At 45.6% G+C, this 275,050-nt stretch overlaps 1 protein-coding gene across 4 annotated transcripts; it reads left to right on the top strand.

The window, feature by feature from the left end:
- The first annotated feature begins 18,990 nt into the window (after positions 1–18,990).
- On the top strand, positions 18,991–139,616 carry L3MBTL3 (L3MBTL histone methyl-lysine binding protein 3). Of its 4 annotated transcripts, none has more exons than XM_055311624.1 (23): positions 18,991–19,121; positions 22,562–22,628; positions 43,063–43,179; positions 49,802–49,913; positions 50,283–50,357; positions 51,789–51,948; positions 53,011–53,143; positions 54,933–55,017; positions 56,751–56,842; positions 59,483–59,587; positions 63,847–63,982; positions 66,271–66,362; positions 69,100–69,251; positions 80,848–80,924; positions 88,859–88,944; positions 91,062–91,172; positions 101,834–101,948; positions 103,550–103,652; positions 110,557–110,706; positions 122,176–122,255; positions 133,670–133,839; positions 134,156–134,218; positions 138,734–139,616. In XM_055311624.1, exons 3-23 carry the CDS (start codon positions 43,078–43,080, stop codon positions 138,875–138,877), a joined length of 2,343 nt encoding a protein of 780 aa, XP_055167599.1. In that variant the 5' UTR covers positions 18,991–19,121; positions 22,562–22,628; positions 43,063–43,077; the 3' UTR covers positions 138,878–139,616. The 4 variants fall into 4 exon arrangements, with proteins under 4 accessions (XP_055167599.1, XP_055167600.1, XP_055167598.1 ...); XM_055311625.1 differs by lacking the exon at positions 18,991–19,121 and adding an exon at positions 19,122–19,164; XM_055311623.1 differs by lacking the exon at positions 18,991–19,121 and adding an exon at positions 20,611–20,890.
- The last annotated feature ends 135,434 nt before the right edge of the window (positions 139,617–275,050 follow it).

Genomic DNA, 275,050 nt, shown 5'->3' on the forward strand with positions numbered 1-275,050 from the left:
TTAGGTCCAGGCGTGTAGGAGAGATGGGTGCGGCGAACGCATGCCTCTGGACTTCTTAGCACCCACGGGCATGTGCAGCAAGGGTTCAGACCTTGCAGGATTTTTCACATAAAGGCAGGAGTTCAGATACTAGGTAGACAATTGGAAAAAAAAAAGAAAAGAAACCAAACCTTGTTTCTAATTTTATACAGTATTATAAAATGGTAAAATTAATTAAAATCCTAGGGTTCTGTTAAATTAATTTCTGAGTAAAATAACAACAGGCACTACATGCTGTGTGTGACACCAGACTCATGTCTTCAGGCAGCAGAAACCACAGCACAGATTCCTTCCAGGACTCCTGAAGAACGAATAGGAACCCAGAGGAAAAAGCGAGGTTCCACATACTGGGGAGAGAGAGGACAGGGGTGGGCTCCAGGGTGTGTGTCAAGAGTTCTGAAGAGTAACTGGGGAGATGGAATTGAAGCCAAAGAGCGTGAAAAGAAGCATAGGTTGAGGATGATTGCCCCGGACATGGGGGAGTATCCAAGGTCCTTTTGTTCATTTAGAATGTTATGTCTCGTTTTCATTTACAGGAAAATTTTCTTTTGTAAAAAGAGTGTATCATCTAAAAAAGGTAAATGATATTGAAAAATGCAAACATGAAAGTTTAAACAATCACTTCCAATCCTGTCCCTGAGAGAGAGCCATTAACACTAGGGCTACATCATTCTAATTATTTTTCAATGCATGCTTACAGCTAGAAGCACCTGGGCTGCGCATTACACTGCTGCAGGGGGCCCCGTTCGTGTAGGATGCATATGACAAAGGTAGACAACTGGATGGATGGATGGATGGATGGATGGATGGATGGACGATGGATGGACGGACTTCTGTTATGTTAATGAAAGTAACAGGTTTAATTCTAATTAGTAAAGAAAACATTAAGAAATTGATGACTTCAAATATGCTTCATCACAAAATACGTAATTTCCTCTTTCAAAAAATCTAACATTAAAAAAATAAGCAATGGAAATTGTTATTTTTTTTGTTTCCACTAAGTGTTTGGTTTCAGATGCTGTCAGCAGACTCACTGCTATGAGAGATGAGAACGTCAGCACTCTTACACTTCTTGTAACCTGCTCCTCTCAATTTTGCCATGTCTGTGAGTTGTTTTATGTTTATACTGCCAAAACTTCCTCTAGTTATACTTGGTTGTTATTTTCCAGGATTCTCTATGGAAATGGATTAATTGCTCCACACATGCTCTTTTGCCATCCACTTATCCATGCCTCAGTTTTTTATTTTGATTCCGTTTTTTATACAGTTCAATCTTCATTGTCAAATAAATATATTTTTCTTTACAAGAAAAGCTAAGCGTGTTATATTCCCTGAGGTCTTTCTTATTTAAATATGTTTGTTTTTACTAACATGACACCACTCCTGGAAAAATGTTCTTTGGTCCTGCTTTCTTTTACTTCAGAACTCTTTATGTTTCTCCATGGTCTCTGGCATTGAATACTGCTGTGGATAGAAGTGTGATGCCAACCTTTTTATCCCTCCCCCCTTTGTAGGCTATTTGTTTTTTTGGCCTAGATACTAGACTATTCATTTTTATACTTTTAAATTCAACAAGTAAACCAGAAGTTTCCTGGAGCTGAGAATTCCTTATCTAATTATTCTCATTACAATTTGAGGTACAGGTATTGCTCTCATGACTTTTGCAGTTGTGAGGAACAGTCTTCCAGCAACTTTGAAAAGTTAGGGATGTGAGTGTGTCAAGAAGATTGCCAGATGCTACCTCTGATTCAGTCACATCTTCTTTGGCCAAGTGTTTGCCTGTACATAAAGACTGCGTAAGGGGCGCCTGGGGGCTCAGTTGGTTAAGCATCTCCCTTGGGTCAGATCATGATCCTGGAGTCCTGGGATCTAGTCCTGCATTGGGCTCCTGCCTAGCAAGGAGTCTGCTTCTCCCTCTGCCCTCCCCTCCTCATGTTCTCTCTCTCAAATAAATAAAATCTTTTCAAAATAGACTGCATAATTTTTAAAAATTAGTTACCTATTTCTTAAAAAATTTGGAAATGCCCTGTAAATGTTCATATTTCCATCTTTTCTAATAAAATGAGAGCTATGATAATCACACCAAGTCTACACTTCCAATGGCAGCCCCAGATCTGGAGCTGCTAAGGAGCACAGAGAAGCAGGTGTCCTCCTGACATAGGGCTGTGCTCTCCAGGTATCAGGGTCCCCACCAGTTATTACCCTCTGACACAGAGGCCTGGTGTCAGTTCCCATTTATTGTTTCACTGGAACTTTTGTTTTTCTTGCAGTAGAGTCAAGAGGAAAATGATGTATTTCCTAGGTTTTACCTCCACCATAAGTGAAGACACGCAAGATAAACTGAGAGGACAATGGATTTCTTTTTCTCAGCCTGCTTCATTCGTTGACATGACCTGATGGGAACCTCTGAGCATCTGAATTTACAACTGTTGCTTTAGAACCACAAGGTGGACCAGGTGGGCCAAGATCAGGATATCCGTAAACATGATGGTTAGTTATGGAAAAGCATGGTTCCTTCCAGTACTTACCCTGGTCACGTATATTTATTGCTTAGGAGTAGGGATGAGACTCCTTGTGGGGAGATAAGTCAATGGTAATGAGGGACTACTGGATGCCTTTAACTGTTTACAGTCACATACAGCTTTCTGATTTTCCTCCCTGAGTTTTATTATTATCAAATTATGATGTGATTTATTGCAAGTTCCCTGCTTACTCTCTATGCCTGAACTACTATATCAATTAGCAGTTTGTGTGTGAGCCTCACCAATGACTCTAGGCTAAGCATCCTTATGGGCCGTGGTTCCCAAACTCATCTGAGTTCTATACCAGCCAGCCACTCTGCAACTATGCAGCCATGTGGAATATTATCCTTGTATAAATATGAGTTGTCACCTCACTTTCCTTGGTCCAGCTTTCAAGTTTCTTGTGGTTTTGAAAATCATTTTTAAATTTATCTTGGAATGACTAATACATTCCCTTGGTTCAAATTCAAAAAGTAAAAAGGGTATGTAGTGAAACATCTTCCTCCCACACCTGTCCCTCAATTATCCAGTGCTCTTCATTGAAGGCAAATAATATTGCCAGTTTCTAATATATTACTTCAAAAATTATTTATGCAAATATTTCTCAAAGCAAGATCCGTGGACTCCTGGGGGTTCCCAAGATGCGTATAGGGGGTCTGTGAGAGCAAAACCATTTCATAATGACATCCTTTGCCATGTTCACTGTTGGCATTTTCCCTGGTGATGCAAAAGCAGTGGCGGGTAAAACCACTGGCACTTGGCGTGAACCGAGGCAGTGCAAGCAACTGTACTGGAAGTCCGTGTTGTCTTCCCTGCCATATCCTCACAGATAAGAACATGCAAATCTCACTTAAGAATGTCTTTGATGAGCAAGAAAAGCTAATAATTTTTAAGTCTTGAGTCTGTCAGATGTAAAAGGGAAGTACATATAAAGCACTTTTGCTGCATATCAAAGTACCAGTTTATCCCAAGGAAATGCACTTGCCGGTTGTCTGAGTTGCAAACACAACTAGCTGCACTTTTCACAGAACACTATTTTTACTTGAAAGAATGACAGACAAACTATGGTTATTCATACAAGAGTTTGGCGAACATTCCCTTAAAAATGAACAAAATGTGCCTGTTACTTCAGGAAAAACAAATGATGGTATGAGCTGCAAATCACAAAATTTTAGCTTTTAAATAGGAATTAGAATTTTGGAAAACTTGTACCCACCACTGTGAGCTCAATAGCTTTTCAGTGTCTAAAAACTGTTTTGATGAAATTGGTGGTGAAACAGCAAATGCAATTTTTTGACATTGTAAAAGGAGAGGTATCAACATTTAAAAGATCCGTATAACTCAGTGGACTGATATTTCCCAAATGATCGAAGCATGATCTTAAAAAAAAACATGCATGGGCCAAAGAACCCTCCAAAGTGGAAGGCAGACCGGTGGAATTTAATATAACAGGATACGAATAGCTCTTCAGTAGAGGTTCAGATACTCTATTGCAATTAACCTTTAAGAAACTACTAGCTGTTGAGTTTTGGTGTAATATCAAAGAAGAATAGCTACAATTATCTGGAAACGTTTAAAATACTTGTCTGTTTTCCAAGCTCTTATCTGTGTGAAACTAGAGTTTTCTTCTTCTACTTCAATCAGAATAATGTATCATAATGGAATGAATGCAGAAGCAGTTACGGGAATCCAGATGTCTTCTATTAAGTCAGACATTCAAGCAATTTGCAAAGAATGCCACTCTTCATTTCTGTTTTGGAAAACCTAGTGATTTTTCATGAAAGTATGATATTTATGTTAACATTCAATGGATTTATTGCTGTGCCCTCACGTGACAGAAGGGGGGTTGAGGGAGCTCTCCAAAGTCGCTTTCCTGAGGACACTAGTCCCATTAATGAGGGCTCTGCCTCCAGGATCTGATCCCACTCAAAGGCCCCATATCCTAATAGCATCTTATTGGGGGCTACATTTTAACATATAAGCTTTAGGGGGACACAAACATTCAGTCTATAATAGCATATATACATACATATATGTTTTAAGACTTTATTTATGAGAGAGTGAGAGGCAGTGCATGCAGAGGAGGGGCAGAGGGAGCGGGAGAAGCAGGGAGCCAGATCTGAGGCTTGATCCCAGGACCCCGGGATCATGACCTGAGCAGAAGGCAAACGCTTAACCCACTGAGCACCCCCCCTTCCATCGCCCCTATAATAGCATATATTAAACAAATAACTATCTGCACATACATACACATAGACCTATTCTTTACATATTCTTCTTTTCTTAGACAAAGTGTCTACACTCATGGATGCTGTGCCTTGCTTTCTTTACAACATGCCTTCAGCATTATTCTGTATCACCTTCCTTACTCTTTTTATGGCTACATATTATCTCCTTGTAAGAATTAACCATAATTTTGGGGGGGACACCAGGGTGGCTCAGCGGTTGAGCATTTGCCTTCTGATCAGGGCATGGCCCCGGGGGTCCTGAGATCGAGTCCCACATCGGGTTCCCTGCAGGGAGCCTGCTTCTACCTCTGCCTGTGTCTCTGCCTCTCTCTATCTCTCACGAATGAATAAATAAAATCTTAAAAAATAACAGAATTAACTATAATTTTTAAAACTGGTCTCATATCAATACATTTTATTTAAGTTATTTTGTTCTTCTGCAGTAAGTAACCCTCTACCTATGTGATATCACACGTGTAAGGGCATGTCTAGAGGACAGAAATAGAAATGCTGGTCAAAGATTGAAGTGCATTTGTAATCCCAATATATGTTGCAAAACTTATAAACTCGTGTTTTTTTTTAAACAAAATGAGTAATTTATTATAGCTTTATAGAAATAGATTACATCAGTGTTATGATCAGGTAAATATAACAGAATTGAAAGGTATGCACACACACATATATGCAATTTACATGTTTGGGAGCAAAAATGGATTTCAAAAAATCAAAATTAAGAATGGTGTAATGTCTATTATCTAAAACACACTGTCACTTGTCCATTAATCTCCTATATCATGGAAATAATTTGGGAGAAGTCACATGTTTTTGGCATTTGTTCAGTAGACAGTTGACACAATTTGGCAACTTTTGCCAGTGGCCTGGAGGCAGCTGGCACTGACAGCACCAGTGAACGTGAAGTCCCACCATTTGTAAATTCCAAGTTCACGGTGGCTGGCGATGGAGGTGGTGCTTTGTCATTACAGGGGCACAATTTCAGAGCCAGGTGGAGATGGATTCCAGGCAAAAACTGATGATGATAAGCAGGGTGGGTTCTTGAGTTCTTGTTTGGACACTGCAGGTAAGTGCTTGTAGCTCATACGTACATGCTGGTAAGTGATATAAGAAGCATCTTGGTGTGGGGACGTAGGATTTTTTTTTTAATCTTAACATTTTAAAATAGTTTAAAGAAATGAATGTTCTTAGTTCCTTCCCTTTTGTCCCCAAATAACTATCACAATTTTTATTTTGGTACTTATAGATCCTTTGCCATTACAGGGTGTCCCATATCTCCCATTCTGTTTTTACATGTCAACTTAAATGCCATCTCCTCCAGAAAAGCCTCACAAATTTCTCTTGAACTCAACAAATTATTTTCCTTCATACTCCTGTAGCACTTTGTGCTTTCTCTACCATAGCACATATTATGATGTATCATATTGTCCATTTATTGACAATATCCACACTACAACTTATAGCCTAGGAGAGTGCTGATATGCATCTTATTCAGTGCTTTGTTCCTAAAACCTAGTATAGTGTCTGGCATATAGTAGGTACTCAATAAGTATTTGTTGAATTAATGAATACATAGAAGGATGAATTCAGCTGCAATAAAGGCTCTGGAAATTTTAATTTAAAAGCCCCAAGTCTCTTTCAACAGTGCTACTTTCACATCATTCATTTTACTGCTTCATATAAAATTTCTAGCAAAATAAATACACATAATATCTCTAATGTGGATATTCTATAGTTTGATGTAATGTAGAAAGCTATTTTCTCCTCTGTTTTCTCTTCTCTCCCTAGTGATATTAGTGCTATTTGCCTGATTGGCCATCAGTGACATCTTGGGCCAAGGAGAAAAGTGAATTCTCCATGAAGCACTAGGATAAATCACTTAAGAAAAGTAACAGTTAATAAGTTGGTATAATATGCACATACCAAGCCAGTGAAAACATTCTTTAGATAGTACTGTTAAGTATGAGATTATTTTTTCTATATTGATCAAAATTGATTCATTGTCCTTGGTTTCTCAACTCCCCTAGGTCAACCAAAGAAAACAGAACCTCAAGATATGGGGTTACTTGTTGCTATCTTTCAGTTCCAATAAAGCCTCCGATGTGTCAAATTACAATGATCAAGGATCAAGTGAGGGATACTCATGAAAGGAGGGAGCTTCAGGAAGATGCTTCCTGCCACCTCCTCACTTTTCTGAAAGGCCAAATCCTATTCATTTCTTTTAAGATTTCTCTTGTGTTTCCTTCCTTTCTTTCTTCCTTCCTTCCTTTCTTTTTTTTCTTTTTTTTTTTTTTTAAGAGAGAGAGAGCATGTGTGAGTTGGGGGGTGATACAGAGGGAAAGGGAGAGAGGATCTTAAGTGGGCTCCATACCCAGCATGGGGCCCAACATGGGGCCTGATCTCATAGGCCTGAGATGATGACCTAGGCCGAAATCAAGAGTTGGACGCTGGATGTCTAACTGACTGAGCCACCCAGGTGCCCCTTGTATTTTCATTCTACTCAGAATTCATTATTCCCTCTTCTGTGTGCTTCTTTATGGTTTTTTCATATATGTTCATAATTTTGCATTCGATCTTGTGTCTTTTGATAGAAAATGCATTCCTTGGGGTCCACCTTGAGTTTTCTTGAGCCATCCAGCACAATGACTTACAAATGCTCATCCTCCATAGGTGTTTGTCAGATGCCTTAACATCTCTGTAGGAACTTGCCCTATTGTCTACATGGACATATGATGTAGAGAACGAGGGTATGCAGATCAAGTGGAAGGAAATATGAAGCCACTTAAACTCTTAAAATTGCAGAAAAGTTTCAGCGGGTACAAGAAGATTTAAATGAAGAAGGTAAAACTCATTTCAAGAATATTACAGCTTAGCCTAAGCACTGGTGACAGGCCTGGTTCAAATCTTGACGTTAATATTTAGAAATTTATAATTTTTGGCAGATGACTTAACCTCTCTAAACTTTAGTGTATTCATCTGTAAACTGATGATAATAAGAGTAACTACCTACGTAAGGTAGAATTATGAGATGGCCCCCAAAGGCTCTGCCAAACTGGTGTACTCTCCTGTCATGATCGCCTCTCCTTGACTGTGGGAGGGAGCCGTGATGGGGTTTTCTCTGGTGATTAGAGCATGTTAGGTGACAAAAGTGAAGGGATTTTTCAGATGTAATTAAGGTTCCTAATCATTTAACTTTGAGCTGATCAAAAAAGGAGTAATTCCAAGTGGGTCTGACCTAATCAGGTGAGCCCTTAAAAGGAGGGCCCTGGGTTTTCCTGAAAGGAAGGAGATTTTGCTGCCCTACTTGAAGAAGCAAACTGCCCTGTTGCAAGAGGCCTAGGGATAGGGTCATGTAGCAGAAATTGCAGCCCCCAGCTGATAAGAGGCCATTCCCCAGTGACAGCAAGCCAGAAAAAGGAACCCAGTCCTAATCGGAATCATGCCAGCAATCACGCAAACCTCAGAGAACTCCTAATCTCAGGGGTGAGCTTAGCCCTGGCTGACACACTGACTGTAGCCTTGAGAGACTTCCAACAGGACCCAGTTAGCGATGCCCAGGGCCCTATCCCATAGAAGCTGTACAATAATGAACAGGTGTTATTCGCCAGCAGCCACATTTGTGACCGTTTGTTATATAACAATGGAAAACATATATGCTAACTTATTGGGAAGCTTTTTAGGTTATAAGCAACTGATTCTAACATTGTATTTTTTAAAAAGCGGAATATATTGGAACAAAGTTTGGTTGGTCAAGAGTTGAAGGAAAAGGTTAATGATCAAATGATCAGGCCTTGGGGTAACGGACCAGGGCTACTCTGAGGTTATTGTTCAGGAATTTTGCAGGTGGGGCGGGGGGTGGGATGTACTTTGAAATAACCTACCTCCAGCCACCATACCTTTGTCACTTGGCCCATTAATCAGATTCTCCTGACAGTCTAATTGACCTCACTTCCATTACCCACCCTTCCTTGATGTCAGGAAGTATTAGAACAGACAGGCCCCCAAGACCACATGGAATGAGGCTGGGGGCTGCCTAGGGACCAGGCTATGATGTTAATGAAGGAGGAGGAAGGAAATCTGGGGAAGCCACGCACAAAAGAAATCCACCTTGCTCCCTATAGCGTTGTTGAGAAGAAGACATGAGATAATACAGATAAAGCATGTAACACAGTTCCTGGCACTCAATAATCACTCAGGGAATTTTAACCATAATTATTAAGCACCAGGGTGCCTAAACCTCATCTTGACAGTAAAATAAAGAACTCTGCCTCTGAAGATGAAAGGAGAAATCCCATCATGATGAGGGAAAAAATTTTCCTAGCACTCAAGAAGACAGGCTTAAGTGCCTGTTACTACCTAGATGATTTATAATTAAAGGGTTATCAGAGGATAGAAAGTTCTAGATTCCTAAGTGCTATTTGTGCTGATTATTGCCATGTACTCAAAACCCAACCAGCTCTGAGGCAGCCTGCTCCAAACCCTGTGGGTCAGGGAGGGAAGCCAGCTGATGGTGGCTATCTCTCCTCACAAAACTCTTTAACGGTTGGCTCAGAGCTCGGATTGTAAATACGCTGCACAGTGTCCAGGCCCAACCATCCACGTTTGAGTTACGGCTTTCAATTTGAAATTTTAGAAAATTAATTCAGAGATGAGATGATAGCCATATTTACTAAGGATCATATGTCAAGTCTGTAACAGCTGTGAGTACCTGGTATTGAGGGATGTAGTGGTGTTTTTGAGTTGGGCTCTGTTTTGATCTTTTAGTTGGCAAATGCCATTGGTCGGGAAACCCATTCTGAGGAATGCCCGTCTCATCAGGTCATGTCATTTCCAGCCCGGAACATCACTGATGGCTGAATTTACCTTCCATTCCACTCTGTCCTACTCTACAAGTGTTTATTGAGCTCCCGTTATGTGCGATGAACTGCATTAAGTGCTATGATGAATAAAAAAAAAAAAGAAAATGGATGCATAAGACAGAGCTCCTGACCTTAGGTATTTTATTACACCAAAAGAGAGCCAAGAGCTTACAAGGACCAGACACACTACAGAGCAGAATGTGGCAAGTGCTAGAATAGATACAGAGACAGAAGAAAGCTTTGCATTTCCCGTGTAATCACCTGGAGTTTCGCATGGTAGAGGTAGAATTTGAGCCTTTCTCAATCTAGGCCCCTGGGAGACTGTCCGCACTTTATTTATTCATCTACTATTTGAACTCCCAGCACCTAAACTAATCCCTGGTACTTCATATATGAAACTAAAAATGAATTAGGAAAAAAATAAGTTGTGGTAAAATATACATAAGATTGGCCATTCCTGATTGTACAGCACAGTGGTATCAAGCACACTCGCACTGTTGCAAGACCATTACCACCAACCATCTTTAGAACTTTTGTCACCTCGCAAAACCGATGGTCTGCACCCATGAAACGGTCATTCCCTGTCTCCCCTCCCCCTGCTCCTGGCAACGGCCAGTCTACTTTCTGTCTCTGAATTGGACGGCTCTAGCTACCTCCTATTTGTGGAACCGAATACCATACAATACTTACCCTTTTGTGACCGGTTTATTCCACTTCACGTGTCTTCGAGGTCCACCTACATAACAGCGCAGGTCAGAATTTCCTTCCTTTCATAAGGCTTACTGCCGTTCCGTTGTGTGTATAAACCACATTTTGTCTGCCCATTCTTCTGTTGAGTCATTTGTGCTGTTCCCACCGTTTGGCTATTGTGGACATGCGGCTAGAAATGTGAGTGTACGAATATCTGTTCGAGCGAGTTAGAAATTTTGATAGGTCGAGCAGGGGCGGGGACAGGACATGTCAAGCTTAGGAAACAGCACGAAGAAAAGCAAAGACAAGTGACCATGTACCGCAGTGGCTTGGTACGGCCTCCTCAGGGACTTGTGGGGTATATTGGCTGAAGACGGAAAGATCGCTCTATTCTGGTGCTTGAAGGGCACTAAGTACCCTACTGAGAAGATCAACTTTTTCTAAAGTTATGAGGAACCACTTAGGGATTGGAGCAGGGGAGTAACATTACCAACGCTCCGCTTGAGGAAGATAATTGTAGTGGAAAGCCTATAGTTAGAAATATAGAGTAGTAATCCTGGCAGGAGACAAAGTAGGGCAGTGGCAGTCAAAATAGTAAAAAAGCAGGACAGGGCGTAGAGGAGAGATTATTACAGAGGAACAATCAATAGGATCTGTTGACAACGGGATGTGGGTGGGAGGAAGAGGAAGTTGTCATTCAATCATTGACTGAGAAAACTGACATTACAAACTGAGAGGAGGAATGCAGAAGGAAGAAGCAGCAGACCAAAGACAGGAGTTACCGTTTATCAAACTCTTACATTCCAGGCATTATCTCATTTAATCTTGATAAGGGCCCAGGGAAGTAGGGATTATTGTAGGTGGGAGGAAATTCAGTGTAGGCAGGTGAAGTTGCTAATATCTGGTTAAGTGGTAGAACTGGGTGGAACTCCCACCGAGCTGGATGGGACTGGATGGGACAGCAAAGGTGAAGCCTTGGCCCTTGAGACCCCCACACCGTTCCGTTGTCTTCAAGCTCACCTGGTATCCACGCGGACTTACCTCTCAAGTAATTGGACATGTAGCTTGAAGCTCAGGGGCACGCTCACGTAAAAAATGTAGCCCAGGAATCGCTCACACAACAATGAGTTCAACTGATGCTGGGTGAGTACGTGAGTTCACTCAGGAGAGAGTGTGGAGACAGAGGGGAAGGCCAGGAGCTAATTTCAGAAGCACTTGTATTTATCAAATGGGTGGAGAAAAAAGGACTAGGTCTGAAGGACTAGAGAACATTGGGAACAGGGAACTGGCAACAAGTTTGAATGAAAAGACAGTTTCAAAGAAGGGATTAGTCAACATTGCCAATAGGAGGTGGACTGTGGCCACTAGATTTGACATTTAGGAAGTCCTTGGCGACTTTACAGAGAAGAAAGCATATATGGCAATGCCCGTGGGTTAAAGAATGAATGGGATGTAGGGAAATGAAGAAAGTGAGCGTAGACTAAATTGTTGAAGAAGTTTGGCAGTAAAAGAAAGAAGAAATTATGGCACAGTATTTAAAATGGTGTAGAGTTGACAAAAGGTTTTCTTTTTCAAGATTGAGCAGAGAAGCATGAGTATGGTTTTTGGCTTTGAAAAAGCCAGCGCAGAATAATGGACCGTAAATATTGGGAGAATCATGAAAATTCACGGAGGACTAAAGAGAGAGTGCACAGCCTGGGGAAGATGTAGGGATGTTTTTCTTTGGAAATGGGAGAGGAGAGAGATTTGGATGTTAAGAGAAAGGGTTGAAGGAGCTTGCATGGGGAGAGAGGAACACTGGAGCACAATCTGACCTTGCTGTCAGTGAACGGTTGATTTGGCCACGGAAGACACTGTCAGCTGGAGACAAATGAGCAGATTATCCAGCTTCACTGGGGACTCCGTTGAGTTAGGGTTTCTTGTTTCGGTTTGGCTGGGTTTTGCTATTTTTTATTTAAATTTTTGAAGTATAGTTGATATCCAAGATTATGTTAGTTTCTGATGGACGGCATACCAGGTTGACAATTACACACATTACAAACCGGTAAATGTAGTCAGCGTGGGCCCCTGCACAAAGTTATTATGATATCATCGACTATATTCCTGTGGTCAATCAGCTGAAATGGCAACCAAAGTTCAGTATCTCTTTTTGGTCCAATACATTTCAGCCTTTCTTGAAACTCCACAGGGGCACCTGATTGGATTTTGGTATTTCCCAAATCTCCTTAGGCCTTTTGTAAACCCTTAAATTAGATTACTCTTGACCGATTTCATCAATGGTATACTGATTTTTTCCTCACTTCATTCCTCACTGTCTCCGAATTCTAAGGGCACACATGCAGAAATCCTCACCACATTGACACTAGGAAAGAACTACTGTCTTGAGATTTTCATAGAAAAAGATTGTGCAATTACTGAGATCTTGTGAAATATTTCAATCCTGAATTTCAAAATTTTATTCTTTAAAGACTTCAAACCCATTGAGAAACCTCAGTTTAAAAACCTTTCTATTGATGGTAGTTTCTGAAATAGAACCAAGGGAAAGCATGGCTGGTGTAATTTAAAGTGACAGATTGTCTTCTTCTCAAACACTGACATTCCATTCGGCATTCTACAAGAACCAAGTAATGTTCCAGATTATATATATATATATATATATATATATATATATATATATATATATACACACACACACACACACGCACACATACAGTTGTACTTACTGTATTTATGCGATGACTTCAATTCCAGATATAGGTATTAACGATTGGAACCATGCCTCAGTTACCTCCCTCAATGAAAGATAACGTAGGAATGTTATAACAAATATTTAGTTAAAAAACTGAAAAGGGCTTTGAAAATGTAAAAGTGTAATATAAATGCTAAATAAAGATAATATATTCTGAACAGCAGGCTCCTTTGAAATAGGGCCTATGAATTCCATTAACACTCTCTGTTTACATGCTTTTAGGAACTTTTAGGAGGATGTTGCCCATGAGCACGTCTGTGACATGGCACCTATGGCCTAGTAACCAGCTGGGAAAGGGGCGAGTAAAAGAGCACATGTCATAATGTGTGTATAAATATTCCTTTGAGTCATTCGACAAATATTTTTCTCATAGTTAACTGTGTGCAGGTAGAGATCCGAAAGCTAGCAATACCGCAGAAAACTAAAACAGGCAAAAATCCCGACTCCCAGGCTAATATTTACTGATTGCTGTCACGTGCCAAGGTTTAGTCTTGCATAGGTCCATTAAATCCTCCTAACAACCCTACGAGCTAGGGGCTAGTCATATCCCCATTTTACAGATCTGGAGAGTGAGATAAAATTCGCCTCTAAATTTTGCAAGTCTAATGGGAACAAGTCAAACTCCTTGCTGTAGGTTGGGTTCTTTTGTTTATCTACTCAATTAAAAAAAAAAAAAAAGACTCAATTTCCCACCAGGGATGGGGAGTTACTAGGCCGATACTAGTGAAGACAGAAATCCTAGCTGTGTAGTAGTCTTCATGGTGACCACAGAGTGGCCAGGCCTGTCCAAGATTAGAATGACCTTTGGGAACAGGAGGTCACGCAGGGCCCAGTGAAGCCCTGGCACCTTTATCTCTGTCTGGCTGGCGAACTCCTGCTCCGCTCTCTACCTTATGATTTCTATTTATGCATAGTTTCCCAGGCCTAATAGCTAATGAGCCTGCACTCTACCTTGTTCTCCCTGTGAATCGTTTAGTTTTTATAATGTCTATCAACTAACTTTATCTTCAGTATTTCCAGTTCATATGGCCAAGTTTAAGACTATGACTGGTCCATTTCATCACTTTTATTCATATGGGAAAGCACTCCCTGCTGACTCACAGGCCACCCCTTGCTGCTCAATTCAGTTTTGGGATTAAGTGCCCTTTGCTGGACCAGTCAGCTGTGGTCAGGAGGCCAGGTCAAATGGAAAGAACATTCTAGAACCAGGTTCTCAGAGTATCCAAGGCTATTCTTATAAACGTGGTCTGAAGTCTGGCCTGTGCCTTCTAACATTGTTTAGTCATAAGGCTTTTAGATTTAGGCTTTAGATGAGTAAGTATATTATGCAAAAATATAAATGATCTTTTTCCTTTAAACCTAGAAGGGAGTTTATGGTCCCATATTATTCTACTCTTTTGGATATGTGTGTCACATTTCTACCTTTACTTTTGTATCTAAACAAAATGATAATAAGCACTCACATCTGTCCAGAAGCTCTTTCTATATTAATTTCCTTAGGATGTGGAGCATGTGATACACATTATAACGCTTTACCTGATGAGTAATATACCCTTTCTCTTTCACCCTTAGCATTCCAATGACATTTTACCATCACAAGCCCTGTGCCAGGAATGTATGCAGATGTGTCACAATAAAGATAACCAGGATTCAAATGTGAGTACTTAATAAACATTTCAGTGTTATCTAGAACACTAACAAGAAAATCAAACTCAACTCTTACAAATATCAATAATAAGAATCTTGGCCAAATCAATGTTAACGTCATTTTCATACTTGGAAAAACATGGAGCACACAATTATGTAGGCTAAAAAAAAATCAATAACTTGACTCATACTTAAAAGTAAGATAATACATTAAAAGGATGATCCCAAGTATTGTTCGTTTAGAACATTTCTGTGGGAAGATTCAGTTTTACCTCGAGGCTTGTGACGAGGAGCACATGGTACAACGTGGGGGACTGGTGTTAGAAAAGTGGTTTGTGGCTATGAAGCAGATCAAAACTAACTAGCCGTTAGGGAATGGAACCCATGACCTTGATCTCATTAGTACCAGGCTTAACCCAACTGAACGAGCTATAAACTGATAACATTCGGGTCCCCAGCCGATGGATGGATTTTTCACTCCTTAAAATTCCTTTCTTGGTTCCATAGTATTTGTACCAAAATGTGACCGTGCTCCCATTCTGTGGGAAAGATGGAGAAGGACATGGATTTCAAAGAGGCCTCAGAAATCAATTACTCTGTTTTCTTTGTCTAGCTAGTTGAGAGAATTGAAGCCCTGAAATGTGAGGTGGCCTGCCTAATGGTTCCCAGGGGGTGGTGGCAGGACTGGATTAGAATGCAAATCTCTTGGACTTCACTCCAATTTCAATTTGTGAGGGCTGGCCCATGGAGGAGGTCACCCTGGAACTGTTCTGGGACAGGAAGAGTGAGTCCTACCAACAGGAGGTGGGACAAGTTTAGTGTTAGGAAGAAGAAGGAGTTTAGCTTTTAAATTGAAGTTCACGCAGAGTGGAGGTAAGAGAATGGAGTACAGTGAGAGAGGTTTTATTTTTACTTTTTATTTATTTTCTTTAAATTTTAACTTAAATTCAATTTAGTTAACAAACATACATAGTATTTTTAGTTTCGGGGGTGGAATTTAGGGATTCCTCAGTTGCACGCAACACCCAGGGCTCCTTACGTCACGTGCCCTTCTTCATGGCCCTCACCCCAAAACCCCATCGCCCCTACCTACCTCCCCTCCCGCCGCCACCCTCAGTTTGTTTCCTAGAATTAAGAGTCCTGTGAGAGAGGCTTTACATGACCTTCACTGAGACGTGATAGGATGCCTTGAGAGACCTCTGAAGAATGAATGCGATGACTTGTTTAAAATGTTTTCCATGTAAAACCATTTTAGCTTCACAACATTTAGGAATGGAGGGACCTGAAGTCATTTGGGGGCAATAAGTTTGGGTTTAAATACATCACTACGAAGGATAATAAAGGAATGAGCTAATACTTTAGTTTGAGGTGCCAAGGAAATTGAAATGCCACGTGAGGGACAGATTTGGTGGTTGGTGGGTGTCAAGAGGGTAGAGCAGGGTGGCCCGGGAAGAGGGCAGTGGTGGAGGGTGATGAGATTAAGTGAAGCTGGAAAGAAGGGATTCCTCATGGAAATGAAGCAGTGACCACGTGGTGGAAAGGTGAGGAACAGTGAAGCTTCTACTGGGATGGCCCCCTTTGGGGAGCAGCTGCAGAGAGGTCCCGGAAGAGTACCGGCTTACTGAGCGTCATCTCCAGTCCAGGACTGCATCTGCCTCCGTCTTGGCTGGGGGCACCGACAGTTTCACGTATTCTCTTACCAGATACGTGGTAGCGGTCTCGTTTTTACCTGTGAGTGCCCGCGGAAGATCTCCCGCCCTAAACTACAGCTTGGGAACCACCGACATGAAGTTCTTGAGGCTTCATGGATGATCTCTGCAGGATGAAGGCGAGGTGTTGCGGAGAGCCTCCACGGGTCTTTCTCTGATTGGATCATTTTCCCAGAGGAAAAGTGGAACGACACACCAGGGATAGCTGTCCTTCAAGAATCTGCTAGGCTGTGACTTCTTCTGGAAAACCTGTCCGTATTGCCATAGGGGCTCCTGGCCCGCACTTGCTCGGCCTACCCCATCACGCCACGCTACACTGTAACGCAATGCCCAGCTCGCTAGACTCTTGCCAGACTGAATTCCTCATGGCCTAGTTTTCCTCTGCTGTTATTCCCCACCACCTTGCAGGGGATTGCTCAGCACAAGTAGGCCATTAACATAAGTTTAGAAATCAGAAATATCATCTATAAGTTATCTAGAGAGAAATATCATCCAGAAGTTAACATAAGTTTAGAAATAAGAAATATCATCCAGAAGTTACCTAGAGAGAATAAATCTAAAATGGATTTTTAGAAAAAAAAATCTAAAATTTAAGGGTTGTGTTTTTTTTTTTTTTTTTTTTTTTTTTTTGCATGGTCTTAGTTTTGCACATAGTTCACGGCCTTTCTTTTCTGCTCCCCTAGTCTACCTTTGGCCATTTCGCTGCTTATTATTCAAGGGCTAAAGAGAAAGGGGGAGAAGCTGAAATTCAGATCAGTTAATTAGGCTGTTTGGGAGCAGCTTGGAAAAGCATTGGAAGTGGTGGGTGAAATCAATAGTTAACCGGCGGTCTGAGATTATCTATAGCTCTCACCCATCCAGCCTGCTCTTCACACCCCCTAAACCAATGGCTGCCCAGCATATGAGCAGATTATATTAGCTCATTTCACCTTCATGGGGTTTGTCCCTTTGTTCTTGAGTACGCGGCAAGCCATGTGTCCTGAATTTTGGTTTGGAGAATTTGGTCACTATACCAATGGAAGACACTGTGGGGTGGTCAGCTTCTCTGGGGGTAATCTCATGGTCCTAAGGAAGGAAATTTAACAGTTTATTTTCTGAAACTGGTTCAAGGAACATTCCTTAAGTAAAAAAAAAAATTCAATCAAGAAATAATATTACTTACATTTTGAAGCAGGATTTTTAATACAGTATTTCCATCTGTGATATATTTAAATTCTAGGCCCCAGGCAGTAATTTCGGAAAAAGGTCTCCTTTACCTTTTACGAGATGCAAAATAAATAGTCCACTCTGAGGGCCAGCGGGGCCTCTCCCCAACTTTCCCACCCTTGCCAAACGTTAACACTGGCTCCTGCCATTCTGGAAAGCGCACGTGCTACTCTTTTTTTTTTAACCCCCCCCCCCCCCCCCCCGAAACTGCAAAGTGTTACTGATCTTAACAATGTCTATCATAACTTCAATCACTCCAATTCTTTTGTGATACTTGTATCTGGTAGGAAAGGAGCACTTGTATCTGGTGGGAAAGGAGCACTTGCATCTGGTGGGAAAGGAGCATTTGCATCTGGTAGGAAAGGAGCACTTGCATCTGGTAGGAAAGGAGCTTGCATCTGGTAGGAAAGGAGCACTTGTATTTGGTGGGAAAGGAGCACTTGCATCTGGTAGGAATGGAGCACTTGCATCTGGTAGGAAAGGAGCACCTGTATCTGGTAGGAAAGGAGCACTTGCATCTGGTAGGAAAGGAGCAAGGCGGTGGCCCCAGAGGAGGCCTGCAAGGGAGGGGAAGGCCGTCCCTAGCGCACGCACGCGGGCCTCCTTGCTGCAGCCTTGACGCCTTGAGGAGGCAGGTGTCGCCGGGAGGCCGGCTCGGCCGTGCAGAGGGGCTGCCCTGGGAGGCCAGGACCGGCTCTGCCCGCCACCCGGGTCCCGACACGCGCACTTGCAGAAGCTGGTGCAGCAACCGAGCCAGATTCCACAGCAGAGGCCTAGCGCGTGGCAGCTCCCACGAAGGCCGACCCTGGAGGGAAGGGAGGAGCGCGCGGGTCGTGCCCCCTGCAGTCCTCGAGCAGGGGAGCGGGTGGTGGTGGTGGTGGGGGGCGATGGCTCCAGGAGCTTCAAACTTTATTTCCCATTTTTCGTGACCTGTGGCACGCACTTAGCGGTCCGGGTCGCGTTTGTGCAAGAGCTGGGGAGGGGAGAGGGGAGAGGGGAGGCCGCGCTCCTTAATGGCTGCACGGGTCCATTTGCACATTTGCAGTGCAGCCTTGCAGCCCGGATTAGCTGCTCCGAGCATCGCCTTCTCCCTTCCCCAAAAAGAGAGAGAGAAAAAAAAAAGTAAAGTGCCAAATAGACAAAGAGATGCATGACCTGAGCGGCGTTTCCCGGCGGGTTGGGCCGTGGCGGGCGCGGCGGGCGGCGGGCGCGGGGCCCCGGGCGGGATGCACCTGAGGCGGCGCGCGCGGGAGCGGCGGGGGCGCAGCGCGCGGGCAGGGCGGCCGGAGCGAGCCTCGCGGCGGCGGCGGCGGCGGCGGCGGCGGCGGCACCGGCTCCAGCGCAGCTTCCCTCTCCCCGGCCCTGGCTCCACGCGCACATGCGCACTGCGCCCGCAGCCCTGGACCATTTGTCAGGACTACTCGGGAGACGGAGAAAAAAAAAAGCGAGCGAATTTGGGGGTAAGGAGCGGCCGATCGGGTCCCGGCGCCCGCGGGTCGCCAGGTCGGTCCGCGCGCTCGGCCGCCCGGGCCCTCTCCGGGGCGAGGAGGAAAGTTGGAGCGACCTCGGGGGGGCCGGAGGCGCACGCCGCCCCGCGGAGCAGCCCCGGGCAGGGGGGGGACACGAGGGGGTTCCCCCCCGCCCCGGGCGCCGCCGGGAAACAGCTCAAAACTTAATCCCGGCGAGAAAAAGTGGGCGAGGGACTCGGGGACGGCGGGGGGCGCGGGGGGGCGCCGCCGGGCATCTCCCTGCGCAGGAGTGAGCGCGAGTAGGAAAGAGGAACAAAAGAGCGAGAAAAGAGAAAGGAAAAAATGGGGGGAGGAGAGACTTGTATTTTTCTGCCTGCGCGCACCCGGGGAAGGGTGTGGGGGCCGCGCGGAGGGCGCCGGGCGCGGCGGCGGCGGGGGCGCCCGGGCGGGCGGGCGGGGTGCGAGGGGGCCCCGCGGCCTCCCCGCGGCCTCCCCGCGGCCCCCGCGCGCGCCCCGCGCCCCCTGCGCCCCCCGCGCCCGGCACTCGGGTCGCGTTCGGGGGCAGCGGGCGCGCGGCGGGGAGCGCGGCGGCGGCGGCGGCGGCGGCGGCGGCGGCGGCGGGGAGCGCGCCCGAGGGCGCAGGGGGGGCGCGCGGGGGGGGCGCGCAGGGGGGCGGGGGCGGGGGCGGCGCGGGGGCAGCGCGAGCCCCGCGCGCCGCCCCCCTGCGCCCCCTCCGCCCGTGTGGCCTTTGTGCCGGCGCGCGGGGAGGGCGGGCGCGGGGCGCGGAGCGCGGGGAGGGCGCGGGGCGCGCGGGGGGCGCGGGGAGAGCGCGGGGCCACTTGGCGGCGGCGCCCCCGGCTGCGGGCCCCGCGTGGGTGCGCTGCCCCCGCCCCCGCCCCCGCCCGCGCCCTGCGCCCCGCGCCCCGGGCCCGCGCGCACACGCACACCCGCACGCACGCACACTCCCGCGGACCCGCGGCGGGGCTCGGCGGCCGAGAGTTTGCGCCTCCCTCCGCGCCGCCTCCCCCTTCCCGGCCGAGCGTGTGAGAATTTCATATAGATCGGCTCCAATTTCCGCCATTTTGGGAAAGTTGCACAAAAATAAACCCTCCGGTTTATTTCTGCCCGAGGCAGGAAAGTGCTCGCGGGAGCCAGGCGGCGCGGGCCCGGCGGGGCCGTCCGCGCGCGCGCGCGGGGGGAGGGGCGGGGGCAGGGGGAGGGGGAGGGCGCGGGCCGCGGGCCGTCGCGGCGTTGGGTGCGGGGCGCAGGGGCGGCGCGGGAGGGGGGGCTCCCCCTGCAACTTGTTTACGCCGCCCTCCTCCCGGGGAGGCCGCCCCCCCCCCCCCGCGTGCGTGTGCCGTTCCGGAATAATGGGTCTTGCACACTCGCGCCCTGGGCCCGGCAGGGGTGGGGGGGTGGGGACCGGGAAGCGCAGGAGCCCGGGCATCCGCCGCGCGCCCCGCGAGCTGCGGGGGGGGGGCCGGGGAGGGAGCCCCGGGGGCGCGCGGGGGCGCAACTTTTGCGCCGGGGCCGAAACTTTAATTACCTTTAAAGAAAAAGGCCTTCGGATCGCCTCCTCCCTCCCCCCCCTTCTGGCCGCGGCGGGGCCCACAGCGCGACCGTGAGAGAAAGTTTCAAAGCGGGCGGCTTCCTCCCCGCCCCGCCCGCCCTCGCCGCCATCCGTGTGTCCGTCTGCGCGCGGGCAGAGGTGGGGGCGGCGAGCCGGGGCCCGCTCCGCACCCCTGCACGGGCAGACCAAGGTAAACGCCGCTTCGGTTTCCCTCCTCCCCGCCTCCCCCTCCCCCCCCCGCTTCCTTTTCCTCCCCCTCCCCGCCGATTTTTATTTTTTTTTTTTTTAATTTTTTTTTTTTTGAGGGGGACCCAAAAAACGGAGTGTGTCTCCTTATGCAACTTCCTCGGGCGCTGCGAGCCTGGCCCTTCCCCCTCCCTGCATCCCGAGGCCCCGCTCCTTTCCCACCTCGGCGCCGCCGCCAGACAAATGCATCCGAAAAGCGAAGTCCAGAGAAACAAAAATAGATTTAAAGGGGGGAAAAATATTTATTTATTTATTTTTTTGTTCTAAGTTTGAGTGAAGGGAACCTGAGATGAGAAATAAGGTTTTTTGGGGGCGGTGGGGCGGGGGCGGGGAGGGCGGCCCGGGGAGCGCGTCCTCCTGTTGGTTTTTCCGAGAGCTGGTGTGCGGCACCTTCCCCGGCCCGGGGCGGGAGGGGGGGGCGGTGGGGGGGGCCCGACGGCGCGTGTGCTGGGCGCCTCGGTCGCGTGGATTTTTGCGCAAGTTTTCAGAAAAACACTGACTCGAGTAGAGAGCATTTCTCCGGAAAGTTTCAAGTGCAGCAAAAATAGCGAACGTGCAAAACTGGCCAAGGGGAGACCTCTAGTGGTTACACGCGTCTTTAAGTTAGGGAGGCCGAAAGCAAAGTTTGGCCTTTGCTCGCAGCTACGTAGTCTGTTCAGACGTGGAAGTAATTAGACGACCTGAGCGAGCGGCCAGATGTGAGCGTAGATGCGGCCCCGACCGCGCAGCTGCCGGGAAGGCCCGACCCGGAGCCCCCGCGGGTCCCTAACACGGGGGGGGGGGGGCGGGGGAGGGCGCTTGCCTTGGACTCCGGGGTCTGAGATAGGTCTGTAAGTGGGTTAGGCACCGTTGTTTGCTTTTATGCTTATCATTTTTTGTCTTTGACCAACTTTTAATCGGGGGGGGGGTGGTGGTGGAGAAGAGGGGGGTGTCCACAGTGAGTCGTTTCATTTCTGAACGTTCACAGAAATGCAGAGCGTTCAGAACTTGCGCACACACACACACACAAAAAAAGATCCTCGGGTTGGAATTTGTCTTTTGTAACAAGCCGGTCATGTTTATCCCCTAATAAATAGGATTAAAGGCCGGCGGTTAGTCTCTTAACCGTGCAGTTACATAGAGTCATAGGATAAGTGGTCCCTCTCAGGTTCCAAGAGTATAATTTTGTTGCGCTGGTGAAGACGTTGTTTCTGGATACTTTGTATCAGTCGTGATTTAAAACGTTCGCCTACGTGGGAAAGAACTGCTTACATAGTATCTATCCGTTTGCCAGTCAGAGTAACTTTGATTTTAAAGATAAAAGCCCTGCAAGAAATTAAAGTGGAGTCCAAGGATGCCTGTAACTTTCACCTGCTGGTCATAGAAAGGGGGAGATCTTCAATTTAGGGATTTAGGATAAGGGGAGAGGATGAATGATAAAACCCTTTTCATCTCATTCAAGACTAGTTTATTTTTAATATAAGGAGTGGTATTGTGTGAAATTATGCCGTAGGTCAGTGATTCAAAATTAAAACATATTAATGGGGGATTTGAAGGCTTTTTCTTTCTTTTTTTTTTTTATGACAACGCATTGATTTTTACTTTTCCTCTCTTTCAACTAATGCTGGACCTTTAGGAGACGTCTTGGGGGTGGAAAAACAATCCTAAAGACCACCAGAGAGTTATTTCTTCACTGCCACTAGGTAAGATTTGCTTTTTGAAACAAATTGCTTGGTGTATTTGCAAATGTTGAAAGCTGGGTTTGGAGATCGGGAAGGAGAATGTGGGACAGGGTTGGCAGCAAAGCATCGTTTTGTGGGGGCTGCTTTGGATGCGTGAAAGTCTGGACATGAAGTGTGACAGAGGCTCAGATAAAACATTAGGAAAGGTTCCGAAGATTGTCCCGGATAATAATTTGTGGACTGGCCCTTTTACTGGATCCTTGATTTGCGTTTCAACTCTACCTGTTTTCTACCGAAAGTAAATAGTTTTATTACTTGGAATGGAAAAGATGGGAAAACTAGAACCAAGCACTTGTGAGCTAACGTTAACTGTTGTAACACAGTGGTATGGAGGATTCTGGAACTTTTTAAAATTTTGTAGGTGAAATTTACAATGAGAGCTTTGGGGCGTTCAAGTTATTTGACTTTGTGGCTTAAATCCAGCGTGGGCCGAATTGGGCCAACCATCATGTCAAAGGGCTGTGGGGACTTTCCAGCATATGAGCATAGGCGTGTCAACTTTTGAACGTATCTCGACAAAGAGTATAGCCGTTGTCCGATAAGATCCCTTTGGTGATTTTGGAGGGTGCCGGTTTATCTCCAGGAATTCGAGGCCTCTTTTCGGGACACAGGTTGTTCTTAGGCAAAAGAGGGCAGCCCCCTGAAGGGAAAGCATCTTAGTGATCAAAGTGTATTTGTTCTCCTCTAGTTCTATTTATACCTCCCCACCACCCGCTACTCCCCTACCTTAATTTTTTTTTCCTCTCCTTTTTTTGCTTCTTTTCATTCTGTTTGTTTTCAGTACTAAAGGAGTTGCTGATTCTGTTTGGCAAAAAACAAATAAAATCAATCAGCCCCTACCTTTTCTGAGTAGGACTAATAATCCTCCCTGGGCTCCCTTAGAACCGAGGTGGGCATGCCCTGGATGTCAACACCGAATCATTACTGATGTAAAAAATGATTGTTAACAGGAGCTCGTTGTCATTTTCTGCTTGTGGATGGTCTTGAGTGGTGTCATTAGCAAGGTGAATAGAGGGGGGTCCACGTAGGTGATGCAATGCAAGAAGATCATGCAGGCGGAAGGAGAGGGCAAGCAGAGGATCCGGTGTTGCCCGGGATGCTGAGTTTCACATTTACACATGCTGAGTGGAGGGCAGTGCCTGTTTTCCTTCACTTGGGGAGTCCTTGTGGCTGGAGCAATCAAAGACAATTCAGCCTCTAAATGTATCGCATTGTGTGAGTCATTTTACCTCGTTCAGCCTGGATTGATCTCCCCATCTGGAAAATGGAGCAACAGTGCTGACCTTACTTCCTTTGTTGAAAGGAGAAAGTAAAATATGGTTGTGAGAATTATAAAGGTGGATTCACGTGTTTGGTAGTCATATTACCATTTTACCTTAGTCAGGTTTTGTGAAGGGCAGGAAGGAGGTTGTCAAGGGCAGAACAGAGTGATTTAATTCCTGGCTAAAATTATTAGATTGGTTTCTGGTATATATATTATGTGGGCTTGTCACAATACTTCAGGGGGTATTTCTTTTCTTTAGGAAAAAAATAGTTTATCTTGAATAGCATTGGCTCATTGCAAGAAGGGACTGTGTTTTTACATGATGCTGAATATAAACTGTAATTTATTTATCCCAATCTAGTCATTTGATAGGTAGGAGTAAGTAAAATAAATCAAACTTAAAATGATGCCTAATTGTGGAAATGTGAGGGTACTGAAAGTAGAAGGGTTGGTGTGAGGGGAATTCGTGAGCTGTAATTAATATTTTAGTTGTGTGAGTCTGTTGGGAAATGAGCATGAGAAAATAGGTAACTGGGGTAGTGATATTTATACTCTAGGGGGTCAGAAAATGGGTCCGCAAATGACTGCGGATTTAGGGAAAGGTCCACGCAGGGCCTGCCCCCCACCCCTCTTATATTTCCGAGACCCCTTTGCTACTTTATTCTAATTATAACCAACTGTCTATGGTCTATGATCTAGACAGAAAAAAAAAATCCTCAATTTGCTGATACTGAACTTGACAAACCCTGACAGGGTTTAGTGAGTTGTAGTTCATCTCCGTTCTCCTATAGATCATCCAATCAATGTTGTGAGAATTCAAAGACTCGATAGTAGACGAAAGAAGAAATATGTATTGTGCTGAATTAGTCCTTGAGTAATTGAGAGCTGCTTCTTGAATAATTTTCCACTGTTCTGTTTGGTAGTTTGTTTCTAAGAATCTGTGTTTCAACTTTTTTTTTTTTTTTTTTGTGGCAGGTAGAGTTAGGGTGGGAAATTTATAAGAGAAGTTACTTTCTGTGCTGTGGGACAGGGGTGTACCCTGGGGTTCTGGGGATGGGTGCCCTGAGTGATCCCTCTTGCAGTGTGTCTACCAGTTAACTAGATTTTATTGAGCTCTTACAGTGCTGAACACCAAAGGACTAGGCCTCTGCCCTTGAATTCCCTAGACCCAATGCCAGGAGTGGACGCGACTCTCAGCTCTGTTAAGAAGAGTAAAGCAGCTGCACTTGGTACCAGTAGGAAAGAACAAGGGACCCACCCTCTTGGGAGCCAGAGTCAGGAGACGGATTCCTGGGTTGAGTGATGCAGAAATATGCCATTTGATCATATACACATGGCACAATGTATGCCCTCCCTTTTCCAATGCTTAACCTTCAGAAATTACTCAGGAGCTCTTTACCTCCTATCATGGAATTTCCGAATTGTATATCCAGTGAGAGTGATGGGTTTGGGGCTGATTGTTTTCTTCTTTGACTACGACTTCCTGGTGTAGATTATTCCACTTGCTCTCATTGAGGATTCCTCATGAGAATTTGGGGGACACTGTGTTCAAAGAGGACCATTTATTCGGGAGGCACTGTACTTAAAGAGAACTATTTATACCTTCCTATGCGTATTTGTCTATGACATCTTGAAATTCAGGGCATCCGTAGAAAACATGTTTTGTAAAGGACCTCATCATCCAATGGGGATATTCTCAGGTTGTCTCTTTACTACGTTATTTTACTGACACACGAAGATATGAATAAATAGTCACACGCTATGAACTGGCGTGTACTGATCATAGCATTGGCTATGCAGCAAGTGGATGAAAGCAAAGCACCCGGAAAAGGGTCCCTGTGCCATGTAACAGAGTTTGATTGATGAAATCAGATTGAAGAAGATGTTTAAGAAAATCCCCACTGAGGAGATGGGGTGGTTTGGGGGAAAGAATGAGGACTTTTGAGAGGAACTCGAGTGAAGTTGGGTGATCTTGGATGAGAGAATTTCTGATGAGCGTGGTGGACCTGGAATTGGTTTATTGCATGTGTATTATACACACTAGGAAAATGCTCTCTTTCTTCTCCTTTCTGTATGCCAGTGTTTTGTCAGTCGACAAATAGTTATTGAGCACCTCTTTTTTGGAAGTCTCAGTTGAGTGCTTCACCTCATCCACGCTTAGACCAGGGTCGGATGAATGAACGGGTTAGGGCTACAGAGAAAGCGGCAGACCTTGGTCTCCATGTGTCTGACTTCTGGTTGAGGAAATGCCCCCCACACAGTCCAGTAGAGAGGTGATCAACAACACAAAGCCACGGTTCAGTGCTCCTGCTTAGGAAAGGTGGAGGTGAACACAGTGAGTGTCACGGCAGCACCACTGATGTGGCGTTAGCCGCATTGCTCAGGTAAGGACCTGGGAGGTGGGGCGCTCTCTGCCAAACCCTTCCACGTGTTGATAAGTCAACTATAAGTGTGCATTGAGGGCCTCCTGAATGGCAGGCATTGAGCTAGCACTTTATATTCATTCAATAATTCATTTATTTATGTATCCAACAAATACCGAGTGCCTTCTGTCTGCCCAGGTGCTGCTGTAGGCCCTGAGTGCTATCTCAAATACTTTCACTAACCTTGAGCAGTTGGTATTTGTATTTCACTTTTCGAGCAAACTGGTGCTTGGAGATACTTAGTAACTCGTCCAAGTTCATATCCTGCAGTTTCAAAGGGGTGGCATCAGGGAAAACGATACTGGCTTATGATTGTTTTGTTATGTCTTTAGGTTCCTAATTTTGAAAAAAAGTAATTCTTAGAATATTTTTGAGAAAACCCACTTCTGGATTAATATATTTGCTCTTATACATTCGTTTACTAGGATAAGCAAATAGCAAACAGGTATCAGAAAAAATAATGGCAAGACAATTCTCTCTTCCCTTTCTTTTCTCTCTCCCTTTTCTCTCTCCCTTTTCTTTCTTTTTTTTCCCTCTTTCTTTCTTTCTTTCTTTCTTTCTTTCTTTCTTTCTTTCTTTCTTTCTTTCTTTCTTTCTTTCTTTCTTTCTTTCTTTCTCTTTCTCTCTTTCACCAAGAATTAGGAAAAGACCAATTACTGAGTTATACTGAAAACAACACCTTGGTCTAGTTCATGGCCTTGACATGATCACAAACTGTTAAGAAAACATAACTCAGATTAGGTTTGAGAGTTACCGGGCTGATTTATAAAGTAGTTTCACTTGTTCTGTCTCTACAGGAGGCAAAGGCAGTAGGGTTAGTTCTCAAAAAATGTAGATCAGTCAGTCAATAGAAAGATTGGGACCTAAATTTCTTAAAGTGAACACAAAAGATGATGGGATTTACTCAGAAGGCAGGATTATAAAAGGAAAGAAGAAAATTAAATGGAGGGGTAGAGATATTGGTGGGGAGAAGCTAGGGCCAGGGCTGACTGTAGAGTGCTGGAATCAAAATAAAAAAAAAAAGAAAACAGGAAATATGACTAATAATACATTCAGCAACAGTGCTATGGTTACTGTTTTACTCCTTAACCAGAAGAGTATGCTCATGCTTGCCAGATGAAGTGAAGAGTCTTTATTCATTGGGTGGTTCCCTGTTGCAGCGGGACTCAGATAGTATCTCTGGTGTGAGTTACGGCCCATCAAGCAGAGCTTTAGTGTGACTTAGAAGGATACCACTGCGTGCGTTGATCATTGGGTACCAGACGGTTTCACTTTTAACGAAGCTCCATCACCTTATAAACTCTTTTGAGCACTTAGTGCATGCCAGGATCTTTGAAGATCGGACCGTAGCTTTATGTTATATGTAATTTTGTACAATTGAACTACTTCAGTAGTAGAACATTTTGAGTAGGATTATTCAGGCACCAAAATCATTTGATTATTTTCCCTTCATCTGTTATGCTGTCTGAACCCTGAACTATGAATCGAAATTCCTGAGACGTCAATGTACTGCTCAGGTTGTTGAGTGGTCTAAATAATTCACCCTATTGCTGTGTGTTCTTATTTGGTAGATTTGAGGCCTGGCTGTTCAATCTATTGATAAGGAATTTAGCTACCAATGGTTATCAAGATAAACCTGTAGACTTGACTTGCGCAAGAGAAATAGAATCTGGTTATTTCTATTTTATTAGATACAAAAGAGAAATTGAGTCTAAATCTCTTAATTTTAGCTCTGTGTTCTATAAAAATATGAAGCAGAGTAAGAAAATAGATACTACTTTTAGCTTTCAAAAAATTATGAAATGAAATAAGAGAAAAGAACAAGATACTACTTTTAGTTTTTCTTTTTTGAGTTTATGCCTGTTTTGCATACGTATGGACATATCTGTGTCAGACAGGTTTTTGTTCTTTTTATGCCCTCTGAGTCCCTTTAATGGGTGTAAAATTTCTATTATGACTCTAATAGTGTAGCGATGTTGATGATATGATAGCACTTGTCAGGATATTTTTTGCCTCAAACTGAGATATCTTAGACTCTGTACACTGAAAATGAACTTCCAATACAAGCATTTGATGAGGGTATATTAAATGTGCCATAGGCCTGTTAATGTCAGTTTGCGATTTCGTTTTGTATGTACGTTTTTTTTTTTTTCTTGAAAGGCATTTTTCATTTTCTGTTCCTCCTTGAGAGGAAGTAAGTAGGTTAGGCCACAGAATCTCAAATAATTCATCCTTCTTACAGTAACAAGCGGGAAGACAGGAAGTTGAGATTTTGTAAAGGTTGCTTGTGGTGACTCCCCCTTTTGTATAATCTCCATGGCAGAAAAGGGAGCAAATCAGATAAGCCGGGGCTGCATTAATAGGATCATTCTCATTAAAACATGGCCAGGAGATACAGGTTTTGAGAAAGTATCAGTAAGAAGCGCCCGTCCTAATAGCCAAGTTCCTGTTTAAAGGAAGCGTAGATTAGCTGCCACTCCGGCGTCTGCTGTATGCGGGGAGATGTGGACAGAAGAAGACCCAGATTCTCAAGGATTTGTTCTTGAGGGGACTGAGATTTCATTTCCCACATTGAAATGATCTGGAGTTTTGCCTGCCTAAAATCTATGTACTTGGGCCTGGGGGCAAAATCCTACATCTCTCGGCCCCGGGATCTCCATCCCTCAGGCGTGTGTGTGATTCCGAGTCCTTATCAGGAGGGTGAGTAGGATATCAAAGCTGGTATCTGTCATGCTTGATTTGAAAGGAAAATTTTCCTTTGTAGCAATATGTTGAGAGATGCTTCAAGTGTGAGTTTAGATTTTTCTCTTATCCTTATTCCTGCTTAAGAGGTTTGAATTTAACTTCTTTTGATGTGTCCTCCACTGACACTTAAGTAAGGAGAGTTTCTTGGAGCCTTAACAGTCCGTCTCTGCCAACGCGGCGCTGCGTGTGAGCACTCCGCGGCCTAGCTGGTAGTTAGAATTTCCCTGGGGCCTATGAGATGGGTGGACGGGTGAGTTAGATCTTTTTTTTCTGATTTCCCCCCTCCCTCATTCCCACCTACAGCTAGTCTGTTGCATTTCCCCTTCTTTTTTTATTCACTCATTGGATACCTCTTCTCCTACAGCGGATCTTCATAAGGGATAAGGAAACGAAAAAAATCAAGGTCTCTTTCCTTCAAAGCCTCATATAAGTAGGTGATCATGACGCAGTGTCCGCAGTGTTGGGATGGGGGTATTGATTCTCTCTTCCTCGTCCCTCTTCCGGCATGTGACATCCACGTCCTCCGGGGCCTGTAAACAGAAGGACTCGTTCTAGTCTCTGTTGAGGAGGAGCCACAGCTTCCACCTCTTTCTCCTACTGACCTTTTGCAGGACCTGGGACCACAGTTGGTATGTGAGGAAGCTCTCCTGCCTCCTCAGCAAGAATATCCATAAGGTAACCAGTGACCTACTCTTGGGTCATCACTCAGAGATTAGGTCCTTTTGGGTTTTTTTGGTTACTATGACGTTCTTTTGTTTATGAGAGTGTGGTAAAATGAATAGCTAGTGAATTTTCCAAATTCATTTTGAAGTTTTATATATCCGTGAAATCCAGAGTCTTCCCATTGTTCTTCACCTCCCGTTTTTCTTTACCTTCACCCCTGGACTCCTGAGAAATCATTTAGGGCTTTGTGGTGCAAAGGTCTTGGCCTCTGCAGTTCTCATTCCTCTGTCCTGATATGCTTCAGATATTGGGTAAACTGGTGCCTGGAGGGAGTGTGGACCCTGGAGAGTGATTTTTTTGTTGTTGTTTTCTTCAAAATAGCTGAAGCTCCATGTACTGTCTACCATGTGCAAAACACTCTTGGCATGCACAATCAAATGACAAGTTTTTACGACTTTGTAGATATTCCCATTCCATTTTGTTGGTGAAGGAGCCTAAGGCTCAAGAGAGGTCAGGTACCCTGCCCAGGATTACGCAGTAGTTCATAACTACTGAGGCCAGGATTCAAACCCAGGTGCTCTGGCTGCAGAGCCCGCGTTCATCACCATCGCACTAGATTGGCTTTTGTGTTGACTAAAATGCGACGTGCTGGGCTCTGTGGAATATAGTCTGAGGGACACCATCCTGGGAGATAAAACTTTGTTTCTCGGCTGGATGACCTCAATTTTCTTGTCCATAAAATGTGATCAGTCTTAAGAGGTAGTTGTGAGGGTCCAATAGGCTGGTATTGGTGAGATCCTTTAACATGACGACTCATGGAAGAGACCCCTCTGCTCCAGCCTGTCTGCATCCTCTTCGTGTCTTAGGCTTTGTCCCATTTCCCCTTCGTGGCCTTGCGTCTATGCGTGTGTGAGCTGTCCCCCGACAGGCTGTGTACTGCCCCTCTGCTGTCACGAACATACAGGCCGTCAGAGACTAAATCAGAAAACCGTACACAGGCCTAGGAGTCGGAGGCCAGATCTCTCAGGATCGCTGTCTCCGGCCTGGACTTCAGGGGCTGCAGGTCCCCAGGGCATCCTCCAGGCGTAGGCACTGTGACTCTCAACGCTTGGATGCAGGTTGGGACCTAGGGCAGAAGGCGGCACTTGTAGTTGAATCTAACCTGAGGATGAATACATGTTATTCCTGCGGAACCTTACCTAGGTTCACGTTATTTCTTGAATTTATTTTCCGTGGCTCGGCGTTTTCCCAAAGGTGGGGGGCAGCGGGGTTGGGGGATTCCATGGGATTCCGTGTACTATGATGGAGGAGCCCTAAGAGCCTGGGAAGCCGCCGCCGCTGGGCACAGGTGGCCTCGAGGCCCTGATGCGGTTATTCCACGTCTCAGTCAATGAAAACTTTTCATCACGGAGCAGGAGTAAGAGAGCTCCTAAAAGTGGTGTTTTGAGGAGCAGACTGGGAAACATCACCTGGCCTTTCATCAGGCTCTGTCCCAAAGCCATAGCCCGGCCAGGAGGGCGCGGCCCCTGCTCCCGGCACTGCTCCTCCGTCACTTGAGAGGTTTTGTGCTGTTCAGAAAGGGAACAGTTGAGGGAAACAAAAGCAAAAATGAACTATTGCGGCTACACCGAATAAGAAGCTTTTACACAGGAAGGGAGACCATTAATGAAACAGAACGGCAGAACGGCGTCCTACCGAACAGAAGGAGATACTACAACGGAAGGAGATACTTGCGAGTATGTATCCAGGAAGGGGTTAATGTCCCGCATTATAAAGAACTTCCGGGACTCCACTCCGACAAAACCCATTCAGTTAAAAAATGGGCAGAGGACGCGAATAGACGTTTTTTGCAAAGCGGGCGTGCAAGTGGCCCATAGACAAATGAGAGGTGCTTGACATCACGAACTATCCAGGGAATTAAATCAAAACCCCAGTGAGATAGCAGCTCATACCAGTCAGGATGGCTAGAGTAGAAAAGACAAGACATCACAAGTGGTGGGGAGAATGGCGGGCAAGGGGAACCCTCATGCGCTGTGGTGGGAATGGGATTTGGTGCCGCCAGTGTGGAAGACCGTGTGGAAGTTCCCCCCAAAATTAAAAAGAAAATAGAAATGCCATACGATCCAGTAATTCCACTACCAAGTATTTACCCAAAGAAAACAAAATCGCTAATTTAAAAAGATGTATGCATCCGTGTGTTTACTTATCATAGCTGAGCTACGGAAACCACCCAAGTGTCTATCCACAGATGATGGAGGACGGAGATGTGATGTCCCGATGGACTACTGCTCAGCCAGGAATGAGGTCTTGCCATCAGCAAGAACACGGATGGACCTAAGGGGTATTATGCTAAGTGAAACAAGTCAGACAGAGAAAAACAAAACAAAACAAAAAACACGATTTCACATGTATGTGGAATCTAAAAACTAAAACAAGTGAACAAATAAAAAGACTCAAGTATAGAGAACAAACTGCTAGTTGCCAGCAGGGAGGAGATGGGGGGGGGGCAGGCAAAATAGGCGAAGAGGGTCAAGAGTACAAAAAAGAGCTGGTCGTCTCTCGTGGAACCATGTAAATAGGAGATATTATATTACTATTAACAAAATATCTGCTTTTATGGAGCGACCTTGAATCTTGCGATATTAAGATTTCGAACAAGTGGCCTACCGTAAGAGCTACTAAAAGCAGAAATAAAATTAAATGAAAGGAACAAAAGTCACTGTCTAATTTTTTAAGGCCACTTGAGCATCTTTCATGAACTCCAGTAAGCCGTCAACCAGGTGATTATCAGAAGCTGACATTTTACCGACTGCTCCTGCAGGAGAGGCCCGGGGCTAAGGAATCCTCTGACTTATCTCAGGGAGTCTTCGCTGTTGCCCAACGAAGAAAGGTTCCATTCTCCAGGCTTTGGGGGGGGGGTGTGGGCCTTCCAGAGATTAACTGGCCTGAGGTCACTGAGTAGGCGCTTGTCAGATTGTGCAAAGTGAAGTGGAAAGGGGGAGGGCAGGGGGAGGAGGAAGGGGGGGCATGGTGAGGGGGAGGGCAGGGTGAAGGGGAGGGCAGGGTGAAGGGGAGAGGGAGGGCAGGGTGAGGGGGAGAGGGAGGGCAGGGGGAGGGGGAGGGGAGGGCAGGGGGAGGGCAAGGGCAGGGCAGGGGGATGGGAGGGCAGGGGCAGGGGGAGGGGGGCAGGTCAGGGGGAGGGCAGGGTAAGGGCAGAGGGGAGGGGGGAGAGCAGGGTGAAGGGGAAGGCAGGGGAAAGGGGAGGGGAGGGCAAGGGGGAGGGCAGGGTGAAGAGGAAGGCAGGGGGAAGGGGAGGGAGGGCAGGGTAAAGGGGAGGGGGAAGGGAGGGCAGGGGGAGGAGGGGAACTGGCAGGTCTCAAGGGTGACCCATGAAGTATTTGATGGGTGGCAGGGAGCAGGGGGGTGTAGGGGGGCGCAGAGCCCCTTTAGAAGCCCCACGAAGCAGGTGGTTGGCCGCGCAGGGGTGATGTTACCGAGTAGTGACCTCAGGACTTTCTGTAGGTGGCGAGTGGGAGGGAGCATCCCATTAGCCATGGGCGGTTTCTGCAAAGCAAACAGAAGGCCCCTTCTGTCGGGGGCTGGAGGGGGCCGGAGGGGGCCGGGCGCGCCAGGGCATCTCCCGCACAGCCGGCGTTGGTGTCCCGTTGTGGTGCCGATTTCAGGGTCAGCGTCCTTGGCTCTCTACAAAGGGCAACCTACCCTTTGAACCCAAACTGATTAGCACCAGGTGCTGCTGTCTCAGTTGTGTCGTCCGAGGGACAGAATTTTAATCTGATTCTGCATTCGAGGTGGTGTCTGTCCCCATTTTATAGCCCCGCCCGACTGCCGGCCTTATGGTCCCTGTACCTTAGTTTTGGAAGACCTGTGCCTGCTACCTGTGACACGGTAACCTGTAACTCTGGGAAAGCTACCGTAGGATCATTAAAGCTACTTAACTGCTCTTGGTGAACAGTAGTCGTTCTTTTAAATCGAACCGCTTAACCCTTAACCCTTTAAGGCCACAGGAATGGCCCGGCGCTTGCTGAATGAGCTTTATTTCCCACCCTGTCTGCAGACCCAGACTCTGGGCTTATAGGGCGGCGCCAGCTCTTTACTGGACTTTGAGCCTCCTGCATGGGGTGGCCTACCTCTCTGGAGACTCGTCTTCGTCTCAGCCCAGCAGGTTCCTCTCCTGGACTCTGGCCTAGGAGCTCAGCACTGGGGGGTCCTTGCACCTCCCCCGGAGCCACTGCTCGCCTCCCCCGGAGCCACTGCTCATACTGCCCACGCGGTGGCAGATGTGAATGAAGGGCTGGTATGAAGGGGGCGGTTGTGAAGGACTTGCAAACTCTGCTTATCTCTAATCAAAATAAGATAACGATAGATTCTTGACGTTTGTGAAGTATGTAACCCCAAGGCAATCGCCAATTCTCAACCTGGGGAAAAAAAAATCATTGTAACGTACAATTTCTTCCTTCAGATTAGTAAAGTACAACCGAGAAATGTAAATGATCTCTCTAGACCTTAACTACTTATCTTGCTTGATGAGCAATTTTTGTACTGTCTGGAGCACTTATTGAAACAAATTCACACATCTTTTCTACTTACTTCCTTTTGGAGCATTTGGTAGTTCTGTTCACACAATGTGTCTGAGTCATCACTGCTTTTGACATTTCAGTCTTTAATTTATCTGAGACTTCTATTTTGTGGCCGGGGCCTATCACTCTCATGAACATTTCCATATTCCCCTCATCCTGTCGTCAACGCGACAGTCAACTAGCAGTTAGTTTTGTTTGTTTCATCTCTGAACACAAAACGACGTCTCCTCTCTCTCCGCAGTGGCTGTAGACCCAGAGCTCTTAGCACAGCCGGGCCCTGGCTGGTCCAGGCGACGCCCTTGCCCCTCGGTGTCATGGCATGTCGCAGAATCGTGTCTCTGCCAGCTGAGGACTTACTAGATGTCACGGGAACTTCAGACGCTCCTCAGGGATGGTAGAAACCATAGAAAGTCTGTGAATACCAGCGATCTGCTCTGTATTTCCCATACGTGAGTTGTGCAGAAGAGAACCCGACCCTTCCTCCTCTCCCCCGTCTCTGGGGGCTGATGCATTTGCTTATATAGTTAAATAGCAACTATTAAAATTACCCACGAGCTTTGGGGAGGTTGACCTCCCGTGGTGACTTCTATGCTGTAGCCTCTGTGGTTGGCAGCGATAGCAGACTAAATATCTTCATGGGAAGACCTGTCTTTCGTGATGTGGACTTTTTTAGACAGACAAGAAAAAAGATTTTAAAACATTTTTTTCATTACTTTTTTTTTCTTTAAGAGAAATTTAAACAGTCAACAGGTATAAAGGAATGTCCAGAGAGAAGAGTCTGTCCCATGGCTCTCTTTCAGCAGACTGTTGGCCCTTCCAGGAGGCCGTGATGGATGATCATCTGATGGATCATTGTGGAGGGCATGTACGCATGTATAATACACGTTATATATACAGATATACACATCCCCCCCTTTTATTTTATAAAAACAGTAGCACATAGTTTCTAAACCTGGCATAAAATTAGAATATCGGTAGCATCTTGTCATTTTTAGTCATTAGTAGGTTTATTGAAGATCTCAGAATCCGCACCTCCCTTTTCAAGGCCAATGTCCATTTATTTGGGAGAGAGTTACATTTGTTCTCCTTTCAGGATAGGTTCAGGTAATTAACAGCCATGAAAACATAAAATTTTGGGCCTAACTAATGAGTTGGTTGGTCATTGGAGCTCTTTCTGTATCGGAATGTAAAGAGCGTCCTTGTTTTTTTATGATGGCTTTAGATGCCTTATGGATATACCACGGTTGTCCTCAACTGATGGGACTTTTGGATTGTTTCCAATTTTTTTGACCTTATAAACAAGACCTGTAGTCCGTGAGTAACATTTTACTTTTTTTTTTTTTTTTTTTTTTTACCTATGTGTGAGTTATCTGTGGAATAAATTTCTGAGGGGAACTGCTGAGTTGGAGGATGTGTTCTTGGAAATTGATCTCTGGAGAGCTTGTTTTCATTTATAATGTCGCCATCAATGCACAAGAGGGCCTGCCTGCCCATATTCGTGTAACAGGATTTTTTAATATAAGATACTAACTAATCTCCTGATTGCCTGATGTTTCTTGAAAAACCAGTGGCATGCGGTCGGTTGGAGCTTCCGGGGATTTATTTACATGAGAGACCGGGCAAGTTCATTCGTCAGATGTCCCAAGGGAAAGGCAAGCTGCACAGCTTTGGTTTGGAGGCAAGGCATGGTGCAAGGGAGAGAGCCAGAGAAGGTAATTCTGAGGATGGTGGTGCGTGCCGTCTAAGGTCTCCTAGCCCTTTTGTTGGAGGTTTAGGGCAAGAAGATTGTACTAAATAAAAATGAGTAGAAGCTAAAGTAAACTGTTCCATAAAGGTCTAATCCGTTTGAATTAGTGCCAACGGTCATGGTCTCTGCCTTGGGCAAAGCCGTCAGCTGCCGACGGCGTCGGTAGGAGCACGTGGGGCTTCCGAACCCCTGACCTCGGCCACTCCCAGCCTTGTAGGGAAGCCAGCGGGAATCGGAAGATCAAAAGCTGCAGTGGTGTGTTTGCCGGGTATGTGAACCCCACTGTGGTCCTCTCTGCCATTGATCTGTCGGTTGGCAGTGGCGGAGATGTAGGATTCAGGGGAGGTTGGGAGGGGAGCCGCGATCTTGACTCAGCGCAGAGGACCCGTCACGGCGCACTTTCGAGATGCTTCCTTGGGAAACCTTAGCACCAGGAGCCACTGACTCTCTTCCCTACCTGCTTCTTACGGTCTGTGGAATACAGGTTACACACGGGATTGTGGAGCAGCGCCAGGTGACAGTTAAAGAAAACATAAAGCAATTCTAAGTTCTAAAAGAAAAAAAAATGCTTCATTCTCAGGACCCCAGGGGTCGAAGTGGGAGGACTTGGTGTGTGTGCAAGTGTGCACAGCCCCAGACTGGAAGCTAGGGGGGAAGACTCTAGGTGCTCTGCAGAAGCAGCTTCTGTTAAAACAGCTCTGGTTGCTGGCTGTCCTGCCTGGTGAAGAGGTGATGGGAAACGTTCTGGGCGCTCAGACTTCTTGCGAGAGTGCGAGTGGCCATCCGGCTTCAGAATCCCATCATGGGAGACAGCAACCTGGTAAATATTCTCATGCTACGATACTTGATACAAAGTGTTCACAGACCTTAAAGCGAAACAATGGATAGAAAAAAAGTGTCCATAGATTTTAGGTGTGTGCTTGTAGAGTGTTTGTGGAGCAAGAGCAAATTCTAAGTATTTCCAAAAACGTGTCACCTTCTTACTGCAGGTTTCGCACAGTGCGAACTTTTAGGTTTCTCCAGCTTTCTGGTCCTTCTCTGAGTCACAGACTTTACTGTTGTGAATTTTATGCATTTTAATGCTTTTTAGGTGGTAAAAGACTGAAATTCTATTTCTGTTGTATATGGGTCTTAATGACACTTTGTCACTAAGCGTATATTTGATGGTATTTAATTTAATTTAATTTGATTTATTTTTTTATTCATGAGAGATACACAGAGAGAGGCAGAGACACAGGCAGAAGGAGAAGCAGGCTCCCTGCAGGGAACCCGATGCGGGACTCCCGGGACCCCAAGGTCACGCCCTGGGCCTAAGGCGGAAGCTCCACCGCTGAGCCCTGCTGAGCCCCCCAGGCGTCCCTTGATGGGATTTCATTAAAAGAAGACACACTGCGCTGATAGACATCAAGAGCTTCGGCCCTAGTAAATTGATTTCTGGATTTGTCATGTCTACATAGTAACATAGGAAAAAGTAGGTTTAGCCAGATTCTTAGAGGGATGACACTCTGGGACCAGACAGGCCGATGGTTGAGAAAGACGCCTAGGGTTGGAATCAGACTGACCTGGCTTCACATCTAGGCCGGGCCACCAAATATGTTTTTGGGTGAATTACTGAACTCTGCAACTCACTTCCTTCAGTGTAGACTGGAGGGATACCCAGTCTTTTTGTGGGAAAGAAATAAAGGAAATGATGTATGTAAATTGCTGCTCTCAATCCTTCTCTGGAAGAAGGCGAGATTGTATTAATAAATTCAACAGCATATGTATTATGTCTGACACTGAGTACCTGGTGAGTAGATGCGAGTGTAATTAGAGAGAGAACAAACTGTTTTCAGTGGATCACTCAGGTTTTGCTCAGTTTATCCACGGGGGGGGGGGGGATTATTCTGTCACTATTGTCTTATCAAGAAAAAGTTGCCACTCCTACCACACTTACTAGGGAAGTCGTGAGGTACGAGTCAGAGGATTTCAGCCCAAGTGTTAATTCACTTAGTATCTTCACCACGTCTTAGATTAAGCTTCCTCAGGCCTTCACGTCTTCGTTCCTGTTTCAAGGATTAAGACTAATGGTACTGAAATCTGCTTCAAATTCAGACCGTATAAATCTTGAAATGATCAGAAATAGACTTACTATGTGACATTCGAGGGACACCTGGGCGACTCAGCGGTGGAGCATCTGCCCTCGGCTCAGGGCGTGACCCCGGGGTCCTGGGATCGAGTCCCAGCATGGATCCTGCTTCTCCCTCTGCCTGTGTTGCTGCCTCTCTCTCTCTCTGTGTCTCTCATGAATAAATACATAAAATCTTTAAAAAAAATATGTAACATCTGACATTTTCTCATTTAAAGGGGACAAAGGAGGAAAGAATATGGAAGTATCTAATAAGCTTCAACAAAGCCAGCTATGATTCAGAGAAACACAGGTTTTCTTCTGACTATTTAAAAATAAATGTACATTATGTATCTAAAGAGACTGCACTTAAAACATATTTCTAGTACAGAATTTTTCAAGCACGTACAAACCTAAGATGTAGTATAATAAACTGCTGTGGGCCCTTCCCGCTTCTTGAGAATTACCAGCACATTGCCTGTTTATTTGACCACTTCACCCTCTTGACTTCTTTATAGCAAATTCCTAACTTAATCATTCCATCTGTCAATTTCAGTTGACAGGGATGAAGTCCTCTTTTGAAAATACAGGCCATCACCATCCCTCCAGAAAAATCGCGTTTTTGTATATCATCAAATGGCCAGTTGGCATGCATGCTTCCTTTCCTGTCTAACCATTGTTGTCGTCTTTAAAAATAATTTGAATCAGAGTCCAAACAAATCTGTGAATTATGATATTGTGATTTATTAATATGTCTCTTAAATCTCTTAATCTAAATTTCAGATTTCCTTTTCCATGTATTTTTTTTTTTACTCCTTGCTTTGTGTGTGTGTATGTGTCCACGTGGCAGAAAGCCAAGTTCTTATCCTACACAGCAGAGGCCCTCAAGTCTCTTTGACACTCTCAAGAATTCTTGAAAACCCCGAAGAGCTATTGTTTGTATGCGTTGTATCTATTAATATTGCCTATATTCAAAATCAGAGTAGATGATTTAAACTAGTTACTTAAAAATAATGGCAGCCGTCACCATTTACATCGATGTGGATGGAACTGGAGGCTGTGATACTGAGTGAAGTAAGTCAATTGGAGAAGGACAGTCATCATATGGTTTCACTCCTATGGAGAATATAAGAAATAGTGACAGGGATGATAGGGGAAAGGAGGGGAACTGAGTGGGAAAAATTAGAGAGAAAGACAAACTATGAGAGACTCCTGACTCTGGGAAATGAACAAAGGGTTGCTGGAGGGGAAGTGGATGGGGGGGATAGAGTGGGTGACGGGCACTGAGGGGGGCACTTGATGGGATGAGCACTGGGTGTTAGACTGTATGTTGGCAAATTGAATTTAAATGAATTTTTTTTAAAATGGCAGCAAACCCATCATATTAATATATGTCTGCATATTTTTAATGAAACATAATCATAGTTTCCAAAATGGAAAAATGAGAGAGGGGGCACTGTTTTCCATTTTTGTAAATCTCTTTAATGTCTGGCTTAATGGAAGATGACTGGATTTTCATATCTGCTTCTGCATTCAGTCTGTCGCAATATGTTGTTTTGGTCGAAGTGTAGGAAGAAAATCTGCTTTGCACAGATGTGGGGTTGGAAACGGGGAGGAGTATTTTAAGCTTTCTCATGAATGGTGGACATTCTGCTGTGATACTACACCAAAAGTTGACAAGTGGTAGTTTGTTAAAGGTAAGTTGGGCAATTTAAAACTCTGACAATGAATTCTTTATACTCTGTTAAATTAAAAATCCATTGGTCTGTCATGCACTTTGAGTGGATCCTTTCCCTGCATAATTTAGTGACATCAAGCATGGTTATTTGGAAAATACTGCTTCACTGAGTTATGCAAATCTGCCAAATGTTGACATATGTCAAGTATAAAATATTTTAAAAATCTTATTCATGAATATCACCACCCATCTCCTTAGAAGAGTATTTAGCTACTGGGAAGCTGTCAAGCTCATGGTAGTAGATACACGTTTTCCCAAATCATGGTTTTTCCCTTGAATGCTCAAACTGTATCTTCAGCAACAAACGCTGTCAGTGTTTTCCTTGACGTTGACAGGCTCACTTCATTTATCTTTGACAAAGTATTTGCCCAGTATCCAAACCTGAGTGAACACAGTTTGTTAAAGAAATGGCATTCCATGGAAAAAGCTGCTTGTTCAGCTTGCGTCGCACAAGGTTCACAGGTGCTCTTCCTTGGTGATTTGACACACCCGAGGCTTTATGTGTGCTTCCCGTTTCATCACACAGAATATTAAAAAGATGTATTCAAATATCAAGACTTAATGAAAGTTCTTCTGCTTCATCAAGGGATGATCTGTAGTGAAATGGGCATTCGTTTCCCATACGTACGTGGTGGTAAAGGATGCAATGATGCCCCCTGCTGTGGGGTGCCCCCCCCCCCCAAGAGTTCCACAAAACCACTATTGCTTTTGTACCATGAGAACAGAGGTCAGCGTAGGGAAGAAGGCAGATGCTATTTATGAAGATAGTTTTGACTCCTTGGGTCTTTTGAAAGGGCCTCAAGTCCTCCCAGGGTCTGTGAGAAATGTTGCTAACGAGTTTCTGACGATCTGAATTTTACTACTTATGTATTTTTATGGTGTGATTTCACATGGCCCTTTGTTTCCGGTATTTCCTGTAAATAGATTTGATCCGACTGGGCATGATTTTGTTTTTTTCTCGGCAAGACTACTTCATAGGTGGTGTTGGGTTTCTATTCGTAGTGGTCAGTGGTGGCCATTGCCAAAGCCATGAATAGATTGAGGACTCAAAATGATTCTGTCTTTCCTTCGTTATTTATTAGCAGGAACTCTCTAACTTGACACTTCTCTCACCAGTGAATGATCTGGTTCCCCTGAGATACGGTTCACATGGGTCTCCTGGAATATGGGGGCAGGGTAAATCCTTGTTTATTTTTCCAGGTAATGAGTTGTCTTATCCCAAAAGCTGATCACTTGGTTTGTTTTCTTTTTTATTTTCTTTTTTAAATATTTTATTTATTCATGAGAGACAGAGAGAGAGAGAGAGAGAGAGAGAGAGAGAGAGAGAGAGGCAGAGGGAGAAGCAGGCTCCATGCAGGGAGCCCGATGTGGGACTCGATCCCGGGGTCTCCAGGATCACACCCTGGGCTGAAGGCAGCGCTAAACCACTGAGCCACCTGGGCTTCCAACTTGGTTTGTTTTCAATATCAGTATGAACTCCCGGATTTAAACTTATTTGATGTGTTTCAGTTCATTGCAGGAATCCTATCCTTGGTTTGGCCAGCAGGAGCCTCTTCTGCTCTTGTTAGTTGGCCTCTAAGACCTTTTGATATGACCTCCATTGTCTTTGATAGCTTCCTTGCTTTTGGTTGACAAGATATTCCAGACTCCTCTTGTACATCTCCTGTCACCGAACAGAAATCAGCCCCTTCTCTGAGAAGACCTCAGAAAAATGGTATTTAGAGACCACAGTCCGAGCACTTAGCTACTCATTCCTGTTGACCGGTGGCTATTTCCAGATTTTGTCAGTGGGCAAAGCTAGAAAACATGCATAATTTTTAAAGATTACAGTGCATTATGAATTCATACTGATACTTTCAATCAAATTTAGGACTTATCCATCTTGCATTGCTTATCAATGACATCAGCGTAATGACTTACTTTTTTTTAATCCCATGCCACATAGACAATAGTCTCAGAATGACAACATCAATGTGACTGCTAACAATGTGATCATGGAAAACCATTTTGCAATTAAAAAAATGCAAATAAAAAGCATTATCACAATTTAGGTGGCTGACTTGGTTATCTTAACGTAGCCTTAGTATTTGCTGTATATTTTAAGACTACTTCCTTACTTTTCAGAACATCAAATTGGCAGGTATCTCAACTGAATTAAATCAGTTTACTGAAAGAATCAATCACACTGTGAATTCATTGAATTGATATAACAAACCTAATTGACAAAGTTACTGTAGATGACAGTCCTAATGGACTGGAATTTTCTTGTTCTTTTTTTTTTATTATCTGAATGGTTTTATTTTATTAACATTTAATATTAATCCTGTGCTTTATCTATACCCCTTCTCTTTTCAATATCTTAAAGCAGCAATAACAACAAACTACTTAATAGGCAAGAAATTCTATTTTATTTATTTATTATTTTATTTGTTTATTTATTTATTTATTTATTTTTAAAGATTTTATTTCATTTATTCATAGAGACACAAAGAGAGAGAGAGAGGCAGAGACACAGGCAGAGGGAGAAGCAGGCTCCGTGCAGGGAACCCGATGCGGGACTTGATCCCAGTCTTCAGGATCATGCCCTGGGCTGCAGGCGGCGCTAAACTGCTGCGCCACTGGGGCTGCCCTATTTATTTATTATTTTAGAGATTTTATTTATTTGACAGCTAGAGCTAGAAAGCATAAGTGAGGGGTGTGGCAGAGGGAGAGGGAGAAGCAGGGAGCCCGATACAGGCTGGGTCCCAGGACCCCGGGATCATGACCTGAGCCAAAGGCAGATGCTTAACTGACTGAGCCTCCCAGACGCCCCCAAGAAATTCATGAGTTTTTAAGTGACTATATTGTGAAACAGTGAATTCGTTTTTAAGAATAGAAAAATTGACACTCTTTAGCTTATACATTTTAGTAATATTTTTTCTTCTGTAATTTACCAGGGATTGCACTAGAGAAGAATGATATTTTTGAAGCACTTATTTTTAGATCTATGGATAATGGGGTATTGTGATAAAGAAAATTATGTGGTTAGGGGAAACTGAGGCCACGGCCACTAGAATAAAAACCGATCTGTATGTAGAATATTACATGATCAGCCTTCTTTCCCCTTCCAGTTTCAAAAATAAACCATGACTGAATCTGCGTCTAGCGCAAGTGGCCAGGAGTTTGACGTCTTCAGTGTTATGGACTGGAAAGATGGAGTAGGCACATTACCAGGAAGTGACTTAAAGGTAAGAGGTCTTTATTCAGTACAGCTCCGTCTGTGTGTGCAACTGTGTGTGTTTGTTAAAATAAGTTTGACTGCACATGTGAAACGAGAAGTAAAAGCATCAAGCATAACGCGCTGGGTTTCTACGATGCTGAGATCTCTGCTACAGTAAATTTTCAAGACAATTCGAAATGCTGGCAGGTTGGCAGAAGCCTTCGCCACTTGGGGTGGCAGCGTGTGCTTACGCCACAGGAGCTGAGTTACAGCTTCCAGAGGATCACCCAGGTTTGACTTTGTCATGATGGACAATCAGCACGGAGGCGGCAGGCTTAGAAGGCCCTGCTTCCTGGGTGTTGTAGTAGTGAACTTGATAACTTTAATGAATAACCACATTCCCTGTGCCCTAGTTTTCTTGTTTAAAAACTGGATAATGTTAAAATATTGAATAGACAGGGCTATTCTCCTCCCTTAAATTATTTATACTGTAAATATGGATTTTTTATGTAATCACTTGCTCGAAAGCTGGTCCTTCCTGTAAACCAGGTTGCTTCTATATAGATGAGAACTCTTCTCCAGAGAACGCTGCTTCGAGCTCCTTTACTGCGTGATCACCCAACTCCCTTCCCCAGGCCTCCCGTAAGCCCACCCCAAGACCACATCCGCTGCCCTATAAAACCTAGTTATGCAGGCGCTCATCGGGGAAGCCAATCACCCCCACCTCTCATTTCTAATTTGTTTTTGCTCTGATCCTATCTGGGGGACCTTGAACCTGTCTGTGGCCTTTCAGACTTTGTGTCTGTCCTTGGTCACTCAGGTGTTTGAACTTGGAATCACCCGAGCTGCCTGTCACTTGGCTTTCCTCTGTAGCTCTCAGTGCTCTGGCCTATCTTGACTAGCAAGTCCTGCCCCCTCACACTGGCTGCCTGGAATCCAGTACCTTTTATCTTTTTATTTTATTTTATTTTATTTTATTTTATTTTATTTTATTATTTTATTTTATTTTATTTTATTTGAATTTCATTAAAAATTTTTTTAAGATTTTTTATTTATTTATTCATGAGAGACACAGAGAAAGAGAGAGGCAGAGACACAAGCAGAGGGAGAAGCAGGCTCCATGCAGGGAGCCCGACGCGGGACTCGATCCCGGGTCTCCAGGACCATGCCCTGGGCTGAAGGTGGTGCTAAACCGCTGAGCCCCCCGGGCTGCCCAGTCCAGTTCCTTTTAGTGGCTACGTCACGAGCATCTCCATCAAGCCCAGTCTAGTTCATCCTCGGTGGTGAGACTTGGACAACCTGTCACGGGGAAAATACTTAGATTTCAGTTGGGTTACATTGAATTAACTACACTGTGCCAACATATCTATTTATGAGTCTGGCTTAACAAAAAATGTTGCAGAGAGGTTCAGTGCAATCTGGAAAGGAGATACGGGTTTTAGTTCTGTATGACCTTGGACAAGTCCGTTAGTCTCTCTGGGCCAGTTTCCTCTTTGGTAAAATAAGGAATTAAATGAATACTAAGGATTTTTATCAGCTCTAACGTTCTCCAAATGTTCATCTGGATTAGATACGATGGGAATCGAGTGCTGAAATTTGTGAGAAAGCAAAACTGTTCCAGACGCTCCTAATGTCAGCCTCATAGTAGCTGCATGAGCTTTGTCAAGTTATTTAAATTTAAATTTCCTAAGTTTCAGAATCTTTATCCATAAAATGAGGAAATAGGATTTATGTCACAAGGTGGTTATAACGATCGAAAAAAATAACATATGGAAAGCACTTAACAAATTGTATCTTTTCTGGCTTTGTGATATATTATGTAAGCTGCCTTTTTAAAAATGCTTTATTCTTGTATTTTCCTTGTATATTTCTGTCCCTTCTCAATTGTTTTGTGTATTTGTGTATGTGTGTGTATGTGTGTGTGTGAGAAGGTAGATGATGAAATTTATAACTTTTGTCTTTTGTTCAGTTAGATTTTGAACTCTCCATCCCTAAGAAATTTAAATTGCCTGAAGGTTTTCTAAGCAATGGATTTTAAGAATTAACCTATTACTTTTATTAAGGTAATCAGGCAATTAAGGCACTTAGTGGGTATTATAATCTAGTCTATTTTATTTGACTTTTAGGCTCATCTAATTACCTGGGTAATTGCCATGCATCCAATTCACTGTATGTACTGTAGACAGTTTGAAAGCCCACTTCCATAAATAAATAAATAAATAAATAAATAAATAAATAAATAAATAAATTTTTTTTCTACTTTATAACCATTTTTATCTGCAGAGATTCAGGGGTGAGCCATTTGATTGTGAGGCTTAGGATTTCTAAGTCACTTGCTCCTGATACTACTGAGTTGCTTAAGAGGTTCTGATTGAGAAATTGATCTTCCCCAAAACCAAGATGTCAAGAAAGAACTTCGAACAAAACAGGTCTAGTCCCTCACATGGTGCCTTGGCCATTGTACGTCACTGAAGCTTGTGTCTCTCCGAGGTGGCGGCGTGTGGGTCCCCAGCAAGTGGGGTGCTGTCCTGGACAGGCCGCACGATGGGTGCCCGCCCGGGGGTCCCTGGCCGACATGGGGACACCTTCTAGGTGCTTAGCTCACTGCCGATTTGAGAGGATGTTGCTGCGTAAAAGCCTCAGGCCTGCCGGCCACCCCGGCCACCTGGCCATGGCCCCTCTGTGGTTCCTGCCGCCCCAGTCGCGGCATTGGGCCTTGGCCCGTGTACACTGCGCCGTGTCGCTGGGTCCCCAGGGCCCTCACTGGACACACCGACTGTGGACACGTACCACTGACTCCACTCCATCTGCGTCTTTTCGTTGAATCCCTTGGAGGTCTTTCCTCTCGCTGTTGTTGCTTCATGGAGGGGGACACCGAGGCCCAGGGCGGCTCCGTCGTTTGCTCAAGGTCAAGGTATTGGCAGAACTGGCTAAGGCTGGGCCTTCCTGGTGCGGGAATCCGTTCTCCGTTGGCCACGGGCTGCAGAGGAGACATCTTAACGGCGGCGGGGATGGCGTCTGGCCTCATTGGCAGGACACCTGCTCTGACTGGCTTCGCAGACGCCACACTGCCCACCACTCGGGAAAATGGCACAAGCTGGTACCGGTAGATTCGTTTCTCGGGCCAGCCTCCTGGTGGCGGGAGGGCGCGGGGGACTCCCTGCCCCCCGCGTCCCTCGCTCTGAACTTCCAAGTGATGTCTGAGACTGACCCACGCAGAATCGTTCCTCTAGGTCACGAGGATTTAGCCATTTGGCATCTGCAGCAAAACACGCGTGCGCTCCCGAGAGCAACAGCATCTCGTCCAGTGAGAAGAGTTGCCACTGTTACGCCGAGGAACCAAGTCAGCAGAGGAAGCCTGTTCTCCTACGACCTCGCTCATAGGAGGAACGTGAGGGACAAAACGGAGGGTCCTAGGGGAAGGGAGGGAAAAACAAGACAGAATCAGAGAGGGAGACAAACATGAGAGACTCATAGGAGACAATGAGTGAGGGTCACTGGAGGGGAGGCGGGGCGGGGGGGGACGGGGCCACTGGATGACGGGTATGAAGGAGGGCACGGGATGCGATGAGCTCCGGGTGTCACTTAAGACTCATGAGTCACTGGACGCTGCCTCTGAAGCTGCCTCTGAAACTGGTAATAGCCTATATGTTAATTTGTTGAATTTAAATAAAAAAAACAATAGTTGCCGCTTAGCTGAGAGCAAGACACTACAACAGCAGCGCAGAAACTCAATTGGAACATTCACAGCGTTCTTGGTGTACAGCGTTGCCTTGTGATTGAGGCTCCAGGACGTTTAGTTACCAGGTGTCTTTGCTCTTAGACTGGTGAGTAGCACTCACATGTCAACGTTGAAATGAATAAAACAAAGCTAGTGACCTCAGCAGCGTCTCCGAATGATCTGTGATTAAATGGGGGCAGAAATCGGCGCGCGATCCTTGGCCTCCGCGAGCAGAAGTGAAGAGGAGGATGGAATCAACTGAAGGTAGTTCCAGCTAAGCCAGACGAGCGAGACCTCTGCCACCCCTCGCATGTTCCAGGCCCGATTGTTGTTGGATTGCCCCTCCCCAACAGGGCAGGTCACAGAGGCAGCTGATGTGTTTCATGTGCTTTACTAAGTCTCTTCTGTGTAGTTCATAATTCCCGATGTTCTCTGTCATGGATCGGAGCCACTCGACAAATTTTTATGCGGCTTTTTAGATGTCTGAGTTAAAAGAACTGGTAACTTCGAAAAAAAGAAATAAGGCGGAGTAATTCAAGTTTCTGTGGCTCTAAAACCGTTCATAAAAGTGTTCCCTGTTTCAAAACCTAAGTGTTTTATTGGGTGAAAAAAAAATGTCAGGGAATGTATCGGTCAGTCTTCCTTGAATTCCGTCTGTGGAGCTCCAGTGACGCGGGCGGCACCTGTGTTATCCAGTGTTCCTACAGTAGTGACATTGTGGAAGACGATAAATCCCAATTGAGACGCCAGGGAAAAGAAATAAAATTGATCCCTATGTCTTTTTGCATATGGTAGGGTACTTTGAAAATACTTTGAGGTTGATTCTGGAGGTAAAGTCACTTTGGTGAGACTAGATGTTCTTTACCTTTTCAGGGTTATAGGATGCTTTTCGGGATATGATGAAAACCCCATATACCAACCCCACCCCCAGAGAAATATATATGTGCCCGTGACATAATTTTGCAGGTATTTCACGGGATTCACGGATTCCCCCGAAGTCCCAACTGCGGATCCCTGGCTTGCAGGCCCTAGTTGTGTCCCTCATTGTCGTGACAGCTTTACTTCATGCCTTGGCTGTGGGTCAGTTAATGGCAGTAAATATTAGAAGGAAAAGATAACTGGGATTGGTTGTTTATTGCCGGAATATTACCTTTTTAACTTGAGAGTAGTTGAGCCTAAAGCTTCCAAGGGTCATAACTCTGAACTGTTACTTAAGGATCCACTCAGGGGCGCGCTCCCGGGGTGTCGGGAGTGCAGGCTGCCTCACAGGTTTGGAGGCTTCCACCCAGGACACTCCCAGTCGAATGCAAACCGTGGTGTTTCTCACATTTTGTATTTTTCAAAGAGGTGTATAAATCAACATCAGCGTATAATAAAAGGAAAATCACTCACCTGGACTGGAGAGCACAGTTCATGCCTATCGTTTTGTTGAACTTTCATGCAGAATTGATTTTCTGTCTTGTTTTTTTAATATCATTAATTAGTAATTGTTATGGCTTGTTTTTTCTACCCTTGCCCAGTAGATGGTACTGTCAGCTTTAGGTTGAAATATTCCCTTTTCAGAGTGGATCATGGTAAACTTTATTTATTTATTTTTTTTCCCAAAGAGAAGAGTTACCTTTAGCTCTATTCCTTTCAATTACCTTTTTGCCACTTCCTAGACTGACATTTTTGGGTGTGCACACTAGGTGTAGTATGCACGTGTTACCTAGGAACTCGTATCTGAAGTATGTAGTAGGAAACATTGTCACTTTTCTTAAAGCGTTTCAGCTTTGTCAGGTCAAAAAGCTTTTAATCATTGTTGAGTATGTGCATAACATTTTTTAAGGTGCTGTGTTTTCCTGGTGGAAAAAATAGTAATTTTCGCTTCAGCTTTTTCCGACATACACGCACAATGTGAGTGATTAAATGAATTATTTTTTTGGCATATTGACTAAGCAGATATTTTAGACTGGAAAATGGAAGGTCCTAAGTTTACATACGTGCACGCTCACATAGATTTCTGCAAAAGATCTAGAAACTTTAAGCGAAAAGTTTTACGATCTTTTGAATTTCGAGCTTTCCGGTTTTTCACATCGCTGTCGAAACGCGTGGATCCTCAATGCCATTCTGTTTTATGGAAAGACAGAAGAATATGCGAGATTCTGGACTTCATCAGTAGGAGAGTGAACCTAGTTGCCTCTGCAAGGCTGGGAGGGGTGGTCCCTGCACATGGGTGATGGTTAAGCCTTCAACACGTGCACACTACAGCTAGGCTGTTGCAGAAACGTGATTGGTTTGAGGCTTGTCTTGAGGTGAGAGGAAATTTTTAGTATTTGGGGTCAGAGTGTCCCTGGAATCAGAATGTCTGTAACTTTTGGTGATAGAACTGGGCCGTGGCCTACGGGTTTGCTCAGATCTCAGCTCCTGTTGTGGCGGAGTGGAGGGGACAGGATGGAGGTTCTAAGGGTGGTGGGAGAAAGGGGTGCTCGGGCCCGTAGCTCGGCCTTCAGCCCGCCCGGCCTGCGTCTCGGGGAGGCAGGGACGCGAGTGCCGGTCGTTATTTCTGGAAGAGGGATTTCCTTCTCTAGGACTAGGTGACCTTGGGGGAGAAAAGTTGATTCCTGGGAAAACAGTCATTCCTCTTTTACTAATTTTGATGGCTAAGCCGGTAGGAACACCAAGGAAGAAAACCAGTCACCGCAGCAGCTGGTGTTGGAGATGAGCGAGCAAGTGGCGGGCCTGCAGCGGTGCCAAGACCGCGGCTCCCGGGCAGCACTCTGCACGCTCTGTTCCGGCTCCCCCTATCCACATCCTCCCACCCCCATCCCCATGTCAGTAGACTCGAAGGACCTGGTGTCCGCCGAGGCCTCCCCTGGACGCGATCGCCTCCGCGGACTTGTAGGGCAACCCCGCGCTTTGCTTAACTGCCTGTCTCCCTTGTCGCTAGTTTCGGGTCAACGAGTTCGGAGCCCTGGAGGTCATCACGGATGAGAGCGAGATGGAGAATGTTAAAAAAGCAACAGCTACCACAACCTGGATGGTACCGACGGCTCAGGAAGGTAAGAACGGGTAGTCGGCGGGGCCAGTTCCTCCTCCTGAGTGCTATGCAGTAAGAATATCTGGGTTTTGTAATAGGCTGGAGCTTTGAAAATCAGGGGTGATTTTCATGTCCCGTGTTCTTAGGTAAATTTCTATGACAAGACTCATATGGAACCAACTTTTGTATTTTAAAGTAACCGTAAACTGTCTTCTTTCCTAATGCCAGACCTGTACTAGCGCAAGGTTAATTGGAAATTACCAAGTAGAGCCAGTGTCGTAATAGCCTGCCCAGGTGATTTAGCCAAACGCCTGCCACTTTTTTTTCTCATCTACTCCGATGGTTGTAACTAACACCTATATGCTGATGACTCCTAAATCTATATCTCCAGCCCCGACCTCTCCCCCGAGTGCCAGGCCCGTATTTCCACCTGCCTACTGGACATCTCCACCTGGATGTCCCACAGGTACCTCAAACTCCACATGTCTGAAATGCGATTCATTTTCTATTTCTTTCTCCCCTTCCCCCAAACCTGCTCTTTCTTCTGTAACCCATACTTCAGTTGGTGGTAGCACCATCCACCACCCAGTGGACAAGCAAGAAACCTAGGAGTCATCCTGAGTTTGTTCTCCCCCCCGTCCCATGGCCTATATTACTCAGTCCTCTTGGTTTTTATTTCTAAATATGTCTCAGATCTGGCTTTTCCTACTAATAATCACTGCCACTGCCTTCATGTAGCCCCCGACCAGCTCTCACCTCAACTGTTGCAGACTCCACCTAGAGAATCACTCTGCTTCTAATCCCACACCTTGAAATCAGAGGAACTTTGGTAGATCACTTCTCTGACACTTCACTGATTTCTTACGGTCTCTGTAGCTGAACATACAGAGACCCGGGGGGCGTGCCACTCCCCCCTCCCCCTGCCTGCTTTGTCTCTTCGCTCTCTGTTCTGCTCTCTATACCCCGTGTGCTGGCAGTGCCAGCAGCACTGAGTTCCACGTAATTCTCTCAACACGTCATGTGGTGTCATGCTCCCTTGCCTTTGCTCATACTGTTTTTTCTGGCTGGGAAGCCATTTCTGTCTTTGTCCAGTTGGTAAATTCCTCCAGGCCTTCAAAACCCACTTGAGGCTTTGTATCAGAAAATCCTATCCTGACCTCAAGCCAGGCTGAGTGAATCACTTCTCCCTCTTTACTACTTCTGGAACTTGTTCATGCTTTAATTGCATGTATCACATTTTATTATAAATACTGGCTTTCTTGCCTGTCTTCTCTTCTAGACTGTGAGCTCTCTTGGGCAAGGTCTGTACTGTCATTATCAGTGTCTAGCATAAATTGGTGCCTAATAAATGTTTGCTGAATGAATGATTAGCCTTACAATTCAGGCAAAAGGAAGTCTGAGTTCCTAAATGGTTTGGATAATTACGATTTAGAAGATCTCCCACCTGAAAAGCCACATAGATGATGATTTAACCAATTTAGGAGAACACAGCCACTCATCAAAAGGTGAATAGCATAGATGATCCTTCTTAAATTTTGTCAAAGATTCATCTATAAAATAGGATTCTGTAGGTTGACAGTTTCATCTTCTGGATTTAGTAATGAAGTTTTCTTTATTTTACTTTGAATTCTGTAGAAAAAGCCTTGGGTGAACTTTTTATCTTTTCTACGGTATATTTTTTCTTATGTAAATGATTTGAGCAGTTCCTGCCCCCGCCCCTTTCCTTCTCCCTCCAAGCACTGTAGATTGGTAATCATTCATTCAACAAACATTATTCTCTTATTGTGTCGCTAACAACAAGATTATTAGAAGAAAAAGATTAAGTGTATTTTGGAATGTTTTCTGTCACGATTCTAATTCTTTTATTTTGTTTTGTTTTCTCCTTTTCATCTTCTAGTCTTTTCAGAGAAGACCGGGATGCCTTTCAGGTTGAAAGATCCAGTGAAAGTAGAAGGGCTTCAATTCTGTGAGAACTGTTGTCAGTATGGCAACGTAGATGAGTGTCTTTCTGGAGGAAACTATTGCAGCCAGAATTGTGCCCGACATATCAAAGACAAGTAGGTTTTTGCCCTGTTCCATCTACAAAATGGGTTTCAGAGTCCAAGGTCATGGTCTTGAGAATACAGAGGCTCTCTGATAGCTGTCACCCATTCATGCCCCTTTTTCATCTCAGAGGTGCGTGGACCCTGACCCCATTACCGGACCTACGGGCTTCAGTCACATCCACTCTGAGTTGTACTGCCAAAGTCCTGCCTGCAGCTATACCCCCTGCCTCTTTTCTTTAGCCTTTGAGTCCATCCAGCACTCCCTCCATGAATTTCTCTGAGCTACCTACATTTTAATGATACTGATGTTTATGGAAAAACAGTTTTGTTTGTCCTTGGGGGGTTCTTAGGTAACTCAGCCCAAACTCCACAAATGAAACAAAGCCACCACAAATTGGGAAGCAGCTGAATGAAGATGGCCTAGGGAGTTGTGTAATGAGTTGCACCACCTCAGACCTCAGGGCACAAGGTGGATTATGGGACAGCAGCGTCGGCTCTGGCTGACGGTACCGTGTGACTAGGCCATTTGGGGACTGGCTGACAAAGTTCAGCTAATCATGTGGTGTATTTTTTCATATAATTGTGGACCACAAATAAGTAACCAGCATAGGCCTGGAAATTGTCTGTTTTTGTTGGCCAACGTTTATTTTACAAAGTTACACTTGGTCTTTGTCAGTCGCACTTGTCATTCTTAATAATTACTAGATCTTTGCCTTAAAGTCTCTCTGAAGACCAAAACGTCTCTAAATAATTGATTCTTTTATTAGTATGGATGGCAGATGTGAAAGGCAAAACGTTTTAAACTTGTTAGAGCCTGTTTCACATATAATGCTGATCCCCTTTTGAAATTAATACATAAGCTAATTTCCATTTTCTACTTGGAAGTGTCATATGAGACGGTGGTTTCAGCTGTTCCTTCGCTGTGCTATTTAATGCCTACATGCTTCTGCTGGTGGTTAGTGTTTTTCCTTTGGAGGATGATTTTTTTTTTTTTTTGATTTGTGAGATGATCAACATGTAGATGTTTGATAGGTATTGTTTCCTGTCACTATTTTGGTTTTATAAACACAACAGAGATCAGAAGGAAGAAAGGGACATAGGAGAAGACAACGAGGAAGAAGATCCTAAGTGTAGTCGGAAGAAGAAACCAAAATTATCTCTGAAAGCCGACTCCAAGGAGGATGGAGAAGACAGAGATGATGAGATGGTTAGTATCTCCTGTGCACCCACCAAAGAGCAGAGGGGTGCTTCTCAAGAGAGTGGCACCCTGGTCAGAGGCACTGGCCCTGCAGCCAGCTACCTGACGTCCAGTGCTGGTTCCGTGACTCTGTGTCTCGGTGTCACTGTCCCCATTTCAAAATGAGAATAATAAATAATAGCAGCCTTCCCTTAACCTGAAGAAGTCAGGTGTGCTGAAATTTGTCACTGGAGAGAGAGGGGGAGGGGTAATAAGAGCAAAATCTTCAGCTTTGCAGATGAATCTTTGGCTCCTCTCGATGCCAAAATGTGAGTCCCATTTTGGTAGATTGCAGACGGATCTCCGAGGACTATGAGAGTAGGTAGACGATGGCAGATAAACGTCGGGTACATTAGGGGAAACTAATCCACAGTGTGCCAGTTGAAATGTAAATATCTTATCCCTAAACTATGTGTTAATGGTCCCATATGAAATGGGAACTTGGAGGTCTTGGAGCGTTTCCCTTCAGATCAGTGTTGAGCAGCCAGTTATTCACTGGTCTCTCTCCCAGGAGCCAGACACAGGGATGTATGGCAGCAGGACAACAGGGTCTCCCCTCTCAGGGGACTTAGAATAAATAGGAGATGAGGCAGCCTGTGGTAAGTGCTGTGCTGAGAAGTACTGTAGGGCGTGAGGACTGGCTGACTTCTTTACGTGGACGCGTCAGGGAGGCTTCCCGGAGAAGGTGGCATGAACAGTGTGATCTGGGTAAGAAGAAGGAATCAGCTTTGTAAAACTAGGACTGAGGAGCCCCCCTGGGCAAGGGGATGGCTAGCGTCGTGTCCCTAAGGTCAGAACACATGTGACATGTTTTGTTTGTGGAAATAAAGACGATCTAGTTGAGCCTTACAGGTTGAGGGAGGGTGGAGTAAGAGGTCCAGGCCATGGAAGGCTTTGTGAGAAACCAGGGCAGCGGGGTTTCATGCTGTTTTGTGGTGACAGGAAGCCCCTGGAAAGTTGAAGGCAAGGGAATGCAGTGGTCCGATTGTATTGTTGGCGTGTGAGAGCGAGAATGTGGTCAGGGAAGCCCACGGGTGATTGCAGCAGACTAGGAAAGAGGGCTCTGTAGGGTAGACGTCCCTGGATTCAGAGTCGATGTTAGAGGCAGGGTCATCAGGGTGCGCACGGGAGAGAGAAGAATCCAGGGTAACTTGCGTTTGGACTTGAACAGTTGACTGGATATGGATGCCATTTATTGAGGATGGGGAGGCACGACCGGAGCACAGAATGTGGCGTCCTTTGGCATCATCAGTTTGAGATGCTCATCAGGTACCTACGTGGAGATCCCAGGTGGGCAGTCGGGTGTGTGAGTGTGAGTCAGGAGGAGGTCAGGGGCCACGGACTGGGGATATTTGGGCGACGGATGATGTTTAAAACCCAAGAGGAGGGATTCAGCAGAGAGGAGAAAGGAACTAGGCTGGGGGAGACAGCAGCCAAGGGACGGAGAAACGAGGCCGGTGGCGTGTGGGGAGAATCCGAAAAAGTGGTCAAGGGGCCCTAGGAGGAAAGTGTTTCAAGAAGGCAGGAGCAGTATCTGTGCTGTTGCAGAGTGTGATTCTTGGAGACGTTCTTGTTTTGTAATGAGCTTAGGCCAAAAGCAACACAGTTCTCAAATGACCTGTATTCTTTCGTTAAAAGTTATGGAGTGAAATTGAAGAAAGGTACAAAAAATAATAACGCTTTCTGACAGCTCTCCAACTTTTCATTGATGCCAGTTTCGTGAGCCTTTAAATTCCATAATTTTCCTTTCTTGCTGTAGGAGAACAAACAAGACGGGAGGATCCTGAGGGGTTCACAGAGAGCCCGAAGGAAAAGACGGGGTGACTCGGCTGTACTGAAGCAGGGTGAGTTGATGAAGGAAAGGCTTTACTTGTGACTTTGTGAAGTGGAAAATACCTCACGCGGGTAGACGTTTTTGTCTTAATTGCAACGTACGCTAGGGTGGCTAAGGCATTATTTTGGGGTTTTCTTTCATTAAATTCTGTCAGTAAAAATCAGGGTTTCAAAGAAGTAGACAAGGAAAACAATGGAAATCAGTAACTTCTGAGTAGTGTTGGCGCAAACAGGAAGACATCTGCCTATATTTTTCCATCAAGTAGGTTTTTTTTTTTCTACTTTTGCACATTCACTAGAAGCTTTGTTCATTTCCTATGATTCTATGTTTTTAATGTTTCCTCTCAAACCACAACCCCTTGACATGGAACCTTTTTTGTTTCCTTCATTGTTCCTCAGGCAACACTTTATTTTCCTGACGAGTCCAGTCCTCAGACCCTTGCCTTTGATACTTGCCTGGATGACCTTCCCTCCTTGTTGATCGGGGCCCTCGGGTCTCCTCCAGAGAGGCCTCGGTGTCCTCCGCTGGGTTTTGTCTCGCCGTTCTGACCCGTCCCATGTGCCTGCCAATCCCTCACGTTAGGTGTCTGCCATGCGGCTGCCCTGCTGACCCGTCCCGTCGTGTTATCCCTGCAAACGAGGCCGTGGAGCCCGTGCGCCTCCTCCCTGCAGGGGCGCGTTCCTTGCTTACTCGTCTCTCAGGTTCTCCTCAGAGAGAGCTTCAGCTCTTCCTACCTGCCTCGGGCACACGGCCTCCCTGTCCTGCCCTTGGTTGGGGGTGGGGTGACCTCCTGTTTGACATCACAGAGACAACAGGGGCGAGTCCCTCCCTCTGCCCAGGGCCTCACGGAGGTCCTGACCGTCCTCTCCCTTCCGCTCGTCCACCTTCAGGGCCCGGCTCTTCTGGGGCCTTGTTCCTTCTGTCGTTTATTTCTCCGCCCCCCATGGATATTCAGCATTCTTCTCTTCCGGAGCTCCATCTTAGCCTGTTCAAATCCCATTCCCCTCATTTCGCCCATCAAGCTGTTACGCTCTTCCTTTCATGTCTGTTGTTTGTTAAATTAACCCAAAATAAAATCGATCCTGGCTGACTGCATGTCTTTATCACTTATATGTTCTTTTTCTGCTCGAAATCTGGCCCCTGCTAAATTGAGCACCCATTCCGCCCTGCAAATTAGCAGCCGTTCCCTCGGCACCTGAGACAGTGGCCTCTTCTTAGTCCTCCGCTGCTTGGTCTCAGGAAACATGTTTTGTTTTCTTGTTTTGTCTTATATATATATTTTTAAGATTTTGTTTATTTATTTGACAGAGAGCACAAGGAGGGGGAGGGGCAGGCTCCCCCCTGAGCAGGGAGCCCGACATGGGGCTGGATCCCAGGACCCCAGGTCATGACCTGAGCCCAAGGCAGGTGCTTCACTGACTGAGACACCCAGGCGCCCTCAAGAAGCATTTTTGATCATCTTGTTGCATGGCCCTGTCCTATCTTGTTTCCCGCATTGTCTCCTTCATTTAGTCAACATTCTGCTGCTGCTCTCTTCTCCCATCATACCTGGTCATACACCATAGCTTACGCCTTAGCTTTTGCTTCCTTAGAAGAGAGGCCAGGAAGAGACTGAGCAGTCCCAGCCAGGAAGGACAAGAGGAGCCCGGCATAGTTGTAGTTAGGGAAAGGAGACTCCGGTGGATGCACGTATGACCTCTGAGGTTTGGGAACCCGGTTCTATTAGTCTCACTTGCTTTTCAGGTGTGCCTCCGAAAGGAAAGAAAGCCTGGTGCTGGGCATCCTACCTGGAGGAGGAGAAAGCCGTGGCTGTGCCAGCGAAGCTCTTCAAGGAGGTACGGGCCCTTCTGGAAAGCGTTGTCCCTCGGGGCGAAGGTTCTGGAAATCTGATGTGGAATTAGCATTGCCGTCTCCATTGTTGGTTTAGGAACTGTGACTTGGGATGATTTCTCAGACATACTGTTCTCCATGAGTGTGTCTACGTGGGGGTACGTCCAAGGGCGGCTGACGCGGACGCGTGCTCACCATCGCCCGGTGCCGCCCGCGTGGGCACACGCCACCGAGACACACATGCTCTTTCCACGTTTACTGGGCTTTCTTTCACTCGTTAACTTTAAGAGCAGTGGCTCCACTACTGCCGAGAAGCTCATAGATAAAGAAAAACTGGCATGAAATTTCACGTCCACATTGTGGCTTTGGGAGAAATGAAAAATGAATTACTGAGCTTTATATGATCTCACGCCAAAAATCTAAAAGCAAGCCATGGTATTACATTAACTGTGATGAAAACACGTTGTCACGAGTGACTTAACATCAGGTACGAGTACAGGGACCAAGGGCCACCCCTGGGCTGGGCCTGGGGTCAGTAAGCTGCTTCTGTACCAGGACCAGATGGCGTGTAGTTCAGACGTCGTGGGGCATCTGGTCTCGGTTGCAAGGACGCAGCTCTAGCTCTGTTACTGTGATGAGAGCAGCCGCAGACCAGGTGTAATGGGGGGCCGTGGCTATATTCTGGTCAACCTTTAGTTCTAAAACAGGTTGTGGGCTGCGTTTGACCCATTGGGTGTAGTCAGCTGGACCTTGTTTTAGATTATTTAATCATATTTAATCGTGGGGTGTAACCATGATTAAATGTACAGATATTTGTATTTCAAGGTACCTCTGTGAAATATTTCAGGAAAAATTGTCCAAGTGTATTCATATGTGTATCTTACCTTGCTGTATATGCATTTGCATAGGCAGTCTAAGAAAACGACGCATAGTGAATGTTGTGATGGTTACATCCACGTTACGGATATTTAATTTAAACGTAATTGTCATTACATACGAACTTCTTCTATATAATTATTTTCTGCAACTTTGATCCTTGGTAGAACAGACTTTTTTTTTTCTTTTTTTTTGCCTTAAAGAACAGTTTAAATACAGCAAATTCCTCAAATCCATGACACAGGCATGTAGTTCACACCGTAGAGGGACCAGAAGAACGGGAGGGATGTCCCTCAGAACCCCCCCACCCCCACATTCCACATTCGCCTCTCCCAGTAGTAAGTGCCTACTGTCACCAGTTCTCCTCCTGGAAACCCGTACGTGCAGATAAGCCTAGACGTTCACAGATCCTGTCCTACCCGACTTCAGCCAGAGGGTAACAGGTCACACACACTTCGCTTTTTAAATTTTTTTTATTTTTTATTATTTTTTTTAAGCTTAGTTTGGAAATGATTCCATCTCAGTACACGGTTCCCTTCATCGTCCTTTTGTATTAATTCATGACACATCTTTGGTCTCTTCCGTAACAAGTGAAGCTGCTCCCTATAGGCTGACAGGTGTGTGTTCATATGTGACACATGTACAACACACACACACACACACACACACACACACAAGTGTTCTGGCGAGTGACCCGGGAGGCCTGTCGTCTTGCACACGATGTGGGCACCTGTGTTGGATAATGTCCTAGAAGTAGAATTACGGAGACAAACAGGATGGATTTCCCATCGCCTGGAATTCCGGTTCATCTTGTTCCCCCGGCATGGGTGCCCCTCAGCCATAATCAAGACCCTGTGCTTCGCCGTCCTGATGTCTGCATCTGCTCCCTGCTCTCAAGCTTGCCCCCTCCACTCCACCTGCCTCATCGTCTTGAATTAAAAACTTGAGGTCTTCTGGGTATTTACTTTAACTCTGCGAAGGCTCTTTTATATGTAAGGTGATGGGGCATCTATAAGAAAGCCACAGAATTATTAGATAGATTTGGAGAAAGACCTCAGTGCACACCTGCTAACATCCCACCAACTCACCCAGAGCATCGTTCCCTGCTTTGAGGGCGACACTGAACCGCCGTTAACAATAGCGTAACAGATAAACGAGCAGCTTGGACATCACTGCGGGTCTGTCTCGAGCCAGACTTCTTTGGACTCTTGCATTTATTCGTAAAGATCGATGTGACTTTTAAACCATCGTCTATAATGTTTTTGTGTTTTAAGGAAGAAAATTGTATTTCAGTTGACAACCACATACGGTTGATATTCTCAAAATGAAAAGCAAAACAAAACAAAAACCAGGATGCGCTGTTTGTACTGATGTTGCGAGGTCGCTAGAGGCTGTGCCATCTGCTCGTGATGAACGTGTGTCCCGGGGGCCCCCAGAGCCTTGCCCACACTGTGTTGATCAGACTTTTTGATCTTTATGAGCCTGATTAGGTGAAATAACGTGTTAGCATGATTTTACGTCGGATGACTCCCATGGGTGAGCTTGAGCATCTTTTCAGATGTGTAAAGGCATTTCCTTTTCTGTAACCCGCTCATAGTCTTTGTTCATTTTCCGTTGGATTACCTGGTGGTCCTTTTCTTTTGGATTTTTAAGGATTATGCGTGTATTCGGTTAGTCTTTACTTAAGACTCATAGTCTTTACTTAATTGCTCACATTGTAACTGGGCCTCAGGATCAAATACTAACACTGCCGTCCTTCTGCCTTTCAGTATCAGTCCTTTCCGTATAACAAAAATGGGTTTAAAGTTGGCATGAAATTGGAAGGTGTGGATCCAGAGCATCAGTCTGTATACTGTGTCCTCACCGTGGCTGAGGTAAGCTTTGCCTTGTCTTTATCCTTGCAACAGGGTGATGATGATGGGGTGTTAACAACGGGAAAAGGTCCCATTGGTTGAAGTGCTTACCTCATACCAGGCATCATACCTACTGTTGGTACGTCAGCGCATTGAATCTTTGTAGGAATCCTACGCAGGCCGTGCTTTTTCCTTCCTGTTCTATAGATAAAGGAGCTGAGGCTCAGAGAGCTTAAGTGATGAGTACAAGGTCACACAGCTCCCAAGTGGTCGAAACTGGATTTGAACCCCAGGTCCTTCCGACTCCATAGCTTTGGTCATGCTGTGGGGCTCCTTAATAGAAAAAAACAGACCAACATATACTTGTACATTTTTTTTTAGTATTTCAAGGTACCTCTGTGAAATATTTCAGGAAAAATTGTCCAAGTCTATTCATATGTGTATCTTAGTTTCGTTTGTTATTGAGAGCATTTCTTAGAATTCTTTTTTTTTTTTTCCTCCTGTGCTGGCCTCCGCCTTCCTCCCTCTCTGGAGTCAGGGATCCGTGTCTTTTACAAATGGGATCAAGACTTGCATCAGGCTCTGCACTCAGGGTGGGGTCCGCTTGAGAGTCTCCCTCTCCCTCTGCCCCGTCCCCTGCTCTGTCTCTTTCTCTAAAACAAAATAAATAAAAAAATCTTTAAAAATTCCCCCCAGAAGCATAAGATGATCCCTTGTGCACTAGTTTCAGTTACCCTGGTCATCTTTCAGTGACTTAGTCCATAAGAAGCTTGGCTCCCATGGAACGTGGAAGTGTCTGGTGTGTTCCACCTCTTGGGTTTTTTTTTTTTTTCCACCTCTTGGTTTTGAAGATTTTAGTTCGTCTAGTTTTTTTTTATTGTAACAGTAATGTTTGCTCACCATGAAAACCTCAACCTGTATAAGAGTATACGTTAGAGTCTCTTCTCCCTCTCCCTCTCCCTCTGCCTTTCCTCCAGCTTGTGCTCTCACTCAACTCCTTTTTATATGTAGATGGAATAATACACAATTTATGGAGCTTTGATGAGAGTATATCTTATATTTTATGTGCATATTTTTAAGCATTGGCTAGTGTTCCATTTTACAAATTTGCTGTAATTCTTGTACTTTGTCTCATATTGATGAACAGTTGAGCGGTCTTCGCTTTCTCGTCATTCTCATTATTACAAACAGTGCCCTTGCGAGCATGAGTAAAATTTAAATTTTTGATGCATGCTGCTACTCGTTGCCAGAAAGTTCACCAGTTGTTCTGTTCTTACCAAGGGTAAGGGGGCATTTGCTTGCCTAAGCCTGGGAGATGGTCTTTATTTACTTTTCCTTTACTTCCCTCTCTTTTTTCCCACCTTTTCTCTCTCTTTCTTTCTGTTCTTTTTTTTTTTTTTTTTTTTTCTTTTTGCAATGGGAAGAGACTGGAGAATGGTGTCTGAGAAAGCAGCTAGGGAGTGGAAGGCTCAGAGAGCAGATAACGGACATGGAGGGCTGGGGGAAGATGGGATCTGGGGTGTGAGCAGGCAGGTGTTCTCTTGGCCGCCAGCAGGTTGGGGGGGAGGATGGGGGCCCGTCGGGGCAGATGTTCAGGGAGCTATGTGGCTGCAGAAGGTAATTCCCCGAGAGTGAGGACAGAGGTGCGGGGCTGGCAGCCGAAAGAGAGGGAGGAGGCTTGGAGGCTGTTGTGAAGGCAGGAGTGGGAAGCGGAAGCAGGCAGGGCCTTCTGGAAGGATTGCTGCAGGGTGGGAGGAGCCCCTACAGGCTCTCGTGCTCACCCTGCGCCGCCGTGGTGTCCTGTGAACAGCAGATCCTGACCTTAGCTCTACGGATGGACGGACCGGGCTAGGCTCCCGGGAGCTCGGGCTCAGTTCTGTCTGCCGCCTGGTCCAGTTTCCTGTGCTCCAGTACCCTAACACCCTGTGCTCCAGCACCATATCACCCTATGCTCCAGCTAGCTCCCCATGCTCCAGTGCCCCATGCTCCAGCACCCTGTGCTCCAATGTCCCATGCTCCAGCTCCCTGTGCTCTAGCACCCTATCACCCCGTGCTCCAGCTCCCCATGCTCCAGCACCTCGTACTCCAGCTCCCTGTGCTCCAGCACCCCATACTCCAGCACCCTAACACCCAGTGCTCCAGCACCCCATGGTCCAGTGCTCCAGTGCCCCAGCACCCTAACACCCAGGGCTCCAGCTCCCCGTGCTCCAGCTCCCTAGCACCCAGGGCTCCAGCTCCCCATGCTCCAGCTCCCTAGCACCCAGGGCTCCAGCTCTCTGTGCTCCAGCATCCTAATACCCAGGGCTCCAGCTCCCCATGCTCCAGCTCCCTAGCACCCAGTGCTACAGCGCCCTGCTTGGAGATCATGTTAATTAGCAAGATCACCGACAGCACAAGCATGAGAAATGTAGCCGTAAGGAGACCGTGCGAAGGACAGGTGGCTCGTGGGAGGAGATGGGCCACAGGAAGGCGGAGTGTTGCTGTCCTCCACCTCTCGTCCTCCACCTCGGCTGGGACGCACACGTGGGACGCACACATGGGCCGCTCCGTCTTCCGCCCTCGGTACCTGCCTCCCTTCCCAAACACCACCAGTCCTCTTCTTGGGCACCAAGTAATTCCATCAAGTGGGTGGGTTTGCAAGCAGGGAGTCATGCACAATGAGGGCTAACCGTGTGTTGTCCCTCCCGTCAGTGACTGTCCCCAGAGCAGGGCAGGCGAGGCGAGGCCGGTGGCCGGGATACCAGGGCTTCGTCGGGTGTGAGCTCTAGGAGGGATGCGAGGGCAGCCAGGGAATAGGCCCCTTTGGCCGCCTCTCCCTGGGCTCCCTGCTGAGCTCCGCCTGTGAGGCCCTGGGGGCTCAATGCAGGTAGAGGTGCGCTGGGGGCGGCCCACAGTCCCCTTCCCAGGCACCCCCCCTGCTTGGCCTCGGTCTCCCGAGGGCTCCGTTGGCCTCCACGCGGCACCCATCATGATGTGCTCACGGGGGAAATGCGACCTCGGCACGTGCTGTGCCCAGTGCACCCCGCCGCCCGCCAGGGATCCTGGTTAGGGTTTCCGCGTGGGTTCCCGGGCCATCGTTCACTGCGAATTTACATTTGTGTAAGTGTGTGCGCACATGTGTATGAATACACCTGCTTACGTTGGCAAATTTAATTTAAATTAAAACAAAACAAAAAAAGGATTTCCCATGGAACTCCACCTCAAAACTGCCCTAGACGATGGTGCCTTGCTGTCCTCGGGCAGCAGATGCGCGTAAAATGCCGTGGCTTCCAAGGGGGAATCATGCACGTGCTCACGGGCACATCGCACCCCGTCAGTGCGACTGTGATGCCCGCATGGGTCACACGGACGCTTGGACACGTAATATTAGTCATAAATGGACTCACCCCATAGTTGTGCTGCTTGCAGGTCAACCATGGGTTTCAGAGGACGTACCGTGGTGGTGGGTCACAGCTGCCGGGGTCTCCGGGGGGCGTCCACCGCCGGGCTCGGGGCTCATGGCCCGGCTGCCGGCCCGGCTGCCGCCCGGCTTCTACAGGGCGGGTGCCCCTGGGGTGTGCAGGGTGACGAGTTGTGGGCTTCCCATGCTGGCTGCAGGGGGACCAGGGCCGCAGCTGTCCCTGGGAGCCCGAGGCAGGGAGCCCAGGCCTCTGACCCCATGCACCCCTCGGCTCAGAGCTTCCCGGGGGGAGCGCTCTCGGCAGGTGCATGGCCTCGGCCCCGGTGGGCGCTACGAGGCGGGTCCCCAGGTGCTCCAGGGACCTGCCCCGGCTCTGTGTGGACCAAGGCGGCCATTTCCCTCTCCCAAGCCCGCTCTCGGCAGACGGGGGACGTTGGCGTCCTGTGCGCGCTGTGTCCTGTGTCCCATGTCCCTGTCTGAGGAGCTGCACGGAGGAGGGGGCGGCATGTCCTGGCGGGGCCGGCGCTCCGTGTACCCCCACTCGTGCAGCCGCAGGATGGGGAGGACTCACGTCGGGGGCCATGCTTGCCCCGGCGCCGGGGGCTCCTGCTGCCACTGGGAAGGGTGCAGAGCGCCGCGCAGCACTTCTCCACGCATCGCCGTTGCCTTTGGGTTGTGTCATTTGGTTCACTCGCTTTTCTGTTGCCGTTAATCACAGTGCCTTGATCACCACAGGCTGCACCACACTGGGTGTTCGTGGTTATTTTTGCACTTACATTAATGAATTCCATTTTATTTTGTGAATCCATTCTGCGCACGGACATTCTAGATACTTCGGATTTTTGCTTTTGAGTCCGTCATCTCGCTTTACCTGTTTCAGGTTTGTGGCTACCGGATAAAATTGCACTTTGATGGATACTCTGACTGCTACGACTTCTGGGTAAATGCAGACGCTCTGGACATTCACCCAGTCGGCTGGTGTGAGAAAACCGGCCATAAGCTCCATCCGCCGAAAGGTATTGTCTGCTTTTTTTGTTTCGTATTTTAAATTCTGTAAAAACGTCTTTCCCTATGTGGTGATTTGGAATTTTTAAGAATTCAGACTTTATTATGGTCCAGACAGGTCCACATTCAAGCTTATTCTTTATGAAGAAAAATATGCTCGTTAAAGGAAAGGAATGTAAAACGTAAAATTCTATTTGAGAGAATAAACCATATCCATGTATTTATTTGTACGTAAAATAACATTGGATCTTTATTTGATTTTAACTACAAATTTCAGCCACAGATTTCTTTCACCTCCACACCCAGAGCTGACCCCGAACAACGCAGGGGTGAGGAGCGCCGTCTCCCAGCACGGTCAAAAATCCACATGTGCTTTTCGACTTGCTAAAAACTTAATTATTCATAGCCTGCTGTTGACCAGGAGCCTTACTGGTAACATAAATAGTCAATGAGCACGTGTTTTGTGGGTTACATAAATTATATACTATTATCCCACAATGAGATAAGCTGGAGCAAAGGAAATGTCATTAAAATCACAAGGAAGAGAAGAAATGTTTAAGTGGACCTGTGCCGCGCGAACCCCGTGTTGTACGGGCTCAGATGTATATACCCTGGAAAAACAGATTGGAAGGTTTAGATCTAAACCATTTATACAACGAAGTTTATTTACTGATATTTCATTACATAGAAAATCTTGAGAAACCATGCACTTGAATGCATGAATTTTAATATTTAGGAGATCGGAAAGGAGAATATAGCATTAAGAGCTGGTTTAGGGGCAGCCTGGGTGGCCCAGCGGTTTAGCACCACCTTCAGCCCAGGGCGTGATCCTGGAGACCCGGGATCGAGTCCCACATCGGAATCCCTGCATGGGGCCTGCTTCTCCCTCTGCCTGTTCTCTGCCTCTCTTTCTCTGTCATGAATAAATAACTAAAATTAAAAAAAAAAAAAAAGAGCTGGTTTAGGTGGAGGTTGAGTTGATGGCAATTACTTTTTCGTTCTGAGTCCTCGATAGCACAGCCTGCCAGTGATTCCTCCGGCTTTGTGTTTACATAAAGATCAGAGAATAACTGATAACCATCTTTTCCAGTTCATCCCTAATGTGTTTAACAATATCTTATTTCTTTCCTTTTCAACTGTTACAGTCAGTATTGTTGACTTGATGTCAAAGATCCAGGTGACTACTTTGATATTTTTGGCCTGTCTCAGGGCTCTTGTTTTTTTTAATGGACTAGCCATTTGGTTTTACGTGAAAAATTAAAGGCGGAATGGTATCTTCAGATGGCTGAAGGATTAAATAAAATCACATAGAAAAAAATGAGGGTGACAAAGAAAAAATATATATATTTTAAAGATTTTATTCATTTATTCACGAGAGACAGAGAGAGAGAGAGGGGCAGAGACACAGGCAGAGGGAGAAGCAGGCTCCATGCAGGGAGCCCGACGCAGGACTCGATCCCAGGACCCTGGGGTCACGCCTTGGGCTGAAGGCAGGCACTCAACCACAGAACCCCCCGGGCTCCCTGAAAAAGAAAATCTACCAGCCTCTATATAAGTTGACCTCTTAGATATGGCGAATTATTAGATGTTCTTTTCATGCTGCCTTCTGGACCTCGATGGAAGTAGGAGAGAGCCCAGGAGCTCTCAGATAGGACAAGACGCTCAATTTCCTTTTTAAAGGAAATGTTGGCTTCAACAACACTAAATGTGAAATTGTGAGCATTAAAGCAAGGACGTTTCCATTATTGTAATTTGCCAACGTGCTTGCTTCATAAATCTTCCATTGTCATTCTTACGGTGACAGGCTAAAGAGATTTTATCTGTTTTATTGCTGTTTTCTCCAGCTTCCCACTTGTTCCTACAAGTCAGTCTCCCAGAATAGAACATATGAAGGGAAAACAAAGGTTTTGGCTCCCCAGCTCACTAGTGTACTGCTGAATAGTTTGGCCTAAAACTCATAGAAATAGTATGGTAATAGGAAGAAGCAGACCTGAGTATAACAGATATTTACTTCCTCTTATCTTTTCTTTAGATCCGTCGTATTCATTCAGAATTGAAAAATCATGCAATTTGTTGGAAATAAATGCAGCCTGTGTAGAAAAAAAGAATCCATAGTTATGAACTATGAGTTAACGTGCAGAAAAAAAATCCATAGTTATGAACTATGAGTTAAAGTTTGTTTAAAAAAATCGATTGTTTGATTTCAGCATGTTGGAGTCATAGCTAAAAGTGGGCGTGGAAAATGACGTGTGAAATATTTTGACATTTTACTGAGTCTGTCTATATGTGCTTATCCAAGGTTATAAGGAAGAAGAATTTAATTGGCAGACCTATCTTAAGACATGCAAAGCTCAAGCTGCTCCCAAGTCATTATTTGAAAATCAGAATATAGTAAGTACATCCAAAATTTTTCCTTTCCAAAGAAGTAACTTTTGAGTGTTTCAGAGGATAAAAGTGATAGCAGGAGACCATCGTAAATTCTATTGGTTTGATAAATAGAAGATTCTTAATTAAGCCTTTAAAGCTAGCTTAAAATCATCACGAATGAATATTCCACAGGCAAACCATGGTTATTGGGTTTAATGGAACGGCACAAGGCAATGTCGTATGAAACCCTCCTGCAACCTACCGTAAAAAGTACATAAAAAATTAAATTGACGGGGATAGTTTATTGTTAGCGCCACTTGTTTAGAGGGCTGATCACATGGGAGTCATGCAGTGAGATGTGCGGAGCCCAGCTTGGGTTTGCATGTTAGGGATGACCATCTACCTCACGCCAGCCTGCGACTGCACTTGCCGCGTAACAAGGCAGCGTCTGGCTGTGTATGCATTTCCCACTCCTTCGACTTGTATCCCCACTTTCCCTGCGTGTTTCCTGTTGCTTCTCTGCATAGGCCCAACACGTCTCCCTCTTCTTCCTGGTTCACCTTCTGATCTAACTGAAATCAACAGAGCGCAGCAGGTGGAAAGCCAAAATACCATCTTTACGACAGATAAGGCCTCAGTTGGAGTGACATGTATGGCCTCTTATCTGTTGACAGTGAGCTTTTTTTTTTTTTAAGATTTTATTTATTTATTCATGAGAGAGAGTAGCAGAGACACAGGCAGAGGGAGAAGCAGGCTCCATGCAGTGAGCTCGATGTGGGAATTGATCCTGGGACCCTGGGGTCACGCCCTGGGCCGAAGGCAGATGCTAAACCGCTGAGCCACCCGGGCGCCCCGACAAATGAGCTTCTTGATTGTGAGACCGAGGACTCAGGAAGCCCTTCTGCCCCATCACCGAACCTGGACTGGGGCAGCCCTACAGCCCCGCAGGCCCCGGAGGAGCAGAGCACGGACTGTGTACCCTGTCGGCCAGCTTCCTCTTCAAAGAGCGTAACCAGTTCTCCTTCCAGGGTCCCTGAGTCCAGTAACGATGAGTGAGAATGTAGAGATAGACAATAATATTTCGAGAATGGGATTCCCTCCTGTGGAAGTGAATATCAGGAACGGGCAGGAGCTTTCTCAGCCACTCCAGGTACCTTCCATTTGGGAGATGGTCTACACCAGACCATGTTTTGAGCGTTGGTCTGATGGCTCAGCATCTCAGGTCAAATGGATCGTAAGCCAGGTTGAATCAGAGAACCCAAGAGTGGGGTGTGTGGTGTTCGGGTGACTCGTAGGGCTCATGAGCCGGATCATTATTTCAAAATCTCTTAATTGAGAGGAGAGCTTAATTACCGAAATGTGAATACTACGCCGTCAGTGGGTGTTCTCTCTCAAGACCCGGGAGGGCGATCCGTTGGGTGGAAAATTCAGCGGCCTGCTCCAAGATTCCTAATCCCTGTCTGGTTCTCTGGAGGATAAGTTCGATCAGGGATTTGATTAACTGCTCTGAACCGTCATCCTAAATTCTGTGCATTGCTAGCTAGCACATGACTTAATCTGGGCCTACGTGTCTGATAGCCAAGAAGCAAGTAAGTTCATCCATTTCTAGAGCCTTCTACCACAGAATATTCAAATATTTGTGGTCAGGACCCTGGTAAATAATTTTGGGGACTGCCACGTATCGTCAGGGTGTCTGTGTGGTGTTCACGCCGGCCCCTGCTGTTCCTATAGGACGTGCGCTGACGCTTTTAGGTACGCGGCTGTCTACGTTTCTGTGGTGGTGACTGAATAATTACGGTAGAATGGACTATAGCATGTGCTTTGCTTAAAGTAATTAGAATGGTATTCTGAAAAGAAAAAAAGAATGGTATTCTGTATTCTTAAGTCTGGATAGAGGATTTTTTTTTTTTTTTAAAGAAGTGCAGAAATGGCTTGTGTGTTGATGGGCGTGACTGGTTTCCCAGGACATTCCTCCAGGTTAGGATGCTTTTCCTCACACAAGATGCGAAGGCACGTTTACATCTTACGGCACCTCAAAGCACTACAGCTTCCTGAGCTGTGGTCTTGGGCGCATGTCCCGGATGGCCGATAGTGTTTGGCTTTCCTTATATTACAAACATTTTTTTTTTTTTTGTAATTAGAAACTATTTTGAATGGCTCCCTGTATTTTGCCATTTCTTTTGGTGCTTTGGTGAATAGTATCTGTCGTGGTAGGTCAACGTTGCAATAATCTGCAGGCTTTTCGTGTCTGAAGATGACCTACTTTCAGTGGAGCGCTCTTTAGAGAGAGTTTTCCAGAAATGGGAGTGAACTTGTACTGACTCATTCACATTTTTAACTTGATTAAGTGCATATTTTGCCTGAAATAATTTTCATTGTTCAGTCTGCCATCAAGGGCGAGAAAAACAAAAAGTGGGCTGTGCGGCGGATTAAACTTGCCCACCTCGGATAGTTGTCTAACCATGGTGCCAAAGCACATCCGGAAATCAGTCGAACTCTGTGAGGCTCTGGGTGTTTTCGGTCTTGAGGTCCAGGTTTGCAGATGCAGATAGTTCCTCGGGAGTTTAGTTCCTTTTTTTTTTTTTTCCTTATTGCTGCTCGTTGGAAAGCGACCCTGCTGTAAAACTCATCCATGCTCTTTAAATAATGTGAATGCCGCTGATGGATGCCAGGCCCTCATCTCTACCAGGAGGTGTAGAGAGGGTGCAGAGCTTGCTGTTAAGTGTGTGCTTATCTCTAATTAAATCTGTATGTTTCGTAGACAGTGATCCCATCAGGCTTTCGAGTTGGAATGAAGCTTGAAGCTGTAGACAAAAAGAATCCTGCGTTCATCTGTGTTGCTACGGTAACAGATATGGTGGACAATCGTTTCCTGGTACATTTTGACAACTGGGATGAGAGCTATGACTATTGGTGAGACCTTTTCTGTTGCTCTGTTGCTTTTTGTAATGTGCTTATCCAGGTAATAAACCGGGCACGTGGTTCGAAAACAACAATAATGCAGAGCTCATAGCAAAAAATAACAGTGCTTCGGCCCAGTCTTTCCCACTTCAGACTTTTCACTTGTCACGCATCTCATATGGCACATATTTCTAAATAGTATCCTTTAGTTCGACTTAACGACTTATATTTTAACTCACTTCCTGCTGTGGAAGTGCAGTTGACCGTCCTCCCAATGTATTTCACATGTGAGAGCGCAGAGGTGCGCATTTCTTCCCTCCTCCTGGGTCTTGTCTATCGTTCACAGAGAAAATAGCTTAATTTCCCTTCATGTTTTTATTCCCAGTACCTAACATAAGCGTTTTTACTCGCCAAATGCGAGTAAATATTAATTGAGGAACACTGTTTTTCATCCTTAGAGTTTGGGGACATAACTGCATCCAGTCGTACGAGCAACCTATTATAAAATATATAACCATGATTATAGTAAAGCCATCGTATTTTGATTAATCAGTGGAAATAATGATTTCGATTCCTAGTTCATGTTTGTTAATCATTACAATTCGGTTTTCAGATGAAAGGCATTTCTGGAGTGTTTAATTCCTTCCTAGAACAGTGCAATGAGGGCATTTCAGAACATTTATCATGACACGTATCTTGATAAAATCTGGCCAGTGTTACAGTATCAGTTGAATATCAATTTATGTAGGTGTTGCCACATTTCAGGGAAGCTTGTTTCCTGACCTTCCTTTTTAGTATGCATAAATTTAAAAATTCAGTAGAACCATCAGTAATTTCCATTACTCCTTAAATTGGATTCTTCATCACTCATCAGTTTTACTTACATTGTCTTAAAAAGGAGAGGCATTGGAAGCCATTTGCTATTCATATTTTTTTAAATGCTTTCTATTATACATGTGCTTTTTACAGAATATTTTTTTAAGGGCAGACAAGCAGTTCCATGATTGCACAATACAGAGTCCAGTACTCCTGAATATTTTGGTGTGTTTTTCCTCAGCTTTCTTTCTGCAAAGCATAATTTTCCCCATAGGATGTCTTTACATTCGGTTCACAGTAAAAATTTTTATTTGAAATATAGACCATTTCAAGCATGTACAAAAGCAGGATAATAGTGACCCGCCTGCAGCCATTATACAGCACCAGTAATTATCAACTCAAAATTCACTCTTTTTCTCTGTATTCCTTCTCCTGAAATCCCAAACCCAGGATCATTTTGAAGCAAATTCCAGATAGCATAGCATTTCGTCTGTGTATAATTCAGAATGTATTCTTTAAAGATAGGGATTCTCTCTCTTCAAATACATAATGTTATAAATGCCCTAATGTTATTAACATTCTTAAACATTCTTCCCAATTGTTGTAGTTTTGTTTTCTTGTGGTTTTTTTTTTTAAAGATTTTATGGTTTTAAGTCCAAATAAGGTTATGTTTTGTGATTGTTTTGATGTTTGTCTTGATCTCTTTTCATTTATAGATTCCTATTCCTCTCTCTCTTCCCCTTGTAACTTTTACTGAAGTAACCAGGGTGTTTGACCTCTTGAGTCTCCCACAGTCTGGATTCGCTGATTGGATTCTCCTATTGCTTACTGTGTTCATTTGTTCCTCGTGTTTCTTATTAATTGGTGGTTTTTGTGTCATCCAGAATTATTCATACCTAGTTTGTGTGAGGGAATAGATAAGAAAACATTTTTTTATTTTTTTAAGAGGTTATTTATTCATGAAAGACACACAGAGAGAGGCAGAGACACAGGCAGAGGGAGAAGCAGGCTCCATGCAGGGAGCCCGATGCAGGACTCAATCTCAGGACCCCAGGGTCACGACCAAAGCCAGAGGCAGACGCTCAACCACCGAGCCACCCAGGTGCTCTGATAAGAAAACTTTAAATTTAGTAACCGTGTAAATCTGTTTTGAGGTCAAACGTGATTTTCCCCTCCTGTGTTTGATGTGCTGTGATGATGGCAGCACCAGAGTGAGGACCGCATCCTGTCAGAAGAGCCTGTGACTCTATCTCAGCAGGGTCCCAGCTCCATGTTGGATAGAGATTTTTTTTTAAATACTTATTTTTCTTTAAAAGTAAGTGATACTTTATAGCAGTTACTAGAATTTGTTAAAATGGGTGCTTTTTAAAGTTCTGATTCATTTAGGGAGATTTTTACTTTGTAGATTTTATCTGATTTAAACAAAATTAGTAAATGTTGGCTTGTCAGTTTTGTGGTAGAAGTATTAGAGAGTTTTAAAAGCATAAGTTGTTTATTTGACATAAGATGTGTTTCCTTTAAAAACATTCTTCTGGAAAGAAGAAAAGTCTAGAAGACTATCACATTCAATTTTCTTTGATGCCAAATGCCTAGGGAATAGGAAAGATCCTGGGTTCTTTTTTTAAGAAAGAGCAGAGGGGAAAAAAAATCTCTTTTAACGCTGATTTTTGTACTTTTATGAGCAGAAACTAATTATTTTTAGGACGGAATGTACTTTGAAGATTTACTTATACTTTTAACTATTGACATGAAATCATATTTTGTTAATTGTCAGAAAAAGTACATGTGTTCTCTTTCTCAATATGCAATTAAGACACATTGAAAATTGCTTAAATGCACTGGAATTTCTCCAGCTTTATTAAATACTATGTTCTTTGATCTTTGAATTTTACAATGGTTTTTATCTGCATAAATTACTTGTTTAGGTATGTAATTGAGGCTATAAATTAGATTGCTTTCCCAATATAAAATAGTTTGGAAATGAAATTTTTTTTCCCCGTGGTCTTACCTCTTTTTGCCTTAGTGGGAATTGGAAAATGTGTATGGTTGACCTTTGAACAATGTAGAGGGTAGGGGTCCCCACCTCCAGTGCAGTCACAAATTTGATATAAGTTTGGACTCTCCAGAGACTTCACAGCCTACTGTTGATTGGAAGCCTTAGTGATAACATAACCAGTTGACGAACTTGTATATTTTTAATGTTATACATATTACATATTGTATTCTTACAATAAAGTAAGCTACAAAAAAGATGTTATTAAGAAAACCATAGGGACACCTGGGTGGCTCAGCAGTTTGGTGCCTGCCTTCAGCCCAGAGCATGATCCTGGAGACCTGGGATCGAGTCCCGCATTGGGCTCCCTGCATGGAGCCTGCTTCTCCCTCTCTGCCTCTCTCTCTCTGTATGTCTCACGAATAAATAAATAAATAAATAAAAATCTTAAAAAAAAAACAAACCATAAGGAAGAGAAAACACATTTATCGTATTGGAAAAAATCCACATACTAGTGGACCCAGTTCAGACATGTATTGTTCAAGGGGTCATCTGTGTAAATCCGTGTACGTTTGTGGCGGTACAAACACAATAAAACATTTCTTCCTAACAAAGAGGAGAACTGAAATTTATGCAGAATTGAAATAGGTTTTTAGGAAAGGAAAATAGTACCTATTAGAATGGAATTTGCTTTACCTCTGCGTTTCCTACGTGCTTTTTATTATGCTGGTAATTGCTAGCTGCTTAACTCTGCCCCCTTGACAGTCATTAGACTTATTAATAATCCTAAATAGCCCCAAACAGTAGAAAGGAAAGGACTTGGAAGATGGGGAAGGATGCCATCGAGGTGGAGGTGGTGTTGTCCTTCAGAAAAGTGTGTGTCCAAGGTGTGCATCCAAGGTGTGTGTCTGACGTATGCATCCAAGGTGTGCATCTGCCATGTGCATCCAAGGTGTGTGTCTGACATGTGCATCTGCGGTGTGCGTCCGAGTTGTGCATCCAAAGTATGCATCTGAGGTTTGCATCCAATGTGTGTATCCAAGGTGTGTGTCTGATGTGTGCGTCTAATGTGCACATCTGATGTGTGCATCCAAGATGTGCATCCGATGTGTGGATCCGACGTGTGCATCTAATGTGTGTGTCTGACATGTGTGTCTGTGGTGTGCGTCCAAGGTATGCATCCAAAGTATGCATCCGAGGTGTGTGTCTGACATGTGTATCCAAGGTGTGCGTCTGATGTGTGCATCCAAGGTGTGCATCCGGCACGTGTGTCGGAGATGTGAATCTGACATGTGCGTCCAATGTGTGCATCTGAGGTGTGCATCCGACATGTACATCTGAGGTGTGTGTCTGAAGTGTGTGTACAACATATGCATCCAAGGTGTGCATCCCAGGTGTGTGTCCAAGGTGTGCGTCCGACATGTGCATCCAAAGTGTGTGCCCAATGTGTGCACCTGAGGTGTGCATCCAGAGTATGCAAACGAGGTTTGCGTCTGACTTGTGTGTCCCAGGTGTGCATCCCAGGTGTGTGTCCGACATGTGCATCTGAGCCTTGTGCGTCCAAGCATCCCCGTCCTCCCCCCCGGGGGACCAATTCTGCCTGTTACACAGGGTCGTTTGCCTGCAATCTCTCTCCTGGGAACTGCAGCCGTGGACAGCTATCACCGGGTGATTGCAGCATTAGTGGCCCAGGGTTTTGTCTGGCGTCCCAGGTCTATGCAGGCGAGAAGCACCGAGCTGTGAACTGAACAGACCGGGCTAGGGCCTCTAGCTCTAGGTGTACTCAGTGGCGGCGGCATGTCATGTTCATAAATTCAGAGTAGTTGTCACATTCTGTGTTTCTCCAAAGTGATGCTGGAAAGTTGGCAGCGTCCCACCAGTGTCTGAGAACAGAGTCAAGGGGATAGGTCGGTCACCGACTGGGGAGTGTGGGTGGTGGTGCTTACGGTCCCAGAGGTCGGGGGACCCACTGGCCCGCGCCTGGCCCTGAGGCTGGGGATCTGAGGTGGAGAGGAGCTGGAGGCCGCCTGAGGCCGCGTGCTCAGTGACTAGAACCAGGCCCACTGCCTGGGTCCCGGCAGGGAGGGACGAGGGTCCCGGGCGACTTGCTGGCGGGTGTGGGCTTGGAGCCGGAGCGGGACAGGGGACTCGGTGCTCGAAGTGTGTGTGGTCGGCGGGGGGCGGTGCACCTGCCCAGGGAGGGTGGGAGGGGCCTGCACCGTTCTGAGCCCTCGCTGCCCAGTAGCAGGAGGACGTACAGGAGCACGTGGGTCACTGGGCACGGGTTGGGGGGGTTACAGTGAGAGCGAGGAGCTGTGCGGCAGGTGGTGGCCAGCCTGGGAGGCCTCCAGGCTGGGAGGGGGTCTGCAGGTGCCCGAGGGCTCGGGCGAGGGCTCAGGCGAGGGCTTGGGCGTGGGCTCGGGCGAGGGCACCGCCAGCCCAGCAGGTTTCCCGAGCGGGGTTTTCAGGCCGGGGCGGTGAGGTGACCTGACGGGTACCTGGCCCTGGCGCTGGAGCTAACCTGGGGGCAGCCCCGGGACATGGAGACAGTCCAGGACGGCGCTTGACAGCGGCTGCCATGGGGAACAGGGTTGGGAGGAGTCACAGAGGAGCACGAGCCTCGGCCCAGCCTCTTGAGGCTTGGGGTTCAGCAGCGAGGCCCCCGTAACAGCTCCTAAGGGGCGGTGTGGGGAGGTGGGTGGGCTGCATGGCACGTGGTGCGTGGGCCTCGGGCTGTGTCTGCAGGGGGCCGGGAGCATCGGTGCTGGAGGGGAGACCCAAGGTCAGCGCTGGGCGAGCTCCTGGGAATGCGGCTCCCGCCCCAGGTCCCGCCCCAGGTCCTCGCTGCCGCCTGCGCCCCTCGGGAGGGCCGGCTGGGGAGGGCCGGCTGGACCCGGCTGGGACTTGAGCAAACTGGCACCCCTTTCCCGTCATGGGAAGGCCCGGGGAAATCGACCTCGCTCCCTAAAACGGGTATCTTAGCATCGCTCACCTTCTCCGTTACAAACGTGGGTTTTCCGCGAGTGGTTTCTCCGGTCCGTCCCCACCCCTCGGTCTACCAGTCTGGGTCTCAGTGGATCCTAGTGGCCTTCGTGGATAATCTGCGCTCACCAGGGCAACGCACCTTTTTTTTCTTTTAAGATTTATTTATTTATTTGAGAGCGAGAAAAAGCATATGCACGTGAGCATGTGTGGACGGAGGGAAGGGCAGGGGGGAGAGGGGCCCCCCCGAGACTCCCCGCCGAGCACAGACTGAACGTGGCCTCGGCCTCACAACCCTGAGATCGTGACTTGAGCCAAAATCAAGCGTCGGATGCTTAAAACCGACAGAGCCCCCCCGACGCCCCCGTGATGGACTTGAACAGAAATAAAAAAAGTTTGGCCCAGACTTCCCGGATGACTCGTGTGAAAACCCAGACGAAGGGACGGTGATCAGCAGCTTAGGAACTTCCGCGGCTGTTGGTTCAGTCGTTCCGTCCCTCTCTGCTTACATTTCTGCTTTTGGACACTAGATGGGACTAAGAGATGAGCTGTTGGCAGGAGCAGCCGCCGGAGGAGTTTCAGAGGCTGCAGCGTCCTTCCACTCGAGGTGCCATGGCTGTGGGGTCAGGGTCAGTGCGACCCGTGTCGTCTCCGCCGGGGCAGCCACCTGTTGACTGGCAGAGGCGAAGCCGGCCAGCACACAGGATGCTGGCACCTTACAGGAGAGTCTGGTAGTAACGGGAGCAGCAGCCAAGACCCGCTGCGGTGTCTCCCTCGGTTGCAATCTGTAGAGAAACGCAGTGAAATCAGAGAATTACCGATGTCCCTGTCCCCGGGTCACGGGGGCCTGCCAGGTGACCGCAGAGACCGCTGGCGCCAGGTCCAGCCAGGAGGGGAGGTGCTCGGCGGGCGTCACATGTGTTTTCTTTTATCACTAATGGGCTACGTGAGTAAACGTCTCTCCCTAAAATAAAAGAAGAACCTCCCTGAAATAGAGGCGGCGCGGCCGGTCACCCCCGCACAGCCTGGCTGTCTAGGGGGCGGTCGGAGGCAGCCAGCCGGCTCTGCGCCTTAGCGCCTGGGATGAGCGTGCCTGCCCTGGCCCTATGCCTGTTCCAGGCCCTGACCCCATCCCCGGCCCCAGCCCTGGCCCTGTCTCCAGCCCCGGCCCCGGCCCCATCCCTGTCCCTGTCCCCATCCCTGGCCCTGGCCCCAGCCTGGCCCCCGTCCCTGGCCCTGTCCTCAACCCTGGCCCCGGCCCCGGCCTGGTCGCGGCCTGTCCCTGTCCCCGTCCCCATCCCTGGCCCCGGCCCCAGCCCCATCCCTGTCCCTGTCCCTCTCCGACAGCACTCTGGGCTCCATCCTCAACAGTCTGTTTCTCGGTCTGCCCCCATTTCCCCCTTTGTTTCTCTTGAATTCCACCCGTAAGTGAAGTCACGTGGTCTCTGCCTTTCCCAGACTGGTTTGCTCTGCCTGGCGAGGTGCCCTCCGGGTCTGGCCGTGCTGCGACAGGCCGGGCTCACCCCTCACGGCTGGGTGTGTCTGGCCGCGCCGCCTTCCCTGCTGGGTCCGCAGCAGCGGCCGCGACAGGTGGTGTGATGAGCAGGGGTGCGGGGTGCCATGTGAACCGGTGTTTGCACCCTCTGGGTCAGCACCCGCCGGCAGGCTTGCTGGATCGCATGCCGTTTCTGATTTTGTGGTTATGGGGGACCTCCATGCTGTTTTGCACAGGGGCTGCTGCAGTTTGCATTCCCTCAACAGAATGCATTTTATGGAATTGTGTATTAAAATGACCTTTATCGGGGCACCTGGGGGGCTCAGCGGGTGAGATCCTGCCTTGGGCTCAGAACGAGACCCCGGGGTCCCGGGATCGAATCCTGCGTCGGGCTCCCAGCATGGAGCCTGCTTCTCCCTCTGCCTGGGTCTCTGCCTCTCTCTCTCTTTCTGTGTCTCATGCATAAATAAATAAAAATCTTAAAAAAAATAAATAAAATTACTTTTATGAAGTTATGTCTTTGTAAGAAATGTACACGTTTTTCTTTCCCACTTCTAAAACAATGACATGTGCACATATGCGTGACCCTGATACATAGATTAAGAGAAATAAAAGTGTGGGGCAGGAGATAACAAGTGAATAAAGCAACAGAAAGGAAGGAGCGTTCAACTGTAAATTTAAAGGTATTTTTCACTGAAATAACCCTGAGAAAAAGCAACGTGAAGTTGGGGCTGTGTCAGCTCCCCTTGACGCCGTCCAGGGCTACTGATCTGAAAGTTGGTTTGAAAAGACGCGACCGTGCGCTGACCTCCTTCACGTGGAGCATTTTTTAGAAAGTTCTTTGCCGTTCACTAGTCGTAAGATGCTCTGACCACAGTTTTCCGCCCCCCCCGGGGGGGGGGGCTGTGTTGAGGTGTCCTGACCTTTCAGGACGACCCACTGAGTGTGGCTCTGTGGGGTCCTTAGAGCGACAGTCCCCAGCTGTGTTCCCCGAGGGTGAACTCTTCATGGTTAAATATCCTCAGGGAGAGCGAGGTTGTCTGTTTAAGGCTTGTCTGTTTATAATATAACCTGACAGTTGTGAATATGCTAATGATGCATTAGATATTTTGACCATTTGGCCCTGATTTTTTTTTAATGTTTTTTTTTTTTAATTTATTTATCATAGTCACACAGAGAGAGAGAGGCAGAGACACAGGCAGAGGGAGAAGCAGGCTTCATGCCGGGAGCCCGACGTGGGATTCGATCCCGGGTCTCCAGGATCGCGCCCTGGGCCAAAGGCAGGCGCTAAACCGCTGCACCACCCAGGGATCCCCTGATTTTTTTTTTTAAGATTTTATTTATTTATTCATGAGAGACACAGAGAGAGGCAGAGACACAGGCAGAGGGAGAAGCAGGCTCCATGCAGGGAGCCCGATGTGGGACTCGATCCTGGGATTCCGGGGTCACGACCTGGGCCGAAGGCAGCGCTTAACCCGTGAGCCACCCGGGCAGCCCCTGATTTTTTTTCAAGCTCCATCGTACCCTTTGACTTTGGGAACGCCATTGAGACCTGATCTACCAGTTTTGTTTTTTTTAACAGATTTTCATTGTGCCGTGTCTCTAGTGTCTCTAGTGTCCTAGATGCCGGGACACGTGTCTCGCGCTATAACTGCCGCCTCTGAACGGTGGCCTCCATTGCCTTGTACTGTGCCCCCGGCCACGCCGCAGCCCCAGTTGGACTCCATGTGCGCCTCCCTCGGGCCCGTGCCTGGCGCCCAGAGCGCGCCCCTGTCTGCCCTCACCCCTTCCCGGGCCTCCGTCTCCACTGGCAGCCTTCTTCCCTGGTCCTCGAGGAGAAAGACCGAGGCAGCAGAGCGTCCGTGCGCTCGCAGCGGCCTGCCCTCTGGGGCGCGGAGTCCTGGCCCTGCTGTGCGGGGTCCCGGCCCGGCCCGCTCCTGATGGATTCTGCCCCCGTGTGAGCAGGCCATCCTGCGGGGCTGGGTTCCTGTTGTCCGTGTCCAAGCACTGGGAGAAGGGGCCTCGGGGCTCTCTGCCAGCCCCTGTAGCCCTGACCCTAGAACGCCCTGCCTGTGGCACTGCTCTGGCTCAGCATGGGTGTCCTGGGTAAATGAAGTCAGATTTCCCATCGTTTAAAAGCGTCATATCTTAAAGCAATGCTAAACTTGAAAAATGGTGCAGAGGAGGGTGCCCGGCCAGCTCAGCCAGTACAGAGTGTGACTCCTGGTCTCACAGCTGTGACTTTGAACCTCGCACGGGGCCGGGGCGGGGTAGGGAGGAGCTAGAGTTTACTTAAAACTTTATGTATTTAATTATTAAAGATTTTATTTATTCATTCGTACAGACACAGAGAGAGGCAGAGACACAGGGAGAGGGAGAAGCAGGCTCCATGCAGGGAGCCCAATGGGGACTCGATCCCCGGACCTCCGGGTCACGGCCTGGGCTGAAGGCGGCGCTAACCGCCGAGCCACCGGGCTGCCTGCTTTGGTTTCCTCTTAAACCAACTCCTTAAGTGTGTCTCCTCTACCGGCCGGCTCCGTGCACGGTCCCCATGTTTTTCTCTCAAACCCGTCGTATTCCGGGGGTGCCGGGCTGGCCCTGCATGAGTGTCCGATTCTTGCTTTCGGCTCAGGTGGTGACCTAGGGATCATGGGATGGGAGCCCTGGGTGTCCAGTCTCCTTGCGTTTCTCCCCCTCCCTGCTCTTCCCCGCCCCCCACCTAAAATAAATAAGCGAACGTATGTCTGTTTGTTAAAAAACCAAACAACACCCCACCCTATTCTGGCTTCTTCCCTTCTCCGTCTCCGGCTCCAGCCCCGCGGGAATGCCCACGAGCTTTGCGTTGGTGCATCCCGGGATCAGGTCTCATTTCTTCTCTTCTAGGATCCAGCGTCCACGTTGATTTCTTCCTTCTTTCTTTCCTTCCCGTATTTTCTAGACATCACGTCTTGGACTTCGTTGCCTCCTCCCTCCCCTGCTGTCTCTGCTCATTCTCTGGATGGCCTCACCCCTGCTCACGACTTTAAATATCGTCCCACATGCTCCTGACTCCCACATGTGTGCTTTTTCCCTTGCTCTAGTCTCTGAGCTCCAGATTTTTTATGCTCGTGATCTCTGACTTGTTGACCTGTTGGTCAAACCCGTGTTGAGAGCCAGACTCTTCACCTTGCACAACGCGAGAGACGGCGTCGGCGGCCTGCCTACCTCAGGACAAGGTCCTGCTTCCTCCCAGCGGCCCAGGGCTGGGGACGTCCTTGGCTTCTTCACACCCCTCACCTTCTGCAGCAGATCCACCTGTTGCTTCTTCCTTTAAAACCTAGACCTGAAAACACGATCACTTCTTACCATCTTTTCCACCAACACTTCGGTCCGGGTCACCACCATCAACTCTGGCGAAAACCTCCTAACAGCCTCATCTCGTCTCCAGTGTGGTTAATTGTCTGCAAAGCGGTCGGAACAATGACTTCAAAACAGATCAGATTCTGCTGCTCTTCTGCCTAAAAACCCCCTGTGTGACGTTCTAGTAAATGTTACTTTATTCTGAGCAAAATCCCAAGACCTCCCTATGCCCGAAGGCCCTTCCTGGTGTTACTCCCTCGGCCGTAGGCCTGCTCCCGACAGCCATGAGACGCCCATCTCATGGCCTTCCTATCTGCCGTTCCCTCTGCATGGAATGGCCTTTTTTTTTCTTTTTTTTCTTTTTAAATGTATCTGAGTGGCTCGGTTCTCTTCCTTCACTTTCTTTCGCCGTCCCCTTATCTGAGAGGCCACCTTGCCTTTCCACTTTTGCTCCCTGCTTCTTCCTTCCACTACCTGTCTGCGGCCTGTTGGGCCCCCAGAATGCGTATTTGTTCATTGACTTCCCGTCTCTCCCGTGTATATCGCGGACCCCACAAAAGTGGGAGCTTTGTGCATGTCGTACGTGCTGCTGCATCCTCATCGTCTGTGCCAGTGCCTGGTGTGCCATAGGCGCTCAGTGTTTGCATGAGGGAAGGAGCAAACGAATGAATGAAATGCGTTGCCTGTGAAGATGAGAGATACATAGATCGAGTTTGATTAGGAGCAAGGAATCAGATGCCGCATAGGCAGAGTGATCGAAGGTCTTATGGAAATATGTGCTTGGCCGAAGCAAAGACGACAGGGAGGAGACAAAAGGGGGGGGACAGACAGGTGATGGAGCTTCCAGCCCCTTGCAGGTCTGCCCTTAGACGTGCGGAGGTAATTTCAGCTTGCTCGTGACGATGACTATTTATGTGCATATTTATTTGTATTTCAGAATTTATCCCGATAATTAACGGTTTTGTGATTTACATGCCCTACAGGTGTGAAGCTTCGAGCCCGCACATCCACCCCGTCGGCTGGTGTAAGGAGCACAGGAGAACACTCATTACTCCACCAGGTTTGTGCGCATTTTGTGCCTCGTATCCTTCTTCACATACGTCAGGAGTCTGCAAACCCTTTCTGCCCGGGGCCGGAGAGTTTGTATTTTCGGTGCGGGAGTCCGTGAAAACTCTGGCACACCTACTCAGTTCGGTTTTAGCACGAAGGCAGCCCCAAGTGCACGCGGTTGTGCTGGGGTAAGGCTTCATGTGCAAAGCCTGCAGGCCGGGGTCTGCTGCCTCTGATGCCCCTGGAAGTCTACGCAGCGGCTGAGTCCCTGACAGAGTATCAGGGGTTGTCTTCTTTGGAAAATAAGTTCGTTCTTATTTGTATGTATTTATCTATTTATTTATTTCAAAGGTTTCATTTGAGAGAGAGAGAGTGCACACGTGTGTGAGCGTGGGGTGGGGCAGAGGGAGAGGGAGGAGCAGATGCTCCGAGGGGCAGGGAGCCCAACACGGGGCTGGACCCAGGACCCCAGGATCATGACCTGAACCCAAGGCAGACGCTTTGCCGACTGAGCCCCCCCAGGCGCCCCAAAAAGTTCTTTTTCCAAACATCTTCTATTTCTCAAGTTGAAATTCATTTCTAGACCTTATGTGAATAGGTGAATAGGCATTTAAATTTATCATCTGGCAGAAGGGTGTTGTCTGAAGCTTTAATGAATAAGGGGAATGGCCTTGGGGGCAGCATTTGCGGATGGAGCCTTGACCCCAAGTGTGAGTCGATTCTGACGAAGGCACAGTGTTCACGGTTAAGGGGGAACTTGAGGCTGCAGGTATGTTCCCTTCGTGACCTGGATGGGAGCTCACATACTCACTCTCCCGTTTTCTTTTGGGTTGTTGGTTCCAAAATAGACCTTGCACGTCTGCTGGTAGGACCGCTTCTCTGTGCTCTGCAGCTTTGGCTGCCTCGCCGTCCGCCCCGGTCCCGTGGGCCCTTCTCAGCTCCTTCCCTCGCTCCCTGGCAGGGAACAGTGTGACTGCTGGTAAATGACGGTTGTATGTCACGTTGAGTGTATCTCCACGTGCATCAGCCTCCTGAAGGCACCGTGGCTGCCACCTGGCCGAGAAGGCAAGGTCATCAGCTGACGCGGAGCATCCCTGTGCTGCAGGTGGTCGCTCACGGGGACTTTTTTTTTTTATTGGTGTTCAATTTGCCAACATATAGCATAACACCCAGTGCTCATCCCACCAAGTGCCCCCCTCAGTGCCTGTCACCCGGTCACCCCCACCCCCCGCCCACCTCCCCTTCCACCACCCCTAGTTCATTTCCCAGAGTTAGGAGTCTTCATGTTCTGTCTCCCTTTCTGATATTTCCTACCCATGTCTTCTCCCTTCCCTTCTATTCCCTTTCACTATTATTTATATTTCCCAAATGAATGAGACCATATAATGTTTGTCCTTCTCCGACTGACTTACTTCACTCAGCATAATACCCTCCAGTTCCATCCACGTGGAAGCAAATGGTGGGTATTTGTCGTTTCTAATGGCTGAGGAATATTCCATTGTACACATAGACCACAGCTTCTTTATCCATTCATCTTCTGATGGACACCGAGGCTCCTTCCACAGTTTGACTACTGTGGACATTGCTGCTATGAACATCGGGGTGCAGGAGTCCCAGCGTTTCACTGCATCTGTATCTTGGGGGTAAATCCCCAGCAGTGCAATTGCTGGGTCGTAGGGCAGGTCTATTTTTAACTCTTTGAGGAACCTCCACACAGTTTTCCAGAGTGGCTGCACCAGTTCACATTCCCACCAACAGTTTAAGAGGGTTCCCTTTTCTCCGCATCCTCTCCAACATTTGTGGTTTCCTGCCTTGTTACTTTTCCCCATTCTCACTGGTGTGAGATGGGATCTCATTGTGGTTTTGATTTGTATTTCCCTGATGGCAAGTGATGCGGAGCATTTTCTCATGTGCTTGTTGGCCATGTCTGTCTTCCTCTGTGAGATTTCTGTTGATGTCTTTTGCCCATTTCATGATTGGATTGTTTGTTTCTTTGCTGTTGAGTTTAATAAGTTCTTTATAGATCTTGGAAACTAGCCCTTTATCTGACACGTCATTTGCAAAGATCTTCTCCCATTCTGTAGGTTGTCTTTTAGTTTTGTTGACTGTATCCTTTGCTGTGCAAAAGCTTCTTATCTGGATGAAATCCCAATAGTTCATTTTTGCTTTTGTTTCTTTTGCCTTCCTGGATGTATCTTGCAAGAAGTTACTGTGGCCAAGTTCAAAAAGGGTGTTGCCTGTGTTCTCCTCTAGGATTTTGATGGAATCTTGTCTCACATTTAGATCTTTCATCCATTTTGAGTTTATCTTTGTGTATGGTGCAAGAGAGTGGTCTAGTTTCATTCTTCTGCATGTGGATGTCCAATTTTCCCAGCACCATTTATTGAAGAGACTGTCTTTCTTCCAATGGATCGTCTTTCCTCCTTTATCGAATATTAGTTGACCATAAAGTTCAGGGTCCACTTCTGGGTTCTCTATTCTGTTCCATTGATCTATGTGTCTGTTTTTGTGCCAGGACTACACTGTCTTGATGACCACAGCTTTGTAGTACAACCTGAAATCTGGCATTGTGATGCCCCCAGCTATGGTTTTCTTTTTTAAAATTCCCCTGGCTATCCGGGGTCTTTTCTGATTCCACACAAATCTTAAAATAATTTGTTCTAACTCTCTGAAGAAAGTCCATGGTATTTTGATAGGGATTGCACTGAACGTGTAAATTGCCCTGGGTAACATTGACATTTTCACAATATTGATTCTTGATTCTTCTCATGGGGACTTTTGTGAGTGATGACGGCTTCTGTCGTCACAGGCAAAGGGCAGCTCCTTGGTCTGCTTGGGGCTGACGCGTGGACGTTGCCAGCAGCGTGGAGCAGCAGAGGCTCAGCTTGGGCCACCAGCACATGCCTCTCACTCCCTTCTGATGGCTCACTTCGTCTGGGGCCTTGTCTCCAGTTCCATGGTACCATGTCTTAGTGTCTGTCATTTCCTCACCCAGGGAGCCCTTTCCACCATCCCGGGGATGGGAGAGTCCCCGCTGCTTTCTGAGTTTCCTCCTGCGTTAAAACACAAAAGCCCCTTTTTCTGTACTGATTTATGGAGCTGTTGGGAAGATGCAGGAGCCCTAATACAAACAGTAAGGCGTTAAAGCAGGATATCGACGCTTTTGTGGCTCAGACGTGGTGCAGCCTGGAAGACTTTTTTCCTGTAGAGCGCTCCTGTGTCCTGGGGTCTGCGTCGCATCACGAGCCGGTGAATACCGACCGCGTAGTCACCTGTGTGCCCCTCTGGCCATCGAGGTTGCTGTGAGGATTCATGTGTGTTTCCCAATTTGGTATTGATCCTTTTTTTTTTCTTCTTTACCAACTTTATGGCCATAATCAGAGATCTGGTCAGTAAACAGAGAACCAGTGAACAGTAGGTTCCAGTTCCATCTTCATGGCACTGGGAAGGGTCATGGGAAGGGGTGGAGCAAGGAAGGCGTCATCGTTGCCTCGAGTGTCCGGTGAATCACCGAGTCCTCCGTCTCCCTCCACGGACTTCTGTAACTCAGTGGAAGAGCAAAGCCATAGATTTTTTGACAAATTTTTTTAAGTCATTTTATTTTATTTTATTTATTTTTATTTTTTTAATAAATTTATTTTTTATTGGTGTTCAATTTGCCAACATACAGAATAACACCCAGTGCTCATCCCGTCAAGTGCCCGCCTCAGTGCCCGCCACCCAGTCACCCCCACCCTCCTCCCCTTCCACCACCCCTAGTTCGTTTCCCAGAGTTAGGAGTCTTTATGTTCTGTCTCCCTTTCTGATATTTCCTACCCATTTCTTCTCCCTTCCCTTCTATTCCCTTTCACTATTATTTATATCCCCCAAATGAATGAGTTTTTTTGACAAATTTAAAAGAATCCAAATGTCACATCCAAAAGTACCAAGCAGGGCAGCATGAATACTTATCACCACTGCTTGTACACCTAAAAATGGGTAAAGTGATAAATTTTACGTGCTATTTCACCTCGCACACATACAAAAAAAGCTAGAAAAAAACAAAACAAAACAAAACCCTGTCAAGTAACGGTTTGCAGGGCCTGTACTGAGGTCAGTCCTCGGCCCCATGACAGGAACGATGCTCTTTCTCCAGTTCCTGCGCTCCAAGGGCGGCCTCCTGGCTGCATTCCTGATGTCCTGTCTGGAAGACTCCCCGTCATTCTCGGTCCCGAAGAAACGGCTCAGGTGCCACTCTCGCTACTTCATGGATCAGTCCCCCCCCCCCCCAGGAGCCCTGCTACACACCCCACGTTCATGCTTTTTTTCAAAATATGTAGCATACTTACTGTTCTTTTTACTAAAATTAGAGTCTTCGTGACTTTTTAAATGATCTTATTTTGAATTATCCGGTTGTACATTAATACATGCCTGTTCTGAAAAATTCAGAGTGAAATTGGAGGTAATGGCTATTCTTTCTCATAATAGTTTGACTTTGTTCCAGAAAAATCTTTTTTTTTTTTAAAGATTTTACTTATTTATTCATGAGAGACCCAGAGAGAGGGGCAGAGACATAGGCAGAGGGAGACACAGGCTCCAGGCAGGGCGCCTGATGCAGGACTCGATTCCAGGACCCCGGGGTCACGCCCTGGGCCGAAGGCAGATGCTCAACTGCTGAGCCACCCAGGGATCCCTCCAGAGAAATCTTTTTGCCTTTATGTACACAAACTTCCATGTGTGTGCAGTCAGCTTTAATATTACTGAAACTGCAGGATAGGGCCCTTAAAAATGTGTTGTAAAAGGTTTGTATTCAGAGAAATATGTGTTTGTATACTTACTCTTTAAACTTTTACTTTGAAACAGCTTCAAAGGTATAGAAAAGTCGCAAAAATAGTACAGAAGTCATCTATACCTTGACCTAGAAACCCATTGAAGTTCATCCATTGGTCAAATGATGCCACTTGTACGAAGAGGGTCAGTCATTGCACTGGGTTGTTCTGTCCCTCTGCTCCCCTTCAGTCAGGCTTTCCTTGACTGTCACGACCTCAGCATGTTGGAGGGTAACAGATTAGCCATTTGGTTGTTTTGTTTTTTAGATATTTTATTTATTTGGGGGAGAGAGAGAGTGTGGGTGCATGAGCCAGGGGAGAGGCAGAGGGAGAAGCAGGCTCCCCACTGAAGTTGGAGCCTGATGCTGGGCTCGATCGCAGGACCCCGAGATCGTGACCTGAGCCAAAGTTAGGTACCCAACTGACTGAGCCCCTTGGGCGCCCCACAGGTTCGTCGTCTTGTGGCTTGCTGCTTAATTTAGATATGCTTGGCATCTCTCATGGATGGATCCAGATTATATGTTTTGGCAGGAATGTCACAGAAGCAGTGCTGTGTTGTCGCTGCATCTTCTCAGGGACCGATGCCAATTGTCTCACTACTGATCTTCTTTTTTTTTAGTATTTTATTTATTTATTCATGAGAGACCCAGAGAGAGGGGCAGAGACACAGGCAGAGGGAGAAGCAGGTTCCATGCAGGGAGCCCGACGTGGGACTCGATCCCGGGTCTCAAGGATCACGCCCTGGGCTGAAGGCGGCGCTAAACCGCTGTGCCACCCGGGCTGCCCGTCACTACTGATCTTTTACCATTAATGGATCTAGGTGCTGTTGGCCAGGAGCACCTGGTGGCTCAGTCAGTTAAGCATCTGACTCTTGATTTCAGCTTGGGGCATGATCCCTGGGTCCTGGGATTGAGCCCTGGATTGGGGTCCATGCTCTGGAGGCTTCTCTCTCTCCCCCCGTTGCCCCCCCCCCGCCCCCCAGCTTATATGTGCAAGCTCTCTCTCCCTTTCTCTCTCTCTCTCTCTCTCTCTCAAATAAATACATTTTAAAAATCTTAAAAAAGAAAAAAAAGATGGTGTTTGCCAGGCTTTTCCACCAACAGTCACTTTTTCTCTGTTATTAGTATCTCATGGGGAGATGCTTTGAAGTTGTATGACTGTCATGGACTTCATCACCGTTGTCATTCACTACTTTTTTTATTTTTAATTTTTTTTAAAAGATTTTATTTATTTATTAATGAGAGACACAGAGAGAGAGAGAGGCAGAGACACAGGCAGAGGGAGAAGCAGGCTTCATGCAGGCAGCTTGACGTGGGACTCGATCCCGGGGCTCTAGGATCACGCCCCAGGCTGCAGGCATCACTAAACCCCTGCGCCACCGAGGCTGCCCGCTCACTACTTTTAACATCTGTTGATATTTCTAGTATGAGTTACTATTTTGACAGCTGCTAAATGCTAATTTTTTTTATTCCTTGTACATAATTAGTTGGTATTCTTCTGCAAAGAATAGCTTTCACATCTTCCCATTTATCCATTCAGTTAATTTATTTGTCTCTTACTGTTTTTATCCATGGGTTATAATCTTTAACCAGTATTATTTATTTTTAGGTCCAGATTTTCTCAGATTTGGTCAGCGGGAGTCCCTTTAAGCTGGTTACTATGTCCTTTGATGTGTTCTAATCATTTTTTGAGAACTTCCTACTTTCTGGCACAGCTAGGCTTATCTTGTACTTTCCCTCGTTCAGACTCCCATCTAAGCAGTAGATGTGCTCCTTGCTGTGGGCTGATGCTACTTCAGTCTCTCAGAGAATAGAGTTAGGAAGTGCATCCATGCGAAAGTATTAAAAAATTATGTATGTTTCTGTATCTGTTTAGACATTGAAAACAATGAGTTTGTATCATTAGCCAAGACCCCTCAGTTTATTCCAGTTTCATACTTTCTCTATTTATACTTCTTTTTACGGCCAGTGAGAGACCCGCCTTCCTGTATCTCAGTATATTTACTTATGTTTTCAATCCTCTTTATTGGCCAATTTCCCATGCCTCTGAGCCACTGTTAATTCCTGCTCATGCCTGCCTAATGGATTTTGGACTCAGAGGGAAAACATGGGGGCAGGAGGAAAGAGGAATAGTTATTTCTACATGTTTTATTAATACCCTTACATGACTGGGGCACTTGGGTGGGTTGAGCATCTGAGTCTTGGTTTCAGCTCCAGTCATGATCTCAGGGTCATGAGATCGAGCCCCCCTCAGGCTCGGAGCTCAGCACACGGAGTCCGCTATCAATTAGTCTCTCCCTTTCCCTTTCCCTCCCCCTCTGCCTCTCTCTCCACTCACACTCTCTCCCTAAAGATAAAATAAAATCTTAAAAAGAAAATACTATACCATGACTTGATTTTGGTTGTTTGACCTAACAATATGATGACATTGTCTGGAATATATCATATTTTAGCTTATGTAAATCTGCCTCATTCATTTTTACTAAATGCTTTCTATTCCATATGTACTATATATATTATATATAATATACATATTTACACATTTTGTATATTATGGTTAATAGACTTGTTTTTACATTTTTATGTTAAGCAGCTGTGCATTGTCTGTGTGCACATGAGATTTTCCTAGATTAGTAGGAGTAGAATTGGACGTTACAGGGTACTTTGGTTTGTGTGTATCTGTATATGAGACTTACCTGAGAATATAAATTATACACCTACCTATATGTTAAATTCTTATTTAAAAGGTAATAGAAGATGAATCCCTGGGGGGCTCAGTGGTTGAGTGTCTGCCTTCGGCTCAGGTCGTGACCCTGGGGTCCTGGGATCGAGTCCCCCGTCGGGCTCCCTGCATGGAGCCTGCTTCTCCCTCTGCCTGTGTCTCTGCCTCTCTCTATGTCTCTCACGAATAAATAAAATCTTTAAAAAATTTTTTAAAAAAAGGTAATAGAGGAGTCGTGATCAAGATGAAAGCAATGTAATTATTATAATTTGTTCTGGGTGTGTTCAAAGTTATGTGGAATATGAACATAATTTTGTAGGTCATAATAACAATATATCATAATTTTACAGGTCCGTTTATGGTTCTCACTATCATTTTGGTTAAACCTGACAGGATTTACTTCTTTCTTTCTTAGGTTATCCAAATGTGAAACATTTTTCTTGGGATAAATACTTAGAAGAAACCAATTCTTTACCTGCCCCTGCAAGAGCTTTCAAAGTGGTGAGTTAATCTGTTTTACACTTTTTGATTAATTTGTGTTGACAAGAGTGTTCATTCATTGACATTTAAGAATAGAAAGAGCTAGTACTAGCGAGCCGGACTAGGAAGGGGAGGGAAACAAGACCACAGGACAGGTTTTTGACCTCTCACAATTTTGAAAGTCGAAATTGTTACTGGGGTTTTTGTTGTTTGCATCCAGAAAGTATTTTCACCTTGGTCTTGTCTCCTTGGAAAATTTTCACCTTGGTCTTATCTCCTTGGAAAAAGAAAATTCTGCTTGAGTTGTTATGGAATGAGTTGCGATCTTACGGCAAACTTCTGTTTTTCCAGCTAGATACTCTGAGAAACTGAAAAAAGACAGGATATTTTCTGATTAAAATTGTTTTATTTTTTTTATTTTTATTTAAAAAATTTTTTTTTTATTTATGATAGTCACAGAGAGAGAGAGAGAGAGAGAGAGAGAGGGGCAGAGACACAGGCAGAGGGAGAAGCAGGCTCCATGCACCGGGAGCCCGACGTGGGATTCGATCCCGGGTCTCCAGGATCGCGCCCTGGGCCAAAGGCAGGCGCCAAACCGCTGCGCCACCCAGGGATCCCCTGATTAAAATTGTTTTAAACAATTGCTTTGGGTTTGTTTATGGCAAGCTGAGATGTTAAGTTTCATGCTCTCAACCCACATGTTTAATCATCAAAATACAAGGTCACCTGCTTTTGTTATAGTAACTTTCTAACCAGAGTCATTGCATCTTAACATAAAACTGTTAAGTTTTATAATCTTATAATCTTAACTGTTGTTAAGATTCAAAGTAAACCTCATTTCTTTGCAAGGGAAGAATAAGTAATGAAATGTATTTAATTTCTTTTTTTTTTGAATCTCTAACAACTTCCTTTATAATTTCTATTTTTCTGTAAATTCAAGGGAAAATCATTTAATATCTCAAAGATAGTTTTGATGACACACAGTCTATCATAAACAACGTTTGTCTTTAAAACTGATTTTCTCGGGTATAAATTGCTAGAGTTTTTAATGATGGAGTTAATTAGAAGTGTGGGCCCAAATATAGAAAAGCACATCAAAAATTTTGGGGAGAAAAAAGTATATTACATGAAGAAAAGCAACATAAAAGAATGTGCATGAATCCATCTGATCGTAAACCTAGGAATTAAGAACAAATAGAGTGAGGCGCTCTTTTTCCTGGACTCCCTAGAAGACGCGCGTCGCACTTTGCTTTGGACGGGATCCCATCACTCAGCATCAGTCTCGTGTCTCCCGTCGCATTGATGCCTCTGCTTTCTCTAGTGTGGCCTCAGGGCCCTTGCACTGTGATTGTTTTTTCTCTTTCACAGAGTTTTCACACTTCATTTTCAGGGCCCGAGTTTTGTTGCACCCACTTTCCAGAAGGGGGGCAACTTGCCTAACCTGGCCGTCACCTTGCCTTCTACAGCTTGTTGCCTTGTCGGAGGTTTCCGGGTTTGTGCTGAGCACGAGGCACAGGCGGCTCAGGTGTAGGACAGACGCTGCCCCCTGCTCAGTCCCACTCTTACGGGCTGATTCCGTCTTGCGTGGCCTCGTTTCTTTTTTTTTTTCTTTTTATTTATTTTTTTCCTTATTTATTTATTTATTTATTTATTTATTTATTTATTTATTTATTTATTTATTTATTTATTTTCGTTTCTTTTTTTTAAAGATCCATCTTTTGCATGGTCTCGTGACCATTTCTAATCTCTGTGTCATTTCTCTGTGTCACTTTAAAGTTCGTTCCTCTCTCTTTTTATAGGCTATTTTTATGCTTGTTGGGTTTTGCAGAGACACCTCCTTCTAACTCATGAGAAAACCTCTTGCCTTCCCTCTGGCTAATCAAACAACCACAAGGTTTTGAATTTTATCTGAAGATCTCGTGCTTTCTGTTTGCTCCTGTGGCCAGTTGCCGCCTGGCTTCTGTCGCCCCAGGCTTTGGCCAGAGCTCGGGATTGAGGTTTCTGACGGGGAGGGTGGGGTCCAGGGCTGCTGTGGGGACTCCAGGTTTGAGGTTGTTCTCTGACCCCGCCTTGCGTCTGCGGCTCAGCCCACCCTCGCTTGTTCCAGATCTTACCGTGTCGTCTTTTCTCTACGGCAGAAACCTCCGCATGGATTCCAGAAAAAAATGAAGCTTGAAGTCATAGACAAAAGAAATCCTGTGTTTATTAGAGTCGCGACAGTTGCAGACACGGATGACCACCGAATAAAAGTGAGTGTTCCCCGCTGGGGTTTCCTCTGGTCTGTTGCTGCCAAGGTGTCGGGGGCGTCAGCAGAGCCCGGACTTGCGAAGTGCGGCCATTGAGCCCCTAAGACCTGAGGCTGAGAGCGGAGCGGCGCGGGAGGCTCTCGGGTTCGTGCCCGCCGTCCGGGAGGTCGCGTATCCTGCCTTCACCCTCTGGCCCTTGCTCGGAACGTCAGGAGTCTGGTCCCTAGTAGCCTGTCGCTGCAGGCCCCAGGGCCGCGTCCCCTTAGCGGTCCCGATGGGGCCGAAGGGGAGGTGACCTTCAGAAGAGTGGCACAGAAGTGCAGTTGAGTCAAGAGCAACAGTCCCAGCGGGGGAAGCCGACTGGGCATCTCGGGGGCAGCGGGGGGGTGCAGGGGGGGTGCAGGCACCAAGTGGGGCCTCCCTGCGGCGTCTGGAGTCTCTCTGTGAATGACGACGGCGGTAGAAATAGGTGTCACCTTTCCGTGGTGTTTACGGGTGGCAGCGTCCTCCCGTGGTCCGACACTGGTGGCGATGACCGTGCAGGAGACTGGGGTCACTATTCTATCTGAAGCCGAGGCCCGGGAGGAGGTCAGGAGTTAACGCAGAGCGAAGTCACACTCCTCGGCTCTCGGATTCTAAACTTACGCTCTTAAAAAAAAATCACATATTCAGCTATCTCTAATTAGAGAATATATAAAAAATTATAGCATGAAAAATTATAGCATGTGTTGCATAATGTGGAATAATGTGTATAATAGGAATTTCACTGCTTGATTCAGTATTTTTAAGATTATGTAATCAGGGATCCCTGGAGGGCTCAGCGGTTCAGCCTCTGCCTTTGCCCCAGGGTGTGACCCCAGGGTCTCGGGATCGAGTTCCGCATCGGGCTCCCTGCATGGAGCCTGCTTTTCCCTCTGCCTGGGTCTCTACCTCTCTCTCTCTGTGTCTCTCATGAATAAATGAATAAAATCTTAAAAAAAAAGATTATATAATCATACAAGATTTTAGAAATTATAAATAATGGAGGGCCGGTTAATCTTCTTGAGTACATTTTCCTGTTACTTGTCCTTGGTGTGATAATGTGAATCATTAAAGCAATTAGAGTATTGTAGGACTAGAATATTTTTTTAAGTGATCAAGGAAATGTAGAACTAAGGAAAATATTATTTTTAATAATCAAATTGGTCAGAATAGAAAAAAAAATGTGTGTTTTCATTTGGGTGCATGAAAAGTTTATTCTCTTACATGCCTGGTAGGAACATAAAGCGTCTCGGCCCTTTCTAAAAAGCAGTTTGGTTAAGGGATCAAAAGTCTTGAACGTAGCTTACCCTTTATTTCAAGAATTTCGATCCTAGGGATTTGTATTAACAATGAACCAAAGGGGAATTTGCAAAGATAAGGACTATAAGGAAAATAGAGCCATGCTGCTTACAGCATTTACGATGAGGAACAGCCACAGTAGGATATAGGTGAAATAAATTTCTGGTCTATCTGTACGATGTTAAATATTCAATATTGGCAAGTGAAAAGCCCCAGATGTACTATTCTGTGTATGATGTCTGGTATTGTGTTTTGAAAGACTATTATAGAAAGAAACTGGCCAAAATAATGACAGTGCTTCTCCTGGGGTCCTAGGATTAGGAGTGACTATGAATGATTTTTTAGAATTATAAATGATTAGGTTTTCTTATTATTTTTAATTTTAATTTTTTTAAAGATTTATTTATTTACTTATGAGAGAGAGAGAGAGAGAGAGAGAGAGGCAGAGACCCAGGCAGAGGGAGAAGCAGGCTCCATGCAGGGAGCGGGACTCGATCCTGGGACCCCAGGATCGCGCCCTGAGCCAAAGGCAGGTGCCAAACCACTGAGCCACCCAGGGATCCCCCTGGTTTTCTTTTTAATTACCTGGTTTCAGGAATACATGGAATTACTTTCATTAAAAAAAAAAAAAAAGTAGATGAGCTCTGATTTTACATGCGAGAGGATTTTGGCCCGCTGAGGGCAAAGACTATAGAATGGGTAGGGAGGGCAGGGAGCGGGTCAGACAAGTGCGGACTGGATTCCAGCTCTTTTTGCTTCTGGCTGAGTTCTCTTTCCAACACAGCGTCTGGTGGTTTAACACCCAGAAAAGATCCGGTTATAGGGTGTGTAGTTGACAGTTTTCTTTTCACAGCTTGCGGTGTGAGTTTTATAGCTAAAGGTGAACCACTGAGCAAATCCCTGTGTGTTCCTGAAATCTCTGGAAGGTCAGTGAGCAGGTGACGGTGACCCAGGTGTAGGATTCATCAGAGGCTCCTGAGAATATCAAAAGCTTTCATTAGTAGGACTTTTTCTAATCCTACGGGAGATGATGCAGCAAGAACGTGCCTCTTCATGTTCTGGGAAGGAAGAGCCTCTAGGGACTGAGGCATTCGCGTACCTTAGTATTTTCTTAGGGACGAAATCAGTTCTTCAGCTGAGCAAGATCCACCTTCTTTGAGTTATTACAGTTGAAATGTTTAGGACGTTCACATATTTCATCAGACGCTGCAGGAAGACAAGCGGAATGTTTTTGCCCTCCTCCTTACGTTTTGGGGGTCTGTGTCCTGCTGTTTCTCAACCCGTCAATTTTAGGTCTAATTTCCTTCTTCCCATTTGGATCATTTAAGATCAAGCTCTTGGCCACACCCGTCCCTTCCCTTTACCCTTTCGATAGTCGCTTCATTTAAAGAATTTTTTTCTCAATGTTCCGTGTTCATGTTAGTTTGAGTAAATGAGCATTGTTCACTGCTGAGCAAAGTAGTCTTTTTCTTAGGACATTTTGGTTTTCCTGGAGTTGGTAATTTCTTGTGTCTTGATTTTTTTTTTTAATTTTCTGTGCTCATCGTAATGTACGTTCACAAGCGCTCCGAGGAGTCTGACGTTTCTTTCTGTTAAAGGCCCAAGTGTATTTTTTAAGCCTTTTTTTCCCCTTGACCTGTTTTTCCTACCACCTAGCACCGGCCCCGGTAATCTGGGTGCTTCTACTCGGGGCCTCGTCCCGACCTTGCATTCTGAAACTGCTCTTTTGCTGACAGACTATGTCGTATTTCATTTTTTTGACTCACGTACTTGTTTTTCTTAACGTATTCTCTTACCTTGTTCAAACACACCTTTCTGTGACTCTCTAAGAGAGGGTGTGTAGAGGCGCCTGGGGGGCCCAGCAGCTGGGCGTCTGCCTTGGGCCCAGGCCGTGACCCCGGGGTCCTGGGATCGAGTCCCGTCGGGCTCCCCTCAGGGGCCTGCTTCTCCATCAGCCTGGGCCTCTGTCCCTCTCTGTGTGTTGCTCATGAACAAATGTCAGGGGAAAAAAAAGCCGGGCTGTATGAACCCCATCTTTGACTCCTCGCATGTGTGGCACAGCCTCTGCTGGGTGTGGCGCGGGGGCTGGGGAGCCGTGTCCCGTGCGCCCCCACTGCTGTCGCAGCGCCGTCGCCCAGACGCCCCTGCTTGGGGGCCAAGCCCTTCCTCTCCGGAGACCGTGTCCCCAGCCGTGGCCACGTGCTCTGTGACGAGGGCTGGCGTTGCTTTCCGCTCACCGTGGAGGCTCAGGCTTGACCGCGGCTCCCTCGGGCTGGAAGTGCTGCCTGAGGGATGGTGGGGACGCGACTGTCACGCTCTCCCCTGCCTGGCGTCCACCCCTTGAGCTGAGCCCTTGACTTTCTTATACTTTCTCTCATGCTCCTCTGATTTTTTTTTTTTTTTTTACTTGCTTAGAGAGATGGACTCTGTTTGCCAAAAGCTATGTTGCATTTTAATGACAGCTCTGCGTTTTGAGGTTCGGGACAGGCCGTCCTCACTTGGCGCCCTTCTCCCCACTTCCCCTGGCCTCTGTGTCTCCCCCGGAAGCCCCAATGACCTGATTCCCATGCCCGCGGCGGCTTCCCCGGCCGCCCTGCCACGCAGGCCGGCCGGCTGCTCCCCAGGAGCAATGCCCGCGGGCTCGAGCTGGGCCCCCGGTGGCCCGCCCGTGGCGGGAGGTGGGGGCCCCCGGCCCAAGCCCGCAGGGTTGCCAGTGTCACCGGAGGACCGCGCGGCCTGGGCTCCCTGCCTGCCAGCGGCCCGCCCTGCCTCTTGGCTCTAGGCCCTGCGCGGGTGGGCTCACTGGAGGGTGGCCGCCGACTCCGGGTGCGCTCTGCGTGGGCTCCGTGGGCTCCCTGTGTGCTCCGGGTGGGCTCCGGGTGGGCTTCCCCTGTATTCCGCGTTAGCTCCCCATGGACTCTGGGTGGACTCTGGGTGGGCTTCCCCTGTATTCCGCGTTGGCTCCCCATGGACTCCGGGGCTCCCCATGCGTTCTGGGTGGGCTCCCTGTTGGCTCCAGGTGGGCTCCGCATGGGCGCGCGTGGGCTCCCCGTGGACTCCGGGTGGGCTCCCCGTGCATTCTGGGTGGGCTCCCCATGGGCTCCAGGTGGGCTCTGCATGGGCTCCCCATGGGCTCCCTGTGTACTCTGAGTGAGCTCCCCGTGGGCTCCATGTGGGCTCCGTGTGGGCTCCGCATGGGCTCCCTGTGGACTCTGGGTGGGCTCCCTGTGCATTCTGGGTGGGCTCCCCATGGGCTTGTGTGGCTCTCATGGGCTCCGCCTGAACTCTGGGTGGGCTCCACACGGGCTCTTCCTGGGCTCCCTGTGGGCTCCGTGTGGGCTTCTGTGGGCTCCAGGTGGGCTCCCCGTGTACTCCAGGTGGGTTCTACGTGTACTCCGGGGAGCGTGGGCTCCCCATGCACTCCGGGTGGGCTCCCTGTGCACTCAGGATGGGCTCCCCCTGTATTCCAAGTGGGCTCCCCATGGGCTCCACATGGGCTCCAGGTGGCTCCCCATGGGCTCCCCAGTCCTGCCGGCTGCCCCCGGACAGGGCCCTCCGTGGCTTCCATGCAGTGCACCAGCATGTCCCGTCCTGCCTTGTGGGGCACCGGGCCATGCCCCCCGCCCGCTCTGTACTGTAAGTCACCCCCTCCCCACCCCGCGTTCCCTGGGCTCACGCTTCTCGCGCGTCAGCCACCTTCCGTCTCCTTGCGTGTCCTCCTGGCTTCATACCTTCGCATATTTAACCTTGATTTCAGAAGAGAGTGGAGATAAGCACCTGGGCCCGAAATGTGCTTTATGGAGTTGCCTTTCACACGGCAGGCCTTTTTCTTTTTAAGAAATAGGCTCGTTTCTAAAATATTACCTGTCTTATTCTTGATTAGCTGTCAATAACATGTACAAAGGCTTCATAGTTTCCAAATAATGCTTCTGGATGAAAATGCAGCCAGTTTCTTAAACTATAATTTTAAATATGTGTGAGTTAACTCTTCCTCACTATACTTTGATTTGTAATTGTTCTTTCTTTTCCTTTTCTTCTTTCTTTCTTTCTTTCTTTCTTTCTTTCTTTCTTTCTTTCTTTCTTTCTTTCTTTCTTTCTTTCTTTCTTTTTCTCTTTCCCCTCTATCTTTTAGAGAGAGTGAGAGTGGGGGTGGGAGGAAGAAGGAGAGGGCAAGAGAGAACCTTAAGCAGGCCCCTCACCCAGCGTGGAGCCTGGCCAGGACTCTGTCCCACGACCCTGAGGTCATGACCTGAGCGGAAATCAGGAGTCCTTCGCCAAACCAACTGAGCCACCCAGGAGCCCCTCATCTTATGTTCTTGAGAATTTTTATTAAAATCAACATTATTGCTGAGTTGTTTTCATATATAAGTATATTTATAGTGGAACATTTGTATTATAAATGTTTTATAGGTCTCTTCGGTTTATAAAAGTCTTAAATACTTCATGTTATATGTTTATGTGTCTTCTTTTCTTGTTGTTTGTCAGACTTTTGATTTCTTTTCAAAATAGACCCCAGCAAGAGGAAAGCTATCACTTAACATTACTAAAGTGCCTGATTTTTTTAAGACCTTTTAATATGCCAGCAACTGAAGTAGTGAAAGTCATGAAAGATGAACTACAACTATACAGACTTTAATAAGTTATGTTATCTGGGCTTCTAGAGTGAGATTTTGATTAGGGTTAGTATTAATTTTTGCATTGTTAATTTTTACATGAATTCAGATGCATTCTTTTTTTTTAATAAATTAATTTTTATTGGTGTTCAATTTACCAACATACAGAATAACACCCAGTGCTCATCCCGTCAGGTGTCCCCCTCAGTGCCCGTCACCCATTCACCCCCACCCCCCGCCCTCCTCCCCTCCACCACCCCCAGTTCATTTCCCAGAGTTAGAGGTCTTTATGTTCTGTCTCCCTTTCTGATATTTCCCACACATTTCTTCTCCCTTCCCTTATATTCCCTTTCACTATTATTCATATTCCCCAAATGAATGAGAACATACACTGTTTGTCCTTCTCCGATTGACTTACTTCACTCAGCATAATACCCTCCAGTTCCATCCACGTTGAAGCAAATGGTGGGTATTTGTCGTTTCTAATGGCTGAGGAATATTCCATTGTATACATAAACCACATCTTCTTTATCCATTCATCTTTCGATGGACACCGAGGCTCCTTCCACAGTTTGGCTATTGTGGACATGGCTGCTAGAAACATCGGGGTGCAGGTGTCCCGGCGTTTCACTGCATCTGAATCTTTGGGGTAAATCCCTAACAGTGCAATTGCTGGGTCGTAGGGCAGGTCTATTTTTAATTCTTTGAGGAACCTCCACACAGTTTTCCAGAGTGGCTGCACCAGGTCACATTCCCACCAACAGTGTAAGAGGGTTCCCTTTTCTCCGCATCCTCTCCAACATTTGTGGTTTCCTGCCTTGTTAATTTTCCCCATTCTCACTGGTGTGAGGTGGTATCTCATTGTGGTTTTGATTTGTATTTCCCTGATGGCAAGTGATGCAGAGCATTTTCTCATGTGCATGTTGGCCATGTCTATGTCTTCCTCTGTGAGATTTCTGTTCATGTCTTTTGCCCATTTCATGATTGGATTGTTTGTTTCTTTGGTGTTGAGTTTAATAAGTTCTTTATAGATTTTGGAAACTAGCCCTTTATCTGATATGTTATTTGCAAATATCTTCTCCCATTCTGTAGGTTGTCTTTTAGTTTTGTTGACTGTATCCTTTGCTGTGCAAAAGCTTCTTATCTTGATGAAGTCCCAATAGTTCATTTTTGCTTTTGTTTCTTTTGCTTTCGTGGATGTATCTTGCAAGAAGTTACTGTGGCCAAGTTCAAAAAGGGTGTTGCCTGTGTTCTCCTCTAGGATTTTGATGGAATCTTGTCTCACATTTAGATCTTTCATCCATCTTGAGTTTATCTTTGTGTATGGTGCAAGAGAGTGGTCTAGTTTCATTCTTCTGCATGTGGATGTCCAATTTTCCCAGCACCATTTATTGAAGAGACTGTCTTTCTTCCAGTGGATCGTCTTTCCTCCTTTATCGAATATTAGTTGACCATAAAGTTCAGGGTCCACTTCTGGGTTCTCTATTCTGTTCCATTGATCTATGTGTCTGTTTTTGTGCCAGTACCACCCTGTCTTGATGACCACAGCTTTGTAGTACAACCTGAAATCTGGCATTGTGATGCCCCCAGCTATGGTTTTCTTTTTTAAAATTCCCCTGGCTATTCGGGGTCTTTTCTGATTCCACACAAATCTTAAAATAATTTGTTCTAAGTCTCTGAAGAAAGTCCATGGTATTTTGATAGGGATTGCATTAAACATGTAAATTGCAATTCAGATGCATTCTTATGTGTATTTGGCACTTAGCAGATAGGATTTTATTGTTACCTCCGTTCATAATATCTAAACTAAATTTTATCTCTGAAATTGAACCTTGAACTACTAACATCCTCCTGTTTGTCTGCCCACCTCGTTTATAGGAGGTATTAGATTTGTCTGTAGTATCTGAAGTATATTCGTCCCGGATAGATAACTTCCCGCTGCCAACTGAGGGGGTCACTTTCTGCGAACACCGGAAGCTTGTGGTGTCCGCAGACACGCTAGCTGCTAGGTCTGCCATAAACATCCTTTAAGTCATATGGGAGGGAACTTTAGAAAGAGCCCTTTTATTTATGATGATAATTGAGATTTTCAGAGTCCGTGTGGTGTGTAGTAACGAACGAGTCAACGTCCACGGGTCTCAATTCTGAGTGCACAGCACAGTGACTTAGCAGTTGAGCAAACAGCAGGTGTGTGCACAGAACCAAACCCGTGGATTAGCAACCTCCTAGGTAGGCTCAGCCTTTCTTTTTTTTTTTTCTTTCTTTCTCTTTATCATCACAAAGTTCTGGTGTGTATCCAGAGTAGACATCCATTTATTTGTTAGGATTGAGGACATTTGCTCTAAGAAGATACCTAGATTTTTAAAAATTGAGTGATACGGGACGCCTGTGTGGCTCAGTGGAGGAGCATTTGCCTTCGGCTCAGGTCGTGACCCCGGGGTCCCGGGATCAAGTCCCACGTCGGGCTCCCTGCAGGGAGCCTGCTTCTCCCTCTGCCTGTGTCTCTGCCTCTTTCTCTGTGTCTCTCATGAATAAATAAAATCTTTTTAAAAAAATTTAGTGATTCATCTACAACAAATGAAACATGAATGATATGAACATTAATTTCAGCGTAAAAGTAATGGAATTTAGGAATAGCAAGGTCAGAAAACAGGAAAGTTTCATGTTTCTAGTAAAATAAGGGTAAGCACTTTGCTAGTTGAGAATTAGGACACTTTAAACTTATTTTAACACTCTTAGTTATGTCTGTTCGTTTACTGGTTGGCATGGACAGCCTAAACTGATCGTTTTAGAAAATTATCGTGAATGTCACCTCACTGTTAGGTGAACATTGTTTTTGATCCCAGGAAAGCGAAGGGTTATTTTGAGCTCAGTAATTTTCTGTAGGTGCAACTTTTATATTCAAAGTATGTGAATGAGGAACAATTTTATTTGGATCCTTGAATTCAGGCTCGGTTCCTCATCCTGACTAGCTGCATGGTCCCTTGTCTTCTTTAAGGTGATGCCGGTGATTTCTTCCAGGTGGGGAATTCTGTGGGCTCTGATTCTAGGATTAACTGACTTCTGAGCTTGAGAAAGTGGATTCATTGTGCTATTCATTGTACTATGTAATATTGTGGGATTCAAGAAGAAGGACGTTCTTTTGAACCCGTATATGTGTACTGTGACAGCTCTGTACCGTCCGGTCCCCTAGATGTACCGTGATTCGGTTAGCCAGCCTCCTAACGGTGGATACCCACCTGGTTTTCTACTGCAGACAGTTGAGTTACTGAGATTATCAAGTCAAAGGTGATGTATTTTAAGTACTGTTCTTGCAGATAACTCTCCAGAAATATTGGTCAGTTAATATTCCCGTCAGCTGTCCATGAGAAAGCTTTTTTTTTTTCTTTTTCATGAGAAAGCTTTTTATTCTCATTCTCACCAGCTCTAGGAGTCACCAAAATGGCACATTTTTGACAGGCTGGAAAAAAAAAAAAGAATTGCATCTTGTGGTTTTAATTTTTAGTTTTTTAGTTATAAGTGAAATCGATTACCTTTTTATATGTTTACTAACCATTTGTACTTAGTTTCTTATTTATCGGCAGTTGATATCTATTTTTCATCTTTCTTTTGGGCTTTTCATCTTTTTATGTTGATATATGATATCTGTCTAAATGAAGGAGCAGAGTACACTGTTGCATATGTAATGAATGTGTTTTTCGGGTTTCTCGTGGGCCTTCCATCTTTTTTGTGGTATTTGTCACTCATTACAGAATATTTGCCACTCCCAAGTTTTAAATGTTCATGTAGTCCAATTGAGGAGTCTTGCCCTTAATGGCTTTTGAGTTTGGTGTCTTGCTTACAATATTACCTTGTTGTAAGATTACAAATACGTTCACTCATGCATTGTTCTAGAAATTTTATTGTTCAGCTTTTAATGCTTGGATTTTTTTAAATCCAGTTGGCATCTGTTGTCTTGTTAGTGAGGGATCCACAGACTTAAGAAGGAAATCTATCTGGGAAACGATGTAAAAACAAAATATATATAGGCTTTCAGCATATCTTTTTATCGTAAAGATAAAATATATGTAATACTTAAAAGATACAGAGCTGGTCCCTAGTGACCCTGCCTGAAGGACCAGTTGCTCTTTCACGTGGTGGCCACAAACGATGGCATTGACCACCCTGTAAAACCTCCTTGAGAGGTGCTGTGATTATTTAGGAGAAAAAAAAAATCATACTTGGATATGCATTTGATGGAGAGAGATTTTGTAAACTGAGTGTATTTCTAATAGGACACTGAATTTGTTTAAAAAGCCTTTTTAGCATAATTCTGAGAAAATTGACATTTACATGAAAGGCCTTTCTGCCTCTCCACTCTCCCCTCCCTCCCTGCCCTGATTTATTCATTATTTTAGTAATATTTACTAGCGGTTTGGTGTTGCTGATTTGAAGATGCTGCGTACTCCCGTTGTTCTAGTGTCGGAAGGTGTACGTAATATATCTGTAGACGTACTGCTGGGATAATGCCTCTGGCCAGACACTTATTGATGGACAGGTCATTTGAAGATAGGTCAAAAGTGCCTTTTTTTTTCTCATAGTGTAAATGAAGTAATTTAAACAATTGAAAAGATTTATTTGGTATTAAATCTATATAATTTAGAAGAGAATGAAAATGGTTATGGTGGGTAGAACTTTTATTGTGGGAATACTTGTGATCTGAATTGTACTGATTTTCTTTTTATTATCCAGGTTCACTTTGATGGCTGGAATAGTTGCTACGATTACTGGGTAGATGCAGACTGCCCTGATATTCACCCCGTGGGCTGGTGTTCAAAAACCGGGCATCCTCTTCAGCCTCCTTTGAGTAAGAGACACAAGGATAACTTAAATAAATGTTTTCATGTTCTTGTGTAGGGCGCTTGACATTTTTTCTCCTACCCTTTTCTTTCTACTTCTTTCTCGCTGTACGTTTCTTCTCTGTGTCATCCTTTTCCTCTTCCTACATTTTTAACTGCATGGCAGTCACAGAAATCCGAAAGAAAAAATACGATGTTTGAAAAAGCAAAGTTTATATACTTTTTTTTTTTTAACTTTTATTTAGAAGTACTCCTCACCTTTTAAAATTGATACTGAATTTTGGGAAGACAGGTTGTCAGACTCTCAAAATTCAGTGTATCAGCAGTGATTTTCTACTACAGTTTTACAAAATGCTACCATTGGGAGAAAGTGGGCACGGTATACAGAGGCTCTCCCTCTGAATCATCACTTCAAACTGTGTGTGATTTACAATAACCTCAGTAAAAATTTCTTTTAAATTCCACTTTAAAAAAATAGGCACTGAGAACTTGACATACTATGGTTTTATTTTTTTATTTTTTAAATATTTTATTTATTTATTCATTATAGACATACAGAGAGAGAGGGGGGGGGCAGAGACACAGGCAGAAGGAGAAGCAGGCTCCATGCCGGGAGTCTTGATGCGGGACTTGATCCCGGGACTCCAGGAATGCACCCTGGGCCAAAGGCCGGCGTTAAACCGCTGAGCCACCCAGGGATCCCATACTATGGTTTTAACTTTGAAGGAAAGCATAGACATGGTAGCAAAAGATACGCAGGAGATACAATAGATTATTGCAGAGTATTAACAAGTTCACCCTGCAGTCCCCCATCCAGTGGCTTCACGTCTGGGCACCATCCACGAGCTGCACAAAAGTACAGAAACAAGACTTAAAGACCAAAGGATGGGGATCCCTGGGTGGCTCAGCGGTTTGGTGCCTGCCTTCGGCCCAGGGCATCATCCTGGAGACCCCGGATCGAGTCCCACATCGGGCTCCCTGCATGGAGCCTGCTTCTCCCTCTGCCTGTGTCTCTACCTCTCTTTCTCTCTCTCTCTCTCTCTCTCTCTGTGTGTGTCTCTCATGAATAAATAAATAAAATCTTAAAAAAAAAAAAAGACCAAAGGAAAAATGTTTCAGAATAGTGCACATCTGTGCTGTGCTGTCTCTTGTAGGCAACAAAATGAGACAGAACCAAAACCTGACACCCGTATACACGCACGCCTACCCGTGTATGGGAACGCTTAGAACAAGGCCTGGCGCATTACACGTGAACTTAAGTGGTCGGGATGAGGGCATCTGTGAAATGTGGAGGGGGTGAAGGGTTCTGTTTGGTAGTGTCACAGTACACGAGTATTCCTTTACTAATTATCTTATTTCCATGATGGAAATTATTTAGAATCTCCTCATCAGTATACGTTTAGGTGTTTCTGGAATTTGTGACATTGAAAGAGGGTGAGATCAAAGTCTAGCATTTCACTACGGAAGGAAGATAAATCGTGTGAACAAAAGCATAGAGAAAAACCTTTAAGAATAAAGGCTTTTAAGATATTGTTGGTTTCTTACAGCCTTCTTGTTAACTTGGTGCCCCTTCTTTCTCTCTTTATCCCCCCCCCTTGCTTTCTTATAGGCCCCTTAGAATTAATGGAAGCTTCAGAACATGGTGGATGCTCAACCCCAGGATGTAAAGGGATTGGCCATTTTAAGAGAGTGAGGCACCTGGGCCCTCACAGGTATGTGGTGCTGCCGCTCAGGTGGGAATTTCTCGCGTGGCCAGAGACCGGGTGCCCGTCCCACATATGTGTAAGATGAGCATTTCCATGTATACACATAGGTGGGAGCTAATTTTATATTTTGATCAATGCAAAATGTGGTTACCATGGTGATCCTGTGGAAACGAAGAGCATGTCCGTGGCTAAGTCTTCCTGGGAGAAAATGCATTCACACTCCATGGTAGATGTACTCCAGCCATTTGCCTTTTCTTGACAGCCTGACAAGCTCTGCAGGTACTTAGCTCCTGAGAGAGCCACCTTGGGTTGACCATTAATGATGAGAAGAGGGCAGGCCCTATGGAAGGTCTTTGTTTTGTAGATTGAGATTTGATTGGGGGACTCGGCAATTTGAATAATGAGAAGTGAGATTATCGATTACCGGCGAAGAGCACAAGAGGCACAAATATAAATAGTCGAACTTGGGAATGCATTGATGTGAAACAGTGTTTTTCAGTATTTTTTTTTTTTTCTTTTACCTCTAACTTAAAAAAGAAACCAAATCTGTACATTTGAAATTTGATGTATTGTTTAGGCAATTTGGGGGTCTTTGTAGGCATTTAAAAATAATACTGAAATACTTAGAAATCACCATGTTTTTTTTTTTTTTAATCTGTATAATTTAACTGAGATCTTTTTAAGGAACCAAAAGTATCACCTGCTCATGGATGTATTAAAATAATCATTTGTCAATGTAAGTGTTCTAACTGTGTGTTAATTGGATTCCCCACTAAAGAAAAGGAGCCGTTGTATATCTCGTTTGCACATGTTGTGAATCTAGGTCTTTTGAAAAATCTAAAGACTGCACTACCCGTTCTAAGAGTTATAGGAACTGTAAAATTGAATAATTAATGTTTGTTTCTTTCTTCTTTCTTTATTTCTTTCTTTCTTTTTCTTTCTTTCTTTCTTTCTTTCCTTTTCTTTCTTTGTTTCTTTCTTTGTTTCTTTCTTTTCTTTCTTTCTATCTCTCTCTCTCTCTCTCTCTCTCTCTCTCTCTCTCTCTCTCTCTGCAACCTGTAATACTGCTTATCTTCCTCTTGCAACACTCCTTCTGAGATTTTTATGGGATTCATTCTGTTCCAGAGTAAATAGTCTAAACACAGGGTGGTGATACTATTTACAGATAGCCATTTAAAAAATCCTTTTCAGGAGTGCCTTGCTTGCTCAGTCGGTAGAGCATGCAACTCTCAATCTCAGGGTCATGAGTTCAAGCCCTTCCAGTAGGCTATAAGCTCCATAAGGACAAGGACTTTTTTTTTTAGTTCATTTTACCGCTCTATACACATGAAATAGAAGGACATCTGGTAGATATAGGGTGCCCAATAAATGTTTGATGAATAACTAAATGAATAAAAAAAACGAATGTATAAATGCAGTCAGATGGAGTTTTGCTTTACCCTTAGACATTTACATTGGGTGTCTGCCTGCTTGGTGTGGAGCCTGCTTAAAAAAAAGAAAGAAAGAAAAATCCTTTTCATTGTTTGTATAACTGCAAACCCAAAGTTATAGTATTTTTAACTCCGTTTAAATTACTCATGTATCTTAAAAGTTGCTCAGTGTTGCTGAGTGAAGGCAGCTAGGTTATTTTTCAGACCTTATGTAAGTCTAAATGCCAGAAATGACTCAGTGGCCTGCTAAATTCTATTATATATTAATAAATTATTTCATTCAATAAATATTTTTGAGGAGGTTTTTTTCCCAGTAAGCAGCATTTATTGAGCATGCATTTACTCTGTACATGGTATTGCTCTGTTTTACGTATTTAGACGACCTCCAGAACTACCCTATTATAGTACTGTTTTCTTCCGATTCTTGATGCAGCCACTGTGGCCCTGGGGAGGTTTCCTGGTTCCCCCCAGTGTGGAGGAACTGGGAATGGCACCCAGGGTAGCTCACAGATCTGTGCTGGTGACCCGTCCACTCTCTGCCTCTCAAGGCTCCGCTCTGAGAGTCGCAGACCCAGCCTTCACGGAACTTGGGGACCAGTGGAAACACAAAGCTGTACATGACTTGGTTAAGGTACAAGATCCAAAACAGTAGCTAATTCTGCACCCTTGCCAGGCATCCTTCCTCCTGGACCATCCCTAAGACGTTCACCGGGCTTGAGGCAGTTTGCTCAGATTATGAAGGAAAAGAATAAAGAAGTTTTAAAAAAGCACGAATACTGATACCATGTTGTTGGGCTGCAGGTGAGGGTTTGTTTCTGCCTCCGGGGAAGGGAACCCGCCTACAGCAACAGCTGCCGTGTCCCTAGGAGCACGTTAGACCTGAGCGGAGAGGTCCGCCGGGTGCAGCAGGGTCTTTGGGGACAGTCCTGCCTGGTCTGGTGGCACTGCTCTCTCGGCAGGACCACCCTTTCCCAACTGGGCAGCGTTCCTCCGAGGGTCCCCACGTCACAGAGTGTCAGTGATTATCTTGGGAGCATGTCTTCAGCGATGCGGCCCTGTATTGGCTAAAAGAAGGGGGGCTATCGTGGGGAGTCATGGGAGATTTCATGGACAGCCATGGTGGACTGGCAGGTTATTGGAACCAGTAGAGAATCACTCTTTTTTTTTTTTTTTTTGGAATGAGGGAGGGAGAGGTAGACCTTATGGCCTAAGGACCCGCGTAGATGAGGAAGCCGGGGGATGGAGGGTGGGAGGGGGCTTTAACCAGCAGTGTGTGCCAGCGCGGAGGGCACAGTTGCTGGCTGGCAGAGCCTCGGGCAGAGCCGCGGGCAGCCGGGTCAGCTCCTGGCATCCCCGCTCCTCAGCCCTTGCACCTGCCTTTCCCGGGCTTCCCTCGCTGCGCCGTCCTTAGGACAGGACACTAGTCTCCAACAGGCGCTGCCTGCTTCCCATCTCCTGGAGACGCTGCAGTAGCCGCAGCATCACGGACTCCCTTTGAAAGGTTCCCTTCGCTGGCGCTTATTTTTGTCCTCGCCGGGAACGCTGTGTTTAGGAAAACGTAATGAGAGAATTCTCTTTGGATTAATTTACTGAGAAACTGCATAAATCAAAACACGCATTCTTGGCTTAGATAACAAGGGACGTTGCTCTTTTAGCAAGAGGAATCAATTTTATGCCCACGTAAGCCAAGGGCTATGTTTTGACTAGCAGTTGTTAGCTTCTCTGAAAAATTATAATGGTTGGATTTGATGTAAGAGGTGTTAGAAATAGAACATGTGTCTCAGTGATGAAATTTGAGGCTGCGATGTTTTCAGATGTTGAAATGTAAATAATCAGTGAGTGAGTTGAATGTGATGTTATTCTTATCTCCAGGGATGTTCAGGAGCCAGATTGCTCAGGGCCCCTTTCCAGCAAGGGAGCGTTGATCAGGGTGGTGTCCTGGGGTTTCCCTTTGTTGATTCATCCACTTGGGCCCCTGAAAGGCCACAGAGAGGGGGAGACTGAAGGAGACGTAGATTTCTGTGGAAGTAGGGTTCTGCGTTGCTAGTGCCTTGGAAGTCAGTGTTTTCTATGTGAGATTTGATCGTGGAGAAAATACATGAGGGAAAAAAAAATGGAGAGTATTCCCAGCAGCCTCTAGAAGGTCATCGTGAAGTCCGCGGAAAGCTCTAAACATCTGGGCAGACACCCGCAGACAGGGCTCAGCATCCATCCATGTCTGCATGGCGAGCACACTCGCAGGGCGCTTGCTGTGGGCCTGGGGTGGGGGTGACGGGCCGTCCCTCCCCCTGGGGAGGCCAGTCGGGGGTAGGGAGACATCCATGAGGCAGGGATGGAACAGCAGACCCTTCCCTGAGGGAAGCAGAGAGCCCCCAAAGAGGAAGCGCATTCAGAGCATTTCGCACTACTGTTCACCATCGCGGCTGCCCCTTCGCACGGTGGCCACCATGCCCTTCTGAGGAGCAGAGGCAGGTCCCAAGGCTTCCTGGGTGGCGGCATGCTCAGGGCTCACCTATGAGGTCTCTTGAAGTCTCCCTGGAGCTGTGGGCTGGCGCTCTCCTACCCTGCGGTCCATGGGGCTGCCAGCCTGGAGCCGGTGAGGACATGCCCGAGGGTCAGTGTTGAGGCCAGGCCCAGACGGACAGCAGTGTCTCCTGAGACTCCTGGACCCAATGGGAGGCCCTGCAGCCTGGCTGAGACTGCCTCGGGGACTTGGGCTGTGGGCTCGTGCGTATTGCCCAGGGTTTTGTCCTGACAGCGAGCGAATGTTCGGGGCTCACTCAGACTGAAGGTGTCAACTTGTTGTTTGAATGGATCTGTTCAGAATCGCAAGGCCTTGGGAGCTGGCGGTGGATGTTGGTGGGCCAGGCGGCTCCCCCCGGGCTGGGTGGCCCCCAACGGCTCCCGACGGCCATGGCTGTGTTGTTGAGCCAGGGCTTTGCCAGGAGACAGGCCGGCCCAGTGTGGCAAGGCCCTGTGGAGACAGCCATGTGGCCTCCGTGCCCCCGCACACACCGTGTCTGCAGCCCCGAGCCTGAGTCGCAGGGAGCTGCCCTCATCCACCCGGGTGTGGACACTGCCAGGCTATGAGGTTGCTGCCGCCTAAGATCATCTGAGCCCAGAGAACCGAGAATGAGGAAGGCGGCCCCAAGGGCAGCTGTGCAGCCGTGGGATGGGGAGGCGGCACCCTGATGGGTCGGGCTGGGTGCACGGAGCTCCCCCTTGGGCTCCCACCGTTCGGGAAGTGCATGCTGGCCCGGGGCCCTGCCCACGTGGTGGAACACCCTCAGGCCGCAGACCCGCCGCTGTTGCCGTCCTCACCATGCGGGCGCGGGACGGACTGTCGCAGGCTGTGCCCGGCTGTGCTGCGTGGGGACGGAGCCGCAGAAGACGTTGGAGCTGCTGTTGGGCCTCCCGGGGCCGCCGGCCATCTGTCCACGTGCTGTTACTCGCAGTCCGTGACTTCCCGCCGCCCCCTGGTCTTGGTGGCTGCCTGGGTCGGGAGCCGGCTGGTTCCCTGCCCTGGCGGTGCTAGCACACCCCCAGGTGTCTGGGTGTAGAGGAGGAGGGGGCGCCGGCCCGAGGCAAGCTGGCCACCGGCTGCAGCCTCCCCATGGGCTCCTCCAGTGCCGAGAGCGTGGAGCACCTCCGGCCCATCTGCCGTGTTGTACCCGCGGCCCTGCCCTCCCTGCACCGCCCAAGGTCGGTGGGGGGGACCCCTAAGAGGTTTCCGTCCTGAATTTAGGCACAAGCAGGCGGACGGCCGTGCCTGCAGCCCTCAGGCCCCAGGACTTCCAGCTGCGGCGCTCTTGTTGCGAGGCCTGCGAGCTGCGGGTGCCCCATGTGGCTGTGGGTCGGCTGAGGGCGGGACACGGCTTTTGTCGCGTGTGACAACCCTCAGGGCAGGCGTGTGGGCGGCTCCCCAGTGATCGTAAAGCCAGGGTTTACAGGCCACGGGGACATGTGGGTTGCAGCGTTACCGGAGTGTCAACAGCCCCCCCAGAGAAGTTAGCTTTGGCTGCGTCTTGCCGTCACACAATGTGGATAGGTGAGCTTGTGTGGAGGCCCGATGGGGAGAGGGCGCAGGCCGGGCAGGAGGCTGGCAGCGGGAGGCAGAGGCTCCAGGAGCGTGGGGGCTCCATTCCTCCCTTGCTGGGGGGTCACGGGATGATGTGTCTGGGTCTAGATAAGGTCACCGCGGGGTGCGGGGGCAGGCCGGCAACGGGAAGGCCGCTCACAGCTGTGTCTGCAGCTCCGGGACCTGGGGACGGAGGGCAGGCCGCGCGGGGGACCATGTCCAGGGGCCCGGGCCTGCCCCCCAACCCACGCCGCCCTCCTCCGCTGCCTTTGCCTCCCCTCAGCCGGGCCCACTTGGGTCTCGTCCACCCAATCTGGATGCTGATGACCAAACAGCCCACGGAAGATCCGCGAGGGGCGCGAGGGATCCTGCGCCCAAAGGCAACCTGAGGATTAAGGGGTGACTGCTTGGGAAGCACCCAGCGCGATATTTAGCGAGTGCTCCCAAAGTGTTTATTCTTGTCAGTCCCTGTCGCATGCGTTCATGTCCGCACCGACAAAACGCCACGGACTTCCGTGTTGTGCAGAGATACAATAAAGATCGTGCAGTCTCTGTAAGACCCAGCCGTTTCCAGATTGAAGGAAGCGTACTAAAAGCACAGGGCCAAGGTGGGCGGGTGGGCGGGGTGCTCTTTATGTGCTGGAGGCCTGGGATGAGGGGTCCCTCGTCGTCGTGGCCTGGAGAGCCGAGGCTGAGGCAGAGGTGTATACAGACTCAACGTTGCTTTAACGAGTAGTGACCTAGATTTCCTTTGCTTGGATAACAGGGGTGATCCCCAAATGGGACCCGAATAGGACCCAGAGGTCAACCAGGGGTCTAGAGGGCACCGACCGGAGGGAAGGGAGCCAGAGGAGTCGTGATCCAAGTTGGCCTCTGGGCTCTTTTGTGTCAGACGTGGGATTCAGTGCAGGTGGGGGTGCGTTCGACCTGGGCTGGGCCCAGCTGTTCTGGCCAGTGGGGACCCCGAGGCTGGAAGACCACTTCGGGAAGGAGATCTGCTCCATCTGCCCCGCCTCCCTCTCTGCCCAGCGCCCCCACCAAGCCTCCTCTGATGTCCTGCGCATTTCTCTCTCTCGGGCCGATTATTCCGACGCATCCACACAGGCCCTGCCCCTGCACAGAGGGGGCCCTTCAGCACTGGTTGCTCAGGCCCAGAGGGTTCATCACACTGCACCTGAACATCTAATGCAGAGACACATTTTCTGTCGGAAGATCCTTAGCTTATGCCCTAGAGAGAAGACACTCCATAGGGTGCGTTTGATCACACGCGTGCGATAGATACGTGCAAATAGATACAACACTCAATTAAATAATTGGGATTTTATATCCCATAGCCTGTCATTTTAGTTAGAAGTGTGTTCTAATGGGAATGTTCTTTTTTCTTTTTCTTTTAATACTTTAGTGCTGCCAACTGTCCCTATTCAGAAATCAATTTGAATAAAGACCGAATTTTCCCAGACCGCTTAAGTGGTGAGATGCCTCCAGCTAGTCCATCATTTCCAAGAAATAAAAGGGCAGACACAAATGAAATCTCTTCATCTCCTGAAATCAGGTAATTAAAGTGGTAATATTGGTGTTATTTAGAAGTACTCTGGTTGAAAGAGGTTTTCTGTCTCAGGCGTTTCGTGTTCTCTGGTTATCTTTTCTTGGACATTATGGGAAACGCATTTGATTTAATGTAAAATGGTGGTGGAGACCAGAGGTCGGACTTTAGAAAAGTTAGGCGGAGGGTTTATAAAAGCATCTCTAAATCAGACAGGCTTTCTTCTGGCTGGCTCATCCTTTAGTTGGACGGTTTTGGTGTTAGAAGTTTAGAAATTCCAGTCATTTTACTTCAAGCCAGTTCATATTTCTGAATGAACCGATCAATATCTATCTAGAGCCTTCCTTTATGAGAAAGACGTTGGGTTTTTGTGAAGAATGACCATTATTTCTTCTTCGTGCTCCTGTCAAGCACTTGCCTATGTGTTGTTTCTTTTAATTACTAAGATGTTCGTTGCACTACATTTGACCCTTGAGCGACATAGGGGTTGGGGCGCTGACCCCCCCACACACAGCTGAAAATGCAAGTACAATGTTTAAGTCCCCAAAAACTTGACAACTAATAGCCTACTATTGATTGAAAGCGTTGCGCATAACATAGACAGTTGACTAACACATACTCTGCATGTTATGGGTGTTGTATGCGGCATTCTTGCAATGAAGTAGCCTAGAGAAAAAAAAAAGTCAAGAAAATCCTGAAGAAAAGAGTACATTTTCGATAGTGTATGTCTACTTTAAAAAAAAAAAATCAATGCATAAGTGGACCTGCTTGGTTCAAACCCATGTTGTTCAAGGGTCAACGATATAAGCTCAGTCCTCTAGTTCTGATTTCACTCGTTGAGATGAGCCAGAATGTTTTAAGCTCAGTGGATTATCCAATAAGGGACTAGATGTTGTTTGATCTTTCAGTAAAAGGTCATTAACTGAGAATACTCCTGAAAGGAAGAGCGGGTTAGCGGAAACGTGTTCCTTCGTGCTTAGGTTTTGGGAGTTTCTTTTATGTATTTAAGATTTATTTATTCGTTTGAGAGCGAGCGAGCGCACACGCACATGCGCTCGAACAGGGGGAAGAGCAGAGGAAGGGTGAATCCCCTCCACCGGGCATGCAGCCCACCTCGGGGGGATCCCGTGACCCCAGGACCATGACCCATGCTGAAATCAGGAGTCAAAAGCTCAGCCGACTTACCCACCCGGGCCTCCCTTTCATGGAAGTATTTTCAAACCTAAGGCAACACAGTTCTCTATTTAAATACCTTACAACTTCCACTCTTATAGATGAGCCGGGTGGGTGTTTGAATTAATAAATCCGATTCTAAATTCATAGCAATGCTGTCGGAGTAATAATGACATTTCAGGTGTCAGTATCCTTCTAGAAAAACAATTGTACCCTATGGATCGGGTGAGCTGTAACTTCTTTAATTATTAACCACAAGAGGATGATTTTTTTTTTTGACCTTTAAAAACTATGACCGATTTAACATAACTTCGTTTTACCCAACCCAGCCTTCCAGAATGAGGTCGTACCACGTGAGGAAACTCCAGATAAATCGAGTACTAGCTCAGACAGTAATAATTACAGATACAGAGTCCACTGACTCTGACTCAGCAGGTGGTAAGGCGACCTAGCGTTTAGATTTCAGAAGCCAAGATACTGTTTAAAATATCAACAGGATACTCCGAAGAGCCCGCAGGTCTATCTCGCAGGCTTTCTACTCACCGTCCGGGCTCCAGGCCAGATTCCTAGGGCCAGCGTTTGCTCACAGCACAATCTCCTTGGGATGATGTCCTGGGGTCTTCCTCAATTCAAAGTCTGTGGAAAAAAAAAATTGTAATGGATTTGACCATTCCAGTGACCTGTGTTCTCTGAGGTGTAGTCATGGTTTTTCGTGAAATCACCAGGATTTAGGGAACAAACACAGGCATTTTTTTTTTTTTTTTACCACGGGCATTTTTAGTTTTCTGTATAACCTATCACACGCTTTCATCTCTAAATAGCTTTCTGTGTTGTAGATTTTTAGCCCACACCGACTTCTGAGTCCGTGAATGCTGACCTGCTGTTACTTTGAGCGGATACTTACACTTCTTGGTATTCAGGTTAATCTCTTCGAGTGATCTTTCAGTGGGTGAATGAGTGTCCCATTATTCATGCTTTTAGAGACCCATTTAGATTTCTTCTTGTCTTCCTCTTACCAGATTTACTATTTTTTACTATTTTTTTTTCTCCATCACTAGCAGTAACCTGAAACATTTGATTAGTTACATGCAAAGGAAACATGAGGGAGATGATGAAAATGACCCCTCAGTTTTTAAGGTGAACACTTTGACCCAGATTTTTTTTCTCACTGTGATTTTTACACTAAAGTATTTTTAAGACATGACTGCAGACATTTTGACCTGCCAGCCTAAATGCTTCCTTAGGCGTACTTGGAAAAACAGTATGTTTCAAAACAACACGGCTTTATTTACTCTTCAAAGTTTTTTAAATTCTTTAAAATTCTTGAAAACTGACTTCTGATGATTTTTTTCCCCTACTGCAGGCAGGCGCTGGTGCTCAGAGCAATTGCAGTGGCACGGGGTATTTTAGATATAAAGGATCATGAGGTGGCCACATCATAAACGTGAACAAATAAAAAAAAGGTTGTTAATGAAAAAGTGTATCGTACGTACGGCCTGCGGATGGTTGATTTGAGGTAGAATTAACAGGGTCAGCGTCGGCCGGCTTTTCTGCTGTGAGTGAATCTGAAACATGCAATATTTTTTTCATCTCGTAAGTAAATATAAAATATTGGGACTGTTGGTTTCTTTAGCCCGACCAAAGAATGAAGTAGTGAGCTATGCAAAGCCCCGAGAGCAGGGACTCATAATAAGCCCCCAGTAAACGTCACCTCGTGTTGACATGGCAAGAGGAATGGGTTGCTTGTTGCACGGTGTCCTCTCAATATTTTTTTTAAAGATTTTATTTATTCATGAGAGACAGAGAGAGAGAGAGGCAGAGACCCAGGCAGAGGGAGAAGCAGGCTCCATGCAGGGATCCCGACGCGGGACTCGATCCCGGGACCCCAGGATCAGGCCCTGGGCTGAAGGCAGGTGCTCAACCGCTGAGCCCCCCAGGGATCCCCATGCACAGTGTCCTCTTATTCTGGGGGAGCAAAGGAAGGCTGCCCACTTCTGTGCTGCTCCCACGTGAAACTCCGATTCCGCATTCCAGGCGGTTCTCGCAATACCAGGTCTTGGCCTCTCCTCTTATCCCGTAGTCATTGCATATGTGGATGGGACTTCGCATCCGTATTTTAACGCATTTTCTCTGCATCCCTTGTCATGATTTACTGAATTTGGTGGCCAGACTCTACTGGGTAGGTGTTTTGTTTTACTGATCTTCGGCACAGTAAGAGACTGTTTGCAACCCCAGAGGTGGAGCCAGAGAGGAAGGCTGAACTGTGGGGGTGCCTGAGGGGGTGAGGACGGCACGGGCGGGGAGAGGAAGTGGGGGGGCAGGGCCGCTGGGCCGGGGCACCCGGGCAGCCATCTGGGGGCTGGTTAGTACCGCCCGCCTGTCTAGAGGCACGCGGTGCCCCCTGCCCCCCACCCCGCGCGCAGCAGCTCTCAGGTGCCGGGGGTCCCAGGGGAGGACTAGTGGGCACTGCTCTGCTCTGGCCGCCGCTGCGGGACCAGGTCCGTGCGACGGGGCCACGGGCGTGTCCTCCTCTCCCACCGGCCCCGGACCATCGGCTCGGCCGGGCCTGGGGCAGCCTGCGTGCACAGCCCTGGCTCCTGGGCGTGGCCTCGGATCCCCAGGGACCTCCCTAGGCTCGAGGTGGGGGCCCGGGCCAGCCCAGCAGCACCCCCAGGCTGGGGCCTCAGCGTCCACGCTAGAGCACTTGGGGGCGCAGGTGGGTCTCCCGGCTTGGGACCGGCGCCGACTTCTGTTCGTCCTGCAGCCGAAAGGCCCTATGGTGGGCCCGGCCGGCAAGGTCTAGGCTCCTGGTCAGCCCTACTGCAGCCCCTCAGTCCGCGGCAGCCCCCCTCCCCTGGCCTCAGGCACCGTCCGTCCCCCAGGGCCACTTCTTCCTCTCCGAGCTGAGCTCGCGGACCTTCCATCTGTCGCACGCGTCCTGAGTTGGGCCTGGCGGGGGCTCCACGTGGCGGGGGTTGTGTCCTCTGTGGCCCTGAGGTAACAGGTGCGCCGAGTGCTGGGGCACGGGGTGAGGGGTGACGGCCCGCGGCCTTCAGAGGAGACGGGCAGTGGGGGTGACCTCATGTGCTGCTGGGACGCCTGCTCTCCACGTGGTCACGCCACGCCCCGCGGCACCTACTGAGGGAGAAGGGGGGGTCCCCCAGACCCTGGAGCTTTAGTCCCGCCCCCACGCAGAGCATGGCCCCACGGGGGGGGGGTGGGCGCCCAGGCCCGGGGGCGGGTGGGCTGGGTGCTCGCCAGGTGGGGGCCCGGGCCTCGGAGGAGCTGCGGGAACCACAGCACACGTGGACCCGGGGGTGGGGGGTAGGGGGCGTCCTTGGTTCCCCGGCCACGTCGGGGTGTCTGCGCCATGCCCCGTGTTTCCGGGGAGAAGATACTTTGCTCGCAGGGAGAGCAGCTGTCTCTGCGCGGGGCTCCCGGCCTGGCAGCCCCACGGCTCTGCGCGCCCTCCCCGCCTGCAGGCCTGCATCTCTAGATCTTGGGGAAACCTGGGTCTCGAACTCTGTGTTGCATCAGAGCCATCAGGTATTTGTTAAGATGCAGCTTTCAAAGCACCATCTCCAAAGATACTGACGCAGGAAACGTAAGGTGCGTCCCAGTTCTTTTTTCTCTTTTTAAAATTTATCCATGAGAGACCCAGAGGGAGGAGAGACACAGGCCGAGGGAGAAGCAGGCTCCATGCAGGGAGCCCCATGTGGGACTCGATTCCAGGCCCCGGGGTCACGCCCTGGGCCATAGGCATGCACCCAACCGCTGAGCCCCCCAGGGGCCCCTGTTCCTAGTTCATTTTTAACAAGCACCCCCAGGAGACGGATGCACGTGATCTCTGGGTTAGACTTTGGGAATTGTTCCTGGATATAAAGGCCCTTCTCTGCAGTAATATCCACCACGCATCACCAAATGGAGAGCGTAGGCGTCTGCCCCACGGAGGCTTCTTCCCGGGAAATCTATTCTACAGCTGCTTGTAGTTGTGTTTCTAAATTAGGGGCTACCTCTGTTAAAAATCATGGCACTTTGGAAGCGAGTTGGCCTTAGACACAACCGCAGGAACCCGGTGAGGCACGTGTCAGGCGGCTGCTCAATGCTAGTGTGACCTTGCGGGGCCGAGGGCCGTGGTTAAGCTAAATCCAACAAAAAAGTTCAGTCTCAAAAAAAAAAAAAAAAAAAAGAAAGAAAGAAAAAGAAAAAGTTCAGTCTCTCCGGTTCGCTGTAGAGACTCCTTCAAGTGGCTCCTCAAGTCGTAGGGCGGGCGTTTGTGCTGCGAGTCACCCAGAGCGGTTGTAGGAATTGCAGCTCTGAACCATCCTACGCGTGTTTCTAGGATGAATCCCCTTTGCCAGGCTGCACCGAGAGCTACTCCGCAGCTGAGGAAGGCTCTAGGAAGCGCAGGAAAACAAGCTCACGTAGCTAGGGACCTGCAAGCAGGGGAAAGCCCCTCTACTTTGCAGAGCTGCAGGATCCACTAGAATCCCACCCGCTTAGAGCCGCAAATTCTAAAACGTCACAGACGCGAATTGGGAACGTGGAGGGAGGACCTTGGCGGTGCTGTAGGAGGCTCCCCGAGCCTGGGCCCTGGGGCTGGCAGGTGGAGCAGGTCATTCTGTGGGCGCAGGCGTTACCTGCCCCCTAAAGCCCATCCGCCCCGCTGTCCACTCCCGGAACCACAGGCAGCTCCACGCGGCCACTTGTGCGCACAGAGGAGCATCCCAGTGCGAGGAGGAGGACGGAGCCTGTCGCCCCAGGGTGTCGCAGCCACCCTCCCACCACGTCTCATGCGGCAACTCGGTCACATGTAGTGGAACAGCACTGACATCTGCTCACTGTCCTCTGACGACAGAGGGACGCAATCTTGCTCTTCTTGTCGCGTGTGATCCTTGCTCCCCAGGGCGGACGGGAGTGGGTAAGGGCTTGACAGGTCCCAAATGCATCGACGAAGCAATTGCTGCATTAGCTTTCCCGGAGCGTTTTTCCTTGGAATCTGATAATATTCACGGTGTTGACTCATCGTATGTATCATTTGCCTTCATTAGCATATGTTCCTTATGCCTGAGTTATAATTGAATAGGCTTACCAGTCACCATCTTATTTTTATTTTTTTTAATTTAACTTAATTTTTTTAAAGATTTTATTTATTCATGAAAGACACTCACAGAGAGGCAGAGACACAGGCAGACGGAGAAGCAGGCTCCATGCCGGGAGCCCGACGTGGGACTCGATCCCAGGATCCCAGGATCACTCCCTGGGCCCGAGGCAGGTGCCAAACCACTGAGCCACCCAGGGATTCCCCAGTGTTATTTTTAATCATCAAATAAATAGTAAACCGTATGTACCTCTGAGGCCGTGTTTCTGAAAGTGCTATTAAAACCCCAGGCTCTGGCGGTTCAGGCTCGGGCTCTCGAGGACAGCCCAGATCCTGATCTCAGGGTCATCAGGTCAGGGCCTGCTTCTCTCCCCCCGCCTCCCCCCCCGCCCCCCACTGGCTGTCTCTCATGTTCTCTCCTCTCTCCCTATACAATAAACAGATAAACCCTCAGAGACTCTATTCAGATGTTAGCCGTAGTCATAAAAGTTTAAATCCCACTGGTTTTTATTTGCCATCTTTTCTGTGTGCCTTTGAAGACGGTGACCTCCTCGTATGGAAGCTGTGCAAGAACACCCTCCTCTTCGTCCATAGAAGGCATTTGCAGACAGTTCGAGTACTCTTTTATAATTCCTCTAAAGTATAAACCCCGAGATTCTCTTTCTCTAATTTTTTTTTTTTCCCAGTGAGTAACCTCAGCCCAGAAATTTAAGAAAAAAAAAATTGCTGGGGGCATGCATGCACCGAGAACATTTTCACTTTCAAAACAGAAATCCCTCACTCCGTTCATTGTGTCACCTCTTGTTGCTGGGGGGGCATAGGTACTTTTGAGCTCTAACGAAACCCCCGTGAGGCCAGAATAAGCTCTGCTGGAGAGAGAAGGTAGGGTTATTTCAAGCCAGGAGCCAAACCAAACTCATGCTGGATTTAGAGAGTTGGCTCAAATCCCTGAATTGAAGCAAAGTAATTGTTTGACTTTTTTTTTTTTTTCAATACTGTTTTTAACAGACTGGGACAGATTGAAGCATAAATGGTTAGGGATTGTTTTTAAATGAAAAACAGACTTGAAGAACTATAGCTGTTTGCATTCAAATGCACCCTGTTACTAGGAATTTACCCTTCTGATGTTTGTTTTGCTAATAATTACTACCAAGCCTATTTAGGCTTAGATAGTAAGGCTTCTAAAGCACGGTACGTAATTACAGAGAAAAAGAGGATGCTGACTCAGAAAGAGCACATTTTTTGCACTTGAGTGGATTCCACTATCTTAATTACAAGCCCAAGGAGTATTCTTGAGTATGATCTTAGCTATGATTATATTTAAATTCAAGCTAAAAAAAAAAAAAGTTGAAATAAATTGGTTCTTGAAAATTCTAAAATCTCAAGGGAAATCTCTGTATTCCAGGTACTTTTCTGGGTGTTTTTACCTACGTCAGCCCACTCAATCTTCACAGCTCACGTGGGGTGGGTGCTGCTCTTACTACATCCCCCACCCAGAAGTGGAGAGCCCGTCTCGGTCACAGGTCACACAGCCCGTCAGCAGACTTGGGTTACGCCCCAGGCCTTCGGCTGCAGTCTGGCTCCTAACTTTGACTCCAAAAAGTATTTTAAGACCTGAAAGGAGACAGGTGACCATGGATGGTTTTATCCCGAAATAGAAGTAGTTCTTCAATCGTAGAGGCTGCCATAGATTACGCTCCTGCTTGTATGTCTGGCTGCGTGCAGCACGTCCTAGTCCTTATTTTACGAGTCCTCGAAGTGCCTGTGAGGAAAAGGATTTATTATCCTCATTTTACAGATGATGCAACTGCGAAGTGGGGGAGTTAAGTCACTCGCTAAAGATCATTTAGAACTAAGTAGCAGAGCTGAGGTTGAAATGAGGTCTGTTCACTCCCCGAGACCATCCTTGCAGCCCACTCGGGTCCTGATCCCCTAGCCCCCCTGCCCGTCCCCACCCGGCCAGCTGGCACGTCATTCCTCAGTGACGTTGTTGGAAAGTGTTGACCGAGAGGAGAAAGTGGAGGAGACTTTATGCAGAGCAAAATTACAGAGCGTGAAAATATTTTTGGTTCTTTTTTTTTTTAATGAGAACCTGTCCAAGAAGCGTCTCTGGTCCCGTGTTCCAAAGGGCTTGGTGAAGTCACCGCCGAGTTTGGCCCTGAGGCTGATGGAAAGGGAAGGCCTGTGCAGCTGCAATGACTTGGTGCTCAGGAAACTGACGGCCTAAGTCAAGGATTTGGTGTTTGCGCAGAGGAAGAAAGCCATCACGGCGCCTCTTGGGTCAGAATTGGCGGTGAACCGCCGCACCTCCCAGGAGAGGGAAATTTTGGTTGCCCAATTGAGAAACCAGGTTTTGTTTTAAATAAAACACAAAGCAAGCAAGAAGGAGTCTGATTCCCCCTGCCTGACCTTGTCAGGAGAAGACGGGTATCCTGTCTTCTGGAGGAGTGCAAGGGCGAAAACTATGTAATGGTCGGATGTAATCATGGACTTTGGTGTCAGTAGGGCCTGGTGCTACACCTGCCCTACAGACTTGGCATTGACCTCTTTGCATTGTAGCGGCTGATAGTAGGACCTTCTTCCAGCGATTGTTGTGAAATACTGGATCTGAAGGTCTCAGCCAGCCTTCGGTGCGCAATATGCTCTTGTGACTTTTCTTACTATTTAAACTGCTCCCACGTTTCTGGGTGTGCTTAGTTAGGATACTGGGCGTGCTTGCTTAGGATGCTCACTTTGTGACTTTGTGGTTCTGTTCATCCATCTAGTTCATCGTGCTTGTTCTAATAGACCACTCAGATGAGCCCACTGCTCCAGCCCTCCCACTTGCTAGCTGAACGAAATATCACGTAGAACCCCCATTAGTCACTTTAAATTTTAAGTTATTAGCAGAATCAATATTTTAATTGGAAATAAAACATTCAATAAACATTTCTTCTAGAGTCCTTTACTTGGATTGTGTGACATGAAGATAAATACTCATGTTTATATATTCCTTTTTTTTTCATGTTTATATATTCCCAAGTTAAATGGGTTCAGTGTAATATCATGAGTCCAAGTAGGGAAAATGGAAACTGAACTTTGCTTCTTTGGGGATGGATTATGACAGATTCAGGCATGAAGAAACTTTTTGGGTCAGAGGTCTTATTTTCTTTTCTCTGTCTCCATTCTCTCATAGAAAATGGTCCTTGTCTTACATTTCATAAAATAAATCAGGGCATATGAAATAGAACTTTCCTCTTAAGTCTTGTACTTTTATTTTAATAAAATTTACTGTAAAGGAATGCTGTGCTTCATTAAGACCACAAAAATGCAAAACTGTTATCAGTGGACAATTCTGATCATGAAAACAGAAATATTTAGAAAGTTCTGAGACTTAATTTTAGTCCTTGATCTTACTTTGTCTCCCCGCCCCACCACCACCACCCCTTCAATCATTCATTAATGCTTTTAGGAAATCTGCAATAACTAATTGGGAAATTTTTTTTTACTCTGAGAAATGCCAGTTTTAAGTTATACCACTGTACTATATGATTTTTTTTTCTAATAAATATTAAGATATTAAGATAGTCATCCCCAAACAACTTTTTTCAGTGGTTGCGATACTTACTGGGATAGATTTGTAGGCTCAAAGAATATTATTTCTAATTTAATATAAAATAAATCCAGAAGATCACATAAGCTGATTTTAGCATGTTGTAATTACCAAAATTACAAATTTAGCACAGTTTTTACGGAGAAGACAGTTTTCAATTAATGTGTTTCCTCCAATTATCAGCAATATTCTTACTTTTTTCCTATACTTCTATCTCCCCACTTTTAATGGAATAAGAGCCTCCATAGTCATTTAATTGATTATTCTTGGGAAAAGGTATGTTTTTATTTTGTATAAAAAATGATTCGTCCTCGTTCTCAAATAAGCAAGTTTTCTTCAGCATTTGTGTTGTAGGTTGTTTTTAGTGTCGACTTGGCCAGGGAGCTCTGATCTCAGTGAAATTTCACATGTGTCCCTGGAAATGGTCTAAGAAGTACTGAGCATGTATTCATGGCATGCTTATGTGCTAGCGTGGTTGTGTTCAGTTATCATCATTCAAATGCAGAATAAATTAGTGCCTTTGTAATTAGGACTGTACAACTTTATATGTTGTTGAGGTATTTGGTTTCAAACGTACTTGCCTTTTTCTTAAAACTTACCAGTAGAAGTATGATCTGGATCTTTAAGGAACCCAGGGTATGTTTATAAAGGTAATAACCCATAAGAAACAACAGGACATCAAAAACACAGAATATTACAAAGCATTGAAGGGTGTAAGGCAGGTACCATGGCCTGGATGGTCCCGGGAAATTGGAGAGTGGAATGTATTTGGAACTCTGGGAATGGAAAAATTAGGTTGAAAAATTTTTAGATATTTGGAATTTAGCTTTAAAGAAAATATAATTAGTCTGTGCTTGGTTCCCTTTAGCACCATTTTTGTCCCTGACTTAAGGGCAAAGCTCTAAATTAAGATTGCAATGATTCCATCCCAGTTTAGAGCATTTTTGGCATGTTTAGATTAGCATCAGGTCATTCCTGGTCAGAAAGACTTGGAATCAGTTCAGCCTACACATTTGACCTGATTAAGCCAGGAAAAGCTTCCTAGAATTGAGTTGGATTCTTCTGGGCCAATCTCAGGCTCAACCCCAAATCCCAGGGCTGAGTGTCATATATATGCTACTTGATTAAATGGTCTGGACTTTGAAAATATGCTCTTACCTTAAATTTAGTTTTACTGTACGGAACCAAGTAAAATTCTTCATAAATACATGTCCCAGTTTAAAGTCAAGTTATTCAATACTTATATTTGCCAGAAGACTTCCCCTTAATACCATTCTTAGCTTTTTAAAAAAAAATCTCCTTTCTGAACTGTAAATGAAAATTGGTAATGATGAAAATGGGTATTTATAGATGTTATTAATAGGAGTTGCTTCTTAGTAGAACTGAAAATCCTTTTCGACATCTTAGTGGTCTCATGCTTTTATTTTGTTTTTTTGGTTTAATATTCCATGTTTTTATCTAAATTCCGGTTAGTTAGCAAACAGTATAATACTAGTTTCAGGAGTAGGATTCCGTGATCTATCACTTACATACAACAGTTGCTGAGATGCAGTGCTGACCCACCCGTTAACGTGCATCTATTACAAAACACTGAAACACCCGTTTTTCTCAGGGACCAGCATGCTGATGACATCAAAGAAGACTTTGAAGAGAGAACAGAAAGTGAAATGAGGACGTCGCATGAAGCCAGAGGTAGCCATAATAATCTCATATTATTGATGGAAGTTACTATTAATACTCAGCAATCAGAACTTGACTAGAATATAGCAGCCCTCCTATATTAAAGATAAACTTCATTTAGTTGGTTTATTCCTTTATCACAGGTTATCAAAGTTTACTGTTCAGGGTAAATATACAGTTGACCTTGAACAGCGGGGACTTGAACTGTGCGGGTCCACTCACAACACAGATTTTTTTTTCCCCGATAAATATAGTACAGTTCTCTTCTTTATGATTTTCTTAATGACGTTTTCTTTTCCCTAGCTTATGTTATTGAAGAATGTAGTATTTGATACATATAACTTATAAAATCTGTGTTAATCAACTGGTTAGGTTATTGCTAAGGCTTCTGGTCAACCATAGGCTATTGGTAGTTACATTTGGGGGGAATCAAAAGTTGCACAGATTTAAAAAAAAAAAAGTTCTACCCAGATTTTTGACTGTACAGGGGTCTGTGCCCATAACCCCTGCACTGTTCTAGGGTCAACTGTAGTATATAATCCATAATGATATAGATTCATCTGTGACCTGTATTTACAGTCTCTTTCACATATCTGTGCAGTATCATATGTAAGTAAGGTTTGGGTAACATTCTATGTGGTTCTGAGGATATGTTTTCTTTGGTATTGATGATGTCATTTGCTTCATATGTTCAAAACTCACCTCAGCACGTGTATTGAAATCCAAATGGAATTAATAAGGACTTAGTCTAAGACCACAGAACGAAGAGAAAAATCCTTGGGAGAAATGTTTTAAGTTGTGTTGGAGAAAGTAACTTGTCCGACATTTCTGCTAAAAAGACACTACAAGCCTAACTAAGTAATGAAGTCATAATGACTGTTAATCATAGTATATATTATATTTGTAATACACATAATTACTATTTTTTATGAGAAATTGTTAGCCTGCTTGTGACTTTAATGATTGTCCGTGGACACTTTGCTTTTTCATGTGTATTTTTTGCCTTAGGTTATTATATAAGATTTGAGATTGGCACCTAATGACTTCCTGCAGTGACCTAGTCCATGAGCGATGCATTGATTTCCGTATTTGATTTCTAGAAAGCAGTAATTTGTGATAATGTCAACGGCTACATTCCCTGCTGTCTTACGTCCTCTCGTGTTCTATTAGTGTGATGCCGCATACGAGCCCTGCAGTGGCCAGGGTTTGAATCCCTTTTCTGCCACCTGCTAGGCATGTGATTCTGGACACTGCATGGAACACCTCTCAGGGTTCCTGCTCCTTCCCCAGAAGAATGAGGACAACTCCCTCCCGGGTTGTCATGGCGATTAAGTACATTTCTAAGTTGTTTCAGAGGGTGCCTGGCTCCTAGGAAGTGCCATGCAAGCGTTTGATTATTTTAAATGTTTCTGGCCATTTAGAAAGAAAGAAAAGCATTTACTTTCTGACGGTGTTGTCATCCAGGTGTCCTGGATTCCTAGACAAAGGTTTGGGGCTTTCCTTGTGAATGGTAGTTAGGATCATAGCCTTCGTTCCCACCAGGGCCCCACCCCTTCCAGCTCTGCAGCCGGCTCTGTGCCTCAGTTGCCTCCTGTGTGAAATTAATGTAGTTATGTGGTCGCGTCGGTGGCTGAAGGGTTAGCCGGGGGCGGTAGTAGTAGAATTGTAGGATTGTGGAATAAGTGTGTGTTGCATGGGATTGTCTCATCCTTGAGAATTCAGACAGATTCAGAATAGAATCCTCTAGACTCTGAACTTTTGGAGGGAGTAATAATTTGCCCAACTTTTCAGTCTCTTCCGAACTTAGTGATTCATTTAACCTTTTATTTGATTTGCTGAGCAGATTTTGATCATTTTTTTCTGGAAATGATCTGGACAATTATTATTCTCTTAATAGAGAATTTGGCTTGATTAACATATATGCACGGTGTTCTTCATCTTTTATTTTTGTCCTGTTGGTCTCAGTTTGAATTGCCTGAGTTTTTCTGTTTTATTCTCTCCAGAAACATAATTAGGATTCATATATGACTCTTAATTACTGTTCTCACCTACAAAACCTATAGTTCAATATCCATATATTATTTACAGTCTTATTTTTTATCAGTGAGAGAGAAAGAGCTTCACAAAATAAGTTGCTCTGAGAATTTTTGCACATATGTTTGTGAGACTTGACTATTAATATCTCATCCATTTTTAGCCTCTTAAAATGAATTTGATAAGTTTCCTTCATTATCAAAGTTTGGAAACATTTTATATAAAACTTTCATAAAACAGGGCACCTGGGAGGCTCAGTAGGTTAAGTGTCTGTCTTCAGCTCAGGTCATGATCCCAGGGTCCTGGGATCGAGCCCCAAGTCTGGCTCCCTCCTCAAAGGGAAGTCTCCTCCTCTCTCTCCCTCTGCTCCTGCCTCCTTACATGTGCATGCACAGATGCATGCATGCGATCTCTCTCTTTCTCTCTCTCTCTCTCTCTCTCAAATAAATAAATAAAATCTTTAAAAATAAATAAAATTTCAAAAACTAATTTCAATCACGCTATGATTGTCAACTGGTCTTTAAACCCAGGAAACCTCTTTCAGTGATAATTTATTACTTATGCTCTGTTCTCTCGTTGACTGATAATACCTATTATTCTTGAGTTAGAGCCAAGGGATTATGTTTATATTCAAAATATTTAACAATGGGTTTGGCATCCAACCTTGCACAAGACAAAATCAACACTGGTCTTAGTGCTGAAGGAGAGTTTTGGAAGCTCTCTGCTATGCCAAGAATTACTTTTAATTGCCGGACCTTATGGAAGTCCAGTAAGGGCCTGGCTGCCTTGGGGAGGGTGGGAGTGGGATGCAGGGGGCATCATCATACCAACCAACATGGAAGTATTTTAGCTTTCTTTTTCTTCTTCTTCTTCTTCTTCTTCTTCTTCTTCTTCTTCTTCTTCTTCTTCTTTTCTTCTTCTTCTTCGAGGGAGAGAAAAAGAGAACAAGCATGCAGGGGAGGGGTAGAGGGAAAGGGAAAGAACGAATCTTTACGCAGGCTCTATGCATAGCTTAGAGCCCCATGCGGACTCAGTGTCATAACCCCGAGATCATGACCTGCGCCCAAATCAAGAGTCAAACTCTTAACCAACTGAGCCTCTCAGGCACTCCAGTATTTTAGTATTTTAACAATTTTTATATATTTTTGATGTTCTAGGCATATACCTCAAGCTGAAATATCTTCCTCAGCTTCTTGCTGTGTCAAGTCTACTACTGACTGCCTTGAACTTTCACAGCCGTGATTTTTATTTCCCTTCACTTTCCTACGTTGGCTTGTTCTCTTTCACAGCGTGTTTTTGTTTTCTAGAGATCCTGCCCCCTCAGACCTCACTAAAACCATGAAATTCTTCTGTCAATAAATCAGTGCTCCTCTTCTGATGTTTTGTAGAACTTTTCATCAGAGGCTCCATGGTGACTGTTTTCTATTTTAACATTTCTGTGTTCAAGGATTTTTCCCAGGTCTTTGTGAAGAACACTTACACCCCAACAGTCCCATTTGGGTCCGCTAACCTGAGCTTGGAGTCTAGGTAGAGAGACTCCACTCTGGGTCCGCATCCTTGAGCCTGGTAAATGCTCACCAGTGATCATTCACAGTAACATCCGTTCAGGGGTGGAAGGAGCCCTTCGCAAATCTAGCCTGGCTTGGGAGGCTGGGAAGGTAGACGAGAAAGCCCCTTGCAGTTTGTATATTATTTAGGGTAGAGGAGACTGCAAAGAAGCCACCCTAACTTTCTTTAAAATGCCAGTAGGATTTAAGACTCTAGTAGGTCCATGAGAACCATTTTGCTTGGAGTCATGGATCAGATCAGTATTTAAAAACAAAACTTCCTCCTGAAAAAAAGCCTCTCCCTCCTCCTCTGTTTCTTTAGTTAATTCAAGTTAATTCCATGCAATACGTATAATTATGAGCCTTTTTTTTTTTATGATTCTCTCCATGCAACTGAATTTGACCTTTGGGGACTACTGAATATGATTTATCACTTTTTCTCCTTCCTTTTTCTTCCTTTTTTTTTTTAAAATGACAACTTCTATCTTTTTTACCTGAAAAATAAAATAACTGATTCCTATCATTGTAGGGGAGCCTATTAATTAAGGATTCTATAAGTTGGCCTTCAAGTTTAAACTCTTGTACTCCTGGGAAAGGTATAATTTTGTTTTCTCTCCTGCAAGCATGCTTTCTCATGGGCAGCTGATGTGCAGCAAGAATTGAATTCTATTCTGTAACATGCTAGATTTTCACTTGAAAAATCAAGCTTGCTTTTTTGCTTCCATAGCAATTGTGGGGTGGTTTATTTTTTTATTTTTTTGGTTGTTAACCTTGAAATGATCCTCGAGTATCTTTCAGCCTGAGTTAAGTATCTTGAAGCTAATTTTATCTCCATTCCTTGATGCTGTGATTCATTTATCTTACCCAATCACTGTTATTGTTCATCTTTTTATATTTAGTCAGCCATTAGTAACTCCATTAAAAATTTTTTCTTTCTTTTTTTTTTTTTTGGTTGACAGATGTATTCCATTTCTTCTGTCCTTGTTCTTTTTACATTAAGAGCATATTTTACAGATTCACGGAGTATTAGCCTGAAAAGGTATTGACTCCTTTTCATTTTTGCTTTCTATATCCAGTACACTCTCAGTGATATGCCTTTCTTTCAAAATTAGAAATAATTTATGGAGATCCCTGGGTGGCTCAGCAGTTTAGCATCTGCCTTTGGCCCAGGGTGTGATCCTGGAGACCCGGGATCGAGTCCCGCGTCGGGCTCCCTGCGTGGAGCCTGCTTCTCCGTCTGCCTGTGTCTCTGCCTCTCTCTCTCTCTCCCTCCCTCTCTCCTTCTCTCTCTGTGTCTATCATGAATAAATAAATAAAATATTTTAAAAAATTAGAAATAATTTCCCTCATTTGCTGAGTCTTTACTATATGTCAGACCCTGGGATAAGCATCTTAAAAATATCATGTGATCCTGACAACAATCTTGTTACCTTGATTTCACCAAGATACTAGAGCTAGTCAGTGGTGGAGCAGGAATTTGAATCCACATTTATCAGACGCTCAGGCTCACCCTCTTTTTTTTTTTTTAAAGATTTTATTTATTTATTCATGAGAGAACAGAGAGAGAGAGAGAGAGGCAGAGACACAGGCAGAGGGAGAAGCAGGCTCCATGCAGGGAGCCCGACGTGGGACTCGATCCCGGGTCTCCAGGATCACACCCTGGGCCAAAGGCAGGTGCTAAACTGCTGTGCCACAGGGGCTGCATCAGGCTCACCCTCTTGACCATGACCCTCTACTCTGTAGGAGACCAAAGATCCAGGGTCACGGTCTGATGCTGCCCCAGTCTCACGTGTGGCTTTGGGCATGTCAGACTTCGGTTTCCTCACCTTAGGGATGGTTGCCTCCTAGCACTGTTCGGAAACTAAAATGAAACAAGGCAGTTGGAGAATTTGGTCTCACGTCTGTCACTGGCTTAAAGGCATAGGCATGAGTCAGACAAGAGGTCAGTGGTAACAGTTGGCTTTATTGCTTTAGTATTTTCAGACTTGGAAATAGGAACCCCCATCAGAATGAGATCCGAGTGTGAAAGTAGTGGAGAGTGAGTACTTCTTTTTTTCTTTAGGACTTGCCCTGGGTGGTCATTATACCATGCAGTGGTTGTACTGGGTCTTAATGGAATGGTCCCACAGGAAGCAGGTGCTTCCTGGTGGTGCTCCATGGTGGTGAGGATGTCTCTTTGAACTAGAAGACATGCTTGGTTTAGATGATCTTCCCTATACTGAATATTTATTGTCTTGATTCTGTGTGAAACGGAGGATATTTCTTTCAGGGTCACCTTTATCAGAAATGTCTTCTTACAAGGGTGGATCTCCCACTTCACTTTTTCCTACCTTAAGCCAAATCAAGAATTTTAATACCTGTGCTCTCAACCAGAATTGACAGTCATGGTGGGCAAATTCACATTTACAGGTTTCTACTTGGAATTACTTCATTATTAATTATTGAACTTCATTTCAAGGAAGTCTGCAAAGTATAAAGTTTCTTAATCATATTTTACTTTTGCAAGGATCAGTAAGAACTAGGCTTGGAAATCATCCCCGGATAGTTGTGTGAGTAGCCCCGATGAGCCGTGGAAGCACCAAACCGGAAACCAGAGGGGAGAGGGAAAGGTCTTTGGTAAATTTTCATTTCAGGGAATTTCAAAGCATAGAGAAAACTCCCATAAAAGTGTTATTTTTCATGTAGATAGATAGTTTGAGGGGACGGCAGTTAAGAATGACCGTAATAAAAAGAAGGTGGCAGCAATGTCTTCCGAACAAAGGCTTTGTTTTATGAAGCACATTGTACACATTCAAACCTATATTCCTTACCCTTGGCAGTGAGCCAGCTACTTGAGCATTTATTTTAGTTTGACCACATGTTAAAATAAAAACCTGGAGTCACATTTCTGTGCAGTTCAAGGATTCAGATACACATTCACTCAAGTGAAGTTTTCTCTCTCTGTATTTTTGGATTGGGATCATAGCTGACACGCTATTATTTTCCAAAGAAAGGGGATGTTCTGTGGCTGGGAGACACACTACATTTGCCCCGTTCATCAGTAAACGCCATTGGGCCCCAGGACATCCATCAATTGGCACGAAAGAATCAGCAAAAGGAAGGAAAGTCATAAGTGAAAGATGTGACGTTCATGTTAGTTTTAGAATGGTGTATATGTCTAGGCCTGTTTATAGCATCAGCTTCAAAGACATGTAGAAGGCACCAGAAATATGGAAGCTCTAGGGTTTTTAGTCATTTCTTTAGAATGGCTCAGTTTTTTTCTAAAGAATAACGATGTAGCAATGTTAGAAATGAGCTGAATAAGACAGCTTTAGCAGGAAATAGAATGGAACCAAGGTGAAGCAGGGAACACTGGCAAATGTTAATAAAACAGAAACAGTTGTATAATAAACCTACCACTTTGGACAAGACTGGCACTTTTGTGGCAAGAAATCAGGGTACGAGCCATAAAGTAGGCTGTATGGTTTCACACTCCTGTGGAGCTGGAAATCTCACCATTTCATATTAGCCTCCCTCATGAAAGATTTACAAATATTGTATTTCAAATAATTGCTAAACTCTTGGAAATGTCTGAGATTAAGGAGTGTTTTTTTTAAGTTACTCCATATTTATGCTAAACGAAAACATCTTGAACTCTATGGGAATTTAAAAAGAATACAAGAATAAAAACAAACTGCTACAGGTTTATACATTTGGCTCATAACAGATATCAAGTAAAACAGGATGAGGGCCTGAAACCTTATAACCAGTTATATGATATTCACTGAATGAAATGGGGAAAGAGGCACCATGATGGATTTTTAAAAAATATTCGAAGAGTTGAAATGTTTCATGTGGAACAGATAGATTTTTCTGTATCAGCTCACTCAGGTAGAGCCAGGACCAGTGCATGTTAGCTCCAATAAAATAGATTTTTTTTCTAATAGTTACTTCTAAGTTACTGTCTAATATTCAGAGCAAAATTCAGATTAGGCTAGCTTAAGAGAAGTTATTAAAGAACCACAATAGAACAGTAGAAAATATTTTTTTAAGAAACTATGTCACTTATAGTAGCAGCAGAAAACTTCGGGTACGTAGGAATAAATTTAACAAAAGATGTGTGAGACCTCTGCATGAAAATGACAAAAGATTAAAGGGAAATAGTGAAGACGTCCCAAAGAAATGGAGCCATATCCCTTGTCCTTGGTTTGGAAGACTGGATGTTGTGAGGATGTCATTTCTCAGAACCAAATTGATATATACTCAGCAGTAATCTCCATCTAAATCCTAGCGTTTTTTAACAAACTGATTCTAAATTTTATATGAAAATGCAAAGAGATAAGGCTAGCCAAGGCAATCTTGAAGAACTAGACCACAGACATCAGGACACTTACAAAGTGATAGTAATTAAAACCTGTAGGTTGGTGTAAAGAGACCAGGGGAACAGAATGGAGAATCTGGAGACACATGTTTATATTCATGTTAAAGCTGGCATCATAGTCAAGTGGGGAAAGAGTGACCTTTTCAATAAATCATGTTCAGGGAATTAGGAATTCATGTGGGAAAAAACATCAGGAATGTCGATTCTTACCTCCCACCATACAAAAATAAATTTCAGATGGATTGTGAGGGTAAAACATCAAATACTTAGGGGAAAGCAGAGAAGACTAACTTTAGGACCTTGGGATAAGCAAAAATTTCTTCAGTAGACAAGGCACTAATTATAAAAGAAAAAAAGTAAGTTCAACTTTATCACAATTAAGAGCTGTTTGCCAAAAGACTGTATTAAGAGAGTAAAAAGGAAGTCAAGACTGGGAAATATTAATAATATTTCCAACAAAGAATTCCTGTCTGCAGTGTATCTAGATGACTTCTACAAATCAGTAGGAAAAGGACGAGATGACCAAATGGAAAAAATGGGCATAAAACATAAGTATTTCACAAAAGAGGTTCCCACATGGCCAGTTGAGCACGGTAAAAGATTCCACTTCATTAGTCACCAGACAGAGGCAATCCTGAGCACAATGTGATACCACAGCAAATTCACCAACATGGCTGAAATTAAAAAGATAGACAACAGCACATGTTATGAGGCTATAAAGCATTTATAATACTCTTACACTATTACTGGGTGCATATTGCACAACTGTTTGGAAAACTGGCAGGATCTGCTGTTGCTGGATGTCCACACACGCTGCAACCTCATATCCCCTCCACGGTCTGTATACACAACAGAATATATCCATGAGCTCAAGAAAGGGCATGTGCAAGAATGTTCTTAGGAGCACGGTTGGGGGCAGCAAATGTCCCCTTCATTCCAAATTAATTGTGGAATATCCAGAACAGTGAAGAACCATACAACAACGAGCAAGTGAGCTACACCCACATGAGCAAGCAATGCGGAGGAATCCCACACACGTGCTGTTGAGTGAGAAAAGCCAAACACCAAGGTTTTCATTGAAATGTAAGTCAGAAGCAGGCTGTAAAGACCCTGTGATGCTGGAGGTCAGGAAGGGGTCGCCCTGGCTGGCCGGGCGCGATTAGAGGGCTGGGAGTGCTGCCATGTTGTCTCTAGATCCCAGTGTTGGGTCCGTGGGTGTGTTCACTTTGTGAGAATTCTTTGAGCTGGACACTTAATGATCTGTCCACTTTTCTGTGAATCTTAACTCTTTAAAGAGAAAAAAAAAAAAAAAAACCTTGGGTCCCATATTGAACTTGAGTTGGAAGAGGCGAGTCCGGTCTCAAAATGGAGGGCCACGATCCAAAGGAACCAGAGCAGTTGAGAAGACTGTTTATTGGTGGTTTGAGCTTTGAAACTACGGATGATAGTTTAAGAGAACATTTTGAAAAGTGGGGCACACTTACAGGTAGTGTGGTAATGAGAGACCCCCAATGTTCCAGGGGTTTGGGTTTTGTGACTTACTCTTGAGTTGAAGGGGTGCATGCAGCAATGTGTGCCAGCCACACAAGCTTGATGGCGGGTGGTGGAACCCAAGAGAACGTTTCTAGGGAGGGTTCTGTAAAGCCTGGTGCCCATCTAACAGTGAAGAAAATGTTTGTTGATACTAAAGAAGACACAGAAGAATATAATTTGAGAGACTACTTTAAAAAGCATGGCAAGATTGAAACCATAGGAGTTACGGAAGACAGGAGGAGTGGAAGAAACTGTCTCATGATAAAATTGTTGTTTGGAAATACCACACTATTAATGGGCATAGTTGTGAGGTGAAAAAGGCCCTTGCTAAGCAAGAGATGTGGTCTGCTGGGTCGCAAAGAGGTTGTGGACGGAGGTGGATCTGGCAACTTCATGGGTCGTGGAGGAAACTTGGGAGGTGGTGGACAATGTTGGCCGCGGTGGAAACGTTGGTGGAAGAGGAGGCTATAGTGGTGGAGATGGTGGCAGCAGAGGTAGTTATGGAGGAGATGATGGTGGGTACAGTGGATTTGGAGGGGACGGAGGCATCTATACTGGTTATAGCAGTAGAGGAGGCTCTGGTGGTGGTGGAGCAGGATATGGAAACCATGGATGCAGAGGTGCTGGTGGAGGGATATGATGGTTACGCTGAAGGAGGAAATTTTGGAGGTGGTGGGAACTATAAAGATCTTGGAAATTACAGTGGACAACAGCCATCAAATTATGGACCCACGAAGGGGGGTAGTTTTGGTGGAAGAACCTCGGGCAGTCCCTCTGGTGGTGGTGGTGGTGGTGGATCTGGAGGTGGATATGGTAGCAGAAGGTTCTAAAAAAAATTCAGAAGGAAAGGGCTGCAGTTCTTATCAGGAGAGAGAGCGAGGAGTTGTCAGGAAAGCAGCAGGTTACTTTGAGGCGTTCGCCCCGAACGCATTAGAGGAACTGTAAAAATCCGCCACAGGAGGGACGATGACCCATAGTCAGAAAAGTTACTGCACCCTCAACAGGAACCCTTGTTCGGGACCATCGCAGCCACGGTTTGCAGAAGGTGCAGCTCTTGGTTAATGCAGCGTAGCCTCCGTGGGTGGACGTTCCTGAGCCTTTATCTGTTGTAGCTTTGTCTTTATCTTTTCATTACATCAGGCATTTCGCCCTGTAAATTGCGGTAGTGGTACCAGGAATAAAAAAATCAAGCAATTTTTAACTTTTAAAAAAACAACAAAAAAAAAACCCATAAAATATTTTTAGAGATACAAAGTAGCTTAAAATTTTCTCAGAGATCACGAAAGCCCAGACTCGAAGGATCACCGGAGCGGTGAGCGGGCCTGGGAGCAGAGGGGCATCAGTGCAGGGGGGGCCTTTCTTCTGGTGGCTTTGAGGAGGTAGTTTCCAGAAAGGGTTTACGTCCTAGAGGACCTTAAGGAGAGGATCGTCGACAAACGAGTCCCAGTGACGTAAAATCATTTGCTAAAAATTGGCTATCTGGGGGAGGACAGCAGTTAAATAGGTTTGGGTGCAGAAGGCCCGGCAGGTGCACTGAAGGCTGTGGCTGTGACTGTGACGTGCACAGGTACGGGAGTGACGGAGCGTGGGCCTGCCCGCCGACTGGTGTTGCTGCAAGGGCTCCATACCCTGAGCGGGCGCAGAGGCTTGGGTGCTGCCCAGGAAGTGCAGTGGGCGAGGCGGGGCTGGAAGGAGGCAGGGCTGCGATGAGGGCAGGAGGTGTCGCCACGGGGCCAGCAGCGTGGCCGTCACCTCCAGGACCAGGGCGGAGGCCGTGCATGCCAGGAGCAGCATTTCCTTCGTGGGTAGAGCCACGGTCCTCCGTGGGCCTGGAGGCGGCCTCCGACACCTGCGGGGGGCGGGTAGGAGTTGGGGACACAGAGTGGGGGCTCTGCTGCCACTGCTGCCTCTCAGCCCGTGACAGTGACGGCATCCGGTGTTTGTGTCGCCAGGTGCCCGGGAGGAGCCGAGCGCACAGCAGGCGCAGCGTCGATCAGCCGTCTTTCTGTCCTTCAAGTCCCCGATCCCGTGCCTGCCGCTGCGCTGGGAGCAGCAGAGCAAACTGCTCCCCACCGTGGCCGGGATCCCTGCCAGTAAGGTCTCCAAGTGGAGCACCGACGAGGTACATCTGCCCTGCTCGGGGAGAGAGCCTGGCTTCAGGGGCGGGGCGGGAATGGGGACAGGAGGGACAGAGATGGGGGGGGGAATGGGGATGGGGGGACGGGGATGGGGGATGAGGATGGGAGTATGGGGACGGGGGGACGGGGATGGGGGGACAGGGATGAGGGGACGGGGGCAGGCAGGGGGCCTAGTTTCCTGGAAGACGGGAAACTGCTCAGAGAGAAGCAGCTGAAACCTGTAGCTTGAGTGTTCTGGGCCTGTAGCACTTAGGTTCTGACTTTTTTCTGAAACTGGAATTCTTATCTGACTTTCGACAGGTGTCAGAATTCATACAGAGCTTACCTGGGTGTGAAGAGCACGGAAAGGTGTTTAAAGATGAAGTAAGTGGCCCGCGGCCCTCCGGGCGGCCTGGCAGGGGCCAGCTGGGCACGGCGAGCGGGCACAGGGCTTGGGGGGGAGGCGGGCTCGCTGTGCGCCTGGTCCCAGAGGCAGCCTTGGTTGTTCGTGTAAAGGTGTTTTCATACAAGATCCAATGCCCCGGACACGTCCGCACCATCCTACGATGTTCCACAGCCGGGGCCTACATGCTTTTTTTTTAAATGGGGGGTGGGGGTGGGGCCCGGGTGACCCGGTGGCCAGGGATCCAACTCCCGGTGTCGGCCCAGGCCGTGATGCTGGGGTTGCGGGTCCAGCCCGTGCACAGCCGGTCTTGCGCCCTCCTTACCAGCGTGCGGGTGCGTAGCCCATAGGAGCCAGCAACACTTTATTTTAGTAGTGTGGAATTAGCTCCCTTTATTTCACTTTCAAACGCCACGTTACCAGCGCCAAGATTAAAGTCACTGAACGTCGTCATCAGCACTACCGCTGTCGCTGGAGAGCCCCGCGAGTCTGACACCCGGGTCGGCTCCTCAGGGCAGGGGGAATCGGCCCTACGGCTCCTGTGGGTAACACGGCCTGAGGACGCGGGGGCTCCTGTCACCAGCCCTACAGAAGCCCCAGGCCCTCCAGTGCCTCCTCAGGGGGCCCTCGGGTCCCGGCGCGTCGCCTCGAGGCCCGGCCAGCCCAGAGCCCCACGGGGGTGTCGTTGGCGCCCATGAAGCCGAGCACCGGGCCTGGACGGCCTTTGTCCATGAGGTGCCGCCGTGCCCCGGCCGGGTGCCCGTTAAGACCCGCAAGGGCCTGACGTTCCGCGTCCTTGTTTTGGATCCTTGTTCAAAAGAAGAAGGTTCCCTTCCCCTTCTCCACTGACCTTTCACTGGTTACTCAGAGTGAGAGTCTCGTGACTCCTAAAGTCTCAGCATCTTCGCGGACGAGGCTCAGCTGATTTTCAGTCGCTGAGCAGATCCAGACGCCCCCCGGCAGCCGCCGTCCTGGCTTCGGAAAGAAGTCGTGTCGTCATTACCCGTGAGAAATGATAAGACGTTTTTAGAGATAAACACATGCTACATCCATTTTGTAGATTGTGCTTTTGGTCGTGTTCATAGCTGGACCACCCATGTGGATTTGCCCTGTTACTTACTTTTAGTAAGATCTTCATATTCAAAATTCCAAATTCAACTATGTTGTCTCCCGGACCGCGTTTTCTCTCCGTGGCGTCTTGTGTCTGGAGATGTTCCTCAGGCACCGGTACCCTCGCTGTCCTCCCTGTGAACTTGCGGTCCACCTGTACCAGTCACGGCTTCGTCCCTTTATTCCTTCGTCCTCTAAATTCTTGTGAAAGTCGTGTCTCCCGGGCTTAGCAGGTATTGGTTTTAAGGTCTGGAAGCAAAGCATGAAACCCGCCCAACTAACATCTAGTGACATCTCTAGGAGGCCCCGTACGGGTGTCAGGACGGCTGTTCTGCGAGCCATGCTTGGCTTCCCTCCGAAACACTCCACGTTTAATCTGTTGAAGATCCTATTGGGTGTACTTTAAAGACATGTAGGGATTCGGGCTGTTTCCCTGCTGAACCAGCAGCACCCGCGCTCGGGTCTGAGCCACCATCCTCTCCCACCAGGGCTACTGCCGCAGCCTCCTCTCCAGTCTCCCTCCTTCTGTCTTTGCTCCCCCACGATCTGTGAACTCTTCCCAGCCTCGCCGGAGTCATCCTGCCAGAGAGGTGCAGTCATGTCAGCGTTCCATCCATAGCACTCCAGTAGTAAGTCAGGATGAAAGCAGAAGCCCTCCCAGGCCTGCAGTCCAATGCCCCATGCCCTCCAGAGAGGTGGGAACCTCCTGACCTCTGTGTCCTCCCTTCCACACGCTGGTCCCCTTGCCGTTCTTCGATCGTCCGGGCACACCTGGCTCTTCCTCCACATGGTCACGTGGTGCAGTCCCTCTTCTCGGGGGCGGCTCCTTCCCAATCATCCATCCTTGCCCCTGTGCCCCGTCATCCCCACTGAGCTGTGTCCTCAGTGCGAGCACTAATCACCTTGTACGATGTATTAGTGTCACCTCATTACTGATTAATTTGCTTTTCTCTTGTATGTTCTGCTTGCAGTCAGTCTTCCGCTTCTAGGATGTGAACCTCACAAGGAGTTTTGGTTGCCTCCCTTGCTTGTTTTTGCCTGTATCTGTTGTAGCTTCTGCTGTGTGCCCAGCCCCAAGAAGAGTGTCTGGAATAGGATAAACGCCTTTGTTGAGTGAGCATGCTCCCACCTTTACCCTCTGAGGAAGACCCCCAAACAGCATGGCCCTGTGATCTGCAGAGCTACAACCCTGAGGAAGGAACCAGGGTGCACAGTGCAAAGAGCAATGAGATACAAGGCCAGGACCCCAAGCTCCAAATCCTCCTTCGGAGATTTGGGCCTTTAGCAAGATGTGTCATCTCTGGAGTTAGACCAGTTCATATACGTTACAAAAGCAAAAAACAAAATAACAACGACAAAAAACAAGCCCGTTATTACCTTGCAGTGATCGCTGTTCTTAGAATTTTCTCAAATTAAGCTTCCTTCCTTCCAATGCGGCGTGCCGGTGTGGCTGCATGCTGGAGCAGCCTGTGTGAGCTATAGTGACCTCAGGGTGACCTTTCCTTCCTCGTGTAACCTTGAACACCCTCCCTTCTCACCCGACTCTGGTGTTCAGATTCCATCGTTGCCTCTCTCAGTTTCCTGTCATTAGTCGTCTGTCATGATACATTCTTACAGGGTCTCTGTGGGAGGCTCAGTAGGGCCCAGGGTTCTAGGAGACAAGTCTATCTTTGTGATGGGCTCTTTGGGAACCCATCTGTCAGTCAGCATTTCCATTCATGACTTGGAGGACCTCAGCCAGACCGTTGATTCTGCTGAGGCCTGCCTTTGTGCGCGGCTTTGCTTGATGGGAATTAGGCAACTGTTTCCAAATGATTCTTAAAAGTCGCATCGGATGACCCTAGTTCTTTTTTTTTTTTTTTAAAGATTTTATTTATTTATTCATGATAGTCACAGAGAGAGAGAGAGAGAGAGGCAGAGACACAGGCAGAGGGAGAAGCAGGCTCCATGCAGGGAGCCCGACGTGGGATTCGATCCCGGGTCTCCAGAATTGCGCCCTGGGCCACAGGCAGGCGCCAAACCACTGCATCACCCAGGGATCCCTAGTTCTTACTGATGAAGAGAGTTTACAGATTTGTCATATCTTTAGAGAAATGAAGAAAATCTTATACAGCCACTAAATATTTCAGCCTTTGTTTGGTGAACTATTCACAGAATTGGCTTGCCCCAGCTGCCATGACCAAGAGCCACCAACCCGCAGTTTAGGCAGTGGAAATGTATTGTCTCCCGGGTCTGGGGCCTAGAGGCCCACAGGCCGGGAGTCTGGGTGTTGACAGGGTAGCTTCCTTCTGAGGGCGGGAGAGAGGATCTGTTTCAGGCCCCTCCTTGGCATGTTGCTGGTTTTCTGTCTTTGTCTTCACGTCATCTTCCCTCTACATGTGTCTGTCTCTGCGTGTGAGGCGGAGGGCAAACGTGTGTTTTCCTTTTCCTTTTTTTTTTATTTTTTAAATATTTATGTATTTATTTATCTATTTATTTATTTTCCTTTTTGTGTAAAATGGGAAAACTGAAAGAGACACAAATTATTTTTTTAAAGTTGGTGGAATACTCCCAAACCTGAAAATTTTACAGAAAGACCATTCCTTTGTTCTGTCCACTAAACTAGACATCATCTTCTTCAGAGCTGTACCTCTGAGCCTCAAAGCTTTCTCTCCTGTACCAGCACAGAATTTTAATCTCAGAAGAGACCTGAGAAGGGAAGGCTGTTTCCCATGGCCGCCCCACCTAGTAGAAGAACCAGCATAGTCTACACTTCTTCACACCACATTTGCCACTTTCACTGATGCGTTTGCATCTATGCTGTTGCTTGCCCCTGTTATAAAATTTTAAAAATAATTAGTTTGCCCTTGTTAGTAGCTGCTCTTTTTCTGTATATGAAGAGTAATCGTGGCCACTCTAAAAATGAATGTTATTTATCACTGTTTTTTTCTTCATTATGGAAAGCTAATTTAAAAAAAAATGTTAGCATGCAGCCAACATACCTGCCTGAATTCCTTTGTTTATATCCACAAACAGCTGTGTGCTGCTTCTCATCTGTCATCCTAAAATCTACCAGAATGGGAACTGGATCTGAGGCATCCAGAGTCTTCCAAGTTCTTCTTGACTCGTTGCCTAAGTCAGGGTAATTACAGGGAGATATGGGCATCTTCCATTTCCTGCAGGCCGATTTTTCAGACAACTGAGTTTTTACTTTGCTTCCAGTCCACATTTGGTTATTGTAGATAAGAAAAGATCATTACTCAGGAAATGTTCACACACGTGAACTCTTGTCTGTGCCGTTCTCGCGTGGCTCTCAGAAGACAGCTGATAACTCAACTTTGGCTATTTGTCACGACACCACATGCAATTAATTCATAATCTTTTTTTGTCTTTTCGTCCCATTTTAGCAAATCGACGGAGAAGCCTTTCTGCTTATGACCCAAACAGACATTGTTAAGATTATGAGCATTAAGTTGGGCCCTGCTCTCAAAATTTTCAATTCTATCCTGATGTTCAAAGCTGCTGAGAAGAACTCTCACAATGAACTTTGAAGATGGTGAATTTTGAATACCATCAGCTTTTCTGCTTTAAAGCTCATGTTTTATTCAAAGCACAAGGACAGTTATAACTCCTATGCGAGAAGTCTCCAAAACTCGAGAGCGATGCTATCAGATTATTTATATTCCTCAAGAGACAGTATATACGAATCCTTATGAAAATGCTTCGGCTTTTAACCAAGTACTGTCTAACAGCGGTCATCCTTTGGTTCTGTTCACTGAGCTGAATTTATCTTTGTACATCTTTTTGAGGCTGGGGGTGGGGTGGGGGGGAAGGGGACTTCGTTAATTATTTATGGTAAAAGGGGGGATCAGAGTAAGAACTTTTGGCATTTTGTAAACATTGTTGAATTCTCTTTCATGCACACTGTTTCTTTTTCAGTACTTTCAGAAACCTTTTTATATAATCCAACTTCAACTTATACCAAATTAGTCAAAACCTGGCTGAGGTTGGCCAGTGGGACTGTTACCTGTATTATTCATTCTGTGCCATATTTTGAATTGCAACATTATGCTGACAATAACTTTGCAAGTCATGATACTGCCTAACTGCTTGTCATAATTTGTTGGGGCCGAACGGTGGTAGAGATTACTTTTCCTTAAATCAGTGTTTTTACTTTTGCACGTATTATGAAATGTTAAACAAATTACTTTTCACCAGCATCTTTACTATAATTACCAAAAACGTGTATATAAATAATGGAACTGAAAAATAAAATATATAAATAAATTAGGCGATGTATTTGAATGGCATCAGTCTTCTACGTTGTGGTGCCCTATGTATTTACAAGAGTCCAGTGGTATCAAAGGAATATGCAGTTCTATTGGGGGGGGTGTCTTTGTAAGGATCTTGAACTATTTATGAGATGATCTTGAGCTTCTCTCTAATTGTAGGTGAAGGAACTGTGGTGCTTTGTGGAGCTGAAGGGGTCGTTCTGTTGCTGGAAACACTAATCCGTAAAGCTCTGTCCCGGATCTTCTTCCTCCAGACCCAGAGGTTTTCTTGGGGTTGGCTGGAGAGAGAGTATATGGATTTTACTGAAGAGGCAGGGTGTTGTGAGCGAGCAACACCAGTCAACACAAAGATTCTAAATGCTCACAGATCCAGGAGGCAACTTCCCAAAGCAGTTATGCAAGAACCTCCGTTTTAGAAAGATTCCTTTCTCTAGAAGGGTTCACCGAAGTTTTATAAATGTACAGGTGCACTTTAGATGAAAGCCCTTGATTACCTATGAACTGATAGCAGTCGTGTTTCTTTTGTGAGAATGCCTTTCCAATACAAAAGGTAAATGATTTTATCAGGCTTCAGATATAATGTCTGCTTCTAGGATTGGCCATTTATTCGAGAGCTATTATAAAAGTAGGAAGCACGTTTGTAGCATGCTGTCTGAATTCTGGGGCAAGTTCACCTCTCTTCTTAGTTGCCCTCATTTTTTCTGATGTAGGACTTCCTTTGATGTACCCCGTGGGGAGTCTATTAGCAGGCCTTTGCATTTGTTATAATTCAAAAGGGCCATGGCATCTACAGTGTCCCTTTCATTTCTTTGCATGAATCCACTTAGATAAATTTTTTGTTTTTGGGTTTTTTTTTTGTTTTGTTTTGTTCAGAATTTGTACATTCGAGTTGCACTATTATTATATCTGACATGAATGAAATAAAATCTTAATTGCAGATGCTTTTTTTTTACATTTGTAATTTTTTTTTTTTTTTTTTTTTAGAAAGCTTGTTAAACAGGCAAATGAGAGCAGAACCAATGTTGAAGATTTGAGCATTACCTCATTCTGTAATGAATCCACTGGATTCAAAATTGTCAAACTACGTCCCAGGCGATGGAAAGAATGACAGTACATAAGTAAGTAAATAAGAGATTTTTTTTAAAGATTACAAACACTGTGTAAGTCAAATTGGACCTGTCTGCAGGTTGAAATATAACCACAGGCTGCCATTTTGCAACTTCTGGATTCAGTAGACTCGGCCTCCAAAGAAAACAGACTTAGGTGAGTCAACAATAGGAGTATTTACCAAGTGGCAGGGCCATCGGAGCCCTGGGGACAGATGTGCCACGGAGAGACAGTAAAGCTTACGTGTATTTGCCCTCACGTTCAGCTCCTGTCTGCTGCTGTGCTTAGGGCCAAACCTCTCTGCGATGTCCCTGCAGCACCACCCCTGTCTTTCCCCAACCTCTGGGAATAGAGAGGGGCTCTCACTGACCTTTAGCCGCAGAGAACATGTACTTCCCAAGGAAAGGAAGCTTTAAGAGTTTGGTAAATTCAGTTGGGGGAGGGAAAATAAGACAGATTATGGAACTAAAGGGAGAGTAGAGAAATAAAGGAAAGTTTGTAAGGAACTAAAGGCACATTCTAATGAAAGGCACGTCCCAGCACTGGTTTGAGTAAGGTTGACAGTGCATCGACCCCGCCTGTCCCCATGATGCAAGCAGTTAGTGCACAGTCATTGTGGGGTGGGCAGCTGATCGAACCTTCATTTTTTGTCTCACTAACTTACCATTTTAAAGAGCAGTGCTTATGGAGAAAGAGGCATTAGAATAAGTATTTGCAGAATAAGTATTTCCAGAGATATAGGTCCTGAAAAATAGTTTTTCAATAATTCCTATGAGCTCCTTTCTTCTTAAACTTAAAAAATTAATTTGAGGTACCCCCAGAAATGCCCACTGCATTGTGATGGACGCATTAGGACACTTAAAGCTCTTTGGCCTCTATACCAATCTGTTTTGTCTAAACTGATAAGTCATGTGGATACTGTGATGATGATTATCAAGAAGCGTCTCAGAACTGTAGTGTTGTCATTGTTGTCATTGTCTTTATAAAATACTTAGAGTGCACTGAGTCTTGTCAGACCTAAGAAGTACTTAGGTACTGTCTCTAGGAACAGAACAAATGGAATTTCAACATGAGATTCTGAGCTGGGTGCATGAGGAGCCAGGACCTGGGCTTCTGAGATAGCAGGAGAGCAAGTTGAGGAAGGGGCTGAGCCAAAAACTAGAAACTGGTGCCCATGGGCAGCCCCAGTGGCCCAGCGGTTTAGCGCCGCCTTCGGCCTGGAGTGTGATCCTGGAAACCCGGGATCGAGTCCCATGTTGGGCTCCCTGCATGGAGCCTGCTTCTCCCTCTACCTGTGTCTCTGCCTCTCTCTCTCTCTCTCTCTCTCTCTCTCTCTCTCATGAATAAATAAATAAAATCTTAAAAAAAAAATAAAGAAACTGGTGCCCAGAAGGCTCTGGGACTGACAAGTCAGGTCCATATTTACAGACCAAACACACCTGAGCAGCAGCGAGGGCACATCCCCCACACTTTACATCAAAGCCAGGGGAAAGTAGAAACGGCATGAGGAGATGAGTGGGACCATCACTGTATGTCAAGGGAGGGAAGAAGATCAGGACCTGTGCCAGTGAGATCCCGTCATCAGTGAGGAGACCTCAGGAACAAGGCTGCCTTTGTTCTCAACAAATGTGATTGAAAGAAACCAAAAAGCTTGGCACAGGCAGGTCGGCTTAGGGCAAGAACTAGAGAGTATGTATATCTCCTTAGAATTTTCGAGATCAAAATGTTTCCAAGCCATATTGAGACCATAGAGGAGCCCATAGGCCACAAAAGTACAGCCCCCAGGTATTACATCTCCTAAGGGTAGGCACACTGGGGCAACTGCAAGGGATCATATGCTAATCAAAGGAGTCGAGTGTATCTGAAGTGTAGGGTTTTTCAAAAACTAAAGCACTCTTGAAAGTGTAGCTTGGGAGGCCCCTGGGTGTCACAGTCAGTTGAGCACCAACTCTTGGTTTTGGCTTAAGTCATGGTCTCAGGGTCATGAGATCGAGCCCTACATTGGGCTCCGTGCGCAGTGCAGAGTCTGCTTGAGATTCTCCTTCCTTCTCCCTCTGCCCCTCCCACTTATGCATGTGCTCTCTCTTACTCTCTCTCAAAATAAATAAATATTTTTTAAAAAGTGTAGCTTGAACCATGGAATTTCTTAGAACTCAAACAGCTCTTTAACATAGTATTTTATTACAGGATTCCACAAAGAATTTTCAGTATCTAATCATAAAGATAGAAGGTACGAGATCATTTGCATCTTGGAGACAATTTTCTAACAACTACCTCTACGACAATGCTAAGTCAAAACAATTTTTTCAATAAAATTTTAGCTGTCCTAGAGATCAATTCTGATTCAATATTTGGCATGCCATTTCGTAACTGGATGTTGAAATCCTATTGCCTTTATCTTTTCTTTCGTAGAAGGAAAGTAGGGACGGTGGATATCAAAAATAAGTGTCTCTAGGAAGTTGAGAGTTTGGGACAGTCTTCTTGGACACTCAACTCCAAATACATGGAAGGCAGCTATGAGTGCAGCCAAGGCTGTAACACAGTCGTCTACCCTTGTGAGCTTCTCTTTTTCTAAATACAAAGAAAATTCACAGACATCAATGTTGAAAGGATTCTTGACTTCTAACACGGGTGTGGAAACTTGCACCTGAGAAAAAGGATAATAGAGTCACCACTGTCTGATAAGGAAAGTAGTAAATACTAAAAGATGCTTCAACCACAACATTACAGTAAATGAGCTTGTTGTACTGCAGCATATTTGTAAATATGACCAAACCGTATTTCAAAAGAGACTATCACCCTGTTTTCAAATAAGCTGTCTTAGGAAGATGTAAAATGTCAAACCCAGTGATCACGGAAGTACTGCATACCTTCTCATTCACAATGACAAACAGGCTGGGATCATCCCCAAAGACATCTGGTAGGAGCAAACATGTGGCTGTCATCTTCATATCTGCCAAAACAAACGTGCTTAAAGTCCGAGTAAAAATAATGTCTTGCCAACTAATAAGCAAAAGCCAGTCTTAAAACATGGTGTTGTTTTTTTAAAATCATTTGCTTCTACAGATAATAAACCAGTCTTCTTGCATCAGTGTTTCACAATCGTTTAACTAACATCTCGTGTTCTGCCCTCCAGGTCATGACCAGGAGAAGATAAGAGTCCTGTAGTCTCTGTCCATCAGCCAGGAAGATTTTAGTATGCTTTACCTTGTGATTGGTATTATGAAATTAACAGGTTACTAGTTTTCTAAATATAATTTTATAATATCAATTGTACTTTTAATTCTATACCTCAGCTCCTCCTATTCGAGACATTTTTTTTTATCCTGCATGTTGTTTCACTGAATTACTTATTTCCAAAACAGAGCTTTTCTAAGTATCCTAAATTATACAGATAACTAAGATGAGATTGTCCCACCCCCAGGTTTACTAACGTTTCAACATGTCTTCATCTGTGTGCTATTTCATTTTTTTCTTGCAATGCAATACTGATTGGATTGTCCACCACTGAAAAAGAAGCCAGTATATTTTCTGAATAGGATTCCAAAATGTGCTTTGTTTTTTTATAAACATCTGTTCTTGTAAGAAGTTGGAATTCTCTGAACATCTAGAAAAAAGAAGAAAAAGATTACAAGAAAAATTAATGTATAGGGATCCCTGGGTGGCGCAGCGGTTTGGCGCCTGCCTCTGGCCCAGGGCGCGATCCTGGAGACCCGGGATCGAATCCCACGTCGGGCTCCCGGTGCGTGGAGCCTGCTTCTCCCTCTGCCTATGTCTCTGCCTCTCTCTCTCTCTCTCTGTGTGACTATCATAAATAAATAAAAAAAAATTAAAAAAAAAAAATTAATGTATAGAATGTAAGGGAGTAAATAACTCTTTGGGATTATATTAAGCTTTTAATGCTAGTTTAAAATGTACACAAGATATTTGAGTAGCTGTAGAGGAGAAATAAAGACTTAAAGACAGAGGAGGAAGAAAGAATGAAAGCCTGAAATGGATAGGATAAACAAGATAAATAATGGACATAGCAAACTTCTATACCTCAGAATTAAAAATTTGCATGCAAACTCAACTAAATGGGGGTTCCAATGTATATATGCATATTTTGGCTTTTTGGTTACCAGCTAAGATTCTAGTACTTTATATTTCTTTAGGTGGTACCCAACAAGAGGCAAAATTTTAAAAAACTGTTAGGTTTTCGGAAGCAAACCTTCAAAAATACCTAAACATAGCATCCCAAAGGGATCCCCAAAGGGAAAGGGGAGAGCCTTAGAGACAAAAATAAGTGGTGAGCTAAAAAATTAAGTGTAGGAGATCTGACTGCAAAGTAGAAGCAAACCAGTTTACCCATGTGGAAACTCCTTTACTCAAAACCACCATTTCCTGCCAAGTTCTCCTGCTCCAAGAATTGCACCACCACTACTGCCTCCCCACTTTTTTTGACCAAGTGGCATTATAAGAATTCATCATCACTTGCACTGGTAGAAATTAATGTAAATCATCACTTTCCCTAAAACTCTGTAAAGCAAAGTTGGGTACTACCCACAGGGTCTCCTCATTTCTTGAACACTTAGGTAGATCATCTCGGGGTCCAAAAGTAGTTATCAGAAAACTGGAACACACATTACACTGCTGCCCTTCTATTCAATAGCTTTAAACTTACTTGAATGGGTTTATTACTTTTAAAAATTCTTCCAAATTTGAACATTACCCAAATATGTCTCAACAAAACAATGACTGTTCTGATTCTCAATTACATGAAATAGACCACTAATTATATTAATTTCTAAGGTCAAGAAGGAGCTAAAACACAAGGTGTATGTGTACATGAATCATAAAGGCATGGCGGCTCTCTATAATAAGACCACTCATCTAGGATTGTGGTAAGACCAGTGAATTCCATGTATCATCACTGGGGAATCTCAATGGAGAAATGGGATAAATATTTTAAAAGAGCCAAATTGAAAATCGATTTGAGAATAATATCTACTGAGATGAAAACATCTCTGAATAGAGAAACACATATTGGGAAATACAAAGAAAAGTTTCATGAACTTGAAGATAGATCAATAGAAATTAATCTGAATAACAAAAAGGGGATGAAGATAAGAAACCTGTGGGATGAAACGTGGAGTATGGAGAGAGGGGCTTTTCTGTGACTGATCATTCACCGCCAGGAGTTTGGCTGTGTAAAGTCTGGGGAAGGCAACACAACTAAATAAAGACGTTGAGGATAATGGGTGCCTGGTTTCTCGCTGTTGAAGAGAGAATGTATGGAAAGGTGGTTGATTGGAGTAAACCGTCTGGTTTGGGTTGGAATTGGAGGTACAATTGTGAATTCATGGTTTTTAATACTTGATGTGTGGATAATGGACTGATACAGATCTGTGTGTGCGTGTGCGTGTGTAAAGGTATGTATCCCGGGTTGGTTCTCTGGGAAACCATAGAGCAATAACACCTCTGTAGCAACAAGCACACCTAGGGCTGAAATCTTAGTTTCTAAATACTATTCTCATTTTCTGTTGAAAGTGTTTTGAAGGGAGGAGGTTGATGAGTGCAGGTGGTGAGCAGGATCCATGTAGATTCCGTGGTCCAGTGTCCCACCCTGGCTGCTCCTCTGCCACACCTGTGCCCACAAGCTCCCTGGGCTCGCCAGGCTTCACAGTGGGAGTGGTTTGCAGCAGGGGCAACTGTCCTGCTTAGGGATTGTTTGTCAGCTATGTATTTGTAAGTGAGGTCAAGCTTGCTTTTATTCACAATAAGGTTTTTTATAAATTGTAAATCCCAGCTGGCTCTAAAAGGCTTAATTATGGAGGTACTTCCGGCAAAAATCTAAAAGATTCAACTCTCAGGCTTAAAACGATAGATACGCGACCTTATTTTTAGTACAGTCCTTACAAAAACCATATCCCAATCCATATTTTTGATAGAAAGGATGAAATGCCTGAGGGAGTGGGAGAAAAAGAGACTTAAAGCATGAGAGACACAGCCTTAGGTCTAAAGTCTCTCTCCAACCTCCCCGCCCCCAGACTCATGCTCAGCTATGGTTCTTCAAAAGGCTACTGAACCACACAGCTTGTCTGTTTTAATCACTAAACCTACACAGGCCCCACACCCCTGTGAAGACCCCTAAGGCTGCAACATCAGTGTCCACACAGCCTCACCAACAGCTATGAACTGAATATTTATGTCCTCCCAAAATTCATATGTCACACCTAATGCTCGGAGGGATGGTATTAGGAGGTGGGGACTTTGAGAGGGGCCTGGCTATGAGGGTGGAGCCTTCATGAATGAGAGTCCCGCCCTTACAAGAGAGACCCGGGCAGCTACATCGCTCCTTCAGCCATGTTAAGTTACAGCTAGAAAGGCCCATTCATGACCCAAAAAGCCAACTCCCAGACACCACATCCGCCAGTGTCTTGGTCCTGGGCTTCCCCACCCCTAGAACCGTTGAATACGTTTTCTGTCCTTTAGAAGCCACCTGGTCTATGGTATTTTTGTTACAGCAGCCCAGACAGACCGAGACCCCAACCATCTACTAACTTAACCAGCACTCCGAAAATCAGGATTTCACTCCTGTGGCCTGCGCAGTGTTCTGCAGGGCATTTGGAAAGCTACTAAGATCTTTAAATATGCTCTTTACCCTTAAGGAGTTTATAGGCTATCCATTTGACAAGGTTTTGCTTTTTTTTTTTTTTAAGATTTTTATTTGATAGAGAGCATGAGCTGGGGGGAGGGGCAGAGGGAGCAGGAGAAGCAGGCTCCCCCCAGAGCAGATTGCTGGACGTGGGGCTGGATCCCAGGACCCTGGGATCATGATCTGAGCTGAAGGCAGATGCTTAACTGACTGAGCCACCCCGGCGCCCCAAGGTTTTGCTTTCAAACAATATATTACAGGTGTGTCAGTGTGGCCTACTCTCAATAGCCAAAGCCTCCTGGCTATTCCTGTCCCTAGCAACCCAAAGATGAAGAGAAAGCAACTAATAACCAAGGTAGTGTTGCTGAGAGACAGATAGAAAAAATCATCCATGTGAGGCCCTGAAAATATGCCTCCTGCCTAGTAAGCACTCAGATGTTTGCTAGAGACTATTATTAAGATAAAATATGCAGGCAGGTTCTTTTTCATTTTTTGGAGGAAGAATAACATATACAACTTATTATTTTCAAAATAGTTGATGGCACCCACAGAAGTCTCCCACGAAATGTGTTCCCAGGTAAAAACCTTGATGAATCTTTTATTATATGCTTCGGCTAACATTCCACTAACATTGTAATAGGAGCTTCTAATGGTCACCATGAGTAAACTAAACGGAAGGATATTTGATTTGCCTATTTAACTTCATGTATTAGAAGACCACTTTATGAAGTTATTTGAGATCATAAACAGATTTTGAGTAATGCTGCATACTAACAATTTCTGAGTAGACTCTCTTGATTGTCTAAATGCACACAAGGCAAAATGTTTCACACTGTCAATATACCCCCAAGTAGTGGTCCCCCACCCCCAACCCCCTCCGGCCTCCACAGTGTGTTCAATGACAGGGAAATCTTTAAATCTGAAGACAGGCAGTGCATGTTATTAGAATATGCTTCCAGAAATCCTTACCAAGTGGTCCCAGTTGTAGCCTGTGGAGCCCTGTGCACCCTACTGAGATCCACACCCATCTTTAGTACTGTTACACTCCAAAAGAAAAGAGGAAAATCCATTTGGACATTAAAATCAGAGAATATTATAAGCAAATAAAGGTACCTGATAAGGGCACTTCAGGAAAGGAAACATCTTAAGGATGTCCTTGAGAGGTGCTCTGCTGCTAATCAACTTTCTTCTTATTTCCAAAGTCTGACTCATCCTCTTATCAATTTCTCTCCAGTCCTTTTCTGTTTTCATATATTCTTGCTGGAACCAGTTAATATGTTCATCTGCCTCAGAATCTAAACAAACAGTTTCTTCCTGAAAATTATTGTTGAATTATCAGTATGTTCCATTTTTCCAAGTGGCAGTTTAACACTCTGTGAGAAATTGAATCATAGCCTGTTGTTACTACGCTCTCTCAATGCACTCCTCAGGTGAGCATCGCCATGTGTGATTACACCTGGCCTTGGATGTGGTTAACAAATGGACAGTCTTTAACAAAACAGATAGTTCATTTCTTACTATGGAATTACAATCTCTTCTCCTGACAGATGTAAGAGTTACTTCATTTCTACATACTCTTTTAGTGGAAACCTAGATTATCCAGAAGGTTCACACCTAACAGGAATGTTTTTTATTTCTATTCATTTAAATATGAAAAGAGATAAGAAGGTTTTAAGTTAAGGTCTTGTTATTGCTATTGTTTTATTTTTCCTTTGTAAATCTATTTATAGCTGCACTACCATGTGATAAAATCCAAATTCAAAACAATAACTGGGTATTTAGTGACAATAAACTGTCAATTATATTTACTATAAATTTGAGTAAATTGGGTGAGGTGGGATGGCTAGGAAATACCTCACATATTCATTAAAAATCTAAGACATTAAGTTTGAGGAGCCAAAAACAAAAAAAAAAAGTGTTTCTAGAGAAATTTGTTGAGGGGCAATCGGACAACAAAAAGAAATAAAAGGCATCCAAATTGGCAAAGTCCTCAAACTTTAGCTATTTGCAGATGCCATAATACTCTATGCAGAAAACCTGAAAGACTTCACCAAAAAATTGCTAGAACTGATACATGAATTCAGCAAAGTCACAGCATATAAAATCAACATACAGAAATCTGTTGTATTTCTATATCCTAATAAGCAAGCAGCAGAAAAAGAAATCAGGGAATTGATTCCATTTGCAATTGCACCAAAACCAGTAAGATACCTAGGAATAAATCTAACCAAAGAGGTAAAAAATCTGTACTCTGACATCTTCTTAAAAATTATGAAAGAAATTGAAAGGAACAAAGAAATGGAAAAAACAGTTCATGCTCATGGATTGGAAGAACATTGTTAAAAAGCCTATACTACCCAAAGCAACGTACACATTCAGTGCAATCCTTCTCAAAATACCACTAGCATTTTTCACAGAACTGGAATAAATAATCCTAAAATTTGTATGGGACCACAAAAGACTCTGAAGAGCCAAAGCAATCCTGAAAAAGAAAAGCAAAGCCAGAGGCATCAGGACTCCAGACTTCAAGCTCTATTGAACTTGAACAAAGCTCTATTGAACTAAGAACAAAGCTATAGTCATCAAGACAGTGTGGTACTGGCACAAAAACAGACAAATAGATAAATGGAACAGAACAGAGAGTGCAGAAATGGACCCACAACTATATGATCTACAAATCTTTGACAAAATTGGAAAGAATATCCATGGAAAAATGACAGTATCTTCAACAAATGGTGTTGGGAAAACTGGAAGCAATATAGCCGAAGAAAGTAACTGTACCACTTTCTTACACCATACACAAAAATAAATTCAAAATGTGATCTAAATGTGAGACAGGAAACTATCAAAATCCTAGAGGAGAACCTAGCCAGCAATCTCTTTGATCTTGGCCACAACGACTTCTTATTAGATGTGTTGCCAGAGGCAAGAGAAACAAAAGCAAAAATGAACTATTGGGACTTCATCAAGATAAAAAACTTCTGCATAGTGAAGGAAACAGTCAACAGAACTAAGAGGCAGCCTATGGAATGGGAGAAGATATTTGCAAATGACACCAGATAAAGGGCTAGTACCCAAAGTCTATAAAGAACTTAACCAAATTCAACACCCAGAAATCAAATAATCCAGTTAAGAAATGGGCAGAAGACATGAATAGACACTTTTCCAAAGAAGACATCCAGATGGCCAACAGACTCATGAAAAGATGCTCAACATCACTCATCATCAAGGAAATACAAACCAAAACCACAATGAGATCCCACCTCACACCTGTCAGAAGGGCTAAAATTAACAACTCAGGAAACAACAGATGTTGGAACGGATGTGAAGAAAGGGGAACCCGTACACTGCTGGTGGGAATGCAAACTGGTGCAGCCACTCTGGAAAACAGTGTGGACTTCCTCCAAAAGTTAAAAATCTAGCTACCCTCTGACCCAGCAATTGTACTACTAGGTATTTACCCCAAGGATGCAAAAATGCAGATTTGAAGAGTACATACACCCCGATGTTTATAGCAGCATTATCCACAATAGCCAAACTATGGAAAGAGCCTAAATGTCTATCAACTGATGGATGGATAAAGATGTGGTGAGTGTGTGTGTGTGTGTGTGTGTGTGTGTGTGTGTATAATGGACTATTACTTGGCCATCAAAAAAAAAAAACCAAAATCTTACCATTTATAAAGAAATGGTGGAGCCAAAGTATTACATTAAGTGAAATAAGTCAAAGAAAAATAAATATCATATTTTTCACTCATATGTGGAATTTAAGAAACAAAACAGATGAACATATGGGAAGGGAGATAAAAAGAAAGAAGGAGGCAAACTGTAAAAGAGACTCAATGATAGAGAACAAACATCAAACTCCTTGATGGAGGGAGGGAGGCAGAGGATGGGCTAAGTGAATGATGGTATTAAGAGGGACATTTGTTATGATGAGCCCTGGGTGTTGTACATAAGTGATGAATCACTAAATTCTACTCCTGAAACCAATATTGCACTGTATGTTAGCTAACTAGAATTCAAATAAAATATTTTTAAATAAATAATCTGCCTCCTACCAAAAAAAGAAAGAAAGAAAGAAAGAAAGAAAGAAAGAAAGAAAGAAAGAAAGAAAGAAGAAAGATTTGGTTGAAAACTTCAGGTAGACCTACTTTCTATGAACATAGGATGACTAGCAAGACAGACTAAAGTGACAAATCTCTAGAAAAGTATAACTTATCAAACCAACTAAAAAGAAATTCCCATAATCTTGCATAAATTTAATTAGAAAATAGAAGTCTTTCCACAAAGAATATAAAGCCAGAACCTAAAGGTTTTATAGACAAATTCTACACTTTCAAAAGAGAGTGTTCCAAATTTATGCAAATTATTTCACAAATTCGGGGGGGGGGACAAGGAATTCTATGAAGGATTTCAATCCATTCTATGAATCCCCAAACTTGAAAGAACATCATAAAGGGGACATTACAAGTCAGTCTCATTCATGAAGATATTCATAAATACTGTGAATAAGGAACAACTAACTTGAGCTTATCCCAGAAATACACTGGTCTGACATTACTAAGGGAACTACAGTAAACTAAAGGGAAGTATGATTCACTTGCCCATTATATTTCAGGCACTTTTCATATTGAAATCTGATTTTTTTTTAAAAAAATGATTTATTTATTTTAGAGAGCATGAGCGGTGGAAGATGGACAGAGTGAGAGAAGCAGACTTCCTGCTGAGCAAAGAGCCCCATGCGGGACTCAATTCCAGAACCCCAAGATCATGACCTGAGCTGAAATCAAGAGACAGATGCTCAACTGACTGAGCCACCCATGCACCCCTGAAGTCTTAGGGCCACTGTGACAGAAAGATTTGGACCAAAAAGAAATAGGTCTTGAGAAATATGACATATAACAGTTCTATAATTAACCTGGATTATCTAAATAGGAATAAATATCATATACTGCATTAACCAATTAAAGTTCTTTTAAATGACCATATTTCAAATAATGCAGAAAAATTGTATAAAATTCAACATCCCTTTAAAGAAAAAAAAACTGTCATCAAAATAAGAAGAAAAATTTTTGAGACTTATAGTTATTTACCAAAAACTTAGAGCTAACATTTTTAATGGTGAAATTTTAAAAGAATTTTCCTTAAAATCAGAAAGAAGACAGAGATGCCTACTATATTCTTATTCAGCCTTTTACAAGAGATCCTAGCCAGAGTAGTAAGATAAGAAAGAGAAACAAAAGGCATAAAAATTAGAAAGATAGAAACAAAACTGTCATCATTCGTAAATTATGTGATTTGATTAAGAGAAAACTCAAAATGGCATACATGTAATTTATTACAATTAAAGAGAGTTTTATAAAGCAACTGAATGTAAGATAAATATAGAAATTTGCTAACAATATGTAATTTTTTACAGTTGCAACAAAAACTGTAAAGCACCTAAGAATAGAACTAATAAAAAATACTCCATAAAGGTCTTTATGGAGAAAATTATAAAATGATTAGAAAATATTATCAAGATAAATAAATAGATATACCTACCATGTTCACTGTGAGAAAAACTCAAAATCCTAAGGAAGTCACCTTTCTCCAAATGGAACTGTAGATTCAACAATATTTTTATCAAAACCCAAAAAATCAATGTTTTAAGAATTCAAGCTGATTCTAACATTCACATAAAAGATTTAAAAACCCAAGAATGACCAAGGCACACCTTAAAAGATAATAATTAGGCTGTGATGGAAATTGAAAAGTATCAAGGCATTTTACAACTATGTAGATGAGGAAAGTTGATGTTCATGCAGGGATAGATAACTGGGGCAACACAGCAGAGCTTCTAGATGCAGATCTCTAGAAAGAACAGAGGTGACATCACAAATGCCTGGGAAAGAGGACTGTTTTATAAAAAGTACAGAAAACTGTTTATCCATATGTGAAAAAAGGAAGAAGAAAACAGATCCATACCACACACCTTATACAAAAGGAAATTACACTTGGCCTAAGAACTTTTTTTTTTAATTTTTATTTATTTATGATAGTCACAGAGAGAGAGAGAGGCAGAGACACAGGCAGAGGGAGAAGCAGGCTCCATGCACCAGGAGCCCGACATGGGATTCTATCCCGGGTCTCCAGGATCGCGCCCTGGGCCAAAGGCAGGCGCCAAACCGCTGCGCCACCCAGGGATCCCTTGGCTTAAGAACTTAAATGTTAAGGCAGGACTTTAAATTTTAAGAAATATATAAAAATGATTCTTAACATTTCAAGGTAGGAAAGGAGTTCTTTAAAGTATTAATCACAAGAGAAACGATTAATAAATCTCACTCCATTGAAATCATAAACTTTTGGTCAAAAGATTTCATAAATTCAAAACGGAAGGCACAAAGTAGAAGATATTTACAGTGATCCAACCGGTGGAGTGTAATGCAACATGTAAAGAATACTTATGAATAAATTTTTTAAAAAGGGCAACCCCAAGAAATAGATAAAAGGCATGAGTGGGCATCTCACAGAGAGGGAAAGGTGAATGTTCTATGAATGTGAAAGATGACGAACCCCATAAATGATGACAGTGAGAATAGGAACAAGTCGCATTTTACTCCGGATCCACTGGCGTCCTCCCTGGGGCAGGGGGAGGTACCCGGTTCCTTGTCTGAACGGGTCTCCCTCGGGGCAGGACCGGGGGACACGGTGACAGGTGCGCCTGGTGAGTGTGACTGTGTTCGCCCGGGGACAGGCGGGGGCTCCGACTGCTGCATGTGTGCAGGACCTGTGTGCCGGCCTCTCCCCACCTCCATGCCCTGGCCAAGCGCTGGCAACCCTACCCCAGCCGCGCAACAGGAACGCTGGGCAGCCGAGCTCAGGACGCAGGAACTGGAAACACGGCCGGGTAAACTGTGTTTTGCTGTCACAGTAGATCTCTAAGCGAATAGAAGAGTGAATGGACCACACACCGAAGGGAGCCCGGGTGCATCTCAGAGACAGTATGTTGAGGGAGGAAAAGGTCAACGTTGATGACCGTCTGCATCCTTGTGTAGGCTGCCCACCAAGCAAATCCCAATAATATAAGATACCTGGTGTAGGTGGCAAATTCACAGGTTTCAAAAGCAGGTGAATGAGAAACCTAAAATTCAGAGTCCAGGGCAGTGGTGTTAGAGCAGGTGATGGGACGGGCGAGAATAATGGGCAGACACATGGTGTGGACAGTGTTCTCTCGAAGCTGCAAGTTGGTGTTTGTTTTGTCATGAGTTAGACATATGCTCTGTATGTTCCTTTACAAGTCTCAAGTGTATGGAATGAAGGTTTTTAAATAAAAAGAAAAATCTTGATTTTTAAAAAGGAAAAGGAAACTAATTATAAGCAGCTTTCATTTTCTTGTAAGGTAGTAGGAGCTCTCTAACGGGTAATGTGAGCAGCCCGAGGCCAGTATGCATGGCCTACAGTGTGCTGAACAGTGCCCCCAACACCCCTGCCCGATTCATGAAATGTCATGGAGCGTCAGGCTTCTGGAAAGCTCCTACCTGGCTGGACTAACATAATGTCAGAAAGTTGTAGCCTAGATCCAAGCACTGTATTCCAAGGAATGACTGGTGGCATCAGAATTTAAAATCCTCACCTTTTCATGATTTATGTACCATTAAAGCCAGAAGGAACCTGAAAATTGTCTGGTCTGTGCTTTGAGGCTTAGTGATGAGCACTTTGAGGCTGTTACAGGGGAAGGACTGTCGCCAGCACGAAGGGGGGTGCAGGGTGGCCGTCTTGGGGTAGTGCCTGCTGTCTACACAGACAGGCAGCCTTGCTAACTGTTGGCGAGCTGGTGGCTGGGCGTCTGGTCTCAGGGGCAAAGACAGTGGGAGGGGATGGGGGGAGATGGCGGGGGACATGCCCCAGAGGTCAGGGGAAGGACAAGGCAGGAAGCAGGGACCAGACTCCATGTGGCCATGGGGATGGACGAAGGGACACTGAGGGCCCGGGTGAGAGCTGTGACTCCGAGGGAATCAATACCTGGGCTGGAACAGTAACTGGAGTTGGATGCAAACTGGACGATTGCTCACGCAGGTCTCCTCCTCTGCAGGGTTGCGGAAGGCCGCAGTGGGCCACGGGGGGCCGCAGGGGCTCGGTGTCTAAGCTGACAGCTGGAGCCCACGCAAGGACTGCCCCTCTCTAACCTGGATTCTGCTGGAACACGGAGGCTGCTTTCGCGGTAGGAAGGCCCAGCAGGGCTGCAGCCCTGCAGCTGCGAAGGGAAGCCCGCCTGGACACCTACTACACATGATGCCGCTCTGCATCCTGCAATCTGAGCAAACTCACAAAGCTCGTGTCTTGTCCTGGAACTTCAGTGGTTCTTACATGGACAGCATTAAAACTCTACCTTGGAGGCACAACATAAAGGTCCGATCCCCAGGTCTGGGGATGGAGCTCTGCCAATCGGCAGCAAGTGACGGCCGTGCTCCCTGCCACTGTGGTGTTCCCTCCAGGGTGTCGTCTCGCCTTCTGATTCCCGGCAGGGCATCCTTCCCCGAGTCACCCGGCTGGTGACCACATGAGCCTACCGAGCACCTGAAATGAGGCCAGTCCAAAAGGAGATGGAGGCTTTGAAACACTGGATTTCAAAGACTTTGTGTACCAAAAAAAAAAAAAAAAAGGTAAACCATCTCAATAATTTTCCATAATGATGGCATGTTGAAATAATTTTGTGGACATATTGGGTTACATAAAATATACTAGTATAATAATTCCACCTGCTTCTTTTTGCTTTTGTTTTTTATGTGGCCACTAGAACATTTGAAGTCACACGCGTGGTCTGTATTACATTTCTGCTAGACACAGCCGTGTTAGAGGCTAGGCTTTTCTGCATATCACGTTCCAATCATCCTTGTTTTCAATTCCGTTGTCTTCCAGTTGACGGTGGAAATGAGGTTTCTCTAGGTACCTTGAAAGGTCTCCCTGTGTAGCACTCGGTTGTGTGGCCCAGTTGGCCAGCAGGGAAACGGCAGCGACTCTGCCCTGTGCTGGTAAGACTTCACAGCATTGGGGCATTTGCCACCTGCCAATGGCAGTAATTGCATTATCTCCAGAATGCAATTAACTGTCAACATTTCTCTTCAACGTTTGCTGTTTTGCTCAGTTTTGCACCATGAGAGAAACATCTGTGCAAAAGCCTATGAAAATGATTAGGGTTTGTTCAATAAATCATTATGTGTCAGGTGCAGTAAGAAGCAAACAGTAATGAAATCCAAAGGAGCCTTTGAGATAGACTTAGCATTTGGCCCTCTCAGCAGTTTTTGCAGAACTTTTGATTCCATCTCACTTCTAGCTCAAGGAAAGTTACCACACAAAACTTCTTCATGACTTTCAAAGTTATGAGGTACATATATACCCAAAAAGGAGGAAAAGAAAATGTCTTAAGATGGAAATAAATCGTAAGTATCATGTTAGTAATTTAACACTCAGCAGTTTGTCGATTTATTTATTCACTTAGCGAGTGTTTGGAGGACTCTGGGATACAAAAACAGCCTACAGGATTTATTAAATCCCTGTATCAGTGTCTGGGATATCATGTAGGTTGGTTTGGTTTGGTTTTTAAAAAGCACAAGTTAACCTCTTGAAAGAACCTGCCACAGCATGTTTGATAGGATATTTCGCACTGGATGGGGCAAGATAACAGTTTGGTTTCCTCCATGTTTCAGACTCTGAGAAATGTTCTTAACTAAAGTCACAATGGAGATGATGTGCTCTGTACTGAGGAAGTAGAATCTCCAAGGGGATTAGCTGAAAAAAATAAAGCTAGGTATGTTCTACATGAAGCAAAATAAAGTTTCCCTATGTTGTAAGCATTTCTATTATAACAAATAGTGATACTTTTCATAGATCTCCCCAATCCAGATAAAGGACAGAGACACAGACTATGAAATCCCTGGGGTAAGGATGGCAGGAGCAGCTAGATCCTCCAAAATGCCTCTGTCACATCACGATGCCAACACAAAGAGGATCCTGGGACATGGATCCGAAGCCGGACGTGCCGTGCTGGGAGCCCCTGCTATCCCTCAGGGTAAGGAGAATTAAGAATTAAGCTGCTGTACTCAGCAACCCCCAAGCCTTCAGCAACAAAAATTTATTTGTTGCTCATGTGACACGTCCGTCTTGGGGCCCAGCTCCTCATCCTCCTTGACCAAGGACCTGGCTTCGCCACCTAGAATGTTGGGAGGCATCCCTGATAAAGAATCAGTGGGGAGGAGGGCGCACTGCACACTGGGTCGTCACTGCATGCGTCACTTCTTCCACTTCTTGGCTCAAGTCAGTTTCACGGCCACACCTAGCTTCAAGGTAGTGGAGGAGCAACACCCCTACAGATTGTCTCGAGGAGGCAAGATGGTTAAATTGGTGCGCAGATAATATCCACATTGCTCTATCTCTGGGTTCCGTGTCACGTGAGAGCATAGCTCTCCTAATTTTGGCCAGTTTAGATAGGGCTCTCTGTTAGCTGCGGCCAAAAGCATTTAACTGAGATATCAGTGTTCTGAGAACACCCAATTCTCAAACCAGAAAACAATGAACTAAATGAATTCTATAGTCAGCAAAACACCTTTCAAATATGAAGGAGAAATTTAAGACATTCCCAAATAAATAAAAACAAAGAACTGGTCACTAGCTGATAAACAGAAATTAGATTGTGACTCAAATCCACATGAAAAAAATAGAGCACTGGTAAAGGTCATTACTAGGTAAATATAAAAGACAGTATAAATGTATTTGGGGTTTGTAACTCTTCCATCGTATTTTAAAGACAATTATATGAAGCACTAATTATAAAATCTGTATTGATGGGCATACAAGGTGTAAAATGTGATTTATGTGACAATAACAGCACAAAAAAAAGGGAGAGGGATAGAGTTATATGGGGACAAGGATTTGTATGCTATTGTTATTAAATTGATACTAATCCAAGCTAGATTATTAAAAATCAAGATGTCAGTTCTAATTCTCAGGGCAACCACTAAGAAAATAACTAAAACTGTCTATGTACTAAAAGAAACAAGGAGGAAAATTGAATTAGTACACTGGAAAATATCTACTTAATACAAAAGAAGGCAGTAATTAAAGAATAAAATAACAAAAAACAAATGATAAGTAAAAAACAAATAATAAAATAGGAGACATAAATTTTAGCTTGTAAGTCATTATATTTAATAATTGGAAGAATAGATGGTAAAAATGATCCAACTATATGCTGTGTACAGGAGACACACTTTAGATTCAGACACAAAGTGTTTAGGGTAAAAAGATGGGCAAAGATACGACAGCAAACAGGGAGAGGGAATAGCTATCCTAACATCAGACGAAATAAGCTTTATAACAAAAACTGTTCATAGAGACAAAGGAAAATATTTTGTAATGGGAATAAAGCCAATCCATCAGGAAGATATAACAATATGAACACTTAATATATACACTTAACAACAGCGTCCCAAAAATCATGTGGCAAAAATGGACAGAATTACAGGGAGAAAGAGACAATTCAATAATGATAATAATAGTTGGAGACTTGGAAACCCCACTTTTAAAAATGAACAGAACCACTGAGCAGACGATAAATAGGGAACTAGAATACTAGAACAGCTGCTATTCCTGGATAAGACAACACGGATTGTAGGGATTCAGAATGGATATAACAAATACATCATAAAATGAAGCCCCCTGAGAAGATGGTATCAAAGGCGGTTTTGAAGAAACTGAGTTATTGAAAACTCTTAAAAAGAAACTAAATGTAGGTTAAATTAGCTGACAAAGATAAAATAATCTATGCATCTATAGATCATACTAAAAGCCTCTCAACTAAGAGAATTTCATTGCAATTAGAAAAAAAAAATCAGAAAGAGAAAAGCAAAAGCTCCTATAGAAATGTCAGAGTCCTTTCTATACTGCTTCAAGAAAACAGAATAAATTTTCACCCAAAAAAAAAAGTCAAGCCAAATTTTTTTCAGAAAATTTTGAAAGAGGGACACCTGAGTAGCTCAGTGATTGAGCTTCTGCCTTCAGCTCAGGCCATGACCCTGGGATCCTGGAATCGAGTCCTGCATTGGGCTCCCCACAGGGAGCCTGCTTCTTCCTCCACCTGTGGAAGGAGACAGTCATGGGACTTGACTTCTCTTCTACTTGGTAGTTTGGACATCCTTCCTGAGGAGTTCGTTTACTTTATTAGCAGGGGATATTTGGGGCTTTAACCATATTTGGGGGTTTTGAGGAAGATAAGAAAATTTATAGGATCGCGATAATTAGACCTACACGCGCATTACTTATAGCAAACCCGCTGCTGAGGGAGGTACCTGTAGGCCTGCAAGTCCTCACAGGCCACCTCTGGGTTGGCACGGGACACTGCCTTCCAGCAACAGAAGAGCAGGATGGGGTCTGTATCCATGCCTGTGGATTACATTCTTCCCTAAACCTTCGAGGACACGGGCTTCCCTACAATATGAGTGCTAACGTCTGTCTGTAGCAATAAGAACAGCAAAAATACAAGCTATATTTCATGATCAGAGGAAGAGACATTTATCAAAGACCCAGAACAGAAGGGTGTTTCCAGGTTTTTCAAAGGTTGTGAAAGAATAAACACGAGATGATGAATAATGCATCCTGCTCAAACGGTTTCTGGAAGCCCTCTTTTGGAAATAATATCATTCATATTTTTAGCCATGCAAAACAGATTTCCCTGCCTCCCAGTTTTCAGAAAGAATATCTCATTGCATTTTAGTGATTTTAGATGCTATTACTTATTATCCTTTAATCAATCAATCAACACAGTATCAGAACATTTAAACATCCAAGTTTACTTTTATCCGGACAATTTTAACCTTATCAAAGCTTGTATCGGTACGAGATTTCTTTGTCTGGCCTCTTCGGTGTCCAAATTTACACTTATTTCTCATCACTTGTTCATCATCTTCTATGGGTCTCCAAACATATTTAAAGCAATCTTTGAGAGCTCGTTTCCATAAAAACTGCATAAAATGTAAAAAACAAACAAAAAAAACCCACAAAAAACAAGACTTCAAGGAGATTGGAATGATCTCAGACAAACAATAAAATCTTTATCACTCTTGGGCTTGAAATTATTTTCACATCAGAGTAGTAGAAATAACATAGCTATCCTTCCACTCACCTTCACAACAATCTTGCGATGCTGCTGTAAAAATCATAATCCCTAAATGATAACTAAGGAAACAGAGCCAGAAAAATAAAAATTACTTCCCTGATGCCACCTAGTTATTGAGTGAATATGCTGGCTCTTAAACCTGGATTTTTCTAATTCCCCACATTAGATGTTTTCGGCCATAGTTGCTGTCTCTGCAGCATGTTCCACTTTTCCTCTGGGCTCTAGGGAGGAACTGACAACTGGCTCAGATGGATATTCATTGATGCATTTTCTTAAAATTGTTTTCTCTATCACCCCCTGAAATCCCCTTTGGCGACGACTGCATCGTTCCTTCCCCAGGTAGGTGCAGGGCATGGACTGTTTCACACACGAAGGCTGGGCTTGCCTAGGAAGGAGGGGACGCGGGAATGGCCCATTGAGCCCAGGTGGGTCATTGCTGTTCCGGAAGGAGAGTGTCCTAACGGCAACAGAGAGCTTCCTGTTGCGCTGTGCTGGGGCCACAGACCCTTCCTGCAGCAGGTGCATCTGAGCAGCGGTGGGTCTGAGGATGGGAACACCAGGCCAGGGCATAGGGACAGCCCTGGGAAATGGGGGGCGGCGGCAGGGGTCCCGAAGGTCGAGGGAGACAGGAGCCTGCCCCGCTGTGGGGGCGTGGGGAGCGCAGGGATCCCCAGGGAGCTCTGCTGCGGTCCAGTGTGGATAGGCCATGTTGCGGCTCGCGGGGAGCTTCTGTCCTTGGCTCTGGCCCCAGGGCAGAGGTCTTCAGGCTCTCTGGGCACCCCTCCTCGGGGCGCCGAACTTCGGGCGCTGGCCTGTCTTTGGGCAGCGCGGCGGGAAGGTCGCGGGTTCTCACAGGTTCCGTGGACGCCGCGGCTGCGCCCCGAGCTGGCCGTGTGGCCGGCGGGTCCTCCTGGAGCCCAGAGGGTGTGGCCTTCCGGGTGAGCGGGATTGGGGGCCAGGCCAGGAGGGCCTCTGGGCCCCGGTGGGCGAGGAGAGCAGGCAGGCGGCTGAGCTCCGTGACGGCGTGGACCGCATGGGCCGCATGGGCCGCATGGGCCGCAGCGCTGGGCTCGGTGGGCAGTCGGGCCAGCGCTGGCCTCCTCAGGGCTGTGGGGCCCCAGAAGCTCCACCGCCAGCTTGCCTGGCCTGGTACCCGGTGCTTGGGCCCTGCCCTGGGTCTCAGCTCAGCTCGCTGCCCTGGCCAGGGCGCCACCCTCCGTCTTTGCTGAGCCGCCCTCATCTGCCCTCATAGGCCCTCACTGGCACTCTCCCGCTTCTGGGCTTTTCCATTCTGTCCCCCCCCCAACCCCCCAACCCCCACCCCACTCCCGCCCTCCGGCGTTGCCTCCTGCTGCTGCTGCGGGGCGGGGGGGGCCTCACCAGGCCGCAGGCACGGGGGCAGGCTCACATCCGCCACCTGCCAGCCCGGACCACAGGCGTCTGGGAAGCTGCCCAGGGGATGAGGCGTCAGTCCCTGGTGCACGGGCGGCCCTGGGCCATCCCCTCCTGAGCCCCAGCGCCTTGCAGAGGGGCGGGGAGCAGCCTGGGTGTCACTGGGTACCCCCTCCTGAGCCCAGCGCCCCGCAGTTCTGCGATCCGAGGACAGGGTGGCAAGGACCGAAGCTCTCTGGGAGCCACGATGTGGCTGATCCAGCATGGAGCTCCCCGGGGGGCCCCCACGGCTGGGCGGGCTCCTGTCTCCCATGACCTTCGGGACTCCTGCCGCTGTGCCCCATTTCCCAGGCCACACAGGGTCTCGGAGCCCCTCCTGGAAGCCGCTGGCAAACTCAAGTGTTGCTCAGGCCCCTCTGCCCTGAGGGGACGGGCAGCAGGTGGACGCGGCCCAGGGCTGAGTGTGGGTGGCTCAGGCGCCCTGGCACCTCCCGCGGGTTGTGCGGTGCGGGTGCTCTTGGTCTCCTTAGGCCCAAATGTGAAGCTGTGCACATCCCTCGCCCTCCTGCCCGGCTGGGCCTGTGGATGCGGTGGGCAGGCCGCAGCCTTCCCGTGGCCCCGGTGCCAAGGCCTCCCTGGCCTCCCCTTCTTCCTGCATTAACTGCTGGGGGGACACCCACCGACGGGGGCGCTGTGCCCATGAGCTCTGCACACAGAAGCCTCAGACACAGCCCCACCCCCCTATGCCCTGCACCTGGGTGGACAGCGTGACCCCCTGAAATAAATAGGCCACTGACCCAGGAGCCGCCTGGGGCCTTCCAGCAGGCGGGGCTCTGCCGCATGTTTTAAATCCGCATATGATCCGTAGGAGCCGTTCGGCCAAACCCAGACTAGGAACCCTCTCCTACGGCAACTGGACCAGACTTATCCAAAGAATCAGAATCAGGAAAAACCAAAAAGGGCGCAGAGACTCTGAGACCAAACGAAATTGAAGAGACAGTGAAACGCCGTGAATGATCCTTGGCTAGATCCCATAGCAGAAGCTCCATTTCAAGGACATTTTTGGAATAATTGGGGACATGGGCATATGGGTACATCTATCCTCCTGCAGTGGTTGTGGATGACACCACGTAGGCACCGCTAGTTTCCTTGGGCATAACAGCGCTATTGTGCTTACAGAGGAGGCGCCTCCCGGCACAAGGCCGCCAAGGGAATGGCCTCAGAAACTTGTTTTCTGTTGCCACAGGCTCAGCCAAAGCAAATAAGTATGAACCACAAAAAATAACTGGGGCAAAATATCAACAGTTAGAGAATCTAGGACGGGGACTCCTAACCATCAGGATTTTGCCCCCCTCCCAGAGGGCACGTGCGAGGTTTGGAGAGGCTGTGGTCCTCGTGGCTGGGAGGCAGGGATGCGTGGAACATCCCGCGGTGCGAGGACAGCGCCTCCCCGCCTCCACCACCTGGGCCTCAGTGCTGCCAGCGTGGGGAGCCCTCACCCCAAGGCTTCAGGTGGGGGGCGGCGTGCATGGGGCATTCCTGCAACCTCGGTGCCCACATGACGATTCCCCAAATAAAAGCTGAGAAGACAGCCCTAAAAATGACCAAGAGCTTGCTTGCTTGCTCTCTCTCTTTTTCACCCACAGACGGACATTCTCAGACATCATCTACGTCTTCCCAGCCACAGGAGACACAACGTCATACACCCTTGCTGGTGGAATCGGGGTAATTATCTACCACGGGCCTCAGTTTCCCTCCCACCTGTGTGTGTGAGCACGGGCCAGGGAACACTAAGCGACTTCGTGGGTCTCTTTATCAGTTAAGCGTCTTTCATGAACACCTCGGGGGACACAAGTGCATAAAGTGCACACACGATTCAGGTGAGCATTATCCACTACATTCTATTTGTCTCACTTTCATAACCATGAAACCAAAGGTCAAAATGTAACTGGATAGATACATATTTGCTTATATGTATGTGAAGAATCTCTGGAAAGAATCTTTAATAACATCAGCAGCTTCTGGGGAGGAAGATTAGGTACCGAGGTAGCTGGGGGATGGAGGTGGGAGGGAGACTTCCATTTATATCTTATTGTAGCTTTTGAATTTTGAACTATGTGAATATGTGACTTGTTCAAACAGAAAATGTAAATTATTATTTTAGGAAAGATGTCATATTAGAAACAACAACAATGCTTAAATTCCAGTCTGGCTTTCAATGGTTACTAGCTTCAGACACAGAGTACTATCCCTTTTTGAGTCTGGGTGGTAAAAAAGTATATATATATATATATATATATATATATATATATATTCCCTCTCCCACTCTGGAAATTCTGATTCTATCCACACATAATAAACATTTCTTGAAAATACAGAATGAGAATGGAAGGAAGGAAAGGAGGAAGGAAGGCAAGCAACGCTCCAGTGATGATAGCACTGAGGGAGGTGTGGTCACATCCTTCTTTCTGCGCATTACATCCTTAAAGACTTAACAGGACACATAAGCTTCCAAACCGCTTTGAGGGAGACACAGAAAGATGATGGCAGAGAGACATAGAAGACCTCAGAACGTACAGCTGCAAGCGTGAATCCTAATGGAGACTATGGGCTTTGGGTGATAATGATGTCCATATAGGTTCACCCACTGTAGCAGGTGTCCCACTCTGGTAGAGGACATTCACAATGGGGGCGGCTATGCCTGGGGGGGGCAGGGGTTTGTGTGAAACCTCTGTACCTTCCTCTCAATCCTGCTGTAAACCTAGAACTGCTCTAAAAAGAAATATATATATATATATATATATATATATTTAAAACACAAAGGAACACACAGAGAGTCAGAGAAGGCATCAAAAAAGAGCAGAGACAGAGACAGAGATGTATGGCTCAATCTTCTTTCCAACTTTAAGCCTTACTCCACAGTCTCTTTTATTAAGACATTTTCTTTCCAGAACTATAATTATTTATGTGTGTACAAAGGGAAAGAAGGGAATATGTGACGCAGAGCTCAAATGGAACAAGATATACAACTAAAAGAGTTAGTTGCAACTGAGCAAAGCAGATGAGGCATACAATTAAAGTCTCAGCACGTGATTAAGAAAATCCTTCTAATTGATGTACTCTCTTGCTGTTTACAGTGAAATACAAGATCCGCTTAATTTAGTTGGTCTTTGGCCATGTTAATAAGGTAAACTGAGTTTCTAAATTAAAAGTACATATCAGATACTTACATTAGATGAAGTTTCTACAAAAGGTTACAGAAAACTATGGCTACAGAAGGCAGATGAAGCTGATCAGTGTTTTCCTGGGGCTGGAGATCAGAGTGGGGACCGCAAAGGGGGGTAAGGGAGTTATTCAAGGGGATGGAAGCATTCCCAAATGGACCGGGACAGTGGTCACACAGCTGTGAAATCTGCTAAAAAGAACTGAGCTGTGTATTTGAAATAGATGAACACGTTAGGTAAATGATATGACACTAAAGCTCTTTATAGAATTAAGTATCAGAACCACTTTGAAAACCTTAAGGCTAGCTACTGATGGTTAAGTGTGTAAAAAGAAGAATCTATTGTAAAATTTCCACACAAGTTACCAGAGGCAATAGGCTTGCCTTGGAAGGGAAGCGAAGTAGTAGAGGCAAGCCAAGTAGAAGACAAAGAATGGAAGGATTTCCGGAATTAGCCTAAGTAGGTTCGTTTTCTGGCACACCCATGGAATCCTTAGTTGTCCAAACAAAATTCTGATGAGTTTTGAAAGGCCAGGCTTCCTTTAGAATCTGAGGTCCTATGTTATCAGAGTGCGTGAGGCGTTAGGGAGATGAAGAAGAGAGGAGAAAGCCCTCCCCTCCCCTTTCATGATAAGCTCTCTCCTTTAGGCCTCTTTGGCAGCCCACGTCAGCGGGGAAATGTCCTGGCTAAAATAAGCACGTGGGTAATTTCATACTTGATCCAGGGCAGCAGCAGGCACTTCCCCGACGGAATCTGTGCTGCAGCCCGAGCTACTCCCAGGATGTTTCTGTCTCATTTCGTTCGGTCGTTCGGCCAACGGTGAGCGCGACGACGTCTACCAAAGGCCACTTAGTCTTCTGCAGGTTTCCTTTCCTTTCTCCCATGATCTACCCTTTACCAAGGTGGATGTTGTTGGCTGTGTTTTGTGCCTTCCCATGTTTTTAAAAGGTGCTGTAACTGCACCGGTGTTAAACTCGGTTTTAGTACATTTTATCTCCTTTTCCCCAGGAGTTTCTAGTAGCTAAATTAGCTGCCCAACACCTTTATGCCTTTGAGGTCGCTCTCTCTTCTTCAGTCCTGCATCGGGGTAACTTTAGTATTCCCGTGCGATCAGAGAGGTCTTCGTACAATGTTCACCTTCTTCTTCTATGTGTTTTTTCTCTATGTCTCTTCTCCTCAAAGTAAGAGTAGCAACTACAGCGCATGGTGTTATGTTTGTCAAATGCCCTAAACGTAGCGAGACACATCCAAGCTCTGTCAAACCTAGATATTCCATCTTCCTTTTAACAGCATCATTAGGCAAAATCAAGGGACATCCATTTTTTTTCTTTACATTATAGCACTTTAACAAGGTTAAGTGGAAGTGAGGGGAATGCAAGTCAGGCTAACTAATCCAAGTCCAAACAAATACAGCACAAGCAAAGGGACTCATCAGAAATTAAAAATATGCTCCAGTTTGGGAGCAGATAACTGCTCGCATGCTCATTTCACATTCACAAAATGGCATTTGCATTGGATCAAAAAATCTTTACTGTGAGGTTAAAATTATTCATCTTGTCTTTACTGAGGTACGGTTGAGCAGGATACCAGCAGAAGTCACCCTACAGCAAGTGCAGGGAGCAGAAAGCATTCCCAAACTGAGAGGACACTAATATTTCTGTTCCCACCTCAGTGTCAGTGCTCTTCGACAAGATCCACCAAACAACACACCACCGATCCAAGGGATCTCAATCCTGGGTATCCAATAAAATCAACCAGAAAGATTTTAAAACAAAGTTAATGGCCAGGATTGATCCAAGTTTAAACGAATCAAAGTCTACTGAACTACTCAGCTTAAATGTAGAGTTTATATTTGTAATAAAAAAACCTTATAATACAGTCGACACATCTGATAAATGACAGTGTCATTATTGCAATATGCCCTAGTTTTTAAAAACTGAGATGAGGTTCTCATGAAAAGGCTCACTGAATCTGAAACTTTGTCTAACTTTTTTAGTTCTCTTATCTTTAAGATTTTTTTTTATCTAATTTAGAGATGCATCGGTTGTATGCAACACCCAGAGCTCACTACTTCGAGGAGAATGAAAAGTTATCTTAATTTTGCAGACAGTAGTGGGGGGGGGGCATCACCTACCATAAGGAAGATAGCTCCAGTAAGAACAGGTGAGGATGAGCCCCAGCTCTCTAAGGAAAGATTTCAAGACACAGAAGACAGCGGTGGAGCCTTGGCAGTGAGCACAAGAGACATAGGTGTCACACGGGAGAAGGGACTATTTCTTTTATCTCCAGCATAGATAACTTTGCCTTAATGGAATCACTGCACAATGACCGGTGGAAGGGTGCATGGACGCCTGAGTTCTATTTGGTCTCAACAGTATTGTTAACATTTCAGTGGCTCCTCACTGCATTCGTACCCTGGGAATCCAACTCACCATCTCTGCTCCACGTATGTCCCTCGTGTCACACCCATCCTAGCCTTTCCTTAATCTCTTGCACATTAATCTCTTCCCCGTCACTTTATAAGACTGCTTCCTCGAAAGTCAATAATGATTTCCTGATTTACAAATCCACAGCCTTTTAACACCAGCTTTTTTCAAGACATTTCTGACCACACTTAGCACAAATGACCACTTCTGCTCAGCCCCCCTTTCTCTCTCATTTTCCTACACACTATTTTACTTGCCTCCTCTCTTTCTATCTCTCCCAGAACCCATTTATTTTATTTGCTGACTTACTCGTCCTTTATCTTCTGTGTGAGTTTACACATGGCTTGGTCTTTGCCCTCTTAAGCCTCAGTATTGATCTATGCTTTTTCCCTCATAGAGCTCGTCCATCCCCTGTGGCCTCAGCTCTGAGCTATACAGGGAAGGATTGTAAATCTATCATCAATAATTTCTTTTCCATGTGTCATCCTACTTCTCCAGCAATTTGTACATTAATTTCATGATCAACATGTCTGAAATAATTTGTAACCTTTTAATTTCAAAGCCAGTTTTCCATTTGCTATCGACTGAGTTGTGTCTCCCCCACCAACCTTCTGTATGTTGAAGCCCTAATCCCCAGTGAGGCTGTAGTAAAGATGGGACCTTTATAAAAATAATTAAGGTTAAATGAGCTCCTGATATATAGGATCAGTGTTTTTGTAAGAAGAGGCATCAAACTGCACACTGTCTCCATCGTATTGGCCATCTGCAAGCCAGGAAGAAAGTTCTCCCCAGAAACCAAACTGGCTGGCACCTTCATCTTGGACTTTCCATCCTCCAGAATGTAAGACATGACTCTGCTGCTTAAACCACCCAGTCCATTTGATTATGGCAGCTGAGCTGACCAAGATACCATTCCAATTTTCCAGTGTCTTTCATTGTATCTTTACAACTCAGACTTAACCCTTCAGTGTCGTCATTCTCCACATCCGGACATTGTGAAAACTTCTTTACATCTTATCTCTTGTATTTGCTTCCACTGTTCACATGACCACATCTTTCCAGGCATTCACCACTCAAATGTGGACTGCTTTGATGGTTGACCAGCAGAGTTCTGCTTCAGGAATGCCCTAATTAGCTCCAACTGGACGAACTATCCCATGAATAATAACTGTTAGCATGGACAAAGTACAAAAACAAACAAACAAGCAAACACAAATTATCTGAAAACGCCAGAAAGCAGGAAAAAAAAAAAAGCATGCAGATTCTAAAGAGAATCTACACTTGGAAGAAAAGGAAGACTTGGAATGTGTCTCATTTTTTTATGACTTTTGCCCTGAAGGCAGGCCTCCGGCAGTGCTGTTCAACCTCTGATAGAAAACCTGCTGTCTCCCTGGACTACCCAACTACTGGACGGAGTTTGGGCAACCTCCTGTCTGGGGAAGGAGAGGACAATCTTAGCTAATATGAGGGAACTACAAATTCTGTAGATAAACCATCCAAATGTTTGGCTGATCCAGAAGCACCCGTGTCCACAGCCCAGCTAAGAATAAGAGAACTAAACTTGATTTTGAGCTGATCCTGGAGACAGTTTTCAGTTCGAGTGCAACCAATTTCATTGCTTTCTTAAAACAAACTAACCAACAATCAACACTGTTTGAATATACAGAATCAAGTCACAATGTCTAAGATACAATCCAAAGTTATGTAACATAAAGAAACAAAGGAAAACTCCAGAAAAGTGCAACCCAGTCTCAAAAGTAAAAACAATGAACAGAGCATGATGCTAAGATGATCCAGATGTCCATGAGGACTTTAAGACTGCTAGTATAACAATGTTCAGTGACTTAAAGGAAAATATGCTAAAATGTTTAAAATAATAGGACATTATAAATTTTGAAATAAAAGAAAATGTACTAGAGAGGATTAATGTAGAATTGAAATTATATAAAGAAGACTCAGTGAGCTTGAAGGCAGAAATAATCCTATTTAAATAATAAGCAGAAAAGAGAGTGAAAAATAATAAGGTAATTGTTCATTTTTAAAATTCTAAATTTGTCCCTCTAGATCGTCATAAAGCCTTCTCCTCTTGATCATCTATCTCATTTTACATAAGCACTGAGATCACCATGTCCATCAGCGGAGCAGCCAGCTGGAGCTGGTTAATGGCTTCCGTGTTTACTCTTTGACCTAAGACATAACCCAGCGACCCAGTACGCTGGACCAGTCGTGCTTGACATAGTAACCATGCCCGAGAGGAAGAAGCAAGTTGAGTCCTAGGCCCATGGCTCCTGGTCTACTTGAATGGCCATAGTAAACTATGCCAACTCTGAGCTGGCTATCTGAGATCTGGACACATTCAAAAAGCTGTCGACAATGCTATGTATTTTTTTTTTTTGACAATGCTATTCAGAAGTAACATCTCTTTGTAGTTTGCAGCTCCCAGATTCCTGTAGAGAAGCTCTTCCTAAGACACAATTGTCCTGTAATGACAATATAATGGACACCCAGGTGGAGTATCCATAAGAAAACTCTCTCCAGAAGGGACGTCTGGGTGGCTCAGCAGTTGAGCATCTGCCTTCGGTTCAGGGCGTGACCCCGGGGTCCCAGGATCGAGTCCCACATTGGGGTTCCCACAGGAGCCTGCTTCTCCCTCTGGCTGTGTCTCTGCCTCTCTCAGTGTCTCTCATGAATAAATAAATGCAATCTTAAAAAAAAAAAGGAAAAAACCATTTAGAGAGAAGACAAGATATATAACACAAAATAGAGCTGGGAAGGAAGCACATGGTGTGGATAGTGGGCTATTGCTGGCCTCCTACATTTGTCTTAATCACATAACAAATTTTGCCCTAATTTGATGAACCCTTGATCTATCCACTTCAATGGTTGTCTTTGAAGCAGTTTCTTCTGAAGGACACTGACTTGTCTATCTGTGACTTAACGGCCACCGTGGCGTCTACAGTGGAGTTCAGATGTCCCTGGGCTAACGTGATCTGATAACTGTACGTCATGCATGAGCCACATGGAGCTCAAATACCCAAGAACCAGCATTTCTAGGGACTATTCTGTGTCTGTAAAAGAATTAGAAATACCTCAGGGACCGAAAGCCTGCTGCCATTAGTCATAAGCCACTGTGGAAATTCCGCTGCAAATCTAAAAGTCCCATGGTCTAAAGACCAAGCGTGTGGGAAAGGTGAGGCTTCGCCTTCAATACCTGACCATACTAGATGTTTTGCCTTTTGTGATTCATCATGCGAACTTCACCCTGTCTCCAACTGTTGGAGGCACGATACTCTCCCTGTTTCCTTACAGTGCAACCCGTATGCTGCGTGTCGTGGGCGATTCGGGATTCTCCCAATCCTAGCAAGCAGATACTATGCATTGCACATGGTAGTAAGGCCAGCGGGGACTGTGTTCCTCTCTTTGACCAATAACATCTTCAGTATCTGCTCTCCCTGAGGATAGAGTGACTGCTGCTTCTTTCTAAGGGAAGGTCTGAGCCTGGCCCATCCTTGAATAATCAGCCCTTTGGTTTCCTGGAACTCTCCAAGAAGAGGAAAATAACTATGATTTATTAACATATCTGAATGTAAAAATGTATGTTTGGAAGGAAAAGCCTGGAACTAGTCCCTGCAATAAAGCCCCATCCAGAGCTAGTGAGCGTTGGCAGTTCTTTTTCCCCCTGAAAGCAGGTAGCCTTGCTTTAGGGAGAATGTAAACTCTTGAACCCCCAGACCAGAAAGCTTCAGTGTTTCTTTAAAAATTAAAAAATCTTAAGAGTCCCAAACTGTTGCTTCCAGTGTAGGTGACTCTCATATTCGAGGACATTTTTTCATTCTCCTTTTGTTCATCTCCACAAATAAAGCAGGTGACGGGGTTTTTAGATTCTGTGAACGAAAATAAAATTCACGGTGTTTAACTTCTGAATATCCCAAATCTGAATTCATCATCATAATAATGAGGACCACTCATCAGATGGTCCAATTTTGTGCTGTGTTATCATCAGCTATTATCCAATGTGAATTCTCAGATCCAGCCAAAAATCAAGCCTTCTGGATTTCCAGAACACACTACCCATGTGTCCGCGGTGCTTTCTCTCGCCCAGAAAGCCCTGTTTCCCTCATTCTTCTAGGCTCATCTTAAGCCCTCTCTTCAGCTGGACTCTTGCCCACCTTCTGGCTTTCAGCTGGTCTTCCTTGTCCGAATCCCCCACACGGCCCTGAGAATTTGTTGAGTAGAACATTTGCAACAAAAATGTTGTAAAAAAAAAAACAACTTAGAAGCATTTGAGAGAGAGATAAAATATTAAATGTAATGTTCTATGACAGATAAAGATGGTCTTTTGTTCCATACACTTTTGTTTTCCCACAGAAAAGTGATAGTTTTCCAAGAGGAGAGTTCCATTATATTAAAAATAGCCCACCGATCTCAAAGGAACCATGGACTAGCAAGGCACCAAGCCAACGTGCCAGCAAAAAGAAGCGCCGTGTCACTGGGTCCTGATGTTTGAGATACGAAAACTAGTGGGGCCCAAATGCAAGAGGGACAGACCTGGGATAGAAATAGAGTCCTCTGTAAACACAGAATGTATCTGAGATTAGACTGAGGCCCTGGAGAGTCAGCAAATGATCCAACACACCCCTCTTCCCCCAACCGAGCCTCCCACAGAAGCTCTTCTGGGTCTCACCCAGCTTCCGCTGTGTCCCATGTGGCTTCTCTACAGAACCAGGGGCAGAGTTTGCACCGCACTCAGCTGAATCCTGGTTGACTTTCAGAGCCATGGTCATTTCATCCATCATCCCTGCTTTTTCAGACTTCAGAGCCCAAATGGCACCCTTCTCCGAGCGCACCTGCCTACGGATAACCTGCTGCCTTCAGGAACTGTGACAGCTGTCAGTCTTATGAACTACTATGTCTCCCTGGTGCTCGATTAAGATTGAGGCCCAGATGGGCCACTCTTCTGTGAAGGATGTCCAGTGGGGCTGAAGGCCTGGGTCTTCACGTCTGCGGTACCCCCAGGGGTAGTAGTGCCCCCATTGGAAGAGAAAACAGTGGCAAATACTATCCTCTCCAGGGACTGGAGAGCAAGACTGAGCCCCACCGACCACTTTACACTGAGATCTCCTCTTCATCCCCTTCTTCTCCATACCTAGGCTCACAGACTCCACCGGCGGTAGAGGCGGCCGGACCAGCCTGGTGGGATCAGCTCTGAACCTGGGCCGCACGGGCCGCAGCAGCATCTGAAAGCTGGAATGTTCTCGGAACATAAAAGGACAGAAAGGAAGCCAAGAACCTACTGTCATCTTAGCCCAGAAAAGAGAAGGATGTGCTAACCTGTATCTTCGAAACAGTGATCACCTTTCCCCAAGTCCAAGAGGACCAGAAGCATCCTCGGAGGCCTTAGCCAGAACCCTGGAGCCCCCTGCCTGGATCCGGGCGAGCCAATCATCGGCCGGGAGCAGAGGGCGCCACGGGTGGGGAAGCACAGGCCCGGGAGCCTGGCAGGTGGCCTGCACTTGCCCCTGCACCTGCCCTGCACCTGCCTCCGCACCTGCTCCTGCACCTGCTCCCACACCTGCCCCCCCAGCTGCTCCCCCACCTGCTCCCACACCATCCCCACACCTGCTCCTGCTCAGCCCGCAGAAGGCTGGCTCCGCGTTCTCCGCGCCTGGCAGCAGCTTTTCCTCTGTTTCCAAGCTGCAGGCCCCACCCCTGCCGTTTAGAGGGCCAGACCTTGGGAGGTTCGGGCAAAGCAGACCCCAGAGGGCGTGGAGAGAGGCGGCAGGAGCACGGGCAGTGGGACGGACCGATGGGCTCCTGCGACATCCTCCCACCTCCGGCAGCCGCGGTGACAGTCAGAGGCCCAGGGCCTTCGGGCCCCGCTAATCACATGACCGTATGCCACGTCCTCCCCTTGCTCAGTTCCTCTGGGCATTGGAAGACACACAAACATCCAGAAACTTCCAGCCTCGACCTTTAAGGTTTCTCCTCACTGGCAGGACCGTCCCAAAAACTCCCGATGATCCCACAGGGCTCCCCCGTCGAACCCCTCCTCTGCATGTGTGTCCCTCATTCCTACAGAAGCAAAGGTCACGACACATCACCCGCTCGGTGGCTGCAGATGGGCCCAGACCACGTGCAGCGCCAAGGCGGCGGTGACCGCCACCCAGGACTGGGGGCCCAGGGCGGCTTTAGGGATGTGGCCTTGGAGTCAGTGGCTTCGGGAGCCTGGCAGTGCACAGAGCAGCGCACGTGCCCAGGGCGGCGGCAGTGGCGGCTTCTTCTTCTTCTTCTTCTTCTTCTTCTTCTTCTTCTTTTTCTTCTTCTTCTTCTTCTCCTTCTTCTTCTTCTCTTTTCTTTTCTTTTTCCTGGTGGGGCGGGGGGAGCGGGTGAGGGTATGAAATTCATTTCTCCCAAATGCCGGTTGTACGTGCTTCGTGGGCCATGACCTGCGGTGACCGGTGCTCCCGGCCGGGCTCCCAGGGGCCTGCTGGGCCAGGTCCCCGCTGTGTAGCTTTACAAAATAACCATCTTCCACCTGTAAGGACCCGGGCCACCCGACTTGTGACTGTCGCTGAGGGTGGGGCTCAGCGGCTCCCTGGGAGCAGAGAGAACTGGAACTTCCAACAAAAACTCTGGGTTTCTTCCTCAGGTGATTGTGTTGCCCAACTGCTGCTCTCCTGGGATGCATGTGACCTTAATATGTAAAGTAGGGGAGGGCCTGGGGCTGGAGGGGCAGGGCCTGGGGCTGGAGGGGCAGGGCCTGGGGCTGGAGAGGGAGGGCCAGGGGCTGGATGGGGAGGGCCTGGGGCTGGAGAGGGAGAGCCTGGGGCTGGGGTGGGGGGAGGTGGGCCCCGGAGGTAGGTGGGCCTGGACCCCAGGGGAGGCTCAGCTGCTGGGGCTGCAGGCCGAAGGCCGAGAGGGCAGCCCAGGGGCGGAGCCCAGTCTGCGAGGTCTCCTGCTTGGAGACGCAGATGCTCCTGACCTTGAGGGCTTGCAGGACCCTGGCCAATTGCCGGCAGCTGCTGCCCTTGGTCCCTGAGCTCCTGCCCGATGGCAGCGGCTCCGGCCTGAAGCGACGATATGGCCTATTCAGGAAAACTGGCTACACATGTCTGGGCTCCTGTAAATCTGTGTCCCTCGTTACAAAACAGAGAGACTATGCCCCCCAGGCCGGCAGGCCTGCTGTGACTATAAGATGAGGATATTGAAGCTTATAGACACTATAAAGGACCCACTCTGGCTTGACTATGGCCTATTTTCTTCTGAGTGGACATCCCTCCTCTCAATGACGGGACGTCTTAAGAAAAGCACGTGTTGCTGGGCAGCTGAGAAGCATATGCATGGTCACTGGTGCCTGATGCACGCAGGCTGGGAGGCCGGGCAACACCGTGCGGGCTGCCACAACTCTCGCACCACATCCTACATACGACTGCCCTCAGGACTTTGTCTGACCTTCATATTTCTGGGTCTAGTTCTCCAGGTTTACAGTTTCCCTTCGTCCCAGTGTAACCCTATGCCCCATGAATCCAGTAGAAATACAAGGAAATGTCTACCAAAGTAGTCTCTCCATCAGGAACGATCAATTTAAAACAACCACGACTACAAAATTTGAAACAAAAGCCAAGATTCCACAACACGCATACTCCATGGGACATCATGATGCACTGAATAAATCCGATTTTTGTGGCTGCTGCCAATCACCTCACACAGTTTATGACAGAGAAATCCTCTTTCTCCTTAACGTGTACTTGAAAGACGCCTAATATCATCTCAAAACTTCACTTTTCCAATACGACGGTCACAAATTTTAATCTTCCTTTTTGTACCAAATCTCTCCGTCACCTGATCAGAGTCCCTTCCAGCAAAACAAAAGGTTTCCTTTTTTTTTTAAATTTTTATTTATTTATGATAGTCCACAGAGAGAGAGAGAGAGAGAGAGAGAGGCAGAGACACAGGCAGAGGGAGAAGCAGGCTCCATGCAGGGAGCCCGATGTGGGATTCGATCCCGGGTCTCCAGGATCGCGCCCTGGGCCAAAGGCAGGCGCCAAACCGCTGCGCCACCCAGGGATCCCCAAACAAAAGGTTTCCACTTTAGACATACACTTAACCACAGGACATCTCGGAGAAAATAAAGACAAATATAATTGTTTGGTTTTTAAACGCTTAGAAGCTAGGCACCCCACCTCTGTTTCAGGACTCTGCGGTCAATTGGTCCATGATCCAGGTTTGCAGCTGGATACAAAGGTGGCGTCTGCCTCCCACAGCCAGCCGGACGGGGGGCCTGTCCATCCCTGTCGCCAAGAAAGAAGAGTTGGGTTAGGGGCTGCTCAACGGGAGCCTCGGCTGTTGCATCTGTGGGCAGCTCTGAGGACAGAAGACAGTCCACGGTGCCCCCATAACCTGTGTCCACCGTTGAGCTCTATATTAAGGTGCAACTAAGAAAACTGGGGGAAAAAAAAGGTCATTGTGGAGTCATCTCACGGATGTGTGCCCGGAGGTCGGCTGACGCCTGTTGACAGCACTGTTTGCACTGACCGGTCACGTTATAAATGGTGCGGCAATCCTCTCCTCTTTGAAATGATGATGATAATAGAATATATCTCTACGGGTTGATATCCTTATTCTACAAACGACAAATGAATAAGTAAAGTGATTAACTCTCTGTCAGGTTCTTTTTCCCCTCCCTGCCATTCTGGGGGGAACTTTATTATCCGGGAAACCTACTATCCATAGAACCACGGTCCACTGATTCCGCTTCACGGGTCTACTTTACGAGTGGTACAACTGAGGCCCGGAAGGAAGAGCAAGTGGCTCACAGTCACACGCTACCCAGTGGCAGAGCCAGGGCTGGATCTATTTTCTGACTTTCTGTCCCGTGATTTCTCTACCAGCTCCCACAAGAACGACAACCGAAAAGCAACCATAAATGCTCCTATTCCATATTCCTGTGATCCGCTCGGGTCCGAATAGGATGCCACACATTCCGTCCAGAGGTGGCCTACAAACACTCTCCAAGATCACATCCTAGGCAACCATTACACACGAAAAGAAATCTGCACTCAGGTTGAAACCCGTCTGCAATCTCTGACCTAGAATGCCATCCTCTTTAGAGGAGTCCTAAGCATCAGTCCGTCTACCTACTTCATTTTGTGGTTGAAGCTAAAAAAAGCCAAGCAGATCTCCGGGGTTGGATGAGTAGCTCTCGTCAGAGCAGAGGTCTGTGATGAAGTGTCTTGATACCTCGCTTCAGGGTTCTTGCTGCTACACCCAGTTTTCCGTCTTTATGAAACTCTTCCTGAAAGGGTCTAATTAAATAGCATAGTCTCATGCCTGTTTTCATCATCATGATGCCCATGTGACCATATATTGGACCATAAGCAAATGTAGCCAATAGGAATTCAAACCAAGCATCACTAATACTCCACCTGCAACTGTGGCTTTGTTCCAGATTAAGTCAACCAGTCCTGACAGTAAAGGCGTTACTTACTGGATAAAGTGAAAAGCCACGGCTCCTAAGTCCCCTGACCACCAATGCTCCAGTCTGGGCTACATTTGAAAACGGCTTTATTAGCCAGCTTAACGAAGCTTAATATTTAGCACCAGACTCCTCCGAAGGAGGAAAGGTTTTCTCGAAGATTATGACACAACCAACATCAGTGTGAATCAACATCAGATTAGGTCCTGGATTACTTTTCGCAACCTAGAGAGGAAGCAACAGGAACGTCAACATTTAACATAATCAATCCGAGGCAGCGGTAGAACCAGGAATGACGCCCAGATTTCCTGGCAGGCCAGCTAGTTCTCGTTTACTGGAGAACGTCGTACATGGATTTGCAGTGGAAATGAGGCTGTGTGTTTCCTTCCAGGCCGTGCCTGATGCAATATCAAGATTGCAATCGACTGGAAGGGGCTTCCAGCTAGGACGTCCAGCTCATCCGAGAACTCTGGAAAAGTACTTCCAGCACTGTTTGAGGTTCACACCCGCCCTTGGCTGGAAAGGAGGGAGAGCGTGCAATGGGAACTCCATCAAAAGTCACACATTGAAGAGTTTGGTTTTACACAGAAACGTCAAAACAGTGTTTAGGAGAAATCCTTCAAATAAATGAGATGGTGGGCTCTTTGGGCCAACCAAGGGCCATTCCTTCAAGACTAACTGTCCCCCTTCTTGTTCCAGATATCTAAACATTCTGGAAACTACGTAAGCCAAGTCTAACATTGCATTGCTTGTTAAAGAGCAGGACAGGAATATGTGTTATTATAGGTCTATAATCTGAAAGACAAAAGACATAGAATGGATTTCGTAAAACATCAGACTCTAAAAATGAACGAATCATTGGTCTGCAGCAATGATTTGACCCTAGAACCTTTCTAAAAAGTCTCAAAAATGGGAAAACCAAGTCAGGATGCCTGAAACGGTCCTGTGGTATAGACTTGTAAAGCGAACATTTTAATTTCGTAATTCCTGCTATCATTTCCTTTTTGTTGCAGAAGTTAATGATTAAAAGAAAAACAACAACAACAAAACCCATCCCTAAACCTCAAAGGCACCACAGATTTTTCTACATGATTTTTGTGGGATGTGATCATAGCATTCCGTATTCTAAGAATACCCCCAGAGAAATTAGAAAACTCATTGTGGCAACAGTCTTTAGCAAATTATACTGTGAGAGCCTCTGGAGGAGAATATGAATTAGGTACTATAAGGAATTCTTGGCAAATAAATAAATACATAAATAAATAAACAGCGTTGGGGAAAAAGCAAAAGAGCAGTACAACTTGCCTCCCTTGAAACCTGATTCTAGAAAGACCTAAACTGCAGGAGTCCCTTGGCCCGTGTGCTCAGGTTCACTTGAACCCCTTGCTCCAGAGCTTTCTATACAAGAACTCCTGGTTTGTAGGACTTGCCTAACAATCGGGGTCAGTATTTCAAAACTGGTGCATTTAAAAATATATATATATCTTGGCTCATAAAGCTTGGCATGCAGATATTAGAAACACCGTCCACACCATCTGCACAAAGTGATCACAGTTTTCCCAGAGTTGTAGCCCCGGTGTCCTGTTGCCGCCACTAGTGGGGAAGCTGGGCATGAAGGCCGGGGCCCTTGGGTGCAGACTTACCATGGGGCGGCTCCTGCTCGCGCGGCAGGGACTGTGTCTCTGGGGCTCCCGGGGGGCTGCACTCTTTGACTCTTCTGCTTATGTTTTTTAATTAAATCCATCAGAACAGCCTGGTGCCCAATTTTCTTTACCAGTTGCTGAACCATGCGGTCATTAAGCGCTAGAAGAGCGGCCCCACTCACTTCTTCCTCTGGGGAAAAGGAAAAAAAACCCACAAAAAAGCGTCTCTTCATGCTTGCCTGCTGAGGCCCCGCACACTCAGCACTCTGAACGGGTGGACTCACTTGTAGGGTCAAAGGGATCGTCTACACTTGCGCCCTGAAGTCACAAGCCGATCCGTTTCTGCCCAAGCTGGAAGCCTGACGCCCCATCGCCCCCAAACCCTGTCTGCGCCTCAGGAGGTGCCAGAGTGTGGAGGCACCGTGTAGGCATTTAGCCCACGTGTGGGCCTGCCCCCCTCCGCCCCCTGATTCTCTGAAATAGGCCGTTTTTACAAGAAATAGCACCTCCCGGGCGACCTGGAGCCAACAGGCCCCGTGCTGCGTGTTCCCCAGAGACAAAGGCGGCCTCAAATGCATGGACGGCATGGATTTTAGCCTGGTCCTGCCGTCGGGCTCTGTCCAGGTCCCGTCCCCTCCCTGGGATGCGAGGTCCAGTGCCGCCCGGGGCTGGGGGGCAGCCGCGCATCCTCGGCCACCTGCGTTAGGCTCGCCGGGGAGGATGCCCGGGCCGGCCAGGTGGGCCAGGTGTGCGCAGCTCACCTTGAAACCTCCGAACAAGCTCGCCCAGGTTCTCCTCCAGCAGCCAGCTGCAGACCTCGTCAACCGACCACGTCTCCATACCCGCGCCCCGCAAACGCAGCTGGAGATGAAAGGCCGGGAGGATCCTTCAGCTCTCTCTGTCCCTGTCCTCCTACTTTTATTCCCCGCCCCGTCGCCCCCCCACACCCCCCTCCGTCAGCTCTCATCCTGCTGCTCCCTTTGCCAGACTCTCCGCGACTCGACACTAAGCTGTCCTCAGATCGCTCCTTCCCCGAACACCCGTGCAAAGGCTGCTAATGAAACAGACACCTGTAAAACATGGGGCCCGTTCGAACCTATTCCCTCGTCTCAGTTCTCGAATGTCCTCACCTTCTCCTGCTGTTTTGCCCCCGGCGCCCCTCGGCTTTGCTGACAGCAGCCGCGCCACCCAGCGGGACGACCCCGTGCCATTCACGCCCGGCTCCCTGCGCCAAGGGAAGGCAGGTGTGAGATGCGGCTCAGCTGCGGTGGAGGTGAGGGCTGGGCGGGGGCGACAGGGAGGCCAGTAGAGCCCAGGAGATGCGAGTGAGCCCGGCGGTTAACCCCCACGGCTCCGGCCAGGAGGGAGGGCTGGTTGCCCCCGGTGACTCCCTTTGGCTACATGAGGGACTGGGAGGCAGATTCTCAGCGGAGCCTGGATGTTCCTTTCCACCCTTCCACGAGTCGTCTTGCATATCCCATTCGGGGCCAGGACGGTGTGGAACAGCACTATGATTGGAAAGCCAATCAGGAAAAATGGGCACGTTGATTGAAAATTAAAAAAAAAATTAGCTGGGCAGATTCAAAATGGGAAAAGAATTAAATATGTAAATAATGGCTAGGTGGAGAGATGTGTATATAAAGTTTGCAAGATACATTCTTTGGCTCTTAGTTTTCCCAAGCCACTGTTCTTCTGCAACTGCTTAGAAAACTTTAAAAAGTATACCAATTTCAGTAATTTTTAGCAAGTCATTCCCTGTTTTTGTTTTTTAAATAATTCAATTCAAATTACTTTAAGTGGTTGGGGGAGGCAGCCCCAAAACTTAAAGCATTTTCATCGTTCAGCATGACTTTCTATATCTGCATTTCATCCACATGACACAGGTTTGCTTGAGCAAGGGACGGACGCGAATTTTGCGAGGACAGCACAGAGCCACTCAGAGAAATGGGGTCGTAAGGAAGGGTACAAATATTTATTAGATTGGGTCCTTGAGGTTCATTGCTGGAGGTTCCCAGAATTAGCATCACTGTACTCCTCACTGTTGTGGGTTCGAGGCTGCAAGAAGGCCCAGCACAGCCCTTAGCACGGCCGGGGGCACCCGGTCGCCTTTTGTGCCTCGACGTCTGAACACATAACCGGCTTCCAGATTCCTTTCCTAGAGAGCAAGTGGACGGCTCCTGCTCATCCGCGTTTGCAGGCCGCATGAGCGCAGACAAGGGTTAAAGGGAGAAGAGTGCCAGTGGGATTGCACGAGCTGGGCTCTGCTCACACGCGGGGCCTGGGAGCCCGGGCCTCCTCCTGCAGGCGAAGCTGCCACAGCGCCCTGTGAAAAGCCATTATTTGCGAGGTTCTGGTGTAAATTAAAAATCACACCTTCCTGTCACACTTCTGGCTTCCTTGTGAAGAGTAAGACTTAAAAAAAAAAAAAAGTAATAGAAAAGAAAAGGAAAAAAAAACACCCACAATTCTCTAAACATCCAACATTAAAAGGTATGCAGAGCAGGCGACACTGCCCTGCGGCCATCAACGCAAAGGAGGAAATTCGAAAATAAAATAAGAACTTGGAAACCACCTCATATTTTTAAATTCCCAGATTTTTACCTGATTCCACTTCTGGGAAAAGCAAAACAGTCATCAAATTATAACCTCATACATACACGATCAGATTAAAGAAGCATGGTGTGTGACCATTCATTTTTCTGGATTTTTAAGAAAATAATATTATTTCCGAGACAGTGTGACATCTTTGAGTCGCGACCGTGCAGCTTCCTCCCACATAAATAATGGATATGTTATTTATGACCTTCTACATCATAAAGGAAAAGGAGATATGTCAAATGATAAAATACGTATCCAGCGGCTTCACTGTGTATCTAGCAGTTGCAGAAACATTTGAGAAAATCTTGAAATGTGAGGGCGAGTATTCTCACTAAATATTTTAAGGCACAATAATGAAGGGAGAATAACATAATGACGTTATGTGTGAACACTCCAGCCAAACCATTTTCATTATGCGATTAGATTACACTCTCATAAAATAAGTTTGTAGTGAATATTAAAGGATCGCATCTAACTGACACCGGGAAGAGGTAGGACTTCAGCTAAAGCAGCCTAAGGGCAAGTTTTATTCAAGAAACTTGTTAAAAAAGCTCCAGAGGAAGATATTGCAAGCTGCCGCCAATGCGGTCTGCGATCTTCAAAAGTAATGTGGCCTATAACGACATCAACGACAAACAGGCACTTTTAAAGAAAATATGAAAACATTTTTTCACTTTTTTCCTGCCATTTGCATTTTTTTCTTTTTCTTTTCCCAGGGTCCCAGAGCTGAGGCAACAAAGAGATTCTTAAAAGTTTGGCTGGTGGCCTGAGTCCTCTCCTGGAGCCACGCCTTGTGCCACCCCTGCCAAGGACACCTGTCACCATGGCTGTTCTTGAAGGAACAAGCCAGTTAGCAAAAAATCAGGTCTGTTAGAGAAGAAGAAGGAAGGCGGGGGTACTGATCTAGGTCTAAGGCAGTGACGCGGAGCAATGTCCAGACCACCCCGTCGGCCCCAGCCTTTCGATGACCTCAGTGCTCTCCACTGAAGCGAGCCCTCTCCTCCGCTTTGGGTCATGGTGCATCCCGGCCATCACCGGCCCAGCAGGTGTGAATCTGGAATGGCCAGCTGGGACACCTGGCCCACCTTGGTCATCAGTATGTTTCCTGCCTGGGTAGCTCAGAGCCGGGTGACTGGTGAGGAGGGACTTGGAAGCCTTGCCCAGAATGTAAGCCGGCGCATGAGCAGAGTCAGTTGTGGGGGTTCCATGGAAAGCCCACTGGCTGGTGGATGAGCCTGGGAGCCTGCAGGTGGATGAGACCCAGGTGCCTACAGGTGCATGAGATCCCGGGGCCTGCAGGTGGACAAGCCCCGGGGCCTGCAGGTGGATGAGACTCGGGGCCTACAGGTGCTGCAGATGGATGAGCCCAGGAGCCTGCAGGTGGATGAGACTGGGGCCTGCAGGTGGATGAGCCGGGTTAGAAAGGCAAGCCCAGGGGAGGAAGAGCAGACAGGACAGGAAAGCTCCCCGAGAACAGGGGGTCCTGGTTCCCAGTCTACAGATAAAGGGACGCTCGGGGAAGTCGTGGTCGTGTAGTGCCTGTGGTAGAAGGATTATTTGCCGAGCCAGCCACACAAATTCCAGCAAACAGTGTTCTTACCTGAGGTAAATCGTGTATGACAAGGAAGGGTTAAGTTTTTACTAAACTTTTGTATATGCATCAATTTTTCCTTCATTTTAGAAAGATATTAATCTCTCAAAAAATTATGGATATAGGGGTGCCCAAGTGGCACAGTTGGGGTTGGGCTCAGGTCACGACCCCAGAGTCATGAGATGCAGCCCTGAGTATGCTCTGCACTTAGCGCTCAGTCGGTTTGGGATTCTCTCTGCTGCTCCTACTTGTGCACTCGCTCTCTCTCTGAAATAAATCAATGGATAAATCCTTTTTTTTTTTAAGTATGGAAATAGGGATCCCTGGGTGGCTCAGTGGTTTGGCACCTGCTTTTGGCCCAGGGGGCCATCCTGGAGTCCCAGGATCAAGTCCCACGTCAGGCTTCCAGCATGGAGACTGCTTCTCCCTCCTCCTGTGTCTCTGCCTCTCTCTCTATCATAAATAAATAAATAAATAAATAAATAAATAAATGAATAAATAAATAAATAAATAAATCTTTAAAAAATTATGGAAATAAAACTAGTTTTTTTCATGAATCACTGGCAAAACGGAATGAGATCTACAGAGTTAGCTGGCGGTGAACCAATGAAACACCGACAGGGGCTCTCCGGGGACATTAAGCTGAACCACATGCAATTGTCATTTTTGTACCTACAAGAATCTAAGATCAGAGATTTCTTATGGTTGAACTTACTGATTAAAATCTTGATTTAAAAAATAAAATAAAATCTTGATTTTTGTGAGAACTACTAGGTCTTTCTCGGTTCCTTGTGTCCCGCAGAACTTACCGGAGGTGTCTGCAGTTTACACCACCCCCAAGAAACGCTAGGGAGAGAAGTGGGGAACACCATGATGGGAACTTAAATTTTATATTTTTTATGTTTGTAAAGAAACTAAAGAGCAATTTATCTGGGAGGTTCATCAGACTAATGAGAAAATAGCAATGGGTCAGAGTCCCAGGACTTTTGGGATTTTTTGAGTCACAAACACCCAGGTCTTTTGGCCTTGGAATCGAACTTAGGGTCCATCCTTGCTTCTGCCCAGTTGGCTGTCAAAGCCAATGGGTCAGCAATGCAGACCGCAGCCCTCTGGGTTCTTGCCAGAGAAATCTGTGAGCCCGTTAACTTCTATCAGGAGCTGACTGTGTAGCGGACAAGTCTTGACAGTCTGAAGATGTCAGTTCTCTCTGAATTAATCTATGAACTCCAATTACTGTTCAAACCCTGTTCGATGTTTTTACATAACTATGGCACTCGTATTCATCTGGAAGGAGAAGTGGGCAGAAAAAGATAGAAATTCTTGGCTAAAGGGTTTTCATTCCCAGACGTTCAAAAGTCCTATAAAATTATAATAGATGTAAAAGCGTGGCACTAGAGCAAAAGAGGGTCAATCACTGGAACAGAATAGAAATCTGAAAACAGAAATATACACATGGAAGTACTAAAAAGACGTTAGTTATCAAATTGGTAGTGAGAGGAGGGATTTTTCAACAGATTTTGTTAGGACACTATCTCCTATCATCTGTGAACTAAATTCCTCAGAGGAGTTAAATAATTAAATATGAAAATTAAATAAAAAGGAATGAAAATCCTCTGAAATAAAATTATAAAATAAAAATAAAAGATTGATAGATTTGACTACTAAAAAGTAAAAATATTTATGTATACACATATAATGTATAATTATAAGGAATATGATATTTTGTGTGGAAGTGTTGAATCACTAAATTGTACACCTGAAACTAATATTACACTGTATGTTAACTAACTGGAATCTTTAATAAAAACTTTAAAAGTTAAATAGGAAGGGGCAATTCATGAACAAAATTTTAAATCTGTTCAACATTCTTTGTAATAAAAATGATTAAGTGCCATTTTCATTTACTCTTTTGGAAAAGGTGAGAATTAAAAAAAACAGATTAGAAAGAATGTGAGGTCTAACATCCTCTTACATGTTGCTAAAGAGTATAAATTGCTACGACTCATTCTGTGGTATTATTCCCATTTCATTGGTCAAAATGCTGAGGTTCATAGATGTAATTCAGCTAAAGTCCCATAGCTTATAACGGAAAGAGTAGCACTGAACCCCAGTCTCTTTGAGGGCCACTAATGTAAATGGAAAATCATCAAAAAACTCCTACATTTTGACCTGAAAATAGCATGTCTAAGACTTTACCCTAAGGACATTACCAGAAAAGAGCATGGATATGGGCTGCCTCGCAATGGCTAGAAGAGCAAAGGGATTGGACTTACTAAGTTTCCAGAAATAGATATTGGCTACTGAATTATGGTAACTTATATTTAAATGGAATATTATGCAGTAATTAAAGATAGTGTTTTAGAAAAATAGCAATCCAGGGAAACAGTCATAAAGTACAGTTAATTGAAAATAAGCCTATAATATGCTTCAATGGTGTAGGAAGTATGAAATAAAAATACAACTAAATATATGGGCAGCACAAAGACTGGGAAAACATGCACCAAAAAATGAGAGTGGTTTCCTTGGGTTAGTGGAATGAATGCATTTTGTTTTCTAAACTTCTCAAAACTTTGAGGCTAATGAATTAGAAAACAAAATTTTATTTTGGGGGAAGTTGGGGTTTTAAAGATAAAAGATAAAAAGTGATATTAATGGATCATTGCTGGAGAGGCGTCAATCCACCAGGTCTACCAGAAGATTGAAAGAGCGAGGGCTAGGCCAGATCCAGCCAACAAAGTGCTTTGATTTATTATATTTTAAAAAGGGAAGATTTCAATAAAAATCTGGAAATCTTGATTTGTTTTGAAAAATCAGAAGTTCTGGCAATGCTGTGCTTTTATTTCTGAGTGGCAATGGGCAGAGCCATGGCCATGTCCTGGAAAAGAGGAGCGAGATGCCCTCCAGGATGCACTGCAGACGCCCGGAAGCAGAAAATGATGTGGAAACAGTCTAGATGTCAGAGAGTTAAGGCTTGTCAGCTCTGGCAGGAAGCAGGCCATGAGAAAAGTGATAGGTACCCATGTAGGTGGATGTGCACAATGATGAATCTTCAAATAGATTTAGTTCCTTATCAATTAACTTTTTTTTTTTAACTCCTAGAAGATCTACTGATCAGGAAACCATTTGCCACAGCGACGTCAAGGCAGAGATGGTAACACGGATGTTAGGATGCAGGTGTTGATTCAGGGGCTCAGAGCATGTGCCCAAGAAAGCCCTCGAGCATGGGGCTTGCCTTTCCTGGTGAGCCCCTAAAAGTAGAGTGCATGATCCTCTACCGAGCACACACACGGCATAGTGTGTCTTTACCGCAGAGCTCCACGTCCTCGTGATGGTGCAGGTGCCCGTTCCGTATTCTGAACGGTAGCAGGAACTCATGTGATGGAGACGCAGCAGTTGCTGAATTGTTCTCGGGAGCCTCTCGTGTGTCAGAGCGTGGGGCAGCGGCTTGTTGCGTCCTTCCAGGAGGCTCAGCTTCTGGAGCAGGCTGGGCTCTCTTCATCCGTGTGCTGAGTACCAGTTGGGCTTTACAGAACCTTCTCTAGGGAAAGGCCACAAGGTGGTGGCTCCTCTCAGTGCAGTGAGACACACAGCACAGATGGGGGGCAGGGGTGAAAAAGGCGCAGGACACTGTAGTTCCCCCACAAGACTGGGACTGGACAGGCCTGGGGGCTCAGGGGGTGAGCCTCTGCCTCAGCTCGGGTCATGATCTCAGGGTCCAGGATCGAGTCCCAGGTGTGGCTCCCAGCTCATTGGGGAGTCTGCTTCTCCCTCTGCCTCCCCCGTTCATGCTCTCTCTCTCTCTCTCTCTCAAATAAATAAATAAATAAATAAACCTAAAAACAATAAAAAAAATGATACTGGATGAGTGACAAATGCTCCTCCCTCTGTCAGCCCTGGATTCTTCTGGAGACAGGCAGGGATGTTCAAACTTTTCATTCATACAGAGCTAGTCTTTAAAAAAAAAAAATCGGTCCAACAAAGTAAAAGTGGTACCGACTGGTCGGCTGTCATCTAATTTTAAGTCCGAGTGTGGGTGCCTCAAAGTGTGTGTGTGTGTGTGTGTGTGTGTGTGTGTGTGTGTGTGTGAGAGAGAGAGAGAGAGAGAGAGAGAATGAATGACAGAGACAGAGAGAGACAGGAGGACTGAACAAGTGAGCGCGGGGAAAAAAGTAAGGTGCCCAGGGAAAGATCATCACGAATGATAACAAATAAGTGGTAAGATAATCATACTGGAAAAATAAGGACGTAAGGATTCTAATAAAATACACTTTTCCTTTTTAGATTCTATCACAGCAAACAAATCTTTAAAAATCTCTACAATCAAGAAAAAAAGAATTTCCATCTGTCTTTCAGCACAGTCGGAATGGGTTTAATCCCATTCGAGCACAAACGTGGTGCCCCCGGGTAAACATTAAGGGTCATCTGGAAGAAGAGGAAAAAAACCAAATTTGGTTCAGAACTTAGGTCTTCCAAAAACCTTAAAATAGGACCCCCCAAATCAGTATTTCCGTAACCAGGCCTAAAACTAACTCATTGTTTAAAATCTCTTGGCACCTAGAACACAGCCCCAGAAGTGCAGCCGCGGGCTCAGCTCTGGTGCCAACAGGGGCCCAGGCTCCGGGGCGTCCCCCTGCTGCAGGCTCTACTCCCGCCTCCGTGTTTACCGACCTCTCTAAGCCCTTTCTCCACCTGCCCCATCCTCTGCCGGTTATCCTCACCCTCGTACAGTCTTCTTCCCTTTGCTGCTGCGGGAGTGTCCACAGGAGCCAGTAGGGCCTCAGCTTCCTAGGGATGGGGTGTTAGCAGAAGCCGGGGGGTGGCACCCGAGGGTCCCCCCAGGGGGTGCAGGGCTGCTGCTGATTCCCTGCCTCTCTCTCTGCTGAAGTCAGGACTCCCAATTTTATCCTAAAAAAATGTGTTTCCCAGCTGATCTAATATAAGAGTCAACTGGAGGAGCTTCAAGAACATATGGATCCCCACGCCTTGCCCCAGAAGACCCTCTTTCAGGTGGTTTGGGTGAGTTCCTGCAATAAGCATTTCACATTCTCTGCACTGAGTCTTCTGAGTAGCTAAGTTGGAGAAGCAATCAAAATATTCATGATGACTTCCTTCCAGTTTGTGTGGCCCAACACGTCGAAGTTTGCAAACCGCCCTAAAATGTCATTATGTCTAAATGATACCATTGAGAATTTTTTTTAGCACTTTTTTAATGAATTTATTTTTTATTGGTGTTCAATTTGCCAACATCTAGCATAACCCCCAGTGCTCATCCCGTCAAGTGCCCCACTCAGTGCCCGTCACCCAGTCACCCCCACCCCCGCCCACCTCCCCTTCCACCACCCCTGGTTCGTTTCCCAGAGTTAGGAGTCTCTCATGTTCTGTCTCCCTTTCTGATATTTCCCACTCATTTTTTTCTCCTTTCCCTTTTTTTAAAAGTGATCGTGTACATGCCACTGAAAGTAATGTAGTAATGTTGTATTTGTGATGATTTTTTTTTCATAAAACTGAGAAGGTGAAAGAAAGCACCCTGATGTTTATTGATGTTTCTATTGCCATACAATATCTATTAAAGTAAAATTTACCATTTTTGTGTGAGCCACTTGTGGCATTAAGTACATTCACGTAGTTGTGCAGCCATTGCTACTACCCAGAACTTTCTCACCATCCCAAACTGAAACTCTACACCCGCTAAGCAATACCTCCCATCTGCTCCTCCCATCCTTGTCCCCTGATAACCACCATCCTACTTTTCGTCCCCAGGAATCTGACTAGTCTAAGTACCTCATGTAAGTGGAATTGTGTTCTGTTCGTCCTTCTGGGACTGGCTTTTTTCACTTAGTGTTAACTCTTCAATGCTTTAGCGTGTGTCTGAATCTCCTTCTTTTTTAAGGCTGGGTAATATTCCTTGGTATGTTCATACCGCATTTTTGTTTATCCTTCTATTTGTTGATGGACATTGGGTTGCTCCCACCTTTTAGCTGTTGTGAACCATGCTGATACGACACATGATCTGTTCAGGTCCCTGCTTAAATAAGCTGATTTTCATGATTATAAAAGTTAGAGGAATAATTCAACATATTGTGATTTCCTGCTACATCATTCGTAGATGTGGAGGGTTTTTTTTTTTCATGATTTATTCATTTATTGAGGGAGAGACAGAGACTGAGAGACAGAGATGAGTGTGAGGGACGGGGAGGGCAGAGAGCATCTCGAGCAGACTCTCCACGGAGTGTGGAGCCCAAGGAGGAGCTCCACCCGTGACCCTGAGATCATGACTGAGCTGAAACCAAGAGCTGGATGCTCATCTGGCCGAGCCCCCCCGGGTGCCCAGGACAGTGGGAGTTTTGATGGAAAACTGTGTGTCCAACAGCCAACCGCCAGATGGGCCCCCTTCCAACCTTCTGCCCTTACTGCTTTGGCAGTGCCCGTGTCGTGAAATCCGGGGCAGAGAGAGGAGAGTCCTGACTCTGGCGGCACAAGGACTCAGAGCCTGATATGGAATTGCTGTGAAATAGCGACACATCGGTATTGCACTACTGACTTACTTGACAGAGATTTATACCTGCGTGTGGAACACTTCTTAAAGAATTAATTAAGTCATAGGTATTAACAGGAGGGGCAGCAAACACGAGTCAGGTACCGCACGGCATCGTGTAGTGGCTCTCCAATGGCATCACACGGAGATGAAGCACACCATAAGTCTGTGCTTTCTCTACCCTAATGACCCCCTTGCGACGAGGACCCCAACTTCTCCAACTGTGTGGTCCTAGCACCGGGTCCCACGTGTGGCACGGGGAAAGCCATTCATCAGTGATGAGTGAATGAAGAGCTCCTGGAGGCAAATTGCAGAGCCGGGGGACTCCACGGCTGCTAAAGTGTGCGACAGGCGATCGTTCTGGGGTGTGGGCCGCCTGCCTACCAGACAGGAGCAGCCAACGCGCGGGCGTCATCAAAGCTCCACACCGTGGCCTCAGTGGTCGTCCAACGCACTGGTTTAGACTCTGGAATAGGCGAGTTTCATGGTTGCAGAAAACCATTTTTCTCCTCTCATGACTCATTAGACAAGTACTTCCTTATACAGGCCCGTCAGGTTTTGCATGAAGTCGTGATTGTCTTTCAGAAGTGACGTCTAAGACAAAGAAGGGCTTGATGCTGCTGTGCCATTGCCCCCGGGTGCAGGTGTGATGCACGACGGCGTGGACCACGTGGCTAAGGGAAGGAAGGCGTGTTCATTTCCCCCGAGGTCCCTGAAGAGACCTTGAGAACCTAAAGGGCAAAGCCAGTACTGTGAGCCCATCAGGGAACGACGTTCTACTGAAACCCTTTGTGCTTAAAGCATTTTGTCACGATCCAGAGGACTTTGTGGTGGGAATGAATAGTGGGCCGGGACCACGCAGGGACAGGGGACGGGGAGGCAGTTGGGCTGCCCTCGTCATGCCTAGGACATGGCATCTGCCGAGCTTCCAGCTTCACGGCTGTCTGTTTGCCTCCTGGTTGCATGACCCTGGGACCCTCCCGGCGGGCGCTAGGGCGGCTCCTCGGCGAATGTTTGTCGATGGATCCAATGAACAAATAAGTTGTGTCCTTGGGGAAGCGGTCTTGTTACCGTCTCGTGGTCAAGATGAAGGAATATGGACTGGGCACTAAGCCAGGAGGATTGAAAGCTGGTGGAGCAATCGAAGCTGAAGCATTCTGGTAAGAGCTTGTGGGAGGGTCCTTGGTGTCCTGCTCCCCAGCTCTGCCTGCACTCACGCTCTGTCCCAGGGCACAGAGGCGGCTTGGATGAGAAAACCAAGCCTTCAAAGACCTTAAACATTGCATGTATGTACATTTTTCTCTTTTCTTTTCTTTTTTTTTTCCTTTCTTTCTTTTTTTAGAGAAAGAACATGTGAGAGCAGGGGAAGGGACAGAGGGAGAGAATCTTAAGCAGGTATACACACACACACACACACACACACACATACACACATACATATAGGGTTTTTTTTTTTTTCTTCCCCAGTTGCTTCCTAGAAGCGACAGCCCCGATCCATCTTCCATAACAGCATAGCCTGGTGCTGAAAAATAGAACTTTTATCATTTGTAAGAGTATATTTTCCATTAGCATCATCCAATTTAGGAGCGCCTGGCCACACACAGTTACTAAATATTTGAAATATGGGGGAGTAAACGAAGTCTTAATTTTATTTAATTTCAATAGATTGTACCTGGTCCCGCGGGGCTCTGGAGCACCATTTTGGGTAGGGCACAGGTTGTCTTGTGCTGTGTCACCAGACCCTGAAGTAGGAGAAACATGCCCCCAGCCAGCAGCGCTGCCCCAGAGCCCCAAGGTCTGACCCTGCCAGGGGAAGCCTTCTCCCACTGCCCACGGGCTTTCTTGGCCAGCACGCACCCAGGGCAGGCCAGGATGGCCCCAAACCCACGGGACTGGGGGAGAAGTCACCTGGAGGACTGGGGAAAGCCGCTGAAGTTCCTCTTTTTTTTTTTTTTCACTATACAGATATATTTAATCAACATTAGGTACACAGTTTATAAAAGAATGAAAATCTTCTCGAGAGCATAAGACAATAGAACCAAAGACAGGTGCCATTATACAAATGGAATGAGTGAACAAAAGACTAGGATTTTCAAGCACATTTATATTACACAGTTTTGAAACTACTGATTCTTTGAAACTGTAGAATTGATAGAGGATAGTTTGGAGACTTATAAGGCAATTTTACATGTGATATTTATGTGTGGAGAGAAGACTTAATTGTACATAACTATCCTGTTTTAACGAACATGACTTAATAGTAGAGTCAGTATTCTGTTTAAAGGCTAGCATGTATATTCTAAATTTTAAGAACATGTCCAGATAAATATATAAATTTTACCTAGAATACCTTTTCTGATGATGCACATTTACTTATATTTAATAGCTAACAATTTAAGGCTATTAAAAGTGAAGCCAACATTATGATCACTATGTTCCTTGAATATAAACAGGTTTGAACTACTTGACAAAATTTAACTTTCTTAGTAACTCCCTCTACTGAGATTGACAAGGCAACTCCTGCTATAATGTGAACATCAGTAAAAGAGCTTACTGCCATGAATACTTAGGTACTTGGCTGTCCTCTGACTTCAGGAGTCGAAGGGTGGGACACAGAAGCGAGCTGGTGGGGACGGGTCCTCCTCTGCTCTTTGGGCTGTCTTGCCCGCCTGTGGCACCCTGCACCCCTCCTGTGCCCCGCTGCACCCAGAGCGAGAGCCGTGGGTGCTGGTCGCATAGTCGCGTGGGGGTGGGGCCCAAGGCCAAGGGCGCCAAGCAAGGCTTGTGGTGGGAGGGGACAGCCAACGTTCACGTCTGGGCCTTCCCTAGTCCTCAAGGAGTGACCTCGGGCGCACACATGACCCATGTCTCTGGTTCCTCTTCTGTAGGGAGGAGGGTAACTGGGGCGTCCAGGTGGCTCAGTCGGCGAAGCCTCCTCCCCTGACTCTTGGTTTCAGCACCAGTCATGACCTCAGGGTCGTGGGTTTGAGCTCCACACAGCGCCTGCTGGAAGTCCTCCCTCTGTCTCTGCCCCTCCTCATGCTCTGTCTCTCTCCAAAATAAATACTTAAATTAAAAAAAAAAAAGAATAAGGCAGTGACTGGGCGTCTGCTCCTCTGACTGTGGTGGTGATGACAGGCAACCAGCTAATGCCCCCCTCTGCACTTCCAGTTATTACACCGAGCCCGGACTTGGTAAGGCTGGCCTGCTCCTGGCGGAGGGTCAGCTGGCCTCACCATGGAAGCCTTTCCTAACAGAAGAGCCAGCGGGTGGGAAGACAGAGGGTGTTCCACAGGGTGACACGGTCTCGGGGTGTCCACTGTGGTGCCAGCTGAGCTCATGGTGCTGAGTTTTTGACCAGCCAGCGAGGCAGTGGTGGTGGTAGGGCAAAGTGTTCGGTGGGGCTCCCATACCTCACAAAGCTGACCTCTCCTCAGGCCAGCTGCAGGGGCAGAGCTACCCTTGTCTCAGACCAGCTAGCTGCCAGCACGGGGCCTCATGACCATATTAGGGTCAGCCAGTCGCTAGAGAGACTCACTGCAAGGGCATGCATTTGATTGCCCAGAGCTGAGGGAAGGGGGACAAATCAGAACTGGGGGAAGGGGGACAACAAATCAAAGCCAAGGGAAGAGGGACAAATCAGAGCTGAGGGAAAGGGGACAAATCAGAGCTGAGGGAAAGGGGACAAATCAGAGCCCAAAGAAGGGACCCAGAGGGGTCATCCGGGAGGGATCCACACCAAGCCTGCAGCCACTCTCAAGGCACAGGCCCCTGTCCGTGTCCTGGGGCCCCTACACTCAGAGAACTCTCTGCGACTGACAGAGAATCTCACTGGATTCGGCCTCCACAGATGCCCCAAGGACCCATCACACAGACAGGCCTCCTGAGGAATCACAGCAAAGGCAATTCCATCACTTGACAAACAAGGGCCTAGGCGGAACCTTCTGGGGACAGAGGCCGTGAACCCTTCGGTCCTAGTGGTAACTGGATTGTCCCTGAGGGCAGCGTCACCACGGAGATGGATGTGCAGCCCTGTGCCCTCACCCCCTCTCTCTGATCCCTCGGAAGCCTCGGGTTTCAAAGCCTGGCAGGAAGGGACCCAAGGGGAACCCAAGGCCAGGGCGTGGCGGACCAGCCCAGGCTCCAAAGCAGAGACTCCCCTGAGTGTCGGGAGCCACATCCCACCAGCCACGCTGTGCAGACACGGGGTGGGGGGGGGCAACCCTCAGTGATATCCCACAGCCCAGTTTTTGCTTGTACTTCTCTGCAGCCAAAGGCGGAGACAGAACAGGAGAGCCACAGAAACAGCAGAGAGCAAAGTAGGAACTTTTCCTCTCGTCTGACCTTTTTTTCAAGGAAACGAACACCTGCAGCCAAATCCGTCTATTCATTTCTAAAATCCAGCTGAGGTATTAGCTGAGTTAATGGGGCGACCCACCTTCCTAGGTCACCCAGGGTTCACGCTTCCCGTTTCGGTGCCGGGAGCCACGCCAGCACAAAAATTATTCTCGTTTAATTTCTGACCTCCTGTGGGAGATGACACAGGCTGGTTGGGAGTTCTGATGTGCACTCGGAGAGCTGCTAGGAAAGGGAAATTGCCCCTAAATGGATTTGTCATCTTGTATAGAGCCCCTGATTATTAGACAACCTTAACTCTCTGACTTGATTGTTAACGATCATTGACACTTTAAGTTTCAAGCTCAAAATGGAAATGACTTGATTTAATTTCCAGACTAATGAAAGCTTCACACCGTCCTCCCGCAATCCAGCGATGTGAAAGGAGACTAAATGAGGCCATCAAGGATTCAGAGTTGAGTGCGAGGATAAATGTCAAGTACCTGCTTGAGTTTCTATTCAACTGCCATTTCCTTAGGAAGGAATCACTTTAAAAAGCAAGACTGGCTGAAAGGTGACCTTGGCATTTGGGGTTTACTGGGTTTTCTTTTTAAAATCAAAACCCCAAGTAGAATCACTTGATTGCTATCACTGTGGAAGCTGACTTGCTGAATATAAGATTAATCTGGTGCTTGAAATGTAAAAATCAACTTATTTTAAAAGTTAATTTTATGGAACATCACTCCCTGGTATGAGCTAATCACTTCTGAGGTGAAAACCAAATTACTTCCCTTTAAAAAGTGGGGTTGGTGGGTAATCTTTTTGTGTGGCTCTTCCACATGAAAACAACACTGTTCATTCGTAGGGTCACTCAAGGGTAACTCGATAAATTTTTGGAACCAAGTTTTCTTGTTTAATTACATTTAGATAGGAATGTAGGTATGTTCCTCCAAATATCTAAATTACTAGAGTATCTTTGGGACAGAAATTTTTTATTAGGGATTATAATTGCATGAATTTTGAATCATTGCTGATCAATAATCCCTATTTCCAATAAATCCATTCAACAAACATTTGACATAAAAAGGCTGACCTGTTCCTTTTTTTTTTTTTGGTTTTAGATAAGTAAAAAATATATTTTAATATTTTCAAATTAGAAATATATTCACTTAGAAATTGAAATTATTTTAAAAGGAATATAGACAAATCTTTTTTCCCATTCCTATCTCCCTCTACCAAATGTCCCCTTTCTTTTTTTTTCTTTTTAGATTTATTTATTTATTCATGATAGACACAGGCAGAGGGATAGGAGGCTCCCTGCTGGGAGCCCAATGTGGGACTCGATCCCAGGACCCCAGGGTCACGGCCTGAGTCAAAGGCAGACGCTCAACCCCTGAGCCACCCAAGCATCCCAAAGATCCCCTTTCTGCAAGCAACCAAGTTCATTTTCTTCCACTACTCTTTCATTATGTTTGTATGCAAATATGAGATAATATAAATATATAATCTCGGGTTCCTTTATTTTGGTAGAAGAGGTACACCAAACACATTTGTTTATGTTTATTACTATTTATTTTTATTAGTCATATCACTCTGCCTAGAGATTTACAACTTTAAAAGCACTTTCACTGTCTTTACAAAATTCAACTATTTCACATCATTTTTAAAAAAGAAATAGTTTACAGCATGACATATTACATAATAATAATACACTAACTTTATATATATTTATTTACTTATTTTTAAGGCTATCGAGGTATAACCCGTATGACATAACATTTGCCTGTTGTGAGTATACAGATCGTTGCAGAGTTGTACAGCCGCCATCACAATCCTACGTTGCTGTTTTTATTAAAAAATCCATTTCGGAAATATTTCCCTGTCAGAGCAGAGAGCGTTCGTCTTTTTCTCCATAGCCGTGTGGCACATTGTGTGGCACCATGGCTTCGTTGGCCAGGGTGGCAGTGATTCACATGGCTGTTTCCAAACTCTTGCTAATAGACCGCACGTTATGTAATTACATTATGTAATGATAATTACTCATTTCCTGCATATGTGTGATATTAATGTATGAACGGTACACACCATTTATTGTGAGTAAATGGATCTGTTGAATATATTTCCCAGAGAATGACTGTTGGATCAAAGCTAAATGCATTTGCCATTTTGTTAGAAATTTGGGGGAAATTGCCAAATCACCCTTCATAGGATTTTTATCATATTTTTCTTTTTTTTTTAATTTTTAAAATTTTTAAATTTTATTTTATTTTATTTTTTTGAAGTTCGATTTGCCAACATATAGTATAACACCCAGTGCTCGTCCTGTCAAGGTTTTATCATATTTTTCATTTCTTTTAGTAATGTGGGAAAGTGCTTCCTCACCCCTCCCCTCCTGTACCACCGTGTGTTGCCAAACCGTGGGGATTTTGTCACTGTTGCGTAGTTAGCTGAGGTTTAGTTGATATTTCTCTTATATGTACGGTTCATCATTTCTTCATGTCCTAGATGCACTTGTATTTATTTTTATATGAAGCTCATATTGCTCTATTAGAGTGTTTAACTATTTCCTCTCAATATCAAAGAGGCTTCTTTAAAAGCAACCCTGTTAAAGTCTAATTGATGTTTACTATATTACGTTTTAAATTAATTAATGTTTATTAAAGTTTCATTGATAAGCCACACATATTTAAAGAGCACAGCTTGTTGGGTTTTCATATGCCCACGGACACCTGTGAGTGTAAGTCACCGTATACACACATACGCAGACGTGTATACATAGATTTGAATGAAACTGTCACCATAATCAATAAAGCAAACGTTTCCATCACCCCAAAGCTTCAGGCCCCTGAGTACTACAGAATCTGCACAACAAACTTGACCTAAAGCTGGAAGATGGTTGCTCCCGAGGGCACAGGACACGGCCTGGACTCTAGCTGTTGGTTCTCCCATCCTGCAGACGAGCGTGCGCGGTCCAAGCCTCGTACTCACTCACTGTCATGGGATTGCAAGCTTGTTTTTCTTCAAACTATAATCTTTATATATTTTTCTAGACTGTTTGAAATGTTAATAAGTTTTAAAAACAAGTGGAGAAATTATCGTCACTTAAAATAAGGAATTGAATTTCTCTTTTGGCTTTATTTATAATAAGCATGGAAGTACTAATGTTTCTCTCTAATGAGTTAAATGAGCTACTGTTGGAAAAGTATGTACTTGTTCATGCCTGGTGACAATGTATATGACATCACGAAATGCAATTTTTGTGCAAGATATCTAACTTGTCCAGGACTCTCATTCAACCTTAATAAAAGGCTGATATTTCTACAAATGCTTTTTACAAACCAATTCCAAATATTTGCATTGAGTTTGAATACAATAATTTGATTTCCTATTAAGTTTGCACATTGTGGCGAGTTTTGAATTTAATAATGGCTTCTTTAATGATATAATCTTTCTCTTAAATTCCCATTCATTGATCTAAAACCAAGATCTGTCAGTATAAGGTCACTGTTAGAATGAACACAAAATGTCAGGAGTCAAAAAAATTAAAAGGGAGATTTTCTACCTGGACCATGTCCTGAGGTTTATAAAATAGACAGCTAAAATTACATGCTTTTAGACTCCCAAATAGTAAAAGAACACTTGAAGCAAATCAATTTCCTTACAAATTAAAGGACAAAGTAATCACATCTCGCTATTTGAAAAAGTCTGAAACACAAGTAAATGTGACATTTGGTTAAAATTCAATTTCTGCAGTAGAGGCTAATTTTTTTCAGTTTGTACTTAAGAATAATGGTAAGAGTAACAAGTGTAACTTTATTGAATAATTTCTAGGTTTTAGGAACTGTACAAAATGATTTACAGGCGTTGTCTCATAGAATTATCAGTCTACTAATCCTATGTTCATTTTGTAGTGGAGAGTTGTAAACAAGCTTAACTTAATAGCCATTAAGTAGAGTTGCTGGCTTTCCAACTCAGAGGTCAAACTCTAATACCCAAATAGAAACAAATTTTTAAATTATGAGACTTTAATTATACTTTCAAATGTCCAATTACTTACATATATTACAGATTTTTAAGTGAATGCATTAATTCCATCTTTCTAAGCCTACGAAACACATTTTTTTGTGAATTTTACTTAATTGCAAAACATTTTCAACCGTTTTGTTTTAAAAGTTGTGTTGCAGAACTTTTTTTGCTCAAAAATTATATTTATTTATTCATGAGAGACACAGAGAGAGGCAGAGACCCAGGCAGAGGGAGAAGCAGGCTTCCTGCAGGGAGCCTGACGTGGGACTCGATCCCGGGACCCCGGGGTCACACCCCGGGCGGAAGGGCAGATGCTCCACTGCTGAGCACCCCAGGGGCTTCATGTTGCAGGACTTTCAATTAAATACGGTAGATTACATGTCTGTGTTAACCTTGGCTCCTTTTGGAAAACTCAATAAATAATAGTAAATGAAGAAAAAGGCTTAATCTCAGGAAGTCAAAGAGAATAGAAAAGTAGATGCAGAGCCCACAGGACTCTCCCGCATCTTAAAGGATGGTGGATGTTCAGGAGGAGGGGAATCAGAACCCAGGGGTGCAGGGCTTGGGTGCCAGATGGGGACAGCAAGAAGCCAGCTGCTGGCCACGGCCGAGGAGACGAAGGTCAGAACTGGACGTGGGGTGGAGCTGAGCACGGGGGACCTGCTGGAAGCCTACCACGCAGGCATTAGGCCTCTGGTCTCTTTCCCCACCCTAAATTGAAAACAAGAAAACGAGGGACTTTAAAAACTACCCGAAATATTATGTCCAGCTTATGTTAGGAAATCAGTACTTCCGGTGATTTGACTATTTTTCTGGATCAACACAGTGGTGCTGTCGTTTACATAATTAATAATATTAATCTGATATCTTTTATGTTTTTTTTTAAGTTTGTGATTTTTTTTCTTGATGTAAACATTATTTTGGAGGACTTTTTCCCTTGTATCAACTTGATATGACCACAAACAAGAAAGAGAACATTCAGTCATTTGTATTACATCACAACCAATATAATATTGCCCAATTTTATCCAGCCCTAATAATGAGAAATGAATAAGCTCAATTTTAATATAAAAAACTTCATCATAATTCTATTTTACTATGTTTTTATGATAATTAATGGATAATTATCATAAATTAGCTTATTTTTATGTAGTAATTTTTAACATGTATGCCATTACATACAAAATAAGCTATGTTGATTTTTAAAAAAATAATTTTGCTTTTATTATGTTTTGTGGATACACGGATGCCCTAAAAAATATTCTTCTCTGTGGACTAAGATTCATTCATATTAAGTGTAAGCTATGTTGGTTTTTTAAAAAGATTTTATTTATTTATTCATGAGATACACACACACAGAGGCAGAGACACAGGCAGAGGGAGAGGCAGGCTCCATGCAGGAAGCCTGATGTAGGACTCGATCCCAGGACCCCGGGGTCACACCCTGAGCCGAAGGCAGATGCTCAACCACTGAGTCCCCCAGGGGTCCCCAGCTATGCTTTTTTTTTTTTTTTTTTTTTAAAGAACTGTTTCTATCCCAAGCACTTCAGGAATAATCTGTTGATTACGGACTGTGGAGGGCTAAAGGTCAAGAGGTCTGGGTAGTGAGAATAAAGTAAAATAATGTATGCAAAGAGTCTACTACTCTGTTTGACATGAAGTGTCTCAATGATAACTTGTACTATTATTATTCAAAATATTTTTGAACACATGTATCAGTTTTACGTGTTAGAGCACCTCCTGCCAGTCGTACTTGCATCAGCCCTATGCATAGCTCTTTCCTAGCTCTTTCTCATTCTGGAATCCCTGATGCCTGGCATTTAGTACTTGGTGAATTTTGGGTTGATCTAAACTTCTGAGCTGCCCGGAATTGTTTATTTTTACCTAAAGCTGAAGCCCAATGGCCATCATGGGATAGAAATGATACAGGTATGTTTTGATAAGGATCAGACGTTTCTGTTGCTTAAAAAACCACTGGCAGCAAGCACTAAGAAGAGCGGTTGGCATTACTGATTGCCAGACACTACACACACGGATGTATTTACACTTTACCACAATCCTTTCAAGTAAACACAATCACCTTTATTGTGTCGACAAGGAGGCAAGGTTCAGAGAGGTAAGTGATGTACTCAAGTCAAACAACGTGGATGTCCTGAGCCAAGATTTGATTCTGATTCCCCACGAGTACCGCCTCTGAAAGCAAATTCAACCTCTAAATCAGTGATTTGGGTGATATTGCAGGTTAGTTTATTAGTTGCGAGGACTTGAGGATTTAATTTTTGTAAAAATACTCAGTACAAGAAATGCAATTAAGTGTTCAAAAATATGTAATAAAAGTTCAATTTTAAGTCCGCAAAAAAAAAAAAAAAAAAAAAAGAAAAAGAAAAAGAAAAAGAAAAGAAATCCCAGCTCAGGTGATTTTTGCCAACAGAGGTCACAATGAGAATTAATTAGTAATAAAGGTGCAAGACATTCTAATCACCACAATTTTACCTTGTTTTATGGTATAAAGTGCACTATAATCATGCATATGACTATGTTTTATATGTACAAATACAACCAAATTGTCAACAATCTCAATATTTTGCAGAGTTGATTTTATTCAGCTAAAACCACATGCACAGAAACAAAACCCCAACAGTCTTAAAAAAATTAGAGACTTAATATTAATGTGACCAAAGTTGACATTTAAGCCAAATAAATGATATTAAAAATGGAAATAATTTTGGAAGATGGCAGGTGGATCATTTTATCAGTTACTATTTCTTCTGTCCTTATAAAAGATAGTAAGAATAATTACTTTTGTTGTACAGAAGGATGTGGGGTGGGGAGAGCATTCCAAGGAAAGACACGATGCTAAATGTGGTTAGGTAATAGAGAAATGATGTTTTTAGAGATGAGACTGGACAAAATTTTTAAAAAGCTATATTGGAGAATTCGGCCCTTATTCTCATGATTAATTTATAACCAGTGGACTCTGACAAAGCATGAATGCATGCCTTCACTTTTTATTTTTGTTTTCTAAGTTCATTATTTAGAGGAAGAATTCTAGGTATAAATCATAAAGTAATTATTTAAAGAAAAAAAAAGAATGATTACTTTTGGTTCCATCAAATCCATTCTTTAGCCAAAATAACTAATGTGAGTAAAGAGGCACGAAAGCCAGAGACCATGTTTAACTGTTTAAAGAAACAGAGAGGGTCAAATAAATAGATGAAATCTTTTAAACAAACAAACAAACAAACAAACAAAAAACCAGAGAAGATCATTCCTTGGCCTTGGTGAAGAAAGATCCAAAGATATGAACAAGGACACAGGCACACAGAGCTGCTGTAGGAACCACGAGGCTCTGAGGGGCCCCAAGAAGGACGTGGGCAGCCTGAACCTGAGCCTGAGCGAGGCCGCAGAGCTGGCCGGGAGGTCGGGGTGAGACATGCTCCCCCTGGTTTCTCAGCCACCAGGAGGGGAAGCAGTGGCCGGGAACCCCTGGCAGGTGCCGTGGCCCTGCAGCACCTGCAGCCTCTCTGTGCGGATTCCCACCCTCTCGTCCTGGTGGCCGCTCTCTGGCAGTCGGGCTGCTGCCGGCTCTGCTTGGTGAGAGTAAACCCAGGTGAGCGAGGGCCCAGGTGAGCGTGAGCCCAGGTGAGCAAGCTGCAACCCAGTCCGGCGGGCACCTGGCAGTCGCTGCGCTGCTTCCCACGCCGCTCCAGGCTAGCCTGGTTACTATAAAACCTGGAGGGAAATTTTGAGTATTACATAATTAAGGAACCTTTAGCAGTGGAAGCATCTGAGGTTCTGCTGACGGGATTTCAGGCCATCACAGAGCGATGGATGCGTAGCAGTTACGACCAGGAAGGGGCCTGGGATCCATTGGGTCATCTAAGTCCTGCTGTCGTGAGAGTGTGGCAGAGAGACAGACAGACAGGAAGAGGCTGACCCACCCAAGGCCTTGCGGTCAGAGGCAGAGCAAAGCCTGGCCGGCAGCCGGCACGTACACTGTCCACGTGAAGCCTCGCAGTCAGACCCAGGTTGGTTTAGGCTGCAAGGGGGACAGCGGGCTCTCCAGTCCCTTCCCTTCCACTGGGCGACGTCCAGGCCCCAGGCCGGGCGAAGTGCACCTGCCGCCACCTGCTCGGCATGGGCCCGGCCCTGCGACGGGCAGCTGGCACCAGGGCCCCCTGCTGTCAGCGGGTCCGCTCCCCGGGGCACGGCTGCCCCCCCACCCCCGGTGCCCAGCGAGCGCACACACACCCGTCCAGAGAAGCTGTTCCTCCGGCATTGGCCCGGCGTGGAGGCAGAGCACTGTGACCCACCAGGTTCCCCGCGGCGAGCGCTGCTGGCACAGAGCCCGGCCCCTGCAGGGGCGCCCTCTCTGGGGGGACCTGGGAGGAGACCCGGATTCTCTGCATTTTCATCTCTTGCTGCTCTGGGCTCCTGAAACGTCCTCTTCCCAAATAGAGTTCTTTCTTTAACCCATATGTAGACGGCATGGAATCCTCCAGAGCCCCGGCACCAGTGCCGATGGAGCTACCTGGTGGGACAAGCACTACAACCAACACCTGAGCGGCAGTGTCTCAAAGCATCTTCATAAAATGATCATGTGACCGAAGGGGGTCAAAGAGGGAGCACTTGGAATGAGCCAAAATGCTCAGGTGCTCAGAGACCTGAAAATGTCAGGGAAGGGAGTCATCGTGGACATCGATGGACTCCGAGGCAAAGGAACATTCTAGCATTAAAAAAACAAATTTATTTATTTGAGAGAGAGAGTTGGGGGGTGGGGACATTGAGGAAAGGAGAGGGAGAGAGACAATCCCAAGCAGATGCCCAACGAGCACGGAGCCTGATGCTGGGCTGGATCCCATGACCCTGAGATAGTGACCTGACCCGAAATCGAGAGCCATACACTCAGTGGACAGAGCCCCCCGGGTGCCCCTCCATCTAGCATTTTAAGCCAGTGGTTCTTACATCAATTTTAAAAGTAATCTAAACTTGCTTATGCAGAATGGGGTGCCCGGCGGGCTCAGTCGGTAGAGCATGAGCTTCAGGGTGAGGGTAGAGATCACTTGAAGAAAAATCTAACCATTTGCAAAAGATTCTAACAGTCAGTAACCCCCCAATAAAGCATACCATTAAAAAAAATAAACTTAGTTATGAAGAGTGAATAGCTGCACAGTGTTACAGTGGGCATCTCGTCCGTCGGCAATCCCCTCTTCACTGTGGGTAACACCACCTCAGTGTTTGGGGGCGCACTTCCTCTTTCCTACTGCATCCACCCTTGGTGAGCTGTCCCTTAAGCCAGGTAGGGCCTCCGGGGGTGGGGGCGCTGGAGGGGAAGCCCTAGGGCTCTGCTGGGCCAGTGAGGCCTGTTTGCCTGGAAGTTGAACACTGATCAGAGGGACGGGGGCCTAGAAACGGGTCCAGCTGAAGAGCCTGTTCTGCTACATAAACTTCCCTTTGATCCTATTTGCTACCCCCGTTCTTCCTAAGACATTTCATTTTTTACTTAAGCCCTTGCTTCTTTGTTTCTGTCGCTTGCAACTGACGAACCCTTTCTAATGCACACAAAAATATCCTCTAGTTTGTTTATTTTTTATTTTTATTTTTTATTTATTTATTTATTTATTTATTTATTTATTATTTTATTTTCTAGTTTAAATCGAAAATCAAAGCCGAAAGATTTTCACGTTTAATAAAAATGCAACTTTGAAAAACTCCTATCTGGAGTGAAGACAGCAAAGGAAAAGCACTGAGGCCATCAACGTCTGTGTTTGACAGATGGGATCGGGGTAATTTTTTCCTCGTCCGCATTTTCCATAATGGACATACATCATCTTTTAAAAATGACTTTAAGCTGGAGGGAAATAATTATATTTAATAAGCCTGATGTAGTCGTGGATCGAATCCAGTTATTTTAATGTGGATCTGAAATTAAGGTAGGGAACGGGTCCCGAGCCCCACCAGGCCACCACGAACACTGTAAGAAACAGTGGGAAAAAGGTTAAAAAATATGCATAACTGTCACCTGCTTCCAGTAGCAGAACCCACGGAGCAGCAGCAGCCCAACAACCAGGGGGGCAGTGGCCCCTGCAGCGGCCTCACTCCTCCCTCAGTGTTTACTTATTCATTCCTCATATATTACCCAGTGTCTGTTGCTATCAAGCGCCGCTCTCTGCGAGGAGAACAAGGAACCGAACGACCAGGAGGCAAACTCTCTGCCAGGGGCCAGAACGCAGACGCTTAGGGCCTCCAGGCCCGGCCACCCCCGTCCCCACCCCGCGTCCCCAGTGCCTGGGGCCCCCACAGGAGCGCTGTCCACGCCTGCCCCCGCGTTTCTGGGAATGCGCGTTCGCGGAAGATGGGCAGCGGGTCACAGTGGACCACGGGCAAGGTCGGCTGTGGGGAAGCGCGCGCAGAAACCCGAGCAAGTGACCAGGGCGCCTTGGGCAGGTGCGAGGCCACCTGTGCGCGGGCCGCGGGGGAGGCGCGGGGCGGAGCGCGCGGCAGGGAGGGGAGGGAGGCCTGCGGGGCGGGGAGGCCGGGCTCGCATCGGGTCCGGGGGCTGCGGGGGGCCGGGAGGGGCGGCCGCGACCCGGGAGGCCCGTGGAGGGCCTGAGGCGCGGCAGGGGGGCTCGGTTGAGGGTTGGGTCCCAGGGTGCAGGGTGTCAGGTCCCCCCAGGGTGTAGGGCTCCATGTTCCCGGGGTGCAGGGTGTCAGATCCCTCCAGGGTGCAGGGCGTTGGGTCCTCTGGATGGAGGGTGTCGGTCCCCGGGATGCAGGGCGTCGGGTCCCCCCTGGGGTGCAAGGCTCCAGGTCCCCGGGGTGCAGGGCGTCGGGTCCCCCCGGGGTGCAGGGCACCAGGTCCCCCTGGGGTGTAGGGCTCCATGTCCCCAGGGTGCAGGGCGCTGGGTCCCCCAGGGGTGTAGGGCTCCATGTCCCCAGGGTGCAAGACATCGGGTCCTCCCAGGGTGCAAGGCTCCAGGTCCCCAGGGTGGAGACCTTCGGGTCCCCCGGGGTGGAGACCTTTCGGTCCCCCGGGGTGGAGGGTGTTGGGTCCTCGGGGTGCAGGGCGCCGGGTCCCCCCAGGGTGCAGGGCTCCAGGTCCCCGGGGTAGAGACCTTCAGGTACCCAGGGTGGAGGGCACCAAGTCCCTGGGGTGGAGAGCGTCAGGTCCTCGGGGTGCAGGGCGTCGGGTCCCCGGGGTGAGGGGCGCCAGGCCCAGGCAGCCTCAGGCTGTGGGTGCAGACCTGCTGGGCTCCGGGTGCAGGGGCCCTGGGGGACACCATGCAGTGCCACATTCCCTCTCCCCCCCCCCTGCCAGGTCCCAGAGGTGGAGAACCAAGGGCAGGGCCCCTCACTGTCCCTGCCGGGTCCCCCCTCCCCGCGCCCTGGCCACTTGGGTTGGGATGTGTGGGAAGACACTGGGAAGCCCCTTTCCTCTCTTCCCCAAATGCAGGACCGGGGGTCTGGCCCTGAATCCTCTTCTCTGAGCCCACCCAGCCTGGCTGACTCTCCTCAGAGAGGAAGGTTCCCTAAGTAGGTGGCCCATCTGCCGCCCACCTGTCACCCGAGGCCACCACTGCTTTCTGGGGATGAGGACACAGACCAGAGGGGACGGGGGAATTGGAACCCACACTTACCATGTTAGACGCTGTGTGCTTTACACAGAGTATCTCCTATAGGTACAAGACACGTAGCACCCCCATTTTTTCAGGTTAAGAAACTGAGGCTCAGTAAATTTTAATAACTAGCACAAAATCATGAAACTATTGAGTAGAGAACCAAGATTTGAACTGAGTTCTTACCACATTCTGGGCTCTTTCAACCACGGAAAATACTGACTGTGCTAGACATTATATAATCCCACTAAGTCTTTTTTTTTAAATGTTACTTATTTGAGAGAGAGAGAGAGAGAGAGAGAGCATGAGCAGGGGGAGAGAGGGGAGAGGAAGAGGCAAGGGGAGAAGGGAGCCCGAAGCAGGGCGTATCCCCAGGACCCTAACATCATAACTGAGCTGAAGGCAGATGCTTAACCAACTGAACCATCCAGGCGCCCCCACCCCACCCCCACTATTTCTTTTAAAAATCATGATGAGGCTCAGTGAAGATTAGGAATTTCCTCTGAGGTCCAACAGTTGGGGAAAAAGTGGTCTCCTGTCCATGTTACACACACACAAGTGCACACACATGCACACACTCACAAGCACACTACCTGCTGTGTAATAAGAATTTTAAAAATTCATCTGCTGCTACTTATATTGTTATTTTACTCTCTGACAGTCTCATGAATATATATTGTCTGCAACTTGATTTTGGATTCTTTGTTTATGACCTTAGATAAAAAGAGTAGGTAACCATGAAATTCTCATTAGATAAATGACTAACAAAATTTTAATCAGTTTGCAAATACCCAATAGAAGATAGATATCAAATAATGGCTCTTTGCCTATATAAATAAGGCTGTTAAAATTGCTCCTAATAAGTTGGAAGTATATTTTAATTTGGTTGCAAATTTAGTTTTATTGGATGATTTGATATAGAGGGAAGTATTTCATGCCTCTGACAAAGAATAAACTTTCTTTTTTTTTTTTTTTAATTTATTTATGATAGTCACAGAGAGAGAGAGAGAGAGGCAGAGACATAGGCAGAGGGAGAAGCAGGCTCCATGCACCAGGAGCCCGATGTGGGATTCGATCCCGGGTCTCCAGGATCGCGCCCTGGGCCAAAGGCAGGCGCCAAACCGCTGCGCCACCCAGGGATCCCAAGAATAAACTTTCTATACAATAGACAATTTGAAGCTTCACTAACCTTATGAGATGAGTCATAAAAACATAGAAATGATTGAGATGCTTCTCTAGCAGCATTTTTCTTTTGAGGGCAGCAAGTGTAGCAGTTAAGAATGGCCTCAAAACTCATAATGTCTAGTTTTGATTCTTGGCTCCTTCATTTATGATATAATGTACGTTCAGTTGTGTACTACAAAGGAAATTATTTAATCTCTGTGCCCCAGTTTTTCATCTGTAAAATAGCACCAATTTGATAGGATTGTTGTGATTCACCAAGATGATGCTATAGAACAAAACCACAGGACTGTGCTTGGCACCATGTGAGTCCTCAGTAAATAGGCCCTATTTTTACTCCCATTCTGTTTTCTAGGAGAACGGTGAGATGAAGAATGTTAGCATATATGCCTGGAAGGCAGCATTGGGCCTGAAAGGCTCCGACGTGCTCAGGCGCTATGTGAGTTCCCATACAGGGTAAAGTCTCTGTAGAAGTTCCCAAATTCATTTGACTTTGGGATATTTTGAGTGCATGCGTATGAAGGCCTCTAGGAAAATGTTCCATAGGATACTGGGAATTCCAGCCTCAGGCATAGTCATTTTCTATAAAAACTCAGGTTGTGTGGAAGGTGCTAGATTAGCTTGAAAAGTAGTTACCAAGTTTTTCTGCTGCCAAGGAACAAGTAGAAAATACACACCATGATCAGAAATGTCTAGAAATTTTTAGGATTCTTAGCATGGAAAGAGAAAGTAATGCTATTTTGATAATAACATCTCTATATTTCACCATCAGATCCAACCCATAGTGCTCAAACCTCCCACTGTTCTTCAGTTACCGGGTGTTCTAAGTATAGCTGAGAGAACGTGCGCGCTCTCACTTCTCTGTGATAACATCTCAGTTCAGACTTACCCCAGACTTGAGGAAGGAATTGATCTTTTGTTTAGATCGGAAGGTCACTGTCACCTGCCAGGAGGAAGGGCACCACGACACCGGTGGTGGCCACAACACGGGAAGTGGAGACTCTTGATGAATATAAGCTTCTCAACTTTCCTTCGGAGCAGAGCCACGAGCAGGCCTCAGGGAATAAGATGAACCTCTGGAAATGTGTGTAGACCTCAGAGTGAGGTGGAAATCACATAAGGTGATAGGTGGAGTGAACGCCTCAAATTCAGGCCAGCGTCTCCCATGTTTGGAGTCTAGAGCTGGAGTTCAAAGGTACCCTGAAACATTTTTTTTTTCTATTTTGTGGCAAATCACTTGAGTGCAATCTCCTACTGACATGAATCCAAGGCAAGGTAGGAGAGGGGAAAGAATGTAATAGACACTTGAGGAACTCTCGGGTCTGACACTTGCTGAGATTTTGTTCATGCAAAGCTAGCCTCAGGGAAGTGTGGATCAATCTACAAATGGAGCTGGTTGCTCGCCCCACAGCCATTCTCCAAGTATCAGGCAAGGTTCTTAGTTGCAAGCAGCAGAAGCTAATTTTAGTAGGCTATGCAGAAAAAGAGGTTAATAAAAGAATATCCAGTAGCTCATAGAACCACTAAGCATCTTGGAGAACCATGATCAAGACTAAGCTTCTAGAAAATACACAAGAAATTAGGACACACAAAAATTTATATATATTATATAAACTAGATATTATAGTTTATATATATAACTATAAATAATATATATTATGTTTTGTAGATTTAACTTTGAAACCATACAAGTATGTTATATAATTATGAAACAAACAAATTCAAAAGCCATCTCTAAAAACTGAAAACAAAGTGAAACGGAGGAACATCATAGTATGTCAAGTTGGTTGCATTAACGACACGCAAGTGGCATTATTTCAAATGGCTTTAATACACCTTAATTTGACCATACGGTACATCACTAGTGGATACACTCTAATGACAAAAACAGTTTAAAAATGTATAAGTCATATCCAGTAATCATATCTTTGGTAGTGGTCGTGGTACTTTGTTTTGTAAGGACTGTTATGGGTATATTGAATGAGTAATTACATTAATGTTGGAAAATAGGATTTCAGATGTAGGGGGAAAAGTGGATAAAAATAGGAGATTGGAAATGGTAAGTAAAATCCCTCTACTTATAAATTTGAATGTGGAATTCCATTATGAGCTCACAGTTTATTACACTTGTGTATAATTTTGACCACTGGAAAGGCCTAGAGACGCTGAGGGCTCCTAGCACCCAGATTATCACCTCTAAGAACTCTTTCCAAAGGAACCAGTTCTCCCGGAGGAAATGACTGGTTCCCCACATAGGGCACAAAGTGAATAAAGTGAGCCCGAGTCTTCAGTCGTATCACAAATTGAAGAAACTATTAACAATTATTCTTGTCATATCACAAAGGCTCAGGAATCAACTTGGAAATGCTCCCAATGAACAAAGATGAGACAATTTGAACACGAGTATGAATAATACCTAGAATAGATAAACACATCAAATGTATCTAAAACCACACATTCTCAGTGATCAAAAACCCCCCATGGGCTCAGTCATCTCCAAGAGGCTTGGAGAACAACCCATTATTCTGGAAACTGGTTAATAAGGGAACAACAACAACAAAGTCAGATGTGTATCCCGTCTTCCCTGTACTAAATGCACGTCAGGATAAGGTGCAGCAGCTAAGTTTGTTTCCACAGACGTGCTTGGTGAGTACGTGGCGAGCGGCGTCTGGCTCTCCCACGTTCCTGTGTCTTTACCTATTTGTTGGTCATCAAGCCGCCGCACGGTGAGCGCACTGCCTGGGCCAGCCCTGCGGCACATCTGTGTTTTCTGCTCGGATCTGGTCTCTTGTATGATTGTTGTGGCTACAGCCCTTGAGTCATAAATAAGCACAACACATTCGGTGTGAGGTGCACCCTGTGGTGGCACCAACGGCCCTTCATTGTGTCGTTTCGTATTTGGGGCCACGTTTCACCCCTGCTGACGCTCGGAGTCACCTAGAGGCGTTCACGTCACTGGCATTCACGTGGTCTACTTTTGAGGACCCTGCTATTTTGAGCTGCTGTGAATCATTTGGTTTGGGTGCCTTTTGTGAGGCCATCCGAAGATTTTGATTTGATTTGATTTTACTTTTTTTTTTACCTTGATTGACAGAAAGTCACAGTCATACTTTACAATGTATCCCAACACTGTCACAGTCGTCCCAGCAAGGGACCACCTAATGCCCGGATCAAAGTTGTCCTGCAGGGCCCCCGTCCCCTCCCGTCTTCCCCTTCAGCATCCTAACCTCTTCTACTTTTCACTAAAGCCCTGGGAGGACAGAGTGTGTGGAAAGAAAATCAAGGTAGCGCGGTTGGCGCCCACCTTGTGCCTGAGGAACACACAGGCAGCGCCCCGCTGGTCCCCAGTGGAGGCTGAACTACTCACTCCTGATCTGCCTGGCCCACCCCCACCAGCCCCCACCACCCCCACCCTATCCCACCCCTACCTGCCCACCACCTGGCCTGGTAGAGACTCGGGGCCCAGAAAAAGGCAAGGAAGAGACTCCAAGCCCGGCAGTGTCTGGAGCTGAAGATTAAGGTGACCCAACCAAGGGTCCGACTGCAGCCACAAGCCACCTCTCCTTGGGGACGAGGAGGAAGGAAGGGAAGGGTCTAGAGAGAGGACATAGGCACCATTTATGAGCGGTTCGGCTAAGATGCCTTCTGGAAGCCTTCGCAATGCATCCTGCTCTTATTTCTGGAGCAACAGGAAATTTTATATTACTAGGTGACTATCAGGGTACAACTGGATCAAAGCCAGCCCACAGGGCAAAAATACCATCTGCGGCTCCCAGGGCATCTGACATAGGGCTCAGTACAACATTTGAAAAACAAGACTGTGTTGGGGACTTCTGAGAAGATAAAATACGGATCATTCAGGAGCAAATTATTCAGACATCTATCTTTCCGGACCTCCCTCCCTGTCCTGGAAAGCCTGGTAATGCAGCTGGGGCGCGGGCCAGGTGTGCGCCCTGCAGCCTGAGTCTGGGCCACACTGGTTATCAGGGGCCCCAAGGGAGGAAATAAAAGGGCCACAGGGCCGACTTGGTGCGATTTGGACATGAGGCCCTGAATTTAGCTCTTCCCCATCTTCACGGCACTCAAATAACTTACTCTAATTGCCCAAAGACGATCTCTTTTGACGCCATTTGTCTTTCTCTGGTAAAACACAGATTTTTCCAAATCACCTTGTTTTAATTCTTTCTTGAGTATGTCTGAACCTCATCTTTGGGAGGGAATGGTGTCTGCAGACTTGGAGGGGGACACGGTGGTGCTGTCACTGACTTTCCTACATTTTGCAGCTGCAAGTGTCCTGAGCTAGAGTCTTGCGACCCCGCGCTCTGTACTCCTAGTGGCTGCAGACACGCCTGTACTTCAAGGTGCGTGTTTTTATCCTTCCTCTTACATGGGCCAAAGGAACACAAGTGAGACACCAGCAGGAGAGACGTGCTGGTGAGGCACAGCCCTCCGATGGGCGCAGACCACACTGGACACAGCCTGTACTGGTAGGTTCCATGCCCCAGCGGGGCTTGAACTCACGACCCTGAGATCAAGAGTCAGAGGCCCTACGACTGAGCCAAGCGGGTGCCCCAAGTAGGATTTTATCCAATACCGAAGGTTTTCCAGGGGGAAAAAACGGAAGAAGAAGAGACCTCTGTGGTCATTTCACAGTCAAAACAGTCTCCCACAAACAGAGACCCACAAACTCTGTAGGAAGCCCAGACACCAGCTGTGGGGCCACAGGGCAGAGCAGGACATCGATCCCCCACGCCGGCAAGTGCGGGCCAGACGTTGGCGGGGTGCAGCGGGCCCAGGTTCACCTGCTGAGGCTCCCCAAGGCCCACGCCACGCCGGCCCCACCACGGAGACGACTGGGTGGAGGCAAGGCGCGGTGGGGGGGGGGCACGAGCTGGTCCTCACTGCAGGTGCCCGCGCTGCCCCTCGTGCCCCTGGCTGCCCACCGAGCCCCCAGGTGCTCGCACGCGGCCCAGGGCACACGGTGGGGTGGGGCGGGGAACGTCGAAGCCCTTATGCCCGCAGAAGCCGAGCCTCCCTCCTGTCGCATTGCGCGGTGTTCACGGGACGCTGAGCTCCCCTCCCGCCCTGGGACGGGGCTCTGCGGGTGCGGGGGGGCGGGGTGGGCACTGCGGTCCCAGCCTGCGGCACCTGTCCCGCCCCCGCCCGAGGGAGCTGCACCCAAACCAGCCACCGTTCCCCGCCCGCGGCCCAGGCCGCGGCCCACCTGCCTCCCGCCCACGTTCCCCATCCCCTTCCCCGCCCGCGGCCCAGGCGGGCCCACCTGCCTCCCGCCTCCCTTCTGCACCCCCTTCCTCACCCGCGGCCCAGGCGGCCGCCTACCTGCCTCCTGCCTCTGGACTGGCCTCTTGTGAGCGTCCCACAGAACCACAATCACGGGGTGCGACGTGCTCTGGGGCCACCCCCGCCACGTAGAGTGTCCACAGGCCCACGCACGTTGGCGCACGGATGTTATTTTGCCTTACTGGGGTTCTGCGCTCCCGCAGCATCGCCTCTGTTTCCCGCCCGGCGGGGAGGCCCGTCAATCACTAGAATCTGCCCTTCCTCCAGCCTCAGAGGCTTCCAGGGAGCAGGTGCCGTGTCCACGTGCGCCCTCAGTTCCTCACCCGTGGAAAGGGTTCCAGGGCAGCGGGCACCAGGCCCTGGCTGAGCGCTGCGCGTCCCTCCCCACGAGGCTGTGCCTCTCTGGCCCTTCTCACCTGGAGCTGCTGGGTTCCCAGCCCCACAGCATCTTCTTTGGTGCTGCTTCCTCTCCACGCCTTTCCCGGTGACGCTTGATCCCCCTGTTCCTGATTGCAGCCACTCTCAGTAGCTCTTGCCTCTACTTTAAAGTCTGGAACATTTAACATCTCCTACTTTGATAAAAAAAAAATAAAAAAGTAAGTCAGCGTGGACACAAGCTCTAAGGTGATTTCCAGGAGCTGAAGGGAAGAATGTTGAACTCCTGCCACCGCGTGTGCACTAGAAGCCAACGAGTGACATTAGTCGTATTAAATGGGGTTGTGTTCGACGTCCTTACTGTCCAGCTGCAAAGTCCAGCTGCCCTGGGCTGCCGGCACACCTGGAGGGAAGCATTATTTCCTGAGCGTATTCCAGGGTCGGGGCCCCAGGAGGCTGGTCTGCCCTCTGTGCTCGTGGCACGTCCTCTTCCACGGAGGCCCACGGGGGGATGCTGGCCCCCCACTTCTTGGGCCAACAGAGCGGCAGCCCCCGATGGGTCACCCGACCCTCACCCGCTCCTCACTGGTCTGCGGGAGTGCAGCAGGCCTGGACTAGTAAGGCTGATGACACCCCATCAGCCAATCCAATCCATCAATCTTAAAAAAAAGCCCAAAAACACAGAAGCCAAGACCCAACAGTGCACAGTAGGAAGTGCTTCCATTTTCTCAGCCACACCTGGGTCTATGTGTTTGGGCCGGTAGCAGCTGCTTTGCAGCCATGAGGGGAAGTTGGAGGCACCACGCGGAGCAGATGCAGGCGCCTGGCGTAGAGGAAGAGGGTTTAAGGCCTGGGCTTCTTCCATGAGCTGTGGCGCTGGGCTCTGTTCTTCAGCACAAGCAGGGATGAGGTCCTCGTACCAGCTTCTCCTCCGAGGCTGGTAGTCATGATGCGGTGACAGGGGAGGACTTGCTATGCACGTTGTTTATGGCCTTTACAGTGGAATCCAAGACAGTCAGTCGACTGTACTTCAGAAATCCCTTAAGACCAGTGATGACGCGGCCCTAAATCTCACTATTCACTGTCACGTGAAAATGAAGGACTGTTTTCCCTCACACATACCCGTCGTCATTTTTAAAAAAATATTTTATGTGTTTATTCATGAGAGACACAGAGAGAGGCAGAGACACAGGCAGGGGGAGAAGCAGGCTCCCTGCGGGGAGCTGGATGTGGGACTTTAGGACCCCGGGAGCACACCTTGAGCTAAAGGCAGATGCTCAACCTCTGAGCCACCCAGGCGTCCACCTCCCCCCCAATTGTCATTTTTCAAACCACTTTCTGGAGGTGTGACCTGCATACCCAAAGCTGTACGTATTGCATTTGTGCAGCTTGACGAGTTTGGAGATGACTGTACACCTGTGAGAGCGTTGCTGCCACCAAGGCCACAAACTTATTCATCACTTCCAAGAGTTTCCTTCTGTCCTACGTACGTGTGTTTATTTACAGTAATTTTTTTCTTTTGCTTTACGGGCACTTAATGTAAGACCTACCCTCTTAGTGAATTTTAGTTGTACATGGCAGGGTTGCGAACCAGAGACTCACTGCGTAATCCCATGTTTATGAGAAACGTGAATTGTCAAACTGTGGGGCATCTGACTGCTTAGTGGGGAGAGCATGTGACTCTTGATCCCGGGGTCATGAGTTCAAGCCCCATGTCAGGTGCAGAACTTATTCTGAAAAAAAAAAAAAAGTCAAATGGACAAAACCAGAGAGGGAATAATAGCTCCCGGGGCTGGCAGGACAGGGGAGTGGGGAGCTGTGAGCCACCGGAGACAAAGCTTCAGTGACGCAAGACGAATCAGTTCTGGAGACCTGTACACTATTATTTTTCGTAGGATTTTTTTTTTTTGCCTGCTATGATTCTTTTCTTCTTTCTTTCTTTCTTTCTTTCTTTCTTTCTTTCTTTCTTTTTTTTTTTTTTTAACTCTCCTGGCTCAGTGATCCGTCTGGTTTTCACTGCTTCCTGCCATCCCATTTATGAACTAGGGGAGCCTTTGTCTGCTGCGTGTCTGTGGTTGCATGTTTTGTCTATGTGCACCCCCCTTCCAGTGTTCCTGGAAACAGATGTGGCCTGTGCTTTCCACAACATAATAAATGAGACAGGATTGGAATAAAAAATAAAAACATTTCTGGCTTCAGATTTATTTAAACATCCAACCAGATGTTCCAGCTGATTCACACACTGTCAAACGGATGAGTCCGCTTTCCTATCGCTCTGCAAGAGGCTCAGCTTGGCTCTTGGTGGCGTCAAACAAAGGTGTCCTGCAGGCTCTCCGTGTCTGGCTAGCTCACGGCATTTGGAGACAGCTGCTCCATAAATAATTCCATAAAACTTTTGTCTTCATCCCGGTGTACGTCCAGGACGTCCCCGTGCTGCGCTGGCCTGACCTCAAGTACTTGGAGAACAGGAGCGGAGCTGGGTTAACAAATAGTTGCCACTCATTTAATCTATTTTCAAAATAAATTGGAAGAATATTCGCGCTGCTGACAGATCAAGAAAAACCGTGTCCCATCCCTCAAGTGCTCCTCCCTCTGCCTCCACTACCCCCTCCACGCTGGTTGGAGCAGATGTTCTAGTGACCAGTCACGCCTCATTCATCCAAACCGTCACAGAGTGATTGTTTTTAATTTATAAAATCCTGCGTTTTCACTCTTCTTGTTGAAGCTATCCCACAGCAGGATGTACACATTGCACGTGTGCAGGCTGATGGACTTTGACACAAAGAGACAAACCGAGGACTCAGCATTGAGGCCGAGGCGTAGGACACGTCCAGCTGTCCAGGAGGCTGCGTGTGCCTCACTGTCACCACCCCCCAGGTAACCGTCACCCTCAAGTGCGCCACCGCGGAGTGAGCGGTTTCCCTTCTCCCTGGACATCGTGTAAGTGGAATCGTACAGTGTGCGCCCTGATTTCCATGAGAGTCACCTCTGCTGCTTGTAGGAATGCGTGCTATGGCTTGTTCGTGCTCATCCGTGTTATTGCATTGGCCTACATGTACTCTTTATTATTATTGTTCCTGCTACTGATCCATAGACTATATACACAGCAATTTATGTTTTCACTGGGCTTCTCTAATGGGCATGCGAATTCTAGCTTTCGCCTCTTATGGACAAAGCTGGTTTGAACATTCTTATATACGTCTTTTGATCTACTTTGATATTAATATAGTCATACCAGCTTTCTTATTTTTATTTTTTTCGTGATATATTCTTTTTTGTCCTTTTAGCTCTCATCACTTTCTCCCTGAATATTTAAAGTTCTCCTCCACTCCTAAGTCTCAGAATTTTTCTCATGAATGTGTGTTTCATGTTGTCAAACACTTCATCAGTATCAGTTGATATAATCCCATGGTTCTTCTTCTGTGGCCTGTTGATACAGTAAGTTACACGATAGACTTTCAAGTGTTGAACCCAGTCTTGTACACCTGCTTGGTCACAGCGTATAATTCTTTTTATATATTGTTGGATTCAATGTGTTAATATTTTGTTGAGGATTTTTACATCTAAGTTTAAAAGAGATATCAGCTTGTGGATTTATTGTACTGTCTTTGTCTCCTTTTGGTATCAGGGTAATATTGGCCTCATAAAATGAGTTTGGAAGTTTTTCCCCCTCTTCTATTTTCTGGAAGACATTCTGTAAAATAGGTGGTGACTTCAAATGTTCGCTAGAATTCTCTAGTGAAACCATCTGGGACTAGAGATTCCATTTCTGAGAGCTTTTAAAAAATGTAACTTCATTTTTTAAAATGATTCTGGGACTTTTCAGATTATATATTTCATGTTGGTTGAGTTTTAGAGCTTGTGGTTTTTGGAACTTTATCCATTTATCCTAAGTTACTGAATTTATGAACATGAAGTTGTTTGTAGTATCACCACCTATCAATGGCTGAGCATTGGTAGCAATAGCCTTGGTTTCAATCCTGATATCGGTGACTTGTGTTTTCTCTCCTTTTAGTTTGTCATCTTGATAAAAGTTTATCAGTTTATTGATCTTTTTTAAAAGAACTAGCATTTTGCTTATTCTTTTCTTTATTGTTGTCCTGTTTTCAATTTAAGCAATGTCTATTCTTAACTTTATTACATCCTTCCTTTGGTTTGCTTGGGTTGATTTTGCTCTTTTTCTTCTCTATTGAGGTGGGAACTCTTATTATTAGAGACCTTCTCTCCACTCTAGAAGAAGCGATTAGTGCTATAAGCTTTCCTCTTGGTAGTGCTTTAGCTGTACCTCGTGAATTTATGAATTTCCACCGTGGTTGCTTCTTTGACCAGTGGGCTGTTTATGAATGTGTTGCTTAATTATCAAACATTTGGCCACTTTCTAGTTATCTTTCTTGTTCTCAAGTTTCATTTTCATTTCATTGTGGTCCAAAAATAAATTCTACATGATTCCAACCCATTAAAATTGCATTTTTAGAATTTTTAAAGCTATGAAAATTCTTTACAGTAATTTTGTGCAAGGCCTCATTTTAAAATTGAGGGACCTGACTTTTGTAATTAAAGCAACAGAGAAGGGATCCCTGGGTGGCGCAGCAGTTTAGCGCCTGCCTTTGGCCCAGGGCGCGATCCTGGAGACCCGGGATCAAATCCCACGTCAGGCTCCCGGTGCATGGAGCCTGCTTCTCCCTCTGCCTATGTCTCTGCCTCTATCTCTCTCTCTCTCTCTCTCTCTCTCTCTGACTATCATAAATAAATAAAAATAAAAAAATAAAGCAACAGAGAAATAACAAAGAGATGAAAATAAAGGTTAAGTCAGTTTTCAAAAGTCTCACTGAATTGATCAGGTTGGAATCAGATCCAGAAAGCAAATCTCCTGAATCTTTGGTCAAAATATTTTCCATTATCCCATGCTTCATCTTCTCCCTGGTCGAATTCACTCCTTGACCCCTCTCCTAATTCTAGTCTCTCCCCCAAGCTGTATGCGACTGATTCAGCCTTTCCTGCCACACTTTTTCTTTCATATTCTATTGTAGATTTTATAATTAAAATCTGTGGGTTAACTCTTAGTTATCAATATTTTTTAATTTTTAAGTTTGATCATATCCATCCTGTATTTTTTGAGAAGGACTGGCTTCAGGTGTTTCAATTCTTTTGTTTCTCCTTTAGTATTGAGTTTAGTGCTGAGTAGATAACACTCCATATGTATTTATTTATTCAGTCCTCACACTATTATTTTCATTTGTCAAATCAAACAACTTACTTTTAAGTTTAATTCATAGCTAAGAATTTACAGTTAAAATCTTTGTTAAAATTTTGAATCAAAAGTAACTCTTAAAAGTTCTTAACTGGAGGAGTGTCTGGGTGGCTCAGTGGGTTGTGTCTGACTCTTGATTTCAGCTCAAGTTATAATCTTAGGGTTGTGAGACTGAGCCCCGAGGGGGCTCCATGCTTAGTGGGAGTCTGCTTGAGATGCTTTCCGTTGCCGCTTTCCTTGCCCCTTCTCCCCACCCCTGCTCATGCATATCTGCTCTCTCTCTAAAAATAAAAAAGTTCTTAACCTGAATGTCAATGAACATAATTTGCAGATTTTCCTAGTTATCCTATAAGTTATTGGTAGGAGGGATCCTGTAAAAAAGAAACAAACCTAAATATAGTAATAGAAATACTTTAAAAATGTATCAAAAGAAATTTATACTGGACGTAAGTTAGACAGTAGCTGATGTCATCTTAAATTGGCCATATAAATAAAATAAAAAGTATTATATAATACTACTACTATTAGTACTCCTAGCTAACATTTACTGACTGTTTTCAATGTGTTAGTAATTATTTTAAAATTCCAACAACCTTAGTAAGAATATCATAAGATATTACATAATTTGGGTATCACTATGTATATTCTATTTGATGAGGATTTCACTCTGAGCACAAGTTGTCTACAATCATATTTGAAATATATGACAAAGTGGTTATATGGGCCAACACAAGTCTGTTTTAATGGAGCCTGAAATGTTTTCTGAGAGAAAAAAATTTCTAAGGGAAGGATAAGCCAGTCATACAGAGCCAAATCTGTAATAAATACAGCTGACCTTTGTATAACATTAGTTTGAACTGAGTAGGTTCACTTACACAGGTGTTTTTTCGGGTTTTTTTGTTTTTTTTTTTTTTTTTTTTTTAGTAAAAATACATGTAGTACTGGAAATGTATTTTCTCTTCCTTATGATTTCTTAATGATATTTTCTTTATCTTATTTTATTGTAAGAATACAGTATATATATATATTACAGTAAATATACAAGATATGTATTAATTGACTGTTAATGGTATGGCTTCTGGTCATCAGTAGGCTATTAGTAGTCCATGTGGATTTTTTGGCTGCACAGGATTAGCACCCCAAACCCCATCTTCCATATTCTTCAAGGGTCAACTGTAGTTAGTTAGAGAAGGAAAAGGAATTCTGAATACAATATGAGGTTCATCACTTGACACTAACTTCTAGCACAGCCTCTGTTGAAGTCTTAGTCTTCCAGAGAGCAGAAGGTATGTAAACTAGGAAGAGAATGGAGAGATGGGGAAGAGGGAACAAAGAAGGAAAAAGAAGAAAGGAAGGAAAGAGAGAAAGAAGGGGTTCTGTTACTGGCACACAAAAGCACCACGTTTGGGGGAACTCTCGCAGAGAGTGCTGCCCTGGAGAATCCTTCCCTACAGATCACCAAGCAACCTTGCGCCTGTGAGCAGTCATCTGGGCTGGCACCTTGGGAGAGCCGCAGATGTTTCTGCTGGGACCAGAGCTGGAGTGGTAGCATGGAGAGTAAGCACGAGGGAACTGGGTAAGTTCACAATGTTGCTGAGGTGCCCAGTGTAGACAGAAGCAGGACTGGCACTCAGGAGAGCAGTAGGGCACAGCAGAGAGTGATGGTGCCCACAGAGCAAGGCAGTATCCAGAAGGAGAAGCTTGGTATGCAAATCCTTAAGGATTTCTGGAAACACTTTAGGAGAGGCGTACAGGATACCAAGGTTATGAAATTTGCAGGTGTGGAAAATGAGCCAGTGAAGTTTGAGTGACTCTTGTTAATGAAATTTCTTTTGTGTCCAAAATGGCACAGTAAAAAAGTTGGTGAAGCCAACTGCTATCTGTAGAAGAGAAGGCCGACTTGCTCTAAATCATCACAATCAGTGAATAGAAGAGCCAGAAATGGGATCCAATTTGTCCCACTCTGAAGACCAAGTTCTTTCCACCTGGTCCAGTCTCCTTAAACAATCAATTCCAATATTTATTGAGCACCTGTTAAGAGCAAGATTGCATATTAAACTCTGTGAGAAGAGACCCAGTCATTGAGAAACAAACGATCTGCCCTGTGGTATTGAGATTTATTTGTGGTCCTAAGTGGAAAGAGATGGAGAGAATAGAATGGATTACTTCCATTGGTGCCTTCCAAGCCTGGGTTTCTATATTTACAGATATGTTGGTGATCTTGAGATTTGACCTTATCACTGCAATTCATAGAAAAAAAATTTAACAACCATGGCAACCTGGACTGTGTACAAAAAATAGTTGTCATCTTGTCCAGAATAACTTGCAGGTGTGAGCAACAAGTCTGTGATAATTAAAACAACTCTTCTTCAAAGTGTTAATATCATTTCATAGCAAAATGCAAATCAGTCCATGAATTATACATGTGGTACTGCCTTTAAAGTTAAATTAAAACTAGTTTAAAGTATATCTCCTTTAAGATATGTTAACTCTCTGTTTAATATGCAAATGAGCACCAAATATTACTGGTTCCACAAATATTTTTGGACCTCCAATTCTACATCTGTAAAACCTGGAGTTATTTTAATAGTTCCAATGAAACTTTGAGTCAAACATATGGATTAGCTCCAGATCTCAGGATGTTTTCTGTGACTTTTTTAGCCTGAAGCAATCTCCTCTTTCTGCTTCAACTTCAGCATTCCTCTCAAGGATTTTAAGTAAGAAGGTTAAATAAGCAAGAATTTGCCTATGTAGCTACACCTAAACCAAGATGGGATCACTTGCCAATGTAAACCATGGATAGTCTAAAAACCATTTTTTCAGAAAGTCCCTCCCCCAAATATTTTCATATGGCCCTCAAATGATCTCGTAAATACATTAATACACAGACTTACTTTATTCATTTTAATAGCTATATAGCATTCCATTGTATGAATAAATAATAATTTATTTTACTAGTCTTTTACTAATGGATTTTAAGATGTTCCCAGGGTTTTGGGTTTTTTAGAAATAAATAATGCTGCAAGAAATATTCATGTACATATTCCTTAAACATATGTTTGAATATATCTATTGAAAATTCCTAGAAGTGGATTTGTTGGGTTCAAAGATCATGAGCATTTTAGGTATGCTAAATACTGCCAAATTTTGTTCCTGTCAATAGTATACTAGAATTCGCATTTCCCCCCAACCTCATTAACACTGTATACTAAAAGTATTTGATGCTTAAAAATTTGATAGGATTTAAATGATTCATTTAATGACCATTTAAATGGCCATTTAATCTCATTTTAATGACCATTTTTAAGATTATGAATGAGCTTTTCTTATGTTTTAAGACTTTTTTAGTTTATGTTCTTTCCTCCATTTGCTATTAAATTTTTTTATTACTTGGTTTGTAAAAGATCTTCATATTTTTAGAAAATAACCTTTAGTCTGTCATATATATTACAAATATTCTTTCAGTTTTTGTCATTTGTATTTGATTTTGTTTGCATTTTTCCCCCCTGAGTCGAATTTAAAAATTTTACATGGACACATTCATGTATCCTTTTCTTCATGGTTTATTGCATTTTGTTATTTGTCCTTAAAAAATCCTATTTTTTCCAAGATTGTAATTCTCTTGTTATGTTTATTTATTTTTTTAAAAATATCTTTTTTAATTTTTTTTAATTTTTTAAATTTATTTATGATAGGCACACAGTGAGAGAGAGAGAGAGGCAGAGACACAGGCAGAGGGAGAAGCAGGCTCCATGCACCGGGAGCTCGACGTGGGATTCGATCCCGGGTCTCCAGGATCGCGCCCTGGGCCAAAGGCAGGCGCCAAACCGCTGAGCCACCCAGGGATCCCTATTTATCAGTATTTTATTTAATGGATTAAATTTGGGAGTATTATGCTGAGTGAAATGAGTCAATCGAGAAGGACAAACATTATATGGTCTCATTCATTTGGGGAATATAAAAATAGTGAAAGGGAATAGAAGGGAAGGGAGAAGAAATGGGTAGGAAATATCAGAAAGGGAGACAGAACATGAAGACTCCTAACTCTGGGAAACGAACTAGGGGTGGTGGAAGGGGAGGTGGGCGGGGGGTGGGGGTGAATGGGTCACGGGCACTGAGGGGGGCACTTGACGGGATGAGCACTGGGTGTTATTCTGTATGTTGGCAAATTGAACACCAATAAAAAATAAATTTATTATAAAAAAATAAAATCAATTACAGTCTAAAATCAATTACTTTTCTGAGATTTTCTTAGAATCAGAGATCAGATTGGAATAGCCACTTCCTAAAATGATTTACTTTTTAATCTACTCATTGTTTTAAATTATTTCACACCCAAGTTGTAATTTTACAGTGTCCTGGAGAAGCCAGAGAGAGAGAGAGAGAGAGAGAGAGAGAGAGAGAGAATGTTCCAATACTTCTGATTTTTATAAATAATAAGGAATAACTAGGGAGCCAGGAATGAGAGCCACAGACTAAGGAATATAGGTGGCCTCTGGAAGTTGGAAAAGGTGACAAAGCAGACTCCTCCTAGAGCTCCCAGAAGCAATTCAGGCCTGCTGACACCTTGATTTTAGCTCACTGAAACTGTTTGCAGGATTCTGACCTTCAGAATGGTAAAATCACAAATTCATGTTATTTTAGGCCACTAACTCGACAGTAAGAGTTGGAAACTGATACAAGAATAAAGCTTTCAGCAGTTTACTAATTTTAGCTACTGAAGTTTCCCTCAAAGAATAAATAAAAAGTATAGTTAAACAGTAAGTGAGATAATGAGAAAGAATGTCTCATAACAGATACTAAATGTTTTGTAAAGCTATAATGGTGAAAAAAAGTATGTTGTTTAAACAAGTCTGGGCACAAGTAAATAAAATAGAACAAAATAAGAACCATGTGTGTATGTGTCTATTGACACTCAATGAGCCACCATGTTCTCTGGGTAGGCCATCTTGCTCCTTGGTCTGTGGTTCACCCTCTACCTGCCCTCCTTGTATTTGCTCTACTTTTTGTCTATCTAACCCCTGTTCATCTTTAGGAATAACTTCATTATCACTCTTTTCAAGAAACTTTTAATGAATGTCCCAGGTAGAGACTGGATGCTCCTCCTCAGTTCTGCTGTAGCAGAAGTTTGGTTTGTAATTTGGTAACAAGCGAACCCTAAATACTAGTGGGTTAACACTACAGGCATATTTTTGTGCACAATAAGGCCACTGCAGCTCCCGGCCAGCTCTTCAAACTTGTTGCCCTCCATACAGTGAACGCGGGACGTAGCCCCTTCAGTCTTTTGGCCCTGCCACCTCAACTCAAGACTTGCCTCCACAAATGGCACAATGGCACAGGAGTAAAGGAGGAGAATCATGCTTTTCACTGCCTCAGCCCCAAAACACCAGTTACTTTTGTTCACATTTCATCTGCTTGAACTCTGCACCCAACAACAAGGGACGGATTGGCCCACTTGTCCATGTGCTTAGAGAGAGGGAGGAGGCCTGGCTGCGGGTGGAACACGGGAACCATCAGCTTAGCATCACTGATGAGAGGGAAGGTGGGGAAATACGGGCATGAGCATATTTTTTGCGACTCTATTGAATATTTTGCCTCGTGAGGGCCAACCTAGCTCAGCGGTTGGAGAATGAGCAGAGGAGCCCCGTCAGACGTGACTCCATAGCTAGCCGTCCCATGTAACTAGCTGTATGACCAGGGCAAGTTGCCTTATCATCCGGAGTCTCAGGCCTACATCATAAAACGAGCTCAACAATAGCTCCCTAACAGTATCGTAAAGGTCACGTTGCTTAGTGTGTGCACATTCTAGGTGGCGTACAGTAAGCAATAAGTGAAAAGTGCCCACTAGTATACGTGAATCTTTGAGCTGCTATCCCTCAGGGACCCTATTTTATTCTCCCCTTCCTTCTCAAATTTCAATCTCTTTCTCTTTTTTTTGACTCATCTTTGGTTGGGAATCAAAACCAAAATATCAAAATTAGATGTATTCTAAATATATATTTATATACAAATCTGTATATAAATAATAATTTATTGAATTAATAGTATAGGCTATTTTGTTAAAAACAAAACCAAATCAATCAAAACAAACTAGAAAGTCTGACCCTTAAGCCCATTGGCCCCTTAAACTATTCTTGCATTTCTCTCTTTCTTACCACCAGACTCCTCAAATGTCATGTTTTTTGAGGCAGTGTTTTTCTTCAGTGGCTTCTACTTTCCAATTTCCCATTTACTACTCGACCCACCATCATCTCCCTTCTTCTCTTCCTATTTACTGAAGCCATCCTCTTGCAGATGATGTAACCAGCCTTATCACGACCGAGTTATGAAACTTCACAACATTCTGCTTTGTAGGTCTTCCCTCTGGCTTGACATTCTCATTTCCTTTGCCTCTGATGACAGTGCACCATCTCACACCTCTTCCCCTTCTCACCATTCCCAAGCCTCCTTTCCTGACTGGCTCCTCTTCCTGTCCCTTACAGGAGCATCTTCCAGAAGGCTCACATCTTGGTTCTCTTCTGTTCTTTCACATGCCTCTCCTTGGCACCTGCATTTAATCTCAAAGCTTCAAAATACCACTCTGAGATGGGCAACTTCCAAATCTAGCCTTGAACACCAACCTCTCATCCAAGCTCTGTTCCAACTTCCCAGGTGCCTCATCAAATTTTCACATGAATTTTTTTCCTGCACCTCACATTTCCTGTGTCCTAACTTGGATTTTGCACCCATTTGGCAATTGTTCATGTTCCTATTTTGACACACACACCGCTTCCTACACCATAGTTATTTGGAACATTGTATTACAGATTGCAAACTCCTTGGGACAATAATTGTAATCATATAGTCTTTGTCTTCTCACCTCATCTTTGACTTCTTTCCTTATTATACTATAGAGATTTCATAATCATCCATCTCCATGCCCATCAAGCATCTATTTGTTAATTATAATACGTGTAAGAACATACTTGGCCATAATGGTTTGCACTAAAACTGTGCTCTAACAGAATTGAGCACAGTTTAACAGAATTCAAACTAAACCACAGTGTTCCAATCTGAGAGAAGAAGGGAAAGTCTCTACTTTACTGATTTTACAGAACAAGATCATGATTTCTCCTTTATTTAAATTTCAGGGCTATCAGGCATGCACCACCTGTGGATATTTAATTAGGGTTAGAGATGCACTGCTGCCAAGATGGGGGAAGGCACAGCCTGCATTTCCCAAAAGAACACAAAAGCTAGATAAAAGCAGTTGCTTCCCTGGAGCAACACCAGTTAGAGCTCATCATCTGGGATAAAGTGGGTTTTGTTTTAAATTTGGAATATCACGTCGTCATGCTGTTTCTCTCCTGTTGGAGTAGGAATGGAGTAATAAACACCTGCCAGGCACCCAGAGCTTTGCCAGATTCCTCTGACAGGGCAAATGGGAAATCAAGACAGCCCAGATTGGTTCTTCTGGCAGGAATACATCCTTCTTGCCCCATATGATATTTCTATGCCTTCCTCGTAGATATACGGCTACAGCTACAGTAAAGAGTTATTTCTCCCTGGTCAATGGAGTGTCATACATTATTGACATATCACTATGTTTTCTCCTGCTTTTATTGTGGATTGTATTTAAGAATGAATTTTTAGTGATGCTGATGAACCAAGGAGATTCAGTAAGAAAGACAGTAACATTAAGTAGGAAGCATGTCCGTCTGTTCTATGAACCAGTGAAAATGCACATCTCCGAAAGCTTCACCACTGCTAACCGAAACATCCCCTAACTGACGGCATCAAACTTTCATCTTGTTCTCACCATTTCTCTAATTTGCTCTGCATTTTCCTGGCCTAGATTTCCTTGTACCTTAACCAAACTTGGATATTGGCCTCTACTCCAGTGTAGGCCACCCTCATGAATCCCCTTCTGATTTTCTTGAACTTCAGGACCTCGACCCAGGCCCCCGGGTCGTTCCTTTAGCATTTGTATTGTGGTATCATATATCTCTGCCTGGCATCCTTTCTCTGTATTTCCCTGCTTTCCCAATACCCTGCCATCCCCTGGCCCCAGACGCCCCTCTATAGCATGGAGAATCAGACATGTGGATTAGGGCAAGTGTCTCCTGTCTCCCTGCTTTCTTCTTCATATTGACATTCTGTAGAGGGTATCAAATCCTGTCACTCTCCTGCATCAACCCTCAAAGGCTTTCAGTTGTCCTTAGGATAAAATCTAAGCCTCTTAGCATGGAATTAATGTGGACTTTTATTATCCAGTCTTACACATTGACTGTTTGTCCATGTTCTGTTTATGCTTCTGTTGAATGGATCTTCTTAAAGATCTCCAAATCATCTACATTCCCTGATGGCTTTGAGCATTTTGCACATGCTGTGCCCTCTGCCCCAAACAGGCTGACTGTGCCTCACTAGCAAACTCCCCTTCTTCCTTCAAGACACGGTTCTTCAGCAGAGTCTTCCCTGACTGAGGCTTATTTTTACACAATACATTCACACAACCCTTGCTGGTAAACACACACAGACACACTCAGGCTTGACTTTGCTTGTTGCCTTAAAGGTAGCTTCTATAACTGGAGAAATGGCCTTGTTTTTTAGCCTTACAGAGATTATCACAGGCTCAATGGAGAACAAAGAGAAGCAGAAATTCTCCTACTACCAACACCTAGTAAATGCTAGATATATGTTATTTAAAAGAACTCTTTTTCAATGTGTAGTTGAGCATATAAGGAAGAGCAGACTGCTCCGGTGGCAGTTACACTTGTGAGACCATGAGCTGCTGGAGCTGCCCTGCCGTATTCTTGGTCTCTGTAATCCAGAGGCTCAGAGTTTACCATTCTCATCGGGCAGAAATTGGAGCTTTATATTCAAAAGAAGAGGGGGATTGAAACTGAGAATTTTGAGTAAATATAGGACCCTGAAAGCTCTAAATCTCAGAGAACCCCTCAGAGAAAGTATTATTAAAACAAAAATCCACCTATTGATGTAAAAGGAAGACAAGGAAGCTGAAACAGAAGAGCCTTTTCTGAGACTCCAACTCCAAATGCGTGTCTCATGAAGGGTTAGAGTTCAAAATAATACTTTTTACAAAGCCTGGATATCTTGAAAGAAAGCAGTTTGCATTAAGATTGGACTTAGCAAAGAAAATCTTTAGAAAAAAAGGGCAGCCCCGGAAGCTCAGCAGTTTAGCACCGCCTTCTGCCCAGGGCGTGATCCTGGAGTCCAGGGGTCGAGTCCCATGTTGGGCTCCCTGCAGGGAGTCTGCTTCTCCCTCTGCCTGTGTCTCTGCCTCTTTCTGTGTGTCTCTCATGAATAAATAAAATCTTAAAAAAACAAAAACAAAAACATTGGACCTAGCAAGGTGATACCCTTAGGGTATGTACAAGAAGCAAGTGCAAAACTGCTCTGGAGAGGCAACCCTCAACCTAAGCTACAGAGAAACAATTCACTGGGAGCAGCAGTCACCAGATTCAACAACGAGGAGGAGTGGAACCCTAAGAATTTCAGCTCCTGGAACACTCCAGTAACATCTATCAATTGTTTGTCCAAAATGAATAAAACATAAAATGTGGATAAATCATAAGAAAACAGTAGGACACTATGAAAGAAATTGTACATCTGTAAAAGAATAAATACAATTTCTAGATATAAAAAGCCAATAGATATGCTAAGCAGGAAGTAACTGTTAATCTAGAATAAATTAGCAAACTGTCTTTTGGGAAGTTTAAAAAACACATTTTTAGACAGAATTCAGAGGATTTACCACTCACAGATATATGATGAATAAAAACGTTTTTAAAGGGTGTAGGTAAGGAAAAAGCCAGAAAGAAATACAGATTTCAAGTAGCAATGGTAGGCAATTAGTAAAAATGTGGGTCAATATAAAGAAGCATTTCTTATGTAGAATAATAACAAAGCTCTGTCTTGAAAGTTATTAATTTAAGTAATAAAAAAACCCAGGATGTAATAAAACTCCAAATACCTACAACATTAAATAAGGAATGTGAGTAATTACTGTTTAGGAGAAGGTTAGAATATATGTTAGCAATTTCAACATAATCACTTAACTAACAAAAATCGATTGTATAATATTTAATTAGAGGATAAAAGAGATGAAGTTACCTTGGCCAATCTTATGGAAGTCAGACAAAGATAAAGGCGTTTTGAACAGAAAGCAAAAAGAGAGAGAGAGATAAATATAAAAATTTTAGTAATTAGAAGAAATGTCAATGGACAAAATTCTATAGTTGAAGAATAGAGGCTATAAATTAGGTTTTGAAGATCCAATAATTCTCTTTATATAAGAACATAAACATAATGACACCAAATAATTCACTGTAAAGGGATGAAAAAAATAGCCCAGCTTAATAAAAATCATAAGTAAGCTAATGTAACTCTATTAATATGAAAAATACACTTGGAGGGAAAAATATTATTAGAATTACAGATGGTCCCAGACACTGAGCTAAGGTTCAAGTCACAATTAGTGATATCATTTCAAATGTTTATGCCTCCAACAACATACAGAGAGAGCATTTGGCACAATTAGAAGGAGAAATGGACAAATCAACAATTAATTATACCAGGAAGTAAATGCTCCTTATTCCATAACAGTAGATCAAGCAGTAGATCAACAGTAGATAAAGTAAAAATTCTTTATCTAGTTTTGTTTTATGTAGCTTTGTTTTTAAGAGCAGAAAGTAGAAACTGTCTCAGGTCAAGGAAATAGAAAGCTAAACTGGTTTATTTCCACATTAGGTTAGTACTCAACAGTTAAAAAAGGCTTTGCTCTCATGGATAAATGGATAATTCTCAAAAACATGATGCAGAATGACAAAAGGAAATTGAAAAATATTACATAGAGTAGGGCGGCAAGTGGAGATATGATTGAATATATGAACATGGTGAGATTTGGACTGAAATGCAAAGTTGGCAGTTGTCTGCGTCTCTTTTCAAAGCACCAGAATGTTATAAAGTCACCAAGGAGAGTAAGCAAGAAAAGAAAGCCATTAGAGCTCTCGGGCTTTTCACTGTTTCACAGAGCAAATTGAGAGGATGGGAATGAAGCAAGTGAAATCCAGAAAAGCGGCCTCACTGATAAGGTAGTGAGGAGACGAAGAAGGAAAGCGCCCTTGCTCCTTGGCCTCAATACCTCCTGCTTTGAAAGGGGTCCGATGAGGTCCTGTGATGCCCTGGGTCACAGCAGCTATTTTGGAATCGTGGGGAGCAAGCCTGAGGCTGGACAGCCAGCGCTGGGGCTCGTGGATGAGAAAGAGAGACAGAGCTTGACGTACAGTCACTTGACAATCTGGAAACTCACTATCTCTAGAATTTTGTTTGGGGAGCTAAACATCTATTTGGCCTCTTATGTTTTCTCCTCCTTGAATCCAAGAGCCTCTTACTCTATCCTAGTGCATTAAACAAACCAGTGTATTTTGCAGATGAAGGAAGGTGGTGTTGAATAAATGAATTAAGCTGTTCACTGGGGTTGCAAAGATGACGAAGACAGGTTCTTGGCCCAGGAGATGGGCCTACGAGAAAGACATTTACATTTAAATGGTAAGAAATAGCAGGCCCTTGAAAGCTTTTGGTCATAGATGTAAAATAATAAAGGCAGCGTTTTAGGAACATTAGGTTGGTATCCTAATAAAAGTGATTGAGCACCTTGAGTGGATACAGCTGTCTGTAGAAGAGATTCTATTTCATTCGAACCTTGTATCAAACCCTTAAAGAGGGTAGTGTCTGTGTTTTATGGATGAAGAAATTGCGGCCCATGGAATTTAAGTAACTTGCAAGGTCAGGCAGCAGTAAGATTAAAGCCAGGCTTGCTGGATTCCAGAGGCCAGGCCTTCACGCACTGTCTTCCATGCTGCACCGTCCCTCCTGCGCCGTCCACTGCCTTCTCCTCCTCACTCATCATCCACCCTGGAGGGCCTCCAGGGAGGGGAAACGGGAGTCAAGGGGACCAGTTCAGGTAGGAGAGAGGCGAGCAGAGGAAGGGAAAAGGAGGAATCACGATGGAGGCATCTGGAAGAGGAACAGTGAGCCTGGGAGACAAACGGACGCGGGATGGGGAGTAGTGAAGCCCTGCTTAGGTCCCCACTACTTGAAAGAAGACTCAGGATGCATTTCTTCCAGCCCTTGCCCTCCTCCTTAATGTGTGATAATCCAGCAGCTGCTCCAACTCTTGTCTTTGAAATATTCCCTATATATTGACTGTTAGCCTATTAGTTTAAAATATATGCACATATATTTCTTCTTTTTCTTCTATTCTCCTTGACACCTCTTGGCTCTCTTTAAATTTTCTGCTTCATCAGCCTCTCCATAAAACTAGATTTATGCCTAGGAAAGCTCCTTCTCTATTTATTTATTTGATTTAAAATCAATTCATTACTGTTAGTGTATTATTAGTTTCACAGGTAGAGTTTAGTGATTCATCAGTTGCATATAACAGCCAGTGCTCATGACGTCACGTGCCTCCTTCATGCCCACCACCTGGTTACCCCATCCGCCCTACCCACTTCCCCTCATTCTCTCTTTAAAAATCGCCGTCTCTCCCCCCACCTTTTGCCTACTTCCAGGATTATTTGTGGCCTCACTTCATATCTATCTTTTTTGTTGACTCTAATTTTTTCCTTCTGTTTCCTAAATGGCTCTTGGAGTCTGTCCTTTACCACAATGATCTTGATCTAAGTTCTATCTCCTTCTACAAATCTTCTGAAGAATCTCTACTCTTTATACTTTGTCTCTATACCTCCCTCCTTATAACTATCAGGTGGTATTATATTAATTATATTATATTATATTATTTTTATTGGAGTTCAATTTTTTTGGTTATCTTTTTTAAAATTTTTTTATTAGAGAAGAAGTAATTTTTATACTTTTACATTTTTGATACCCTCCAAGTGCCTAGGATTTTTGCACCCAGGAGATTCTCCTTTCATTGAACAAATAAGTGAATGAGAAGCACAAAAGGGGGAAAAACAGAATAAACGACTGTGAAAAGTGTGAATCAGAAAAGAGAATAAGGTGGTCATTTGAGGATGCTGTGGAAATTCATATTTTATTTTTTTGACCTGATAGGTTGGGCTTATTGAAGAGTCAAGAAAATATAGGGAGAGAAGTAAGCAAAGAAGGTAGGCAAGGATTCCCTTGAAGGGTATGTGGCTAAAAATTACAGGTGTGCTGAAGTCATGGTGTCTTTAGCTCTGGATGGCAGGGCCTTCCAGCTATAAGTAAGAATATTTTACAAATATTATTATTTTTATATATCCCATTTTGTATAAGATACATTGGGATCCTGTCAGAGTTCTCCAGCGAAACAGAAATAAATAGGAAGGATGAGAAAAGGAGAGAGAGACACAGAAAGAAAAAGAGAGAAGGAGACTTTACTATGTCAGCTCGTGGAATAGTGGGGGTTGGCCAGTTTGAAATACGCAGGGCAGGCTGCCAGCCTGGAAATTCAGGCAAGACTTGATGTCCTAGTCTTGAGTCTGGAGGCAGAATTTCTTTCTCATCTGGGGACTTCGTCTTTCTCTGAAGGCCTTCAACTTCCCTTGGTGGGGGCTCAACACATTGTAGAAGATAATCTGTTTTTACTCAAAGTCTACTGGTCTAAATGGTAATCACTTCTTTAAAAACCACAATCACAGCCATCTAAAGACTGGTATTTGACCCCAAATTGTGTCCTGGAGACCACAGGATGCCAAAGAACCAGATAAAGGCCTATTTTTAGAAGAAAGGAGAGGGATCCCTGGGTGGCGCAGCGGTTTGGCGCCTGCCTTTGGCCCAGGGCGCAATCCGGGAGACCCGGGATCGAATCCCACGTCGGGCTCCCGGTACATGGAGCCTGCTTCTCCCTCTGCCTGTGTCTCTGCCTCTCTCTCTCTCTCTCTCTCTCTCTCTCTCTGTGACTATCATAAGTAAATAAAAATAAAAATAAAAGAAGAAGAAAGGAGAGTCAGCTCCTCCATTTGAAATGGGAAATGACGACGGGTACCCATGTGGGTGGTCCGGGAGTTCCTATCAGGTGGCTTCTATTTCTCTGTAAAGTAGGATGAGAACTTGTGGGATGGAAAGAGGATTGAACGTTGGAAGAAAGTCAATAAGGTTGGCACGTTCACTGAAGTGAGTGGGAGGGTGAGTTGCCAAGTGAAATAGAATCGAATTGCTGAGCAGAGCTAATCACGATCTTATGCATAGTACAACCTCCTCGGTAAACACTCATTGCACAGTCGTTTCACGTTGCTCACGTGACCCCCTGACAAGTGTTTACACAGTACTGCTCTTTCCTTTCTGCTGGAAAACCCCACTCTTCGGTTAAGCACTGTGCATTCTACTCACTGCACCTCTTAGACCCAACTAGTATCAACTCTGGTCTGCTTGTTTGACAATCTTACTATTGTTTGCCTTTAACATCGTGCGTATAATAAATACTGCAATTTGGAGAGGTGCACAGGTGACTAGTGTGTCGGCTTAGATGGATACTAATTTAAATGTCAGAAATACTTAATAGGCCTTTAGCATAGACCCCCCTGCTCTATGACTCAATAATGACACACTCCTCTTGCCATCGTTCAAAGGACAAGCTTATATACCGGGCCATCGGCACTCCATATTATCTGAATAAGTGAAGGAAGATGTTGGGTTTTTTAATTCTATTTTCTATATTTTTGCCTCTTTTTGCATCCCAAGCCTCAGAAAGTGGCTGAGAGCAGAATTTACCTAAAGCTCTGGATTCAATGTTCTCTTCTTCCTGTTTGCTTGAATTATCTGATAAATGTACTTATGTATTTGAGAGGTAGTGTGAGGTGGAGGAAATATTTTTAGATCATGGAGTCAGAAGAGCCAGGTAGGTAGTGGCAAACTCAAATCCCTACAGAAATATAACACATCTGCTGTAGCCAAACATCACACATCTGCTGGCAGATCTTGTCTTCAACTCATGTTTTAATTCAGGCTTATTTTCTTACTAGTGCTATGTTTTAGATAATCTGTTCTCTATTGGCTTATTTTCTTTAACGTGTTAATAATAGTTTGTTTTACTTAGGGCATGAGGTTATAGTGAAGATTAAATAAAAAGTGCTATATAAAAAAACTAATATACATGAATTGATCAAGACTCCCCACTGAGACAGAAACAGAGAGAAAGTAATTTCTATCAGAGAGCTCAAGAAGAAGAGAAATATATTTAAAGAATTGGTTCATGCAGGTATGAAGGCTGTCAAGTGTGAACTCTGTAGAATAGGCTAATAGTCTGGAAATTCAAGGAAGGGCTGAGGCTTCGGCCTTGTGTCCCATACCTGCAGGTGGGAAACTCACGCAGAGTTTTTACGTTTGCAGTCTTGAGGTAGAGTTCCTTTTTCCTGGGGAAACCTCAGTCTCTGCTCTAAGGCCTTCGATGGATATGAGAAGGTCCGCCCACATTATGGGGGATTTTGCTTTACTTAAAGTCTACTGATTTAAATTTAGGTCACACGTGAAAAATACCTTCAGAGCAACCTCTAGCCTGGTGTTTTAACTAATAACTGGGTACAACAGCCTAGCCAAGGTGACATGTCAGATTAACCATCACATTGACACGTGCCTCTTGAGTTGGGCTGCCGAGATTTAATTCTAGATCTGTCTTTTGGGAACTCCCGTCAGCGTCTCCATATCCTATGTTTCTATCCTGTGATTTGGCCTCCTCATCACAGAGGATGATAAGCCACCTTACAGAGTTGTCTGAGATTGGATGATACATGTACTGTGTTGAGGATAGAGTAGCACACAGTAAAGGTGCAGAAAGTTATGGAAATGATCGTGAAATGTTCATTATTATTATCATTGTTCTAAAATCTGAAACTATAACATACAAATTTTAAATGGAAAATCAATTTCTATGTTAATTAGTAATGTTGCTTTTTTCCCCCTAGGGTTCAGGCAGGAACCAGTCATCCTGGATTTACCCCAACAGTCGCAATTTCAATACTCTCCCCTAACATCTCCTTTGGCACCCTCTATTTTTCAGACCTTTCATTCTGATGTGTGATTTGCACAATATTCCTGCCATTAATGTTGAAAAAATTGACCTTTTTAAAAAAATTTTATTTATTTATTCATGAGAGAGAAGGGCAGAGACACAGGCAGAGGGAGAAGCAGGCTCCATGCAGGGAGCCCGATGTGGGATTCAATCCTGGGTCTCCAGGATCACACCCCGGGCTGAAGGCAGTGCTAAACCACTGAGCCACCCGGGCTGCCCACAATTGACCTTTTTAAGATGGTTGCTAAGTCTTGCTCTTCAGGTGCTTGGTTTATTCTATAGTTGAATAGAGAACCAGCCATCTGTTAGCGAAGAAGTCTCACTACTTTGTAGGCAGTGTCTTGGTGGTGGAGCCTTAATATCATGCAAAGTTGTTGACTTTTTGCCATCATCTCAGATGGGTTATAGTTTACTATACTCATGTGATTTCCCATTTCCAACCCTTATTGGTTTTTCAGAATTATTTAATTATCTGTGGGCTTTCCTTTAGTCACATAAGTGTATATTTAATGAGTTCTCTAGCCCATTAAAAGAAATATATGTGGGCAGATCTAAGAGCTCTTTTTTTTTAAAGATTTTTATTTATTTATTCATGAGAGGCAGAGAGAGAGAGAGGCAGAGACACAGGCAGAGGGAGAAGCAGGCTCCATGCAGGGAGCCTGACTTAGGACTGGGTCCCAGGTCTCCAGGATTATGCCCTGGGCCGAAGGAGGTGCTAAACCGCTGAGCCCTCTGGGCTGTCCTCTATGAGGTCTTAATATGTCTCTACAAAGTTGTGTTTAGATGAAAAGTAATCTAGCATGGGAAAAGAAAATAGAAATTTAGAAAGGAATTCAAAATTTTAAAAGGTCAATTAGGTGACCTTTATTATTAAAGGTTTATCATTAAAACAGGTAAGTTTCTGAGACATAATTTACATCGAATTTACTAAATTACGAATAGGATGTTATTTTTGCTGCATTTACAGAGATGAGATGAAGAATTGGCCGTAAAACGGGGCTCTCTCCCCAGTTGGCTGGGAGTTAGCAGGGCCTTTCTGACCCAGGCCTAGATCTTGGTTTTTCATGTTTCAAACCTCTTTTCATAAGGTCCTGATTCAATTCCATTCTCAGAAATGACTCTTAATAATCAAACTCACAAATGATAGCTGTGCAATTCAGAATGTCTGTGTATTCACTTACACTGCAGGCTGTTTCTTTCCAAGGATAGATCTAGAGTACCGCCCTCTCCTGGTCTCAAAGTCTCTGAAAGCCTGAGTCAGTATTTGAAATTATGTTTAGGGTCCACGGTTAGGGCAAAAGGAACTGGACTGTTGCATCTATGCTAGAGGAACAGCTTGATTTTATATATGTCCCTACTCTTACTTGAGGTGTCAGGTTGAAGATTATTTGGGGGAATTTGAGAGCTTTCCAAAGAAATGCTCTGTGATGAATACAGCGTCTTACATCTGCCCAAGATTGCTGCCATGAGCCGGGCATCCCGTGTTTGATCATCTTTGATCTGAGCGATTGAGAAAAAACTCACAAACATCCTTGGCCCAGAATACATTGCATCGCTCTAGTCATTAGGATACAGATGTCTTACAGACACATTGCTCATTCCCTTAGACAAAGACTGAAAAAAAATCTTATTAACCAAACAATCCTTCTCTTTCACAGATAACCGTATGACCATGTTTTCCTGGCAGGTGACAATATCCCTAAGAAGGATATGGCTTTTCTTAGTTATGTCACAGTCCTAAAAATGGCCTCATAATTGTGATGTTTTCACAAACAACATTTTTTAAAAAGATTTATTTATTATTTATGATAGACAGAGAGAGAGAGAGGCAGACACAGGAGGATGGAGAAGCAGACTTCATGCCGGGAGCCCGACATGGGACTCGATCCCGGACTCCAGGATCGCGCCCTGGGCCAAAGGCAGGCGCCAAACCGCTGAGCCACTCAGGGATCCCCTATGAACAACATTTTTAAAATGGTCATTCTCTAAGGATTAGGATTAATATGTGTATCTTCAAGTTCAGGAGCATTCTATGTCACTTGGTAATGAAAATTTGTTTTCGGTGCTTCATGCTACAGAAGACTGCAGCATTTAGCTCTGAAGTCTCTAAACTGTTCCAGGTAAGGACTGACTTGGATTTTTGTAAGTCTTGGGCTGGATGGGCAAGGAGAGAAACTCAAGGCCTGGGCTCTGCATGAAGTTCATAGCAGCAGGAGCTAAACCTGGTTGAACTTCAATATTGACCAGAAGAGGGCAGACACCCTTTGGGTTACCTCCATTTAAGCCACCTTCCGTGTTCTGTAAGGAGCGCAGATCGTACTCCCAAGATGGATTTCTTTCTTTCTTAATTTATTTGGGGGTGGGGGGGGGAGGGCGGGGGGGGGCAGGGAGAAGGTAGTGTGGGGAGGGGCAGAAGAAGAGAAAGAATCTCAAACAGATTTCCCATGAGTGGGAAGCCAGAAGCAGGTCTGGATCTCTCAAGCTCTCCATCTCACAATCCTGAGATCATGACCTGGGACCAAATCAAGGGTCCAGCGCTCCACTACCTGAGCCAGCCAGGTGTCCCCTCCCAGGACATTTCTTTGGGAGTGTCAGTAGACGTTGATGAATACGAATTTGCAGAGCTGGTAAGCAAGAGTAAACTATTCATTTTTAAATTGTATATATATATATATATATATATTTAAGGAAACTGATATATATAAATTATATATATAATATAAATGTAATTATATTATATATAAATATATAAAAATATATAATTTAAATATATATTATATAAATTATATATATATAAGTTATATATATTATATATTATATATATAATTATATATAAATAAATTGTATATATTTATATATATAAATAATATATAATAATATATAAATAAATAAATTGTATATATATAAATATATTTAAGGAAACTGATTACTTAAGAGAAAAAAAACATATATGTATTGGATTATCCTAAGGATATCATATTATACATACTAGGCTCTAGAAGGTTTTAAGCGTTCTACACAATTCTGAAAATCATTTCAGAGAGTGTTGAATAAGCTTTTCTTTAGGGTATTTCAGACTAATCTAAGAAAATCTTTGCCTGAACAGTTCCTGTGTGTACTTCTTAAGAAAGAATTCTACTCAGTCTCTAGCTATTAACGTTTATCTTATTTGTGAAGCTCTTTAAGCACTTCAGAAAGAGGACTAATGATTAAGTGCCAAGGTAAAATGTTATTATTCCTTTTTTTATTCTTCCATTGTATTCAACTGAAGAACATATTACTCATTATTATTATTACATATTTATTAAGATTTCTAATTCCAAGGACTTATTTTTCATTTTCCAATGATTTATTTTTCCAATATGACTATTAAAATGGTCTCAGAATTCTATAACTCCCTGACTTTTGGTTCTGCAGAAATCTGTACACTTTTGAGTACCCTGCATGTCCCAGATGTCTCCTAGTCCTTTATCTAGCATCAATTCTCTCTTTGGTATCCAACAACTACAGTACAATCATTCATCTAAAACTTTTGCAGGTAGTTCATCTCATTCTTGGATTTCTTTCCTTTAATATTTTTGAGCTTCAAGAATGTTTAGTTTTCCCATAAATCCTCCTGATGATTGTGTACCAACACTTGTATCAGTTAAAATGCTTTCAGTTTCAACTAGCATGAAATCTGACCCCAAAAAGAGCTTTAAAAGTAAGGTGTGTATTGACTCACATCAGAGTAGTTCCGGGGGTAGGGTATGCTTCACAGTTTGTTGTTGAAAAGAAGGTTCAATCTTTCTTTTCCCACTACATCCACCAGATCAGCTTTATCCCAAATTTCCTTTGTGGCCACAGGATGGTGGTTTGGAGCAAATGGAACTATAGGGTTCCATTTTCAAGTCTAGGGAGCAGGAGGTTGGCTTGTTATAGCTTTCCCTTAAGAGTCAACACTCCAGCAAACACTCTTCACTTCTCACTGGTGTCAACTGGCTTAGGTATTTACACCAACAACACACAAAGGAGCTGGGACTAATGTAATGGCTCATAGGAACCAGGGACTCTTGCCCCTTCCCCCCCAACCCTGCCTCAAGGTAGAAGAGGGATTATTGGCTAGTCAGCTATTCCATAGTGAGCTGCTACAAAATGATGTTCTGTGCTCTCCTACTGTTACCCCCTATCGCATTATACCTAATTCTCCAGGCTGCAGCTAATCTGTTCACCCATTGGTCCTCACTGTGAGCATATCAGGAATCTTAATTATCCCCCACACAGGCAGGTCAGTGAAAACATTAGAAGACCTGGGAAGAATAACTTAATACAGACTATCATATGTTACTGTTCCTGGAGCTGATGAACAAGTATTTTCTCTGGGACATCTACTGGACATTGCTGTTTTTAGTACTTTACCCTCCTCCAGCATCTGGGGCAGCATGTCCTCTCCAGTAGGGGTCCTCTTTGTCTTAATTCCCCAAAGTCAAAGATCACAACCTTCTCTGTTTCAGGTGACAGCCTAAGGGGAAAATAGGAGTACTCTCCTGCCCGTACATGGCCAATGACCTCCTAATTAATCTTTTACGCTTGATATCTCTATTGAGGTCTGAGCTCACGCAGCCAGTGTCTATTTTAATGGAGCCAGTATTTCCATGTAGATATCTAACAGGCAACTCAAGCTTAACATGGCCCAAAGGGAACTCTTGATTTCTCCTCAATGCAAAACTTTTCTTCCCATAGACATCTCCATAAAGAGAAATAGATGTATTTATTTATAGAAACTATTGATCCAGTTGATTGAAATAAAAATTATATTAGAATTAAATTTGAATCAAATTAGAAGTTTTTTTTTCTTTTTCTTTGAAACACACAATTTGTCAGCAAGTTTTTTTGGCCATACATGCAAAAATCCACCTTGAACCTGTCTATATCTCTTCTCTCCACGGCTACTACCCCAGTCCAAATTTCTATTATTCACAGTTAACTAGCCTCTCAACTGCTCTCTCACTCTTCACTTTTGTACCTACACAGTTTATTGAACAAAAATGGCCTGGTGAGCTTCTAAAACCATAAACAAAATCATGTCACTTGTCTCCTGAATACATTCTAGATTTTAATTCTTATTATTTATACGTGCGGCAAGTAAATTCTCCTAGTGTGGTTTTTCATCTTTTAAAAACGTTTTGATTAATATAAAGCTTTAACTCGAAAGCAGTGGACTCTACCAATCATTTCCTTTAAAGTGTGTTATCTGTTTTCCTTTAATAAATTCTAATGAGTGTCTAAATGCATTTCCCCAGAACATTTTAATGTTTTTTTTCTTTAAAATTTGATTTCTTGATTTAAAAAAAAATCCTAGGATTGATTTCTGTGTATCGTGTGAGGTAAATATCAATATTCTTTTTTTCCCGTGTGGTTGAACAACTGTTCTGTCAACGTTCTTAAATACTCTCTCGTTTCCCCTCTTATCTGAAATGCCAAATTTGTTCATAAATCACGTTTCTGAAAATGTGTGGGTTAGTTGTGGAGGCTCTATCTTCAGTTCCTTGACCAAATTCTCTATCTCTATGTCAATATCATATTTATCTCCTAATTAGTAGAGCTTTATAACCATTTACTGCAGTTAAAGTAAATCTCCCCAATTTATTATTTTGCTTCAGAAGAATTTTGGTCCTTCTCAGGACTCTTTGACTCTTTGATCTTCGGTGCATAAAATCACCTTACCAAGTTCCACTCACAAAAAATCATGATGAGCTTCTAATTAGATTCTATCTAAGCTTTAAGCTAATGAGATTAAAATTGATATATATTTTTTATTATATCGAATCTTTCCAAGAATATGGTATACGGATCTGCTTATATGAGTATTTAAAAATACCTTTCAATAACATTTTATAATTTTTCTACAAAATACTTGCACATTTTATGATTTTTTTTTGCTACTATAAATAGTAAAACTGCATTTTCTGCTTGTTGTCATTATAAAGAAATGAATCGATTTATTTACATTGGCTTTGTTTTCAGTAACTCTGCTAACCTCTATTAATCCTAATAATTTTTTTTACTGATTCTTTGGGTTTTCTTTCTAGACAAATGACTGTATTATCTATGTCATCTAAGTAATTACATATTAATTCTCAATTTTCAACACTCTATTTACTTATTTTTTCTTTCTTTTATTACTTACTTATTTTTTCTTACCTTATTTCCCAGCCTATAATCTCAAAAAAAAAAGTATTTCTTGATTCTAAAAGAATATTTATAGCATTTATAGCATTTTGGCATTAAGAAAAGTGATAGCTAGAAGTCATTGTAGGTTTTCTTTATCAGGTTATGGAATCCCCTTCTACTCCCAGTTATGTAAGAATCTTAATCATAAATGGACACTAAATTCTGTTAAGTATTTTTCCTGAGTCCATAAAGAAAATCATATGGTTTTTCAGCTGTCCAATATTATCGGTGAGAAGTGTGTTGATTGATCTGGCAACATTCAAATAATCTTGAAATCTTGTAATAAACACAACCTGGCAATCACATAGTATGTTTTTTAACACATTGCTAAATTAATTTGCTAATCCTTTGTTTAGGATTTTGCACTTATGCAATGTATTCCTTTCTTTCTCAAAGTATTATCAGATGGTTTAAGTACTGAATACATCAGCATCCAAGCAGGAAAAAACGAAGACCATTCTAGATTATTGCAAGAAGAGGCCACAATAGAGAGTGAAATTAGTTACAACGTTATGGGATGAGTTAGAGGGCACACCAGGAATAGTTACCCGATGAAGGCAGCGAGGGCCAGGAAATGGGGAGTTACCTGGTACTTAGGACTACCGTGGTCCTGAGGCTGCTGGCAGGTGGAAGGGAGCTGACTAAGCAGTCCCAGCCCTGACAGGAGGCTGCTGCGGCTGCAGTTGCTGCCAGGAATGAGAAACAAATCGTTTCACCAATAGTCTCGTTTTCCAGACTCTTGTCAGTGCCTCACATTAGCAGAAACTGACGGGGAGCCAGATGGCAGGAGGCTATGAGATGGAGTTTGCTGCCTTCTAACCCCAGAGGGATAGAAAAAAAGCCCAGAGGATAATTGCGGAGCAGAGGGAAAATGCTATCCGTCAGGGGTATCGAGATGTCTGCTAAACTCATAAAATGAGCCACAGAATGTTCTTTCTTTTTCTATTCTCTGGAAGACTTTGTGAACATGAAACCGTTGGTTCAACTGAATATTTGGTAGACGCCCTCTGGGCCTGGCATTTCCCAGTAAAGATTCTGAACTACTGATTTCTGAACTACATCTGAGATGGAACTCTTCAGCCTCACGTTCAACCGCTTATATCAACGTCAAAACACATAAAAATACAGGTCTTAACTGGCATGTAGAAACGGACTTTGCATAAATCCTTAGTTTTAAAACAACTATCTCATATTTGACAGATGCTAAGCTTTGTCAGGCTAGCATCTATCGACTCATATAAAAAATGATTAGAATGATCCAATTAAATAGTGATCGGCATGCTATTTGTTGGAACCGGAGCTATTCAAAAACTTGCCCTAACTTGTGGACATAATCACAAGTTTAACCGCTGATTCACTACTGAGGGCCCATCGCTGTGGTGTGGCACAGGACGTGGATAATCAAGCTATGGTTCTGACTTACTGTCTCTTTCATTCTGTCCCCTAACTTTTTTGAATTATTTTACTCCTTCTTCCCTTGTATATTCTGTGTTTCTGGACACACTTTCATGGATCTAAAATATTCTGTAGTATTTACTGATTCAGAAAGATCCACTGATACATACAGTGAAAAGCTGAGTATCCTGTGAGAAAGGAAGTAGCCCCTTGACCACATAGAAGCTGGACACAACTGTGAGCAGTGCTGGCTTTACACACCTGAGATTTATAGTTAGCTCGCTGCCTGGGGCTTCGCACCAAGAAGGACATGGTCTCGTTTTATTGCTCTGCTGTCACTGTCTTACAATTCTTCATAGCTTTTGAAAGGGGAACCTCACATGTTCTTTTTGCATTGTGCCCTACAAATCATGTAGGTAGCTGGCTCCGTTGTGAGTGTTGGCTTGGTCCGGAATTACACTTTCTTTGTCTTCTTTTATTTGCTGAAAAATATTCATTAACTGTGAAAATCAGTATTTTTCTAAGGCCTTATTAAAACTCTAATTCAAATATCCTTTAAGAGAGGAATGACAGTATTGGTTTTGGGAAACCCAGGTTTATAATGTAACAAAGGAGAAATGGGTTTAATATTTAGTTGGATTGTTCCACAAACCATAGAAGAAACAGAATTTGCTGTTGAAAATTGAATGACCGTGATCCTCAGTGCATTTTTTTTTCCTCAGTGCATTTTTATAGGATTTTACTATAGAATTAATTTAGGTCAATTGGCTGTTAGTGATTATGTCCACAAGTTAGGGCAAGTTTTTGAATAGCTCCAGTTACAACAAATAGCATGCCAATCACTATTTAATTGGATCATTCTAGTCATTTTTTATATGAGTCGATAGATGCTAGCCTGACAAAGCTTAGCATCTGTCAAATATGAGATAATTGTTTTAAAACTAAAGATTTATGAAAAGTCAGTTTCTATATGCCAGTTAAGACCTGTATTTTTATGTGTTTTGACGTTGATATAAGTGGTTGAGCATGAAACTGAAGAGTTCCATCTCAGATGTAGCCTGAGAGCATCCCACCCAATATTTCAATGTAAATTTTTAGAGAACACATACAATTTGATGGGTTTATATACAATACATTCCTGGGAGTCTTTTCTCAAATTCTGCTATTTGGTCTTTCTGATCAAACAAGATTTTGTTTTGTTTTTACTTTATTTGTTTGAGTATGCTTGGTTTAGCTCTATGCTAGTCTTGATCAAACCTGAAGCTGGAGTATACAGCCAAAACATTCCTGAAGGGGCTCTCTCAGAATGTCAAAATAAAGTCCCAGAAGAAATTTAGATGTTTATAAATCCTGGAGAAGTCAAGAGGCTCTCATTTCATCTCCACCTCCTTGACCTGCCAAGTTCACATATCCATGCTACTTTATTTTGTTTATTTGTTTGTGTATAAGAAGGTCCAGGAGAGAAACCTCATCTGTAAACCAACCCCAGGGGCTTTGATCAACCTGGAGAGATTCCCAACCCCTAATTTGATGGCATCTCATCAGACCTTGTGAAAGATATCAGTGGAATAAATTCTGGGGCTGGTGGGTAGGTCCTAGGCCACAAGATTAAGACTCTGGAACAAGGGAATGATAAAATCTGCCTCAAGTCAAGGCAAAGACTCCTTTCTGAGAAATGAAGTTAGTCTGATACAGAAGAAAATCAAGATGCTAAAAATGCTTCCCATGTGCTGGTTTTCAATTGCCTTTCGACCCAGCTCCAAGTAAAGATGTGCCAAGAGACTCGGGAGGAGATTTATGAGGCCACCTTTCAGATGTAGAAGAACCAATATTAGTATTAGGATGGTCAACATTTCTCGAGAGAATAATATGAGTACACACTGTTCTTTTATGTTATAACTCTCAATTCTCTTAATAACCCATGAAACAGATATAATTATTGTCTTTATTTTGGTAATAAAAAATTATAGGCCCAGAGTTTAAATGACTTTACAAAGTTAGTGAGCAGCAAAATCAAGACTCATACTGTAATCTTTGTCGTTGACACGTGGCTTCCTCAGCAGTCTTACCATGAAATTTCGACCTCTGTGGGACGAGAGCCTCCTCCAGGGTCACGGAAGGAGAGCCAGAGTGTGTTCCAAGTGGGACAGTGCGTGTGGCCGACTCGATATCATGCCTGGCATGTTGTAAACTGTTGGAACATATTATTTGTTGTGATGCTAGAAACCAGAAGGTAAGGCCGAGAGCCTAGGCGTTAGATTCTAAATTCTGATTTGTAACCCAGCTCTAGTTTGTTGTGTGATTTTCAGAAAGTTTCCTTTTCCTACTTGAAAAACAGGGAGCCTATCCTTCCCCACCTTGTGGGGTTGTGGTGGTAATCAGAGAAGCAGCCACTGCACTTAGCGCTGTGCCTGGCACATAAGAAGGGCTCCCGAAACGGTAGCGATCATTTTTGAACGTATTCCTGTCCTTGCTGTCGCTTGTGGTTTGGAGTCACAAAGCCATGTCAGTGCCTTTAAGCTCAAGGACGTCAGAAGCCACAGAGTCAGAGAATCAGACCTAGAGGTCCAGGTGTGGTACCCTGGCCTGGCCGAGCCGGAGTTCGCACAGCCACTGGGCAGGACCTGGAAAACACGGAGCATAGGAGTGACAGGAAGGGTGAGCCCCGGGTCCCTGCCTGAAAATGGAAGGCGACCCGAGAGTCGGAGTCCCGGCCGTCTCGCCGCCATCCCCCGTGCTGACCGAGCTCCTTGACCGGCCCCTAAGCCCCTGCGCCCCGGGAACTAGAAGCTCCGTCCCTCACGCCCTTGAATTCCACTCTTCAGCCTTCTCGGTATTCTCCTTTGGCTCAGAAAGCAACCACCTGATAGTGCCATGTGAAGGGGGAAACGTCTTTCTCCAATTGACAAAATTGCAGGTAATTCTGTTATCCACTTAAGATAATACCCTTCTCTGAGCATAACCTCCTGTCCTAAGCTGCAACTCTAAATGGGCTGCAGACACATTAAAAAAAAAAAAAAAGACAAAAGAGGGACACCTGGGGGCTCAGTGGTGAGCGTCTGCTGTCAGCTCAGGTCAGGATCCCAGGGTCCCGGGACTGAGCCCCACATCAGGCGCCCTGCTCCGAGGAGAGCTGCTTCTCCCTCCCCCTCTGCCCCTGCCCCTCTTGTGCTCTCTCTCTCTCTCTCTCTCTCTCATAAAATAAATAAAACCTTTTTATACATGACAGGGGGGTAGGGCACCCATGGTTTCTCTATTCTTATATTAGAGAATAATATCCTCCTGGAATTTTCTGGCATGCCTATCCATTTGAGTCACAGTGTGTTCTAATGGCTTCAAAGAATGTAAAAGAGCATTACCATAATGTCTCCATGTCTTTATATATATTGCAATATCGGTAGGGCGAGTGTAATCTTCATAAAACCTACACTGTCTTTTGAGAAGATTCCATTTCATATCCAGAGCTTTAGAACGGGGGTAGAATTTGTATTAATAGAAATACTTCGTGTATTTTATTTCTTCATTGACCAAAGAAATGAGTTGTTTTCCAAGACTAATGAACTCTGTCTTCTAAAAATAATTTTTTGGGAGGAGAGCCCGGGTGGCTCGGTGGGTTAAGTGTCCGATTGTCACCGTGGGCTCAGGTCCAGATCTCAGGGTCCTGGATTGAGCCCCGTGTTGGGCTCTCTGCTTAGCGGGGAGTCGGCTTGTCTCCCTCTCTCTCAGCCCCTCCCCCTGCTCTCTCTCTCTCTCTCTCTCTCTCTCTCTCTCATAATAAATAAATAAATAAATCTAAAAAATATACTTTTTGGTTAATAGAAATATTTAAATTCTTTTTGCAAAAAGCAAGGCACAACATACCATGTCGTAACAAAATTTCAATGCACTGTGCGTCCACACACAGTTCTGGTTCTGAGCTACAGAACACAGTTTCCCTGAATGTTACAGATTTTCTATTCTAAGAACTATAATTGTTCCTGGCAATAAATAAATGTGCTTCTATTGAATTCAAAATTATAGTAAATGTGCTCCGTGCAGATAATCTAACTCCTGTAAATTCCCAAGCCCTACGATTATAGATTGCGTACCTGAGAGACATAAGGGCTTGAGTTATATGGCAAAATAATGAGTTGAAGACTGATTGCGAATGTGTATCTATTAACACAGCCATGAATTTTTTGCACTGCACTGGATAGATAGATGGGGTGCGAGGCACTCAGCCACCGCAGCAATACGTCGTGTGTAGCAGGTTCAGATCCTTAAAACATTCACAGCCATGGCTCGTGTTCCTCCCGGGGCCTGAGAGGGGCCAGTGTGGCAGAAGTAAATGGGGTGCTGGGTGCCAGGGAGCCTGACTGTGGCCCCAGGCTGAGCCGCTGCGACACTGCGCGAGCCAGGCGCAGGCTACCTGGGTCCACCACGTTGCGCAGGAGAAGCCGATGGCATGTCAAGTGGCCTCGCCCTCCTCCCCGCTCTCCATCTCCCATGGTTGAATGATTTGAACTGGACCTTCTATTTTCATCAATTTTTTTTTCTACTCTGCACATCAATATTCTTCATTCAGCTACCAAAATAGTGCTTTATGTATGTGGCCAGGATCCCAACGTGGTAGGGCTGGAAGGGGATTAGAAATCCTTCGCATTGTATTAAAGGCACGTTTTACGAGAGATGCAGGCACTGGGGCCTCGAGGGCCGGGGACATTGCTGCTGCCACCCATCCTGTGTTGGGTGCCCAAGAGCAGTGTTCCGAGTCTTCCTAACAGCAACAACAAAACCCCCAAAACAAAACAAAACAAAAAAATGCACAACTACAACAACAAACCGATGGGAGAGTCTTCCTGTGGCTGCTTATCCTACCTTTTTTTTTTTTTTTTTAAATTTGGCTGGAATTTAGAGTAAGGGGAGCACCAGAAGTGCTCCCATCTGCTGCCTGGAACACGGGCCCGCTGCTCGCAGGCTGGAGCCAGTGGGCCCAAGAGCTAGAGCATTCAGTTGGGAGATCCTACGGAACCCCCTTGTCTTCAGCACAACCTCCCGCTCCATTTGCACCTAGAACTCTCTCTGAAGATAAACCCCTTCAACAGGGCTGAGAGAGGGCCAGGGTCCTGGGGGGCTGGGGCCAACCCACACACAGGAACTTCCCACAGGCCTGCGGGCAGTGTTGCTTGGCGGCTCTGCTTTCAGAACAGCCTGGCACCCCTAGGACAGAGTCCTCCTGAGGGTTGGCAAGGCTGAGCTGCTTCCTCCCCCAAGCCCACGCGTTCACTTTCCCTGACCTGCTGGAGCGCTTGCCATTCACCTGCCTGCTTCACCAAGTCCAAGGTTTTATTGACGTCTTTTATCCACTGTTATCTCTTCGCCCACTGTCTTTGCGCTTGTGGATTTATGCCCTTTCATGCATTTGTTTTCATTTTGGACCATTGCAAAGGAGGAATAATGACAGGTGTGTTTAGCCTGTTGTGTGTGGACCAGAATTCCCAGCTTCAGGGAAATTAGGTTTGGGCAAAGGGGAGCATAGAAAGGGCATAAAAGTATCTGAGTTGGGAAAGTGTTACTAATGATTTTGGTTAAAAAGGAAGAGAAGAAGGTGTAAGATACATTCTATTCGTATTTCGATCTTTTTTGACTAAAGCCCTGATTGTTACACTTTATCACCTGTTCAATAAAACAACATTTGAGGTAGAAAAATAGCCCCTAAGAGACTCTGAAATATTGAGCAAGACAGTATTTATTAAAGCCCTTTATAAATGTCAAATGTATACCTATGTAGGTTATAATTCCTCACTTAAAAATATAAAGATTATGGGCCTTCATTTTACCAATAAAATCAAAGCAATATAGTCTTACAGTAGAGTTGCTCTCTGCTTTGAAAATAACACTGGCACTAACTCAAATCGCTTAGAAGTGAGACTTAAACCCCTTGAGGCATTTAGAAGTGGGTTTTTTTTTGGTTTATTGTTGTTATTAATATTCTAGTCAGTGGAACCACTTGGCTGCTCCCCCAAATATTAACAATCTGAAATCGGGACGCAGTGCAAAAGTGAGATTTAGGTATTAGTCGGACCTGCTCATGGGTAACTCTTCTCGCCGTTGACAGAGAGCGCAGGGCGTGACTTTCGGGGATCAGGTGGGATTTAGCCGTAAGTAACCGAAGGGAATAGTGAATTCAAAATCAATAATTAACAAGATGACAAGCAAAGTCCTTCACAAACAAATATCTAGCTCTGAGGAAATGACCAGGTCCCTCAGGAGTAAACCTGTCTTGGCAGGAGAATTGTGAAAACACAGCAGCTGAAATGGACTACGCGTCCTATGAATCAAACTTCGTTTTGGTGGTTGACTTCTGCTGAGCTTGCTCCAGGGCACGGCCACATGTGACAAAGTGCCCTCCCGCTACTTCTAGAAGTGATCCCAGTGCTTTTTGAACGCTAGCACCGTGAAAGATTTCAGTGGGCATGTGCTCATTAGATAGAAATGCATTATTTCCATTGCACTGTGACTTATTCGAATCCCAATCTATAGACAGACCACGAGATTTCTGCCAAAATTGTGTAGTATGTGGTGCTTCCGGGCTAACGAGAGCTAAGAAATAATATGGGGTTCTTACCCCTGATTTTCACAGCACCCGTTGACTTACAATGCAGATTGCACAGCCTGAGTGCGCTAAGATGGAAGGAACGTCAACGGAAAATGTGGGATGGGGAAGTCACGGACATATCCTTGTATATCAAGAGTATATCCGATCTAGATCTGGATGTATTAGAATATACGTATGTGACACAACATATGTAAGAATAATATATAAGACATGCATATATATCAAAAAGAAGCCAAATGCAAATATGGTTTAGAGCATCAGTGAAAACTTGGAAACAAAGGAGGTATTTATGAGAACAATTTGTTTGTCAGTGAAGTATGGTGGCATGACCTCTAGGCTAGACATTTGGAAATCCAGTTATGGTGACCTCAAATATAAATCATCTGGCTTCTCTAAAATTACATTTTTCCCTCTGTGAATACAGTGAAGATAAAATCTGTCTTAGCGCTCAAGAGGTTTATGAGGATTTATTGAGATAATATATGTGAAATCACTGTAATAAATGTAAGTTGTTAACAAAAACAGAATCATAGAAAAAAATAGAACTAGTTATGTCCTTAGGAGGTTTTTGGGTTCATTTACCTGCCTAAGCCACTCAGGAGAGTAAGTTACCTATATATCTCTTTTACACATTTTGTGGTGTTTCAACTTCCTCCAAACATTGAAAAATTGTATCTATTAAAATAAGGCATAGCATTTTTTTTAGTAGGAAATAGTTTTGAAAATAATTTTAAATTATTTAGAAGTAATCATCTATCATGTAAATGGGATTCTTCTTACACAGATGATATGACTTAATTCCAGTAGGGATGAACAATAGGGATGAACTCCCCAAAGTAGGGTCCCTTGATAGACTTTGGGGGACTTTGTGGTTTTCCAGAAAGTACATGTGAAAGTGTGTGTATATGTGCTAGGGAGTGGTTTTCTCAGAAGAATATACATCCCTGGGAACAGTGTGCGATAGGTTGTTTGTGTCCATCCAAAAGGGTGAAGAAAATGTCTTTTTCTGGGGAGACGTTAAAATTTAGAAGTAATAACGTACTTTCAGTGAGGGCTCAGCACATTCAGGCACTGTGATAACAGCTTTCGGCAACGCCATTAGAGAGGAAAAAATCCACAGCACCTTTTAGGAAATCCTTGAGTCCAAGTATATGTCATATTAAGGTGTGTGTGTTGGGGCCAGAATTTTTAAGTTTTTAGAAAGGTGAGTTGATGCCTTTACCAAACATTAAACAATACATCCAGGTGGCTCTGAGAGATTGTCTCATAATTGTAGAGGGACAAATAAAAGGTTTAAAATTCACATTAGTTTATTCCATACACATCAGATTTTGATACCCAAAAAGCTATGAAAAAACATTTTACTGTCATAGCTTCTGGATTTTGGAATTGCAGATAAGGGATCATGAACGTATATTATTATCATCCCCACTTAATAAGTGAGAACATGGGTTCAGGAGGTTAGTAAGAGCCCTGGTTTTCACAGTCACCAGGTGACCAAGCAGACTTAAATTCAGGCCTCCTGAGTTGGGGTCTATGATATTTTAAGAATTCAATGCAAAGGGAGTTAATCCCTATTGTTCATTCCTACTGGAATTAAGTCATATCATTTGTGTAAGAAGAATCCCATTTACATGATAGATGATTACTTCAAAATAATTTTTTTTACTTTAAAATAATTTAAAATTATTTTCAACATTTGTGGTTTCCTGCCTTGTTAATTTTCCCCATTCTCACTGGTGTGAGGTGGGATCTCATTGTGGTTTTGATCTGTATTTCCCTGATGGCAAGTGATGCAGAGCATTTTCTCATGTGCGTGTTGGCCATGTCTGTGTCTTCCTCTGTGAGATTTCTGTTCATGTCTTTTGCCCATTTTATGATTGGATTGTTTGTTTCTTTGCAGTTGAGTTTAATAAGTTCTTTATAGATCTTGGAAACTAGCCCTTTATCTGATACGTCATTTGCAAATATCTTCTCCCATTCTGTAGGTTGTCTTTCAGTTTTGTTGACTGTATCCTTTGCTGTGCAAAAGTTGGAGAGGATGCGGAGAAAAGGGAACCCTCTTACACTGTTGGTGGGAATGTGACCTGGTGCAGCCACTCTGGAAAACTGTGTGGAGGTTCCTCAAAGAGTTAAAAATAGAACTGCCCTACGACCCAGCAATTGCACTGCTGGGGATTTACCCCAAAGATACAGATGCAGTGAAATGCCAGGACACCTGCACCCCAATGTTTCTAGCATCAATGTCCACAATAGCCAAACTGTGGAAGGAGCCTCGGTGTCCATCGAAAGATGATGGATAAAGAAGATGTGGTTTATGTATACAATGGAATATTATTCAGCCATTAGAAATGATAAATACCCACCATGTGCTTTGATGTGGATGGAATTGGAGGGTATGATGCTGAGTGAAATAAGTCAATCGGAAAAGGACAAACATTATATGGTCCCATTCATTTGGGGAATATAAATAATAGTGAGAGGGAATAGAGGGGAAGGGAGAAGAAATGGGTAGGAAATATCAGAAAGGGAGACAGAACATGAAGACTCCTAACTCTGGGAAATGAACTAGGGGTGGTGGAAGGGGAGGAGGGCGGGGGGTGGGCCCCCCCGGGTGACGGGCACTGAGGGGGGCACTTGATGGGATGAGCACTGGGTGTTATTCTGTATGTTGGCAAATTGAACACCAATAAAAATAAATTTATTATTAAAAAAATAAAGAAAAAATAATAAAATTATTATCAAATGGACTATGAGAAACTCTAAGACACACAATTTGGTCTTAGCTCACAGCTTCCACCAGCCATCCACCTTATTGTGCCTCCTGCTTCTGTGGGTTGTCATTTTCCCTAGCGACCATAAGGAAGCAGGTGACGAGAGAGTAGGGGAAGGATGACAACCCATTCCTAGAATCCTGAAACGCTGATGGGAAAGCTGACTGTCCAGATTTAGACGAGTTGGTGGCCAGGCCATGAGATCTTCCCAAGAAGAATTAGGAAAAGTCCACAGAAAGTTCATAGAAGAATTTCTTGAAGACCTGCTATGCGCTAGGTACTATTCCAGGCATTGGCGACGCAATGAAGTGTATGGAAGTCTCTACCCTGGAGATATGGGAGCAACCACATACCTAGAGTACCCCCTGACAGCTTCACGTTGAGTTTGGAAAAAAGTTCAGACTGTAAGATGGGTTCTCCCTAGACAAGGAGAGTCTCAGACACATGCAGGTCTCTACTGGAGGAGGGAAGCTTTCATGGGAAACTGGAAGAATGAGAAATTCTTTAAGCTGCTAGGTTCCATTTTTCCTGTGATTGGGCAACCATAGTATTCATTCATCAGGCTCTCAAGATATTTGGGAAGGAGAAATAAGTAGGGAAGGATACTTCTTGGGTCACGAGGAGCCGTGAGGGCAGGACGAGGATCACAGACGGGAACCCGTCAGTGAGGATCCCACTGAGTCATCAGCAAGGCAAAGCCAGGGGAGGGGTTCAGGCGGGCCGGGCAAGGGTAGACGTGGAGGGGACACCCCGCGGGCCACCCCAAGCTGGGGCGGGGATCGGGGGGCCGGGTCCTTCTGAAGCTTGAGGCACAGCATCACCGATCGAGGGCGGGTTGAGAGAACGAGACTGAGCACCAGTGGGGCTCCTCTCTTGCCCAAAGCCAGACTCCAGGTTGAGTCGGCTGGAGGGGAGGCCTGGCGGCCAGGGGTTCTCCTGGGGACTGTCAACGGTCAAGGCCGCAGGAATGTGTAAGGTGACACAAGAACATACTGTGAAATGGTGCTGACAGGTGGGTCGCCTCAACTGGAAAGCGTTCAGAGCTCATTACGGAATGACTGATTTCGGGAACAAGCTGCAAACTCGCTAACGACTCATAATACCGTTTCCATATTAAAATGAGTTGTGTACTCCACGCAACCAACGTGAAAACAGAAATTTGAAAGCATCCTGGGCCGCAGGTCCTTGGATGATGGGTTGTGGGTCGTGGCGCAGCCGGCCGGGCCCGCTAGGTGGCAGTGTGGTCGTGACTTGCTGGGAGTGGGAGCACAAGACCTCAGTCTGCAGCTGCTGGTTTTTTCTGACATTTAGAAATTCCCATAGAAAATCCCGGTGGAAGAGAGGATGGCAAGTCAAACAACGAACCACGTGAGCATCACTGGCATGCAACACGGAACTGTTTTACTGTAGTTAACCATGGAGCATCTCATGAAACGTCAGAGCAGCAGCGTCGTCTGGTTCTTCCCATAGGTGAATGTTGGACGTATGGAACAGATAGAAAAGGGATGGGAGCAGATGGTGGAGACGTCTCCCCAGCGCTGACACACGCCAGCCCCCCTAGCTGGGCCTTCATGGGTTTTCTGTCCCGGGCTTTACTTCGTCCTTACTGGTAGGTCCGAGTTCCCTGTTGCCCTTTGAGATGCCCCTGGGGCCTAATTCCTGAAAGTCACCTCGTGGGACTGTCCTACTTAGTCGGACTTCCCTGAAATGATGTATGAAGACCACCGACAGCGTGTGTTGTCAAACGTCCCTCTTCTTCCCTGTTCCTTGGATCAGCACTTGCTGGCTGTGTGATGTAGGACACACGACTTAACCCCTCCCTGCTTCGGTCTCTTTACCCGTAAAAGGGAATGATAATGGTATTCACCTCTTAAGGTTCTTGCAGGACTTACACGAGTTAGTGTAAGAAGTGCTTCGATGGATGGGTGACATGGTAACCCAAACCCAACACCACGTAACAGTTGGTTTCCAACCGGAAAGTAAGACCAAAAGGAAGAAACTGCATTCTGGTTCCCTTCTATCCGTCCCTTTTAAGCGCTGGATACATAGCACTTATGCTTAATAAATATTTAAATCAACGAATGAATAAATCAATGGCTAAAACCATGATGGTGCTCTGGGACGCACAGGGATGAATTAACAAACACAGTCCGGCCCCTAACATCTGGGACATTTCTTTTTTTTCTTAAAGATTTTTATCTTGAAGTGATCTCTATGCTCAACACGGGCCTCAAACTCACAACCCCAAGCTCGAGAGTCGTCGCGGGTTCTACCCACTGAGCCTTTAAGTTGAATGTGCTTTTGTTTATTTATTTATTTATTTTGATTTTTATTTATTTATGATAGTCACAGAGAGAGAGAGAGAGAGAGAGAGAGAGAGGCAAAGACATAGGCAGAGGGAGAAGCAGGCTCCATGCACCGGGAGCCCAACATGGGATTCGATCCTGGGTCTCCAGGATCGCGCCTTGGGCCAAAGGCAGGCGCCAAACTGCTGCACCACCCAGAGATCCCCTGTTTATTTATTTTTTGACTTAATATTTTGCTTCCCCAGTTTGGCAAAAACCATAAGGATGAGCATATTAAGTGTGGTTGATTTTGCTGTTAAAAATGCATGTGACACTCGACATCCTATGTTTTTGTGTGGTTGTATCCATTTATATAATATTGAAGCATACTTGTTGGAACTGGCTTCTTTACCATCAGAACATAAAAATGTATTCTTAGATCCATCCTTAGCCTATTTCAAAATTATGAAGCACTGACTCAGCTGTTTGTGCCAATTTACGGTGTGCGTTCTTCCCCTTTGACCCTGTTTCTCTTTCCTTGAAGAAACTAGGTTAAAACTCTACTTATCAGAAAAATCAGGTTCAGAGCAAAACAAACACACTCCTTTGAATATATCTCAAGTACAATTTTATTTTATTTCTTTTTAAAGATTTTATTTAGTTATTTGAGAGAGTAAGAGATCGCTCAAGCACGAGACGGGGAGGGAGACGCGGGGAGCCCAGAGGAGACGGGTGCCAGCCCCGGACCCCCCCCACCCCGAGATCATGACCCGAGCCAAAGGCAGACACACAAATGACAGCCACCCGGGCGCCCCATCAAGTAAGATCTTAAATTCAAAAGATCTGAACGTTATTCTTGAAAATAGCTGCAACTAAAATAATATACGTTACATCTTAGAGAAAATTCTCTGGAACAGGAAGCTCTTGATTCATGCCCCAAACTTGCCCAGACGCCGTCACCCAGTGGCCCAGGGTGCGGCCTGCACGCAAACACTAATCCCTTGCTTTTGCCCCACGGTGCCCGCACCACGCAGCCTGGCAAAGAATCAGGGCATCTCCTTTGTCATTGTTTTCAATTATAGTCTTGCCATTTTTAAATCAACTATATTTTTATTGCCATGAGCATCGGTGTGACCTTACGTGAAACCGCGGGTACTCTTGGCCACGAAGAATGGTGTGTGCTCACCAACAGGCGTCGCGCAAGGCTTTCTGTGTAGCAGGAATCTCACTGCCATCCCCTTTTGGATCTTTGCACCGTTGGCCCAGGCCGGTGCGGAGACTACTGTTTCGATGGCCTAGTTTGAGTGGGTTTGATAACGCGAGGGGCACCGCAGTCTTGGTGTGCGTGGACCAAGTTGGGGTCCGGAGCCCCGTGTGCTGCAGAGAACCGGGGGTAGGACAAGGCAGGCTGGGGGGTGCCCAGGTTCTCATACAGAAGGCCTGCCGAGGAGGGGGGCCCTGGCCGGGGGGCTCAGCGGGGGCTCTAATGTCCCGAATCTCGGGTGGAGAGAGGCCGCGGTATGATGGCAAGGTGGGACCCGGGGACTGCGGGCCACATGCACCGGGGCTCCCCCCCCCCCGGCAGAGGAGAGGCAGGAGAGGAAAGGCCGGGTGCAGCCGGTGGCGCGTCGGGCCCCGACCCCGGGTCTGCTGCGTGGGATGCTCCTGCCGCGTGCACGTGGTACACCTGCCAGGAGAGCCCCGCGCCTCAACCGGCACCAAGAGCTCCTGCCCTGCAGCTTGGCCACAGCCCCTCGCACGCCGTGTGCTCCATCCTTGTCCCGCGGCCCCGGCTCCTCCCCAGGAGTGACCAGAGTCTGGAACGTGTGGCAACAGGAACGTGAAGGGTGGCGCGTCCTCGTGCTTACTGCGCGGCTGTGCCACGGGGCACCGGCAGTTGGGGCGTCGACTGGGCCGGGGCCCTTCGCAGGCCTCGTGGATGCTGAGCATGAGTTCATGCAGGGTTTTGAGCCGCTCGTGTTTAATTCCTTTAAAATGTCACCATGAGAAAGGGGCCGGATGAGAGACTATAAACCAAAGGAAGGTGGCTCTGAATAAAGCTCCCACGCGCTTGACTCTGGTTGGCGTCACCGCCCGGCGCTGTTGAGCGGGTGCGACTCAGTCTACAAGCTCTGCTGGCAGGAAACGTCACATTTATTCATTATTTTAAATCCACATAAAATCTGCTCTGAGCTCCTATGCTGTCAGACAGGTGGGAAGTCAGGCTTAGTCACTAGGGCTGCAGAAGCCTCCAGAAGGCACGTGTGGTGCCGACAGGGTGGGGGGAGGCCACTCTGCCTCCAGCATCCTCCCGCTGCAGGCCACGTGGAGGCTGGGACGGTCGGAGCCCGCTCTGGGCCTTGGGCTCGCAGCCCCACAGGCCTGCTCGCGGGGCTCCCTGCTTCCCCTTGGCTGCTGAGGCCTCTCCACCTCCCTCTGCAGACCTCAGGCCCCCCGGGCCTTTCCTGCACCCCGGCTGCACTGGGCCCGATAACGTCAAGGACTCCAGGCTTCCACAAAGCCCAGGAAGGTTCCATGGTACTTCAGGTGGCTTCCACTTTTCATCCCACCACAATTATACCCTGAGCCGCGCTTGAGGCTGGCGGTGGGAAGAGGGGAGGAAGGAAGCTCGTTACAGGGGCTGCTCTCTCACTGAATAGTCCTGCAGTATTTCTATATAATGCATGGGCTTATTAGTAAAGTTTTTTTTTGTTGTTGTTGTTTTTTAAAGAAAGAAAAACAGAAAGACTGTGGCCTCCGTGGTATTACATGTTGAGCTGTGTGGCTCTCTATTGAGAAAACGTGGATGCCCCCCACCTGGCTCATCTCCCCCATTTTATGAACAAAACATGTGAGTTCCAGAGGCCGCACGGTGTAGCAGAGACGGCAAAGGTCTTGCAAGTAGCAGGGTCGGGCTAGCTCCCTGATTCTGTGCCTTGTGGGCCCAGTGCTGTTGGGTAGTGTGTACACAGTCTCTCCGAGACTCGAGTTCTTCGTCACTGGAAAGGGGCCACCACACGTGCCCACGGGGCTGTCAGGAGGTCTGAAGAGCTTGCCTGCACACGCAGCAGGATGGGTACACAGAAGGCACCCACCAGTGCTGGGCTCACCCCTCCTCGCAAAGCCACATTCGCAGCATGTGGCAGATCCAGAGGGAAATCCCGGTTCTGCAATTCCCCATGCATGTCCTTTCATGCGCGCCGTCGGGCAGGGAGACGTGGAGGACCAGGCCCCTGACAGTAGGCGGACCTGTTCCAGCAGAGCCGTGGTGTGCACGCTCACTGTGCACCGTGCACTTCCCAATCAATCCGTTTGATTCAAAAGAGTCATAATATTTGCAAAAGCGTGTGGCAGCACCAACCGCCCTTGTCTCCGAGTTGCAGGGGATGCGCCAAGGCCTGGCAGTAGCAAAGGGTCAGGCCCAGGCTCCCAGCTGCCACTGTTCTCAAGGTGGCTGTCCTCCTTCTTTATTTTTTTTTTAAGATTTTATTTATTTATTCATGAGACTCACAGAGAGAGAGAGAGAGAGAGGCAGAGACACAGGCAGAGGGAGAAGCAGGCTCCATACAGGGAGCCCGACGTGGGACTCGATCCCGGGACCCCGGGGTCACTCCCTGGGCCGCAGCACACGCTCCACCGCTGACCCCCCAGGTGCCCCTCGAGCTGGCTTTCCTGTCCCCAAAGATGGGCCAAGTGCTCGGCAGGCAGTGGATTAGCAGCATTTGTCACGCCCCAGGGTGAACGGAAACAGGGCCAGGGTTGTGATTTCTCTCTCCCTGTAGGTAGGGACGTTCCAGAAAGGGAAAGCACGGCGCCACGGCTGAGGAGTCCAGCCCTGCTCGTGACTGAGCTGCTCCCCGACCCGCATGCCCCGCCGCCACGATGAGCACACCCGCGAGTGTGAGGGCTCAGCTCCGGCCAGTCGCCACCAGGGAGATGACTCCTGACGCCCCCTTCCCGGCGGAGCACTGCCCGCGTCCTGCTAACCACGGACTCCTTCTGCCGCACATTAGGGATGCAAGCAAGTCGGATACGTGATTATTGACTCATCACCTCCCTCAACCAGCATCATCAAACCTGAGGTGTTCTCTTCGTTTTTAAAATTTTATTTATTTATTTATTTATTTATTTATTTATTTATTTATTTATTTATTTATTTATTCGAGAGACAGAATGTGTGTGTGAACAGGGGGCAGGGGAGAGGGAGAGACCCTCAAGCAGACATGTGGCTCGATCCCATGGCCCTGAGACCAGGGTCGGCTGCTCAACGGCCTGAGCCGCCCAGGCGCCCGTCACCTGAGGTCTCCTCAATCAGCGCCATCAGGTCCATGCTCCTTGCCGGTGGTGGCTGTGGCCAGGCTGTGAAGACGGCAGCTGCCCCTTTCTGAAACCATGCATGAAGCATGTTACCTGTGTTGTGTCTCTCATCATCTGTAAACATGTAGGGGGGACCTTCTGGTATCCAGGTCATGGGCGAGGCCGGTGAGGTCAGACGGCTGGGCCCGGGAGCGGCTCGGAGGCCGAGTGGCCAATCCCGCTGCCCGAGTTCGGTCCCGTGCAGCCTTGCGGCCCGGGGTCCAAGCCAGTGCCAGGATGGTCTCTGGGGAATTTCCATTCTAAAAAACGAGGAAGGGACCCCAATGCCAAGTGTAGAGGGTCCCCCGGGTAAGCAGAAGCAGCATCTTTGACACGGGGTCCTGGTCGTGTGCGGGCACCTCACCCAGGCACCCTCCCGTAGTCTGACGTGAGCGCTCGTCGCGTGTGGCGTCCCTTCCTGCCTGAAAATGCAGCAGTCGCCTTGCTGGGGGGACGGTGCTCTCTCAGCGGCTGCAGCACCCACGCAGTGTGCGGGCCTCCGAAGCTGGCGGACCCGTCGTCTAGCACGCTGCTCAGAGCCCCTGAAAGCTCGGTGGTTCCCCTCCGAACTTCTGGAGCACCTGCTCGCTCCTGTGGCCCTTTGTGTTGTGCCCAGACACCCACCCCCGCCCCGCCTTCGAGGAGTCTGTGGTTCTCTGTGTCGGGAGGAAGGTTCATTGCTACAAATGAGGCGGCGTTGAGGGGACCCAGCTGCACCCAGCACTTCCCTGCTGGTCAGGATCTCGGGCCCTCTACGCGAGATGGGGGATCTGTGGCTCGCTCCGGGATCCGGTGGCGGGCCGTGTACCCGACTGGTTTCCGGCCGCTTCCTAAGTGCACCTCAGGCCGTGTCTGTACTCCTGAGGGTTTGCATAAAACGTTAGGACTCCGCTATCTAGTCCTGACTAGACTGTAATCCAGCCTTACCCAGACCTTCAGATGCGGACCACCACCAGCGCAGGCCCGAGGCCGGCCTCAGGCAGACCACATGTTGGGGACCGTTAGTCTTCGGTGCTACCAGCATCCACCACCTGCCGCTTGCACAGAGTACAAACCCTAAATCCTAGATCACAATCCCCCTTTCTCCTTTCCAATCTCTTCTTTCAAAAGAACAGGATTTCTAAGAATTAATTCCCACTGTTACCCTCCGTAACAGGTGGTCGGGTGTAGGACAAAGAATGTCAGTAGTGCAGACATCAGCTCTGATTCAATGGAAGATGTTGGTCTTTCTTTCTTTCTTTTTTAAAGATTTTATTTATTTATTCAGGAGAGACACAGAACAAGGCAGACTCACAGGCAGAGGGAGAAGCAGGCTCCCTACAGGGAGCCTGATGTGGGACTCGATTCCAGGACCCCGGGGTCATGACCTGAGCCGAAGGCGGACCCTCAACCACTGAGCCCCCCGGGCATCCCAAAGTGTTGGTCTTTCCATTTCAAATATTCTATATAAGTTTCTAAGTCGATTTTTCTCAGTTTACATGATCAAGTTTGTCCTCCTCATGTAGCCCCTCAAAAGTCAGAGGATTCTTAATATTGTGAAAATGTCCCTGGAACTCACTACATGGTATGCAGAGGAGATACCCAGTGCATGCAATCTCATCCTGCACCACACTTACTGAGGGTCCATGATTCCTACTGCCATATGCACCCGTCTGCGATGCAGAGGTGGCTCAGTAATTCTGTATTTGTTTTCCACTGCTGCCATTTTGGAGGTTTAAACAACACAGGTTTATTCTGAGAATCCTGGAGGTTGGGGAGGCCCCTGGGCAGGTGAGTCAATTGAGCATCTGACTCTTGATTTCAGCTCAGGTCTTGATCTCAGGGTCATATGTTCAAGCCCTGCATCGGGCTCCACACTCAGCATGGAGCCTACTTTAAAAAAAAAAAAAAAGAGGCCAAAAGTCCAAAGTGAGTCTCCCCGGGCTGGAGTCAGCGTCTTGTCAGGGCTGGTTCCTTCCAGAGGCTCTAGAGGAAAATCAGCTTCCCTGCCTTTCCTGGCATATCTTGGCTTTGTAGTCCCTTTCTTCCGACTTCAGAGCCACAGCCCGGCAATTTCACATTTCTCCCCAAGTCTGACTCTGCAGCCTTCTCTTCCACTCACAGGGACTCCGGTGATCACGCCCACCTGGAGAGTCCCGGATTATCTCCCCACGTCAAGGTCAACGGATTAGCAACCTTAATTCCACGGACGGACGACTTAATTCCTCATTGTGATGTGACATATTCACCATTTCTGGATGTTTGGGGCATGGACATCTTCGGGGAGCTGTTCCTCTGCCCACCACAAACACTAATCAGTTAAGATTGAACACAAAAACGGTTAAAGTAAAATCAGAATGGATTTTACTCAAAAATCTTGTGTTTTAATTCCATGAGAATTGTCTGGAAATGCTAAAGGAGGAAAATATTAAATAGGTCTGGTCCAATTTGATATTCTGATCATATTTCTGTTTGTATCATTTGAGACTTTTTTTCCCCCCCAAACACTTTGGTGTAAGGTTTTCTGCTGTTGTAGGCAGCCATCTGGCATCCTTTATGATGAAGTCCAAGGTTATTCTGCTTCTAATTGTCTCTTCTTGAACCATCCCCCCCCGAACCCCGATGATGTTTGATTCACCTGCTGCAGTCAGACCGCTGGACAAGGCGTATTGTCGTTGAGTGAAATCTGTCTGGAAGCAAAATACGATGTCGGGAGCATTAAGACATTTTTAATATATTTGGGCCGCATAAGGTTTTTCAGTGCCTCCAATGATTGATCCCTATTGACATTAGGTCGCACAAACTCTCAGCATTAATGTGTGTTTATTGTTTGGCCGTTTGCTGTCAAGCAAGCAAGCCAGGGGGCCGCATGATGATAACCAACGCGGTCGGTCGGTCACTTTGCTGCTTTCACGCAACACATGACATCAGGATTCTGAAGCTAATCCACACGTGCGGCTCCTCTACGGACAATGCGAAATGATCAGACATTAACAACTTTTAAGTAAAGATGCAGTAGGAAGACCTAGTTTTACTTATTTTTTTTTTAGACGGAGGGAGGGGCAGAGGTAGAGGAAGAGAGTCTCAAGCAGACGCCCCACTTGAGTGCGAAGCCTGGCGACCCCGAGATCATGACCTGAGCCAACACCAAGGGTCGGATGCTCAACTGCCTGAGCCGCGCAGGAGCCCCCGCTTTTTGTTTTTGATTCAGGTTTCCGTGGTCTGTTTGTTGTTTTCTCGCACTTAAGAAGCTACAGAGATAGAAAGAAAGAAAGAAAGAAAGAAAGAAAGAAAGAAAGAAAGAAAGAAAGAAAGAAAGAAAGAAAGAAAGAAAGAAAAAAGAAGCTACAGAGATTTGTTGAGTGGGAAGTGGAATAAAATCTGGCTGAAAATTAAATGCAGCCCACTCTCGGTGGTTGAAGCCCATGCTGAGTAAATATTCCAATAACGTCTTGATTATCTACAGGTTGAGTGAGGCTGCTCCCGGGCAGCACGCTCCTGGGCACACGTGCTAGAGGCCTGGTGGCCGTGCAGCCGGCTTTCACCTGTTCGTGGGCAAAGACCGGGAGAGCGTCTTAGGATTGTGCACTGTGAGTGGTGTCCACAGCAGCCCTTGTTAGACACCTTGAAACATGCTCCTGGAAAGCCTTTCAGAAAATAAATGGGCAAAAGATGACATTCCGCTATCTTCTCTACGCTCTCTAGCTCCGGTAACTGAGTGAAATGTTGAAATGTGTGATTATGTGCTTTCCACACCCAGGCGTATTTGCAAATTCAGCTCAATAAATTTCAGATATTCATAAACTATTCTTGTTATCCTATCAACAGACTAAACTTGGCAGAGAAATAAAGTTCCTACAAACCCAAACCACAGACGTGACTCTTGACCAAACATGAAACATTGACCTGGTTTGTGGACAGGCATCCCTAACTCCAGGCTTATGAATAACTGGATGGTCCAAAAGGATCAAGGCCAAGGGTGAATTTCTCTACGAGCATAGGGAAGACTTGCGGACGTGACGGCAGTAGGCTTTTTCTGGGATGAGGAGCCGTAGCTTTCACCAGGTTCCCAAATGACATTGTATCTAAAATATAATAACCAAGAAAAAAAATGGCTAAGGACCAGAAATTTAGAATCCCCCCCCCCCACCCTGCAAGATGTTGCTTACAAATCCCAGAAAAAAAAATAGTTCAGGTTCATCATGAGATGTTTTTTGGCTACCGCGAATAAACTGAGCAGCAGCCTTGGAAAATTAATGTGAAAACATGAAAATGTAATTGCTGAGCAACCTGTGTGTTAAGCATCATTTTCAATTAATTTTAACTAAGAATTGGAGGATTTATTTTAATATCTTACCATCACATTTATGATTAAAGTTAATCACTTTAAAACTCACTTTAGAGGCTCTCCAAAACATTGCATGTTTTTGCTTATTCAAGGATTTCTCTTTTAAAAATATGAAATACCATATTGTATTGACAGACTTCCAGAATATTGGGAATGTACATGTTCATTTCTTTAATGATAGCTTAAAAAGTGAGACTATCGTTAAAAGAAACAAAAATAAGAAAGTCAACCCAATATTCAATATATAGTAAGTTTCATATTAAACTCAATATTTTAATACATTTTAGCTATTTTGGGTAAGAAGTAGAAGGTAAATAGCTTTCTTGAAAAGCAGCTGTAACAAATATTCTTAAAATATCATAAAATTATCAGTGGCTTTATCAATAGTGTGTAAAAGAAAATGTTGACCCTGTTTTGATAAGAGCATAGCTGGTGAACCTAGAAAATTCAGACTATATTAGGAGGCCTTGATTCAAAACTATTAGGAAAAAAACCTGATTTTTCTAGAATGGAGTCATCTCAGTAATTTTAGGAAACTTCTTGAAAAAAAAACCCAACTTTTTGGAGATTGTAATGGAATTTGATTACTTCTGTGATTATTGTTATTGATTTTTTTTAAAATGTACTTGTAGGGTTTTGAGGTAATTTTATTTTGAATCCGGTATAGAATGCAATTTCGGGGATGCCTTATCAATAGCTCTCAGAATCTTCTTCAAACAGCCCTTTTGGCTTAGAAGAGACTTCATTTCACTGAAAGCCCAGATCTTCTCCCTGGGGTGGGGAAGGCGACCGCATGCCCGAACCCCCCACCCGGGGCCGGCTCTGGGGCAGCACAAAGCACCTGCCTGCTGAGCCCCCTCCCGTGGGGCAGTAGGCACCTGCCGTCCTGTCCCCAAGGGGTCGGGGCGGAGGCAGGTGCCTGGCTCCACGGGTGAGCAGGGGCCCTGGAAGGAAAGGGGGCGCAGCGGAGGGTACTGTCCCTGGAAGGAAAGGGGGCGCGGCGGACGGTACTGTCCTCTCTGGGGGTGAGAGGCGGGCTGCTGGGAGGGGGCCGTCTGTCTGTCGGCGCTTAGACTCTTAGAGACCAGGCCCGGGAGCTCGGAACCAAACCGGGCGGCGACACGCTCAGTAGGTCTGCATTTCTCTTATTGCAAGAAGCAGCCATTGACGTTTTTAGGCAAGAAAATGACTTCATTAGGAATTAATCTGGAGGTTTTATGAAGGAAAAAGGAGGGGGGGGGAGTCAATTCCAGTCAAGGAGCTGCTTTTTTTCTAAGAAGCTGCGCTAATGAATAAAGATATTAAGGCCTTAGGAGTAAAAGCCCGTGAGAACCAGCTCGGCAGATGGCTGTCCGCACCGCAGCTTAAAACTCCGGTGTGGGATCCCTGGGTGGCGCAGCGGTTTGGCGCCTGCCTTTGGCCCAGGGCGCGATCCTGGAGACCCGGGATCGAATCCCACGTCGGTCTCCCGGTGGATGGAGCCTGCTTCTCCCTCTGCCTGTGTCTCTGCCTCTCTCTCTCTCTGTGACTATCATAAATAAATAAAGAAAAAATATTTTAAAAATAAATAAATAAAACTCCAGTGTGACTCCCAACGCAAGGGCTTTGAAGGGGACCCTCTTCGCTGACTTCTCCACGGATGAGACTTCGCTCTGCCTCCGGTCACCACCAGGCCTCTGTCTGGGCCGCCCTTACCTGCACCCACGGCCAGAGAACCTGTCACCCCAGCACCAGCACCAGCGCCAGGGCAGCAGGACGGTGGCGCTGCACGTGGACAGGGCCACTGAAGGCCGCGGGATGTTCCCGACCTCGAGACCTACCGCTGGGCCTGGGCCTCCGGCTCACTGTGCCCCACATCCAACATCCTGCGGCGTGGGTCCCTATCCCAGCGAGCCTCGGGGAGACGGCGCCCTGACCCTGGTCTGCGACCTTGGGGCGCTGTTCTGCTCGGGAGGCCTTGGCCCAAGGCTGGCAGACTGGCCCTCCTTCAGAGCTGTGAGGCTGGAGGAAGTAGGGACGCTGCTCTTCTTCCCATGTCCCCTCCTGTCTGCTTTGGTCAAGAGGTGCCCGGCTCCAGCCCTGGAAGGTCCCAGGGGGCGACGCCACCCCCTGAGGTCCAGGCGCCTCACCGGGTCCACCAAGTCTTGGCTTTTCTGGTGACCAGGACTTCTGAGAGCCCGCCATCCGTGACTTCCAAGGACGGGTCAGTGCTGCCCTGGGCCCCGGGGCTTCTTTGGGTAACTGCAGGTTCCTTCCCCCTGACCCCTGCACCCATTTCCTCCCACCCACATCCATTTCCTCCCACCTGTGCCCACTTCCTCCCACGTGCACCCACTTCCTCCCACTTGCACCCCTTTTCCTCCCACCTGCACCCCTTTTCCTCCCACCCACACCCACTTCCTCCCACCCACACCTACTTCCTCCCACCCGCTCCCATTTCCTCCCACCTGCGCCCGTTTCCTTCCACCCGTGCCCACATCCCCCACCCGCGCTTGTTTCCTCCCATCCGCTCCCGTTTCCTTCTACCCGTGCCCGTTTCCTTCCACCCGCGCCCGTTTCCTCCCACCTGCACCCACTTCCTTCCACTTGCACCCCTTTTCCTCCCACCTGCACCCACATCCTCCCACCCGCGCCCGTTTCCTTCCACTCGCGCCCACATCCTCCCACCTGCGCCCACTTCCTCCCGCCCGCACCCCTTGCCCCTGGCACCCCCGGCCTGCCCTCTGGGTGCCCGCACTGCTCGCCTTCCCAGCTTCTCTGCGGACGTGACAGCTGGGGTGCCCACGTCCTCAGGTTTCCGTGGGCTAAGCAAGCGGGGACGTGTTGGACAGACATGCGGCCTCTCTCCTGACGCCCGTTGGCTCAGCGTTCAAGGCTCCCGGCCCACACGCCTTCACCCTGAGATGCCCGATTGCGGCTGCGGGCTCCAGCGAGGGGAGCAGAGAGCCCGACCCACGGCTCTTCTCCGAGCCGTTTGCTCAGTGGGGCCGCGCAGCCGTGGCAGGGCCGACCCTCTGCTCCTTCAGGGACCGGCTTTTTCTGGGCAGCTGCCCTTGCTCAAACTCCGGGGAGGACAGGAGCCTTCTAAAACCTAAGCACCTACACATCTAGTTTTGTTTTATTTATCCAGGTTAGGAACCTCCGTATTTCAATAGTTTGAAATGGGTGCCCAGAAATAAGATCGCAGGTTCTGCTTTTTAATTTTTCTTGTATTTCTTTTCGAGTGGGCTCCGCACCCCATGTGGGGCTTGAGCTCACGACCCTGAGATCAAGAGTCACATGCTCCACCCCTGGGGACAGCCACGTGATCCTAAAATGCAGAATTCCATCGTTGTGCTCATCGCAGGGAATGAGGGTACGACTTAAAATGATGGGGTTTGCAACGGGAGCTTGAGCCCCCCAAGGCCCTGCATGCCCGGCCCACACTCCTCTTCTCTGATCCCTCATGGTTCACCTTCGGCCCCTCATCTGCCGGCCACCCTGGCCTTCTAGGGGCCCCACGCGTGCCCAGGACATTGCACCACAGAGCGTCTTTACATCCGCTGGTCTGCGACCGCGGCACCTACTCCTGCTGCCGTGCCTCACCCCGTTGGAATAGTTGCCTCAAATGTCCACTGCCAGAGAGGCCTGTGCTGACGCCTCTATGTTAATCGGCTCTCCTGCTCCAGCTGCACGTTGGCCTCCCCTGCTTGAGGTCCGCAGGGCACCTACCACCTCCCTTTGCTGTTCTCTAATGACCTCCTGCCCCTGCGGGGTCTGAGTCATTAATGGCAGAGCTGCTGGGCCCAGAACAGTGCCTGGTGCACGTGAGCAGTAGGGGCTCGTGAGAAATATGCTGAATAAAAGATCAAACCGCTGTTACCACAGTTTAGTTTCTGACCTTCCCACGGATGGCACCAGAGGCCCCGCCAGCCTTCTTGGTTTTCTTCTTTTATTCTCCTGAGGGTGGAGTTCATCACAAAGTGCTCTGCTGTCAATCCTTCGCCCTTTCCAGCTCTGGGAGGTTCCCTTGCCTGTGGAACTGCAGGGAGGAACTAAGCAGATGATCAAATACTCACTGGTTTGCCCTAAATAATTCATATTTCATATGCTCTCAAACCCGAGCGACTCATCCCAAGGTTGCTGAGCCTCTAATTTTGCAAGGGATTCACAAACAATTTCATCAAAATATTCGCTTGGCTGAGGAAAGTGGATTTTTACCTTTATACCTACTGTGCCATGAGCCAGGAGCCTACGTTGGATCATTAGATGGAGATTCATGACTTCTTTGCTGGACTGTGTTTTGTCTTTACAAGTCCCTGTGATTTTAAAAATTTTCTCACGGGTCATCTTTACATTTCAATAAAAAAAAATATCTTTCCTCTGCTGCCCAGCAAAATTGCAGATCCGGTAAGCCGGCCTTCGTTAGCCTCTGGGTTTGCAGGAGCCCCTCGCACACTGATCCGTCTCTCCCCCCGTAACCACTTCCCAGAAAACCGTATTCTCGCACAGGAGGGGGCTGAGGAGCCAGACGGGAGACCTGTGGCCTTGTCTCGGCCCCAGCGCGGGTGGGTTGTCAGGTCCTGGGCAAGTTAGACTCTTTGAGCGCCAACACTCCGGCGTCTTTTCTCTCAAGGTTGAAAAAGTAACCTTGGGATCCCTGGGTGGTGCAGCGGTTTGGCGCCTGCCTTTGGCCCAGGGCACAATCCTGGAGACCCTGGATCGAATCCCACGTCGGGCTCCCGGTGCATGGAGCCTGCTTCTCCCTCTGCCTATGTCTCTGCCTCTCTCTCTCTTTCTCTCTCTCTGTGTGACTATCATAAAATAAAATAAATAAAAAAAAAGAAAGAAAGAGTAACCTTGAACCCTCTAGCGGGCGACGGATTGGCCCGTGAGCGAGAATCTACAGGAGCACCGCACACTTGATAAGATGTCGTAGAAGAGCATCGTTCATGAGCGCAGTTGGGTAAACATCGTAAACGCGTTGCTCTCGGGTTTTTTTGGTTGGCACATGTCAACTTTTGTCTAAAATAGTTGATGAGGAAGCTGGCAGGAAAAGAAAAAAGCTTGATTTGACATGTATTTGAGGAATGAGGACTTATTTTGTCAATCGGAAAAAGGAATGCTATGTTGGACTCCAGGCTAGTTAACAAGGCTAATTTCTCTAATGGCAATAACGTGTCACTTTTTATTTTTTACATCATCTGAAAGTCTCTAATCAAATCCATTTATGGAAAAAAGTTGCGCTCTCCCATAGAGGCAGAAGAGTTTAATCAGATAATGCTCCTGCTAGCAAGGTCTCAAAGAATCAAGCCAATATGACCTTGCCTTTTCCCTCATTTTGAAGTGAATTATTCTTTCATACACTGAAAAGGTGGAAAGACAATGAAACAGCAGATTGGTTGCCCTTGCCAGAAGATTCCATAGAACTTTCTTTCAGGAAGGTTTTAATTCAGATCCCACATCTCCAGTAAGGATTCCAAAAATTCTGTATTTTAGTTAATGAATTATAAGGTGAAACTTGGTGTTTAAATTCGTTGTTGTGCGTGTATATGCCAGGTTCGAAGAAAAGTCTGAAAATACGCACAGGAGCTTCCTAAATCGGCCATTTATCAGTAGGATCTGTCTGTTGCCAGGTCCGCATTCTTAATGATATCGTTATTTTAATAATATTATTATAGGGGATCCCTGGGTGGCGCAGCGGTTTGGCGCCTGCCTTTGGCCCAGGGCGCGATCCTGGAGACCCGGGATCGAATCCCACGTCAGGCTCCCGGTGCATGGAGCCTGCTTCTCCCTCTGCCTATGTCTCTGCCTCTCTCTCTCTCTCTGTGTGACTATCATAAATAAATAAAAATTAAAAAAATAAAGACTTTAAAAAAAAGAATCTTTAAAAAAAAGAATATTATTATAAAATTAATACACGGTCGTTAGAAAAAAAATGGAAGGAACAGAATTGTTTGTATAAAATAAAAATTGGAATGATTCAGCCTCGCGCCCACTGGTGGTCTCCGTTGGTAGTTGGTACGCATCCCTCCGTGCCTCCCACCCTATACGCACCTGTGCTCACACTTTAACACAGATGGGGTCACGCTGTATAAGACCTTATACAACTGCTTTTCGCACTTGCTAGTACATCTCTGGCGTCCACGCATATCCCTAGGGATGGGCCTTTTCTGTTTAGGGCTCCGTGATTTTCCACTGCATGAGCATATGGTGACCTGACTGGTCTCCCATGGAGGAGCACAGAGATGCTCTCCTGGTTTCGCTGGGAGGCGGCTAAGAGTTCTTTTTTTTTTTTTTTTAAGATTTTATGTATTTATTCATGAGAGAGAGAGAGAGAGAGAGAGACAGGCAGAGGGAGAAGCAGGCTCCATGCAGGGAGCCCGACGTGGGACTCGATCCTGGGTCTCCAGGGTCACGCCCGGGGCTGAAGGCAGGCGCTCCACCACCAAGCAACCCGGGGGGCCCAAGGCTAACAGTTCCTGAGAACACAGCATCCCGCAGCAGCCTGCGTGGCTCTAGCCGGTTCCTCTTCTCACTCACTCGTGTGAGCCGCCGAGCCTCCGTGGCTCTCAGGTAATTCAGCATATGGGGGACGGGGTGGGAATTTAGTACTCACTCTCGAAGATTCTCGTGAAGAATTAACACATATAAAATGTTTAGAACTGTGCCTACCTCCTAAGTACTCTCTGAAGGTTTGCTGTGATACTTCTGTTCCTATGGACAAGACCGCAGTCCGTTGCTTTTATGTATATATCTGATTTTTAACTCTTAAGTAAGTAAGTAAGTAAATAAATAAATAAATAAATAAATAAAACTCTTAAATAAATCAGATGTTTTTGAGGACACAGAATTAGACTGTTAGTGAATTAGACTGTAGTGAAAACAGACAATGAACCCTTAGTCTTCATTTCTTATTTAGCAGAAAAATAAATAGAATAGGCAATGCAATGCTCCGCTCACTGAATACCAGTGAACAGAAATACGTATTTTTCTGAATTTCTCCAACTCATCGTTACTCCCAACGTCCTGGTGCAGTCCACCATCTCCCCTTATCTGGGCTATTATAAACATTATACCATTTTTTCCTGCCTGCTTCTGAGTTTCTCACCCCTTCCACAAAACCTCTACCCCTTCTGTCGAAGGGATATTCCGATGTTCCCTAATTTCTCCAGGACTAAACCTAAACTCCTTAACCTGGAGTGGAAGCCCCTCTGTGAGCTGGTCCCTGTCTATCTGTCCAAATTCCCCTTTACAGCTCTGGATTATTTCCACGCCCCTCCCGTGCTGGCCTTACCTACACTCCTCTGAATGTGCCACCGTGTTTTCTCCTGTGGAAATTGCACACACAGTTCTACCTCTTTGAATTCAGTCTCCCGTGTCCGCCCTTTGAAGCCTCCTCGTCTCTTCAGACCCAAATCTTGTATCCCCATGTCTTTGAAACCTCCTTTGAACTATAGCTCCCCAAAGGATTTCTGACAACCCCTACTTTATATCATCATTTTGTACCCCTGTTAGGCCACTTTTCATATTGTGATCATATGCTTATGAAAGTGCCCAAACACACCAGACCACAGAAAATATATCCTTTTTGTATGGCCCTAACTGAATATAATGTCCAAGGCATTATGTGAGTGCTTTCTGAATTAAAAAAAAAAATGAACAACCTAAAACTGAATTTCTACCCGTATTTTATTACAAGCCTGTTTCCTTAGATGTGGAGGTGTGGTAGGGCTAGGGGAAATGCATCTACTTTTGGGGATAGGCTAAAATCTCTCAAATAACCACCTGGGACTTCAAAGCAGCTTAACATTAATCATGTGAGTGAATGTTGAATAAGCCCTGAACGAGGGATAAAAAGACACAGGTTCTTGTCATGCCTCTGCTGCTGTCTAGTTGCACGACCCTGAGATAGGCACTGAACCTGTGTTCATAGATGGAAACATGAGCTGAAAGGACTGGTATTTAAAGAACTCAAAGGTTATTTTTCCAATAATTTTTTAAAAAATGAATACAGTGTCTTCAAGAGAATTTGGCCTGCTTAAGTTCATTATAGCTCATTCCCGCTTAGAAACAGGTGTTTCCAGATTAGAAGCAGCACAGTAAGCAATGGTCCCAAGTGTCAAAACTCATTAAATGACTATTGTAATAGAACAGATGATCAGGCTTGACATTTCTTTTGAAAAATGAATATGTCAATATTTCCTCATGTTTTGAAATAAGCATGTGAAAGGGTATTCCCAGGGCTCCTAAATAGCACGATTTAAACCACATTCTATTTTACCAACATTGTGGCTTTATGAGAGACTATATACATAAGTGCAAATGGTTACTATTTACCAAATCAGTCTTACATGTGTACAGATTTTTGTTGGTAGTAAAATTAAGGCATCTAGATATTTGTAAACATATTAGAATTCAAAATACCAAATCATCTTACTCTAATTTAATAAAAACAGATCTCATAAAATTGTCAAGGAAGAACTTAATCTTCTTTGCTCTAGAGCATAATTATGGGTGGAGAAACACACGCTGGAAGAAGATTTGGAGGGTATTAAAATCTTATTTTATTAACTAATTTTAATGTGATTTGATTGAGCGGAAATTATTATTTATTTATTTATTAGGAAGAGAGAGAGGGAAAGGACAGAGGGAGAGGGAAAGAGGATCTTAAGCAGATTTCATGCCCAGTGTGGAGCCAGACACAGTGCTTGATCTCACAACTCTCTGAGATCATGACCTGGGCCAAAAATCAAGAGTTGATTGCTTACCCAACTGAGCTGCCCAGGTGCCCCAATTGAGCAGAAATTAAAGACTAAATTGTTTTGCAAGAAATATTCACCATGCCCAAGAGCGTGACGCCGAAAGGGCACCCCCTCTTTGGTAAAGGATGTAGCACTCACAAGGTGGTTGAGGTGCTTGTTGAACATTGGATACATACCAGGCTAAGAACTTTGCAAATGCTGTTTATTCTCATTGGATCCTTGAAACGGCATTATAGGGACATATCGTAACCATTGACACTTTATGGGTGAGGAGATGTGAAAACCAGTTTGAGATGTGGAAACGAGTTGTCTGATTCGAGAGCCTTGCTATCCCTCTAACACCGCACCACCATCACCAAGTAAAGCAGCCACGCTGCGGCATGCGGGTGCGCCTCGGGGAGAGACTGAAATGAGCTGGGATAAAAGCAAGTAAACGGTGTCCTTGGGCAGGACAGCTTCTCAAATTGTAACACGCCGAGTAATCACTTGAGGATGTTGTAACTGCAGAGTCTGACCCCGTGGGTTGTGGCTGAAGCCTGAGATCCTGCTCTTCCAACAACATGGCCGTGGAAGGTTTCCGTCCCCAAACCACGCTTGGAGCAGCCAGGCCCGGCCGCCCTCCGGTTCAGTACCACGGACAGTGGAGCAGGTGCCTCCCTCACCCCCGTCTCCACTACTTGGGTCAAATGCCTAATTATCTTTTGTGGGTAGATTCTGGTAACAAAACAGTCAGGAACTTTCTGAGAAAGTACTTCCTGGACTGCCAGTGGCCATGAAGCAATCCTCCGCACCTATAAGTACGAAGCTGTTCAGAGGAAAGAATTAGGGCGTTAGAAGAAAACCGGGTACCCCCCCCCCCGCTTTGTATTTTTAGAAGGTATACTGCTAGTGCTCCTCGGGTAAAAGTAATCTAATCATCAGGTGTCTCATCAAATAAGGAGGTTAATACAGAATTTATAAAATATTTAGGTAGTAGTATCAGCTGCAAAGTTATAAAACCTCTTTTTTGAGAAGGGTTAGTACTCTCACTTGAATGTTTAATGAAAGGAAATTAGCAACATCTTTCTGCTGCTAAATATACTGGACTATTAGTCAATTTCACATAATGAGAAAGAAATATTAAAAATATGGCTGAATGCTATTCAGAATCACAGGGAAATAAAATGACATTACAAATTTACTTATAAATGTATTTCTATTTTCCTTTCCCCTGTATTCCTTCTACCTAGTCCCAAATTTTATCTTACTCTTTAAAAATTATTTGAGGTTCATGTTTTTAAGATTTACTTATTTATGTATTCATTCATGAGAGACACAGAGAGAGAGAGAGAGAGAGGCAGAGACACAGGCAGAGGGAGAAGCAGGCTCCATGCAGGGAGCCGGATGTGGGACTCGATCCCAGGACCCCGGGGTCACGCCCTGAGCCGAAGGCAGCCGCTCAACCCCTGAGCCACCCGGGCGTCACTACCTCATTTCAAATTTTAAAGATAAAATCACATAGATCATTTTCTTTAATTGACTTTGTCCTTTTTTACCCCGTATTTTGAAACAGCAATCATGGCTTCCAGCAGAGACATCTTGGGGCCTTAAGACTATCAATCTATTTCACAGCTGGAGCAAAACAATTCAGATAAAAATCTAGCAAGCAATTGCATTTGTTTTCCATTGAAGATATTTTTTCAGTTTTTGATTGACGACCTCTTCTCAGGTCTGGAGATGCTATGGCTACATTTATGGCAAATGAATATGGGCATAATCACACAGAAACTTACTTTGTGACAGGCCTTCCCTTAGCCTTGTTACATGATCTACTTAACATACTTATTCTTTTTATTCCAATGTGTATTTCCAAAGCGAATTTGCTAAAAATGTGTTGCCACCCATTGGGCTTACATTTATAGATACCAGGAGCGAAAATTTAGATCTTCATATTTCAAATTTTTTTCTCAAGTTATTTCTTGATTCTAAAGGAAGAATTTTTTTTTTTTTACTTTAAAGCAAGTTTGGGGTGTGTGCGTGTTTCAATATGTATTACCAATCTATGTCATGGGGGAGAAGTGTCTTATATGTGTCGTTCCATTCGATTTGCACAGAAACACTTTGAAATAGGTCCTTTGTTCCTACTTAAGGAATGAAATGAGGTTCAAAGTTCCTCTGCCAGTAATGTTTGTAGATAGGTGAGCTTGAACCACAGAGATGCGTGCTGTCTTCTCAGGATGCTCTCATAAGATGGGCTTGTTCTAGTGCCAATTCACCAATCTCGTAAGGACGGGGCAAGGATGGTGTGTGTGAAGTGCAGTGCAGGCTGGCGGTGAGAGGCCCCAACCGCTACTTCAAAAGAAGATTTGGAGCTAAATTCAAAATCCATTACCAGTAGTGTTATCCTCACTGGGCTTTTTTCAGATGGACAGACACTGGCCATTAGCAAAGATTAAATAATTAACATGGGCTTGCCTTGAGCACTCAATGCCAGGAAAGAATTTATGATGAATATCCTGGGAGTTGCTTGGTCTACTGGATTGCAGACAGTCCTCTATTTATAGGACATCTTACCTTGGTCTTTTCTGAGACAAATAATAAGTATTTTTATTTTTTTAAATTTTTTTTAAGTTCAGCTTTAAAAATAGTATTTTTAAAGGAAATGTAAATAATTCCCTTTGGGTGGTCTCACGTGGTCCCTTTCTGCTGCTGCTCCTTGTTGCAGGAATCACTGAAATCTAACTTCAGAAATGAGGGACCATCAACATAGAATGGGATTATTTGTTCTTTCATGGCCCTTGTCACATCCTCTTTGAGAAAGTCTCACTCATCTGACCTGTAGGGTGGTGAGATGGCCGTTTTAAATGTCTCCCCACTTGTATTAGACGCAATGTCATATCTGATGATCTCTATGGACAGTGGGAACCTGTTATTCTCTGGAAACCTAGTGAACATGACCAGACGATGGCTCCTCTCCGGAGCTTTATAGAAAAATGTGGTTTTATAAATATAGAGAGCTACAACTAGAGGAAAGTCCCAGTAGAATCACAGTCCTCAGTGGAGTGTCCAGAAACCAAGAGAACTAGGCAAGTGGCGGTGGCCTAACCAGTACTAGATGGGGGGGGGGGGTAAAAATAGGACCACAGATGGTGTATTAGTGTGACTTATTTCTTCACCTACCTCCCCGCTTTTTTTTAGTTTAGTATTTTTTTTAACATTTTGATGGTGAGATTTTTTTTTTAACTAAAAATGCCGAATCTCCAAATTCTCCTAGTTAAGGCAGGAGGACTGAACCCCAGGAAACCCATTTCCACGGTGTGTTCTCATTGCCGGGTCGTGTCCGAATTCCACAATGTGCGGCCTTGCACGGCAGCCCCCCCCCCCCCGCCTTCCTGTCCCCAGGACACGAGCACCTGTCATCCGAGTGCCCTTCACCCCAGGTACACTCGGGAGGTCCGCGGGTGTAGCCCCCTCCTCGCGGGCCTGATGCGATCGGCACGCGTCGGCGGCACGCGTCGGCGTCGCGGCCGGACTGGGAATCCGCGGGTGTAGACAAGACTTTATCTATCATTGCGGTGGCCCCACGTGGTCAGGCCACAGCCCGCCTCAGCCGCGCGACCGCACGTGGCTGCCGCCCGGGTTCCCCGCGACCCCCTGCTCCCGCCCCCACGCCTCTCTCGGGGCTCCTTCCGGGAGGACCACCACTGCCGGCTCCCGCGGTGTAGACCGGGCTCCGCTCAGCCCCCGCAGCGCCCGCGCAGCCCGCCAGGGGGCCCCCGCCCCTCCTTCCCCGCCCCCGCCCCTCCCTTTCCGTCTCCGCCCCCGCCCGTCCCCTTCTCTCCCCGCCCCTCCCCTCCACGCCCCTTCCCCCTTCCCTCCCGCCCCCTCCCCCTCCCTTTCCTGTACCCTCCACTCCTCGTCCCATCGCCTCCCCTCTTCGCCCCTCCCCTCCGCTCCCCGCCCCTTCTCCCCTCCTCCTGCCCCCTCCCCTCCCTGTACCCTCCCGCCCCCTCCCCTCCTTCCCCGCCCCTCCCCTCCCCTCCCGTCTCTGCCCCTCCCCTCCCCTTCTCCCTCCCCTCCCGCCCCCTCCCTTTCCTGTACCCTCCACTCCTCGTCCCATCGCCTCCCCTCTCCGCATCTCCCCTCCCCTCTAAGCCCCTCCCCTCCGCTCCCCGCCCTCTCCCCCCCTCTCGCCCCCTCCCCCGTACCCTCCCTCCTCGTCCCATCCCTTCCCCTCCCCGCCTCTCCCCTCCGCTCCCCGCCCCTTCTCCCTCCCCCTCGCCCCCTCCCCTCCCCTCCCCCCTTCCCCTCCCCTCCCCTACGCGGCGCCGAGGCGGGTCCGAGGGGCGTGGGCCGGGCGCCCGCTCCCGGGAGGCGGGGGTCGCGGGGGCGCCCTGCAGCTCCTCTGCTCGGGACCCCGGCCCGGCGCAGGCGGCGGCGCGCCCCTCCGGTGGGTGTGTCCGTGTCGCGCGGTCTCCGGCCCCGAGAGGCGCTTCCGCGCGGCTCCTGCGTCCCCACCGCCAGGCTCTGCCCGCGGAGCCGCGAGTGGAACGGGGGACGGGCGGGGGCTGCGGGGCCCGGGAGGGGCGGGGAGGGGGCGGGGAGGGGACGCCCCGGGGCGGGGGGGGAGGGGGCGGCGGCGGGGGCCGCGCGGCGGCGACACCGGCCGGACCCGGGTCCCCAGCGCGCGGTGACGCTCCTGGAAGCCCGCCCCCCGCTCCCGCCTCGCCGGCGCTCGGGCGGGTGCTTCGCCGGGTCCGGCTGGAGCCGCGCGGAAAACTTTTCCCCGCAGCCCCCGGGGCCCTTTTGTCTTCCTCGCGGGCGGCGACGACCCCGCGGCCGCTGACCTCCAGGGCACAGGCGCCCGCGCTCCCAGCGCT

The sequence above is a fragment of the Nyctereutes procyonoides genome, unplaced genomic scaffold (genome assembly GCF_905146905.1).
Source record: "Nyctereutes procyonoides isolate TBG_1078 unplaced genomic scaffold, NYPRO_anot_genome, whole genome shotgun sequence".
Taxonomy (NCBI): Eukaryota; Metazoa; Chordata; class Mammalia; order Carnivora; family Canidae; genus Nyctereutes; species Nyctereutes procyonoides.

Coding starts and splice junctions, on each gene's coding strand:
- L3MBTL3 (XM_055311624.1), top strand. CDS start 43,078: ATGACTGAATCTGCGTCTAGCGCAAGTGGCCAGGAGTTTGACGTCTTC. Junction 59,588..63,846: donor GTGTCCTCACCGTGGCTGAG/GTAAGCTTTGCC, acceptor TACCTGTTTCAG/GTTTGTGGCTACCGGATAAA. Junction 101,949..103,549: donor TCCTCTTCAGCCTCCTTTGA/GTAAGAGACACA, acceptor GCTTTCTTATAG/GCCCCTTAGAATTAATGGAA.